At 44.2% G+C, this 288,358-nt stretch overlaps 6 protein-coding genes and 1 pseudogene across 6 annotated transcripts in view; 1 reads left to right on the top strand and 6 right to left on the bottom strand.

The window, feature by feature from the left end:
• LOC120061641 overlaps positions 1–12,192 on the bottom strand; it is a 21,435-nt pseudogene extending 9,243 nt beyond the window's left edge.
• Positions 12,193–38,254: 26,062 nt separating this feature from the next.
• Positions 38,255–50,431, bottom strand: LOC120061333 (peregrin-like). Its single transcript, XM_039011080.1, has 16 exons — positions 50,131–50,431; positions 48,038–48,810; positions 46,447–46,636; positions 45,900–46,187; positions 44,850–45,367; positions 44,492–44,732; positions 43,906–44,037; positions 43,444–43,572; positions 42,946–43,351; positions 42,490–42,798; positions 42,042–42,311; positions 41,736–41,883; positions 41,455–41,588; positions 39,769–39,881; positions 39,445–39,599; positions 38,255–38,878 (listed from the first exon to the last, which is right to left on the bottom strand). Exons 2-16 carry the CDS (start codon positions 48,763–48,765, stop codon positions 38,695–38,697), a joined length of 3,945 nt encoding a protein of 1,314 aa, XP_038867008.1. The 5' UTR covers positions 48,766–48,810; positions 50,131–50,431; the 3' UTR covers positions 38,255–38,694.
• Positions 50,432–54,066: 3,635 nt separating this feature from the next.
• LOC120061640 (serine/threonine-protein kinase WNK2-like) lies at positions 54,067–142,387 on the bottom strand. Its single transcript, XM_039011541.1, has 29 exons — positions 142,171–142,387; positions 135,841–136,626; positions 107,298–107,470; positions 106,754–106,974; positions 106,466–106,623; positions 88,463–88,551; positions 87,691–87,910; positions 83,983–84,250; positions 83,623–83,742; positions 83,239–83,246; positions 82,269–83,207; positions 79,756–81,312; positions 78,381–78,542; positions 77,100–77,612; positions 72,644–72,973; positions 71,644–71,693; positions 70,777–70,939; positions 70,576–70,692; positions 66,588–66,758; positions 66,314–66,365; positions 65,636–65,734; positions 64,513–65,297; positions 64,100–64,151; positions 63,899–63,969; positions 63,040–63,686; positions 62,451–62,683; positions 62,014–62,232; positions 57,984–58,282; positions 54,067–57,831 (listed from the first exon to the last, which is right to left on the bottom strand). The coding sequence occupies exons 2-29, from the start codon at positions 136,468–136,470 to the stop codon at positions 57,511–57,513; spliced, it is 8,667 nt and encodes a 2,888-aa protein (XP_038867469.1). The 5' UTR covers positions 136,471–136,626; positions 142,171–142,387; the 3' UTR covers positions 54,067–57,510.
• A 15,745-nt stretch (positions 142,388–158,132) lies between these two features.
• LOC120061343 (ninjurin-1-like) lies at positions 158,133–161,855 on the top strand. The gene is made up of 2 exons (XM_039011090.1): positions 158,133–158,325; positions 161,686–161,855. Exons 1-2 carry the CDS (start codon positions 158,133–158,135, stop codon positions 161,826–161,828), a joined length of 336 nt encoding a protein of 111 aa, XP_038867018.1. The 3' UTR covers positions 161,829–161,855.
• Positions 161,856–164,551: 2,696 nt separating this feature from the next.
• LOC120061341 (caspase recruitment domain-containing protein 19-like) lies at positions 164,552–170,501 on the bottom strand. The gene is made up of 6 exons (XM_039011089.1): positions 170,383–170,501; positions 168,891–169,048; positions 166,830–166,989; positions 166,554–166,622; positions 165,848–165,913; positions 164,552–165,432 (listed from the first exon to the last, which is right to left on the bottom strand). The coding sequence occupies exons 1-6, from the start codon at positions 170,387–170,389 to the stop codon at positions 165,320–165,322; spliced, it is 573 nt and encodes a 190-aa protein (XP_038867017.1). The 5' UTR covers positions 170,390–170,501; the 3' UTR covers positions 164,552–165,319.
• A 10,378-nt stretch (positions 170,502–180,879) lies between these two features.
• On the bottom strand, positions 180,880–188,687 carry LOC120061339. The gene is made up of 5 exons (XM_039011087.1): positions 188,201–188,687; positions 186,453–186,641; positions 182,722–182,869; positions 182,258–182,422; positions 180,880–182,145 (listed from the first exon to the last, which is right to left on the bottom strand). The coding sequence occupies exons 1-5, from the start codon at positions 188,286–188,288 to the stop codon at positions 181,791–181,793; spliced, it is 945 nt and encodes a 314-aa protein (XP_038867015.1). The 5' UTR covers positions 188,289–188,687; the 3' UTR covers positions 180,880–181,790.
• A 38,525-nt stretch (positions 188,688–227,212) lies between these two features.
• Positions 227,213–288,358, bottom strand: part of LOC120061334 (FYVE, RhoGEF and PH domain-containing protein 3-like) — a 128,985-nt gene continuing 67,839 nt past the window's right edge. The window contains exons 2-19 of the mRNA XM_039011081.1: positions 260,391–260,555; positions 256,102–256,303; positions 254,601–255,249; positions 248,336–248,425; positions 246,463–246,599; positions 241,378–241,534; positions 240,844–240,982; positions 239,951–240,009; positions 239,303–239,449; positions 237,679–237,783; positions 237,456–237,535; positions 237,249–237,279; positions 234,947–235,051; positions 232,653–232,706; positions 231,869–231,970; positions 231,580–231,714; positions 229,055–229,201; positions 227,213–227,978 (exon numbers count right to left, since the gene is read on the bottom strand). Coding sequence (XP_038867009.1) covers positions 227,733–227,978; positions 229,055–229,201; positions 231,580–231,714; positions 231,869–231,970; positions 232,653–232,706; positions 234,947–235,051; positions 237,249–237,279; positions 237,456–237,535; positions 237,679–237,783; positions 239,303–239,449; positions 239,951–240,009; positions 240,844–240,982; positions 241,378–241,534; positions 246,463–246,599; positions 248,336–248,425; positions 254,601–255,249; positions 256,102–256,303; positions 260,391–260,555 — 2,750 coding nt within the window. The 3' untranslated portion in view covers positions 227,213–227,732. The remainder of the gene's footprint in view (positions 227,979–229,054; positions 229,202–231,579; positions 231,715–231,868; positions 231,971–232,652; positions 232,707–234,946; positions 235,052–237,248; positions 237,280–237,455; positions 237,536–237,678; positions 237,784–239,302; positions 239,450–239,950; positions 240,010–240,843; positions 240,983–241,377; positions 241,535–246,462; positions 246,600–248,335; positions 248,426–254,600; positions 255,250–256,101; positions 256,304–260,390; positions 260,556–288,358) is intronic.

The following is a 288,358-nucleotide window of genomic DNA, read 5'->3' as shown; positions in this document are numbered from 1 at the left end:
GCGTTTTCTTGTTTGCTTATGGTGGAATACAGCTCATTCAATGCTGTTTTAGTGCCAGCCTCTGACTGTGGTGGTATGTAAACACCTATGAAAAATACAGATGAAAACTCTCTAGGTAGATAGTGTGGTGTACAGCTTATCATGAGATACCCTACCTCAGGCGAGCAATAGCTCGAGACTTCCTTAGATATCGTGCACCAGCTGTTACAAAAATACATAGTCCGCCGCCCTTGTCTTACCAGACGCCGGTGTAGCGTATAACCAAACAGCTGTATGTTATGTTGATAGTGTCGTCGTCGACTCCGTGAAGCGTAAGATATTACAGTTTTGAATGTCACGTTGGTAGTTCAATCTTCCGCGTAGGTCATCTATTTTATTGTCCAAAGATTGCACGTTTGCCAGCAGAATGGAAGGAAGTGGGGGTTTATTCGATCGCCAACGAATTCACAGAAGGCAGCCCGCCCTCCAGACCCTTTTTCTCCACCTCCTCTTCATGCAAATCACGGGGATCTGGGCCTGTTCCTGAGAAAGCAGTATATCGTTCGCGTCAGGCTCGTCAGACTCGTTAATGGAAAAAAGGATTCTGCCAGTCCGTGATGAGTAATCGCAGTCCTGATGTCCAGAAATTATTTCGGTCATAAGAGACGGTAGCAGCAACATTATGTACAAAAGAAGTTACAAACAATGCAAATAAACTAAGAAAAAAAAAACACAATCGGTTGGGGGCACGTAAAACGTCTGCCTTCTTCTCCAGCGCCATTTTAGATTAGATACTCACCATCTAATGAGCCATTCACAAACGGGCAAACTGTGGTTCGCCTTGCGTCTAGGTGTGTGTAATATACCTGCAGGCATATGTACAGACAGACAGAGAGACAGGCAGAGAGACATGCAAGGACACTAACATGAGACATACTGTAGTTTTAGCCATGCATTACTGTCACTGTCCATTGCACATTATCTGATAGTTATCTCTGCTCATTGTGATATGTCACTGAGTGAGACCTTCTTACCTGTACACAGACACAGGGTAGCAGGTAGGGGAAACTGAGAGTCACTGACCGATTCTTATTGGTGTCAATCTGGAGAGAACAACAGAATATTCATTAACAGATTATCAACCTACACTACCGGTCAAAAGTTTTAGAACACCTACTCATTCAAAGGTTTTAGTTTATTTTTACTATTTTCTACATTGTCGAATAATAAAGAAGACAACAAAACTATGAAATAACACATATGGAATCGTTATAACCAAAAACGTGTTAAAACAAATCAAAATATATTTTATATTTGAGATTCTTCAAATAGCCACCCTTTGCCTTGATGACAGCTTTGCACACTCTTGGCATTCTCTCAACCAGCTTCACCTGGAAAGCTTTTCCAACAGTCTTGAAGGAGTTCCCACATATGCTGAAAACTTGTTGGCTGATTTTCCTTCACTCTGCGGTCCGACTCATCACTCCATCACTCTCCTTCTTGGTAAAATAGCCCTTACACAGCCTGGAGGTGTGTTGGGTCATTGTCCTGTTGAAAAACAAATGATAGTTCCACTAAGCCCAAACCAGATGGGATGGCATATCGCTGCAGAATGCTGTGGTAGCCATGCTGGTTAAGTGTGCCTTGAATTCTAAATAAATCACAGACAGTGTCACCAGCAAAGCACCCCCACACCATAACACCTCCTCCTCCATGCTTTAAGGTGGGAAATACACATGCAGAGATCATCTGTTCATCCACACCGCATCTCAGAAAGACATGGTGATTGGAAACAAAAATCTCCAATTTGGACTCCAGACCAAAGGACAAATTTCCACCAGTATAATGTCCATTGCTCGTGTTTCTTGGCCCAAGTAAGTCTCTTCTTATTATTGGTTTCCTTTAGTAGTGGTTTCTTTGCATCAATTTGACCATGAAGGCATGATTCACACAGTCTCGTCAATTTCTGAGGCTGGTAACTCTAATGAACTTATCCTCTGCAGCAGAGGTAACTCTGGGTCTTCCTTTCCTGTGGCGCTCATGAGAGATAGTTTCATCATAGCGCTTGATGGTTTTTGCGACTGCACTTGAAGAAACTTTCAAAGTTCTTGAAATGTTCCGTATTGACTGACCTTCATGTCTTAAAGTAATGATGGACTGTCATTTCTCTTTGCTTATTTAAGTTGTTCTTGCCATAATATCGAGTGGCGCAGCCGTCTAAGGCACTGAAACTCAGTACTAGAGGCGTCACTACAGACACCCTGGTTCGAATCCAGGTTGTATCACAACCGGCCGTGATTGGGATTCCCATAGGGTGGCGCACAATTGGCCCAGCGTTGTCCGGGTTTAGCCAGTGTAGGCCGCCATTGTAAATAAGAATTTGTTCTTAACTGACTTGCCTAGTTAAATAAAATTAAAAAAATTAAAAATGTTTTTACCAAATAGGGATATCTTCCGTTTACCACCCCTACCTTGTCACAACACAACTGATTGGCTCAAACCCATCAAGAAGGAAAGAAATTCTTCAAATTAACTTTTAACAAGGCACACTTGTTAATTTAAATGCGTTCCAGGTGACTACCTCATGAAACTGGTTGAGAGAATGCCAAGAGTGTGCAAAGCTGTCATCAAGGCAAAGGGTGGCTATTTGAAGAATCTCAAATATAAAATATATTTTGATTTGTTTAACACTTTTTTAGTTACTACATGATTCCATATGTGTTATTTAATAGTTTTGATGTCTTCACTACTATTCTACAATGTAGAAAATAGTAAAAATAAAGAAAATCCCATGAATGAGTAGGTGTTCTAAAATGTTTGACCGGTAGTGTATGTTATAAACAACATTCACCTTTTTAACACACCTCTATACATGCACGCATGCACGCACCCATACACACAGACACACACATGCAAGCACACACACACACACACAATACAAACACGCAAATGAGCTTACAGTAAAAAGAGCAGAAAGGTTGGAGCATTCTGCATCTGTGTGTCTGTAGCACAACCTGGTGTATACATCAGATGAGCGAGCCGGTTGGTATATGTGGTCTCCAGTTGCTACTGTTACATTGAGGGATCGAGCCAGCTCATCCACAGACAGATCAAACTCTGGTACTGGATCTGAATCTGCATCACCTCAGACAGAGTCATAGTATGATTAGTATTATGATGTCATTCTCATCACATCTCAGGTGAGGGATGGGGATAAGTGATGGAGGTGAAAGGTGAGATTACTACCTGGACAGATGTCCTCCTGTACGATGTACCTGTGCTGTCTCTGTGGTTTAGAGGACAAAGACACATACACCTCTCACCCTGCGTCAGCAGGGAAACAGTCATACACCAACTCCCACTGGAAGGCAGCAGAGACACACACAGCAACATGATCAGAAGCACACTTTCATCATTCTACTGTGTGTGTGTGTGTGTGTGTGTGTGTGTGTGTGTGTGTGTGTGTGTGTGTGTGTGTGTGTGTGTGTGTGTGTGTGTGTGTGTGTGTGTGTGTGTGTGTGTGTGTGTGTGTGTGTGTGTGTGTGTGTGTGTGTGTGTGTGTGTGTGTGAGTGCGTGTGTGTGTGTGTCTGTGCGTGAGTGCGTGCGTGCATGCATGAAAATATCAGATCTTACCACAATCATGTGGCCAATGTCATGGGGATGTAAGCGCTTAATGTTGGTCTTTCCCACTATGATGGATCGAAACGGGTCACTCCACTTAAAATAAAAATTAATAAAGTTACTTTTATTTTATCCATCTATCTTATCCTTTTTAACTCTTCCTAAAGAATACTGAAAGGGAGAGGGGTTCCATTTCAAGAAATGTTACCTGTAAAGTGTCATTATTGACTCCATTTTTTATCGAGATGGTTCTGTGAGTTTTAGTTGACAGCTCCAGGTATTCAATGGTCAGTGTCCCAGTGAAGTCTAGAGGAACACAGAGGACAGATGAAAGAATTATGGCAGTAAAGGTAGAACGAGAGAAAGAGAGGACGTCAGGTTAAGGAAGAAAGATATAGACTGAAACAAACACAAGGCCAGAGAAAGGGAGACTGAGACTTTAGATAAAAGGAGGAAGGATGGAGGAAAGTTCTAAAGGGGGTGAGGATGGTGCGGAGAGACAGAGATTGGTTGTGGATGGGAAACAGTCTTACCTGCCGCTTTCATTCTGACACGTACATGGACACAGGCAAAACAGGAGCCTTGTGATGGAGAGAACCCGAGAGTGGACAGACTCAGCTGAGGAAGACTCTCAGGGTTCCAGTTGGAACCTACAGAAACACAGAACATACGGACACAAAAGAATATATGCAGTAAAATAAGTATGCAAGTGAAGTCTGAAAATGCCAAATAAATGGTTCCTCTTCACATTGTGTACAAAAGGAGTTATCCCATAGGGATCATGGACTGAAGTAACACTTACCATTTTGGTATTGAATCTATTGTGGAGAAATAGAGAAAGAAAAGGAGGAAGAAAAAAAGACGGGGTTAGTGAAGTGAATCTTGATGCAGGACAGGTTCACATAGGCTAATCAAGTTCCAATACATTATTTCCATTACATACAGTCTGAGTATAATGTCTCTTTTGCATATTAGTTACATTATGTCCATGGTGGTGGGCCCCAAAGATGGTATGAATTAGTCCCTTACCTCGGTGACAGTTAGTCTGGCGCGTGTTATCTCCTCAGAGGCGCACAGGAGCCGCAGCAGGCACAACAGGAGCAGGAGCACAGCAAGTGCAGGTCCATTCCCGCGTCTCATCATAATGATGGATGACCACTGGCCTACTCACAACAGAGGCACATGTAAAAAGTCATGGCTTATCCAATGTTGCTTGAACAACTTTGGCCCTAGGGACAAAAAAACGCAAATGCGCAAAAAAACAGCAGAACGACAGTTTAGCCTTACTTGCATATTAAAATCAACGAAATGAAATCCAAGAAAACGGAAACGTAGCCTACATGATAAGTTCCAGTGCTATGTTGTTTTGTCTGTTCCCAATAAGAACGGTAAAAAAAAATGACTCATTAAGAATTGTTCCATGCGTATTAAGTTGTGTATTGAGTGAGTGAGTGAGTGAGTGGGTAGTTTAGTACAGCTCCACCTTTCCAGCTGCCTCAGGCAGTGTGTACTCGTTTGATATTTATTTTTACGAACAATGAGGAAATAACAGTCATGATATGCTAAGAAATACTTATTTTTTAACGTGACATCGAGAAGGAAACGTGTATTGGCAAACATTGCAGTCCCCCTTGCACAGTCACTGCTCTGTTAATCATAAATACCGCATCTTTTCTGAAACAGACCTTGGTTCAAATTATATTTAGGGTAATTCAGTAACTTTCTAAGACATTTGGAAGTAAGGGTGTGTTCGTAAATTCACTCAGGAGTGCCAGAGTGTGCTCAGTGCGCTCTAGGCGTTAGTAATTTCAGAGTGTTGTCAGATTGTCCATTGGTAAATTCAGAGCATTTCGGCTCTCAGAGAATTCAGAGCGCACACTGAACGCTCTGGCGAGGATTACGGTTGATCCGAGCGTTCTGACCTCACAACTGGCAATCAAGCACCCAAGATAACTGACCAAAGTTGGCTAGCTTGCTAGCTACTTCCAGAAACAAATGAGAGACCACCTCACTCTGACCATTTTACTCGCCCTATCAGAGCTGGTTAAGCTGTTTTCATGTTCTCTAGAACGTTGGTGACTGTAAGTGTGCTGCTGGCAACAATTTAATTACGTTCTTTTTTGCCTACGTTTACTGACACTAGGTCATATTGTAAGAAATTGTATTAGATATTGGTAACTTGTTTTAACAACTGCTCAACATTAGCTATACTTGACACAACATGCACACACCCCCTCTTTCTCTTGGACATATGCTGGTCTCATTAGACGACAACCACAGACACACACAACTCAAGGTTGGAGCACAAGACAAAGGACTGTGGGAAGAGCCAATGGAATGTCGACATCAGACCCGGACAGGACAACCCACGACCCAGATCGACCAATCGGAAGGCCAGACGACAAGATCAACCTACTTTGCTAGTTGCCTATATAATCTGAATGTACTGTTTAGAGCGTTCTCTTTTCCGACGATTTCATACGAATCAGACAGAAGGGGCCGTGTGCACGATGTACTAAGATATTTTTACATGTAATTAAACGGCCTTATTATACAAATATCCACCTCGTCCTATGTCTCCACTTGATCTCCTGTCTCCAGTAAACGTTTTATTAACAATATCCAACGAGAGTGTTGCACGGTTGTAAATTCTTCAGTTATTCTGCGCTTTTGCACACATCACATCAACACCATTATCCCAGAAACCCTAGACCCACTCTAATTTGTATACCGCCCAAACAGATCCACAGATGATGCAATCTCTATTGCACTCCACACTGCCCTTTCCCATCTGGACAAAAGGAACACTTATGTGAGAAAGTTATTCATTGACTACAGCTCATTGACTACAGCTTAGCGTTCAACACCATAGTGCCCTCAAAGCTCATCACTAAGCTAAGGATCCTGGGACTAAACACCTCCATCTGCAACTGGATCCTGGACTTCCTGACAGGCCGCCCCCAGGTGGTGAGGGTAGGTAGCAACACATCTGCCACGCTGATCCTCAACACTGGAGCTCCACAGGGGTACGTGCTCAGTCCCCTCCTGTACTCCCTGTTCCCCCACGATTGCATGGCCAGGCACGACTCCAACACCATCACTAAGTTTGCAGACGACACAACAGTGGTAGGCCTGATCACCGACAACGATGAGACAGCCTATACGGGGGAGGTCAGAGACCTGGCCGGGTGGTGCCAGAATAACAACCTATCCCTCAACGTAACCAAGACTAAGGTGATGATTGTGGACGACAGGAAAAGGAGGACCGAGCACGCCCCCATTCTCATCGACGGGGCTGTAGTGGAGCAGGTTGAGAGGGCACAACAAAGCCTATTCCCCCTCAGGAAACTAAAAAGATTTGGCATGGGTCCTGAGATCCTCAAAAGGTTATACAGCTGCAACATCGAGAGCATCCTGACTGGTTGCATCACTGCCTGGTACGGCAATTGCTCGGCCTCTGACCGCAAGGCACTACAGAGGGTAGTGCGTACGGCCCAGTACATCACTGGGGCTAAGCTGCCTGCCATCCAGAATCTCTACACCAGGCGGTGTCAGAAGAAGGCCCTAAAAATTGTCAAAGACCCCAGCCACCCCAGTCATAGACTGTTCTCTCTACTACCGCAAGGCAAGCGGTACCGGAGTGCCAAGTCTAGGACAAAAAGGCTTCTCAACAGTTTTTACCCCCAAGCCATAAGACTCCCGAACAGGTAATCAAATGGCTACCTGGACTATTTGCATTGTGTGCCCCCCCCCCCCCCCCCCCCTCAACCCCCCAACACGCTGCTGCTACTCTCTGTTTATCATATATGCATAGCCACTTTAACCATATTTACATGTACATACTACCTCAATTGGGCCGACCAACCAGTGCTCCCGCACATTAGCTAACCAGGCTATCTGCATTGTGTCCCGCCACCCACCACCCGCCAACCCCTCTTTTACGCTACTGCTACTCTCTGTTCATCATATATGCATAGTCACTTTAACCATATTTACATGTACATACTACCTCAATCAGCCTGACTAACCGGTGTCTGTATGTAGCCTCGCTACTTTTATAGGTAGCCTACTGGTTAGAGTGTTAGACTAGGAACCGGAAGGTTGCAAGATCGAATCCCCGAGCTGACAAGGTAAAAATCTGTTGTTCTGCCCCGAACAAGGCAGTTAACCCACTGTTCCTAGGCCGTCATTGTAAATAAGAATGTGTTCTCAACTGACTTGCCTAGTTAAATAAAGGTTAAAAAAAAGAAATAGCCTCGCTACTGTTTATAGCCTCTTTTTACTGTTGTTTTATTTCTTTACTTACCTATTGTTCACCTTACACTTTTTTTGCACTATTGGTTAGAGCCTGTAAGTAAGCATTTCACTGTAAGTTCTACACCTGTTGTATTCGGCGCACATGACAAATAAATGTTGATTTGATTTGATTTGAGACTAGAGTGCTCTGAAATCGGAGTAGATGGCCAGAGTGAATTTACCAACGCACCCTAAATATTTGAATATTTTGTATTTTATTTGAAGTATGTGGAAATACAAATATTTAAATATTCTCATGCATTTGAACCTGGTCTGTTTGGTTATGGTATTTGACAATGTTTGGAAAGAAGTATTTGAAAATAGTTTCAGTATGCTGTTTATAGAAAATTATTTGAAAAAACGTTAATATTCACCCCATGCCTGCAGCAGCCTCTGGTTAGGCTCATGTGTTGTTTTCCAATTAAGCAATAAGGCACGAGGAGGTGTGGTATATGACCAATATCAAATCAAATTTTATTGGTCACATACACATATTTAGCAGATGTTATTGCGGGTGTAGCGAAATGGTTGTGTTCCTAACTCCAACAGTGCAGTAATATCTAACAATTGACAACAATACACAAATCTAAAAGTAAAAAAATGGAATTAAGAAATATATAAAAAATATTAGGACAAGCAATGTCGGAGTGGCATTGACTAAAATACAGTAGAATAGAATAGAATATAATACACTATATACATATGAGATGAGTAAAGCAGTATGTAAACATTAAAGTGAATAGTGTTCCATTATTAAAGTGGTCAGTGATTTCATGTCTATGTATATAGGGCAGCAGCCTCTAAGGTGCAGGGTTGATTAACCGGGTGATAGCCGGCTAGTGATGGCTATTTAACAGTTTGATGGCCTTGAGATAGAAGCTGTTTTTCAGTCTCTCGGTCCCAGCTTTGATGCTCCTGTACTGTCCTCGCCTTCTGGATGATCGCAGGGTGAACAGGCCGTGGCTCGGGTGGTTTATGTCCTTCATTATGTTTTTGGCCTTCCTGTGACATCGGGTGCTGTAGGTGTCCTGGAGGGCAGGCAATGTGCCCCCGGTGATGCATTGGACAGACGGCACCACCCTCTGGAGAGCCCTGCGGTTGCGGGCAGTGCAGTTGCCATACCAGGCAGTGATACAGCTCGACAGGATGCTCTCAATTGTGCATCTGTAAAAGTTTGTGAGGGTCTTAGGTGCCAAGCCAAATTTCTTCAGCCTCCTGGGGTTGAAGAGGTCCTGTTGCGCCTTCTTCACCACACTGTCTGTGTGGGTGAACCATTTCAGATTGTCAGTGATGTGTACGCCGAGGAACTTGAAGCTTTCCACCTAGGTGCTTGCTCCCTCTGCTGTTTCCTATAGTCCCAAATCAGCTCCTTTGTTTTGTTGACATTGAGGGAGAGGTTATTTTCCTAGCACCACTGCACCAGGGCCCTCAAATCCTCCATGTAGGCTGTCTCGTCATTGTTGGTAATCAGGCCTACTACTCTTGTGTCATCTGCAAACTTGATAATTGATTTGGAGGTGTGCCTGGCCACGCAGTCATGGGTGAACAGGGAGTACAGGAGGGGCTGAGCACGCACCCTTGTGGGGCCCCTGTGCTGAGGATCAGCGAAGTGGAGTTATTGTTTCCTACCTTCAGCACCTGGGGGCGGCCCGTCAGGAAGTCCAGGACCCAGTTGCACAGGGCGGGGTTCAGATCCAGGGCCCCAAGCTTAATGATGAGCCTGGAGGGTATTATGGTTTTGAAGGCTGAGCTATAGTCAATGAACAACATTCTGACATAGGTATGCCTCTTGTCCAGATGGGATAGGGCAGTGTTTTTGGTTTGGGTAGGTTTTAATAGTCACTGTGGGAACAACATCCCCTATACATTTCCTGATGAACTCAGTCACCGTGTCCGTGTAAACGTCAATGTTATTCTCAGAGGCCACCCAGAACATATCCCAGTCCACGTGATCAAAACAATCTTGAAGCATGGATTCCGATTGGTCAAACCAGCATTGAATAGACCTTAGCATGGGTACTTCCTGTTTGAGTTTCTGCCTGTAGGAAGGGAGGAGCAGAATTGAATCGTGATCTGATTTGTCGAAGGGAGAGCGGGGGAGGGCCTTGTATGCATCTTGAAAAGGCGAATAGCAGTGGTCTAGTGTTTTTTCCTAAGCGAGTACTACAGTCCATGTGTTGACAGAACTTCTGTATCGTTTTCCGCAAATTTCCTTTGTTAAAATCCCCATCTACATTAAATGCGGCCTCGGGATATGTGGTTTCCAGTTTACATAAAGTCCAGTGTAGTTCCTTGAGGGCTGTCGTGGTATCGGCTTGAGGGGAAATATACACGGCTGTGACTATAACCGAAGATAATTATCTTGGGAGGTAATACGGTCGGCATTTGATTGTGAGGTATTCTAGGTCGGGTGAACATGTCACGTCCTGACCATAGAGAGCCCTTGGTTCTTTGTATGTAATACAAAAAAAACTGTGCTAATAATGTAAGAAATAACACACAAAAGAAACAAAATACTGCAAAGTTGCTTAGGAGCTAGTAGCAGAGCTGCCATGTCTGTCGGTGCCATCTTGCTTCAATGCAGAGTGCCTGGATACAGCTCTTAGCCGTGGTATATTGGCCATATACCACAAACACCCGAAGTCCCTTATTGCTATTATAAACGGGTTACCAATGTAATTAGAGCAGTAAAAATATATATTTTGTCATACCCATGGTATACAGTCTGATATACCATGGTTGTCAGCCAATCAGCATTCAGGGCTCGAACCACCCAGTTTATAATGTTATATAGACTGTTGCTTGTTTAGCAACAAAACTGAGTCATGCACAACTATGCATAGATTGTTGACAATATGTGTCGTAGACAATCGGTTCAAATATAACGCTGACAAGAACTTGTGAAATCAATTAGGCTTTTAATACAAAGTATATCAAAAGCCGGAATGGCCCGCGGAACACACAATTTCCCAGAGCCCTAGCTCTTCTATTTATACACACATAGTATTATGTCCATCCCTTATGCAAATGAAGTTTCTTTTCTTAAGTCATTCACCACCATTATCTTTTAGTTCAAGCTTCCTACTTGTTCACGCCCAAATCTGCTTTCAATTAGTTTATAATGGTGGCCGGACCCTCTATCTTAGTGTGTCAGCAGATTCTGTGTCTCTTCCTTTCATTAATGTGTCAATGTACTCTTTGTTCTGCCTTTATTGGAATCAGCAGATTCTATCCTATAAGCCTTCTTTTTAGAAGGAGCTGACTATGGGTATTTTTATCATTAGTGTGTCAGGTCAGCAGACCATGTGTCTCTCCCTTTCATTACTGTGTCAATCTACTCTTTGTTCTGTTCTCCCCTATCCTTAGTGTGTCCAATTGTCTTAGGCGCCTATGTGTCTCCCTGTCTTCCTGTAGTCTATTTTTAATGTTCAGCTATCTTATACATCTATGTGCTGTCCTATACGTCTCATTTACTCCTACAAATCCCTCCTCTGGGGCTAATTAGCCACATAAATTATACAAATATGACTTTGGGATAGTAAATGAGAATACCTATGATGGACAAGAAAATACAAAAACAGAGTAAAACATATAAACCAACTGGACCAAACATCTCCAAATGATTAATACTAAAATAGGAGTAAAAGATCCAATTAGAAACATTAATGAAAACCTAACTAGACCAAACATCTCTAGTTTTCATAAGAGTAAAAGATCTAATTTGGTATAAAAATTAGAAAGATAAAATATTACATATTTGATGAAGCATGAGCGTGTAGGTACCTAGCCTTGCCTGAGGTTATCTCAGTTATGTGAAAATTAAAAATTAAAAAAATTAAAAATAATACAATGAGTATAATAATAATATTGAATATGAAAAATTAAAAAATAAAATAAAATAATACAATGAGTATAATAATAAATGAATATGAGAAAATCAGAGACCTACATGCAGTTACAAAAGAAAATTGACACAACATCATTCTAAATTTAAGCATTTCAACATGATCCTCCCTCGCAGACACCTCTCTAATAAAGTGATATCAATGATACCAACCTTTGTTTAGAAGATTAAGGACATGGTCCATAGACACTTGTAACCGGAATACCCTCTGTTACCTAACATGTTTTTGAAATTAACCTAGTTTTTTAGAAGGCATAACTATCTTTAATTAAAGGAAACCAGATATATTCATTGATATACATATCTAAAAATTCAACCAAACATACAAAAACACAAGGCCTTAAGCAAAAATAGATATACTAAAATCCTTACATAGGTGCACAGTCCTCATCCTTACAGATACTACAATCTCCTCTTTGACATTTCGCGCAAAACACGGGGTCTCCGTGATGGTCATGGCCTTCCACATTAAATTTTGTGCACCACTTGCACTCACGGCGCAAATGACACTTTTTGTGAACATGTACAAGTAGACATTCATCTGAATTTGGGAATACAGCATATACAGGTAGACCATCCTTACGAAAATCATGGCAAGCATAACCACCTCCCCGCACCACTCCATGTAGACAATTTGGATTACCAAACGGGCAGTCTAAAGGTCCACCAACCGCATTGCATGGCTGTCCATTTTTTGTCGGTATACTGGCCTGGGCTCCCAGGTACAGGACCAATCACCACAGGAGGGTCATCTCTCCTTACAGACATCTGTTTAACTGTTGTCTGAACCACAATTGACTTTACCAGGGGTATAACACAACAAAATGCAATACCCAGAGCCAATAACCCTCCTCCCAACATGATGGCCATCCTAGCAAATATGGCTCCCCACTTTCCTAACGCTAGGTCCAACCAATCCCATACATGAGAGTCTAAACCAGCATTTTTTATTTTATTTTGTATTTTTTTTTATTTAACCTTTATTTAACCAGGTAGGCTAGTTGAGAACAAGTTCTCATTTGCAACTGCGACCTGGCCAAGATAAAGCATAGCAGTGTGAACAGACAACAACACAGAGTTACACATGGAGTAAACAATAAACAAGTCAATAACATGGTAGAAAAAAAAGAGAATCTATATACAATCTATATACAATGTGTGCAAAAGGCATGAGGTAGGCAATAAATCGAGTAATTACAATTTAGCAGAGATACTGGTGTGCAAAAGAGCAGAAAAGTAAATAAATAAAGCAGTATGGGGGGTGAGGTAGGTAAATTGGGTGGGTAGTTTACAGATGGACTATGTACAGCTGCAGCGATCGGTTAGCTGCTCGGATAGCAGATTTTTAAAGTTGTTGAGGGAGATAAAAGTCTCCAACTTCAGAGATTTTTGCAATTCGTTCCAGTCGCAGGCAGCAGAGAACTGGAAGGAAAGGCGTCCAAATGAGGTTTTGGCTTTAGGGATGATCAGTGAGATACACCTGCTGGAGCGCGTGCTACGGGTGGGTGTAGCCATCGTGACCAGTGAACTGAGATAAGGCGGCACTTTACCTAGCATAGCCTTGTAGATGACCTGGAGCCAGTGGGTCTGACGACGAACATGTAGCGAGGGCCAGCCGACTAGGGCATACAGGTCGCAGTGGTGGGTCGTATAAGGTGCTTTAGTAACAAAACGGATGGCACTGTGATAAACTGCATCCAGTTTGCTGAGTAGAGTATTGGAAGCTATTTTGTAGATGACATCGCCGAAGTCGAGGATCGGTAGGATAGTCAGTTTTACTAGGGTAAGTTTGGCGGCGTGAGTGAAGGAGGCTTTGTTGCGGAATAGAAAGCCGACTCTAGATTTGATTTTGGATTGGAGATGTTTGATATGAGTCTGGAAGGAGAGTTTGCAGTCTAGCCAGACACCTAGGTACTTATAGATGTCCACATATTCTAGGTCGGAACCGTCCAGGGTGGTGATGCTAGTCGGGCGTGCGGGTGCAGGCAGCGAACGGTTGAAAAGCATGCATTTGGTTTTACTAGCGTTTAAGAGCAGTTGGAGGCCACGGAAGGAGTGTTGTATGGCATTGAAGCTCGTTTGGAGGTTAGATAGCACAGTGTCCAAGGAAGGGCCGGAAGTATACAGAATGGTGTCGTCTGCATAGAGGTGGATCAGGGAATCGCCCGCAGCAAGAGCAACATCATTGATATATACAGAGAAAAGAGTCGGCCCGAGAATTGAACCCTGTGGTACCCCCATAGAGACTGCCAGAGGACCGGACAACATGCCCTCCGATTTGACACACTGAACTCTGTCTGCAAAGTAGTTGGTGAACCAGGCAAGGCAGTCATTAGAAAAACCGAGGCTACTGAGTCTGCCGATAAGAATATGGTGATTGACAGAGTCGAAAGCCTTGGCCAGGTCGATGAAGACGGCTGCACAGTAATGTCTTTTATCGATGGCGGTTATGACATCGTTTAGTACCTTGAGCGTGGCTGAGGTGCACCCGTGACCGGCTCGGAAACCGGATTGCACAGCGGAGAAGGTACGGTGGGATTCGAGATGGTCAGTGATCTGTTTGTTGACTTGGCTTTCGAAGACCTTAGATAGGCAGGGCAGGATGGATATAGGTCTGTAACAGTTTGGGTCCAGGGTGTCTCCCCCTTTGAAGAGGGGGATGACCGCGGCAGCTTTCCAATCCTTGGGGATCTCAGATGATACGAAGGAGAGGTTGAACAGGCTGGTAATAGGGGGTGCGACAATGGCGGCGGACAGTTTCAGAAATAGGGGGTCCAGATTGTCAAGCCCAGCTGATTTGTATGGGTCCAGGTTTTCCAGCTCTTTCAGAACATCTGCTATCTGGATATGGGTAAAGGAGAAGCTGGGGAGGCTTGGGCGAGTAGCAGCGGGGGGGGCGGGGCTGTTGGCCAAGGTTGGAGTCGCCAGGAGGAAGGCATGGCCAGCCATTGAGAAATGTTTGTTGAAGTTTTCGATTATCATGGACTTATCAGTGGTGACCGTGTTACCTAGCCTCAGTGAAGTGGGCAGCTGGGAGGAGGTGCTCTTGTTTTCCATGGACTTTACAGTATCCCAGAACTTTTTGGAGTTAGAGCTACAGGATGCAAATTTCTGCTTGAAAAAGCTGGCCTTTGCTTTCCTGACTGACTGCGTGTATTGGTTCCTGACTTCCCTGAACAGTTGCATATCGCGGGGGCTCTTCGATGCTATTGCAGTTCGCCACAGGATGTTTTTGTGCTGGTCGAGGTCAGTCAGGTCTGGAGTGAACCAAGGGCTATATCTGTTCTTGGTTCTGCATTTTTTGAACGGAGCATGCTTGTCTAATATGGTGAGGAAGTAACTTTTAAAGAATGACCAGGCATCCTCAACTGACGGGATGAGGTCAATATCCTTCCAGGGTACCCGGGCCAGGTCGATTAGAAAGGCCTGCTCGCAGAAGTGTTTTAGGGAGCGTTTGACAGTGATGAGGGGTGGTCGTTTGGCCGCGGACCCGTGGCGGATACAGGCAATGAGGCAGTGATCGCTGAGATCTTGATTGAAGACAGCAGAGGTGTATTTGGAGGGCAAGTTGGTTAGGATAATGTCTATTAGGGTGCCCATGTTTACGGATTTAGGGTTGTACCTGGTGGGTTCCTTGATGATTTGTGTGAGATTGAGGGCATCAAGCTTAGATTGTAGGACTGCCGGGGTGTTAAGCATATCCCAGTTTAGGTCACCTAACAGAACAAACTCTGAAGCTAGATGGGGAGCGATCAATTCACAGATGGTGTCCAGGGCACAGCTGGGAGCTGAGGGGGGTCGGTAGCAGGCGGCAACAGTGAGAGACTTATTTCTGGAGAGATTAATTTTTAAAATTAGAAGTTCGAACTGTTTGGGCATAGACCTGGAAAGTATGACAGAACTTTGCAGGCTATCTCTGCAGTAGATTGCAACTCCTCCCCCTTTGGCAGTTCTATCTTGACGGAAAGTGTTATAGTTGGGTATGGAAATCTCAGAATTTTTGGTGGCCTTCCTAAGCCAGGATTCGGACACGGCAAGGACATCAGGGTTGGCAGAGTGTGCTAAAGCGGTGAGTAAGGCAAACTTAGGGAGGAGGCTTCTGATGTTGACATGCATGAGGCCAAGGCTTTTTCGATCACAGAAGTCAACAAATGAGGGTGACTGGGGACATGCAGGGCCTGGGTTTACCTCCACATCACCCGAGGAACAGAGGAGTAGTAGGATGAGGGTGCGGCTAAAGGCTATCAAAACTGGTCGCCTAGAGCGTTGGGGACAAGGAATAAAAGGAGCAGATTTATGGGCGTGGTAGAATAGATTCTGGGCATAATGTGCAGACCAGGGTATGGTGGGGCACGGGTACAGCGGAGGCAAGCCCAGGCACTGGGTGATGATAAGAGAGGTTGTATCTCTGGACATGCTGGTCTCAATGGGTGAGGTCACCGCGTGTGTGGGGGGTGGGACAAAGGAGGTATCAGAGGTACGGAGAGTGGAACTACGGGGTCCATTGTAAACCAAAACAATGATAACTAGCCTGAACAACAGTATGCAAGGCATATTGATATTTGAGGGAGACATACAATAAGGCATAAAGTGATTGCAGGTCTTGATTGGGAGAGCTAGCTAAAACAACAGGTGAGATAACAGCAGCTAGTCTGCTAACACAGCAACAGCAGGTAAAAATGGCGACGGCTAGGCAGAGAGGGTCGGATTAACTACACACAGATCCTGAGTTAAAGCACAGAGCCGACAGATAAAACACAAATAAACGGAATGGAGTACCATGAATTAATGGACAGTCAAGCAGGCATCAGCTATGTAGCCAAGTGATCATAGTGTCCAGGGGGCAGCCGTAGATGGAGCAGTGAGGCCTCCACTAAGCTAGCCCGCGGCGTTTAAAGTTAGTAGCCCGGGGGGTGGTCTGCTCAGACGGAGGGGGTCTGCTCAGACGGAGGCCGGTTGAGGGCACAGCGGATGGGGTAATCGTCTGCAGACCAGACGTGGTCGTGTCGACAGAGAATCCAAGCCGGATGGCGAAAGAGAGGTTGTGAATTGTAGAATAGTGTTTGCTAACTGGTGCTAGCTTCGTGATTCAGACAGCTAGTCATGGGTAGCAAGCTAGCAGAAGATGGAGGTCTGATTTTAGCCACGCCGTGCATTTCCGTCGGTAGATTAGTGGGGTTCCGTGTGGTAGAGGGGACCAATCCAATTGTCAAAATAGTTATAGTGGCCTAAGAAGATTGTTCGATAGACCTGTTCAGATAGCAGCCGATATGCTCAGGACAGCTAACGATTAGCGGGCCGCAGTTAGCATATGGGCGTTCAGGTTACGTCGCGATGGAGGGGCCAGTTGAATAACTCCCTCGGGCAGATAACGTCGGTATCCCAGTCGTGAAGGCCCGGTGGGGCTCCGCATCGGCAGTAAAACGGGTCCGGATAGGTGATTGTAGCCCGGGAGTGGCTGATGGAACTCTTCAGCTGGCTAGCTCCGGGATAATTGGTGTTTGCTCCGGAATTGATGTTAGCCAATAGTCACTCGGATAGCAGCTAGTTAGCTGCAAGATCCCGGTGTAAATGTCCAGAGCTTGCGGAAAAAATCCGGGGATATGGAGAGAAAATAGGTCTGGTATGCTCTGGTCTGAGTCGCGTTGTACGAAACTGGCAATAGTTTTCCGAGCTAAAGGATAGCTGATGAGCGCTAGCTGTGGTTAGCTGAACTACTCACGTTAGCTTGTGAGCTGGCTAACTTCTGGCTAGCTTCTGTTGTAGATTTCGGATACGAGGTGAATAATACCTTTGAGGAAAAAAACAGATCCGCACCACATTTGGTGAGGTGGGTTGCCGGAGAGTGTTTTGAAGTTGAGTTTTTAAGAAGAAAAAATATATATATAAAAAGAAATGCGAAGAAAAATATATAAAATATATATACACGGGACAGGACGAGGACAAAGGACATCTGACTGCTACGCCATCTTGGATTGAAGATTTAGCCTTTACTTCTGCTCGTAATCCTTTGAGTTTGGCCATAGCAATATTGGGAATAAAGGTGCAACAGTCATCCCCAAACATGACACAAACTCCACCCTTCTCCGCTAAGAGCTAATTGAGAGCCTGTCTATTTTGCCATGTCATTTTACTGGTAGCCTGTACCTGTTCCCCCAACGCCGTTAGAGCCGAGTCAGTATAGTTAATGAATCTCTGTTGGTTGTAGTATATATAATTAATCCACTCTAAATTCTTATTTGGTGTTATCCACAAGAATATAGATTCAAATCCTGATTTAACCTCATCTCTGGCCTTGAAATCCCGAGGTACACCTCTAAGCAGTCCAATTGCATTAAGGTATACCTCAAGATCCTTCTCATAAGCCCTTTTAACTCTAGATTTTACATAGTCATCATGGGGTGATTTAATAATAGTAACCTATTTAATTGCTCTAACTAAGGCACAAAGACCAATCCATCCATCAGACAATACATTCAACAGTTAGTTTCTGGATGTGTGGAAAGAACAATCAGCAATACCTCTGTCTTGATTTTTCAACATAGTAAGAGATGGCGCATCCAACCAACTCCCACATTCTCTAACACCCAAATAGTATCACTTCTACAGTGGTGTTTCCTACATCAATTCCTTCGGTGTGGTGTCTGTAAAAACATTCATATTTTCCTTTAACCACGGTACCTCTGTCTAATTGAGGTACAGTTAATTCAGTTCTAATGTTATAGGCAGCACAATCATTGTCTCCCAGCATGGTCTCATTCAACATAGTTTTACCCCTAGTGCTTACCCAGAGCAATCCTACATTTTATGTCACACAAGGAAATAGAATACTTTCTATTGGTACAATGGTCATTTTTCCAACTTACACAGTTTTTAAATGATGCTGGTTCAGAGACTATTAAAAGATCAGACAAAGGTGATTTTCTACACAAAATACAATTGTCCATTCTGTGTTTGTTTGCCGTATACTTAGCCCATTCGTATCACTCGTTCGTCACTCCTTCTCGTGTGGTGTCCTTGAGTGGTTCTGATTCTGATATATCTAATTCTGTTGCTTTTTCAATGTTCTTATCTTGAGGTAGATCATTAGAGTTGATCAGAAAGTTCCAAATGTCAGTAAAAAACTCTCCTGACTGATGTCTCAGGTTGCTTTGTGGGTACGGTGGTCTGCTTGGTAAGGGAGGTCGATGTCATCTTAGTGGTAGCTACTGTGGTCGTCACAGCAGCCGCCACCCTTGTTGTTGTCACAGGTTCTTCCTGTTCAGGTGCAGGGGTAGGATCAATCTTAATGACCGTGGTGCTACTCCCTTCGGTCACTGTTGTTCTTGTTATTTCAACTATTAATTCTTCACCTTCAACTGGTTCAATCTGATTCATGATGAGCACCCTCTCGTCTTTTTCTTTGATTAATGTCAGGTAACATCCTTTCGGATCCCAAACGACTTGTCCCTTTGTTTGGTGATGTGTCCATCCACAGAGTGCCATCTCCGGTAAGGGTTTGATCCTTATGATTGAGATAGACTTCAGTTCTCCTGCTTCTGTTATAAGTTGAGGTGGAACAGAGATTCTAACCTTGTCAGTCTTTTTGGATTGTTCGGCTGATTCCTTTCTTCTCTTCCTGCTTCCACCATACATCTTAATTGTGCATGAGTCTGTTGTTTCTATACTAGCATTCACTGTTACTTCTGTTATGTCAATGTCATTATTCTTTTGTTGTTCTAACTTCAATTGTCTAAAGGAGACCATTCAAGAGCCGAAAAGTCAATTGTGGGGAAATCCCCATTTTCTTCAGCTTGCGGGACTTTTCCTCCTCTTTCTTCACCTGAGGCTCCCTCCTCAGGCAGGACTTAGCTTCCATCTGGAAGGGTTTCAATTTTTAGGGAAGAGATGTTCTCATTCTGTTCCTTGTGAGGCCTCTCCTCCTCTTCTGGGTGCATTAGTCGGTGCACCTGTCACATTTTGGCTTTCACTTGATTTGCTGTTTTCTTGGCTCCTCCCTGGTGAATCAGCATCCTCTGTGTCCTAATCTCTATATGGTTGTGTCCTTCTCTCTGTTGGGACTCAGGTGCAGTGGTTCAGATGGTACCACGTCTGGCTTCCTTTCACTTGGACGGCCGTTCTTGTTGCTTTGGCCACCTCATAGGGTCCTTCTCTCCTCGGTTGATCCCACTTCCTCCGGAACACTCGAACGTGGACTAGATCTCCTGGTGTCACTGGGAGAGGTCCTTCTGGTCCCCTTGGATCATCAGACGCGGAACCTCTCGTCCTGGTTCAGGTTTCTGCCTTCTTTCTGTGAGGCATTCATACTTAGAGACTTATGGCCTCTGTTCTATGATTGCACCATACATCCTCTTACTTCCATCTCTCATCACACAACAAACTGACATTCCAGCTGAAGCTGACGAACCCCTCTCCTTCTTGTTTCCTAAACATAAGACTTGGAAAACAACAGACAAAGCATAACAGTATTGACAATGTTATGTGTTATGCATAAATATATTCATGAAAACTGAAATCTGAGACCATGACAATTCCCACTCTCTCTTCACCTGACTCTATGCCTCCAGGATACTTTTCTGCTGGACTCCACAAAAATAAAAGCCCTAAAAAGCTTCCTCATGCTTCCACCCAGTCTTCCCCTTTTGGCCCCAGGTTCTGAGAGGTGTTCCCAAATCATGTCATTTTTTACTTAGTTTCCCATCTGCTCCATTTCAACTGATAATCATGTGCATAACCTTAATCAACATTATCTCTTCTTGACGTAATTCAACACTGTGTAACGGCATTCCTCCTCCTCTTCATACGAAGAGGAGGAGTAGTGATTTGACCAAAGTGCAGCGGGTTGTGAATACATAATGATTTATTAAATCAAACGATGAAACACGAAAACAAACACTTGGAAGGATTTTACAAAATAACAAAACGGAGTAGACAGACCTGGACATGGAACTTACATAAAATACACGCAGAACTCACGAACAGGAACAGACTACATAAACCGAGACAGTCCCGTGTGGCGCGACAAACACTGACACGGACGACAATCACCCACGAACAAACAGTGAGAACAACCTACCTTAATGTGACTCTCAATCAGAGGAAACGTCAAACACCTGCCTCTAATTGAGAGCCATACCAGGCAACCCAAAACCAACATAGAAACAGAAAACATAGACTGCCCACCCAAAACTCACGCCCTGACCAATAAACACATACCAAACAACAGAAAACAGGTCAGGAACGTGACAGAACCCCCCCCTCAAGGTGCGAACTCCGGGCGCACCCCTACAACTCAAGGGGAGGGTCTGGGTGGGCATCTGTCCGCGGTGGCGGCTCCGGCGGTGGACGAGGACACCACTCCACCACTGTCTTTGTCCCCCTCCTTAGCGTCCTTTGAGTGGCGACCCTCGCCCCCGACCATGGTCCAGGAACCTTCACTAAGGCCCCTCCTACATAGAGGAGACAGCTCAGGACAGAGAGGTAGCTCAGGACAGAGAGGTAGCTCAGGACAGAGAGGTAGCTCCGGACAGAGAGGTAGCTCCGGACAGAGAGGTAGCTCCGGACAGAGAGGTAGCTTAGGACAGAGGGACAACTCTGTACTAATGGCAGCTCCGGACTGAGTGGCAGCTCCGGACTGGGTGGCAGCTCCGGACTGGGTGGCAGCTCCGGACTGGGTGGCAGCTCCGGACTGGGTGGCAGCTCCGGACTGAGTGGCAGCTCCGGACTGAGTGGCAGCTCCGGACTGAGTGGCAGCTCATGACTGAGTGGCAGCTCATGACTGTAGGGCAGCTCATGACTGTAGGGCAGCTCATGACTGTAGGGCAGCTCATGACTGGAGGGCAGCTCATGACTGGAGGGCAGCTCATGACTGGAGGGCAGCTCATGACTGGAGGGCAGCTCATGACTGAAGGGCAGCTCATGACTGAAGGGCAGCTCATGACTGGAGGGCAGCTCATGACTGGAGGGCAGCTCATGACTGGAGGGCAGCTCATGACTGTAGGGCAGCTCATGACTGAGTGGCAGCTCATGACTGGAGGGCAGCTCATGACTGGAGGGCAGCTCATGACTGGAGGGCAGCTCATGACTGGAGGGCAGCTCATGACTGAAGGGCAGCTCATGACTGAAGGGCAGCTCATGACTGTAGGGCAGCTCATGACTGTAGGGCAGCTCATGACTGGAGGGCAGCTCATGACTGGAGGGCAGCTCATGACTGGAGGGCAGCTCATGACTGGAGGGCGGTTCTGGCAGCTCCTGACTGGCTGGCGGATCTGGCAGCTCCTGACTGGCTGGCGGATCTGGCAGCTCCTGACTGGCTGGCGGATCTGGCAGCTCCTGACTGACGGACGGCTCTAATGGCTCGGGACAGACGGGCGGCTCTAATGGCTCGTGGCAGACGGATGGCTCAGAAGGCGCTGGGCAGACGGATGGCTCAGAAGGCGCTGGGCAGACGGATGGCTCAGAAGGCGCTGGGCAGACGGATGGCTCAGAAGGCGCTGGGCAGACAGATGGCTCAGAAGGCGCTGGGCAGACAGATGGCTCAGACGGCGCTGGGCAGACAGATGGCTCAGATGGCACTGGGCAGACGGATCTCTCTGACCCGCTGAGGCGCACAGTAGGCCTGGTGCGTGGTGCCGAAACTGGAGGCACTGAGCTTGAGACACGCACCACAGGAAGAGTGCGTGGAGGAGGAACAGGACTCTGGAGACGCACTGGAAGCCTGGTGCGTGGTGTAGGCACTGGTGGTACTGAGCTGGGGCGGGAAGGTGGCGCCGGATATACCGGACCGTGTAGGCGTACTGGCTCCCTTGAGCACTGAGCCTGCCCAACCTTACCTGGTTGCATGCTCCCCGTAGCCCGTCCAGTGCGGGGAGGTGGAATAACCCGCACTGGGCTGTGTTGGCGAACCGGGGACACCATGCGTAAGGCTGGTGCCATGTACACCGGCCCGAGGAGACGTACTGGAGGCCAGATATGTTGAGCCGGCTTCATGGCACTTGGCTCAATGCTCACTCTAGCCCGGCTAGTGCGGGGAGGTGGAATAACCCGCACCGGGCTATGAACACGTACAGGAGACACCATGCGCTCTACTGCGTAACACGGTGTCTGCCCGTACTCTCGCTCTCCACGGTAAGCCCGGGAAGTTGGCGCAGGTCTCCTACCTGACTTCGCCACACTACCCTTTAGCCCCCCCCCCCAAGAAATTTTTAGGTTGTACTTGCGGGCTTCCAGCCTTGCTTCCGTGCTGCCTCCTCATATCGTCGCCTCTCCGCTTTAGATGCCTCCAGCTCCGCCTTGGGACGGCGACACTCCTCTGGCTCTGCCCAGGGTCCTTCTCCGTCCAGAATCTCTTCCCATGTCCAATCCTCCTTGACCCACTGCTGCTGTCGTTGCTGTCCGTTAACCCGCTGCTTGATCTGGGTTTGGTGGGTGATTCTGTAACGGCATTCCTCCTCCTCTTCATACGAAGAGGAGGAGTAGTGATTTGACCAAAGTGCAGCGGGTTGTGAATACATAATGATTTATTAAATCAAACGATGAAACACGAAAACAAACACTTGGAAGGATTTTACAAAATAACAAAACGGAGTAGACAGACCTGGACATGGAACTTACATAAAATACACGCAGAACTCACGAACAAACAGTGAGAACAACCTACCTTAATATGACTCTCAATCAGAGGAAACGTCAAACACCTGCCTCTAATTGAGAGCCATACCAGGCAACCCAAAACCAACATAGAAACAGAAAACATAGACTGCCCACCCAAAACTCACGCCCTGACCAATAAACACATACCAAACAACAGAAAACAGGTCAGGAACGTGACACACTGTATATGCTTTCACATCAATTCCTTTAACATGTTTGTTTAGAGTATAATATCCTATCATCTATTCTTTTTCACATGATGCATTAAACAATGAAACAAGTAGACCCCAAACACAACCCAGTATGTCTAAAGTAGCCCCCAAACTCAACCCAGTATGTCTATAGTGGAATCTAGTCTCTCTCTCTCTCTCTCTCTGATTCCACGTCCTCTGTCATGGTGTTTTCAAGCTCACCCATTATTCAACTGGACCTCACTTCTCGTGAGACTTATGCACCCACCAAAGAGAGACATGAAGAACTTTACCACTGCAGTGTTGTACGAAGTATACCACCAGCCTGGTGTATCTTGATGTACACTCAGTCTCCAGAATGCAGCCCAAGCCCTTCCATTTCTGGCTGTTTTTTCCTGAGGACATACACACTAACACATGGGTTATTTCCTGACAACAGACTTTCTTCTTATAGCAAGATCACTAAATCTTAATTTTTAATAACAGCCCTATGTAAACATTCTGCCTCAAATACCTGGCCTCCTGCCACAGAAATATTCATAATGATAGTCAAATGATGGTCCCTACAGCAACTGCTGTAAAATAACATGTAATCAGTCAAGTGTCTTCCAGTTGGATTAATATCCAATCCTAACAAAACTAAGTCATAAGTTTCTTAAACTTTTGCTCTAGTGTTCAAAATGCCACCACTTATTCTTTTTACCATATCTTTAGATATGTGAATTGTTCTATTTACTTTAGAATTGTCCCTATATTTTACACAGCCAGCTGTCTTTCCTTTTCTGTGAATTATCTCTATTTTTATACATAGTTTCTAGAAATAACACCCCTTCACTACCATTACCTTCATTTATGAGTCCCCTCATATCCCCTAACCCATAACAGCCATTGTTTGATACATACTTAAAACATTCTTATGTCAATTTATATATCATTTATATCAGTATCAGTCCCTCCTCAGGAACATATACACAACCTCATGTTCCTCAAAACAAAAATAAATTGACCAAACGAGAATTTTTTTTTAACAAAATTATAATAATTGCACATTTGCAATATTACCACTATTTGTAATGTAATTAAACCTGGGGAAAACGTCCATCTGTTTCATTCTATGCCAATATTATTGTTGGTCTCTTTCTTCTTCATTCTTGGGTATCATCGCACAACAGACTACCTTTTTATTCAATTATATTATTACATTTTATCATTACAATTCCAATGACATTATAAAACAAAAGAAACAAAAAACCTTTAATCTAATATTCTGTAAGTTTTGTCAACCACCCTGTCTCAGGATTAGTTTCCAGAGCTTCCCTAGGCCTATTAAATTTAAACAGTTCTATATCTAAATAACTAAACAGTTTTAAAAAAAATACATTTTCCAACCCAATATTCAGGATAACAGTCCTTAGTGTTTACTTTAACTCAAATTTGACCTTATCTATTCAATACACATCATCCCTTTAATAATTAACATTTATACTAAACACTTTTATTACCAGTATTATCTATTTTCCCAATAACCCTTTTGTCTCAGTCTTTCTCTCATGAGCGGCCTGGTAATAAAAGGTCAGTACCCCAATTCCTTTAAGTCATTATTCTCCCAACAAATATAATTTTAGCATGTCTATTTTTAGATACAGTTCACAGGTCATCAGACACAGTTGTCCCTCACTATTCAGTCGGTTAGGGTGGGTTTGAGCTCCACACCCACTTGTGGTGATATTCTCTCCCATGCCTTAAAGCATTCTGACGTCACCTTCCATGATAACTCCCTTATTCTACTGGTGATTTCTCAGACGAATTACAGATGATGTATTTATCAACATAACCCTCACAGAGACCCACACTCCAATAAACCCTTTGGAGTAACTTTCATCACTTTTTATATGCAGAATGAACAAAGCACATTTGTGTATTTACTCAAAGACCATAACCCCAGGGAACTGATATTTTTTCAAAGTAATTATACACTTTGAATTGAGTCTGGTGTTTATTAATTATTTTATAATTAAATCCCACCTGTTCCAACAATTTCTAGTGAAGGTGATCAGTCTTACACAGGAAATTCTTAGGATTCAGGGCATTTTGACACCATTCAAATGTTTCCACTCCCCTTTCTTTAGAAACAACTTAAATACATTTTTCAAAAAACATTTCCATCCTTCTGCATACCCAATTTGAAACTGAATTGGAAAATACCCTTCCAATAAATCTACTAATGCATATTCATTCCCAGTATATGGTGTACTTACTAGTGAACCATAGGCCAATAACACAAAGGGACTGGACTCACTTATCCAGAACTCCATTTTTAGCCTTATCCAGATATTTTTATTTTTAAAGCGGCTGACTTTAACTAACTGCTTTCCACAGTAATGCAGTCTCCAATGACATTTTGACCAGAGAAGATTAAAACCCTTTTTTTTTTTTTCTTATTCTTTCTGGAAAAGAAAGTGTACATATCGTTAATATTCACAATGTTACCTTTTATTCAGCAAACCAATAGTATTACTTATACATAGATTTTATTCTATAAGCGTCTTTAACAGTTCCAGAGAATTGTGGTATAGAATGTCTAACAATTAAAATTCCATCGGTACTCTACTAGACGTTAGGTAAAAACATGATCTAATACTTTTTTCATCACATAGAAACTGTAATCTCTATGAACCACTCATTAATCAATCAGAGACTATACACCGACAAGTGAAAATTCCATACCCACTAACCTCAAACCAATTAGTTGTTTGTTATTTTGACAAGGATACAAACTCTTGTATAGCGGCATTTCCTGCTATTTCACTAAGTTCTAGTGTCACCTTACACTAATTTTCCCCATACCCACTATACCCATATCCAAAACAGGGAGCTATTTTCTTATTTGTTCTTAGATATTGTCAATAGTTCTGCTAATCACCCGCACGTCTGCGAGGACGAGTGGAACCACATTTGTCTTTTATAGTAATGTATTTTCTGATGATAGAATGTTACCGGGTAATGGCGTCCCCCATTATCCAGTTTTTTCATATTCAATCCGAATTCGGTAGAACTAATGTGCGCTTCTTTCAGTGACTCCATGGCTTTTTTAAAAATCCCTCATCTCTCTATGCTATGGAGAAACAGTCCTTTTGTTTTCATGCCACTATTTATTTATTTATTTTTCCTAAATACTCCCATGTATTATATTTATTTACTATTTTTCCGAGGTAGAGCTAATCCCCTTTCCAATTAATAATTCATTTGTCACATCACTTAATTTCTCTTATCAAAGCCTACTCTATATAGTACAGACATTATTTCTGAATACTACAGATGACAAATTGTCTTATTCTAGTACAGTACTTCAAATATCACTGTGTTTTTCCCTTTACAGATATCATTATTTATTCATTTTATTTGTTTGGTTTGTTCTGTTATTACAGTTCTAATCAATTTTTAAGATTACATTTACATTACATTTAAGTCATTTAGCAGACGCTCTTATCCAGAGCGACTTACAAATTGGAAAGTTCATACATATTCATCCTGGTCCCCCCGTGGGAATTGAACCCACAACCCTGGCGTTGCAAGCGCCATGCTCTACCAACTGAGCCACACGGGACCACTGCCCGCTCCGTTAAGATCTCTATCTAACGTCTTACTTTTACCTTTATTTATTTATTTTGTCTATACTTTCTTACCTCTTCTCTATATTCTTATTGTTTGATCCTATGGTCAATTTACTAGTGAGGCAAGCCTCAGTATTTTTTACACCCCTCTCTGTCCTTCAGACTATTTTTAGACCGTAGTTTCTGTGACCACAGAGTGACTAGCGCCTGTTTTTTCCCCTTACTCCGTGTACACTGTTTATGAATTCTTAATGTGTCCTGGATTTTACCTAGTTATCACTCTTTATCTTAGCTAACCTAGATTCGTTTTAACGTTATAGTACAATTTCAGTTTATTGCCGATTCTGTTTTCTCTTTTGTTACCCACTGCTCTATCCGTATTTATACTATTCGGTTAACGCCTTTTTAAGTATTTTTATTTATTATTTGTTTTGACACCTTTTTGTTATTTTTACCGCGGTCTCTTACCACTTTATCACATCATTGTTTTTATCCTTGTTTATAACTTATTTTACTTCGATGTTTCTTAACTTCGTCCCTCTGCCTAATAGCAGTTAACGGCACCCTTCTTTAACTCTTTACTCTGTCACAGGAGGGCTGCGCGCTCCCTCTTCTGGACGTTCTGCCTACACACACACAACCTGTCCTTTCTTTCTTCCTAATGTTCTATTTTTACACAGATCTACTCATTTCTTATAATCATTTTCATTCATCCTTTTATTTTTCATCCGTTCATTCAATCCCTTTGTTTTTACCTCAAAACAACTTACAGTCTTTCTTTATTGACCTAATTCACTTCCTCTACATAAGCCTTAGACTGCTAGGATTTCTACAATATGACGAGACTACTGTCTAATCGGATCAGCCTGTCTTCATATCATATTCACCCACCCCGTACTGATCTCTATTTTATATTAGAGCAATATCGTAGCGTGACCTACTGAATTACAAACCCCCGTTTAGTTAGACGGAGCGTTTCTTATTCGTAGGATTTCGCTTGCAGTTGAACGCCGCACAATCGGGCCAACGTTCTTCCTGCCTTCTAAATATTCATCCGTTCAGTCCCCCTGATTGGGGCGGTAGCCATGAAATATTTATTTACTAAATATTCACCCACAGACCCTTCTGCCGTGAATATCCCACCCAAGCAGACCCCTTCAAAAATGTTCCTTTTTAAAGGGCGGTATCGTGGCTTCCTAACTACTTATTTATGCAGTTCTCTATTATTTTTAGAGCCATTATTCATAAGTAACCTGTCCAAGCATTCCTTCTACTAATTTTATTGAAGAGGTATCACAGGATTTTCTACCTACATTATCTGTTTTGACCGTATGGGCTGTCCCACATTATAGCCAGCCATCTCAACCAGATAGCGCAAACAACCGCATTATTTAAGCTACACATTCGAACGATCCGATCAGAACGAGCACCTGCCCACTCCGTTAAACACCCAACACAAGCAAAAGTTTACAGCGCCTATTCACTCAGTCTCTATACATGCGCATACATTTATATTTAATACAATTCCCCAAATCACACATACATGCAAATTCATTGAATTCAAAAGTTCTTTAGTATTTACTGGTTTCTTTTTAGGAAATTTGAAAGAGAGACTTACATGGCGCCCCTCTCGCTGAGACAGGATCTCTGAAGCAATCCATACAAACATTTCAACTATGTAAGAACAAGCCTACCTTTTTATAGTTGTGGCCATATTGTTTGCAAGATTGTCCAAAGAAACTATCTCCAGCCCTGAACGCCATTCCGCAGTCCCTGTCCCTCCTGGCTAAGCTCGCCAAATTATGTCGTAGACAATCGGTTCAAATATAACGCTGACAAGAACTTGTGAAATCAATTAGGCTTTTAATACAAAGTATATCAAAAGCCGGAATGGCCCGCGGAACACACAATTTCCCAGAGCCCTAGCTCTTCTATTTATACACACATAGTATTATGTCCATCCCTTATGCAAATGAAGTTTCTTTTCTTAAGTCATTCACCACCATTATCTTTTAGTTCAAGCTTCCTACTTGTTCACGCCCAATAACGCCCATATCTGCTTTCAATTAGTTTATAATGGTGGCCGGACCCTCTATCTTAGTGTGTCAGCAGATTCTGTGTCTCTTCCTTTCATTAATGTGTCAATGTACTCTTTGTTCTGCCTTTATTGGAATCAGCAGATTCTATCCTATAAGCCTTCTTTTTAGAAGGAGCTGACTATGGGTCTTTTTATCATTAGTGTGTCAGGTCAGCAGACCATGTGTCTCTCCCTTTCATTACTGTGTCAATCTACTCTTTGTTCTGTTCTCCCCTATCCTTAGTGTGTCCAATTGTCTTAGGCGCCTATGTGTCTCCCTGTCTTCCTGTAGTCTATTTTTAATGTTCAGCTATCTTATACATCTATGTGCTGTCCTATACGTCTCATTTACTCCTACATATGTAAGCTATATTTCGTCTCCAATGTTTATTGAAAACATAAATACATTTGCACAATGAACACTTATTGTCTCTCAAATACATCATCACAGTTATTGGTTAGCTAGCTAGCTAATTTTAGCCAGTTAAAACACCTCAAAACAAGATTTGGTATTAATATGAAACGAGCTGAATTGAGCCACTTACGATTCCCCAGATGGCAGTTTCTTGTCATTATTGCTAGCAATCTGGCCATCCAGAATCACAACATGCTGACTTCTGCCCCTGGAAGTGCACACATTGTCTTCATGAAGTCAGCTAACCAACCCATCTATAGGTATTCTAACAATATATGATGTGTGGGTTTCTGTCTATTAGTTTTTGTACAGAAATAGTCAGATTTTTTTCAATTCTATCTCTCTCAAACACACGCTATAACGTGTTAATTGTTAACTGTAGTTGATGGCAAACAGGGTCTCTAACTGGGACAAAGGTTTCATAGTGGTGCTGATTGTCACAATACAGTGCATTCAGAAAGTGTTCAGACCCCTTCCCTTTTTCCACATTTTGTTACGTTACAGCCTTATTCTAAAATGGATTAAATGAATTGTTTTCCTCATCAATCTACACATAATACCCCATAATGACAAAGCGAAAACAGGTTTAGAAATTTTTGAAAATCTATTAAAAATAAAAAACGGAAATACCTTATTTACAAAAGTATTCAGACCCTTCCCTATGAGACTCGAAATTGAGCTCAGGTGCATCCTGTTTCCATTGATCATCCTTGAGATGTTTGTACAACTTCATTGGAGTACACCTGTGGTAAATTCAATTGATTGGAAATGATTTGGAAAGGTACACACTTGTCTATATAAGGTTCCACAGTTGACAGTGCATGTCAGAGCAAAAACCAAGCCACAAGGTCGAAGGAATTATCCGTAGAACTTAGAGACAGGATTGTGTTGAGGCACAGATCTAGAGCTGGCCGCCCAGCCAAACTGAGCAATCGGGGGAGAAGGGCCTTGTTCAGGGAGGTGACCAAGACCCTGATGGTCACTCTGAAAGAGCTCCAGAGTTCCTCTGTGGAGATGGGAGAAACCTCCAGAAGGACAACCATCTCTGCAGCCCTCCACCAATCAGGTCATTATGGTAGAGTGGCCAGATGGAAGCCACTCCTCATTAAAAGGCACTATAATGATGTGCGCTGAGAGTCGGGAAGCAAGTTCAGGGAGTGAGTGTTTTCATAAGTAAACGTAACATAATATTAAACAAGAAAACACGAACAACGCACAGACATGAAACAGAAACAATGACGCCTGGGGAAGGAACCAAAGGGAGTGACATAAATAGGGCAGGTAATCAAAGAGGTGATGGAGTCCAGGTGAGTGTCATTAAACGTGTAACACTGGTGACAGGTGTGCGCCATAACAGGCAGCATGGTGACCTAGAAGCCAGAGAGGGAGCACACGTGACAGGCACATGACACACCACTTGGAGTTTGGCAAGAAGCACCTAAAGAACTCTCAGACCATGAGAAACAAGATTCTCTGGTCAGGTGAAACTAAGATTGAACTCATTGGCCTGAATATCAAGGGGCACATCAGGAGGAAACCCGACACCACCGCTACAGTGAAGCATGGTGGTGGTAGCATCATGCTGTGGGGATGTTTTTCAGCGACAGGGACTGGGAGACTAGTCAGCATAGAAGGAAAGATGAACGGAGCAAAGTACAGAGAGATCCTTGAGGAAAACCTGCTCCAGAGCGCTCAGGACCTCAGACTTGGGCGAAGGTTCACCTTCCAAAAGGACAACGACCCTAAGCACACAGCCAAGACAACGCAGGTGTGGCTTCAGGACATGTCTCTGAATGTCCTTGAGTGACCCAGCCAGAGCCTGGACTTGAACCAGATCTAACATCTCTGGAGAGACCTGAGAATAACTGTGCAGCGACGCTCCCCATCCAACCTGACAGAGTTTAAGAGGATCTGCAGAGAAGAATGGGAGAAACTCCCCAATTATAGGTGTGCCCAGCTTGTAGCGTCATACCCTAGTTCCAACAGCTAGTAGACAAACACTGTTGAGTGTTTTCAGACACCCAACCTTTTGAGTTTCACTTCAGGATAGGCTATTACCTGTGAGAGAACATTACATACAGGCATAACATCATAACATCACAGGCTTACGTTCTAATGTTTCCACACACACACACACACACACACACACACACACACACACACACACACACACACACACACACACACACACACACACACACACACACACACACACACACACACACACACACACACACACACACACACACACACACACACACACACACACACATAGAACTGTTGTGGAAATGGTAGCAGGGTGTATGTTTGCATAGAGAGATCAAAGAACTCATGAACTGTCAGATGAAGAAAAACAACAGTGTCGACATCCTGAGCTTATCTCTCATGTCATCTGTCCTTTCACCAAACTACTGGGTGGTATCTATCAGTTCTTCCAGCTCCCACTCATTCTCCATATGACTGTAAACAGGAGTGGGGGGTTTAGGGCAGAAAACAGAGATCTTCAGAGAAGTGGGCTGTCTAGTTATCTGTGAGTCTTTAGCCTGAATGGAAATACTAAGGGAAGTTAAGTTGAGTGGGTGATCTGGGTGGCTGGGGATCTTTCACCTGTGAAGTTGAGTTGAGTGGGTGATCTGGGTGGCTGGGGGATCTTTAACCTGTAAAGAAAATATGACACACATATGCCCACACATGCTGATAAGAAACAATATGCAGGGCATGGGGGGACAAGTCTTGGTGATTTCTACTGTGATACGTTGCATGTGGCTACAAGTCCATCTCTACTTATCGAAAAGATAATCTGAATGTCCCTGTAAGACTGTGTTTTGAAAGACTGTAAATCTGACATGATATAGTGGGCCTAGAGCGAAGGAATCCCTAGTGTTAACAGGAAATGCTAACCAGTTGTACCTGCTCCAATGGCCTAGTTTAGACGTCCTGTCATCTCTCAGTGCGTCAGTGTGTGAGTGACAGGCAGACAGAGAGAGAGACACACAATGAAAGAGGTCAGGGGGAGTGTACTGTATGTTAGGCATGCACTGGGAAAAAAGGGTCCATTTCAACTGGAGAAACAAAGTGAGAAGCTGTTCAGAAAATACCTAAAATAAGTTAATGCAAAACTGAGTAGCTAATTTGAGATGTTTTATATATCTTAATAACTAGAAACAAGAAAGTTAGCTAATTTGGCCAGCACTGTAACTGGTAGCCTAGCAACAATAATCACTCTTTTCTTCTGTGGAGTTCCAACTGTCATTTTTTTATTTGGGCACCACAAATGAGTGCGTTGAACTCCCAACTGGAGAAACAAAGAAGTGAGAAGCTGTTCAGAAAAGACCTAAAATAAGTTAACGCAAAACTGAGTAGCTAATTTGAGATGTTTTATTTATCTTAATAACTAGAATCAAAATAATTTGCTAATTTGGCCAGCAGCCAGTAGGGCTAACTAGCGAGGCCTGATAGGGGGCAAAAGCTAACTGGTAGCCTAGCCAGCTAACAACAAAATTGCCTTCCTTTCAGGCAAAACATTTTTACCCCCTATCAAGCCTCAAGGTGACAGCTAACGTTTTAAAAAGTTTAGGTGTATTTTGTATTACTGGTTAGTATAAGCTAGCTAACTAACTTAGCTAGCTAGCTAGCTTGTTCCAGATAGTTTTCTCATCATGAATGAAGACGGTAGAGTAGCTACCTTGTGGTATGATTGCGTGAAATTATTAATGATTTATGCATTTACAGTTTGGAGTGGATCACAGTCCGACACTACCACCACGTTGGGTCTGGACTGCGAGGGACCACCACTGACATGACGACCCAATCTGCACCCATCTCATCCATCCATTTTTATTTTCTGTTAAATATACTGAACTAAACGCAACATGTAGTGTTGGTCCCATGTTTCATGAGCTGAAATAAAAGATCCTAGAAATGTTCATTACGTACAAAAAGCTTAATTCTCTCAAATGTTGTGCACAAATTTGTTTACGTCCTTGTTAGTGAGCGTTTCTCCTTTGCCAAGATAATCCATTCACCTGACAGGTGTGGCATATCAAGAAGCTAATTAAACAGCATGATCATTACACAGGCGCACCTTGTGCTGGGGACAATAAAAGGCCACTCTAAAATGTGCAGTTTTGTCACACAACACAATGCCAAAGATGTCTCAAGTTTTGAGGGAGCGTGCAGTTGGAATGCTGACTGCAGGAATGTCCACCAGAGCTGTTGCCAGAGAATTGAATGTTCATTTCTCTACCTTAAGCCACCTGCAACCATGTGGACGGCTGATGAAACTGAGGAGTGTTTCTGTCTGTAATTAGGCCCTTTTGTGGGGGAAAACGACCTGGCTCCCAGGTGGGTATGCCCAGTCGTGAAATCCCTTTAAATAGTTTAACTTGGGTCAAACGTTTAGGGTAGCCTTCCACATCCTTCCCACAATATGTTGGGTGAATTTTGGCCCATTCCTCCTGACAGAGCTGGTGTAACTGAGTCAGGTTCGTAGGCCTCCTTGCTCACACACACTTTTTCAGTTCTGCCCACACATTTTCTATAGGTTTGAGGTCAGGGCTTTGTGATGGCCACTCCAATACCTTGACTTTGTTGTCGTTAAGCCATTTTGCCACAACTTTGGAAGTATGCTTGGGATCATTGTCCATTTGGAAGACCCATTTGCGACCAAGCTGTGACTTCCTTACTGATGTCTTGAGATGTTGCTTCAAGATATCCAAATGATTTTCCCACCTCATGATGCCATCTATTTTGTGAAGTGCACTAGTCCCTCCTGCAGCAAAGCACCCCCACAACATGACACTGCCACCTCCCGTGCTTCACGGTTAGGATGGTGTTCTTCGGCTTGCAAGCCTCCCCCTTTTTCCTCCAAACATAATGGTCATTATGGCCAAACAGTTATATTTTTGTTTCATCAGACCAGAGGACATTTCTCCAAAAAGTATGAACTTTGTCCCCATGTGCAGTTGCAAACTGTAGTCTGGCTTTTGTTGTGACGTTTTAGAGCAGGGGCTTCTTCCTTGCTGAGCGGCCTTTCAGGTTATGTCAATATAGGACTTGTTTTACAGTGGATATCGATACTTTTGTACCTCTTTCCTCCAACATCTTCACAAGGTCCTTTGCTGTTGTTCTGGGATTGATTTGCACTTTTCGCACCAAAGTACGTTAATCTCTAGGAGACAGATCGCGTCTCCTTCCTGAGCGGTATGACGGCTGCGTGGTCCCATGGTGTTTATACTTGCGTACTATTGTTTGTACAGATGAACGTGGTACCTTCAGGCGTTTGGAAATTACTCCCAAGGATGAACCAGACTTGTGGAGGTCTACCATTTTTTTTCTGAGGTCTTGGCTGATTTCTTTTGATTTTCCCATGATGTCAAGCAAAGAGGCATTGGGTTTGAAGGAAGGCCTTGAAATACATCCACAGGTACACCTCCAATTGACTCAAATTATGTCGATTAGCCTATCAGAAGCTTCTAAAGTCATGACATAATTTTCTGGAATTTTCCAAGCTGTTTAAAGGAACAGTCAACTTCTGTATGTAAACTTCTGACCCACTGGAATTGTGATACAGTGAATTATAAGTGAAATTATCTGTCTGTAAACAATTGTTGGAAAAATTACTTGTGTCATGCACAAAGTAGATGTCCTAACCGACTTGCCAAAACTAAAGTTTGTTAACAAGAAATTTGTGGAGTGGTTGAAAAACTAGTTTTAATGACTCCAACCTAAGTGTATGCAAACTTCCGACTTCAACTGCATTTACCTGGATTGATATGGTAGCTAGGAGATTTCTGAGGTCCAGATTGGATGCATGTAGAAACTGTCCCATTACGGAGAATATCCTAGCTCCATATGAAATTAGGAACATGTGTATCTGGAGCATGTCTACTCCTTCTATCTGATAAAATGTCAGATATACGGGAAATAGATAAAGTTATACTGATATTGAGCCTTTTCTCCCAGTTACGGTGGTAACTAAATAAACTCACTCATGATTCATCCTGGTTGAAAGGCAGAACATGGCTTCCTTAGAACACACAGGGGTATTCCACATAACTTCCTTTTTACAACTGGGTAATGAAGGTTGCGCAACAAGTCCAGGCCCTGCTGTATGTACTCATGTAATTCAATGTGATTACATATCATATCTGCAAAAATATTTTGAATGAGAGAACCTTTGAATTTAACAGGGAAAGGCAGCATTGTTGTACACACACATACACAGACAAACACAGATGCACAAACACAGGCAAAAGAGAGCTGACCAGGACCAAGGTGTACAAAACTCAATTATTTTATTAAACTTCTATTTTATGTAATCTGTATATATAAAAAGTTCTAAAGCCATTGGCCCGAGACTAGAACAGACAGTGAGGCTGGCGTGTGTTTCTCATCACATTTACATTAGTCTTCATTATTCGCCAGCGGCCAGAATAGTACAAACAGACAAGAACAAAAAGAGACGTAAACTAAAGAAACAAAATAAACACATACGGAAGAGTGGAGGAAACGACTGCGCAATGCAATGTTGTGGAGACAGTCCGTCAGACTAGTAGAGAGAAGAAGACTGGAGGTCCTTGGGAGACGGAATAAATAACAGAGGAAGCTGCTTTGCTTACAGTCGATTGGCCATGCCGGCCAACCCCGTGCTCCACTAAGCCGTGATTGGACACGGGGATCCGATGGGGCGGGCAGAGGGAGTTGTGTAGAGAGGGTGTTGGACCAGTGATACTGTGGAACCATAAGTGCACACCATAGATGTAGATGTGTGTGTGTGCATATGCATTGCCCTGTTTGAATGTACAGTTGAAGTCAGAAGTTTACATACACCTTAGCCAAATACATTTAAACACAGTTTTTCACAATTCCTGACATTTAATCCTAGTAAAAATTCCCTGTCTTAGGTCAGTTAGGATCACCACTTTATTTTAAGAATGTGAAATGTCAGAATAATAGTAGAGAGAATGATTTATTTCAGCTTTTATTTATTTCATCACATTCTCAATGGGTCAGAAGTTTACATACACTCAAATAGTGTTTGGTAGCATTGCGTTTAAAATGGTTTAACTTGGGGCAAACGTTTAGGGTAGCCTTCCACAAGCTTGCCACAATACGTTGGGTGAATTTTGGCCCATTCCTCCTGACAGAGCTGGTGTAACTGAGTCAGGTTTGTAAGCCTCCTTACTCGGAACACACGCTTTTTCAGTTTTGCCCACACATTTTCTATAGGATTGAGGTCAGGGCTTTGTGATGGCCACTCCAATACCTTGACTTTGTTGTCCTTAAGCCATTTTGCCACAACTTTGGAAGTATGCTTGGGGTCATTGTCCTTTTGGAAGACCCATTTGCAACAAAGCTGTAACTTCCTGACTGATGTCTTGAGATGTTGCTTCAATATATCCAAATGATTTTCCCACCTCATGATGCCATCTATTTTGTGAAGAGCACTAGTCCCTCCTGCAGCAAAGCACCCCCACAACATGTTACTGCCACCTCCCGTGCTTCACGGTTAGGATAGTGTTCTTCGGCTTGCAAGCCTCCCCCTTTTTCCTAGAAACATAACAATGGTCATTATGGCCAAACAGTTCTATTTTTGTTTCATCAGACCAGAGGACATTTCTCCAAAAAGTACTATCTTTGTCCCCATGTGCAGTTGCAAACCGTAGTCTGGCTTTTTTATGGCGGTTTTGGAGCAGTGGCTTCCTCCTTGCTGAGCGGCCTTTCAGGTCATGTCGATATAGGAATCGTTTTACTGTGGAAATAGATACTTTTCTACCTGTTTCCTCCAGCATCTTCACAAGGTCCTTTGCTGTTCTGGGAATGATTTGCACTTTTCGCACCAAAGTACGTTCATCTCTAGGAGACAGAACACGTCTCCTTCCTGAGCAGTATGACGGCTGCGTGGTCCCAGGGTGTTTATACTTGCGTACTATTGTTTGTACAGATGAGCGTGGTACCTTCAGGCGTTTGGAAATTGCTCCCAAGGATGAACCAGACTTGTGGAGGTCTACAATTTTTTTTCTGAGGTCTTGGCTGATTTCTTTTGATTTTCCCATGATGTCAAGCAGAGGCACTGAGTTTGAAGGTAGGCCTTGGAATACATCCACAGGTACACCTACAACTGACTCAAATGATGTCAATTAGCCTATCAGAAGCCATGACATCATTTTCTGGAATTTTCCAAGCTATTTAAAAGGCACAGTCAACTTAGTGTATGTAAACTTCTGACCCACTGGAATTGTGGTAGACTGAAATAGTGAAATAATCTGTCTGTAAACAATTGCTGAAAAAATTACTTGTGTCATGCACACAGTAGATGTCCTAACCGACTTGCCAAAACGATACTTTGTTAACAAGAAATGTGTGGAGTGGTTGAAAAACAAGTTTTAATGACTCCAACCTAAGTGTATGTAAACTTCAACTGTGTATATATATATATATATATATATATATATATATATATATATATATATATATATATATATATATATATATATATATATATATGTATGTGTGTGTGTGTGTGTGTGTGTGCATATCTGTGTGATGCGAGCCCATGTTCTTCAGTCGCTGGTAAACACTCATCAACCATATAGAAGGACAATTCCCAATCATGATTCTGGGAATATCATTTTTTCTTAATCGCTTTTTGTTTCAATTCTCTTAAATACATATTTTACATCTCAGATTAAATACCACTGTGTGTGCCAACAACGTGTGTGTGTGTTGGAAAGAGAGTGTTACATGTGCTTTCCAATAGGTATTACTGGCATATTGTTCTGTGTGCTGGGTGCTAGGCTCTCCAAGGCCACAGGGTAGCTCAAACCCCACAGATCTGAAACCAATACCCTATCAATACCTGGGGAGGCCAGCAAAGACGTGTGTGTGTGTGTGTTGGGCATATCTGTGTGAGTGTGCAGCCCGTGCATATGTGTGCGAGTGCTCAGTCGCTGTCGCTGGTGTCGCTGCTGGGGTCTCCCTGGACCTTGTTGCGGTGCTGCATGGCGCGGTGGTAGGCCACCTGCACTGACTTGCGGATGTTGGACTTCCTTCCCTCCAGCATCTTCTCCTTGTCCAGCTCCCGGTCCACCCCCAGAGGAACCAGCTTAGAACGCGGCAGCCACTGCCTTCAGACACAGACACACACACACAGGGTTAGAAACACTTTCTCTCACAGGTAATTATTATCCACCCACACCCACAGTGCAGCACTAACTGCTGTGACCTAAAACAAAGTGTATTTTCTCTCTCTTTGTTCTCTCTCAAAGCGTCCTCTTCAATCACTCCTGACCCACTTCTGCTAGCGAGAGATGGATTTTTTTTCTTTCTTGCATTTCTATGTAAAAAAAAACATCCTTTGCTCTTGTACTACGTGCAGACAGCCTTTTGAAATTATTTAATGCTGCTGAGCTGCACATTGTTGACTACAGAATGAGGTTTGCTGCTACACTCTGATTCTGGGTTCTCCTCTGCCTCCACTGGGATATAGTAGGAGAAGCCTTCAAAACAACACTTCTCCACTAGTGTGAGAGAGGGATAGAGGTTCACATGGGAGAGAGAAGGGGGGAAATGAGTGAGAACAAAGACAGAGAGGAGAGAGAGAAAGAGGGAGGGAAGAAGAGAGCGGGGGAAGAGAGAGCGAGGGGCAGAGAAAGACAAACACAGAGGACTGAGAGAGAGACAGTGTACTGACCAGGTTCTCTTGTTGTCGAAAAAGAGTACCAGGAAGAGGTGTTCCCGGGCCTCTTGGGTCATCTGCTCCCCCAGCTTCAGGACATCCAGAGGGGGCACGGGGATAGGAACCCCTCTGTGGAATACCCCCTCACTGGGCATTTTAGGATCTATGATCTACAGGGGGAGGGGAAGGGTTAGAGGGAGGGTACAGGACAAGTAAATGCAATAGTTTAAAGTTTTATGGTATTGGTTGGTATGAAATACTAGCAACTTGTGGCGGAAATTTCAACAATAGTTTATCCTAATGTGTGTGTATGTGTGTGTACATCCATGGCTGGATTACCAAAGCAGGGTATGAAGGATAGCCTCTACACTTGGCCCACACCAGGTCCAGAGCATCAAGGGAAGAGTAGTCATCTGATGGCGTCCTACAACCTGATCGGCCCCGGCCCCACCCTACTGAGAGAAACACCCAATACATCAGAATCACACACATACAGTGTGTTCGGAAACTATCCAGACCCCTTGACTTTTTCCACATTTTGTTACATTAGCCTTATTCGAAAATCTACACACAATACCCCATTATGACAAATCGAAAACAGGTTTAGACATTTTTGCCAATGTATAAAAAAATTATATAAACTGAAATACCTTATTTACATAAGTATTCAGACCCTTTGCTATGAGACTCGAAATTTAACTCAGGTTCATCCTGTTTCCATTGATCATTGTTGAGATTTCTACAACTTGATGATTTGGAAAGGCACACACCTGTCTATATAAGGTCCCGCAGTTGACAGTGCACGGCAGAGCAAAATCCAAGCCAAGAGGTTGAAGGAATTTTCCGTAGAGCTCTGAGACAGGATTGTGTCGAAGGAACATATCTGGGGAAGGGTACCAAAACATTTCTGAAGCATTGAAGGTCCCAAAGAACACAGTGGCCTGCATCATTCTTAAATGGAAGAAGTTTGGAACGACCAAGACTCTTCCTAGAGCTGGCCACTCGGCCAAACTGAGCAATCGGGAGAGAAGGGCCTTGGTCAGGGAGGTGACCAAGAACCCGATGGTCACTCTGACAGAGCTCAGTTCCTCTGAGGAGATGGGAGAAACTTCCAAAAGGACAACCATCTCTGCAACACTCCACCAGTCCTCCCTTTATGGTAGTGTGGCCAGACGGAAGCCACTCCTCAGTAAAAGTCACATGACAGCCCGCTTGGAGTTTGCCAAAAGGCACCTAAAGAACTCTCAAACCAAGAGAAACAAGATTCTCTGGTTTGATGAAACCAGATTGAACTCTTTGGCCTAAATGCCAAGCGTCACTTCTGGAGGAAAACTGGCACCATCCCTATGGTGAAGCATGGTGGTGGCAGCATCATGCTGCCCCAAAGCGCTCAGGACCTCAGACTGGAGCGAAGGTTCACCTTCCAACAGGACAATGACCCTAAGCACACAGCCAAGGCAACGCAGGAGTGGCTTCGGGACAAGTCTCTGAATGTCCTTGAATGGCCCAGCCAAAGCCCGGACTTGAACCCGATCGAACATCTCTGGAGAGACCTGAAAATAGCTGTGCAGCGACACTCCACAACCAACCTGACAGAGTTTGAGAGGATCTGCAGAGAAGAGTGGGAGAAACTCCCCAAATACAGGTGTGCCAAGATTGCAGCATCATACCAAAGACACGAGGCTGTAATCGCTGCCAAAAGTGCTTCAATAAAGTACAGCGTAAAGAGTCTGAATACTTATGTAAATGTGATATTTCAGTTTTCAATTCCTGTTTTTGCTTTGTCATTATGGGTATTGTGTGTAGATTGATGAGGGGGAAAAAACTATTTACAATTTTAGAATAAGGCTGTAACGTAACAAAATGTGGAAAAAGTGAAGGGGTCTGAATACTTTCCGAAGGCACTGTGTATACCTCCTAAACACATACACTTTGGGAAAATGAGAGGTAGAGGTGGCACGATAGATGAGATTGACGAAGACAGGTAAGTGCATGCATGCCTATGCATGTATGTGTGGCACTCACAGTGTGAGACGCTGCGTGACCCTCCCACAGAGTAGGAGTCGTTCTCTGTCCCTGATGTCTCCTCACTGCTGTCCTCCTGGAAGGCGGAACGAGAGAACGACTGCTTCCCCCGGCCCTGCTTAGACGGAGTGGTACTGAGAGAGAGAGAAAGAGGGCGAGAGACAGAAAGACAAAAAGAGAGTCATTCATTCATCCTAAACCAAATGTGTGCATCATAGACAGTGCAGTTGTGTTTGACTATGTGGCTGTGTATAAATACCACAGTGTGTGTCTATAATTACCTGGTTCTGTCAGAGGCAGCACTACTGCTGCTGCTGGTGGTGGATTCAGAGTCAGAGCTGGATCGAGGAAGGCTCCTCTCGTTCCTGTACACCCGAAAACTCTCCGTCACCGGCTGGTTGGCCCCGCCAAAACCATTAGTGGGCAGGCCTAGGAGATACCGTCATAACCGTTACAGTTACTAGACTGACCTTAGAGAGTCGTAACCGTTAAAAGATAAGAGTAATGACAATGTAACAATGTTGTTACAGACCTAGTGTGATTGTGTATGTGATTGGTTTGATTGTGCGTGTGTGTGTGTGTCTTACTCGGGAGGAGGTTGTCGATATCACTGTCGCTCTCGGAGCTGGAGCTGCTGTGGGGTCTCTTCCTCTGCCGAGGGGGAGACAAGAGGGCCAGCTGAGGGGGACCTATTGGACTGGGGCTCACCCCTGCCCCTCCGTGTCCCGCGTCTCTGTTCTTAGGGGGACGGCCCGGCCTCTTGGGGGGTCCGGCCATTTTGGGGTTCTTCTTGGAGAAGAGGACAGAGGTACGACGTCCCACCTCTGGAGCTAGAGCCGAGGACAATGCACTTAAATCTGCAGAGAGAGAGGAGGAGGGAGAAGCAGGGAGTCAGAGACTGAAAATGTTATTTCATAAATCTAACATAATGAGAGTTAGACATGATAAGTATGGCTAGGCCTATGTGAGATCAATTTGTAAATGAATTCTGGAGCGTGTACACTGAGCTTAGTGTAGATATCCCCTCAGTCTCACCCTTGCCACTGATCTCCTGACTGCTGCTCTCTTCCCCCTCGTCGTGGCGTCCTGTGGATGAGGGGTGATGGGGGAGGGATGGTCCCCTGTCCCCCCCGCCCCCTGAGTCCCTGCCCCCCATGCCCGAGCCTCCCTCTCTCTGGTGGGCAAGTTTCCTCTTGATGACCGTCATTTCTTTCCTCAGGGCTTTGGCACGCCGTGACCGACCAATGCTGTGCTTCCCTGAGCTGACCTCATCAAAGCGCGCCTGAAGGAAACACAGCTGCTCCTCCAATGGCAGCCGCCGCCGGTTCTCTGGTAAGAGCAGGTCTAAGGGACAGAGAGAAATTTAACAACTACAGAATCCCACACGGCTATAGAGCAACATAATAACTTAAGTGGAAGAGTACAACTGTAAGAAAAGGAGAAGGCGGGAGTAGAACATTTGGTGAGAATACAGGACTCTAAGCCACTCACCATCCTCATTGGAAGACAGGGGCCTGTCTCCGTCTCCGTCCCTCTCTCGTTCCTGGTCCCTGTCCCTCTCTCGTTCCTGGTCCCTGTCCCTCTCTCGGTCTCTCTCTCTGTCACGTTGGCTGTCCGGGCTGGGCTCTCGAGGGAGGTGCATACCTGTGTCATAGTTCAAGCCGATTCGCTCTGCCTGTCTGCGGGCAGTCCTGATCACGGCCCCACCCATCTCCCGGAGGCGCAAAGCAGCGCGGTAGAACACTGTGTCCTTGGCGTTGTATTTGAGGCAATTGTTGACGATGAGGCCGAAGTCTGCCTCAAATGCTTCGAAGCTGAGGTAGCGGTGAGCCTCTAGTAGGTTCCACATGGTCTGGAAGTCCATGGGCCTCTCGATGTGGTCCAGGTAGTCTGGCACCTGAGGAGAGAGAGGTTAGCGGTTAAACCCCACCAGCCACAGTATGTGTGAGATAACACAACGGGGTGTCAGAGTGTGTGTGTGTGAGTTACCTCGGCCAGGGGGACAGGCTCAGTGAAGAAGTTGCTGGTGTCTCTGTCCTGTAGCTGTTCCAGTGTGTTCCTCAGCAGGACCAGGAAGGGAGTCAGCTGCATCTCTAGCGCCATTTGCTGCACCTTGATCTGAACACACAGACAGATCAACATGTGTAAGCACACCTGCTCACTGTGCAAACTGCCAGATGTCAAGTGTGTGTTCATGTGCCAATATACAAAAGTGTGCATGAAGTAAGGATGTGAGGAGTGTGTGCATGAAGTAAGGATGTGAGGAGTGTGTGCATGAAGTAAGGATGTGAGGAGTGTGTGCATGAAGTAAGGATGTGAGGAGTGTGTGCATGAAGTAAGGATGTGAGGAGTGTGTGCATGAAGTAAGGATGTGAGGAGTGTGTGCATGAAGTAAGGATGTGAGGAGTGTGTGCATGAAGTAAGGATGTGAGGAGTGTGTGCGTGTCTCACCGTCTCTCTCTTGAGTTTCTCTCTCTTGCGGATGAGCTCCACCAGTAGTCTGGCTCTCTCCAGGTCATGTCTCAGTCTCTGCCATGCTTTCAGCTGCTCCTTCAGAGCCAAGTTATTCTCCTCACTGTCCCTCTGGGGCCCCAACACACACACACACACACACACACACACACACACACACACACACACACACACACACACACACACACACACACACACACACACACACACACACACACACACACACACACACACACACACACACACACACACACACACACACACACACACACACACACACATTAGATTGGCAATATAACACACACAAAGACACACACACGCAAAATAAACACACACAAACTGGTTAGTTTGGCAGTGTTACACACCAGTAAGCCTACATAGTTAAATCAGGACGAAGCACCACACCCACTACATCACAGCAGAATCAAACAAAGCAATCGCCTGAGACAATGCAACCTTAGCATTTACATAAACAGAGCACACACTCCCTCTTTCCTTCTCTCTCTGAAAAGCCGGCACACTTCAGTCCAAACACATGCAGAGCTTCTAGTAGTATTCTCCCTACCGCTGTGATAACAACACCAGACAGAGACTGTGTGGTGGTTACCGTGGTAACCTGCGACTGTGGCGCCTGAGGCTGTGGCTGTAGCTGCTCAGTGTTGCGCTGTGACTGCAGGTGGGTCTGGAGCCGGCGCAGCAGAGGGACACCATTCCGGCTTTGCCTCTTCAGGGTCCAGTAACTGTGCAGTCGCTGCATAAACTGGCTCTTCCTGGGCACTGTCAGGTTACTGGTGATTTTACTGAGCCTGGGGAGGAACACATAGGGAAGATGGTAGGACTGAAGAGACTGGGAGAGTATGTGAGGTCTGAATCTGTATGCCTTTGTGTCTGCAGTGAGTATGTGTGAGTAAGTGATTGAGTACCTGTGTGGGGGTATACAGGGCACAGACACCACGGGCGCAGCGTTCCTCTTCTCAGCCAGTATCTTCCTGGCTCTCTTCATCTTCAGTCTGGACTTGGCCTTGGCCCTCTTTGCCCTCTCTGAGCTCCAGCCCTTGGTGTCGTCATCGTGACCTATACTGGGCTCATCGTCCTCTTCCAGCTCGCCTTCACTATGGGAGGAGCCCATGCTAGCCCCTCCCACCCCTCCGAGGGGGCGTGCTAAGCCGGGCGGGGTGTGGATGTCGCAGTAGGCGGTCTTGCGGACGCTGAATGAGGTGCCATTGGCGCCGGTCTCCCTGACGGGCTCCATCTTCATGTAGAGGCCGGCCTGTTGGGCACAGGTCACGTGGAAGGCTGTATAGCAGTTGGCCTTGTGGCACTGAATGCAGGCCCCTGAGCCGCGCTGCTTGCAGATGTAGCAGGTGAGCTTCCAGCGCGCCGGGGGGATGTGCTCGATGCTGTCGATGGGCTCCAGGAAGACTGTGTTGGCAAAACACACCTGGGGAGAGAAGGAGAGGGAGGAAGGGATGAGGAGATTCACATTCATTGCAACAGGACTGTCAACAGGACAGACTAGAGACATGAACAGCATCAAAACTTTGTCAAATACATTCAAGCACACACACACACATCCCCCTACCCTCACACACTCCTACCCTGACACACACACACACACACTCCTACCCTCACACACACACACACTCCTACCCTCACACACACACACTCCTACCCCCACACACACACACACTCCTAACCCCACACACACACACACTCCTAACCCCCCCCCCCCCCACACACACACACACACACACACACACACACACTCCTACCCTTACACACACACACACTCCTACCCCCCCCACACACACACTCCTACCCTCCCACACACACACACACACACACTCCTACCCTCCCACACACACACTCCTACCCTCCCTCCCACACACACACACACTCCTACCCTCACGCACACTCCTACCCTCACGCACACACACACACACACACACTCCTACCTTCACACACACTCTCACCTCGGGGATCCAGAGGGCACACACCACGTGGGCCCAGCGTGCATCGTCCGTCTGTTTAAAGGCCCCACCCTTGTTGGGGCAGAGGGCACAATCGACGGCGCGGCTGGGGGACTGGAGGCAGCGGCGACACAGCCACTGGCCCTCAGGGATGTAGGGCACGCCGTAACACTCCTGGTGCACGGCCAGGTTACACATATCACAGAACAGGATCACGTTGCTGTTCTGACACTCGCCGTCGTTACAGATGCAGCAGACGGCGTCCTCGTCGATCAGGGCGCTGGGGTCCGTCTGAGAGAGGAGGGGAAAGGAGTAGAAAATGGACAAGAGGGTAAGTAAAGGGATAATTATTTAGGGGAACAGATTCACACAGCTAATGCCATTTTACATCCTACTGCTCACTCAATACAGTACACCACACACCCAACAGTAGGTGACAGATAAAGCAAGTCAACATCATGTCTGGAAAGAAGGTGGAAAAAAGCTGGAATGATACAAAATCTGTCACTCAGAGCCAGGCCGAGCGAGAGCGAGAGAGCGAGAGTGTCACCTTGTTGTGGCTCTCGAAGTAGGACTCTTTCTCCAGCCGGTCCATGAGGTACTCAAACACCTCCTGGGGGATGGGCGTCACCCCGTCACTACGCCGCTTGTCATTCATGATGTCCAGCCAGATATAGTCCTCCTCATCAATGTCATACTCCACCTCCTCATCCAGCTCCTCCACTGACTTATCTATGTACCTGAGGGAGAGGAAAGTGTGGGGAGAGAGCAGAGAGGAATGGAATGACAGAGTATGAAAATTCAGACCTTCAATACCATCGGCTGAGGCAGGGTACTGTGACTGACTATAATATGATAATATATGCCATTTAGCAGACGCTTTTATCCAAAGAGACTTAGTCATGCATTGTGTACGTATTGGTGGTCCCAGGAATTGAACCCACTATCCTGGTGTTGCAAGAGCCATGCTCTACCAACTAAACTACAGAGGACTGACTGACCTGTAGTAGAATGATGGTTGTGTGGTTCTATGATTGACCTGTAGTAGAATGATGGTTGTGTGGTTCTATGACTGACCTGTAGTAGAATGATGGTTGTGTGGTTCTATGACTGACCTGTAGTAGAATGATGGTTGTGTGGTACTATGATTGACCTGTAGTAGAATGATGGTTGTGTGGTACTGTGATTGACCTGTAGTAGGATGAGGGTTGTGTGGTACTGTGACTGACCTGTAGTAGAATGATGGTTGTGTGGTACTATGACTGACCTGTAGTAGGAAGAGGGTCGTGCGGTACTGTGACTGACCTGTAGTAGGAAGAGGGTCGTGCGGTACTCTGACTGACCTGTAGTAGAATGTGGGTCGTGCGGTACTGTGACTGACCTATAGTAGGATGAGGGTTGTGTGGTACTGTGACTGACCTGTAGTAGGATGAGGGTCGTGCGGTACTGTGACTGACCTGTAGTAGGATGAGGGTTGTGTGGTACTGTGACTGACCTGTAGTAGAATGATGGTTGTCTGGTACTATGACTGACCTGTAGTAGGAAGAGGGTCGTGCGGTACTGTGATTGACCTGTAGTAGGATGAGGGTCGTGTGGTACTATGACTGACCTGTAGTAGAATGATGGTTGTGCGGTACTGTGACTGACCTGTAGTAGGATGAGGGTTGTGTGGTACTGTGACTGACCTGTAGTAGGATGATAGTTGTCTGGTACTATGACTGACCTGTAGTAGGATGAGGGTCGTGCGGTACTGTGACTGACCTGTAATAAGATGAGGGTCGTGTGGTACTGTGACTGACCTGTAATAAGATGAGGGTCGTGTGGTACTATGACTGACCTGTAATAAGATGAGGGTCGTGCGGTACTGTGACTGACCTGTAATAAGATGAGGGTCGTGCGGTACTATGACTGACCTGTAATAAGATGAGGGTCGTGTGGTACTGTGACTGACCTGTAATAAGATGAGGGTCGTGTGGTACTATGACTGACCTGTAATAAGATGAGGGTCGTGCGGTACTGTGACTGACCTGTAATAAGATGAGGGTCGTGCGGTACTGTGACTGACCTGTAATAAGATGAGGGTCGTGCGGTACTGTGACTGACCTGTAATAAGATGAGGGTCGTGCGGTACTGTGACTGACCTGTAATAAGATGACTGTCGTGTGGGTGCGTCAGGCCTCTCCTGGTCAAGCTCTCTGTACACCACCTCAGGCAGCTTGACCGCTGGACCAGAGGAAGCGCTGTGGTGGTGTGACGATCCCTCCTTCTTCTTCTCTTTACTCTTGTGCTTCCCGGACTTGGGTGTGGCCTTCCCCCCGTTAGCAGCAGGGGTGTCTGGCCTGTCCTTGCCCCCCACCTCACTCCCTCCTCCCCCGCTGTCGCCCCCATTACACACCCCTCCCCCACCTCCGCCCGAGGACGGAGGGTCCTCGTCCCCACTGTCGTCCTCCGATACCACGTCAATGTTCTCAAAGATGCTGATGCGGTGGATGTGTCCATGGATCTCCAGCTCCACCATGCGCTGTGCCTGGGCATAGGTCATCGTCTCCCTGCCTGGGGAGTGGGAGTGCTCTGACTGATTAGGACTCCCAGGGGTGTTCCCTGCCTGCCCTGGCCCACCTCCCTTTCCCAGCCCTCCCTCCCCGTCCCCGGTCCCCACCAGGGTCATGCGAGGGGGGCGCCCCTTCCTCTTCTTCTGGGGCATGCCCTGTGCAGGCGTGGGGTTGTCATGTTCGTAATGGTAGAGGTGGTACTCAATGCCGCTGTAGCTCTTGTAGACCTTGCGACAGGTCTCCACTGGGCACTCGTAAGGGGGCTTGGTGGCTCGGAGGTTGTGGCAGAAAGTCTTCACGTCAAAGTCCAGCCCCATTGTGCCGATGGCCACTGCTGGGACAGGAGCTGTTCAAGCTTACATCTAAGACAGAGAGGGGAGGGGGAGGGTTTTGGCATCTCTCACTCCAACATCATTGAAACACAGACATGCCAATGGGTATTATGTCAAAATAAAAGTCATTCTATGTTGAAAACAACACAGTTGTGTCCATTGCCTTTAGCCCTTTGGAATCCTAAAAGCTATTCCATGTTGTCTTGCTGATTTCAAGGAAACAAACCCCTGCAAACAGCAGGCACGTGGCTGGATAGCTGTCAACTTTACCATGGCAACGACAGGTGCATTTGACAATTTTTCTTGCTAGCTAAATCAATGTAAATGAAATTTAACTTGCAATACTGTTTACTTACCGTTACAAGTAACAATGCTTTCGAATAAAAGATTGATTAAAATCTTAAACTGAAGACACAAAAAGCTGGCTAGCTAGCCAGTAACCGGATCGATTTGACAGCCGAGATAAATTACACGTTTGGAATGTTGTATTACAGATAACAGATACATTCAAGGTTGATTCGACCAGATGCTTTATATAAATCATAAAGTAGACTTCTAAACACCTGCCGATAGCCTCCACTGTCATTGAATAAACATATTCACCAGAAGTACCAGATAAAACTCTGACAAGCTAATCAATGTATAAGATAATAAATCATATGAATGACTCTTTTACTCTTGATCGATCGAATGTTTAGCCCCTGTATTCATTTGGATAGCGTAATCTTATGTTATTCTATTCACGTGCTCAAAGATCCAAGGAAATGTGTAGCAATTTACTATAGCTTGCAAATGCAACCAGATAGCTATATCCACTAGATTGCAACTATTGTTGCTAGTTGGCAGAAAAAATTATACATTTGTATCTATAGAACCCTGAGAAACATTGTAACCATTCTTACAGGTGACAACAACCCGAGGTGATACAATGTAACTGCTCAAATGATGTATCAGCTTGATACAATGTTTCCCTCCACAATGTTTAGACCTCACCCTGATCAACCAAGCCACTACAAAATAACACCCTGTGTTACCTGATTGCAACCTATTAATGTAACTAAAGCACAACCATTTCCTTAGTCCTCAATGTGGTTCTAGGGGAATTACATTTACTAACAGGGAAAGATAAATATATCATAATTATGATAATGTAGCACTCAGAATCCTGGGTCTTATCTCGCTACCTACATAGGATAAGAAACTATTCGAAAAGCAAATTGTAACATAAATCAAAGCACAAATACATTGCGTTTTTAAAAAAATCCTAAAACACCTTACAAATGTAAGCCTATTTCTCTCTAGACACCACGAATACATAGTCAATGTAGCTCTGAATTAATAAACACTTACTACTCAGGGCTCCTCAAGCTTGCGTGCTGCAAAATCTCTCACTCCAGCTCGGTAAATGGGACGATTGCAGATCGATTTATTAATCACATAAAACACTATCTTATCACAAGAAATGTGGGGTAAATGGTTTACACGACAACACAATATCCTGGTAATTTCACTGTGATAGGAATAATTCAGGAACTCCAGTGAACAAAAGGGGCAGCCACTGCTGTACGGCATAGGCGCGTGTGGGCACTTTCGTCAAATATAAAATTATTTGTTCTATGGTGTATTTGTCGAAATAAGGCCCTAATTTCGATGTGAACCATTCTTTGGTGTTTGAGGAATGTGTACTTTTGAAACCAATGGAAACCTAGGGAAGTGGCGTCACGTTTATACAGTTAAATGTAATTTGGTTCCTTTTGTTGTTATTTTTCTGTGTGGCGAATCTAACTATCAGTTTCACAAATTTTAATATACATCTGGATAAATATGCACTATAAAGAATAGAATGTCCAAAGACGAAAAACATACGGATAAAATACGCTGCATTCGATTTTATGAAAACATCTAAGATCCTTGTTTTTTGTTTTTTTTTGTCACTTGCGAATCTGCCAATGTGGAAACGTAAATCATATATGGAGGGTTTCCGCCATAAATTTGAATATGAAAACGACAGATCAGAGTTACATGTGCACGGTAGGTTTGAAATTGATTATTTGATCAAAAAGTGGAGGTGGGTGGAATTTTCATTGGAGGTCAATTTGAACAGACTCATTAATGGAGGAAAGATAATTAGGCCTTGAAATATACTGATGTGTTATATTTATTTTCATGGTGTGGTTTTCATATAAGCCCTTGGGCTTCCAACCACACCTGCAAACTGCTTCTTTTTTAAATAATATATATATATATTTTTTTTTACATCTGTATTGTTGTCTATTCTCTGGCGCATTCTCTTTGGTGCAAAAAAAAAAAAAAAAGGCAACATGTAGATTATTGGTCCCATATTTCATGAACTGAAATAAAATATCCCAGAACCTTTCCATATGCACAAAAAGCTTATTTCTCTCAAATGTTGTGCACAAATTTGTTTACATCCCTGTTTGTGAGCATTTCTCCTTTGCCAAGATAATCCATCTACCTGACAGGTGTGGATATCAAGAAGCTGATTAAACAGTATGATCATTACACAAGTGCACCTTGTCCTGGGGACAATAAAAGGCCACTCTAAAATGTGCAGTTTTGTCACACAACACAATGCCACAGATGGCTCAAGTTGAGGGAGCATGAAATTGGCATGTTGACTGCAGGAATGTCCACCAGAACTGTTGCCAGAGAATTGAATGTTAATTTCTCTACCATAAGCCGCCTCCAACACAATTTTAGAGAATTTGGCAGTATGTGAAACCGGCCTCACAACATCAGACCACGTGTAACCACACCAGCCCAGGACCTCCACATCCCGCTTCTTCAACTGTGGGATCATCTGAGACCAGACACCCGGACTGAACTCTCGACCCGCTCCACTTCAGCCCGTCGATGTTAATGGGGGCCTGTTCGGCCCTCCTTTTCCTATCGTCCACGATCAGTTCCACGATCAGTTCCAGTCTTGCTCACATTGAGAGAGAGGTTGTTGTCCTGGCACCACACTGCCAGGTCTCTGACCTCCCTATAGACTGTCTCATCGTTGTTGGTGATAAGACCTACCACTGTTGTGTCGTCAGAAAACGTAATGATGGTGTTGGAGTCGTGCTTGGCCACGCAGTCGTGGGATAAACAGGGAGTACAGGAGCGGACTAAGCATGCACCCGAGGGGCCCCCGTGTTGAAGATCAGTGTGGCAGATGTGTTGTTGCCTACCCTTACCACATGGGGGCGTCCCATCAGGAAGTCTAGGATCCAGTTGCAGAGGGAGGTGTTTAGTCCCAGGATTCTTAGCTTTGTGATGAGCTTTGTGGGCACTATGGTGTTGAACACTGAGCTGTAGTCAATGAACAGCATTCTCACATAGGTGTTCCTTTTGTCCAGGTGTGTAAGGGCAGTGTGGAGTGTGATTAAGATTGTGTCATCTGTGGATCTGTTGGGGCAGTATGCGAATTGGAGTGGGTCTAGGGCAGGGGTAGGCTACTCCAGTCCTCGAGGGCCTAATTAGTGTCACACTTTTTCTCCATCCCTAGCAAACACAGCTGATTAATCAAATTGCATTCTAAACTGAAGATCATGATTAGGTGATTATTGGAGTCAGGTGTGTTAGCTGGGGCTGAGGCAAAACTGTTACACGAATCAGGCAGGACTGGAATTGCCCACCCCTGGTCTAGGGTTTCCGGCATGATGGTGTTGATGTGAGCCATGACCAGCCTTTCAAAGCACTTCATGGCTACCAACGTGAGTTCCACAAGGTGGTAATCATTTAGGCCGGTTACCTTCGCTTTCTTGGGCACAGGGACTATGGTGGTCTATGGTGGTGTTGAAACATGTAGGTATTACAGACTCAGTCAGGGAGGGGTTGAAAATGTCAGTGAAGACACTGCCAGTAGGTCCGCGCATGCTTTGAGTACACGTCCTGGTAATCCATCTGGCCCCGCGGCTTTGTGAATGTTGACCTGTTTAAAGGTCATGCTCACATCGGCTATGGAGAGCGTGATCAAACAGTCATCTGGAACAGCTGGTGCCCTCGTGAAATACTTCAGTGTTGCTTGCCTCGAAGCGAGCATAAAAGGCATTTAGCTCATCTGGAAGGCTCACGTCACTGGGCAGCTCATGGCTAGGTTTCCTTTTGTTGTCTGTAATATTTTTCAAACCCTGCCACATCCGACAAGCATCAGAGCCAGTGTAGTAGGAGTAAATCTTAGTGCTGTATTGACGCTTTGCCTGTTTGATGGTTCGTCTGAGGGCATGGCGGGATTTCTTATAAGCATCCGGATTAGTGTCCCGCTCCTCGAAAGCGGCTGCTCTAGCCCTTAGCTCTGTGCGGATGTTGCCTGTAATCCATGGCTTCTGGTTGGGAAATGTAAGTACGGTCAATGTGGGGATGACATTGTCGATGCAGTTATTGATGAAGCCGGTGACTGAGGTGGTGTACTCTATTCCATTGGATGAATTCCTGAACATATTCCAGTCTGTGCTAGCAAAACAGTCCTGTAGCGTAGCATTCGCGTAATCTGACCACTTCCTTATTGAGCGAGTCACCGGTACTTTCATGGCAGACAGCGTGTATGGCATCGTGTGAGCGAGCGGTTTGCTGATTTCAACGTTATGAACCCATGGTGCCCGTGGGGTTATGCTATGAGCAGGCATAAGCTACAGACAAACACATTGCATTTTATCGATGGCAATTTGAATGCACAGAGATACCGTAACGAGATCCTGAGGCCCATTCATCCGCCACCATCACATGTTTCAGCGTGATGATGCATGGCCACATGTCGCAAGGATCTGTACACAATTCCTGGAAGCTAAAAATGTCCCAGTTCTTCCATGGCCGCATACTCACCAAACGTGTCATCCAATGAGCAAGTTTGGGATGGCCTGGATTGATGTGTACAACAGCGTGTTCCAGTTCCTGCCAATATCCAACAACTTCGCAGTCATGTGAAACCCTTAGATTATTGCCTAATGAATTCATTTAAATTGACCGATTTCCTTCTATGAACTGTAAAGGAGTAAAATCTTTGAAATTAGCTGCATGTTGTATTTATATTTTTGTTAATTGGTCAAGGATTTGAAGTGGAATGATTTATACAATGCAGATGTAAACTACTGGTGCGTCAGATGGACAAATCACCACCCAGAACCTGTGAAAATAAGCAATGCGCATAATATAGTGCACGTTCCCCAATAAAGTGTTAAGGGAACCTGATAATTTATCACATCTGTTCAGTAATATGATTAAATCTTTACTCAAAAACCATCAGTTGGATTTAATAGATTGAGGAATAAAGGGAGGACATCATCAAGCACAAAATAATGTTTATTTCTCTTTAAACACGTACAGTCTTTGTGATTAGAGTGGGGCTGACTGGGTTGGTAAGGTAATATAGTGGGAAATGCACAGCAGGCAGAAGCAAATCCCACGCAGAGCTTTATTGCAAGCCTTCCATCAGGGGGTGCATATTCAACAGGAGGCAATGTTGCTCAGAACTGATAGAAATGCAATGATCAGAAGAAGCACAGTGCGCTATTCCTCAGATAATCATATTGGCTCTATACAATCCATTTCTATGGATCTGAATGTTGCCTCCCAGTGAATATTCCAACAGAGGTTCTCTGCTCACTAAGCATAACAGACAGGGAGGTGTAGCATTACTTGTTAGCTACAACGAGTAACAGAACAGAAATCTCTTACTACTAGAAGTGTTTCACCAAAGCAGAAGACTGCATAATATCCTATAAAAGCCCAATTCAAACCAAATTGATGGAATAACAAACACTGATGTGAAATCTCAAAACAGACAAAGAAAATGTACAAATACTAATTACAGGAAAACTGTACAATTCACAGCTTGGCAGGACTGGAGTGCTGCAACCTTTAACTGGTGTGGTGGTTGTGAGATTTCTAGCTGGCGGTATAATAATAACCTTGCTGTATGGAAAATATTTGAACAGTTTGAACTGCTCTTGAATTGAGCTGCTCTTTCAATGGTCAGGAGGATAAGGGGGAGGTTAATCCCATTATGTACAGGTATGTTGGGATACATATTGATCAGTTGGTAGAGCATGGTGCTTGCAATGCCACGATTGTGGGTTCGATTTCCCGGACCACCCATATGTAAAAATGTATGCACGCATGACTAAGTCGGTTTGGATAAAAGCGTCTGCTAAATGGCACACATTTTTACAGGTTGGAACCTATTTCATACAGGCTATGGTTAGAACACAGGTCATGCCATGTGCAATTCTCCCCAATCAAGTATCCATCTGCATTTAGCATGTTTCATTCTGAACAGAAGAATCAAACACTCAAAACCATAAAGAGAAGAAAGCCAGGGTATCAAAAACCACCTGGGAAATGATACATCATTTAATAATGTCAACAAGGCAATATAATAACACTGCTTCACATGAACATCTCATTGAGAAAACTTATCCTCTGAAAAAGGTATTTATTACTGGAGGGATGTGTATCTTGTGTCGTGTTATCAAGTACCACGAGATACACACCCTAACTCCTCCTTTCCTTCTTAATGGATCCACCAGACACACTAGCAGCGTCGACATCACGCTCAAGAAACACAAAACAATACTTTAGACGAGTAAATAACTGGTAATTCCACTAATTAAGTCACATGTGTTTAATAATAGGAGCCATGCTCTTGGCCCAACAGAAAATATTTTGCAGTTGTAAATGCAGTTAGTGTTTTCTTTGTGATTTGTAACTTACGTTCAACTAAAAAGGCAACAAAAGAAACTAGCTCCCGTTCAAGGTTCCTGGATAAGGCTTGTGGCAAGGCCACTACAAAAGCTAGGTGGAGGGGTGAAATTGCACTTTAAGTATCGCTCGGTAAACCTGCCTCTGCTACATTCTGAGCTGGACACTACTGGCTCCCCTCTAAAAACAGACCTACAAATATAGAATGAGAATTCAATTGATCCATCCATTGGGGAACGTTGACTTGAATTGGAATGTTAATTCTATGAATTCTAACTCTATGCCTATGACACTAACCACTGCCCAATGAGTGGGTTTTGACTTTTATTGTATGTTCTCTCTTATTAACTGTAGCTACATCAACTGCCTGTTCTCGCAAGGCAACTGTCCATTTCACGTCTATGACGTTCTAAATTCACAAGGGTGGAGTAAACAATGATTAAAGACATGATTTTATTCCTTAAATAAAAGCATATACTGTGTTAATAGTGCAGTGCTACAAGGGCATTCAAATGTAAACCAAAAAAAGTGTCTGCAAAGCATAAAAAAATGAAGTGGCACTCAAGCCACCATGAAATAAAATCTGTGATTTGGACATGCTTCATTTCACAGAAAAAGCTATGTTCAAGGCACTCCTCCAGAGAACTTCACCTTAAATACAGGTATCCTGTCATCTTAAACCCTTGTATTTTAATTTCTAATGTAGTGTATTAAGGTTGACAAAACGTTAGTAAACAATAAAAAGCTATCTGAAAACATTACTGCTTATTGGTTAATGATGGATTTGGTGAAAACGTCACATTGGTGACCGCTAATATTATTTGTATGACTGAGTTTAGTCAAGACCAAAGCAGTAGGTACTCTGACACACACACACAAAGGACATTTATACTGTGCGCAAGCACACAGGAAAACTTCAGGTGTTGTATAAACTACATCTACCTGCACACTGGAGATTTACAAGCTCACAGGTTATTTACATGCATGTTACTCTTTGATAAAGCATCAACCCACATAATCAGAGCAGAGTGGAGCAGGACTATCCTGCATATAGGAACACTGGAGGGGTTGAGTAGTACAGTCAAGTAGGGGCCAGTACTCAGACACACTCTTATGTGTACTCAACACATAAGAGTCATCCCATGTCATTTCAGCAAGCCATGACACCATCTCAGATTGTTCGGAAATCGTTTCTGTAGTTAGAAACATAAGATTGGCATTCTTGCAACATTGTTGAAATTTGAGAAATCAAGCTAATTGATTGTACCCAAATTGGCCCTTTTAATTTATAGGATTCACATAATATTCAATACATATAGTACCAAACATACGTTTTGGGTCAAACTTCTTCCTACAATTGAGTAAGACAAGGAATCCAATAAAAATGGTCAAACGCCACCCACAGACCCCCCACACCAATCCCACCCAGTATACAGCAACAGTTCTCTATGTCTGACTTGGAGTATTGCTTCTTCATCCTATGTAACATATTCCCTTGAGCTAAAGCCAATGGTTTTCTACCCAAAGTGGCAAATCAAATGTTGTGATCCATTTAATAAACACTAAATATCAGTGAAATTTATAAAAGGGTGTGGCAGTAACAAATTATACTTCAACAAATTGTTTCAGGAATGCTAATCTTATGTTTCTAACTACAGAAACAATTTGAGCACAATCTGAGATGGTGGTTGTCGAAATCCTCTTTCTTGTGCTTTTTGAGGTGGAACGACCCATAAGCCATTTGTTGGTGCATCTATAATGTATGGGCCCTACTTTATTCTATTTTCCATCCCGTCACCCCATTAAAAGTGATTAGACTGATTTCATTACAATTGTAACCCTGGAGTGAGAACCAGGGGGGACAGAGTGGAGTTAGGTTATCAGCACAGAATTAGGAAAGGCCTGTTAGTTAGACAGTCCTGATGTGAGGGTGCTGGGATAGAGGGGAAAGTTGGGGGAAGTCTGTTTTGAGCATCAGGTGCGATGGGGTGGGGGTTTGCTGGGTGCAAGAAGGTGCTATTTGTCACATTAGGTAGTCCTGGTGTTAGGGCCATTCTCAGGGCTGTGCAGGGTAAGGGGGTACGCCTGCAACCCTGGGTTGGCCATGGTGGGGTAGGGCATTCCTTCCGCTGACCCCATCATCCCCACAGGACTGGGCATACCAGACCACTGCTGGGGGTATAAGGGGCCGGTCACAACCCCTCCATAAGGACCTGCTGGTACCAGGTACCCGGGCTGGAGCATGGCAGAGGGGTTGGAGCCCAGGTCAGTGGGCATGGCTAGGCCTACAGCTGTCAGCGGACAGGACAGAGGCAGCTGGAACTTGTTTGGAAGGATGGCACATCTCACCTGAAAGAACCAAAGGGGATGTTTAAAATTGTGTACAGGGACTTTTGTCAACTGCTTTTCGATGAAAATCTAAAAGAGAGCAAGGTAGGCTGCAACTCCCACACTGGTGATACAGTCTTCAGACTTTTGATGTGTTTTTCTATGATATTTACCTCCTGTGTGGCTCCTCCCATGGGCGTGGCTCGGCCCTCCAGGTCCTGCCTGCGTCTCTGCTGTTTGATCTGGTTCAGAGAGGGCCGTGGCTGATTGGCCGCCAGCGTCTCCTTCGTCCAATCATCTACCAGCTTGTGCAGGTCGTCCGTGAAGGTGCCTGGCTTCTTGTTGTTGCTGTTGTTCGTCTGGGCCTGAGCTAGCGCCGCCATTGGTTGAGGAGATGACGAAGGGGTGGGAACAGCTGGTGGCTGTTGCTGATTGGACGCTGTCTGAGTTGCACTGGCGCCGTGAGAAGACCCTAAAACAGAAAGATTTGTAAACTCTGCCAAGTTAGACCCTACCGATGGAATCGATTGGCTGCTGTTTGTTAGGCCTTTTACAGATGTCCATTATGGCACTTTAACTACTTTCAGCCTGGATAGAGCCTGTATATTTACTCAAATAGGCCAACTACAATTGGGAATGAGGAAGTTTCTGTTTTTCAGTGTACCTTAAAAAATGTCCCTTTGATTGGTAATCGTTTTCTGGAGAAAGTTGAAATGTGATCTCATTTTACTGGTCAGCAAATGTTATTTTTTCCCTCAAACCTAGCAGCCAAAGGATTACAGCATGGTTGAAACCCAACCACCCACCCAACCGATCTACCACAGTAAGACAAACAGAAACCATTAATGCTGACAACCACACGAGTCACATTGAGCACTGACATTTAGGCCAAACACCGCCATGCACTACCAAATTAAAAAAAATATTCAAATCAATCTATGAAGGTGACACTCCTTGTGCAACAGTGCCCAACATTTTCAACATCTGGCATGTTTTTTTCCAGTGCCAAACGCAACACGTGAATATAAACGGGTGCTCATGCAAACAGAAAAAAACAGAGTGAAGAAGACAGAAAGAAGTAAATTAGATAGTTACTACTACTGCGCTCTTTGCCTAGACATAGTCGTTTCAGTGTGGACCCTATAAGAAGGTAAAACAGCACAGAGACAGAAACAGTTAGGCCGGGACACACTAAACACCACAGGTCTGTGGACAAGCTGCTTCAAAGCCACACACAGCTATCACATCGGTTAAGGAGAGAAAGGAGTGGAGAGGAGAAGGAGAAGGGGGTTTAAAAATCAGCGAGACGTAATGGGAGTGGGGGAAAGACTAGGTCATATTCAAATTGTGCGGTCATTCCAAAACATTAATGGAAATAAAATAAAAGGAGCCAGAACAGAAAGAGAAGTCTAGGCCCTGGGTATGGTGCTAGAGTACAGGGGGTTTGGAGAAGACTGGTCCACAGTAAGGTGGGGCAGGTCAACACTGTACCTCAGACCTTCACATTATATGCTCCTTGTAAACTTCTCCTGTCCTATTGTCATGTCTAAAACTTTTCTTTAAACTTACTTGGAATAAGTCAATGTTTTAGTCTCCAGGCTTATATTATTTCAGTTATTACATGGCATGTTAAAGGTTATAATGGAAAATCCAACTGTACAATGCAGTGTTGATAGTAAAGCTATGCCATCCTCTCTCACACACACGGTGAGTGGAGAGCCGAATCACTGAATCATCAATACTGTAATTACTGGAGTAACAAGTCCCCTGAAGCTAATTTCTAAACAGTTCAACTACCAGTAAGTACAACAATGCCTGTGAAACATAACATAAAGGAACCAAAAAAAGCACATAGAGACTATAGCCGGAGCACATCAGAGTCAGCACTTATCAAGACATGCAGGTAAAGCAGGAGAAGAGAAAGTAGATAATATTGATGATACAGCCCTTTTGCAGGAGCCAGTCTCCTTCAGTGCCCTGCCCCCCGCCTGCCTGCACCGTCCTCCCAGTCCAAATATGAGAGAGAGGGACCTCGACCAACGCAAGCCTCTCTGGAACCTGGCTGGCTATCAGGGGAAGGGCTGGCTTTTCTCTTGGTATACAGAGGGGTTGTGGGCCGATGCACCTCAATTCGAGACATACAATTAAGGAAGTGAGTAAATGAAAACACACACATAGGATACACTCTCGCTCAGGTTTCAGATCTAGCGTCGCCCATGTTTGGAGAAGACTAGCTCTATGACAATACAGTATCCCAGCTAACAATTCTAGGGAGAGAGAATGTTTTTGTAAAATAACCTGTAATGTTCCCCTAAAGTTTGAGTGTCCAGTTTTTCATTAGTTAAAAGGAACATTTGATCCATGTCAGCAAAATCCTTCTGAGAACCTCTTAGCATGTTTTGGTGTTAAAGTTAGAACATCCCCTTAATGTCAAGGACAACTTATCTAGAACGTGGTTACAATGTTCTTAGAATATACAACAATGTTCTAGGTGTGTTTTATGAAGAAGTTGGAAGAACATTCATGTTTTCAGAGGGTTATGAGAACATTCCACCAAACATACACAGAACATGGTTGCCAATATTCATGTTCTCGACAGGTTTCATTAGAATGTTGCAAGAACATTCCTGTGTCCAGTTCTGTGGGTTAGGAGAATATTCCTTCAATGTCACATCCAAACATACACAGAACATGGTTGCCATTTGGTGGGACGTTGATGGAATATTCTCCTAACTCACAGAAAACTGGACACAGGAATATTCTTGCAACATACTAATTAACGTATCCAGAACATTAATATTTTATATTCTGAGAACATGGCAACCATGTTCTGTGTATGGTGGTACGTTGATGGAATATTCTCTTAACCCACAGAAAACTGGACACAAATGTTTGTGTCACGTTCCAATGAAACCTGTCTAGAATATAATTACATTCTGGGGTATGTTCTATTTGACATTAAGGGAATGGTCTTTTGGAAACATTCCTATTAAAATGTTAATTTCCTAATGAGACTCTTAAGGGAACATTCTCTACAGTTGTGGGAATATTTGTTGTTAGCTGGGATGCTTTTGGATTCTGTTTAAAGCAGTGCACAAAGTATTTGAATGGAGGAAGGTCTAAACCCAAAACAACTTAGGGCTGAGGGGAGAAAGCCATGAGGACAAAATGGCAGACATACGCTTGTGTTTGGAATAGGGAGTAGTGAGGAGGGCAGAGGATCCACTATCTAAAAACATACAACAACAAAAAACATTCTGGTCGAGAGAAAAGATAGAGGTGAAATAAAGAGAGGAGAGAGGGATGGGATGTGTGAAGAAAAGTAGAAAATAACAAATACAAACAGATGGACAGAGACACGGGTCCACTGAGGAATCTAGCACGCGGTTTGCTACTAGATTTATAGGTCACTCTCTCTGACGTTTGGTGGTATACCGTCCATCCTGTAAAAATTAATATAAGAGGGAAGAAGAGAAGAAACAAGAGAGACACTTCTGTAAAAGTGCACAGACTTGGGATGAGAAACCCCCACCACTAACAGCAGCAGCACCAGTACAGGGTACAGCCACATGGGCTAAACCAGCAACAGGAGACAGCCTGCACATTCACTACAGGAACAAGTTGTCACTATGCACTGGTCTAAGATCAAGTTACCTTTCCCAAATCTATCCAGACCTTTACCATGAGGAGTGTTAAACTGATCTGGGACCAGTGCTTGAATACATCTTCCATTGACACCTCAATGCAGTATTTTGGCATGGGAGACATGTGTGATGCAACTCTCACCTTGTGTATATTTGCATAAAAACATTTGCTTTGGATGAAAGACTGATAAATCATGACTATTTGCAATGCAGTAATTACCATGTCTCCTTATGAGACTTCCGATTCAGACACAGTTTAGAATATTAGAGCTTAGAATACTGAAGCAGATGAAGCTGATGGTCTTGTGTTGTTCTTCTTGTTCCTCAGTACAAATCAGTGTGTTTGAGTATGTGTCCACATCTCAGTGAGTGACACGTGTTTGGGCGTGTTTTCTTTTGGTATATTACGTGAATCCTGTGTGTGTGTGTGTGTGTGTGTGTGTGTGTGTGTGTGTGTGTGTGTGTGAGAGATGCCATGCATTCTTAGGTACGGATATGCGCCAAATGTGTGTGCTATGCCACAGTGTGTATAACTTGTCCTTTATGTGTGTGTAGGTACCTTGCCCTGGGCCAGTGTGTGTGGCCATGCCACCACCATAGATGCTGTCAGAGGAGAGAGAGCCCTTGAGAGAACAGGGCTGCTGGGTCTGGACGGGTTCTGGGGCCGTGCTGGGCAGAGTGCTGCTGGTACTACTGCTGCTGCCACTGGAGCAGTCAGAGCCGTCAGACACGATGGAGCTCTTAGCTGGAGAGCCAGACAAGCCCGGTGCACTCTCACCTTCAGAGAGAAATACTGGATAAGCCACAGAGCCAGCTTTATGGTGAAGTGGGGATACATATTTATTATTACCACATTTCTAATCCTCCCAAATCTGCTCACAAACTCACCTTTCTCTCGCTCTCCTCCCACTCACATTTTCACTCCTCACTCACACCTACTCTCATACCCCTCTATCAATCACACCTCTCTCCCCACTGTCTGACACATCCACACACCTTTCCTCTCACCGGCGGTGGTGGTGTTCAGGTTGTTTTTCAGCTGCTGCACCGTGGGGTTGAGCAGCTTGCCCGCCTTCAGCTTGTGTTTGCTGGCCCTATGTCTGCGGCCACTAGGGGGCGCAGCGTGCAGCAGGCCTACACCAGGCGGCAGGGCTTTCCCCACCTCTTTATACAGATGCTCGATCTCATTCCTCTGGAACGCCTGCAGCTCTGAGATCTCCTTCATGTGTCTGGGGAGGAAGAGAGAGCGCAAGAGAAAATCTACATGCAATAATATGGAAGAAAGTATTCCATTTTCTCCCCCAGTTGGAGAGAACTGTTGTTTATATTGACTCATACAATTTTAAAAAGGTCACTAAATAGCAGTTAAGCAGAACGACAGATTTTTACCTTGTCAGCTCGGGGATTCGATCTTGCAACCTTTCGGTTACTAGTCCAACGCTCTAACCACTAGGCTACAAACCTATCCAGGGCTATGAAGGTTACAGTGGTTGATAGTTTGCTATATTTCAAATGGGTTAACATTGACCCTGTGCATGTATGAATTCATATTTCTGTGTGTGTGTGTGTGTGTGTGTACACATACTTTTCCCTCAGCCTCTGCAGCTCCTTCCTCATGTCCGCGTCCTCAAACTCAGAATCGTTGTCACTGCTAATGTACGATGCGGGGCTGGGTCCAGGCGGCGAGAGGGCGTGGCCGTTCGCTACCGCGGGTCGCCGGCTCGGCGAATCAGAGCTCTGCACACTGCTGCTGCGGCCCGTGCGGCGCAGGAAGGCCACCGCCCTCTTCATGAGGTCACTTCCGCTGTGTTCTGAGAGTGCGTGGGCTGGAGGCTTGTGGTGGGCAGGGGGAGGGGCTAAACTACTGGTGTCCTCCTCCCCTGAGTCAGAGTCGAAGTGGAAGGAGTAGTTCGTTGCAGCGTCAGCAGTGTGGGCGCGTGGGAGCAGGGTGGGGGTGGCATTGGGGCTGGAGGTGGGAGTGTCCTGGTAGAAGTCTGGGGGGGCTGAGTAGCGGTGGCTACAGTGAGGTTTGGGGGTGTTTTCCAGCCCCTCTTCGGTGGTTATCACTGAAAACCTGCCCACGGCCATACACCCCTGGTCTCGACGTCCTCCCCCCTCAGCTGCAGCGTGAGAGCCCCCCGAGCCACTAGAGGGAGCCGTGGAGCTGCAGGTGCTGCGACTTCTGGCCTTCTCTAAACGACGGATGATGACGTCTGGAGGAGTGGGGATGATCTGGAGGGGGAGAAAAGACCATGATCAAATTGAAGCTGAGTAAACTATTTAAACATTTAATATCGTATTGAATAAACTGTTTACTAGATCTAAATCTTGAGAAAAATATTACATACGTCAGAAGAATAATTAAATCTAATAAAATAGAAGTGAACTTTGGTTTACTCAAGATAAGCTAAACATTCTGAAAAGAGAAACTACGGTAAAGTTACCTGAAAACGGCTCTTGGAACCATAGGAACTGGAACTGCCCATCATGTTAGTGTTCAGCACACCTTTACAGGCTTGACAAAATATTGAAACATTAAAACAATTGAATCACTTTGGGGTCTACCCTAAATAGTCAGAAATAGATACACAATACATAGGATAATGTAATTTCATAGAAAAAGTGTGTTTTGGGATGTTATTTACCTGCAGAGGCACTCAGGGTATCCAAACTATCTGTACGCTCGGGTATCTGAGGCTGAGAGCGGAAAAAAAGGGGGGGGGGACTATTTGGTCAATAGTATATGAGGGTTACAGGGTGTTTGTCTAGCCATTGTCCTTCTCTGACCCCTGCCATGTCTAAATATATCAACGGCCATCCCACCCACACAACCCGCATCAGAGATCAAACCGCCATGGGTGCAGAGTATAATGCATTATCTGGCCAGCAACCCTGAGCTCTACTTCCTCTGCTAAATGCAGTACCAGTCTCACTAAAGGCTGTGAGTTATAATTGCCAGTGATTACAGTCAATGGCTGAATCAATATCACACTAGGGATTCATACACATCAGATCAAACACTGCGGCTGCCCCAATCAGAATACGCATGCGTACACACATGGTGCATCTTTACCAGCAGCTCTCCCTTCCTGGGGAGCCCCCCCTCTGTGATGGTCTGGCTGTCAGAGACAAGGGGAGAGCTGACCCCCTCTGTGCTGAAGCCCTGGAGGTCTGAGGCGGTACTGGAGGGAGCAGATAGGGCGTACTCCTGGTACAGCAGGTTCCTCAGCTTCTCATCAAGAGTCTTGATAGTGCGGTCCACAAATTCTACCCTGGGGGGGCCCTCTCCATCAGACTCCCCCAGGCCCCCACCACCTCCACTCCCGGATCCACCAGGTCCGTCCTGCTGCTGGGAGGCCTGGTGGGCTGGACTCTGGGGCTGTGATGGTGTTGTGACTTCACCTCCTCCACCCACCATGCTGGGTGTGGCGTAGGGCTGCTGCAAGACCACAGGTTGGTGGGAGCCCAGAGGGGGTGGGTCTCCTGACAGGCTGGCCCCCTGATTGGGTAGACAAGAGGAAGTGCCGCTCGCCCCTTTATGTCCCACCCCATTCACATCCAGAGACACGGGTGGAACAATGGGGCAGCATGGGATGTCTGTTACCATGGAGACACAGGGCTCGTGGCGGCCCACAGCAGCAGTGGTAGTATTGGTGGTGGGTTTGGTTCCAGAGGCCTGGGGCTGCTGCATTCTGGCCTCGCCCACATTGGGGTCCTGAGGCTGAGCAGAGCTCTGGGGTGCAGGGAGGGCAGACGGGGCTGGAGTAGGGGCTGTGGTGGTCAGGGCAGGAACAGGAGGAGTAGTAATGCAGCTGGACCTAGACAATGACGTATCAGGAGCCTCTGTAGCAGAGAGCAGGGGAGAGAGAGAAGAGAAGGCGTTAAAGAAAGAGAGATGATGGAATTAAAGAGTGGAGTCAAGGAGATAGATGTCCTGTGGGTGTGTGAGGGTATTACATCATCACTTGTCTTCCCCCATCAGAGCTCTGTCAGTTGGAGCACAAAGCCTGCCCTTCACCACAGCCACTGCAACACTGGCATTACATAACTGACCCCTACACAGCACATACAACACACGCTCATTAGCTCATTCACACAGCTTTATTCACCCACTCGTGTGTGTGTGTGTGTGTGTGTGTGTGTGTGTGTGTGTGTGTGTGTGTGTGTGTGTGTACACGCACCCTTGGCTGTAGAGGCATTTGATGAGGTCTTCTCCCTGTTTGGCGTGGGCGTCTCGGCCACGGGGCAGATAATGAACCAGCGCTTCCCAGTGTGGAGGACTGCCAAGTACACAGAGACAAAGACACACTCATATATCCAGATCTACTAGCAACAACAGAATAGAGCTAGAAAAGACACATGCACTGAAATTCAGATGAACTGCAAATACAGGAGAAAAAGAGTCACAAATTCATATCAACTACCAACTTATGTTCAGAGGAAGAGAACGGGGGATAGGGAGATTGATTGGGGGAGAAAAGATAGGACAGAGAGATGTGAAAGAAGAGCGATTGAGAGCTGAAGAGAGATTGCAGTCCCTATGAAACAACCAGTCACCCTCTTCATCTCCACTCCTGACCACAACCTCCCAGAACATTCTAACCTGCTGTGTCTGGAGGTTCACAGGGAGAGGCTGTAATGTGCTATGTAATGCATCTGAAGTGGTTTGAGAAACTAGAAGATTAGTGGTCCTGGAAGACCTCAGCGAGTGCAGGCATTTGTTCCAGCTTATCTCTAACATACATAATTAAAAAAGAATTTGAAACCATGATTAGTTGATTTTATGAATCGATGTGTTACAGCTGGGCTTGAGCAAAAGCCTGCACACAATGTGTGGCCAGGAGGTCGCGAAGCCTTACCGTTCTGCTGGTAAACAAGCTGTGGTGAATTAGGTGTAGCAGTCTTTGAACCCTAGAAAGGGAAATAATCATTATAAAATGGCTGGCGCTAAAGAGTATAACTTCTAGACAATGACGCTTGAATGGATACTCTCAACAATGTCACCATGTTGGCCCCCGGATGGTTTGTTGGCAGCCCTGCTCACAGTCATCTTGAGAGTGTTTTGAGGATGCCAACTGCCACCCCCCCCAACTCTGTTACCCTCCCAAATCCCCTGTACCCCCCCTTCCTCACCTCTCCCCCCAGTATGACTGTTCCGTGGCTCTGTTGAGGACTGCCCACGTGGTCAGAGCTCCTCTCCCCCTCCGTGTCTTCACTCAGCATATCCTCAGCCTTGTCCACAATGTCCTTCAGCTGCTCTATAAACATCTCCTTCTCCAGGAGCAGGATGAAGTCATTCTCCACCTGAGGGACAGAGAGAGACCATCCATCAGTATTAGATCCCGTTAAAAGTTGATAATAAATGGACTTTCCTTTGGTAAATATTGGACTAGGCCTATGTGAATTGAATAAGTCACTAAAAAGTGTTTGAAACCTGCCTTTCCAAAACTGGGCCGGAGGTATCAGTTTTGGAAACCTCTATAGGATGTTGGGGGAATGAAACAAAAATAATGTGCAATAAAATAGGAATCCACATACAAAAAATAAATAAAGTGTAACCACCCATAATGAACAGGGTAGGAGTTTTTAGAGCGAGAGGAGAGAGTTTTGCTGCAATGCAGTGGAAAAGAACAGCATCATAGGGAGTTTCTGTGCCTTGAGACATGAAAGAGCATCTCACTAAGAGCGAGCAGGCAGAGAGCACAAACACAGTTTAGGAAGCCGGCTGAAAGAGGTAACACTTTCTCTGGGGCGTAGTGGAACATTCTTGGAGCTACTGTGTGCATCTGTAGGTGCAGCAGCCCCACAACACAAGTGGGTGTTCAAAAGGATATTCAGGACTACACAAGCTTGTGTGTGGAGGTGTCAATCAGTGCTTGTGTGTCTCAAAAGCCTGTAGAAGTGTATGTAAGGAACAAATATATTTTTTCTCCAATATTCACATGGCTTTACAGTGCATTTGGAAAGTATTCAGACACCTTGATTTTTTCACTTCACAGCCTTATTCTAAAATGGATTAAATCGTCCCCCCCCCCCCTCAATCTACACACAATACTCCATAATGACAACAAAAACAGGTTTTTAGAAATATTTGCAAATTTATTAAAAACAACAGGAATTTCACATTTAAATACAGTACCAGTCAAAAGTTGACACCTACTCATTCAAGGGTTGTTCTTTATTTTTACTTTATTTTCTACATAGAATAGTGAAGACATCAACACTATGAAATAACACATATGGAATCATGTGGTAACCCCCCCCAAAAAGTGTTAAATCAAAATATTTCTTATATTTGAGATTCTTCAAAATAGCCACGCTTTGCCTTGATGACAGCTTTGCACACTCTTGGCATTCTCTCAACCAGCTTCATGAGGTAGTCACCTTGAATGCATTTCAATTAACAGATGTGCCTTGCTAAAAGTTAATTTGACAAATCTCTTTCCTTCTTAATGAGTTTGAGCCAATCAGTTGTGTTGTGAAAAAGTAGGGGTGGTATACAGAAGATAGTCTTTTACCAAATAGGGCTACGTCCATATTATGGAGAGAACAGCTCAAATAAGCAAAGAGAAAGGACAGTACATCATTACTTTAAGACATGTTCAGTCAATCCGGAAAATGTCAAGAACATTGAAAGTTTCTTCAAGTGCAGTCGCAAAAACCATCAAGCACTATGATGAAACTGGCTCTTATGAGGACCGCCTCAGGAAAGGAAGACCCAGAGTTACCTCTGCTGCAGAGGATAAGTTCATTAGAGTTACCAGCCTCAGATTGCACCCCAAATAAATGCTTCAGAGACATCAACTGTTCAGAGTAGACTGCATGAATCAGGCCTTCATGGTTGAATTGCTGCAAAGAAACCACTATTAAAAAGGACACCAATAAGAAGAGACTTGCTTGGACATTAGACCAGTGGAAATCTGTCCTTTGGTCTCAGTCCAAATTTGAGATTTTTAGTTCCAACCGCCATGTATTTGTGAGACGCAGAGTAGGTGAACGGATGATCTCTGCATGTGTGGTTCCCACCGTGAAGCATGGAGGTGGTGTGATGGTGTGTTGCTGGTGACAGTCAGTGATTTATTTAGAATTCAAGGCACACTTAACCAGCATGGCTACCACAGCATTCTGCAGCGATACGCCTTCCCATCTCGTTTGAGCTTAGTGGGAATATAATTTATTTTTCAACAGGACAATGACCCAACACACCTTCAGGCTGTGTAAGGTCTATTTGACCAAGAAGGAGAGTGATGGAGTAATGCATCAGATGACCTGGCCTCCACAATCACCCGCCCTCAACCCAATTGAGATGAGTTGGACCACAGAGTGACAAAAAAACAGCCGACAAGTGCTCAGCATATGTGGGACCTCCTTCAAGACTGTTGGAAAAGCATTCCAGGTGAAGCTGGTTGAGAGAATGCCAAGTGTGCAAAGCTGTCATCAAGGCAAAGAGTGGCTACTTTGAAGAATCTAAAATATATTGATATGTTTAACACCTTTGGTTACTACATGATTCCATATGTATTATTTCATAGTTTTGATGTCTTCATTATTATTCTACAATGTAGAAAATAGTAAAAATTAAAAATAACTTAAATGAGTAGGTGTCCAAACTTTTGACTGGTACTATAAATTCAGACCCTTTACTTAGTACTTTGTTGAAGCACCTTTGGCAGCGTTTACAGCCTTGAGTCTTCTTGGGTATGACGCTACAATCTCGGCACACCTGTATTTGGGGAGTTTCTCCCATTCTTCTCTGCAGATCCTCTCAAGCTGAATGGGGAGCATTGCGGCACAGCTATTTTCAGGTCTCTCCAGAGATGTTTGATCAGGTTTAAGTCTGAGCTCTGGCTGGGCCACTCAAGGACATTGAGACTTGTCCCGAAGCCACTCCTGCGTTGTCTTGGCTGTGTGCTTAGTGTCGTTGTCATGTTGGAAGGTGAACCTTTGCCCCAGTCTGAGAACCTGCTCGAGAGCACTCAGGACCTCTGTACTTTGCGCTGTTCAGCTTTCCCTCGATCCTGACTAGTTTCCCAGGCTCTACTGCTGAAAAACATCCCCACAACATGATGCTGCCACCACCATGCTTCACCGTAGGGATGGTGCCAGGTTTCCTCCAGACGTGACGCTTGGCATTCAGGCCAAAGACCAGAGAATCTTGTTTCATGTTCTCAGAGTCCTTTAGGTGCCTTTTGGCAAACTCCAAGTGGGGTGTCATGTGCCTTACTAAGGAATGTCTTTCGTCTGGCCACCATAAAGGACTGATTAGTGGAGTGCTGCAGAGATGGTTGCCCTTCTTGCTCTGTCAGAATGACCATCAGGTTATTGGTCACCTCCCTGACCAACGCCCTTTTCCCCCCGATTGCTAAGTTTGGCCGGGCAGCCAGCTCTAGGAAGAGTTTTGGTGGTTCCAAACTTCTTCCATTTAAGAATGATGGAGACCACTGTGTTCTTGGGGACCTTCAATGCTACAGTTAAGTTGTTTTGGTACCCTTCCCAGTACCGTTCCTCTACACCAGGGGTGTCAAACTCATTCCACGGAGGGCCTAGTGTCTGCAGGTTTTTGGTTTTTCCTTTCAATAAAGCCCTAGACAACCAGGTGTGGGGAGTTCCTAACTAATTAGTGATGTTAATTCATCAATCAAGTACAAGGGAGGAGCGAAAACCCGCAGACACTCGGCCCCCCGTGGAATGAGTTTGACACCTGTGCTCTACACAATCCTGTCCCGGAGCTCTACGGACAATTCCTTCGACCTCATGGTTTGGTTTTTGCTCTGACATGCACTGTCAACTGTGGGGCCTTTCCAAATCATGTCCAATCAATTTAAATTTACCACAGGTGGACTCCAATCAAGTTCTAGAAACATCAAGGATGATCAATGGAAATAGATTGCACCTGAGCTCAATTTTGAGTCATCGCAAAGGGTCTGAATACTTATGTAAATAAGTTATTAATCTGTTTTTGCTTTGTCATTATGGGGTATTGTGTATAGATTGATGAGGGAAATGTTTTATTTAATCCATTTTAGAATAAGGCTGTAACATAACAAAATCTGGAAAAAGGGAAGGTGATACTTTCAGAATGCACTGTATGTGCCATTGCAAGCGTTTCCACTAACCGTACCATGTAAGTGGCGATCTCCTCAGGTGCGTCTCCGTCCAGGTCAAACTTGAAGGTGACCATCTTGTGGTTGTGGGTCTCCAGCTGACACTCCACCATCTTATCCCCTGTATTACACACCTGGACCAGGGAGGAACAGAGGTCAGACATGGATGTGCGGTGTGCAGATTGATCTTACACTATGTATGCGTGTGCAGTACTTACGTTGAGCATGCTGAGTTTGGGCTTGTTGATCTTCTCTTGGCGTGATCGGGTGTGTGTGGAGCGGCGGTGGGGTTTCCGGACCTTCCCCTCGCCCTTCCCTGACCCGTGTGTCCCCTCATTACCGTCGCTCATCTCCTTCCCTGAGGTGGCATCGGAGTTCACACTGGGTTACAGAAGAGCGGGAGACCATGTTATAGAAAAGTCAACCAACTCATACATAAAGCCAAATGAAATGGGTTGAGACAGTCCTAAAATCCTGCACTAAACCAGAACACTGAACCAGAACACTTCCCCACTTCCCCGATGTGCACTTTAAGGGTCAGCTGCGTACCGAAAGTTAACGATTTAGGCATATCAAAATCAAAACTAAACCAGGTGGTGGATTAAGGGAAAGCCCACTCGTTTTCTTCTTCAAGGGAAATTGTTTATAATAAAGCGATACAAGGGTCTTGTTACACACCGTTCTTTATAACAATTAAATTAGGGAGCAGAAACAGCATCCAGATTTCCCAGTTGTCAAATTGGTAGGCCTCTATACTATAGTGCTAGACAACGGAACAGCTCAGAACACATGCCCAGAAAACCAGGCTGCATTCCCTGCGGTACACAACACTCAATCCCTCTGTTCATTTCATTCATCAACCACCACATCCTGCATCACAACAAGCCTGGGCAACACAAGCGCTCTGCTAGCACTCTCCAAAACCACAAGTGAGGTCTATGGGATGCCCGTTGCTAAGCAACTACCACTGATGCCCCACCACCAAACCTCTTACTATAGTTGTTAGATTACCCTCATCCTGAGAGAAGAGGATGATCGGCATCACTGAACAAGTCTCCTACCACACCACCAAATAGCCATCATACCTGTCGTAGGAGTAGCTGGCCCCTGAAGCTTGCATCTCTGCACCAGGATCCTGCAGACAAATCAAACAAAGTGAGTACAACAGGATGACGGGCTGTTCATGCTGTGAACAGAGGGTGGGAACATTAGCTAGGTCATTGGGGCGGCAGGGTAGCCTAGTGGTTAGAGTGTTGGACTAGTAACCGAAAGATTGCAAGTTCAAATCACCGAGCTGACAAGGTACAAATCTGTCGTTCTGCCCCTGAACAGGCAGTTAACCCACTGTTCCTAGGTCATCATTGAAAATAAGAATTTGTTCTTAACTGACTTGCCTAGTTAAATAAAGGTAAAATAAAAAAATGAACAGAGATGAGGGAGAGTTGTGGAATATTAGGTTTCTACAACGTGTAAAAAGCACCATTTCCTATTATCATTGACCTCCTGAAAAGAAACTATCCTTTCTTTGTGCCCACAAATGTTTAGATATACTGGTAAAGTTACCAGGTTGTAAGCTAGTTAGCTAATGAGATAACGTGACTGAATAAGGTGTAAACAAATGGTTATTGGCTCGCGAGTAGTTTTAGAATGGCCCTCGTCATGGTTTACGCGTGATAATATGGGTACAACTTTTGAACGGTTTGGGCTAGAACTAAGCCTGTTTTAATTGTAGTAATCGTGGAACCACAACGGTCACGAATCTGCACTTTTTCTTTAGGGTACTCAAACAGGGCCACCGCAAAGCCTAATCATTACAACAATTATAAGCTGGGCGATGTTCTTTCTCTAGGCTCACTGGTGCTCCAAAATTAAAATTCCAGGTCGCACAGCTAAATATTTTAGGAGCATATGCAACCAAAAGGCACAATTTAACCAATGTATGGTTGGGGAGGATATTTGGTGTGCAGGGATATTGGTGATCTTGTTTGAGGGACAGGTAGAGGGAGGGTCGGAGGGGCTGAGAGGGGATATTTGAAGGACTTGGGGGGGGGGGGGGCGCGTATAGGTCAGGTCAGTCCTCCATACCTCCAGATTGGACTCTGTTAGAGGCTGTGCCGAGGTGACCGTCGTCCCTGTGCTGGCACTGGCCTGGTTCTGCTGTGTCAAGCTGGTGCTGGCAGGCCCAGGTCCTGCTGTCTGGGAGCCTGGTGGCTGTGATGCTGGAGCCAGGGGTTGGCTCTGGTCCTGGCCTAGTGCCTGACGCCGAGACAGGGTTTGGCTGAGGTTCTGGTCAAGCTGGGCTGCGGCAGTGACTGTGCCCCTGTCCGACCCACTATGTATGGGAGAGGAGAAAACTGCAGGATGGGTAGGCTGGGAGGGGTGGCCTAGATCTGGAAGCTGGGTCTGCTGCTTGACCTGTTGAGGTAGGGAGGAACACAAAGTATATTATAGTAGGGGACGACGCCACATGAACACGCAAAAATACACACAAAAAGAATAGCTAGGTATGGAAAAACAGATACGGTTCCCGACTCCAGTTATACCACAAAAACCTTGGTTAAATTCCAGCCCTCTTACGGTGCCTTCAAAGTATTCATACCCCTTGACTCTTTCCACATTTTGTTGTGTTACAGCCAGTATATAAAATGGATTAAATTGAGATTTGTTTTCACTGGCCTACACATAATATCCCATAATGTCAACATGGAATTGTTTATAGACATTTTTACAAGCTAATTAAAAATGAAAAGCTAAAAATGTTGATTCTAAGTATTCAATCCCTTTGTTATGGCAAGCCTAGATAAGTTCAGCATTAAAAATGTGCTTAATAAGTCATAATACGTTGCATGGACTAACTCTACGTCCAATAATTGTGTTTAACATGATTTTTGAATGACTTCCTAATCTCTGTACCCCACACATACAGATAATTGTAAGGTCCCGCAGTCAAACAGTGAATTTCAAACACAGATTCAACCACAAAAGACCAGGGAGGTTTTCCAATGCCACGCAAAGAGCACCTATTGGTAGATGGACACAAATAAAAAAAGACATTGAATATCCCTTTGAGCACGGTGAAGTTAATTACACTTTGGATAGTTTATCAATACACTCAGTCACTACAAAGATACAGGCGTCCTGTCTAACTCAGTTGCAAGAGAGGAAGGAAACCACTCAGGGATTTCACCATGAGGCCAATGGTGACTAAAACAGTTTGAGTTTAATGGCTGTGGTAGGAGAAAACTGAGGATGGCTCAACAACGGTGCTGTAGGTGTCCTGGAGGGCAGGTAGTTTGCCCCGGGTGATGCGTTGGGCAGACCGCACCACTCTCTGGAGAGCGCTGCAGTTGCGGGCAGTGCAGTTGCCGTACAAGGCGGTGATACAGCCTTGTAAAAGTTTGAAGGTTTTAGGGGCTAAGCCAAATTTCTTCAGCCTCTTGAGGTTGAAGAGGTGCTGTTGCACCTTTCTTACCACACCGTCTGTGTGGCTGGACCATTTCAGATCATCAGTGATGTGTACGCCAAGGAACTTGAAGCTTTCCACCTTCACTGCGGTCCCGTTGATGTGGATAGGGACGTGCTCCCTCTGCTGTTCTTGTCCACATTTAAGTCATTTAGCAGACGCTCTTATCCAGAGCGACTTACAAATTGGTGCATTCACCTTATGATATCCAGTGGACCAACCACTTTACAATAGTGCATCTAAATCACGTTCGGCTCCTTTGTTTTGTTGACGTTGAGTGAGAGGTTATTTTCCTGGCACCATTCTCCCAGGGCCCTCACCTCTTCCCTGTAGGCTGTCTAGTCATTCTTGGTAATTAGGCCTACTACTGTTGTGTCGTCTGCAAACTTGATTATTGAGTTGGAAGCGTATGTGGCCACACAGTCATGGGTGAACAGGGAGTACAGGAGGGGGCTGAGCACGCACCCTTGTGGGGCCCCTGTGTTGAGGATCAGTGAAGAGGTGTTGTTTCCTACCTTCATCACCTGGGGCTGGCCAGTCAGGAAGTCCAGGACCAAGTTGCACAGGGCGGGGTTCAGACCCAGGCCCCCGAGCTTAATGCTGAGCATGGAGGGTACTATGGCATTGAATGCTGAGCTATACTCAACGTACACCATTCTTACATAGGTATTCCTCTTGTCCAGATGGGATAGGGCAGTGCGATGGAGATTGTATCGTCTGTGGATCTATTGCGGCAGTAAGCAAATTGAAGTGGGTCTAGGGAGTCAGGTAAGGTAGAGGATCCTTAACTAGCCTTTCAAAGCATTTCATGATGACAGAAATGAGTGATATGGGGCGATGTTCAGTTACCTTTGCTTTCTTGGGTACAGGAACAATGGTGGACATCTTGAAGCAAGTGGGGACAGCAGACTGGGATAGGGAGAGATTGAATATGTCCTTAAAACACTCCAGCCAGCTGGTTTATGCATGCTATGAGGATGCGGCTAGGGATGCAGTCTGGACCGGCAGCCTTGCGAGGGTTAACCCACGTCGGCCACAGTCAAGGAGAGCAAACAGTCCTTGGTAGCGGGCCACATCGGTGGCACTGTGTTATCCTCAAAGCGGGCAAAGGTGTTTAGCTTGTCCGGAAGCAAAGACTGTCCGCAACATGGCTGGTTTTGCAGTCCGTGATTGCCTGTAGACCCTGCCACATACGTCTCGTGTCTGAGCCATTGAATTGGGACTCCACTGTCTCTGTACTGATGTTTTGCCTGTGATTGCCTTATGGAGGAAATAACTAGACTGATTGTATTTCGGCCATATTCCCATTCACCTTGCCATGCTAAAATGCGGTGGTAAACACTTTCAGTTTTGCGCCAATACTGACATTTATCCAAGGTTTTTGGTTTGGGTAGATTTCAATAGTCACAGTGGGTACAACATCTCCTATACACTTCCTGATGAACTCCGCCACCGTATCCGTGTATTCGTCAATGTTATTCTCAGAGGCTACCTGGAACATATCCCAGTCCGCATTATCAAAACAATCTTGAGGCATGGATTCCGATTGGTCAAACCAGCGTTGAATAGAGATGTGCCATCTCTTTGCACACTCTTGGCATTCTCTCAACCAGCTTCATGAGGTAGTGTTAAACAAATCAAAATACATTTGAGATTCTTCAAAGTAGCCACCCTTTGCCTTGACAGCTTTGCACACTGTTGACATTCTCTCAACCAGCTTCATGAGGTAATCACCTGGAATGAATTTCAAATAACAGATGTGCCTTGTTAAAAGTAAATTTGCGGAATTTCTTTCCTTCTTAATGGGTTTGAGCCACTCAGTTGTGTTGTGACAAGGTAGGGGTGGTATACAGAAGATAGCCCTATTTGATTAAAGACCAAGTCCATATTATGGCAAGAACAGCTCAAATAAGCAAAGAGAAAGGACAGGACCATTACTTTAAAAACATGAAGGTCAGTCAATCCGGAAAATGTAAAGAACTTTGAAAGTTTCTTCAAGTGCAGTCGCAAAAACCATCAAGCACCATGACGAAACTGGCTCTCATGAGGACCGCCACAGGAAAGGAAGACCCAGAGTTACCTCTGCTGCAGAGGATAAGTTCATTAGGGTTACCAGCCTAAGAAATTGCAGCCCAAATCACAGAGTTCAAGTAACAGACCGCTCAACATCAACTGTTCAGAGGAGACTGCGTGAATAAGGCTTTCATGGCCAAATTGCTGCAAAGAAAACACTACTAAAGGACACGAATAATAAGAGACTTGCTTGGGCCAAGAAACACGAGCAATGGAAATTAGACCGGTGGAAATCTTTCCTTTGGTCTGAAGTCCAAGTTTCAGATTTTTGGTTCCAACCACCGTGTCTGTGAGACACAGAATAGGTGAACGGATGATCTCCACGTGTGGTTCCCACTGTAAAGCATGGAGGAGGTTTGATGGTGTGGGGGTGCTTTGCTGGTGACACTGATTTGTTTAGAATTCAAGGCACACGTAAACCAGCATGGCTACCACAGCATTCTGGAGCAATACACCATCCCATCTGGTTTGGGCTTAGTAGGACTATCATTTGTTTTCAATAGGACAATGACTCAACACACCTCCAGGCTGTGCAAGGGCTATTTGACCAAGAAGGAGAGTGATTGAGTGCTGCATTAGATGACCTGGCCTCCACAATTACCTGACAATTAGCATATGTGGGAACTCCTTCAAGACTGCTGGAAAAGCATTCCAGGTGAAGCTGGTTGAGAGAATGCCAAGAGTGTGCAAAGCTGTCAAGGCAAAGGGTGGCTACTTTGAAGAATCTAAAATATATTTTCATTTGTTTAACATATGATCCCATATGTGTTATTTAATGTAGAAAATACCTTGAATGGGTAGGTGTCCAAACTTTCGACTTGTACTGTATGTAAATTATATATGTATGTATTTCATTTTCAATACATTTGCAAAAACTGATGGGGTATTGTCTGTAGATGGGTGAGAAAAAACATCTATTTAATCCATTTTGAATTCAGGCTGTAACAACAAAATGTGGCATAAATGAAGGGGTATGAATACTTTCTGAAGGCACTGTATATTTACCTGTCTTAACGGCTGAGAGCTGTGCAGAGCAAGCTCAGGTGCAGCGGCAGGGTGTGAGTATGTGGGGTGTGTGTTGTGTTGAACAGGTAGGGGTAGGGAAGAATTGTCTGGGTTCATGTGGTGCGTATTCTGCAGTTGTGTGTTCTGTTGTCCAGGGAGTGAGGCAGGGTGTGAGTGAACAGGGTGTGTGTGTGTCATAACACTCTGTTGCAAAACAGCAGGGTACATCTGCAGGTGCTGTGGCAGTGTGGGTGTTGCCATGGCCAGCAGGGTTGTGGGTGAGGGTATCAAGGACACAGAGGTGGGTGGCACCAGAGCGTTCCCTATATGCAGGGGGGCAAGGGGCGAGACAGAGGGGGGCAGAGTGGCAGGCTGGCCTGGGGAGAGGTAGAGAGGGGGCAGAGATGGGGCAGTGGAGGAGGGGTAGGACTGGGGAACAGGGCAAGGGTGAGGGTAGGAGTCATATCCAGCCAGAGGTGTCACCACTTGGATGTTGGGATACGGTGAGGGAAACTGGGAGGAGAAGAAAAGGGTAGAATATGAAAGCAACCAGAAACCAGGGTCTGGAGTATGGAACCCAATGGTGTTTCCAGTTATGTTCCATACTGCAAACCGATCAGGCAAGCAAAAGGCAAGAAAATACCATATTCCCAATATAGTGCACAGCTTTTGACAAAAGCACTGCACTATATGAGGTATAGGATGCCATCAGACAAAGAAAGAGATACCCCAAGCTATACTCAACTAAGGACCAAAGTCCTCTCAGCTTGAGGAGGTCAACAGTTAAAAAAATATATACAGTACCAGTCAAAAGTTTGGATACCTTCTCATTCAAGTTTTATTTATTTTTTTCACAATTTTCTACATTGTAGAATAATCAAACTATGAAATAACATATGGAATCATGTAGTAACCAAAAAAAAGTGTTAAATCAAAATATATTTTAGATTCTTCAAAGAAGCCACCCTTTGCCTTGAAAGCTTTGCACACTCTTGGCATTCTCTCAACCAGCTTCACCTGGAATGCTTTCCCAACAGTCTTGAAGGAGTTCCCACATATGCGGAGCACTTGTTGACTGCTTTTCCTTCACTCTGCGGTCCAAATAATCTCAACCCTTAAATGAGTAGATGTCCAAACCTTTGACTGGTACTGTACTTTAGTGGCCAAATGTAATTAGCACATCTACGTACATAGAGTTGGCTACATACAGTACGGTACCAAAAAAAGTGAATAAAGGACAATCCATCCCTGGTAGCAGTGAAAGTGAAATGGAGGGGTTACCTGTGAAAGGTGTGTTGGTGGAAGAGAAGTGGACATCTGTAGTGGCTGCAACTGCAGAGGGTCAGAGGCCTGAGCCAATGGCTGCTGAGGAGGCAGTGCCTGGGCAGGCAGACTAGATAATGATTGGTGGTGCTGGGGAAGGCTTTGACCCCCAGGAACATTCTAGAGACAGAGTACAAGAGAGCGAGCGAGAGAACAAGAGCGAGAGAGAACAAGTGGGGTGAGGGGTCGGTCTCCGGTTACATCTCTCAATTGGATATCTGCTTTTCCTGCTATTGACCCAAACAGAATCAGGCTCATATTTCCCATCCTGTCCTTGGAGTCAGCCAGCATGTGGCTGTTACTGCAGCACACTCCACAGACACAGAACAGGCCCGAGGGACTGAGGAGCTGGCAGATGCAACGGATAAAAACATTATTGTTTTCATTATAGTTCCCATTATGTCTCCGTTTGTCCACGCTCAGATTAAACTCCTACTACTTGCTCTGTGATTGACCAAACGTCCTCATCCCAGGAGCACCTAAACAACCCCAACGTCCTCATCCCAGGAGCACCTAAACAACCCCAACGTCCTCATCCCAGGAGCACCTAAACAACCCAAACGTCCTCATCCCAGGAGCACCTAAACAACCCCAGCGTCCTCATCCCAGGAGCACCTAAACAACCCCAGCGTCCTCATCCCAGGAGCACCTAAACAACCCCAGCGTCCTCATCCCAGGAGCACCTAAACAACCCCAGCGTCCTCATCCCAGGAGCACCTAAACAACCCCAGCGTCCTCATCCCAGGAGCACCTAAACAACCCCAGCGTCCTCATCCCAGGAGCACCTAAACAACCCCAGCGTCCTCATCCCAGGAGCACCTAAACAACCCAAACGTCCTCATCCCAGGAGCACCTAAACAACCCCAACGTCCTCATCCCAGGAGCACCTAAACAACCCCAACGTCCTCATCCCAGGAGCAACACACAGGCAAACCAACAGTATTGTCATAACTAAACATTGTTCATCTGACACAAAGGACGTACAGTGCATTTGTTTTCTCTTCCTCCGACAGTGTTATTTAGGTGATTTTGACAGTGTGTATTGAGACGAAGGGAGATCTACCTGGTTCAGAAAAGCTGGGTTGTAGAGATAGAGTTGGTACTATGAGAAATGAAAACACAGGGTCAGAGAACTGAAACTTTACTCAAAGGGGAGCACTGTACTGGGCAGTTACTCTCCACCAGGTTAGCTTTGGCCGGGGAGAGGTAATTACTTTTGCCCAACTACATATCGATCCCTAGCCTTAAGCACTCCATGAAGAGAACGGCTCAGGTTGAAATTGGGCAACTTGCTAAGTTACTGAAGACTCCTTCAACTTCATATTGAACTCACCTGCTGGCCTGGGGATAGTGGGGCCACCTGGGCCTGGCTGTGCTGTGCAGTAGTCCCAGTCTGTTGTTGCACTATGGGGGCCACTGGGTAGGTCTGTGGGTCTGCGGCCTGCTGTGGAGCCTGAGCAGATGGATAGGCCTGACCCATCACACTGGGTTGGAGTGATGTGTAGCCTTGCACCGTTGCAGCTTGTGTGGCTGAGGGTGGGTAGCTCTGTGAAGCAGCCTGTTGTATGTGTGGGGCTGTGGGTGGGTAGCTCTGTGAAGCAGCCTGTTGTATGTGTGGGGCTGAGGGTGGGTAGCTCTGTGAAGCAGCCTGTTGTGTGTGTGGGGCTGAGGGTGGGTAGCTCTGTGAAGCAGCCTGTTGTGTGTGTGGGGCTGAGGGTGGGTAGCTCTGTGAAGCAGCCTGTTGTATGTGTGGGGCTGAGGGTGGGTAGCTCTGTGAAGCAGAGTTCTGTTGCCCCATCAGGGGTACAGAACTGGGGTAACTCTGGAGGGTTGAACCTTGCTGCACAGTATGGGCAGGTGACTGGTAGCGCTGGACAACTGGAGCCTGTTGGACAGTAGGCTTAACCAACGGCTGGCTGTGTTGGGGTAGGGGGACTTGCACAGTCTGTTGGCTGTGCTGCATGGGACTATCCTGTTGGACAGCGGTCTGTGCCATTTGCTGGATGTGTTGCTGCTGAATGGGGACCTGCACCGTCTGCTGTCTGTGATGCATGGGACTAGACTGGCCAAGCTGCAGAATGGAAGGCATGGCTTTGTCTGAGAGGCTGTGTGGGGCTGGGCAAGGCTGGACTGGGGGAGGCACAACAGAAGCTAGAGGTTGTGTTGCTACACTGGGGGTCCAAGTAGGGAGACTGGGTATAGGTACTGTGTGGACCACAGTTGGGGCTACAGATGCATAACTCTGTGTGGGTGCAGTCTGTTGGAGATGCCCCACTGGAGCGGAGTAGTTCTGTGCAGCTGGTTGTGAGGGTTTTGTTGCTGCTGCTATGGTAGCTGCCAATACAGTCTGTTGGACAGACAAGGCTGCTGTTGCTGAGAAGCTTGCTGTTGTTGGGTTTTGTTGCAGAGTTGGAGCTGCGTAGCTCGCTGCAGTTTGAGTCAGCTGTTGCAGAGCAACATAACTCTGTGGAGTTGGTGTCCTCTGGATTGGCATTGTTGCTGCTGTGTAGCTTGCTGCTGCGGTGTGTGGCTGCTGCGGGGGCATGGTTGTCGCTGAAAAGCTTGCTGCAGGCTGTTGAAGTGGTACATTTGCAGTTGTATAACTTTCTGCTGTTGCGGTCTGTTGCTGAGGTGGAGCTGGGTAGCTCTGTCCGGTATGATTCTGTTGCAGAGGAATGTTTGATGCCGAGTAACTTGCTGAAGCTGGGGTGTGTTGCAAAGCTACAGCTGAGAAGCTGGCTGTGGTGGGTGTCTGTTGAATGACCTGGGGAGCGGTGGGGTAGCTGTGGCCAGGCTGGAGGTATTGCAGGTGGGTGTGCAGGGCCGGGGCGGAGGCAGGCTGGCTCTGGAGAGACGCATGGTTCTGGAGCAAGGTGTGCACAGCACTGGACTGAGAGGAGAGAGAGACATGTTAAAGGACAAAGACACATTGGGGGCGCTTTTAGGCCCTCGTTTCAATGTACTGTATTTGACAGTGACGTAAAATATTTCTGAATGAACACATCTAAATATCTGAATCTACAAACTTGGAACAATATAGATAGACATCCTCTACAAGAGAAAAACCAATATGAGCCAAAACAAATACACAGGATGTCAATGATAATGAGCGGCTGAAGGATTAAAATAAAGTTTAAAAAACAAACAGACAATGGCAGGGTTAACAGAAGAGGCAGCAGGTGTGCACTACAATAAGGAGGTATGGGAAAGGGAAGAGGGGATATGGGAGGTTAGAGGGGACACAGCAACATTCATTCCCTTGGTTTGCAGCAGCCATCTGTTCATTCAGAGGACGTTCCATGGGTAAGTTGATATGAGCGTGTGTAGAAGGATGGGTTTTACATTCTGGCATTCGGTCAGTAAAGCAGAAAGAGAAGACATTAACAAGCCAGCTCAAGTTGGCAGCGGGTTAGAGAGTTAGTCAGTCAGCAGTATCTATGGTCCTCGAGAGAACCAGCTTGTCCCAAAGCGCACCAGTAGAACCATGGACTTCTATGGTAGTTTGAAGCTGAGCGGAAGAGAGAGCAGGGTCCAGTCCCATGACAGCACTAAAACAGAGCCCCTTCTACAGGTCTAAGCAGGGAGTGAAGTCTACAGGAGTCAGCTCTACAGGTTGAGCTGAGGGTATCTCAATAGTCTAAAGTAACTTCCTCTCCTCACCTGCTTTACCACATCTGCACTGACATCAAGGAATTGGACAGATGAAAGCAAATTCATTGTTGGCATCTACCATATTACTTTCACCTATCCTTTGTTGTCTGTTCAGTGCAGATGAATGAAAGACACTGAGCGAAAGCTACTTTAGACTATTGTGAGATGCAGCCCTAGTCACCCTGTGTGACCTACCACTCCCGGGGGCCCGGTGGCTCGGTGGTCCCCAGCGCAGTAGCTGGCCCTGCGGTCCTGTGTGGGCCTGGCCAGAGGTGGTGTAGTGTGGCCACCACTGAAGCTGCCTCTCTGGGGTAAGTTCAGACTCCCATCCCCATAGTTCTTGGCAGGCTGCTGGGCTGCAGGTAGGTGGAGGAGGGAGGGTTGGCCCTGGTTGGATAGGGTGGTTTTACGGCTGATGATGTTCATCAGGTTCTGTTGTAGTAAGAAGAGGTCAGAGCAGTCACTTCCTATTTGACCTTTCACCCCTCCTGACCCTGCAGTTGTCGCTACCCCACAGGGGTGTGGTGGAAAGGGAAAGGAGATGTGCTGCTGCTTGTGCCACCCTTCTTGTGACTTCAGCAGCAGAGAGAAGCAGGCCTGGCAGAGGTGCTTTCTGGGTGCGCCTTGGTGGTAGTGGTGATGGGCAGAGTTTAGACTCAGCAGAGTGCTGAAGTCCGAATGCCTCCTCCCACCTGATACAGATTTAACCCTGCTCGCATTGGTGGCTTCCAATGTCTGGGATTCCACAGAAGAGTCACTATGACGCCGGGCCTCAGAGTGTGTGGGGTCAGGGAGGGCCAGGAGGAGGGGGGCAGGCAAAGCACTCGGAGAAGGGAAGCCGTCCTCTGCCTCGGAGCAGAACTCAGAGGGACTGCTCTCTGTTTGGTTGTCTGGTGATGTGGGGGCAGGACTAGCAGCTCTCTGTGGGCTGCAGGGCCCAGAGGTCAGAGGTTGCAGGAGCATATGAAGAGTGACGTTGTTGCCCCTTAGAGTGTCAATGACAGAGGCACTCCCTCTCCTTGCCCCTGCTCCTACCCCCACTCGGAGCTCTGGCCCTAGGGCTCCTTTCCACCCCTCGCCCTTTTCACAGGAGCGGGGGCGTGCTGAAGCCAAATACAGACCACTGCGGTGACGCTGAGCCCATACAGGGACCCACAGGCAAAACATATGTTACTCAAAACACAATCAAAAACAGATTGAAGAAATTCGACACATACACAATAAAAACATGAAAATGGAATAGGGTGGAGATTAATTTGAGAATTCTGAGCAAATGAGCTGCAGTGACTCTTTAGGTTGGGCATAAACATAAATGTTCCTATGTTATTACATTTGTAATAAAATGAGGATCCAAATGTGTGTGCGCATATGCCACATACATATGCATGTGATGGGTATTACTGTGCAAATGAGGATGTACTTTATGTGCACGTGCTCAGTGTGTGTAGAGTGAATGTATGGTATGTCCTGTGTGTGTATTAGTGAGGTACATTTATGATAATGACCCTGTGTATAGTGCACGTGCCCTAGGTGCGAGTGTGTGTGGTACAGACCTGCTGCGTTGCCTTGGTGATGGGCTCCACTAGGGACTGGTAGAGGACATTGTGTTGGCTGCTGTGGGAGTCAGAGTACACAGCGGAGCCCAGGCCGCTGTCAAACGTACTGTCTGCTACAGACATACAAAGATTGGGGGTTAGTCTTTACACACAAAGGAGACTGAGCGAGAGAGCTTACTCAGACACAAACAAGCACTAACCACCGTATAATAGAAACTCTGTCAAAGACTAATTCCACCGCGTGACACAGAGAGCACGGTGTCAAGTGTATGTGACAGGAGGAGGTGTAAGTCTTGTGGGATTTCACTCGTTGCATGTCATTCCGCATGATGTGTGTGTCAGTGGTGTCTCACATGTGACAGAGGTGGCGCTGGCTGGAAGGTTACACAGCCTGGCGTGCTGGTCTGCCTCTGGCTCCAGCAGAGGGGGCTGTACTGCCTGTGTAGCCCCAGCAGAGGCCCCCTGGGCCGGGGTTGACTGGGCCCCGAGTCCTGCCTCTACGTCCACTGGGGGTCCTGCCAATACGGACCTCTCTCTCCTCCATTTGATCAGCGCTACACGGTCTCGGATAGACTTCCCCACGATCTTAGCATCACTCTCATGGAAGAACCCAGATTCCACCTATCGGGAGAGGAGTGTAGGAAGAAGAGTATTTTTAGAGTCAATGTGTTAGCGGAAGAGGAGAGAAAACAGGAGAGAGATGGGAGGAGGGAGCAGGAAAGGGAAGAGATGGAGAATCTATTTTGAGGAAGGGGGGATTTTTTAAAATTCTGTCAGCAGCTGGGTTCAGAGGGTTCAGACAGAATAGTCTGCCTCTGTGTAGAATACGACAGGATACAGGACAGGTGCATTTAAACCAGGGGGTAGGCAACTAGACTCAGCCGCGGGCCGATTTTTATTGTAGAAAATATTTGTGGGGCTGGAACATAATTATAATAATTTGTACACTGCAAATTGACCACAACCCAAACAGTAGTACTGAGCGATTAACCGAAATGTCCGTTATTTTTCATTTTTTAAACAACTCATTGACTAACATCGTTTTTTCCCCCCTTCTGTGCGCTCAATGCACAGTTTCTCTAGAGATAAATTCAATCAAGCACAAACTGCGATGTAGTAGGAAAACGTGGCAATTTACTACAAAGGCCATAATCCATTGCGCACCTACTTGTCCAGTCTGGATTTATTTTACGCCTCCTACGTAAAAGACAGAAGAATGCGCGAACGAAAGAGAACTCGAAGCAACTGCTCTCTACGTGAAAATACATGATCTAAGTGATTGATAGTTGGTATTCAGCAGTCATAAAAGTATGCCTTATTTACTCTGAAGAACTACTAAAATAGTGATTTTGTCAGACAGCAGCTCTATAGAGATGAGGACTTATAAAGAAATAAGTCTTAAAATAAAACAAATGTAATGTACACAACTGGAATATTTGAAAGTAATGTGAATAAATAGTAAATAGGTAGTAACGGGCAGTCACTACCATCATGGGACTTTTGTTTTATTCTGTGTTTACAGCATTCAACTCACATAACACTTACAGAATTTCATGTTAATTTGTTGGGATACTTGGGAACAGATTTCCTAATATATATATATATTTTTTTGCTGTTATCATTTACTAAAAACTTTGTGGGGGCCTGCGGGCCACCTGTTGCCAACCCTCTATTTAGACCATGGAAGATATGGAAGGCTAAAATAAGGAGTTATTTTTTTAAAGGAGGTTTGGAATTAAAGGACTCATTAATAGGAATCATGGCCTGCCATAAAACGTTTCAAAAAGCTTTCTGTTTTGGCACAGGCGGGCAAATGTATTTATTTCATTGAGTACAAGTCCCATATCTTTAACACGATAATTTTGCTTTTAAGACCTTTGTTCACAGTAATTTAAGATGAAGTCATTTAATTAACAGAAAACTGAATAAAACCTGTCATAAACCATGTCCTGAATAAGAAACTTAAGGAGCTCTGAGTAGCAGAGTGCATGACCGGAGACAAGAGCCCCGTCGATAAAGAAACTACATCTTCCATGATGCCTGTCTGTAGAGAAATTAGTCATCGTAGTGTGACAAGGGGTGATTGGAGATGGAGCGTGCAGGCAGTGCATCCTCATTGTACTGTGGGCCGCATTCTCCCCCTCACCTCCAAAACGACTGTTACAGCTGGACCAAAATTCCCCCAGCATGGGGAGATGTCAGGATAGAGGGATGCAAGCAGGACAGCTTGCTGTCTGACAAAATAATCGATGACCCTGATTCTCAGTAACACTAAGCACTGCAGCTGGACCCATTCACAATGGAAATGAACACTCACGACAGCCTGGCCCGTTGACAAAAGGACAGCTTAACAAACTGAACACACACAAAACTATGGTCAAGCACACACAAACCCAAGCCTGTCCCAAACACAAATAGCCTACAGGGTCAAATAAACACTCTAGAATCTATTCACAGCTTAAAAACACCATAGAGTAACTCATGAGCTCACTAATACAAAACACAGACAACCATAAAATGCAGGTCACCCAGACATGGTCAAACAATGACAATGGTTAGTGGATGTTCTTCCTGACTTGATGGAATAGACAGTGATGCTGAGGCACGAGAAGAGAGATTCAAACTAGGCACATCTCTGGTGACCATCACAATGAGATATGAAGAATACAAATGAAGTCTGCTCATGGCCGTTTTGAACAGTCGGTACACAACATAAGAGGACAAACAGATGGAGTTAATCCAGGCCAAAATAAAGACAAAGCTTCTTCCTTTTCTACAATTAACACCAGAGGTAAACATGACCAAAAGTATGTGGACACCTGCTTGTCAAACATCTAATTCCAAAATGAAAGACACTGAGCTCGTCAGTAAAGCATTCTAATGCCAATGTTTGTCATGTTGTTTGCATGGCTGTGTGCTTGATTTTATACACCTGTCAGAAACGGGTGTGACTGAAACTGCCGAATCCACTATTCTACTTTTACACTCTATAACCCTCTTTGACATCTGCAAGCATCCAGTGAGACAATTTCTAGTTTCACTAGAGGCAGTGTTTTAGCCCAGTGCTCCTCAACTTGGTATAAAGCCCATACCTGCTTTCACTTAAACAGCTTGGACAGAGGCTGAAATAAGTTAGATGTGGGGTCTGAGAACAATCTACAGGTGAAAACAGTAGCTAGGTCCATCAGAAATATAAAACCACACCAAGGGTCTGAGCACTCTAATCTTATCGCTGGGTTAATTAAGTACAGAGAGAGACATATATGCTGCCTCTCTGGCCCAGTGTTTTGTCACAAGGCATGACCAGGTCTTACCTGATGGTGGATATTCCTTGGAAAAAAACATGCAAACAGAAAGAAAAAAAGAAAACCGCAATCATTGGACTCCTGGAAGTACAAATCGTATCACTGCCAATCTGCATGAGGGCACATTCCCTGATGAGATCAGAGCACTGTCGGCACACTGTCTGCCTGGACTCTACACAGACCTCTGCTGCCCTACACGACAAGTAACCCAACACAGACCTCTGCTGCCCTACACGACAAGTAACCCAACAGAGACCTCTGCTGCCCTACACGACAAGTAACCCAACACAGACCTCTGCTGCCCTACACGACAAGTAACCCAACAGAGACCTCTGCTGCCCTACACGACAAGTAACCCAACACAGACCTCTGCTGCCCTACACGACAAGTAACCCAACAGAGACCTCTGCTGCCCTACACGACAAGTAACCCAACAGAGACCTCTGCTGCCCTACACGACAAGTAACCCAACAGAGACCTCTGCTGCCCTACACGACAAGTAACCCAACAGAGACCTCTGCTGCCCTACACGACAAGTAACCCAACACAGACCTCTGCTGCCCTACACAACCCAACATGGTTACATTTGATGAATAATGACAAACACACTGACTTGAGAAATATTGTGATGAGGAACAAAGAATCAGAAATTCTCAAATATATTCTTATGCAGGTCAAATTCATACTCTACCTTGGATTGTCTGTTCAACCAGTCTAACGCTATAATCCACCCATGTCTTCAACCATCCATCTTACCATCTCTTGGGCCACGCCCTCTGGAGTCTCTTTCTCCAGTTCAAAGGTGAACTCAATTGCGCCACTCTCCTTGTACTTCCCCTTCAGCTTCTTGGGGTCTTCCACCCATAGTTTCAGGGCGATAGCTGCCTTTTTCCCATCATCCTCCTCTGCCAGCTCCACCCGCACCCCTGTGTCCTCCGCAAAGAAGGCATGGTTCAGCAGGTCCTTTATAGAGTACCTGGGAGAAAGGAACAAGAAAAACAACCTTCACCACTGTGATATCATAGCATGGCTCCAACTGATCTTCTGTTGTCATTTCAGAGATTAGGCCAACATTAAATAAATTAATGAGACGAAAGTCAAAGTCTGAAAGTACAAAGTGACTCAATAGTTATGTCATGCATGAGCTGAAAAACAGACTCCGCTGGGCACCAACGTTTTCAGTGTTTCCGTCTGTACACAGCCATAAGAACAGGATAAGCCCTTATCTAAGAGTACCCTCTGTTTATTAGCTGCCAGGACAAGGACAGAGAGCACAGCACACAATAACCTCAGTATGAAAACCTGCCACAGAGGGGGTTCTAAGGGATATTTTCTCCTCCGTATCAAACCAATTATTATATAACTTAGCAGAGGACACCCTACAGATCGGGAGGGTAGATTGCAATGTTGTTGAGAGCACCGACTATCATCGCTGTGGTGATAGGACGTGGGCAGGTGAGGCGAGGTGCGGAGGGATGGCAGGGCACCTTGGGGGCCCTGTGGCCGAGAGGCGGGTACAGTCACTCACCGCTCCTCTTTCTTTTGGCAGATGCACTCGCCAATAATCTCCTTGATTTCAGGATCCACAACCTTGTTGAAGCTGGCAGGCTTCACTCCCTGAGAACAGAGAAAGGAAAACAAATAATTCAGAGGGAAGGCCGGACTCAGTGGGTTGGGGAAATAAGGGTGAAAACACAGAGCGAGATGGCCACATATATAGTCACCAAAACAGCATGATAATATGACCAAAGGTTATTTTGTTTCCAAATGTAGTCTTAGTTTGAACACCTCATTTTAAGTGATGGCATCCTGACTTTGGGAGTTTTCTTGATATGGAGACATGCACAAAACGAGTCCTTAAAAACCTACATCACATTTCAGGTGTCGTCTATATCACTTGTCAGATCGTTAATGATTTAATCAAGACCCTTTCCGCAACTATATGGACAAAAATAAATAACACTAAATAAAAAAATAAAAATGGCTTCTCAGGAACTGGCACATTCATACAGATGCTATAATGTACTGCATGTTGTGACGACCCTCCCACTCTGTCTGCCGTATTCTCTCTTTGTTCTTGTTTCCTTATTAGGATGTCGGTGGGCGGAGTTGGGAGGGTCGTCAGCTACATGGGAAACACCTGGGCCCGGTGTCTCCCAGGATAAATACACCACTTCCCCATTCATGGAGGAGACTCTCTCCATGCAGACACCGTCATAGATTTTGTTGTGGCTTTTTGGTTGTTTGCTTTAGCACCTTTCAACACACCGCATTATCACATTTATGCAAGCAAAACACCCACTTTGATTACTGATTACACACACCATTGTTAATTGCATTTAGGTTACCTTAGTTAAATAAATATATTTTGTTATTCCTTATCTCCACGTTGTCTCCCTTTTGTTACGGGCTTTGAGCCGGTTCGTGACAATGTAGTCTGGTTTATAGCTATTGAGGTTTCCCTTTGATAAAGGAGCTATAAATAACCATCTCTGGTCTCTCCAGGGCACTGATATGCATAGAGTAAAGAAGACTCAGTGAAACACTGCTGCTTCCAGAAAGAGGGGGTTGTGTGTTTAATAGCAGGTGGATATAGCCTGGTAACTTGGTAGCCTGGTCCCAGATATGTACAGTGCATTTAGAAAGTATTCAGACCCCTTCACGCTTTCAACATTGTTACAGCCTTATTTTAAAATGTATTAAATTGTTAATTTTCCCTCAATCTACACACAATACCCCATAATGACAAAAACTGTTTTTTAGAAATATTTGCAAATGCATTAAAAAAAGAAAGAGAAATGTCACATTTGCATAAGTATTCAGATCCTTTACTCAGAATTTGTTGAAGCACCTTTGGCAGCGATTACAGCCTCAAGTCTTCTTGGGTATGACGCTACAAGCTTGACAATCCTCTCAAGCTCTGTCAGGTTGGATGTGGAGCGTCGCTGCACAGCTATTTTCAGGTCTCTCCAGAGATGTTCGATCAGGTTCAAGTCCGGGCTCTGGCTGGGCCACTCAGGGACATTCAGAGACCTGTCCCGAAGCCACTCCTGCATTGTATTGGCTGTGTGCTTAGGGTTGTTGACCTGTTGTAAGTTGAACCTTCGCCCCAGTCTGAGGTACTGAGCAGGTTTTCATCAAGGATCTCTGTACTTTTCTCTTTTCCTCGATCCTGACTAGTCTCCCAGTCCCTGCCACTGAAAAACATCCCCACAGAATGATGCTGCCACCACGCTTGACCATAGGAATAGTGCCAGGTTTCCTCCAGACATGACGCTTGGCATTCAGGCCAAAGAGTTCAATCTTGGTTTCATCAGACCAGAGAATCTTGTTTCTCATGGTCAGAGTCCTTTAGGTTCCTTTTGGCAAACTGATAAGCAGGCTGTCATGTGCCTAGTGGCCTGATTAGTGGATGCTGCAGAGATGGTTGTCCTAGAAGTTTCTCCCGTCTCCTCAGAGGAACTCTGGAGCTCTGTCAGAGTGACCATTGGGTTCTTGGTCACCTCCCTGACCAAGGCCCTTCTCCCCCGATTTCTCAGTTTGGCTGGGCGGCCAGCTCTAGGAAGAGTCTTGGTTCCAAACTTCTTCCATTTAAGAATGATGGAGGCCACTGTGTCCTTGGGGACCTTCAATTCATCCCCAAATCTTTGCCTCGACACAATTCTGTCTCGGAGCTCTACGGAGAATTCCTTCGACCTCATGGCTTGGTTTTTGCTCTGACATGCACTGTCAACTGTGGGATCTTATATAGACAGGTGTGAGCATTTCCAAATCAGTTGAATTTATCACAGATGGACTCCAATCAATTTGTAGAAACATCTCAAGGATGATCAATGGAAACAGGATGCACCTGAGCGCAATTTCAAGTCTCATAGCAAAGGGTCTGATTACTTACGTAAATAACGTAAGTCTGTTTGATATATTCAATACATTTACAAAAAATATTTAAATCAATTTTAGAAGGCTGTAACGTAAAAACAAAAGTGGAAAAAGGGAAGGAGTCTGAATACTTTCTGAATGCACTGTACATGCCTTAGCCAACTGCACTGACTATCCTTAGCATAGGCATGTGCTTTAGTCCTCTGATTATCATTGATAAGGCTAGTCAGAAGAGTCAGCTAAAGCACAGATCTGAAACCAGGATAAGGTGAGTCACTCCATTCCAGCAGTGCCTGCCAAGTTTAAAGAGCACAAAATCAATACCCATCAAATATATCATGACTCCGAACCCCCCCCCCCCCAAATCTAAAAACAGTTTGCTGCATACTTTCTTCCTCACTGGCATGGAGTGGAATACACCCTCAAGGCTGGATCTGTGAAGAACTGGTGGGGGTTCTAGATGGGGCTGCGGCGGTCACAGAATTTAATCAGCCGGTGATTGTCAAGCAAATAACTGCCAGTCTCAAGGTAACTGACCGTTAATTAACAAACACATTTAGCATCTCCTGGCTTGCACACATAGCCTACAAGCCCAATGATGCAGACCTTTGGGTTTAAACTTTTTAAATAGTATGAAGAATACAATTGAACAAAGCAGAAAAATATAAAAAGGATACTTTCCTCAAATCGTATGTCACATGCACAGAATACAACAGGTACAGAACTTGCCGTGAAATGCTTACTTACAAGCCCTTAACCAACAATGCAGTTCAAGAAAGAGTTAATAAAAAATAATGTACTAAATAAACTAAAGTAAATAAATAAACACAGGAAATGTACATAACAATAACAAGGCTATACACAGGGGGTACCGAGTCAATGTGCGGGGGTACAGGTTAGTCGAGGTCATTTGTAAAGGGACTATGCATAGATAATAAAACAGAAAGTAGAAGCAGTGAAAAAACAAAGCTGGGGGAGGGTCAATGCAAATAGTCCGGGTAGCCATTTGATTAGTTGTTCAGCAGTCTTATGGCTTGGGGATAGAAGCTCTTAAGGAGCCTTTTAGTCCGCCTAGTACAGTGAGGGAAAAAAGTATTTGATCCCCTGCTGATTTTGTACATTTGCCCACTGACAAAGAAATTATCAGTCTATAATTTTAGTGGTAGGTTTATTTGAACAGTGAGAGACAGAATAACAACAAAAAAATCTAGAAAAACGCATGTCAAAAATGTTATAAATTGATTTGCATTTTAAAATGGGCGAAATAAGTATTTGACCCCCTCTCAATCAGAAAAATTTCTGGCTCCCAGGTATCTTTTATACAGGTAACGAGCTGAGATTAGGAGCACACTCTTAAAGGGAGTGCTCCTAATCTCATCTTGTTACCTGTATAAAAGACACCTGTCCACAGAAGCAATCAATCAGATTCCAAACTCTCCACCATGGCCAAGACCAAAGAGCTCTCCAAGGATGTCAGGGACAATATTGTAGACCTACACAAGGCTGGAATGGGCTACAAGACCATAGTCAAGCAGCTTGGTGAGAAGGTGACAACAGTTGGTGCAATTATTCGCAAATGGAAGAAACACAAAATAACTGTCAATCTCCCTCAGCCTGGGGCTCCATGCAAGATCTCACCTCGTGGAGTTGCACTGATCATGAGAACGGTGAGGAATCAGCCCAGAACTACACGGGAGGATCTTGTCAATGATCTCAAGGCAGCTGGGACCATAGTCACCAAGAAAACAGTTGGTAACACACTACGCCGTGAAGGACTGAAATCTTGCAGCGCCCACAAGGTCCCCCTGCTCAAGAAAGCACATATACATGCCCGTCTGAAGTTTTCCAATGAACATCTGAATGATTCAGAGGACAACTGGGTGAAAGTGTTGTGGTCAGATGAGACCAAAATGGAGCTCTTTGGCATCAACTCAACTTGCCGTGTTTGGAGGAGGAGGAATGCTGCCTATGACCCCAAGAACACCATCCCCACCGTCAAACATGGAGGTGGAAACATACTTTGGGGGTGTTTTTCTGCTAAGGGGACAGGACAACTTCACCGCATCAAAGGGACGATGGACGGGGCCATGTACCGTCAAATCTTGGGTGAGAACCTCCTACCCTCAGCCAGGGCATTGAAAATGGGTTGTGGATAGGTATTCCAGCATTACAATGACCCAAAACACACGGCCAAGGCAATAAAGGAGTGGCTCAAGAAGAAGCACATTAAGGTCCTGGAGTGGCCTAGCCAGTCTCCAGACCGTAATCCCATAGAAAATCTGTGGAGGGAGCTGAAGGTTCGAGTTGCCAAACGTCAGCCTCGAAACCTTAATGACTTGGAGAAGATCTGCAAAGAGGAGTGGGACAAAATCACTCCTGAGATGTGTGCAAACCTGGTGGCCAACTACAAGAAACATCTGACCTCTGATTTCCAACAAGGGTTTTGCCAACAAGTACTAAGTCATGTTTTGCAGAGGGGTCAAATACTTATTTCCCTCATAAAAATGAAAATCAATTTATAAAATTTTTGACATGCGTTTTTCCTGGATTTTTTTTTTGTTATTCTGTCTCTCACTATTCAAATAAACCTACCATTCAAATTATAGACTGATAATTTCTTTGTCAGTGGGCAAACGTACAAAATCAGCAGGGGATCAAATACTTTTCCCCTCACTCTATATAGGTCCTGGATGTCAGGAAGCTTGGCCCCAGTGATGTACTGGGTCGTACGCACTACCCTCTGTAGCGCCTTACGGTCAGATGCCGAGCAGTTGCCATACCAGGCGGTGATGCAACTGGTCAGGATGCCATCGATGGTGCAGCTATAGAACTTTGAGGATCTGGGGACCCAAGCCAAATCTTTTCAGTCTCCTGAGGGGGGGAAAAAAATTGTTTTTGTGCCCTCTTCACAGCTGTCTTGGTGTGTTTGGACCATGATAGTTTGTTAGTGATGTTGACACCAAGGAAATTGAAACCCTCGACCCGCTCCACTTCAGCCCGTCGATGTTAATGGGGGCCTGTTCGGCCCTCCTTTTCCTATAGTCCACGATCAGCTACTTTGTCTTGTTCACATTGAGAGATTGTTGTCCTGGCACTACACTGCCAGGTCTCTGACCTCCCTATAGGCTGTCGCATCATTGTCGGTGATCAGGCCTAACACTGTTGTGTCGTCAGCAAACTTAATGGTGTTGGAGTCGTGCTTGGCCACGCAGTCGTGGGATAAACAGGGAGTACTGGAGGGGACTAAGCATGCACCCCTGACGGGCCCCAGTGTTGAGGATCAGCGTGGTGGATGTGTTGTTACCTACCCTTACCGCCTGGGGGCGGCCCGTAAGGAAGTCCAGAAACCAGGTGCAGAGGGAGGTGTTTAGTCCCAGGGTCCTTAGCTTAGTGATGAGCTTTGTGGGCACTATGGTGTTGAACGCTGAGCTGCAGTCAATGAATAGCACTCTCACATAGGTGTTCCTTTTGTCCAGGTGGGAAAGGGCAGTGTGGACTGCGATTGAGATTGCATCATCTGTGGATCTGTTGGGGCGGTATGCGAATTGAAGTGGGTCTAGGGTTTCTGGCATGATGGTGTTGATGTGAACCATGACCAGCCTACCAAAGTATTTGAGGGAGTGCGCACAAACGTTGGCCTATATGTTTTGATTTTTAATACATTCTAAAAGATACATGATGCGATTAATTATGGCTTGAAAAAAGCTCTGCTTTGTTTCTTGTGCAGGCTGTACACACTTCAGTCTCTCATTCACAATTTGACAAGCACTTGATAATGCGTCGAATTTCCCGGCAGCATCCCCTTTGTGTGGCATAATGCCCCTTAAAACAAATCCATGCCTTTTGTGGCTGTTGTGCCCTTGGGCTGCATATAATCATTTGAATTCCCTTCTCCCTGCGTGTTTTGAAGCACCTCTCACTCACGTGATCGGGTCTTTCTCACAGGCTACAAGTGAAGACCAACACACCGAGGATGCAACTGCGCGCATCCTTTCCGAGCGCATATTGAAGATATTGGAAGAACTGTCCACATTTACTTTGTCAGCCAACAAGATGAGTAGGCCTAATGAACAACAAAATCACTAGCCTATGTCATTCTACTATCCCCCATTGTACAAAAGTTGACTATACTGTGCGAGAAATAAATATTCCAAACATAGTCTGGGACAGTCGAGGGATGCGAATTCAACCTCTTGCATCAAAAAGCATTTTTACGCAATGAGGCTGATGCAACAGATCAGAATGTTTAGCTTACAATGTTGATAAATTATTAGGCTATTTCTTCACATTATAAGCACAGCAATGCACACACACGGCAGTAGGCTATAAGCGCAAATGTTCCGTTAGCGGGAAAACACCCTTATCAAAAGTCACTGTTGTGAAGACAAGCAATGTGCTTAATATTAGGAAATTTGAGATACATATAATAGGAATAGTCTATAGAAAGCTGATGGGATCCTCTTTTTAATAGAAGCCATCACTATTTTCTCACGCAATTGCATAGCCTATAGAAATGTTGCAAAACATGAGCTCTCATGAAGTGTTTGATTAGAATTTCTATTACATTTACATCAGAGTGATTAGAGGGACAATAGAGAGTGCCGAGTACCAGGCAGTCAGAATGTTTGGTAGGCTACTAATGACCATCAGCAGCATCAGAGCTTGGAGAAGCCTAATTACCAAAACGGTTATGTGGAATTTGACTGCCTTCATGACTCGCTACCGCTGGTGTGGCGGTAATACGGTCACCACAACAGCCCTGGGCAGTGCCACATGGCACGTCATAACCATCTTTACTGTCCAGTAAGCTTGTCATACTAGGGAGTTATTCAAGTATCAAAACCCATGGGGCTCTAGTAACATAACCCCTTCCTTGGAAAGACATTGCATTTCCTTACATTCAATGGGGCATTTCCATTGTGGAATAGTGTACCATGAAAGCCATAATAATACAGTTGCTATCGTCAAACCATCCTCTTTCGTAATAACCCAATAGACTGGGCTTACTGAGTTCAATCTAAAGCTAATTTTCTCATGGTCACGTGTGTGTGTGAGCTACAGACTTATGGGTTGTACCATTGTATGTTTATTTCTTCTGCATCTGTAGAAACCAACCATTAGTCTGTTATTAAAAATGGGTGCTGAGCTAGAGTGGTGTTTGTGAGAAAAGGGCGGATCCCAAAGGGGGTCTTTTTACAAAACACATTTGTTAAATCCAAAATGGTTTGCGCTACAAACTATTGAAAACCATTGATGAAAAGCTTACTCTCACGAACACATGTTTTGCTCTATGACGCTCACAAGCTACACAAGAGTCGCTAGAAGGTAAGGGGTTTTTCTACATAGAAGATCATAGGAAATCCCAGGACAGTGTCTATAATACTGTAATAAGCTCACAGTTGCTGTCAAATTCTAAACTTCTCACAGTTGTCACTGACTAGTTGGATATTCATTTCACACTGAGCAAACAATTTCTGCACTTACAGCATTCATAGAAAGTCATTATCAAGTTTTTGCTTAAAACTTGACAATAAAACTCATGAATGCAGCTCTTTTTGTCATTGTTTTGCGTTTTACTTGTAGCCCTGGTTGTCCTGAAAATAATAATATGGTAAAACACTTAATTGTGAGGCTAAATATAAAAGGGCTGGACATGCAGATAAATGAAAGTCAAATAAATTAAAAGCCAATTTTTACTGGGGTTTGGGACTGATTAAAAGTCTGGTTAAAAAGTTTTAAAAACATGGTTTAAAAAGACATGCTCTGGATCTTTGGTGACTACAAAATATATTAACCTCCTGCGTTGGACTGGGTGTGTCGATGTGTAGTTTATACATGCAAGATCTATGATCAGCATTACCGTCGGACCTCAATTAGCCACGAAATCCCTAGTTTGAAATAAACTTTTTCTGGGCGCTGTGCTGCACCATTGTCCCCCACGTGGGCCAGTCCCCTCACAATTAGAGTTCTAGCCAATGAGCTTCACCCTTCACCATTTGAGTGACAGCTAGCCAGATGCACACACAGCAGAGCGAGAGGATTGACATGGTGCACAAACCAGCACGTGACGTAGTATGCAATTTTCGGGAACCACTTTTAGATTGTGAGCGTTACTTTCAGAACTACTGGATAAAAAGTATACAAAAGTACCAGAGAATCTCTTTAATATAGAGAGGTCATTCAAAAAAAAGGTAAAGCCCTAGTTAGAAAATGAAAACCTATTTTATGACCTTGTGATGCTCTTTATTTTCTTATTATTTGCTCATCTGTCAAAATGTTGGGGGTCATGTCTAAACAGCAATTTTCAAGTCTTGCCATAGTATTTCAAGCAGATTTAAGTCAAAACTGTAACTTGGCCACTTAGGAACATTTACTGTCTTTTTAGTAAGCAACTCCAGTGTAGATTTGGCCTTGTGTTGTAGCTTATTGTCCTGCTGAAAGGTGAATTCCTCTCCCAGTATCTGGTGTAAAGCAGACAAACAGGTTTTGCTCTAAGATTTTTCCTGTGCTTAGCCTTATCCTGAAAAACTCCCCAGTATTTGCAGATGTAAAGCATACCCATTCCATGATGCAGCCACCACACTTGAAAATAAGGAGGCAGTTACTCAGTGATGTGTTGTGTGTGTTGGATTTGCCCCAAACATAGGGCTTTGCATCTAGGCCAAAAGAAATGTATTGCTTTTCCATGTTATTTTTTCAGTATTACCTTAGTGCTTTGTTGCATACAAAATGCATGTTTTGGAATATATTTTTTTGTGTGTGTATATTTAGGTTATTTTCACAGTGTCATTTAGGCCATTATTGTGGAGTCACTGCAATGTTGATCCATCCTCAGTTCTCTCCCATCACAGCCATTGAACTGTGTAGCTGTTTTTTTTTTAAATCAGCTCTGTTCAGAAGGATGACTATCTTTGAGGTGTCTGGGTGAATTAATACATAATAGCATATTATAATAGAACAGCATATTTATTAACTAGACAATGCTTAAATAGATATTCAATGTTTGGTTTGTTATTAGTACCCAATCACTGCCCTATTGTATGAGGCTTTTTCGAAAAGCTCCCTGGTCTTTGTAGTTGAATCTGTGCTTGAAATTCAATACTTGACTGAGGAACCTTACAGATGTATGGAGACAGAGGAAAGGTTAGCTATTCAAAAATCATGCCAACCAGGGCATATATATATACACATTTCTTTCTTTTTTTTAATAAAAAAAGTTTGTCCACCAGCCACTGTGGCAGGTAGATAACAAAATTATAATCTACCCTTAAAACTCATATTTTTTACCAGCCCAAATATTTTTGTCCCACTAAAATTACAAAAACACAATAAAAACTGATGAGCATGCTTTGTAATATTTCTAAAACAAATGTATTACTAGTAAGAAGTGATGTATATTGTTTGATTTCATTTTTTTGCGACCCAGTCAATTAACCAAAATATCAGAGGAGACAAAATGTTCACCTGCCCCTTTAAGGGTGGGAGGTTACAGTGATAACGTGAATCAAGTCATATTTGTGCCTGTGAGATTGAATCTGACCAGTGCTGCCATATTCACAACTTTCCAGGCAAATTGGGCTACTTTGAAAACGATGTGGCGGGTGAAAATGTATTGGTCATGGGTTGCGGGTTTTTGGGCCATTTCTAATTTGCTTAAAGAAAACAGTATCAAGCCAAGTGTTTATGCATGTTCAGTTTTTGGGTCTTGCAGGAGTTTGAAATGGAAGTTATGGAACTCCCTCGCGTGGTTCTTTTTAAATGGGGAAAAGTCCTCAATGAAACTGGCATTAAATGCGGAGAATGATACATTTGCCTCTGTTGGCCATCAAGCCTATTAATTGATATGCCATTGCAGGCTACCATTTGATACAATAAATATGTTGAAATGACAATATCACTGGAGTCATTGCAAATCAATGTGCCACTTGTGTAGCCTACCTGGAGCTGGCAAACCAATTTAATAAATAGCCTATAACTTCAGTTTATTGTTGTAGCCTTTTGTTAATATGCATTTTTTTTATTGAATATGTGAAACATACAATATACTTGCAGTGAAGCCTCTCAACAACTACATCATACCAGTCATCCAACAGACTCCCATTCAGAGCGACACAGAAGCATCCAGGTTCAATGCCCTGCTCAGATCTCCCACAAGGCCAAAAAGTGTCAACCCGAACCCTCCAAGACTGTCCCCCCCCCACAGTTCCCCAATAGCTGTCCCTCAACTATTCGAGACCCCTCCCACAGCCCCCCCAAGATGAAAAGTAAAAATACAATTAATTCCATTCCCCACCCCCAAGAACCCCCACCAATGCAACAACCAAGAGAATGAACAAAAGAAGAAAAATGAAAGACAGAAGAAAACAGCAAACACAAAAAAATATAATTTAAAAACAATAACAGACATCAAAGACAACTAAAATCATAACAGCAATGCCAACTGTATATGTTTGTGTGCATGTCTGGCACTATTACAGGTATGTGTGTGTTCTTGTATGCGTTTATTTGGATGAGAGTGTGTGTATATGCATGTGTACAAACTGCACGGCATCAGCCTCAGGCAAACCGGCATTGGTTGTAAAAACACTGCCCCTCAGTGTCAGACATACTTTTTATTTTTACTTTTATCTTTGACCATCAGTCTAACTCCACACCCACTTGTCTTCAATTCCACATCCCAACCCTCAGCCCATCCATCTCTGCTGGCCACCCACTTAACGTTTCTACACAACACATATCTATCAACTATGCTGTGATGTTTAACATACAATTTCAATCTAATCAAATCCACAGATTGCGAGTTGAAGATTACTAATACACTTAGTCAAATTATTTTATTAGTAATTAGCTGACCCGGTCTCTACAGATCTCCTAACAGTACTATTTCTAGGGTCAATTTTAGATCAATGCTATTTTCAGCCATTCCTGAACCTGAGACCAGAAACGGGCTACCTGAGGGCAATACCAAAATAAATGGTCTTCACAAAAAAATCTGCAGAGCTTCGATGATTTTATGCCCCAAATATTCAAGAATTCTATATAATAATTTTAGCTGAAAAGCAAAGTCTTGAATCTTGCGTTGTTTTATATATCAACTCATATACCCTGTATCATGGAATCGGTCCATCAAAAATCTCTTAAACTATTTTGCGATCTGTATGGCAGTTGTCAACATCCTGGTCCTCAAATTAAACTGGTATACTTTCATATTTATGCTATTTTTATTCCTCCGCCAATTTTGATCCTTTGATCTGGCAGACAGACCAGTTCCCTACCCCCTCCCGCTGCCATTTTTGGGGTAATGCTGTAATCAATTGGTTGTACTCTTGGATTGAGCAGACCTTTCCGTACAATTCTGATAACTCCATGAAGGACATAACTCTACAATGTAATTTAAGAACAAAACACCCCTTCCAAACATCTTTCACATAAATACAGGTATTTTATCAACCAGCACATTTGAGTTCAGCCATAATATTTGTTCTCTCTTTTCAGGGGGAGGAAATTGAAATTGTAGCCAGCTCTGCAATGCTTGTTTGAAAAAGAGATATTTTTTCTTAGTATCATTTTCAATTAATCGAAAATGAGGCGCATCAATCTGCACAAAGGCAAAAAGGCCATTTTTAAACAATGGATGAGCTTTTTAGTAATCTACTTGAGAACCATCCCACCCAATTCAGTCATTATATTGATAAGCATGGTTTATTTTGTCTGGTTTAGCATCCCAGATGAAGCAAAATATTTTTTGCTCAAATGATTTGAAAAATTAAATCAGGAGTAGGCAGCACCATAAGTAAGTAAACTGAGATATGACTAAGGAGTTAATCAGGGCAATTTTTCCATAAATAGACAGGTATTTACCTCCATGGTTGCAGGAGCTTGTCTATTTTTACAAGTTTTCTATTGAAATTCATTGTGGGGAGCTTATTTATACCTTTTGTGATATGAGTACCAAGTATGTCTACTTCACCATCAGCCCATTTTATAGGTAAACTGCAGGGTAATGTAAAAGTAGTATTTTTAAAAAGATCCAATACGTAATATTGTACACTTACCATAATTAGGTTTTAGTCCAGAGAGTACAGAAAAGTCATCTAGATCTTTAATGAGACATTGCAGGGATCTAGCTTGCGGACTTAATATAAAACTTGAGTCATCGGCATACATGGACGCCTTTGTTTTAAAGCCTTGGATTTCTAATCCTCTGTCGTTATTGGATCGGATTATAATAGCTAGCATTTCGATGGCCATAACGAATAGATACGGTGACAGCGGACACCCTTGTTTAACTCCTCCTGCCAATTCAAAACTCAGAAGTAGTCGTTATTTACTATTTTACACCTGGGGTTGCTATACATTATTTTTACCCAATTTATAAAAGACATTTACCGAAATTGAAAAAAAATCCAGGCATTTATAAATAAAATCCAGTCTTACTTTATCAAATGCCTTTTCAAAATCCGCTATAAAATACCAGGCCTGGCTTAGATGTTCTATTATTTCTAGTAGTTGTCGTATATTTTCTCCAATGTATCATCCATGTAAAAAACCTGTCTGATCAGGATGAAAAATACCTGGTAAAACCCTTTTAAATTCTGAGTGCTATGCATTTCGCTAGTATTATGTGGATCATTAAATGGATCTCTAATCACTCGTAGGCTCAGTCACTGGTATACTTTTATTTACAAAGCCATTTTGGGTTTACTACCTTTTTATTTGGGCATTTTTATTGTTCAGAAATGTGGTGGGTACTCTCTTCGTTCACTGGACTTTATCCTGCTAACTGTTCCAAATGTCCGAACTGAATTTGGTAAAAGGGCTTTTATGTACTCTGCGCCATCGTCTTGGAACACCTTACAAAATAATTTTAAACTGGAAGAACTTGTCCCGATTGGTGTTTTTAAATCTCTGATGAAGGATTTTGAGGCTGATTCCCTGACCTGTCAATGTTTTTAATTTGCTGTTTTTGATATTGTTATACTCTTGTGAATTCATGAATGGTTTTTACTAGATTACTTGTAGTTTTTCATGTTGTTTGTCTGTCATTTTTGTAATGACTTGGTGCTGCCTATCTTGGCCAGGACGCTCTTGAAAAAGAGATTTTAAATCTCAATGAGCCCTTCCTGGTTAAATAAAGGTTAAGAATTATTGCGTCACAACTTTGAAGTGTAAGGGGCCTCCAGTTTTTTTTTTTTTAGATAGACTGGGTCTTTATAATTGCCATCTGGGTCTTGTTTTAATAATAGAGAAATCAGACCTTCCTGCGGAGTACCTGACAGACTACCATTTCTATAGAAGTGGTTAAAAAACAAACTAACAATTTAGCTTTTAGTATATCAAAAAAAGGCTTGATATACCTCTACCGGTATGTCATCAAGCCCTAGGGTTTTTCCAGACAAAGGATTTAATAGCCTCAGTTTTTCCTCTGTAATTTGGCCTTCGCACTGATCTTTAAATATGTTAATTTTCCATATTATTTGGAAAAAATTCCTTACCGTAATCTTAATTCAGTGGGAGAGGATGATACGGAAAAGAGAACATCTGCCTAAAAGAATTAGCTTCCTCTTAAAATATAATTCGGAGAATCATAGATGACTCGTCTTCAGTAACGAGTTTCTGCAAACTATTTTTGTTAGCGTTCCTGTATTGGAAATTCAGTTAGAATTTTGTGCATTTTTCTCCATATTCCATCCAGTTTGCTTTATTTTTTGTAATAGATTACATTAGATTGTTCTTGAATAAGTTCAAGTTTTTTGTGTCTCTGTAGTATCGTCTTCATTGCTATCTACCTGTACTATTAGTTCATGGATTTCCCTTGTTAGTCTTGTCTCTTTAGCCAGAAACTGCTTTTTTATTATTGATGAATATTGAATGACCTCTGAAGGTACCATTTAAAAAGGTTTCCCAAACAATAAATGGATTTTGCTGAACCTATATTATACTGGAGAAATTCAGTTATAAATTATTTTGTCTTATTTTAACTAAGTTGTCCTCCAGTAAACTTTGATTAAATTTCCAATATCCCCGTCCACGTGGAAAAACTAAGAGTTATGTGAATTCCAATTAGATGATCCAATCGCATTCGGTATCCTATTAAAACTTTAACCTTTGATGCAAGAGAGAAAGACAAGTAGTCAAGACGACTAGCTTGATTAAGTCTCCTCCATGTATATCTCACTAGGTCGGGGTTTTTAGTCTCCAAATATCCACTATTTCTAAAGTGTCCATAATATTTGTGATTTCCTTAAGGGCACGGTGTTTATAGTTTGTAGAGCGATTACCTTCATATCGACTTCATAGTGTTTAGATATTTTTACAGTTCCCATACTTTTTTTTCATAACCTGAAGTCCCTGTAGAATTTAGTACAGCCATGATGTTATGGAGCTGTCTCGGAATAGGCTGTCCATCTATAAAGAGTTTGTCCACAATGAGAAAGGCACGCTTACCCTTCTCCCTTTGTACCAGATACAGTCGCTTACGACGTTCGTTTATCTCCCTTAGAAATTGGTCATCGAGACAGAATTTGGACCCTTTAAGCTCCCTTCCCCTGCTTTTGATCAGCTCCTTTTGTTGGTAGTGTTCAAATTATGCGATGATTGGTCGGGGACCTTTGGTCTTGTCGCTCTGAGTTCCAAGCCTGTGTAATCATTGGAAAGCCACCTTGTTTACAGTCTCTATAGGAAGTTTCAAGGCAGATTGCATGAATTCTCTGATCGTGCTCTCTGGATTATTGGATGTGTCCTCAGGAATCCCAGAAGAGAAAAAAAATAGATTTAAAAAAAATCAATTTTCACGCATGCTATGACTTTGTATGTCTAGTAGCGACTCCATCACCTTTTTTTCCCTGAGTAGACAATCCATGTTGGATTCGTAGATTTTTACCTTGGCTGCGAGTGCCTTGTTTTCCTTGGAGCGTGAGAAGTTCACTCTAGCTAAACTCCCTCAGCCCTGCTACCTCCTCACACAACTTTTCCAGTGTTGCATGGATTCCAGCCAGAGCACTAGCCTCTACTTCAACGGTAAGTAATTTGTCCGTGTCTGTAGATGAATCTGTTTATTTTTTCCCCCCTCGGGTTAAAGTTATTTTGTGAGGTAGTATGATCTTTCCATGATGGAGTATGTTGTTCCTCCATAGCGTAAAGCTGTTGGTACTCGTCAATTTCCCTCAGGATCTCCTTAGTATCCAGGTTGGCTCTTTACTGCAACCAGTTGTTTTACGAAAAGATAACAATGAGTCTTTCCCACGACAGGTGTCTGTAGTACAGCCAGCTAGCACTCGCGGAATCCACGCAAAAAAAGGGAACACAAACTTGCAGTCCCAGCCGAGTGTAGACATTACAAACAACAAACCGAGTGTAGACAGAACAACGTTCTGTTGCGCGCTCGGGTGACGAATCTGATATGTTTAGATAATTAAATTGGAAGTCAAAGCTCTATAGCAATTGCCGATCAGTTGTTAGAACGCATTAGATTAACAGTAACAGTAGTCAAGATTGTTAATTTTAAAAATTGCCTAAACACTGACTGTTGTTGACAAGCATATTCAGTATATACAAACACCACATGAGGCTGCTGTGGGGAGGACGGCTCATATGAATGGCTGGAACGGCGCAAATTTAATCGCATCAAACACCTGGAAACCATGTGTTTGATACCATTCCACTAATTCCGCTCCAGACATTACCATGAGCCTGTTCTCCCCAATTAAGGTGCCACAGACCTTTGATATATACATAATTCATTCACTAATTTAAATTATGACCCCATTCTCAGTATCCTATTCCAGCAGGCCATTGGAAACAACCACTTACCTCGAAATCACCTCGCTATTCATGTTGAATAAATTAATCTGTTTGAACTAAGCAAGCTGCTAAATCGTTCAGTTTACATCTTGCCTACATCTTGTCTAGGCTAATGTAGACCTATCAAGGGATATAGGCTACCTGTCTTTATCTGAGCAAACCATGGCAAAGTTGAATTACAATTATAAAAACCCCGATTTTACTCTAGCCTATGCCTATTGAAATGACAAGTCAATCTCGCAAATGGGCCATTTATAACAGTTTGTAGGCTTAACATCTGGCACATAATAGAAAAATTGGCAGATAGCCTAACAGTTTGTTCATCCAAGTGTTTCTTGCTCAGAGATTGAGATCTTCTGTCCAACTTTAATCAAACTCTCCTGTCTGCTTTATCTATAGTTAAAGCGGTGGTAAATCAGACCTTAAACCATGGGTATGACAAAAAAAATGCGCTGGTAACCAGTTTATAATAGCAATAAGGCACCCCGGGGGTTTGTGGTATATGGCCAACGAATGTATCCAGGCTCTGTGTTGAATCATGCTTAAGAGCCCTTAGCCGTGGTATACTGGCCATATACCATACCTTCTTGTGCCTTATTGCTTAATCATAGCAGTCAAACAAGTTTAGTCGACATCCATTGAAAGAAAATATAATTTTCCCTTATTAAAAACTCAGAATTTTCCCTTGCGACATAAAAAAAAAAAATATTACAACATGTCATAGCTCTCAATAATTCTTATTTTGAGGGAAAACAATTCTTTCTTCTAATGTCGTTACAAGTTCCTACGCTATTCCTTGATTGTCTAGATAACGTTATGAAAAAGGTTATTGTATAAATATGGCAACTTTTTGGGGAAAATAAAATTGGGTTAGTTTTCAGGCCTTTTGGGCAGGTTGAGTGTAGTCATTGGACTAAATTTTAGCAGGACCTGGCAACCCTGAGTCTGACTAGTAGAAGCGTTGTCTTCTCTTCCCTAGCAGTAGAAACTCAAACATAGAAAAACAACCTAGCTTTTGAACAAAACTATGTAAATGGCCAAGAAACACAATACTTTCGTTTCAAGTAAATTAGACTTACCTGTGCACAGCGCTTCTAAAAAATAATCTTTCACTCAGCTCTTCACGTGCGCACAGCCCGGCCAGACAGTGTTGCAGCGCTAAGTGAAATAGGCTATATAAGATTCTTAGTTTTGAATTTGTGCAATGAATTTAACGGCTATGAACCCCCCCCCCCCCCAAAAAAGGCAGAAATACTTTGAAACAGCTACTGCAGCATTTATTTTACTATAAATGGGATCATAATTGACTATTTTTATTCACAAAGGCGAGTGAAATGCTCACAATGTGGAGCCCTGACCACCAGCCAACATGGCTGGTGAAATAGACATCTTGCCTGCCAATGACAAAATCTACCCGCATTTGGCAGGTGGCCGGTGTTAATTTTAGGCCCTGATGTCAACTTCAAGTCCATGTAACTTGTGTTTTGTTAAACCACATTTAACTTAACTAAATTAGGCATCCCCTAAACAAAGAGGCTAAACACTTGTTCTACAACTATAATTTAGTTATATCTTTTTATTATTACAAATAAAATATTCCACTAACATTGAAGATATTTTGTGTATATTGTTTACAAAACATGAAAATTAAATACATTTTAATACTACTTTGTAACAAAATGTGAAAACCAAGGGATCTGAATAATTTTGCAAGGCAATTATTTTGCAATTATGTGTCTGCCATTCATAGTAGTCACAGGGCCACAATTAATTTTTGTGTCTACCCTAGTTGTGAGAGTGTTACCTCTATACAAGCTGAATTGGTGTACATGTTAAAATGTGGACTCACGCTGGTGACTTTGCGATAGATCTGTGCAGCATTCTGGCACTCCGAGTAGGGGTACTCTGAGGTGGCCATCTCCAGCATACACATCCCAAAGGCATAGACGTCCACTGCCTCGTCATAGTGCTCCTCATACATCTCTGGGGCCATGAACTCTGGGGTGCCTGGGAGGACAGGGGTCAAAGGTTAGAAAGGAGGATACTATTAGAATCTGGAGGCTGTTGTCCATTTGAGAAAGACTAATAGATGACGAGACACCATGTGTTACTGATGCAGTCAGGTTGGATCTCCTACCTATGACACTCTTGGCGAAGGAGGCCCTCTTGAGCGTGGCCAGCCCCAGGTCTCCTATCTTTACGGAGCCGGTGGGGCCCGTGATGAAGATGTTGTCACACTTCAGGTCCCTGTGGATGATAGGAGGGTCCCGGGTGTGGAGGAAGTGGAGGCCCTTTAGGATCTGTCTACACCAGCTCCTTAAGACCTTGGGTTTCATCACCTTGAAGCGCTTCAGATACCTACAGGAGGGAAGGACATCAGTATCACCATCAATACATTCTACAGTCTTGGGATTGATAATCGACTCAAATTCGTTTTAACTTGGGGCTAACTTGGAGCAACTATTAATGTGCATATCACCCCTTGCCTCTTTGCAGTACTAGGGATAAAAACAAACTTAGTCATCTGATCAATGATAAATAATACTCCAGCACACATGTTGACTGGTTTGTTGGGGGAATGCATTAGAAAAAATATTTGTGTTGCGTTTATGTATAGATGCAGCCCAGTTATAGCCTGTTCCATTGACCATCATCTCTGACAGGTCTGACAGCACACTCACGTTTTGAGTGTTCCGGAGGTCATGAGCTCAGTCACTAGGACAATGCACTTCTTCCCTTTGAGGGGTGACTCCCAAAAGTCGTAGAAGCGGACGATGTTGGGGTGCTGCAGCCCCTTCAGCATCTCGGCCTCCTCCTTAAACCGCTGACGCTCCACTTTGGTCAGCTTACGGTCCTGAGGGAGGGGAAGGAAGGGGACAGAGGTCAAATCCAGGCATGTGGCCAGGAAAATATGCCTGGTTGAACCTTGGTAATTTCCAATGTTCTTCATAATCAAATGTTGCAACACTCTATACAAACTGTGGACAGAGATCATGTGAAATGAAGAGGTAATTACCTTGTTATGGATAGGGGGCAGCATTTTCACGTGTGGATAGAAAACACTGAAGTTTCTAAAACTGTTTGAATGATGTCTGTGAGTATAACAGAACTCAAATGGCAGGCGAAAACCTGAGAAAATTTCCCACTTCCTGGTTGGATTTGAGGTTTGTAAGTTTTCAACTCTTGGCCTATCGAATACACAGTGTCTATGGGGTCATTTTGCACTTCCTAAGGCTTCCACTAGATGTCAGTCTTTAGAACCTTGTTTGATGCTTCTACTGTGAAGTGGGGCCGAATGAGAGGGGATTGAGTAAGGTCTGCCATGCGCGTTCACGTGAGAGCGAGCTCTGTTCCATCGCATTTCTGAAGACAAAGGAATTCGCCGGTTGGAACATTATTGAAGATTTGTTAAAAACATCCTAAAGATTGATTCTATACTTCGTTTGACATGTTTCTACGGACTGTAATATGACTTTGTCTGAACTTTTGCCTGGACCTGCCCGCGCGTCGTTAGTTTAGATTGTGTACTGAACGCGCAAACCAAAAGGAGTAATTTGGACATAAATGGACTTTATGGAACAAATCAAACATTTGTGGAACTGGGATTCCTGGGAGTGCATTCTGATGAAGATCAAAGGTAAGTTAATATTTATAATGCTATTTCTAACTTATGTTGACTCCAACATGGCGGATATCTTCTTGGGTTGTGTTGGTCTCTGAGCGCCGTACTCAGATTATTGCATGGTTTGCTTTTTCCGTAAAGTTTTTTTGAAATCTGACACAGCGGTTGCATTAAGGAGAAGTATATATTTAAATCTGTGGATAACACTTGTATCTTTTATCAATGTTTATTATGAGTATTTCTGTGATTTGATGTGGCTCTGTACAAATTCACGGGATGTTTTGGAGGCAAAGACAAATGTAAACTAAGGTTTTTGGATACAAATATGAACTTGACCGAACAAAACATACATGTATTGTGTAACATGTTGTCCCGGGAGTGTCATCTGATGAAGAATATCAAAGGTTAGTGGTTGATTTTATCAATATTTCTGCTTTTTGTGACTCCTCTCTTTGGTTGGAAAATCGCTGTATGCTTTCTGTGACTAGTTGCTGACCTAACATAATGATATGTTATGCTTTCGCCGAAAAGCCTTTTTTTGAAATCGGACACTGTGGTTGGATTAACGAGAATTTTATCTTTAAAATGGTGTCGAATACTTGTATGTTTGAGAAAATTGAATTATGAGATTTCTGTTGATTGAATTTGGCACCCTGCAATTTCATTGGCTAGCGGAACCCCAGTCCTAGACAGGTTAACATCAGAGCATTTCCAGAGGGACCTATACGCAGGATGGGAGAGTGGGCCTACAGTATGTGCAGGAAGCGCTTCCCTTGCTCCGTCTGTTTGTCCGTCTGGTATTAGTGTGTCTGTGCGCCATATTCAGCTCACTAATTGAAACATAGGTTTGACCCAGCTGGTCACCCCAGGGCAATGATTACTTTGGGCAGTGAGGACCAGTACGGGAAAATGAAAAATAAAGTTAATCAATTATATATTTTACGGGGACTGAAGGTGAGTTAAGGCTGCCAGGCTTGCTAGGACAGACCAGACAACTTCAATTAGCACTAAGGTGTGTAGAAAGAAGTGTCGAGGCCTTTGGGCCCAACAAGTGGTAGGAGTCTCTCACAACCTACCCCACCCAAATTCAGAGGCCTTTGAAGTCCCTTTCTGCTGTTCAGAGACCATTCACTGGCATTTTCTACAAGAAATCTGCCTCCAGAAATAAAACCTTCTCCCAAGTGGGTGTGACACCTACTCCCGTTTACATTTAACATTTAAGTCATTTAGCAGACGCTCTTATCCAGAGCGACTTACAAATTGGCGTTGCCTACTGCTTGGATTCCACCTGGCGATCTGTTCACCGTCTGCCCTGGCTTGTCTCCCCCTGTCTGGTCCCCCCGCTCTCCTGAGCTTTCGCTCGCCTCCAGCACACACGCACTGTTGGGGCGAGTGACTCTGAACTTACAATGGCTAGCCCAAAGTCGTTATATACAACGACAAAAAAAAAAGCATTTTGCCATTCGCCTCCTGAATGCTTTGTTGACTGTTTACCCAACCGTGGGACAGACTGTTTGTTCCCACACTCGGGACTGACTTTCTATTGGTTACACAGACTTTTGGCCTCCCATCCTATTCTAACCACTCCTCACCAGCTTTGTAGTCATGTTACCTGATGAAATTGTTGTACAATATGATCTTGTCGTTATCTAATGCACATTCAAATGTCATAAAATCAACATGGTAGAGCTCTCCCCCGTGCCCTGATTGTATTACTACTGATGATATCTGGAAATGTGCATGTACACCCTAGCCCATCTACTGTTGCTAGCCCCAATGCTGACTTTTGCTTTGATATCGGTTTTCACTGATTTCTGCTCTCGTAAAAGCCTGGGCTTTCTGCACGTTAACACGAGAAGCTTATAACCTAAAATAGATCAATTGAAAGTGTGGGTTCCCAGCTCCAATCCAGATGTGTTGGTCATTACTGAGACGTGGGTTAAGGAAGAGTGTTTTGAATACTGATGTTAACCTTACTGGTTATAACCTTTTTCAGCAAGACAGATCTTCCAAAAAAGGTAGGGGAGTGGCAATCTTTACCAAGGATCACCTTCAGTGCTCAGTTGTCTCTACCAAGTCTGTCCCCAAACTATTTGATTGTTTTAAGCATTAAACTTTCAAATAGCTCTTTGTTGACTGTTGCTGGGTGCTATCGTCCTCCATCAGCACCGGCCAGTACCCTACCTGCCCTAAGCTCTCTCCTGGCCCCTTACACTAAGTCTGAATTTGTAATCACCGTTTTACAGCCTGTGTTCCTAAATGGCTGCTCAGTGAAACAACCTGTCCTGATTTGTCATAGACGCTTGCTAAAAAACTTTAATGAGCATGCCCTCCTTCATGAACTGGCCTCTGTAAATGGTATAGAATCAGCTTGATCCCCTCTGTCAAAGACTCTTGGACCTTCTTGTTTGATATTTTCAGTGGTATTGTTAACAAACACACTCCAATAAAGAAAACGAGAATTAAAAACCGGTTCAGCCCCTGGTTCGACCGTGATCTTGTAGAGTTACTACACCTCAAGAATTGCATTTGGCGAAATGCTCGACAAAAGCATACTCAGGCTGACTGGCTCTCGTTCAGGCAAATGAGAAATCATTGCACTCAGGCTATCCAGAAGGCCAAAGTTAGTTATTTTAAGGAGCAGTTCCCTCTGTGGGTCTAACCCCAAAAAGTTCTGGAAAACAGTTAAAGACCTGGAAAACAAACCCTATACCTCTCAGATGCCCATGTCCCTTAATGTTGATGTGGTTGTTACTGACAAAAGCACATGGCTGAGCTTTTTAAAATCACCACTTCATAAAGTCAGGATTCCTATTTGACTCAGCCATGCTTCCTTGCCCGTCCAACATTGCCTCATCTCCCAACTCTTCTAATGAGACTAGCCCCGACGCTCCTCCCTCTTTTTCCCCTGCCCATATACAAAGTTTCTCCCTGCAGGCGGTCACTGAGTCAGAGGTGCTAAAGGAGCTCCTTAAAACTTGACCCCCAAAAAAACATCTGGGTCATATGGTTTAGACCCTTTCTTCTTTAAGGTTGCTGCCCCATCATTGCCAAGCCTTTCTCTGACCTTTTTTAAAAAAGGGGGAGATTAAGGTGATCCTAACTGTTATAGGCCTATTTCTATTTTACCCTGTTTATCAAGTGTTGGAAAAACTTGGCTTTCTTGATGTCTATAGTATGCAATCTGGTTTCTGTGTCAGCGCAACCTTAAAAAAGGTCCTCAATGATGTCACCATTGCTCTTGATACTAAGCAATGTCGTGCTGCTATTTTTTATTGACTTGGCCAGAGCTTTTAATACGGTAGACCATTCCATTCTTGTGGGCCGGCTAAGGAGTATCGGTGTCTCCGAGGGGTCTTTGGCCTGGTTTGCTAACTACCTCTCTCAAAGAGTGCAGTGTATAAAGTCAGAACATCTGCTGTCTCAGCCACTGCCTGTCACAAAGGGAGTACCCCAAGGCTCTAACCTAGGCCCCACGTGCTTCAATTTACATTAGCATAGCTCAAGCAGTAGGAAGCTCCCTCATCCATTTATATGCAGATACAGTCTTATACTCAGCTGGCCCCTCCCCGGAGTCTGTTAAAAAGCTCTACAACAAAGCTTTCTTGGTGTCCAACAAGCGTTCTCTGCCCTTTACCTTTGTTTTGGAGGTGTTCAGAACAAGGTTGTGGTTTGGTAAGAAGAATGCCCCTCTCCCCACAGGTGTGATTACTACTTCTGAGGGTTTAGAGCTTGAGGTAGTCACCTCATACAAATACTTGGGAGTATGGCTAGACGATACACTGTCCTTCTCGCAGCACAAATCAAAGCTGCAGGCTAAAGTTAAATCTAGACTTGGTTTCCTCTATCGTAATCGCTCCTCTTTCACCCCAGCTGCCAAACTAACCCCGATTCAGATGGCCATCCTACCCATGCTAGATAACAGAGAAGTAATTTATAGATCGGCAGGTAAGGGTGCTCTCGAGCAGCTAGATGTTCTTTACCATTCGTCCATCAGATTTGACATCAATGCCCCTTATAGGACACATCACTGCACTCTACAGTCGTAGCTAAAGGTTTTGAGGATGACAAATAGAACGTTTTCAAAGTCTGCTGCCTCAGTTTGTATGATGGCAATTTGCATATACTCCAGAATGTTATGAAGAGTGATCAGATGAATTGCAATTAATTGCAAAGTCCCTCTTTGCCATTCAAATTGACTGAATCCCCAAAAAACATTTCCACTGCATTTCAGCCCTGCCACAAAAGGACCAGCTGACATCATGTTAGGGATTCTCTCGTTAACACAGGTGTGAGTGTTGACGAGAACAAGGCTGGAGATCACTCTGTCATGCTGATTGAGTTCGAATAACAGACTGGAAGCTTCAAAAGGAGGGTGGTGCTTGGAATCATTGTTCTTCCTCTGTCAATCATGGTTACCTGCAAGGAAACACGTGCCGTCATCATTGCTTTGCACAAAGGGTTTCACAGGCAAGGATATTGCTGCCAGTAAGATTACACCTAAATGAACCATTTATCGGATCATCAAGAACTTCAAGGAGAGCTGTTCAATTATTGTGAAGGCGGCTTCAGGGCGCCCAAGGAAGTCCAGCAAGCGCCAGGACCGTCTCCTAAAGTTGATTCAGCTGCGGGATCGGGCATCACCAGTACAGAGCTTGCTCAGGAATGGCAGCAGGCAGGTGTGAGTGAATCTGCACGCACAGTGATGCAAAGACTTTGAGGATGGCCTGGTGTCAAGAAGGGCAGCAAAGAAGCCACTTCTCACCAGGAAAAACATCAGAGACAGACTGATATTCTTGCCTAGTTAAATAAAAATATATATGGTCATGGAGAATAAGGGGTGTAAGCATAGCTCAGCAAACAGACACTTGCTGCAAAGCACCATGTGGTTTACTTCAGTAGGACCAAAGGCTCTTTCACAGTGTGCGTGTCAGTGTGAGAGTGCATGGTGTTGAAGTGATAGATACCACTGGGTCAGGGACAACATATAGACTCTTAGACACCATAGAGCTCTATTGAAAGCACACATTCTATGAACTAAGGCTGTGACTAGTGTTGTCATGATACCAGTATCATCATACTTGGAAGTAAGGAAGCCAAACATAAAGCAGACTGAATGAGAAGAAAAAAGTCCTAATGTTGAAAAAAAAAGAGCCTTATGTTCTCACCCAGAGCCACATGTTTATTTTGCAAGCTAAAGCACACAATATTTTACAAAAGTAGGCTTTTAAAAAAAAGAGCCATAGAGTTTAGTTTAAAACATTTTGCCAAGGAAAAATTGTTATCGTAGTCATGCTAGTTGTGACCCCCCCACCAAGGGTGAGGATCTGATGTCCCTGGGGGACACAAGTGCACACAGATCCCACATCAGGGGAGAGAAAACATTAAATCAATATCTTCCTCTTTCTCCCACCCCCTCTCCTCTGCATTCCATTTACACCCCTGCTCCCCCATTTTCATCAACCACTCCTTTCTGCTCCCATCAGCTCCCCCTCATCTTCCCCATCCCTCCATCTGCTTACCACAGAAAAAGAAGCACCAGTAGGTCTGATGGGTTCCTGAGTGTGATGCTTTGCTTTCCCTTTAGAACACAGTGAGAGTAGTCACCCAACCCAGCGCCACACAGAGAAGCGGACGCCATTAACGATAAGATCTGATGAACATAAAACCAAGAGATCAAAATCCATTCAATTATTCAACCTACGGATTGGAAATTGGAGAGAGTGAAAAGAGCGATGAGGAATTCAATGAGTGAGCGTGAGACTAGTAAAACAAAGTGAAGAGATTATTTTAAACAGAGGCTGTGTGTGAGTGAGAAAAACAGAGGGTATTTTATTAGGCCTCAGATGCAATATCACGTGCAATGAGGGGGAGTGATCTGGAGGAGTGTGTGTGTTAAGTATTATTAGTCATATGTATGGGATACACACAATATACACACACACACAGTCCAAAGAAATACTTACTTGCAAGTTCCTTCGACAATGCAACAATAAATACAAACAAAAGTATATGGCTCAGTAGAATAGAGATTTTAGCATATGTACAATACAGGAAGGCACAAATTATAGTCCAATATTTACACGTGTTTTGGGGAACAGGGGATTGGAGGCAAGTGTTTAAATTGTGCAGTGTGTGGGGGGGGGGGGGGGGATTTTTCACTGCACTCTGAAGTCCAATAAATAATTGACAGCTGCAGAGAGGCTGAGCTGTACTATGGTAGGTGGTAGCAGGCAGGGGATGGGCTGAGTGGGGCTGTCCCCAAATGCTGCTGCACAGGAGGATCCCTTTCCACTATATCCCCCTCCTTGAATGACTACCTCATCTCTGTACGCAAAACATCATTATCTGTAAGGTCCCTCAGTCGAGCAGTGAATTTGAAAACACCGATTCAACCAGACCCTGGTGGTTTTCCAATGCCTTGCAAAGAGGGGCACCTATTGGTAGACGGGGTAAAAAAGAGCAAACATTAAATAGCTCTTTGATCACGGTGAAGTTATTATTTACACTTTGGATGGTGTATCAATCCACCCAGCCGTTACAAAAGATACAGGCGTCTTTCCTAATTCAGTTGCCGGAGAGGAAGGAAACAACTCAGGGATTTCACCATGAGGCCAATGGTGACTAAAACATTTACAGAGTTTAATGGGTGTGATAGGAGAAAACTGAGGATGGCTCAACAACATTGCAGTTACTCCACAATACTAACCTAAATGACAGAGTGAAAAAGAAGGAAACCTATACAGAATACAAATATTGTTTGCATTAAGGGACTAATGTAAAAGTGCAAAAAAATGTGTCAAATAAATTAAGATTATGTCCTGAATACAAAGTGTTATGCTTCGGGCAAATCCAACACATCAGAGTAACACTTCATATTTTCAAGGATGGTGGTGGCTGCATCATGTTATGTGTATGCTGGTCATCAGCAAGGACTAGGGAGTGCTTTTGGGGGGATAAAAAAATAAACAAAATAGAGCTAAGCACAGGCAAAATCCTAGAGGAAACCATGGTTGTCTGCTTTTCGAAAAGACACTGGGAGACAAATTCATCTTTCAACACAAGGCCAAATATACACAGGAGTTGCTTACCAAGAGATATTGAATGTTCCTGAGTAGCCTAGTTACAGTTGACCATGTCAAGTCTTGAAAATGGTTGCAATGATCAACTTGAGAGCTAGGAGAATTTAAATAATAATGTGCAAATATTGTACAATCCAAGCATGCAAAGCTCTTAGAGACTTACCCAGAAAAACTCACAGCTGTAGCTGCTGCCAAAGGTGATTCTATCACGTATTGACTCAGGCGTGTGAATACTTATGTAATTTAATAAATTTGCTAAAATTTCAAAAAACATGTTTAGATGGTGTAGATTGAGAAAAATTACAATTTAATCAATTCGGGCTTTAAACAAATGTGGAGTAAGTCTCAATGGGTGTGAATACCCAAGGCACTGTACATCCTAAAAACCAGTGTTATTTTTGTTTTAATAGGGCTGTAGCAGTCCCCGAAATTGTATTGTAACCAATGCATCCATGAATTAAACTCAATTCTGCCATTTTCAAATAGCTGTGCTGTAAACATTGTGTACATGCATGTGAGATCACGCACACGTGTGTGTGTGCGTGTAGAGAGAGACCCAGCTAATGTAGCCATCTTCCAGAACAGGCTGTATAGAGTAGCCCAAAACTGGAGCCAGGCAGAATTGAAGGCACACAGATCCATCCCATCGGGCCATGCTTTAACTCTATTCGTACAAGATTGTAGGTGCGATTGTCCTCACTCATGAAACAATCTCACCTGGCATCCCAGAAGTAGGTGAAACATAGTTATACTACCAGTATAACTCCAGAGCCCTATCATAATGCCTTAAAACTAAATCACCACCAGCTTAACCAGGCCAATGTCCAGTGCTTCATGTCTAACAATTCCGATGATTGTCCGACTGGATAAAGTTCAGTTACCACTGAAGTCTAATGAACGCAAACATAACCATGGCTGGGTCACTACACATTGAGATACATAATATGGCCCAGTCACAAACAAAAGTTCAGAATTGTAGTGGCAAACGTGAAAAGATCACCTGATGTGTCGCTTGGGCAGCATGACAGGAAGCAATTATTAGTGACCCATCCGAGTCAAAGATCAGAGAAACTGGAACTACACAGACGGGATGCTGGAACGAGAGACGCTCTGAAGATCCATGAGAAACAGTCCTCGTGAAAACAGTAACCCTTCCAGTGGTCTCCCAGGCTTTCTGTTCGAGAACAGGACACAAAAACACATCACAGATCTTTCCAGCAGTCGTTAGTTTTCCTAAGGTTACCGACACCAAAGGGACTTTTCCACCACTGAATGGATGGTAAAAGCTATTTTATGTCTTTGAGGACCTGAACAACAAAAAGCCAATTTGCCTTCAGTGTTGTTTTTCTCTTGTTCCAAGTGGTCATTCTGTTAAGAGACCAAGTTAAAGTTAGTCAATAGCTGTCCTGGTCCAGCTGGACAAAGACTAGGCCTGCCCTCTGAGCCTGACCGTGTGTTTTGAAGTAGGAACTAAAAACACTGGTGGGAGAAAGTAGTCTGTAGTTTCTAGTGGCTTCCAGCACGTCATTCCATTGATTACAGACCACCACAGGGTCGGTGAGGGTACAATAACAGAGCTCAGTGGGGCAAGGTTGCTTGTTAAAAGGTTAACAGCCTTTATCATTGCCAATATTCATGTGTGACCTACAGAATTTTTTACGTATCAAATTTGCACTGCTTCGTCCTGGACATAGCTGGATAAATGAAGTCTTATTTTACATCAATTGAACCAAAGCAGAAGAGGGCAGGAAGGAATAAACTAAAGCATCATTGCAGGGCCTAACAGGGTTAGTGGCAGGCAGCCAGGGTTATCCAGCCATTGAAAGTCATGACTAACCCAGGAAGAGGGCCGTCTGTGGGGGTGGACTCAGTCAGCTTCGGGCCTTGGCCGTTTTGCTGGAGGATCCATAATCGGAAAAAATATCCACACGATGTTCAGATGACGCGCATGCGTGCACACACACACAGTGAATGATGGCTTGCTGTGGCAGAATGACCTTAATTAATCCTGCCATGGGGCTGCTGGAAAAACGTGGGTTGTGTATTAAAAGGACTCCCCCACACCTTTAATCGTGCGCACTTCTTAACAGACAGTCGCACACACCAATTTCTCTGTGAAGGCAATAGAAAAAAACAAGTACTTTTATTTATCAAGATGGATCCATTCCATTTCACAGCAGAAATGTGAAGAATCTAACCTGAACAAAGACTGGACTGAGGATAAAATAAAACATTTATTGCACAACGGTTGAGACAGACCTCCAGAAAACCCAATACATTCCCAGCACATTTCTAGTTCACTAATAATGATCTAGCCTGCAGCTCATTCCGATGTAAAACATTAGCCACAAAACTCTCAAAGACAAGTAGATATTTTTTCAAAGATGTTATTCACCAGTCTTGTTATGCCGGCATAAGAAGACTGGTGAATAACATGTGCCATCAACGCCAAACCCTAACGACACTAATTGTGCACTGCCCTACGGGACTCCCCATCACAGCCGGTTGTGATACAGCCTGGAATCGAACCAAGGTCTATAGTGACACCTCTAGCACAGACCGCTGCACCAAAAGAGACAAGGAAGCCACTGCTACTTGACTATGACACAAGCCTATTACACATCCCAACATCAATACCTTACATTGCCATTAATCATAGGGCTTTTGCACCATTTATCGTTTGCTCTTAACCCCCAATGAACTAGTTCTTCCTCCGGCCTGATCCCGCTTTAACCATGGGAAGAGATTAGCTGCATCTGTGATTATACACCCCCCCCGGTCATAGTGCCATAAAACATACCGGAACACTTCACTAAACGCTACATGGGAGTCAACTAGCCCATGATACAATATTTGTATAACTTGAGATTGAGAGATTGCTTTGAAAAGAGGAAATGGTTTAATGACATAACATGCAGTTACACAGCTATACTCTATGAACACAGTAGCTAGGCTATACTAAATGTGTCCCGGAGTAAGCCTACTCCTGGACCAGCTAGGAGTAATTCACATTTTTATTAGGATCCCCATAAGCGGACACCATAACGTCAGCTCATCTTCCTGGGGTCCAACACAGAATTTAAAAAGACAACCAATTACATTAAGACATTACACACATTCAACAAGTAGACAATTACATTTCCTGAAAAGGTAATACATTAAACATTCAGTGGGATTAGGATCTGTCCAGTCATAATATTTTAAGAAGAAATCCGCCCCTGCATTCTGTCCCATCAGTCATCCAGTGCAGAAAGTTTTGGCCGGCAACAGCGTACCTGTCATCTCTGTTACCATGGAGCTGGGCTGAGGGCTCCTTATAATTGACACACTGGCATCTAGGGTGGCCCGGTGAATGATTTAATTCAGGGGTGAGATGGTGAGACTGACTGCAGCAACAGTAAAATGTCAGTAGGAGGAGTGTGCACATCCAAACATACATAAGGGCACATCAGTCCTTTTAAAATGAGGAAAGATGGACAGATGCAGTACACAAATTTACAAAACTAACCCAAGCCTAAATACTGATTAAAAACACTGACCATTGTCAGTCCAATGACATGCCAGCTACTCTACCGGATGTTTGCGTGTGTGAAGGGCCGTGGCCAAAGTGTGTATAACCTGGACTATGACACAGCCCTCCCAATAAGCATCTTTCCAGTCACAGACTAAATGTGGAGGTTGGCAAAAAAGTACCGCCTTTGACACACAGCTGAACATTGGTGATAATAAGCTTTCCCCCCCCCAAACTAATGCTGCTTATGTAATGGGCTCGGCAATTACAGGGTCGCACACGGAAATTCTGCCTGATTAGATCGGTGTGTCAGAGAGAAAGAGAATGTGTCTGACAGCTTACAGTGCCTGTGATAGACAGCGAGAAATGAGGGAGCGTAACAGTGAAAAAAAAGCCTGGTAATAAACCAAGCTGAGGACAACGGGGTCATGTGGCCTAGAGGAGAAGAGCCATGTTGCCATCAGTGTTGTTTGGACAGGATCAGAGAAAAAGGGACAATCAGAGCCTCAGGCAGTCAGTCTCTCTACAATACAGACAGGGGCTTCCTCTCCATCCACTATGGGAGGATTAGAGCCAGTGGCCAAGAGGGCAGCAAGCCTTAGAACCAAATTAGCCTGCTCCACTCCCACCCTCTCAACTGCTGAGCAGCAGCCGGGCACCTGGTGGACAGTTTACCCCCTTTTTGAACAATTCCATTGGTTCTAGGTGCTACTTCTTGTCCATGGCGCACTGGGCAAGCCATATGCGCCTATTTAGGACAAAACGGCATAATGCACCCACCTCAAAGGGTTAAATACTGATGGGGGTGGGGACCCGAGTTCTGTAGATGACTGAACCACTGATTGACAGGGGCAGATGACCCTGCCCATGGGCTTCTGTTGTTTCTCCATGGTGCTCAGCAGCCAGCTCAGGTTTCTTTAATAAGACAACACCAGCAACACAAAGCCCACTGTGCCACTGCGAATCCACCAGACAGTGGGGGTGCAGGAGCCAGATATCTGGATGTGTACAGCCGTACATCATAGCATGTTCCAGCTGGTGTTGACATCCTAAAGTTAACTACCTGTGAGTGTGTTTTGGTTAACAGGGAATAACTGAGGTACCATGAAACCCAGTGATGAGGCCTTAGTTGGAGCTAAGAGAAAGCCATCTGTTCAGGGTCAGCGCACCTCTCAGGTAGGAGGATACTCAGTTCATATTCACTTTGTTCACATCTGAAAATCAGTCAAACCAGTGACAGACAGTATGACAGGGGATACTCAGATGTCTTGGACACCACTTCCAGGTCAGTCATCTTGAGACCAAGCTTGCATCCAAATTACAGTACCATAAGGTCTGGAAAGGTTTTCACAGTAGAGTCAGCATCTGTCAAGACCTTTCAGATGCTGAAGCCTTTATGGATTTTTTTTTTTTAAATAAAATTAAAAAAAGAGACAAGGGAGCAATTATTCAGGATGATTGCCTGTTCTGCTGGTCTGAGGGTGTCAGAGCACTACTTGGGCTTTAGGGACCTGTCCTAAGCTGAACCGGAAGTCTAACTCGCCCCCTTTCCCTCGCCAATTTTATTGCCTGCTGTAGTGAAGCGGCACAGAGCCAGAGAGACAGGCTTGACGCAACAACGCTGTCTAACACACACAATTAATGAACAGCCCAACTCTGTTGCCCCCAACCCCAGCTATTAGAGGTTTCAGCTAATTATTTTTCATGGTGATTACCCTGAATGGTCTTTATGAATCACCCAATAAAACTACCGGTAGTTGGGGAAAAAACTATTCATGTTAGAAGTATCTGGATTGTACAATATTTGCACATCATTTTTTAAATTCTTCAAGCTGTCAAGTTGGTTGTTGATAATTGCTAGACATCCAAGTCTTGCAATAGATTCAAGCAGATTTAAGTCAAAACTGTAGCTAGGCCACTCAGGAACATTCAATGTTGTCTTGGTAAGCAACTCCAGGTGTATATTTGGCCTTGTGTTTTAGGTTATTGTCCTGCGGAAAAGGTAAATGTCTCCCAGCATCTGTTGGAAAGCAGACTGAACTAGGTTTTCCCTGTTCTTAGCTCTATTCCATTTATTTTTATCCTAAAAAACTCCTTAGTGCTTACCAATGACAAGCATATCCATCACATGATGCAGGCACCACGCTTGAAAATATGGAGAGTGGTAGTCAGTAATGTTTTGTATTGGATTTACCCCAAACATAACAGGACAAAAAGTGACTTGCTTTGCCACATTTTTTGCAGTATTACTTAAGTGCCTAATTGCAAACAGGATGCATGTCAAGGGGTGTGAAAACTTTCCGAAGACATTGTATGATATTATGTAAAATGACTTAATGAGCAGCAGTAGCCATAAGCAAAGCAACCCTTGCCCTCATACCAGGCCTGACAGTTGGAGACTCTTACACAGCACAATAGGGAGTGTGGAGGAAAATGCATTACATAATTTGTCTCGTGCTCTCAATGATGCCTCAAATTGTCCGAGTGGATTAACAGTCATACTGTATTGCACTGTAACACGACTGTAGGGTCTAGGCCTACTTTCAACACTATTGTAGTCCTCTTCTATAGGGTTGTTTGAGATTTCAATGTGCTTGAGGTAGGGCAGTCGAGTGGTCTGCGGGAGCCTGTGTACAACAGGTAGGCCTGTGATGTGGAATGGAGGTTTGATAAATTATCTGTGAGAGGAGTTTGATGAGGGGTTTCTGCGTGCAATAACGGAGGAAGTTCATTTTATGAATCTGCGTGCAATAACGGAGGAAGTTCGTTTTCCTTCACAGAAAACACATTTCGGCAGAAAATAGCTTAATTATCATCAGTTAACAGAAGTGCAACACTATTTGGCTAGGGGCCACACAAGTAAATGAGCTTACAATGAAAAAGCATGGCATTTGCTGCAAAAACAGTGCATGGCCATCATATTTCTAATGTTAATCATAGAAATAATGTGTAGCCAGCTACATTGCCTACTGTTTTGCTTGAAGTTAACATTGCATTTTACCTGTGAAAAGACTGCTGATAGAACGCCTGTTCATGAATTCTCATCCGAGTGGAGAAGTACAACTGAAGCACAAAATGTGTCTGATGCCAAGCAGAAAATACAATAAGAAATATCTTAGTGCGTTGTTTGTAAATGCAGATCTAAAAAGCTTCTTATGAGTTCTGCGTTAAAGCGATCCCTGAAACCTACCCCACTAAAACCAGATATAAAGTACGTAGAAAAGAAAGACATATTTTATCATCTTTGAGAACTAACAATCAGCAAAATAAAAGCTAGAGAGTTAGGGAGAATTGGAAAATCAAAATCTATTTCAGCAGTATTGATTTTGTTATTACGTTTGATCCGCACAAAAAAAATAAAAAAAAATAAACATGGCATTAGACAAGGCAGAGTCAGAGGATATTAGCTTTAAAAACCGCAACATTTTCTCAGCGCCATGGCAAAATGTGTAGAATGAGGACATTTGCTTTAACTGCAAAAATCACTTGTTGGCATTGCAGGATATTGACCCCACCACCCCCAAACATTTTTTTCCCTCTTTAAAAATAAAAAGAATCGACACCAGCCAAGATGGGGGGGGGGGGGGGGGGGTGTAATTCCTAAAGAAGCAAATAAATGTTTGCCTCCTGTACAAGTAGGTCAGTGATGGCTGACATTTTGTTGGCGTCAGCCAGACAGGCAATCTTCCGCAAGCTGGTTTTGACAGGCTAGACAGGCTTTCGTCTCACAGTTGAGTTGCATTGTTCAGATGGTATTTCCACCACAAAAATCAGTCACACATCCTGAGTCAGGGGAGGGAAGAAGACCGGCGCTCAGATGCTCCAGGCTCTCTGATCGCAAATACAGTGCAGTCGGAAAGTATTCAGACCCCATGACTTTTTCCACATTTCGTTATGTTACAGCCTTGTTCTAAAAGGGATAACCCCCCCCCCCAAATCTACACACAATACCCCATAATGACAAAGCAAAAACCGGTTTAGACATTTTTGCAAATGCATTAAAAATATTACATTTACATAAAGTACCAGTCAAAAGTTGACACCTACTCATTCAAAGGTTTCTCAATTTTCACATCATAGAATAACAAAGACAAAACTATGAAAATCCCACTTATGGAATCAAAAAAGTTTGTTTAACACTTAAAGAAAGTGTCCCACATTAAAATATATTTTACATTTGAGATTCTTCAAAGTAGCCACCCTTTGAAGAGTGTGCAAAGAGTGTGCAAAGCGGTCAAGGCATTCTCTCAACCAGCTTCATGAGGTCGTCACCTGGGATGCATTTCAATTAACAGGTGTGCCTTGATAAAAGTACATTCGTGGAATTTATTTCCTTCTTAATGCATTTGAGCCAATCAGTTGTGTTGTGACATGGTAGGGGTGGTATACAGAAAATAGCCTTATTTGGTAAAAGACCAAGTCCATATAAAATGGCAAGAACAGCTCAAATAAGCAAAGAGAAACGACAGTTCGTCATTACTTTAAGACATGAAGGTCAGTCAATAAGGAACATTAAGTTTCTTCAAGTGCAGTCACAAAAACCATCAAGCACTATGATGAAACTGGCTCTCATGAGGACTGCCACAGGAATGGAAGACCCAGAGTTACCTCTGCTGCTGAGGATAAGTTCATTAGAGTTACCAGCCTCAGAAATTGCAGCCCAAATAAATGCTTCAGAGTTCAAGTAACAGACACATCAACAGTTCAGAGGAGACTGCAGAAATTTGACCATGGCCTGATTCACTCAAAGAAACCACTACTAAAGGACACCAATAATAAAGAAGATACTTGCTTGGGCCAAGAAACGAGCAATGGACAATAGACCGGTGGAATTCTGTCCTTTGGTCTGATGAGTCCAAATTTGAGATTTTTGGTTACAACCGCCGTGTCATTGTGAGATGCAGAGTAGGTAAACGGATAATCTCTGCATGTGTGGTTCCCACCGTGAAGCATGAAGGGGGAGTGATGGTGTGGGGGTGCTTTGCTGGTGACCCGGTCTGTAATATATCTACAATTCAAGGCACACTTAACCAGCATGGCTACCACAGCATTCTGCAGCGATACGCCACGCCATCCCATCTGGTTTGCGCTTAGTGGGACTTCCCAATTGGGATGAGTTGGACCGCAGAGTGAAGGAAAAGCAGCCAACAAGTGCTCAGCATGTCGGAACTCCTTCAAGACAGTTGGAAAAGCATTCCAGGTGAAGCTGGTTGAGAGAATTCCTAGATTATGCAAAGCTGTCATCAAGGCAAAGGGTGGGTACTTCGAAGAATCTAAAATATATTTGGATTTGTTTAACACTTTCGGTTACTACATTTTTCCATATGTTTAATTTCATAGGGTTGTGATATCTTCACTACTTTTCTACAATGTAGAAAATAGTAAAACAAAATAAAGAAAAACCCTTGAATGAGTAGGTGTCCAAACTTGATAGGTACTGTATCTAGACAGTTGTGTCTTTCAAATCATGTCCAATCAATTCTCAAATCGGAGGGCCTGTTGTCCGGGCCTCTGGCAGTCTATGGGGTGCCACAGGGTTCAATTCTTGGGCCGACTCTCTTCTCTGTATACATCAATGATGTCGCTCTTGCTGCTGGTGAGTCTCTGATCCACCTCTACGCAGACGACACCATTCTATATACTTCTGGCCCTTCTTTGGACACTGTGTTAACAACCCTCCAGACGTGCTTCAATGGCATACAATTCTCCTTCCGTGGCCTCCAACTGCTCTTAAATACATGTAAAACTAAATGCATGCTCTTCAACCGATCGCTGCCTGCACCTGCCCGCCCGTCCAGCATCACTACTCTGGACGGTTCTGACTTAGAATATGTGGACAACTACAAATACCTAGGTGTCTGGTTAGACTGTAAACTCTCCTTACAGACTCACATTAAGCATCTCCAATCCAAAGTTGAATCTAGAATTGGCTTCCTATTTCACAACAAAGCATCCTTCACTCATGCTGACAAACATACCCTCGTAAAACTGACCATCCTACCGATCCTCGACGATGTCATTTACAAAATAGCCTCCAATACCCTACTCAATAAATTGGATGCAGTCTATCACAGTGCCATCCGTTTTGTCACCAAAGCCCCACATACTACCCACCAATGCGACCTGTACGCTCTCGTTGGCTGGCCCTCGCGTCATACTCGTCGCCAAACCCACTGGCTCCAGGTCATCTACAAGACCCTGCTAGGTAAAGTCCCCCCTTATCTCAGCTTGCTGGTCACCATAGCAGCACCCACCTGTAGCACACGCTCCAGCAGGTATAGCTCTCTGGTCACCCCCAAAGCCAATTCCTCCTTTGGCCTCTCCTTCCAGTTCTCTGCTGCCAATGACTGGAACGAACTACAAAAATCTCTGAAACTGGAAACACTTATCTCCCTCACTAGCTTTAAGCACCAGCTGTCAGAGCAGCTCACAGATGACTGCACCTGTACATAGCCCATCTATAATTTAGCCCAAACAACTACCTCTTCCCCAACTGTATTTAGCTCCTTTGCACCCCATTATGTCTACTTAGCACATTCTTCCACTGCAAATCTACCATTCCAGTGTTTTACTTGCTATATTGTATTCACTTCACCACCATGGCCTTTTTTTGCTTTTACCTCCCTTCTCACCTCATTTGCTCACATTGTATATAGACTTATTTTTCTACTGTATGTTTGTTTTTACTCCATGTGTAACTCTGTTGTTGTGTCGAACTGCTTTGCTTCATCTTGGCCAGGTCGCAGTTGTAAATGAGAACTTGTTCTCAACCTACCTGATTAAATAAAGCTCAAATAAAATGAAATTAATAAATATTTAAATTTACCACAGGTGGACTCCAAATTAAGTTGTAGAAACATCAAGGATTATCAATGGAAACAGGATGCAGATGAGCTTCATTTTGAGTCTCATAGCAAAGGGACTGAATACTTAAGGCATTTATTTTATATACACACACACACACACACACACACACACACAGTTGAAGTCGGAAGTCTACATGCACCTTAGACAAATACATTGCAACTCAGTTTCACAATTCCTGACATTTAATCCTAGTAAAAATTCCCTGTTTTAGGTCAGATAGGATCACTTTATTTTAAGAATGTGAAATGTCAGAATAGAGAATTATTTATTTCAGCTTTTATTTATTTCATCACATTTCCAGTGGGTCAGAAGTTTGCATACTAATTGAGTGTATTTGGTAGCATTGCCTTTAATGTCTTAACTTGGGTCAAATGTTTTGGGTAGCCTTCCACAATAAGTTGGGTGAATTTTGCCCATTCCTCCTGACAAAGCTGGTGTAACTGAGTCAGGTTTGTCAGGCCTCCTTGCTCGCACACTTTTTTTTTTCCTCCCAGGTCTGCCCACCAATTTTCTATGGGATTGCGGTCAGGGCTTTGTGATGGCCACTCCAATACCGTCACTTTGTTGTCCTTAAGCCATTTTGACACAACTTTGGAAGTCTGCTTGGGGTCATTGTCCATTTGGAAGACCCCTTTGCGACCAAGCTTTAACTTCCTGACTGATATCTTGATGTTGCTTCAATATATCCACATAATTTTACTCCTCATGATGCCATCTATTTTGTGAAGTGCACCAGTCCCTCCTGCAGCAAAGCACCCCCACAACATGATGCTGCCTTCGGCTTGCAAGCATCCCTGTTTTTCCTCCAAACATAACGATGGTCATTATGGTCAAACAGTTCTATTTTTGTTTCATCAGACCAGAGGACATTTCTCCCAAAAAGTATGATCTTTGTGCAGTTGCAAACCGTAGTTTGGCTTTTTTTTTTATGGCGGTTTTGGAGCAGTGGCTTCTTCCTTGCTGAGCTGCCTTTCAGGTTATGTCGATATAGGACTCGTTTTACTGTGGATATAGATACTTTTGTACCCATTTCCTCCAGCATCTTCACAAGGTCCTTTGCTGTTCTGGGATTGATTAGCACTTTTCACACCAAAGTACATTCATCTCTAGGAGACAGAACATGTCTCCTTCCTGAGCAGTATGACGGCTGTGTGGTCCCATGGTGTTTATACTTGCGTACTATTGTTTGTACAGATGAACGTGGTACCTTCAGGCGTTTGGAAATTGCTCCCAAGGACTTGTGGAGGTCTACCATTTTTTTTTCTGAGGTCTTGGCTGATTTCCCCATGTTGTCAAGCAAAGAGGCATTGAGTTTGAAGGTAGACCTTGAAATACAGCCACACCTCCAATTGCCTCAAATGGTGTCAATTAGCCTATCAGAAGCTTCTAAAGCCATGACATCATTTTCTGGAATTTTCCAAACTGTTTAAAGGCACAGTCAACTTAGTGTATGTAAACTTCTGACTTACTGGAATTGTGATGCAGTGAATTATAAGTGGAATAACCTGTTTGTAAACAATTTTTGGAAAAATTACTTGTCATGCAAAGTAGATTTCCTAACCGACTTGCAAAAACTATAGTTTGTTAACAAGAAGTTTGTGGAGTGGTTGAAAAACGAGTTAATGACTCCAACCTAAGTGCATGTAAACTTCCGACTTCAACTGTGTGTGTGTGTGTGTGTGTGTGTGTGTGTGTGTGTGTATATATATATATATATAACATTTCTAAAAACCTGTTTTTGCTTTGTTATTATGGGGTATTGTGTGTAGATTGCTGAGGATTATATATATATATACACACACAGTGGGGAGAACAAGTATTTGATAACCTGCAAAATCAGCAGTGTTTCCTACTTACAAAGCATGTAGAGGTCTGTAATTTTTATCATAGGTACACTTCAACTGTGAGAGACGGAATCTAAAACAAAAACCCAGAAAATCACATTGTATGATTAAGTAATTCATTTGCATTTTATTGCATGACATAAGTATTTGATACATCAGAAAAGCAGAACTTAATATTTGGTACAGAAACCTTTGTTTGCAATTACAGAGATCATACGTTTCCTGTAGTTCTTGACCAGGTTTGCACACACTGCAGCAGGGATTCTGGCCCACTCCTCCATACAGACCTTCTCCAGATCCTTCAGGTTTCGGGGCTGTCGCTGGGCAATACGGACTTTCAGCTCCCTCCAAAGATTTTCTATTGGGGTCAGGTCTGGACACTGGCTAGGCCACTCCAGGACCTTGAGATGATTCTTAAGAAGCCACTCCTTAGTTGCCCTGGCTGTGTGTTTCGGGTCGTTGTCATGCTGGAAGACCCAGCCATGACCCATCTTCAATGCTCTTACTGAGGGAAGGAGGTTGTTGGCCAAGATCTCGCGATACATGGCCCCATCCATCCTCCCCTCAATACGGTGCAGTCATCCTGTCCCCTTTGCAGAAAAGCATCCCCAAAGAATGATGTTTCCACCTCCATGCTTCACGGTTGGGATGGTGTTCTTGGAGTTGTACTCATCCTTCTTCCTCCAAACACAGCGAGTGGAGTTTAGACCAAAAAGCTCTATTTGTCTCATCAGACCACATGACCTTCTCCCATTCCTCCTCTGGATCATCCAGATGGTCATTGGCAAACTTCAGACGGGCCTGGGCATGCGCTGGCTTGAGCAGGGGGACCTTGCGTGCGCTGCAGGATTTTAATCCATGACGGCGTAGTATGTTACTAATGGTTTTCTTTGAGACTGGTCCCAGCTCTCTTCAGGTCATTGACCAGGTCCTGCAGTGTAGTTCTGGACTGATCCCTCACCTTCCTCATGATCATTGATGCCCCACGAGGTGAGATCTTGCATGGAGCCCCAGACCGAGGGTGATTGACCGTCATCTTGAACTTCTTCCATTTTCTAATAATTGCGCCAACAGTTGTTGCCTTCTCACCAAGCTGCTTGCCTATTGTCCTGTAGCCCATCCCAACCTTGTGCAGGTCTACAATTTTATCCCTGATGTCCTTACACAGCTCTCTGGTCTTGGCCATTGTGGAGAGGTTGGAGTCTGTTTGATTGAGTGTGTGGACAGGTGTCTTTTATACAGGTAACGAGTTGAGAACAGGAGGGCTTCTTAAAGAAAAACGAACAGGTCTGTGAGAGCCGGAATTCTTACTGGTTGGTAGGTGATCAAATACTTATGTCATGCAATAAAATCCAAATTAATTACTTAAAAATCATACAATGTGATTTTCTGGATTTTTGTTTTAGATTCCGTCTCACAGTTGAAGTGTACCTATGATAAAAATTACAGACCTCTACATGCTTTGTAAGTAGGAAAACCTGCAAAATCGGCAGTGTATCAAATACTTGTTCTCCCCACTGTATATACACTGCTCAAAAAAATAAAGGGAACACTTAAACAACACAATGTAACTCCAAGTCAATCACACTTCTGTGAAATCTAACTGTCCACTTAGGAAGCAACACTAATTGACAATAAATTTCACATGCTGTTGTGCAAATGGAATAGACAAAAGGTGGAAATTATAGGCAATTAGCAAGACACCCCCAATAAAGGAGTGGTTCTGCAGGTGGTGACCACAGACCACTTCTCAGTTCCTATGCTTCCTGGCTGATGTTTTGGTCACTTTTGAATGCTGGCGGTGCTTTCACTCTAGTGGTAGCATGAGACGGAGTCTACAACCCACACAAGTGGCTCAGGTAGTGCAGCTCATCCAGGATGGCACATCAATGCGAGCTGTGGCAAGAAGGTTTGCTGTGTCTGTCAGCGTAGTGTCCAGAGCATGGAGGCGCTACCAGGAGACAGGCCAGTACATCAGGAGACGTGGAGGAGGCCGTAGGAGGGCAACAACCCAGCAGCAGGACCGCTACCTCCGCCTTTGTGCAAGGAGGAGCAGGAGGAGCACTGCCAGAGCCCTGCAAAATGACCTCCAGCAGGCCACAAATGTGCATGTGTCTGCTCAAATGGTCAGAAACAGACACCATGAGGGTGGTATGAGGGCCCGACGTCCACAGGTGGGGGTTGTGCTTACAGCCCAACACTGTGCAGGACGTTTGGCATTTGCCAGAGAACACCAAGATTGGCAAATTCGCCACTGGCGCCCTGTGCTCTTCACAGATGAAAGCAGGTTGAGCACATGTGACAGACGTGATAGTCTGGAGACGCCGTGGAGAACGTTCTGCTGCCTGCAACATCCTCCAGCATGACCGGTTTGGCGGTGGGTCAGTCATGGTGTGGGGTGGCATTTCTTTGTGGGGTCGCACAGCCCTCCATGTGCTCGCCAGAGGTAGCCTGACTGCCATTAGGTACCGAGATGAGATCCTCAGACCCCTTGTGAGACCATATGCTGGTGCGGTTGGCCCTGGGTTCCTCCTAATGCAAGACAATGCTAGACCTCATGTGGCTGGAGTGTGTCAGCAGTTCCTGCAAGAGGAAGGCATTGATGCTATGGACTGGCCCGCCCGTTGCCCAGACCTGAATCCAATTGAGCACATCTGGGACATCATGTCTCGCTCCATCCACCAACGCCACACCACAGACTGTCCAGGAGTTGGCGGATGCTTTAGTCCAGGTCTGGGAGGAGATCCCTCAGGAGACCATCCGCCACCTCATCAGGAGCATGCCCAGGCGTTGTAGGGAGGTCATACAGGCACGTGGAGGCCACACACACTACTGAGCCTCATTTTGACTTGTTTTAAGGACATTACATCAAAGTTGGATCAGCCTGTAGTGTGGTTTTCCACTTTAATTTTGAGTGTGACTCCAAATCCAGATCTCCATGGGTTGATAAATTTGATTTCCATTGATAATTTGTGTGATTGTTGTCGTCAGCACATTCAACTATGTAAAGAAAAAAGTATTTAATAAGAATATTTCATTCTAGGATGTGTTATTTTAGTGTTCCCTTTATTTTTTTGAGCAGTAATATATATATATATTAAATCCATTTTAGAATAAGGCTGTAACGTAACAAATGTGGAAAAAGTCAAGGGGTCTGAATACTTTCCGAAGGCAATGTACATGTATAACCCTTCTGTGGTAAAAACTCTGGAATGCAGGATCAGACAGTAGCTGTCAGAGAGAATGACTCCAGGTCTGTGATACGGTTGGCCCACTAAGGAAACTTCTGTCAGTGAGCAGGCCTACCATTTCTCTACACCTGCTAGGCTTTGTCAGTGCGAGTTTCACAATTTCAAACATACAGGCGTATGACAAGGACTAACTCTGTCATGAACTAGTCAAGGCCTTTCCTACAGTTCACACACTGCCTTTGTGCCTTGGTCACAGTTCACACATTCTAGCTACAGCTACCCCGAGCATAGCCTGGTCCTGTATGTGCTTTAGGTACTGTATGTTCTTTAGCCAACAGGACACCTGTAACGGGCTTGGCCCACTTCACCATGGCTCTGTGACAAAGGAGCTCTGACATGGAGGCCAAAGCCACTGACGAGACCCTGTTAGAGCCATTGTGTGTGTACCTCTCTCACGGCCCCATGGGCTGTGACCAATAACAAACTTAGACAACTTTGTTTTATTTTTCCAAACTGTAAATTGCTTTCATAACTTGCAGTGCACACACTACACAAACCATTAAGTACCTTATTGTATTTGTTTTCAATTAAAAATGGTCAAAAAACAAAAGTAGCTTGTTAGCAAAAGAGCAATTTCTCAAGCAAGAATTTGCCTATGAATGTCTGGGAGTGGAAAACTACAAACTAGAGAGGTTTAGAACTCTTTCTTATTAGTCAATTAACAAACGTACCACCAGGTGGTCGCCAGGCAGGCCAAAACTCCATCCCACCAAAACATTTTATGCCGCCTTTTCAAACTGCTTACACTAAAAGGGCATTATCATTTTCACACTATTATTCCAACCGTGTATTTTTATATATATATATATATATTTTCACACTTTGAAGGCACTGGGCCTTTAACAATAGGCCTCAATCCAAAACAGGAAGTCCAGACTTGGTCAGAGTATGCTCAACGCCCAGTAGAACTGGTTACAGAGGGGTGTGCAGTTACTGTCCTTATCTCAGCGAGAGCAAGCTTCATTCCGCTGCCATGGTGTCAGCACAATCACTGCATTCAGAAACACAACAGCAGATTTTATCTGCAGAGCAGCGTGCACCCTGCCAAATACCAGCGCACAATCAACTCTGTATGTGTGCAAGACCTGATTATACACCATCTTAAAACAGAACTGAGCTAGTGCGAGTCAGAACCAAAGAACTTCCAAGAGTTTGAGTGACAGACCTTGATGATTAGTAGCCGAGTAGGACCCGTGTGCGTTAGTGTTTATTAGGATCCCCATTAGCGGACGCCTATGGCGACAGCTGGTCTTACTGGGGTCCAACAACGAAAATTAGACTTTACAATTTACATACATTTAAAAACATTAACGTGTAGGATGCGTGTGTGTGCACACGCATCTATCAGTTACACATACATGTGCGTGAGACAATGGAATTTCTCACATATCAGCACACAGATAAGCATCCGTCCCTCTGCCCTGGCACCACACAGATGGCAGACAGAGAAAGTGATGTAGATAGAAAGAGGCAGAGACTGAGAGAAGAGAGCAAGAGAGAGTAAGTGAGGGTGAAAAAGACCAAGAGGGAGAGAGATCGCACAGGACCAGATTAAACTTCCAGGCAAAAGGGCCACATGACCAACAGAGGGAGGGAAACAGTGAGAGAAAAAAAAAAAAAAAAAAAAAATCACTGAGATTTAATCCTCTTTCTATCCTAAAGCAGGTTGAGAGCTTCATATTCCTTGGTGTCCAGATCAACAACAAACTATCATGGTCCAAACACACCAAGACAGTCGTGAAGAGGGCACGACAAAGCCCATTCCCCCTCAGGAAACTAAAAAGATTTGGCATGGGTCCTGAGATCCTCAAAAGGTTCTACAGCTGCAACATCGAGAGCATCCTGACCAGTTGCATCACTGCCTGGTACGGCAATTGCTCGGCCTCTGACCGCAAGGCACTACAGAGGGTAGTGCGTACGGCCCAGTACATCACTGGGGCTAAGCTGCCTGCCATCCAGGACCTCTACACCAGGCGGTGTCAGAGGAAGGCCCTAAAAATTGTCAAAGACCCCAGCCACCCCAGTCATAGACTATTCTCTCTACTACCGCATGGCAAGCGGTACCGGAGTGCCAAGTCTAGGACAAAAAGGCTTCTCAACAGTTTTTACCCCCAAGCCATAAGACTTCTGGACTATTTGCATTGTGCCCCCCCCAACCCCTCTTACGCTGCTGCTACTCTCTGTTCATCATATATGCATAGCCACTTTAACCATACATCCATGTACATACTACCTCAATTGGCCAGACCAACCAATGCACCTGCACATTGGCTAACTGGGCTATCTGCATTGTGTCCCACCTCCCGCCAACCCCTCCTTTTACGCTACTGCTACTCTCTGTTCATGATATATGCATAGTCACTTTAACCATACCTACATACTACCTCAATAAGCCTGACTAACCGGTGTCTGTATATAGCCTTGCTACTCTTATTTTCAAATGTATTTTTACTGTTGTTTTATTTCTTTACTTACCCACACACCTTTTTTTCGCACTATTGGTTAGAGCCTGTAAGTAAGCGTTTCACTAAGGTATACACCTGTTGTATTCGGCGCACGTGACAAATAAACTTTGATTTGAAACAAGAAACGCTCCAGCAACATTCGCATAGCACCACAGAGTACACTGAACAACACAGGGCTGGCACCACCCACGTGCCCGGTTGAGGGCAAAATGTGCACACTGATTAACGTGCACAGTAGCTGAGCCTACCATGCACTGCTGTTGAGGGTGAATGAGGCGTCGGGGTGACGGCAGGGTAGAGGGCATTTTTTCTCATTAAACTCTAGAGGCTTGTCTGGGCCCTTCAGACAGTGAGCTGTAAAACAGGCCCTTTATAGGCCATCCGGGCACTTTCATCCCTAGTACCCAGCATTACTGTAAATGCTGCTGAATCTAACTTAGCTAGTAGACTGTATTGCAGCACAGTCGAAGTGGATCCATGTTCAATTTCACATGCCTGTCCATAATTAGATGGACCCACATTAGGTGCTATATCCCTCAAACTCCACTCCGGACCTGGGTGCCAGTTCCACTGCATTTTTCCCATTGCACCCCTCTAATCAGGAACTGATTTAGACCTGGGACGCCAGGTGTGTGCAACTAATTATCAAGAAGAACAGAAAACCAGCAGGCTCTGGACCTCGTAGGGTAAGAGTTCAGCACCTCTGTCCTATAGGATGCATACCAAATCATATGAACGTCAGACACGTCCATGATGGCAGAATCATAATGATGACCAAAGCCAGTGTTGGCCAGAGGTGATTGAAGCACCAAAAGAAAGGCTATATGGTCAAATCCACAGTAGAATATGAGCCAGTCCACTTGACTACCTGATAAATGAACATATGGAGTTACACCTAATCACTCACTTGTAGACCACTATCCGATTGGTCAATAACAGTGAAAACACTACCATTTCTAATCAATGACTTAAGACACCAACATGTGACTCAATCAATGGGGCCACCTCAAGCTCTAATCAATGCTTCTAATAAACTGGGCTAAAAGTCCTAGGGAAGAACCAGAAAGCATCAGCATCATTTCTGTCAACAATGCCATTTATGAGGAACAATCTGTTAAAACCGACAATACAATAGGCCTACATAGAGAGAACTGAGGAAGAAAATGGTAGTGGGAAAATGGAACCTTGAATGGTTGTTGGTGTTATAGCAAACTGCCCACTAGAGGGAGTGTTTGCACACATCTATTGGAAAACAGTAGCCTATAGAATGAATGATTTACTGTTCCACATCCTCTCCTCCAATTTTGTGTCCAATTATGGGTCATACTTAGCTTGTTTGAGGAGATATTGGCTTCCTCTAATCCATGATCACCTACATGGCATCATCATCCCAGTGAAAAGATGGATCTGTCTCTCTCAGGGCCAAGTGTGTCATTGCTTGAACAAAGCTGAAAGTCCCTTCTCTGAATAGGAGGGAGATATACAGCTGCACTCCTGAGATTTCACTTCTGGGATAACTTTTCATGATCCCATGAGGTAGGCCAAGCAAGCAACATTATCTCACTGACACACACACACCTGAAAGAGCTTCATCAAGGCCACAGGGCCACCACACCGCTCCCAGCATGCATCAGCACGTTTCAGCTGCTTCCTGTCAGCAGCCCTCCTATTGCACAGCAGGGGATTCACCCCTCATCTACATACTGCTGGGACAAAACTCACAAGCACTCTACCCTATACTGTCTGACTGCTTAAATACAGCCCAATATGGTAATTCTTCTTTTAGTGTTATATGAAATTGTATTCACATATAGGCTATCCAGCAGACAAGCACATTTGTATTGTTATATGGGTTTGTTTGGGTCTCCACTAGGGACACTAGGTCCATGAGGAGCCTAGTCATGGTTACTGACTGTCGTTCATTTAAAACTATGCTTCCTGTGAGAGAAGTAGATAATCCCGTGCTGCAGCAGGTCAGAAATAATTTGTTTGTGATTTTCCAGTGTCTAACACACTTAGATCAGTTAGGGTCTTGTTGAAACAAGGATAGACTAAGAATAGAGTCCCTGTAGCCTACAAAGGCCTCTTGGTCAATGGCAGTGACAAATGCTTGTCAATCCTACAGACCTCTAAACCATTTAAAATTTAGTGGAAACTCATTTACAACTTAGTAGATTCCCATTCCCTATAGTATTCTAGCTGATTGACAGCTCCCCGTAGACATCACCATTATGAAGAGTGTGAACGTTCACTGCATCAGCCCTCTAATGGAAATCACTCGGTGAAACCAACCAGTCGAGTAGGACACCCATCAGAGAGATCCAGAGGACTCACTCACATAGAGGCATGTTGATACTTAATGTGATGATGTTTCATAACAGACCTTTAGGAAAAATAGACTTAACTGTGTTGAAACTTCCCAATCTATAGTTGTCCAAATTAAACCCTTTGCTGCATTACTATAAAAAAAAAAATGTATTAAAAGTTTGAGCAGATCGAATAGGTCTTCTTACTCACAACAAACTGCAGTGAAGTGCTTGAGCATCAGGACACTACGGTCAAAAAAAGGTACAGCATCTTACCTGAAGTTCACACCAGGCAACTTCCACCCAGGTGTCGGTATCCAGACCTTTATAGACAGTCTTGAAGGACCCTCTCCCGAGCTCGATATCGAACTTGAGAAACCGTCCCCCAGGGGATGTGGAAACAGCTTTCATCTCAGCCTCTTCCTCCTCGCTAGCAGTTCTGACAGTGTTTTTACTGCCTTCGGTGGATGTAACATTCAATTTATCCACAGTTTTCTCCTTCTCATCAGCGCTGGCGCCCTCCGTGGCGCTGTCTTTCTTCCCCCCTTGACTACCGGGACTGGAACCCTCCTGTGGCCCCAACCGAGCCCCCCGTGACCTGTCAAGTATCGTGCGCAGGCTTATGTTGAGGATTTTACTCCTGTTGTCACATTCTGGCACCTCAAAGGCCTGCTCATCAGAGTCTGAGAACCACAAACTTCTCCTGATAAATCTTTGGCGCACGATCCGCTGATAATTCGATGGAGGATATGCACTCGGGTCGCTCCCACCTCTCACGACCGTCGAAGTGTCCATATTAGTGACGTTTCCATCTCTGATAGTCTCATACATATTTATGTTGAGTTCACATTGTGAATTGGGAAGAGCTGGGTATTTAAATCCATCGGGCTCGGCACCCGATTCCATGGCGATTTAATTGTTGAATCACTGATGTTTCCAGATGATTGCCATGGCTATTCCTGACGTGAAGATGGAGTGGGGGCCGAATATCTGCAGCACACGCCCGGTGACAATTCTTCAGCATGGAGGTATCAACGGAACGATGTCAGTGTGCACATCAATCTAAACGGAAGCAAAAAATAAATAAAAGAAGAGTTGAAAGATCTAAAAGGAGTGGAAGCTGAAAGCATTAACATCGACTTGCAAGGTTTATTTCTCAAAATATATAACCAAATCTTGTTGTTTTCTGCTTCCTGGCTCAATCATACTGACATAGGAATAACTAGCAAAAATGTTTGAGAAATTAAAATGCCAGAGAGGAAAGATGACACTGAAAAACAAGTGGTTGTAAAAGCTGCCTGAAAGGATGCATCTAGCCAGATAGCCTTTTAATGAATGTAAACTACAGCATTTAGCAGGTGAACATAAAATAAAGAGCTAGCTAGCATTTGGCTAAATAAACAACCTGGACTTAGGGGTAGACATAACATAGTAGACAAATCTGGGACACTACAATTTGTATGATATGTTACATATTAAAATTTGTGGATGTCCATCATCCATTTCGTATGATGGTACAAATTGCAATTCATACAATATGTTAAGAATTTGCAATATGTATGATCTAATACAAAATTACAATTTGTTGTGGCTAACTTTAGCTAGGTGGCTAACTAGCGGTTATAGTTAAAGGGTTAGGGGACGGTCTAGTAGTTGTAAAGTTTTTATTTTATTTTTTAAGTTAAGTAGTTGCAAATTAGCAGACAATCTAAAGTAGTCTGACCACGTTTACATGCATACCAATATCCCATTATTATACTCAAGTATTTACAATAACTCAAAAAAGCTTGTATCCCGGTTATGAGTAACCCGAATAAGATGCCTGGGATATGCTGATCTAAGACCGGATACTGTGGCATGTAAACATCTTATCCCGTTTACTGTTGTTTTTAAAAGGTCTGCGCAGGCTCAGTTTCCCATATCATGGGGTGTTGTGTGAAGTCCATAATTTGCCTACTATAATTAATTTACATTACGTTTCTGCTTATCATTTCTGACATGTCGTATGCCATATTATAATTTCCGACATTTGGTAGGCCATTTGTTTGATACATGCAGCTTCTCTGTCATAACTTCTTGCCCCAGAAGACTAATAAAGTGCTCACCAGAATAAGGTCTTAAGTCAATAGAATGAATGCATTAGTAATCTTGTTATCACTGGTAAAATTGTCCGTTTTGTTTAGGGACCAGGGAGAAAAAGGCAATAACTCCAAAACAGTGGTAAGATCAGTCCTGTGCAAAACGTCATCAGTTTCACCGGTTAAGGAAATTAAAATCTGTGAAAAACGACAACACGTTTCTGATAAGACCTCAGTTTGTCTTGGGTGCATATTTTGATTGGTTGAAACACACGAGAAAGTATTCAGAACCCTTGGCTTTTTCCACATTGTTACATTGCAGCCTTATTCTAGAATGGATTAAACATGTTTTTCCTTCTTAATCTACACAAATAATGACAAAGCAAAAAACAGGTTGACATTTTTGCTAATTTATTACAAATAAAAACAGAAATACCTTATTTATATAACTATTCGGACCCTTTGCTATGGAGACTTGAAATTGAGCTCTGGTGCATCCTGTTTCCATTGATCATCCTTGAGCTGTTTCTACAACTTGAGTGGAGTCCACCTGTGATAAATTCAATTGATTGGACATGATTTGGAGAGGCTCACACCAGTCTACATAAGCTCCCACAGTTGACAGTGCATGTCAGAACAAAAACCAAACCACGAGGTCGAAGGAGGTGTCCGTAGAGCTCCGAGACAGGATTGTGTCGAGGTACAGATCTGGGGAAGGGTACCAAAACATACCTGCAGCATTGAAGGTCCACAAGAACAGTGGCCTCCATCATTCTTAAATGGAAGAAGTTTGGAACAGCCAAGACTCTTCCTTCAGCTGGCCACCCAGCCAAACTGAGCAATCGGGGGAGAAGGGCCTTGGTCAGGGAGGTGACCAAGAGCCCGATGGTCAGTCTGACAGAGCTCTAGAGTCCCTCTGGGGAGATGGGAGAACCTTCCAGAAGGACAACCATCCCCGAAGCACTCCACCAATCAGGTCTTTATGGTAGAGTGGCCAGACATAAGCCACATTACAGCCTGCATGTAGTTTTCCAAAAGGCACCTAAAGGACTCAGAGACCATGAGAAACAAGATTCTCTGGTCTGATGAAACCAAGATTGAACTCTTTGGCCTGAATGCCAAGCGTCACATCTGGAGGAAACCTGGCACCATCCCTACGGTGAAGCATGGTGGTGGCAGCATCATTCTGTGGGGATGTTTTTCAGAGGCAGGTACTAGGAAACTAGTCAGGATCAAGGGAAAGATGAACAGAGCAAAGTACTTAGATCCTTGATGAAGTCCTGAGCGCTCTGGTGCAGGTTCTCAGACTGGGGCAAAGGTTCACCTTCCAACAGGACAATGACCCTGAAAATAGCTGTGCAGCGACACTCCCCATCCAACCTAACAGAGCTTGAGAGGAGCTGCAGAGAAGAATGGGAGAAACTCCCCAAATACAGGTGTGCCAAGCCTGTAGCGTCATACCCACGAAGAATCGAGGCTGTAATCACTGCCAAAGGTGCTTCAAAAAGTATTGAGTAAATGTTTTTTTTATATCTCTTTTTGCTTTGTCATTATGGGGTATTGTGTGTAGATTGATGAGGAAAACAATTTAATACCTTTTAGAATAAGGCTGTAACATAACAAAAATGTGGAAAAATCCAAGGAGTCTGAATACACACTCAAGGGTTTCTTTATTTTTTACATTGTAGAATAATAGTTAAGACAAACTATGAAGTCATGTAGTAACCAAGTGTTAGAATGCCAAGAGTGTGCAAAGCTCTCAACCAGTTTCATGAGGTAGTCACTTGAAATGCATTTCAATTAACAGGTGTGCCTTGTTAAAAGTTAATTTATGGAATTCCTTTCCTTCGTAATGCATTTGAGCCAAATCAGTTGTGTTGTGACAAGGTAGAGGTGGTATACAGAAGATAACCCTATTTGGTAAAAGACAAAATCCATATTATGGCAAGAACAGCTCAAAAGCAAAGAACAGTCCATTATTACTTTAAGACATGAAGGTCAGTCAATCCAGAACATTAAGAACTTTGAAAGTTTCTTCAAGTGCAGTCGCAAAAACCATCAAGCACTATGATGAAACTGGCTCTCATGAGGACTGCCACAGGAAATGAAGACCCAGAGTTACCTCTGCTGCAGAGGATAAGTTCATTAGAGTTAACTGCCTCAGAAATTGCAGCACAAATAAATGCCTCAGAGTTCAAGTAACACACAGATCTCAACATCAACTGTTCAGAGGAGACAGCATGAAACAGGCCTTCATGGTCAAATTGCTGCAAAGAAACCACCACTAAAGGACACCAATAAGAGACTTGCTTGGGCCAAGAAACACGAGCAATGGACAATAGACTAGTGGAAATCGGTCCTTTGGTCTCAGTCCAAACTTGAGATTTTTGGTTCCAACCACCATGTCTTTCTGAGACGCAGAGTAGGTGAATGGATGATCTCCGCATGTGTGGTTCCCCCCATGAAGCACAGAGGTGGTGTGATGGTGCTTTGCTGGTGACACGGTCTGATTTATTTAGAATTCAAGGCACACTTAACCAGCATGGCTACCACAGCGATACGCCATCCCATCTGGTTTGCGCTTAGTGGGACTATCATTTGTTTTTCAACCAGACAATGACCCAACACACCTCAAGGCTGTGTAAGGGCTAATTGACCAAGAGGAGAGTGATGGAATGCTGCATCAGATGACTTAGCCTCCACAATCATCCGACCTCAACCCAATTGAGATGGTTTGGGATGAGTTGGTTTGGGATGAGTTGGACCGCAGAGTGAAGGAAAAGTAGCCAAGCGCTCAGCATATGTGGTAACACCTTCAAGACTGTTGGAAAGCATTCGAGGTGAAGTTGGTTGAGAGAATGCCAAGAGTGTGCAAAGCTGTCATCAAGGCAAAGGGTGGCTACTGTGAAGAATCTCAAATATAAAATATATTTTGATTTGTTTAACACTTTTTTGGCTGCTACATGATTCCATGTGTGTTATTTCATAGCTTTGATGTCTTCACTATTATTCTACAATGTAGGAGGTAAAAAAAGCCCTTGAATGAGCACGTGTCCAAACTTTTGACGGGACCTATACACATACACACAAGTATGTGGACACCCACATAATGGTCTGGGGCTGTTTTTCATGGTTGGGGAAATCTTAACGCTACAGCATACAATGGCATTCTAGACGATTCTGTGCTTTCAACTTTGTGGCAACAGATTGGTGAAGCTCTTTCCTGTTTAAGCATGACAATGCCCCCATGCACAAAGCGAGGGCAATACAGAAATGGTTTGTCGAGATCGGTGTGGAAGAACTTGACTGGCCTGCACAGAGCCCTGACCTCAACCCCATTGAAAACCTTTGGGATGAATTGGAACGCTGACCGCGGGCCTCACTAATGCTCATGGCTGAATGGAAGCAAGTCATCGCAGCAATGTTTCAATATCTAGTGGAAAGCCTTCCCAGAAGAGTGGAGGCTGTTATAGCAGCAAGGGGGGAGGGACTTCATATTAATGTTCATTATTTTGGAATGAGATGTTCAATGAGCAGGTGTCCACATACTTCTGGTCATGTGGTGTACTGTCTGCTTGCATAACAGTGTTGCTTTGACACATTACACACACATTCTCTCAAGAGACGTTGAAAGAAATTACTCCACTCCTGTGGAAACAAAATGAAACTTGTATAATTTCACTGCAAGAAATGCATAGTTGTGCAGGAATTATTATATTACATGTGAGAGGTTGTAGTCCTAGTCAGTGTCCATATTGCAGTTACTATTCTATTTAACCCATATTAACTTAAATGAGGAATATTCTGTTTATTCATGGGTACAGGGACACTCATGAGCAGAATATCAAAGGTGCATTTAAACAGATGATCCCGAATAATACCTTAAGTGGGATAAGAGCTACTATCCAGAATACTCTACACATGTAAACGTGGTCTGTGGAGATTCGAACACGCAACCTTTGGGATGCTAGACATTTGTTACAGGCCCACCCTTCCAACCACCTTTCCTTTCATTTTGTGGCTTAAGTAACCTATTTTATGTAACCATACCAAACACCACATCATACAAATTGAGTGTTCAGGGTTTTCGTTTACCATGTTACGTGTAGTCTTAGAGACCAGGCTGAAATAAAATGTAGCCTGATAAGATACACATCAGCAAGAGCTTGTGAAATAATTGACAATGTGATCTAGTTAGGTAGCTAGCTACCCGTTGAGAAAACATAACACCCACTCAAAATGTAAATACATTAGTGGTAATTTGTTTGGAGCCTAACGTAACTCGTTTGAGCAGGCAAGGAAGCTGGCTGATGATGCTAGCTAGCCGACTGATGCTAACTCCGAATGAAACAACGTTGAACCCAATGACAGTATATAGGAAGGTTGAACCACGACGAGACAGCAAAACGAGAACAGTTTATCGGTCTATCCACAATTGCTTATTTTCGTTCCATTTAGCTGTTAGGTCCAAGCTGTAAATAATTATAAACGAGAAAACTGTTGCCAATTCGGACGGAATGTCACCAACCTTGCTTCCCGGCCTCGACTCATCCGATGTGGGAAATACGCGTGCCGTTGATCTTTCTGCAGGTTACCTGCGCGAGTGTCTGTCATACGACTTTCAGAGGCGATGAATCTTCAAGAATTATAATGCTGATGTCCATAGTGTCCGGATAAATATCCTCAGTATTTAACTTGAAACGTTAATAGATCGTCAGTGTTTCCCATCACAAAATAAATCAGCCTGGTAAATGCAACTACTGTCTACTGCTGCGAGGTCCCCTTTTTACAGGTTCCACGCCCATAGTAATGACTGGAGGGCCACCCAATTAAAGCGCACGTTTAGCTTGCGACAACAGAGGAGGCGATACGTGTTGACCCAGCCCATTTGCTTCGTCCACCAGTGAAACGGTATATCCCGCAACAACAACAACAAAAATACCTACATTGGCTATGGCAGTTGTTCAAAAACGCTACTTCTTTAGATGTTTTCATTTTATTGAACCCTTATTTTACCAGGTAAATTGACTGAGAAGACATTCTCATTTACAGCAACGACCTGGGGAATAGTTACAGGGGAGAGGAGGGGGGATGAATGAGACAAGCATAAACTGGGTATGATTAGGTGGCCATGATGGTACGAAGGCCAGATTGGGAATTTAGCCAGGACACCTGGGTTAACACACCTACTCTTACAATAAGTGCCATGGGATCTTTAGTGACCACAGTGAGTCAGGACACAGGTTTAACGTCCCATCTGAAAAACTGATCACATGGCATTCTATTTATTTTGAGCTGTATGGGCAGGAGACTATTCATTTTATTAAAGACAGCTAGTAGCTATTTCCTATGAAATGATCTGGTCTACATCTCTAGCTACATCTCTCTCTCTGTGTGTGTGTGTGTGTGTGTGTGTGTGTGTGTGTGTGTGTGTGTGTGTGTGTGTGTGTGTGTGTGTGTGTGTGTGTGTGTGTGTGTGTGTGTGTGTGTGTGTGTGTGTGATACCTTAATAGAAAATGACTTAAGTAATAGTGAAAGTCACCCAGTAAAATACTACTTGAGTAAAAGTCTAAAAGTATCTGGTCCTATATGTACTTCAGTACAGTGATGGAAAAGTTACTAAAAATGTCATACTTGAGCGAAAGTTAAAAGTAAAGGTAAATGTAGACGAGATCAGAGGCAGTAAGGATGACAACGCATTATATTGATAAGAGCGTGAATATGACCATATTGCTGTCCTGTCTGAGCATTCAAAATGTAAAGAGTACTTTTGGGTGTCAGGGATGTATGGGAGTAAAAAATACATATTTTATTTAGGAATGTGGTGGAGTAAAAGTGTGTGTGTGTGTGTGTGTGTGTGTGTGTGTGTGTGTGTGTGTGTGTGTGTGTGTGTGTGTGTGTGTGTGTGTGTGTGTGTGTGTGTGTGTGTGTGTGTGTGTGTGAGAGAGAGAGAGAGAGAGAGAGAGTGAACAGCAAAATACAAAAAACTGCCTCCCATAGCCTTCCTTGAGTCACCACTTCCCTCTTGAGTCAACTGACTGACATAACTGTGAATAGGATGAAAGATTAATGATGAAATCTGATTACCCTAATCCATATAATAAGTGATGTTCTTTTGTAAAACTGTGAGTCCCTCCCAGCATCGAAGCTAAATGAAATGTACACCTTATCATTCCTTGGCTTGGCATTGGCTCAAGATAACTACAAAGCAAATAGGTTACTGTAGATGCGTCACCACCACACACAAGGGAACCTCAAACTCCAGATTTGTAAATATAAAAAACAGACATGTATATATTGAATATCCATACTTGAAAACAAACATGGTTGAAAACAGTCTTCTATTAAGTTTTCTAGACGGTCTTTGCATAATCTACTCTTCTGGACACAGAAGTGACCAGAGGGAGGCATACTTTCCACTGAACCCTACACTAAAAGAAAGACCTGCAAGAGTGAACCCTGTGCATGACTTGCAGTAGGCCCATCTATGATAACAAACATAGCAAAACAAATGAGTGCCTTTCTCATTGTGAAAATCATTAACCTAACCTGCAAAAAGACAATCCACTCAACTGTCCTCTGATTCAGGTTACCCTGAAGATATGATTAATTAATAATTAAATAATAAATTTGAGTTCCCTGCTCTAACTAATATTACATACATCTTTGTTTGTATAATTCATTTATATAATATATTTTTTAAATGTACTAGTGTAACGGATGTGAAATGGCTAGCTAGTTAGCGGGTACACGCTAGTAGCGTTTCAATCAGTTACGTCACTTGCTCTGAAACCTAGATGTAGTGTTGCCCCTTGCTCTGCAAGGGCCGTGGCCTTTGTGGAGCGATGGGTAACGATGCTTCGTGGGCGACCGTTGTTGATGTGTGCAGAGGGTCCCTGGTTCGCGCCCGTGTCGGGGCGAGGGGACGGTTTAAAGTTATACTGTTACACTAGCATGATCATAAATATACATCCAGGCCTATGTTTCAATAATAATGTATTTTATTTGTAGACAACAATCCTGGACTTTGGTCTTCAAATGTGGTATTTTCAATCTATGTAGCTATGCCAGAGCAACTTTTGGTCCCCAGGCAATCTATTATTATTCGGGGTGTATAATAATAGGATACATACAGCAGGATTTATGCAGTTGATCCAAATCGTCGAGGATTGGGTGAGCCATCCCCCATTCCACAGCGCGCGCGACCCACGAGCTCACTTTCCTCCGCCGAGCAGACAAGTTGGTTCCACATTTTTTAATGTGAAACAAAACTTGCATCTTGTTTTTGTTTTTTTACCCCTGACATTGCCATCAATATGGAAATGAACGGGAGCGCCGACAGAGAAAATGTAGGGGAGGTAAGTGATGATCTGTAGTTGCAACCTACTTAGCATCAAAGTAACAAGTTAGCTCACTTTCAAGAGTGGTAATGGACTGGCAGCAATGTTGCCATCCACAGTAGCCACTGTCGCCCGTTTAGCTAGGCTACCAAACCTGCCAATGTAGGCCTAACAATATAACTAACAATATAATCATGTTTGTAGACACAAAATACACTTTTACTGAAGCACACAATATTTGTTATTATAGTTTCCCTAAATGTGATAGCGGCTAGTCAGCTAATCTTGCTCTAAAATTGGTTGCCATGGTGCCAGTGTGAGTTTTTAGGCTGCTGCGTTTAAAGAGGCGGAGGCTGTGAGATCCCTCACAGACAACTGCCCCACCTCTCATTTGTGGGATGTAAGCATCGAAGGCGATGCCATGATATGAAGAAGAAAAACACAACATTGTAGCTTAACTAAATGTTTTATCAACACAAAACAACCTGTTGTAATATCGTGCACCATAATTTTCTCTAAATATCTTTGTGTCTACAAGATCTCCACCAATTAATCCTTATTTGGAACCATATTGGATGCAATTTTGGAAATGCTTCATTTTTTTTACAACCTTTTATAACACCATTTTACAATACCTTTTATAGCACAGAGATCAGATACATAACACCATTAAATTCTAACTAGAATTTTTCAAAATCATGTAATATATCCATTTATGGTAATCAACACATTTTCAGTTTAGAAGGGTTTTGGAGGGCACCCCACAATGTAACCTTGGCTATTGTTATAATAAAAAATGATTATAATCCTTGTTAGCAGAGCCCTTTAGTGCTTAGGATAGATTGTGTAGGTGAGGTTAGTCAGTTGAAATTCAGATTTTGTTTTGGGACAGTCTACGGATCAGACCAAGACTTGGCTTTTCCTGAAATGGCTGACATCTTTTGGCCAGGTCTCCGGTGAAAGTCTGCATCCCTTGAGGAGTTGTGTCTGTATGCACCTAAGTGGCCCAATGAATAATGAATGCTCTTTGTGTTGGATCCCTGACACGATGTTCCAATAAGAAACAGTTTCCTTTCTTTCATCACACATCCAATTTTAGTGGAAATAATTCTAAAGGGCTTGGTGTACGCATTTTGCTTAATGCATTTATGGTATTGAAATGATGGTGCTCAATCAAATACTTTCATTAGCAATTTTGTGTTAACTAGACCCCTGTAAAGTGTTTTTAATGACATTGTGTGTTCCCATTTCCCCAGTTATTGGAAGGTAGTTTAGTGTACTTATAAAGCAATAACACTTTACAGAGGGAGGAAATGAGCTTCATTGTGTCATCCCAACAGTCTGTCCCTGTCCCCCAAATAGCCCCTTTAAATTTCAGAGAGAGAGAGAGTGTGTGCGCGTGCGTGCTTGCCAGTATGTCTAGCTACTGTCCTGAGACTGTCACAGTTGAGTCACGGAGGACAGAATATTGATATCTTTACGCTCGATTCAATGTGCAATTGGTGTCATTTACAATATGTCTCCCCACAGTGAGAGTGAATAATGTCCCATGGACGCTGTGTAAATTGCTTTCTGTCCTCACAGAGGACTTTATTTAATTTGCACTGCCTGAGCTCAAATCCGAGTCTGGAGGTCCGCAAAACTACTATGTTTATTTTCTACCTGGTAGTTAATCGACTGATAAATGTTCTTGATTAGGCATAGCCAGTGGCGGTTTTAGCATGTCGATCTTGGTGGGACAAACGTAAACATTTTTGGGGGGATGCATGCCAGCAAAGCCACTAAACAATACATTAACTGCACTATAATGGTGACAAACGGAGCCCACAAACTGTTTGGGCCTACATAAAGCTGTCCCAACAGCAGAGCTTTCTTTTCAGCACCATGGAGTGAATCCTTACCACCGCTACACCTGGCTATCAGCGGAGCCTTGTCTGGCAGCAAAACAGTTCATTCAGCCTCATATACTGACTTTTTTTTAAAACATAGCTGATATGACTGACTTGCGTAAACAAATGTGGTTTCTACTGACAATTAAGATGTACAAACTATGGCATAAGGGAACCTTGAGCGGATACGAGGCAATCCGTCATTTCGATTAAGACATTAATGAACGAGCTAAGATGGACGTAGTCAATATAACTGTTTGTAAAGCACTTTTGAAATGTACAGCGACAGAATTTAGAACATGGGCCATTCTTGCAGTATTCTCCCTGTACACCAAGCCAAAACTATAGGATAAATAAATGGGGCATATAAGCACACAATGAAAGCTCTTACAATATTCGATGATGACATTTGTCTAAAACAGGCTATAGGCTACATGTGCACCACCAAGTCAGAACAGTAGGCTAAGTTATGAAGGGGAAAGGGACCAATTGTTAGGGTGAGACACATGGGTTACTAACAGCTTACTACACAACATACACTTAGTATTAATTTCTTAGCTACAGTATATATATCTCCCTGGAATATTACATTATTTATGCAGCAGCATACAATACATTTTTGGACTCACCGTTGTGCTGTGCTCACTTGAACAGGAAGGTGGTACGGCGGTACTTCTTCTGGGAAACTTTTGTCATGTAACTTTGTCATCGAAGTCTGGCATTCTCTTGATTTATGGTGCTTTCAAGACAACTGGGAACTCTGAAAAAAATAAGGTTGAATCATGACGTCAGTGAGCTTCAGGTCGGAGATTTAGAAAGAGGCCCGGGTTCCCAACTTGGAATTCCGAGTTGGATGACCGTTCAAAATGTATGTCCCAGTCGGAGCACGTTTTTTTCAGAGTTCCCAGTTGTCTCGAACTCACTGAAGTCAGAGATTTCCCAGTTCTGAGTTTCCAGTTGTTTTGAATGCAGCAGAAGTCATGCTTGATTGACAGCATGGCCAATGTATTCAACCTTTTCTGGCCCATGGTGTTGTGTGTGAATGTTTATCCTTTTAAGCTTGGAAAAGAGACTCTTAAACCTTGGACCACACCCCCTCCACCAAATAGAAGGCAGGGGAAGCAAAATAGTGATTGCTTTGCAACGCTTGCAGTTAGCCACTGATTCCTTCCAAACCACTCATTGTTGAATTTGCGATTTCCAACTTGTTGCGTAATGTTTATGTCCAATGTCTGATGAGCACCGATACGTTTTATCTATAATTTCTCTTCATATGATTGTTGATGATGACTGCTTGTCTAGCTTGCTAGCTAAGATTTTGAAGGTATGATGTTGACATGATCAGTCCAATCAAAGCTACAGTAGACATAACGGGCACTGATAATGTAAATCTATGGCAGCACCCAAGGGGGCTTGAACTTCCTAGCTCTCCCTGTAGATTTTGCGGTTACGTAGTGTCCCCATGAGTGACAGAACACTGAGCCAATCACTTCTCTGCAACTAGAGAAGATTACCAACCCCTACGCTCTGTATTAACTAAAACATTTTTTTACATTGTTTGCAAACTGATATGTGACACGTATTAATGCCAAAATAACATGCAAAACAGGCACACAAAAAACATACACACACATTTGTATGTATATACACACACATATGTGTATATATATATATATGTATATGCATATATATGTATATACATATATATGTATACATAGATACATACATATGCATATATATGTATATACATATATATACATATATATGTATACATAGATACATACATGCTGTAACGGCTTTCTTCCTGGGATGAAGGAGAGGACCAAAATGCAGCGCAGTTAGTGTTCAACATGTTTAATTAAACAATAAACGATGAACATTAACAAACATTACAAAACAACAAACGTGAAAGCCGAGACAGTCCTATCTGGTGCAGAACACAAACACAGAGACAGGAAACAACCACCCACAATCCCCAACACAAAACAAGCCACCTATATATGATTCTCAATCAGGGACAACGATTGACAGCTGTCTCTGATTGAGAACCATATCAGGCTGAACATAGAAACAGACGAACTAGACACACAACATAGAATTCCCACCCAGCTCACGTCCTGACCAACACTAAACAAGCAAAACACATAAGAACTCTGGTCAGGACGTTACACATGCGAAAGTATTCACCCTCCTTGGCATTTTTCCTATTTTGTAGCCTTACAACCTGGAATTTAGATGGATTTTTGGGGGGTTTGTATCATTTGATTTACACAACATGTCTATCACTTTGAAGATGCAACATATTTTTTATTGTGAAACAAACAAGAAATAAGACCAAAAAAATTAAAACTTGAGCGTGCATAACTATTCACCCCCTCAAAGTCAATACTTTATAGAGCCACCTTTTGCAGCAATTACAGCTGCAAGTCTCTTGGGGTATGTCTCTATACGCTTGGCACATCTAGTCACTGGGATTTTTGCCCATTCTTCTAGGCAAAACTGCTCCAGCTCCTTCAAGTTGGATGGGTTCAGATGGTGTACAGCAATCTTCAAGTCATACCACAGATTCTCAATTGGATTGAGGTCTGGGCTTTGATTAAGCCATTCCAAGACATTTAAATGTTTCCCCTTAAACCACTCAAGTGTTGCTTTAGTAGTATGCTTAGGGTCATTGTCCTGCTGGAAGGTGAACCTCCGTCCCAGTCTCAAATCTGGAAGACTGAAACAGGTTTCCCCCAAGAATTTCCTTGTATTTAGCACCATCCATAATTTCTTCAATTCTGACCAGTGTCCCAGTCCCTGCCGATGAAAAACATCCCCACAGCATGATGCTGCCACCACCATGCTTCACTGTGGGGATGATGTTCTCTGGGTGATGAGAGGTGTTGGGTTTGTGCCAGACATAGCGTTTTCCTTGGTGGCCAAAAAGCAAAATTTTAGTCTCATCTGACCAGAGTACCTTCTTCCATATGTTTGGGGAGTCTTCAAAATGCTTTTTGGCATACACCAAATGTGTTTGCTTATTTTTTTCTTTAAGCAATGGCTTTTTTCTGGCCACGCTTCCGTAAAGCCCAGCTCCGTCGAGTGTACGGCTTAAAGTGGTCCTATGGACATATACTCCAATCTCCGCTGTGGAGCTTTGCAGCTCCTTCAGGGTTACCTTTGGTCTCTTTGTTGCCTCTGATTAATGCCCTCCTTGCCTGGTCCATGTTTTGGTGGGTGGCCCTCTCTTGACAGGTTTGTTGTGGGGCCATATTCTTTCCATTTTTTAATAATGGATTTAAGGGTGCTCCGTGGGATGATCAAAGTTTCTGATACTTTTTTATAACCCAACACTGATCTGTACTTCTCCACAACTTTGTCCCTGACCTGTTTGGAGAGCTCCTTGGTCTTAGTGCCGCTTGCTTGGTGGTGCCGCTTGCTTGGTGGTGTTGCAGACTCTGGGGTCTTTCAGAACAGGTGTGTATATATATATATATATATATATATATATATATATATATATATATATTGAGATCATGTGACCAATCATGTGACACTTAGATTGCACACAGGTGGACATTTTTTTAAACAAGTCATTTTTTTCATTTCACTTCACCAATTTGGACTATTTTCTGTATGTCCATTACATGAAATCCAAATAAAAATCTATTTATATTACAAGTTGTAATGTAACAAAATAGGAAAAACGCCAAGGGGGATGAATACTTTTGCAAGGCACTGTATATATATATTTTTGTAGCTATGGCTCATAACAGGTCGCCACTGCTCCTAGCCAGAGATTCGACTTAGGCCTACGTGGTGTTCTAGGTCTGAATCGCTGCCTGATTCAAGGGGAATATGGTAAACCAACAGTGCTGCGAAGCCTTGAGGTCCGGATTTAATAATGGGAGCTACAGGCTATAGGTTACAGGCTAAGTTGGGTTGCATTGCATTGCCAATGTAATGTAGGTAAGCTACAGTATACTGTGCTTTGGAATAGCAGTGTTTGCATATGTTTCCGGTGGGATGTAAAACTTAAAGCCCTTCAGAGAACCATGAAAATTAAATACAGTTGTGTCGATCCCTGGGCTGGACACAGGCCAGAATCTGAGGTGAGCAGAGGAGACTGATGGGACATGATGGATGGAGAACACAGAAGTGCTGATGCAGAGAGATAGAGAGGCAAAGAGTGACACACATCCTGTAGCAGCATCCTCTTCATTTAAAACCCAACCACGCATCCTGCAAGTCAAGCAAGAACAGAATAAAATACATTCTGATGATAAATGCAACTTGGTCTGCATAAATGCTACACTCTGTTATCTTATATTCTTATAAGGATGGAATTTTCAGGATGTCGCCTAGTCTGGTTGCCATTCTTTTTCCTGACGATGCAGTTGGCTAAAGAGACAGAATTGTAACCATAGTGTACAGTACGTATCCCAGAGAGTGTCCCTTTTGTATAGCCTAGAGCCCAACCTGCCCCTCAGTCTACTAGGGAATAGCAGACTAGCACCACAACTGTCTGGCAGTTTAGAAAACCCCCATTCACAGATTAAAACACTGAGAGTAGGCATAGCTGTTCATTGATGCTGGTCTGGGGTTAAATGAGTTCACTTCTCACACAGTGGATTTTTTTAGTCAGAGTCAGCCCAAAGTGAGGATGAGCTTAAAGTCTGTGAAAGTCTATGTGCTTGTATGGTATATATCAACAGCCTAGTCTAGGTACCCAGATGAAGGAAAATGCATGTTTTTTGACTAATTACTTTTCACAAAAATTAAATTACATCCACAACTCTAAATATGTCTTTTATCAGGCTTCCCTAAACCGAGAATATTGCGTCTGTGAAAGCTTTTATGGTATAGCCGTTCGACAGCATATAGTCTTGAGTGTCCAGATCTCGGAAAATGCACGTTTTTAGACAAATTATACATTTTCACAGCAATAGTGTAGTATTCACAACTGTAACTTGTCTCCATCAGGCTTCCCTAAGGTGAGCTGAATTACCATGCCTTCAGGTAGAGACTGACAACGTTGGTGCAGTAACCCCCGAGAACATTGTGCGAAAGCTTGATCTACAGTGAAGAAAATGTATGTTTTTAGATGAGACGATTAATCTATTTTCACAAAAATAGTGTCATTCACAACTGTAATTGTTCTTCTTCATCTGGCTTCACTAAGCTGAGAACAGTGTGTAGAAAATGTTTTGGAGTCTGTGAAAGCTTGTGCTTACTTGAACTGAATAGAAGCACTTTCAATGGGAGTTTGAGGTTGTGGGGAGGGGGGTCCTACCAGAGTGCTGCAAGCCAGGCACTGCTGCCAGTATTTACTAGGACCAGATGGATTCTGCGGGGCTTTTTCAATGCCCCTATAAATGTAAAGAAAAGACAGACAACCTACAGAATCAATCAAACAAAAGTGAGACATGTAGGCTACTAGGCTATACTAACAGGTGTGGCATGTCAATGATAGCCAGAAGAGTTGGCTAAAGTATAGGCTACAGATCTGGGACCAGGCTACCTCAGCACATAGGCTAGCTGTCTTCCAGGTAGATCAGGTAACTGTGCTGTAACGGACTAGAGCATAGGAAACAGTTATGACAGTTATCACTAGGGACTGCTTGGGCTGCAGTCAGTGACACATTTAATTCACACCTACTGTAGTGGGTTGGGCAGGTGGTGTTGAGAGGTATGCAGACAGAGAGTAACACCATATGATTTCCTTTGAGCGTTATTACTCAACTACGTGGGCAGCTATCTCCAGCTATTCTAAATGACTGCTGCAGCGACCTTCTACACTCTCTCAGTTTCTCTCCCTCTCTCTCTCTCCCTCGCTTTCGCTCTCTCTCTACCCCTCTCTCTCTCCCTCTCTCTCTCTCGGGCTAAGAGAGCTGTGTATTTAGGCCTAGGCAAGAAACACACAGTTGAGTCTGGTCAAAGGCAGGATGTGGTGATTGTTCTCTAAGGTCTAATGACTGAAGAATTACGCTTGATATTGTCATATCCTGTCACTGAAAGATCTTCTGGGCTTTGAGACCAACATGTTACAGGGACGTGTTTTGTTCAGAGGTGGAGGGAGCACTTGGTTTTGTGGATGAGTGGAGAGGGGATGACAATTAACTGTACATTTAGCATTTGGCTTTATTGTTTTCCTTTTATTGATTATGCTGCCAAACATACCCTCGTAAAACTGACTATCCTACCGGTCCTTGACTTCGGCGATGTCATTTACGAAATAGCCTCCAACACTCTACTCAGCAAATTGGATGCAGTCTATCACATTGCCATCCGTTAAGTCACCAAAGCCCCATATACTACCCACCACTGCGACCTGTATGCTCTCGTTGGCTGGTCCTCGCTACATATTCGTCGCCAAACCCACTGGCTCCAGGTAATCTATAAGTCTTTGCTAGGTAAAGCTCCAACCTTATCTCAGCTTACTGGTCACCATAGAAACACCCACCCGTAGCACACACTCCAGCAGGTATTTTTCACTGGTCATCCCCAAAGCCAACACCTCCTTTGGCCACCTTTCCTTCCAGTTCTCTGCTGCCAATGACTGGAACGAATTGCAAAAATCACTGAAGTTGGAGACTTATATCTCCCTCACTAACTTTAAGCATCAGCTGTCAGAGCAGCTTACCGATCGCTGCATCTGTACACAGCCCATCTGTAAATAGCCCATCCAACCAACTACCTACCTCATCCCCATATTTGTTTTTGTTTTTCTGCTCTTTTGCACACCAGTATTTCTACTTGCACATCCTCATCTGCACATCTATCACTCCAGTGTTAATTGCTAAATTGTAATTACTTCACCACTATGGCCTATTTATTGCCTTACCTCCTTTCTTCATTTGCACACACTGTATACAGATTTTTCTATTGTGTTATTGACTGTACATTTGTTTATCCCATGTGTATCTCTGTGTTGTTGTTTTTGTCACACTGCTTTGCTTTATCTTGGCCAGGTCGCAGTTGTAAATGAGAACTTGTTCTCTACTGGCCTACCTGGTTAAATAAAGGTGAAATATAATAAATTATATAATGGATGCTGCACTGAATCTCTGTGCACTTCTTACATTTACAATAAAGGCTTATTTAAAATAAAAAATAAAAATAAAAAAGAAGCAAAATATCCCTTTCTCTCCTCTCTCTCCCTCACACGGGGATTGTTGAGCTGAATAATTCATAGTAACAAAATAGTGGACCGTCCGTTTTTTGGTCAGGCAGAATAACAATGGACCTGCAGAGTGATTGACTAACACTGCCTCTCCAGTAGAGAACGTCAGCGCAATCATATGCTAATACATGCTTTATTTGTTTATACTTTTCAATCGAGAGTTCTATTCAAATACAGAACTGTGTCAGTCAGTCGGTTGCTTTCTGTACTTTTAATAAAAAGTGAAGTATGTGTGTGTGCGTGTGTGTGTGCGGTGTGCACTTGTTTTTGGACCTATGCCATTGCTCATGCTCAATCATGCCAAATTACCACTATCATTCTGTTGTGTCAGCCAGCCTCAGCCAGCGATGAAGAAATTGAATGAGGCAGGTTTCTCAGACTGCAGTGTCAGTCCTATGTCAGTCCTATGGATAGCCTACACCTTCAGAACCTGTGGTCTCTCGGCTCACATAAGACCTATTGATTAAGGCATAAGGGCTGTCCTTGAATGTCCTCTGAGTGGGTTCAGTGTGTGAGAAGAGAGCAGGTGACCCTGGCAGGTCGTGACAGTGTTCAGCACAGAGATCACTGTGTTTCGCTCAAGTATTTGGTATTCATTAGGATCCACATTTAAAATGTCACACATAGCCTACAATATCTAATACATTTTTTATTTAACTAGGCAAGTTAGTTAAGAACAATGACGCCATACCCCGGCCAAACCCTAACCCGGATGACGCTGGGCCAATTGTGCACCGCCTTATGGGACTCCCAATCACAGCCGGTTGTGATACAGCCTGGAATCGAACCAGGGTCTGTAGAGACATCTCTTGCACTGAGATGCAGTGCCTTAGACCACTGCGCCACCCGGGAGCCCACTGTACATAGTACAGTGCAAATTACAATACAAGATATAAAAAATGGTTGTGTCTCTTCACAGTCCCCTTTGTGCAGTAAGGTGTTATTTTATCTGTTTGCATGTCTTGTGTTGTACCGATGAGTGTCTGTCACTTATCACAAGGACACGAGTGTGACGTCAGTTCTTTAGGAACACAGAGGGTATGTTTTTAAGAGTTGTTTAGTTTGTGTGACCTTGCAATGCTTAGTGCACTAACTCTATAAAGGCTCACAGTCTGGGTTGTAAGGGTTTTATCTTGGTTTAATATGTCTATTCAGGATTGATTCAATAGCATATCCTGATGGGATCCTGGGATCCTGATCCAGATATTTTGTGAACATTGCACAGATGTGCAGCACAATAGGAGCCATGCCATAAATATAGGTCAGGCCACGCCCCAAAAAGCACAGGGGTACTTTAGATTTTTAAATGCATCTAGCCGGGTACAGTTTCCTCACATAATTGTAAAGCTCATCATATAGCCTAACCACCTCAACATTTAAGGGATATTGGGTGGCTAATCAACACACCAGCTACTGCAGAGAACACACCCATCTCTCTCGGGTTACTGCACCAACGTTGCCAGTTTCTTCCTGAAGGCATGGTAATTCAGCTCAGCTCTGTGGTAAATTAGAGGGTTCTGTTCTCCCCTTCCTAAAACAGAACCTCTGACTGTCTCTCTCTGCTGTAAAGCCTACCGCCCCTCTCATCCACTGTCTCTATTCCTGGAACAGAGGGAAGGAAGGAAGATTGTATGTACACAGCACTGTGACACAGCACTGACAATTTAACAGCCAGTCCTCCACAGCTGTTGGAGAGAGGGGGGATACATGCATCCAATGGTTCAATGTCATTGAATGGTTGTTAATGCATTGGAGATGGTTTAGCATGACTTCAAGTTCACTTTCATCAGGAAGCCTAGTTGTTCAGTCATTGCAAAACATTTAGTCAGCAGCACTTTAAAGATGGAATCCGCATTAGGGGAACAGCACCATTGTCCGCCCCAGCAGCTTTCTTCTAGTTTTTGTTCTGTGGACTTATCAGAGGTGTGGTGCATCGAGCAGTGTGATAAAAAAAAATGCAGTGCATATTCTGCTGTTCTATCTCCAGGCAATGATGGCCAAGGGGGAAAAAACAGTGTTCGTTGTTTGCAGTAACTGCTTTGTTGTTGTAGCATCCCAAACGGATGTGGCAGTTTCACCATTAACGATTCCAGCTTTAGGTCAGGGGCCTCATTTATTAACCGTGCGTAAATGTTGTACTAAATCATGGCGTACATGGAGACTCTATGATTTGCGTTCGCAACAAATTATTGGGATTGATCAAACTGTCGCACGCATCATATACTGTATATACTGTATGAATGTTTTCAATGAATAATCCGACCATAATATATTCGTGGGGTCGTGAACGAGCGCTACAACCCGCCTGGAAAACGCCCTCCATTCCCTATTTTACGGTAACATAACGCCCTCATTTGCTGTATGATTTGGAGGTGTTGGAACATGGCAATGATAATTTCAAATATATATATCGCAATGGCAAATGTCATCAGATTTCTGTAGAGGTGTGGGCAGAATGTTTTAATCTTTTGCAGGGACTTTTAAAAAAATGCCAGGTGTAGGGAGTGCCAAACACCTGCTGCGTATTCTGCAAGATTGATTGACCTTTCGAACAATTTATAAGTAAATGCTACTACAGCCAACACTTCTATACAAAATACGAATTCCTGTTCAATATTTAGTTTATCAATAGATTGTATTTCTATCTCCTGCCTTGATATAGGCTCTGAGATTAAATAGGCTATTATGTTCCGCTCCTATCGCACAGCAATACTGTAGCCTACAGTCTGTTTACTTTCGCGCATAGGTGACTATTGAATGAGCGATGGATACATGGTAGCCTAATATTTGATGTGTAGCGGGAATAAACAAGTCATGTCAGAAAAAGAGCAATATGACTATGATTTAGGCCTATATAATAAAATTAAAATAAATATATTAGACGAGATGCTGTTATGCGATCTTCTTACCAACTGCAAATGCATCTGTTTTATCACTAGGCAAACGAGTTAATGTTTTTATTAGCCTACCATTATTATAATTCCTGTGCATCAAACACCTTCATGTACACCTAAACAACAACATTTGCTTGCAATACAGTTGATCAACTTGTGTGCACACATGGTTTGAGATTTGCGTGGAGAAGCGCACACTTTCCTGTCAAGTTCAAAATGGATAAATACCGACCTTTGTGGGAAAACTGACGCACATATTTTTTGTGCGCACGCACTTTGATAACTGAGGCCCCTGAACAGAACTCGGTGGGAGCTAAATGGGACATAGTCATCAGAGCAGCCCTGAACTCCCCATATGACCTGCTATCTAACATCATCAGCCATAGAGGAATCAATACCTGGAGGAACTGATTCATTTAATCATACATCCTCCATTCATCTCAGACATATAATATGACTTTAATGTATTCATTATTCATTTTATGACATATACAAAAATATAATGCATTCACATTCAGTAGGCTACTTAAATGATCAGGTTGACAAAGTTAATGTACAGTTCCCACACAGGGCAGGAATCCCTGTCCTGAAGTGTCCTCGACCTGCACCTGGTGTTGTTCCTCTGTCCCGGAAAGTCCTCACTAACCCCACAGCCACAGTGTTGGGCCACTAGTGTGTGTTTGTAAACATAGACAGGTTTGCAATGTAAACATACAGATAGCATGCAGTGTAACTGGGTGAAGGGGTGTAGGTGCGTAGTGTGTGTGTTAGGGGTGTCGGGGTTGGGGGGATATCCGCAGAGATGAGCTCATAGTCTAGGACTTAGCCAAGGTGTTTGTGTGTTTGCCTGCACTTAATGGGAGTGTTTGTTTACTCATGACATGGATGTTTCTTTCATAATGCCTTTACTGTTATAATATGATAGTGGTGCATATGATAACAGCATTAACACATCATAGATGATCACTGACTATGTTTGGTCTCATTGTGAGATGAATCTTGCTAAGCTAAACTTCCACCTAAAAAGCAAGTCTAAATCATGAATTGATGTCAATGGGAAGTTTATGTGAAAACGTGCGTTATGTGCATGTTCTTCAACAATATAACCAGGTGTATCTGATTGTATTGTTGACATGTGTTTGTGTCTCCAGGTCCCCCATACAGGTGTCTGGCACGGTGGCAGCCCCTCTGCTCTCCTGAACATGAACCACTATGCCAATAAGAAGAGTGCAGCAGAGAGCATGCTGGACGTAGCCCTGCTCATGGCCAACGCTTCCCAGCTGAAGGCTGTCCTGGAGCAGGGGCCAGACTTCTCCTTGTACACTCCCCTCATCACTCTCATCAGCATCTCCCTCAGCCTGCAGGTCACTGTGGGGGTCCTCCTCATCTTCATCGGTGAGGATAACAACACTGTATCTCTGGGGGACATTTTTACAAAAAGCATATTGAATGCAACACTTTTGCGTTTGCATCAAATAGGCCTACATTAGACAGTTGCATTCTAAACCTGCGTAATGATTGCTGTATTATGGACTCTTTTGACACTAGCCCCGCTCATGCACGCTATCTAAATGGAGCCCCTTGTGTCTCTCAATCTTCATGAGCCTTTTGTGTCTCATCTTCATCAGTGAACATGTATTTTATAACTTCCTCCTCCCGACCTTAACTGAGGATGACCTCATACCTATCAAGTCCAATGTTTCCTGACATACAACCAATTACCTACTGCAGCGTTGCTGAGGTGCTGTAGCCATGGCAACCAGGCATGTGACCAGGTCAGAGTTCACCGGGTTTTAGTGCTGCTGTCAGCAGGCTGACCCGAGAGACGGCTGTGTGTGTGTGTGTGTGTGTGCGTGCGTGCGTGCGTGCGTGCGTGCGTGCGTGGACGTGTTTAACTATTCTTGTGGGAACCAGAAGTCCCACAAGAATAGTAAACAAACAAAAATTTGACCAACTGGGAACATTTTGTTGGTCCCCACAAGGTCAAATGCTATTTCTAGGGAGTTTGGGGTTAAGGTTAAAATTAGTGTTAGGGTTAGAATTACGTTAAGGGTTAGGGTTAGGAGCTAGGGTTAGGGTTAAGGTTAGGGTAAATAGGATTTTGAATGGGACTGAATTGTGTGTCCCCACAAGGTATAAGACTGTGTGTGTGTGTGTGTGTGTGTGTGTGTGTGTAATGATGAAGATGGGGGTGTTGAAGATTGAATTCTTCAGGTGTGACCGTACAGGCTGACAGTGACCTTGATCTTCAGCACTGGACAGAGACTGCTCTTCATCATGTCTACATCACAGAGACTGCTCTTCATCATGTCTACATTACAGAGACTGCTCTTCATCATGTCTACATCACAGAGACTGCTCTTCATCATATCTACATTACAGAGACTGCTCTTCATCATGTCTACATTACAAAGACTGCTCTTCATCATGTCTACATCACAGAGACTGCTCTTCATCATGTCTACATTACCTAGACTGCTCTTCATCATGTCTACATCACAGAGACTGCTCTTCATCATATCTACATTACAGAGACTGCTCTTCATCATGTCTACATTACAAAGACTGCTCTTCATCATGTCTATATCACAGAGACTGCTCTTCATCATGTCTACATCACTGCCCTCACGTTTGCTCCCATGATTTCTGCACCATGTCACTCTGGTTTAAATTGTATTTTCTTGTGAAACCAGATAGTTAATGAATGGTGCAGGTCACATCACTGTAATTAATCTCTTACAGTCTCTGGTAGGAAAACACTTAGGATGTTCAGCCGATATGTTTTTAACCACTCTCTCTCTGCATTAACACTCATTCACTAAGTCACAAGGCTTCTTTACTTTTCCACTAGTGAACTCCATTTGAAGGGATCATGTGTCGGAGAGATACTGAACCTGCATGTCAGAGAGCCATCACACTCTCCCCGTTGCTCTCACCCGTCCCTCTTCTCCCTATTGACCGTTGCTCAACCCATACCTCCACTCCCCCATCCTCTCATTCTCTCTTGTTCCTCCCCAAACCCCCCCCCCCTCCCTTCTCCACCTTCCATATCTCCTCTACCATTCCCTTTGCCCTGCTTTTCACTCTTCATCACCCATAATGCATCTGCTCCTCATTCCTGACCCTAGAACCTCGCCTCCCCTTTCCCCCTCTACCCCCCTTCTCTCCCATTCTCTTTCCCTCTGACCCCCCTTAACCCCCCCCCTCCTCTCTGTCTTTGACCATTCGAACTGACTGTTCAAACAGCTAACACACAGCTCAGACACCCATACCCCAACAAACATGCCACCAGGGGTCTCTTCACAGTCCCTAACTCCAGAACAGACTCTGGGAAGCGCAACGTACTGCATAGTGCCATGACTAAATGGAACTCTGTTCCACATCAAGCAACTCAAGCAAGCAGTAAAATCGGATTAAAAAAACTGATAAAACAACACCTCACAACACGGACTGTGAAGAGACACATGCATTCACACACACACACACACATTGTGGTGTTGTATTATTGTAGTATTGTACATTTTATATTGTACATTTGTTATAATAGATAAATATTGTAGTCATGTCTTGTATGATGTATAGTTTTATTTATGATGTAGGCTGTTGTTTTGTTGTGATGCAATTGTTTTATTCTTGTTTGGACCCCAGGAAGAGTAGCTGCTGCCTTGGCTAATGGGAGTTCTATTAAATACTAAATTGGTGGTGCGTGCTGTGAATGCCCTACATACCATCCCCCCTGGCCTGGGCCAGACACAAACAGCCAGAGACACAGGCAGGGTTTCTCACACCGTTTAACATCTTATAATCTGCCCCCCACACACACATGCACGTACACACCATAGGAGGTTGGTGGCACCTTAATTGGGCAGGATGGGCTCATGGTAATGGTTGAGAAGAATAGGTGGAATGGTATCAAATACATCTAACACATGGTTTCCAGGTGTTTGATGCCATTCCATTAGCTCCATTCCAGACATTATTATGAGCCGTCCTCCCCTCAGCAGCCTCCTGTGGAACACAAGTACATAAGATGATCAGAACATCTACATCCACTACACACATATTCATAGATACCATTAACCATGCCCCTCTGTAAAATAATAGACGTAGCTCTTTCCAGCAGTCAAATGACCAAATCGCCCTCTAGTGGTCTCCTGGGTGGAACGTTGTTAATATTTAAACAATGAAAATCTGGTGTTTCTATGTCAAACACTTTTGTTATATTTCAGTCTTCTGTGATGTATATAAAGCTTAATATTGGGATGCAAACTCAAAATTGAATACATTTCAACTCTATATCTGACATGGTACAGCCCATAGCCATGTGTGTGAGGTGTACAGTATGTGTTTGTTTCAAAGTAGATTTGTTTAAGACTACCAAGAACACTCTGTGTGACCCTGATTTTAGCCCACTGCAGTGTTAAGCTATTCTTTTTGTTCTTTATACTCACTGTGTCCTGGTCACACATATGTTTCCTCTGAGCTGAGCAGCAGAGAGTTGGCAGAGTTCAGTCCGGGGTACATGAGGACCAGGCCTGAGAGACACTTATACAGAGCACCGAGTACAAAGCAGTATGTCACTGGATTGGCTCCAGTCCCGGGCTAGTCGCTATCACTCAATCAGGATTATACTTTTTATGTGTGTGTAGAGTTATCTGTGTGTATGTGTGAGAGAGGGAGTCTATGTGTTTGCGAGTGCATGCTGTGAGTGTTTGTAAAGCTCATCTGTACCAATTTCCCCTGTTCTCTCCACAGTGCGGTGGAACCTGAATGACCAGAGTAAACACTTCAGGCTGAATGTAATGGAGAACCTGGCCACAGGCCTCGTCTTCGTCATCGTAGTAGTCAACGTCTTCATCACTGCCTTTGGAGTACAGAAACCCAATCAGAAAGCCTGACCAGGACACAGAAACGCATCACCACCCCCTTAGGTACAAACACACACACACACACACACACACACACACACACACACACACACACACACACACACACACACACACACACACACACACACACACACACACACATTCTCTCTTTCTCTCTTCTCCCCTCTCTCAAACTCAAACAGGAATTGTTTGCACTTTCCCTCAATAGTTTGTCCATGACTCAGCAGCTGTCCTGTTCTCCGTATCTCCTGACCTCCTAAACGCCCATGCTCCCCCAACCTGACCCATAAACACGCACTGTTCCAGGACTCGACGGAAACTTCCACTAGAAAACACCCACCAACAAAACTCAACTACTGTCTTTTTACCAGTCCAGAACCCTTTTGTCCCGATGAGAGAGAGGTTTGCTTTCATAAACAACACTGTGTGTTTGTGTAGGAGACCAACAGGAAAACAGAGACAACAGCCATGTGACCTCAGTGTCTGCCCCCTGCCCTGTAGTTATCCCCAGCAAGCAAGCACACACACTTTCCCTATCTCTCTGTCACGCTATCTCGCTCACTCTCACACACACATACTCCGAGCCACAGCATTGAGGAAGGCTGAGCCCTGAATGTAAATTTTTTATCACATTTATGAGGTGAAAGGAGGGCGTCATGGGTCTTGTTCAGACAGCCTGGGCCACTGTGCCTGACGGGTCTAAAGAGCACATGTATGGAAAAAGAGTCTGTGCCTCACTCTCAAAACACTGACCTTTGCTTAGCTAAACATAGAGAACACATTCAGCTTGTGTCGTAGTCTCGTAGTATCATATCAACTGCATTTAAATAGAACAAATCGTTGCAGCATTGAGCAGCAGTTGATGTGAAACTTGATCAATAAAAGAGCTAGCATTGCACTACATCAAGGATTTGCAATATCCCGGCTAGATGTGCCACTGATAATCTTGTCTCAGACCAAGACACATAGAAGAGCTGTGAGAAGAGTGCATGGTTATTTTGGCTGTGTGGTGACTCACTATCATCAGATGCAGATAGAGAAAGAACTGCTAATTAAAACTGAGGCCTTGATTAGACTCAGTACTGTTACGCATACACAATTAACATCTCACTTTCTCAGACTCTGTACATCCTTTTACCATTCAGTCTCCAGCATTGAATACACAGCTCATGGTGAAGAATTTCATTGGTTAGCTTAATGTAATAGAAATAGCAAAAAAAAATCTAGTTTGACGGTTCTGTTCTTACCGCTCAAAATAAGATCATATGGCATTGTAAACCTAGGTTTGGCAGGGACACTCATAACTGCTATTCTAGCTATGTACTGATGGAGTCTGAGGGAACATGACACCATAACCTAATGATACATTCCCCTTTCTTTCCCATAGCTTCCATTGCTAACCATGGAATCACACAGACAGACCATGATCCAGATAGTGACACACAAATCCACTCTAGCCAGGACAATAGACAGATCTATAAACATTTTGTATATCTATTGCTCTCATGCACTGTATCTGGCTCTAACTCAGTGTAATACCCCTGAGTTGGTTGGAGGAGTCTGGAATGAAAAGAACTTCTGAAGGATTTCAAATTCAGATGCGCATCATCATCATCATGGCTGCAGATCATTCTAAGTGGGACTAATAGCTGTCTGTTGGGACTGGGAGTACTGGGATTCAAACAGAACAATCACTCGAGTGACACCCTCCCCACTCCCTCACCCCTCCGATCCGCCACTCACCCTCCTCCCCATCTGCTCTTTGATCTGGGTCTCCCTACAGACAGAAACAGATATGGAAACACACAGCTCACTGAAGCAAAGCTGCTGAGAATAGACACCAGGAATCTGACTGCCACAGAGAATCATCATCTACCAGACGTCACTCATCATCTATCTTACTGTAACCAGTAGGGGTACTATAGGAGATTCCATAGAGAAATACACATGTTCACTTGAACTGCAGAATAGTAACCACACCTGTCCGGAAGTGTAAAGCTGCTATGGCACTTGTGATCATCTTCATAGCAGCTCATTTCATCATCCTCTTATCTGGCCTGCAGATGTCTCTGGGCTAGGTCAGGAGTGCCCTCTAGTGGTATTTTTGGTGCTATTGCAATGATGTGAGATCTTTGTATTACATTGTCAGGTTACCACTCTCACAGATACGTCCTGCTCTGGTAATAAACAAACATCCAAAAAGCATCATACTGCCTGAAGAAGTGCTGCTGGCTTCTGTAATGTGTAAGTGTGTTATTTGTGTAAACCAATCATATTTTTGTGTGAGGTTTTGTATTGTTTCCCACCCCTGATTTACTCCTAAACAAGTCACACCAAAATGAAATGTTAAAAAGGACAGCTGTTACTAACATTAGCAATGTTTTAGCATGTGTGTACAGGTATGTGCACTAGTCTATTCTTGTTTTTTTCCCAGAACATTCTACATTCCTAATTATGAAATGTATTTTTCTTAAATAGAATAGTTATTCTTTATTTGTCCTATTTCACACATGTACATGTGTGTATTAGTATGCATGTGTGAATTGGATATGTGTTTTTTTTGCATTTCCCACTCTCCCCGAGACATCCCGGAGAGTGGGGTCACAGAATTTGCCTGGTCTTTGCTTCAACTTTTTTTCTCTTAAACTGGTGCAACTATCAAAACGCAACCAAACACTTTCCAGTATTATAGCACATTCACATTTCTTCCCATCAAAAGAAAACAAAATTCAAGATAAGAATTCTGTTAGTTTATTATGGTGATATTCCTCAGTTCTCTGTTAATGGGATAGAAACAAGCTGTAATTGTCAGTCTCTCAGTGCAACTACATCTGAAGACATGCAAGGGGTAGTGTAAGGTTGACTTGGAGACTGTGAATAAGCTGTTGACTGTCAATCACAGTGTTAGAAGGCACTGAGCGGTGAAAATGGATGTGTTGCTAAGGACACTCAGAAACTGTAGCATGTAAATGTAGTATGACAACACAGTGACACCATTCAAACAACAGACTGGTTAGGCTTTCAGTCTTTCACTTCAAACTGGGGTACACTGCAGACTTACAGTCTCCTTCCACTCCTGATATGTTTAAAAGTCATCCATTCCCTCAGTAAAAAGGCCAACCCTTTGGACTGAGCTGTAGAACTTCAAATGAAATGTTTAAGGACTTTCAAGTTAGCCCAGAATTAAAGGTTCAGATTAAGTTAACCTGGGCATTTTGATTTCCTGTGATGTTTAAGAAAGCCTATATGACACTCTTACAAAGAGCATGGAGGCACTATGTCTGATTATACAAAGACATATTCAATGAATAAGTCAAATTTTCACTTAAAAATGCAGGGTTACTGTTAAAATACAATACTACTTACAAGTATGTACAAATATATTTTTTAGATAGCACCCTTTTAGTTCCCCCTGCAGGTAAATATTTGGCATTGCAAAGATAATTGTTTTAGCGTTTTCCCAAAATGTAATTCTTTAGGATTTCCCACTGAATATGACCTTATTGAATTTTGGATCCGTCCTTGGCGTGGGCTAGGAGAACCTCACTGGTCCCTCTGCCCAGTCCCAGCACTGAGAAGCTCAGAAATGGACCAGTAGCACTCAAATTACCCTCTGTAGGACAGAGACAGAGGGAAAGGAAGTGAGTAATAGAGGAGAGGAGGAATGGAGAGACGGGAAGAAAGAAATAGAGAAAAATGGATAAACGTGAATGACAGCAAGAGCATGATAGGTCAAGTATAAAAGGAAAGCACTGGGGAATACAAGTGGAGAGCGGTGGGGTGAATACATCTGACACAAGGGCATGATAGGTCAAGTATAAAAGGAAAGCACTGGGGAATACAAGTGGAGAGCGGCGGGGTGAATACATCTGACACAAGGGCATGAAATGTTAAAACATACAAGACACAACCTTCTTTTCCTTCCATAGTTACCAAATCAGTGCACGTCATTGCGCAGTGAACATCTACTTCTAAGGTATTTTTAATCATTCAATGAGGAACCTTTTCTTCCTGAATGAAGGACTTACCTCCATAATAATAGAGCAAAGCTAAGCCCACTGCAAGGCTAAAGCAACTGAGGAAGAACAGAGGTCCTGCAGAGAGAGAGAGGAGAGATAGTATGCATCGTCTTGATGAGGGGGAACTGGACCGTGTAAATGGTAAGACAATCTCATAACATGGTAGCCAGACAAACAGAGACAAGCAGGCATCATCATACTGAGTGATATTATACCCATGGCTTCCTCTAAAGAAAATATATATCTCGACCGTGTGATCGGTAGTTACTGGTTCATTAGAACTGTTCATTGACCTACTGTAAGCATAACAAAGTATTCAAAGGAATTAGGATAGAGGTTGTTTTGTGGACGTGTGAGTGACACGTGAGCTGGTCTGACCCATAAAAGCAGAGAACTGGGGCTGATCACACTAAATGGAGGTTACTAAAAGTCTAAATGGCCACATGATGCTTAGCTGAGGTTATGGAGGTGACAGGGATGGATGCAAAACAAATCTGAGGTTGGATGCTTGACTGAGCTACAAAATGTGCTTAACCTACTCATAAGAAGCAACAGTTCCACAAAATTCTATTACAAAAAGGTCAAATTCATTCAACTTCGAAGAAAAAACATACTATACAGTTTGTTCCCTAACATTTGCATTCTGAAGGAACTGTCAACTTGTATCCAGTCAAGTTGTTAGTTATCGTTAGCACTAGTGTAATATCAGATTTACCCCTGTCATTAAGTACATATCTCTCCATGCGGCGGGCCACAGTGTTAGTCCCCATTGGGTCTGCAGGCTCTAGAACAGAGACACACGGAACACTGTTAGTCAGTCTCCACAGCATCACACACAGACACACAAATTGGCAAACATCTGTAAATAGGAAACTGACAGTGAAAGAGACAGATATAGAAACACACAGAGAAAAAGAGAGAGAGAAATTACCGGTATACAGACAGACGGACACAAACGGCAAGAGATCAGTAAATCTCCTCAGTGCTGTACCTCTTCTGCGGCTGACTCTGGTAGGCAGGTTGAAATAGACATTGTAGGCGTGGATCTGAAGCCCCCTGTAGAACTCATGACACGCCTCCTCTCCCTTCCCCTGCAGGTGCACCAGCAGCTCAGCCAATCGCACCGCAGTGGGCACACTCAGGTTCCTGAACTGGAGCAGAATTAGACAAGCATCCAATCACAAGTGTCCACACAACTGCCTTATGTCCAATTATCCATAGTGCATTCATGGATCTACAGTGGGGCAAAAAAGTATTTAGTCAGCCACCAATTGTGCAAGTTCTCCCACTTAAAAAGATGAGAGAGGCCTGTAATTTTCATCATAGGTACACTTCAACTATGACAGACAAAATTAGGAAAAAAATCCAGAAAATCACATTGTAGGATTTTTAATTAATTTATTTGCAAATTATGGTGGAAAATAAGTATTTGGTCACCTACAAACAAGCAAGATTTCTGGCTCTCACAGACCTGTAACTTCTTCTTTAAGAGGCTCCTCTGTCCTCCACTCGTTACCTGTATTAATGGCACCTGTTTGAATTTGTTATCAGTATAAAAGACACCTGTCCACAACCTCAAACAGTCACACTCCAAACTCCACTATGGCCAAGACCAAAGAGCTGTCAAAGGACACCAGAAACAAAATTGTAGACCTGCACCAGGCTGGGAAGACTGAATCTGCAATAGGTAAGCAGCTTGGTTTGAAGAAATCAACTGTGGGAGCAATTATTAGGAAATGGAAGACATACAAGACCACTGATAATCTCCCTCGATCTGGGGCTCCAAGCAAGATCTCACCCCGTGGGGTCAAAATGATCACAAGAACGGTGAGCAAAAATCCCAGAACCACACGGGGGGACCTAGTGAATGACCTGCAGAGAGCTGGGACCAAAGTAACAAAGCCTACCATCAGTAACACACTACGCCGCCAGGGACTCAAATCCTGCAGTGCCAGACGTGTCCCCCTGCTTAAGCCAGTACATGTCCAGGCCCGTCTGAAGTCTGCTAGAGAGCATTTGGATGATCCAGAAGAAGATTGGGAGAATGTCATATGGTCAGATGAAACCAAAATAGAACTTTTTGGTAAAAACTCAACTCGTCGTGTTTGGAGAACAAAGAATGCTGAGTTGCATCCAAAGAACACCATACCTACTGTGAAGCATGGGGGTGGAAACATCATGCTTTGGGGCTGTTTTTCTGCAAAGGGACCAGGACGACTGATCCGTGTAAAGGACAGAATGAATGGGGCCATGTATCGTGAGATTTTGAGTGAAAACCTCCTTCCATCAGCAAGGGCATTGAAGATGAAACGTGGCTGGGTCTTTCAGCATGAACACACCGCCCGGGCAACGAAGGAGTGGCTTCGTAAGAAGCATTTCAAGGTCCTGGAGTGGCCTAGCCAGTCTCCAGATCTCAACCCTATAGAAAATCTTTGGAGGGAGTTGAAAGTCCGTGTTGCCCAGCAACAGCCCCAAAACATCACTGCTCTAGAGGAGATCTGCATGGAGGAATGGGCCAAAATACCAGCAACAGTGTGTGAAAACCTTGTGAAGACTTACAGAAAACATTTGACCTCTGTCATTGCCAACAAAGGGTATATAACAAAGTATTGAGAAACTTTTGTTATTGACCAAATACTTATTTTCCACCATAATTTGCAAATAAATTCATCAAAAATCCTACAATGTGATTTTCTGGATTTTTTTTTCTCATTTTGTCTGTCATAGTTGAAGTGTACCTATGATGAAAACTACATCTTTTTAAGTGGGAGAACTTGCACAATTGGTGGCTGACTAAATACTTTTTTGCCCCACTGTATAATAAGTTCTTCATCCTGACTGTTATTGTCAATTATTCCCTAGAGTCAAAAAATACAACACAACACATTTCAAAAACAGAATAATTTCAAATTGCATGACCATTTGTGGCTGTATAAGTAGAGGCCTAGATGGTGAGTGTTCCCTGGTGAGAGTGGTGATGTAAAGCTGTGTGCACCCTGTAGTGAAGTACTCAATCCCTTCAGAGAGTTAACATACTCACTAGGCTACTTACCCTCTGGGCCTCCTTGTCAGTCAGTATCTGAGGGTAGGTCCTGTTGAGCTGCAGCACCAGCCTGTCCACCAGCTCAGTGTGCATCCTCTGGTCTGAACACAGGAACTGGGAGTCCCTCTGCAGCTGTACATGGTAGCCGTCTGAGCATGACCAGGGAGCTAGGGAATACAGGAGATAAGGCACAAATAAATACACACTTTAATTAAAGGATTATTTATTTTTTTACAATGTATAACAAACATAGGACTTTGGTTGCAGAAGCACATAAATGGTCTCTTGCAACACAATTTTTTTTTTATTTAACCAGGAAGGGCTCATTGAGATTTAAAATCTCTTTTTCAAGAGCGTCCTGGCCAAGATAGGCAGCACCAAGTCATTACAAAAATGACAGACAAACAACATGAAAAACTACAAGTAATCTAGTAAAAACCATAGAATTCATAAGAGTATAACAAAATCAAAAACAGCAAGTTAAAAACATTAACATGTCAGGAAATCAGTCTCAAGATCATTCATCAGTGATTTAAAAATACCAAAGTTCTTCCAGTTTAAAAGTATTTTGTAAGGCGTTCCAAGACGATGGCGCAGAGTACATTTGGAACAGTTAGCAGGATAAAGTCCAGCGAACGATGAGAGTACCCACCACATTTCTGAACAATAGAAATGCCCAAATAAAAAGGTAGTAAACCCAAAATGGCTTTGTAAATAAAAGTATACCAGTGACTGAGCCTACGAGTGACTAGAGAAGGCCAGCCAACCCTGGTATACAAAGTGCAGTGGTGCGTAAGGGTTTTACAGTTTAAAATAAATCTCAAATAGAGTGACCAACGCACACCCCTACTGAACTAGTGTAACTGAGGTCAGATTAAAGAGGCAGGTCTAATTGTAACTCTGAATACTTGGCACTGAACAGCACTGTTGGCTGTCTACACTACAGTCTATTCTGTAAACCATGGTTGTAGGCATTAGTCCTTCAAGAGGAATTAAGGGTTAAGAGGTTTAGTGTCTCTTTTTAGAAACATTAATTGATCTTGCCACGCAAGCGGCACACTGCGTTATTGAAGATGCACCATGCAAAAGAGAAAGTGTTTACATTCTGTATTTACGCTCGTTGGCTACAGTGTTGCATGCATGGCAACATTAGTTGAAGCATTGCTCGCATAACCCTTGGTACAAAGTATCAAATTGCTATTGGCATATACAGAATATTAATGTATGTTATTGTAGGTCTACTCAAATGTAAATCATATTTACAGTGTTTGTGATAAGTGTAGGTCAAATGTTGGTAAAATAACCAAGTAAAATACGACCAATAGTCTACTCTAGCTTGATTTGTTATTGAGATTGAGAAGGTCAGCAACAGCCAGCCAACAGGTGGTGGCGGCGGCGACGCGACATGGTGGCGATAGTGAGTGACAGATTGTCCTCTGCTGCGCATGATTCACACATAACCAAAGCAAAAGCCCAAAAAGATGTATTCAAATTCACTAACCTGCCATGGAAGAAAACGGAGATAAGGCTTGAGGCTTCCCCCTTTTCGACCGATGACTACCTCTTAGCTAACTTCCTGCTCTCCCTACTTTGACGCTCTTCCCATGTTGACACCACAACCGGCCGTGCTCTGTGGCCTTGTGCACGAAGGACTATTAAAGAGTGGCGTCACTGACTGATAAATGGTACCCGAATAGTTAAATGTCTAAGCTACTATGAAATAATGTGCACCAACACTGTTATTACACGGTAGCCTACCTACCAATGTAACTCATTTAACATTTTCCATACAGACCAAAACAACAATAGCAAACAAAACCAACAATATTTTCCATACAGACAAAACCAACAATAACACACACTGTACAGTACCAGTCAAAAGTTTGAACACAACTACTCAATCAAGGGTTTTTCTTTATTTTTACTATTTTCTACATTGTAGAATAATATTGAAAACGTCAAAACTATGAAATTACACATATGGAATAATGTAGTAACCAAAAAAGTGTTAAACAAATCAAAATATATTTTATATTTGAGATTCTTCACAGTAGTCACCCTTTGCCTTGATGACAGCTTTGCACACTCTTGGCATTCTCTCAACCAGCTTCATGAGGTAGTCACCTGGATGCATTTCAATTAACAGGTGTGCCTTGTTAAAAGCTAATTTGTGGAATTTCTTTCCTTCTTTTTTTTGTGTTTGAGCCAATCAGTTGTGTTGTGACAAGGTAGGGGTGGTAAACAGAAGATAGCCCTTTTTGGTAAAAGTCCAAGTCCTTATTATGGAGAGAAGAGCTCGAATAAGCAAAGAGAAATTACAGTACATCATTACTTTAAGACATGAAGGTCAGTCAATCTGGAAAATGTCAAGAACTTTGAAAGTTTCTTCAAGTGCAGTCGCAAAAACCATCAAGCACTATGATGAAACTGTCTCTCATGAGGACCGCCTCAGGAAAGGAAGACCCAGAGTTACCTCTGCTGCTGAGGATAAGTTCATTAGAGTTACCAGCCTCAGAAATTACAGCTCAAGTAAATGCTTCACAGAGTTCAAGTAACAGACACATCTCAACATCAACTGTTCAGAAGAGACTGCGTGAATCAGGCCTTCATGGTCGAATTGCTGAAAAGAAACCACTACTAAAGGACACCAATAATAAGAAGAGACTTGCTTGGGCCAGGAAACATGAGCAATGGACAGTAGACCAGTGGAAATCTGTCCTTTTGTCTGATGAGTCCAAATTTGAGATTTTTGGTTACAACAGCTTTTTTTTTGTGAGACGCAGAGTATGTGAACGGATAATCTCCGCATGTGTGGTTCCCACCGTGAAGCATGGAGGAGGGGGTGTGATGGTGTGGGGGTGCTTTGGTGACACTGTCAGTGATTTATTTAGATTTCTTGGCACACTTAACCAGCATTGCTACCACAGCATTCTGCAGCGATACACCATCCCATCTGGTTTGCGCTTAGTGGGATTATCATTTGTTTTTCAACAGGACAATGACCCAACACACCTCCAGGCTGTGTAAGGGCTATTTGACCAAGAAGGAGAGTGATGGAGTGCTGCATCAGATGACCTGGCCTCCACAATCACCCAAACTCAACCCAACTCAGATGGTTTGGGATGAGTTGGACCGCAGAGCGAAGGAAAAGCAGCCAACAAGTGCTCAGCATATGTGGGAACTCCTTCAAGACTGTTGGACAAACATTCCAGGTGAAGCTGGTTGAGAGAATGCCAAGCGTGTGCAATGCTGTCAACAAGGCAAAGGGTGGCTACTTTGAAGAATCTAAGTCCGACCGCGGACTTGCGGAGTCCGACCGCAAAACCCGAAACAAAAAGGGAGGGTTAGGGGGGTGTCTAGTGTCGGTGGCGGCTCTGGTGCAGGGCGAAGTACCCGCTCATCCGCCAGCATCGGGGGCGGCTCTGGTGCGGGACAAAGTACCCGCTCATCCTGCGGATCCAGCCATGGACCCAGGCTGAACACTGTATCTGGACTGGGCATCGGCGCAGAGGAGGACTCCTGCCATGGAGCGGGACTGGACGCTGTGCCTGGACTGGGCACCAACGCAGAAGAAGACTCTGGCCTTGGAGCTGAACTGGACGCCGTGCTCAGACTGGGCATCGGCGCAGGGGAAGGCTCCGGCCATGGAGCTGGAGGTTCCTGACCGTTGACAGTCGCAGGAAGTTTCGGACCGTGGACCGTCTCAGTGGGTTCCGGACCGTGGACCGTCTCAGTGGGTTCCGGACCGTGGACCGTCTCAGTGGGTTCCGGACCGTGGACCGTCTCAGGGGGTTCCGGACCGTGGACCGTCTCAGGGGGTTCCGGACCGTGGACCGTCTCAGGGGGTTCCGGACCGTGGACCGTCTCAGGGGGTTCCGGACCGTGGACCGTCTCAGGGGGTTCCGGACCGTGGACCGTCTCAGGGGGTTCCGGACCGTGGACCGCCTCAGGAGGTTCCGGACTGTGGACCGTCTCAGGAGGTTCCGGACTGGGAACTGTCGGCTGAAGCTCTGGACTGGGAACTGTTGCCGGAAGCTCTGGACTGGGGATCGTTGCAGGAAGCCTGGTGCGTGGGGCCGGCACTGGTGGTACCAGGCTGGTGACACACACCTCAGGGCGAGTGCGTGGAGCAGGCACAGAACGTACTGGACTGGGGAGGCGCACTGGAGGCCTGATGCGTGGGGCCGGTACAGGTGGCAAATCGATAACACGCTCCTTAGGGCAAATGTCGTGCATCCTCCACCAATTCAATAACTCTCTCATTTCTCTCTCCTCCACATTCTCCCTCAACTCACTGACAGTCTCTGGTTCACTCCCCTCAACTTTCGCCGACCACTCCTCGCTCAATCTGTCCCAATATTCCTCCTCGGTCTCTGACTCACCCCTCAACGTCGCCGACCACTCCGTGTGCCCCCCCCCAAAAAATTTTTTGAGGCTGCTTCTTGGGCTTGCGTCGTGGCCGCGAACCCTGGCTTCGTCGCTGTTCTCCATTATCTCCTTCCGTCTGCTGTGACTCCTGCCAAGGAAGGATCTCCTGTCCTTCCATTATTTTCTCCCAGGTCCAACTTATTTTCCCCATTGTAGCAGGCTGCTTGGTCCTGGTGTGATGAGATATTCTGTCTCGATGTTCGTAATAATGATGGTCGGACCAAGGCGCAGCGTACTTAGAGTTCCACATAATTTTAATGAATAAAGTGAAACTTAAGCAAAGACAAAACAAATAAAGAATAAACAAACCGTGACGACAATGCAGTGCTAACAGGCAACTTAACATAAACAATATCCCATAACCCACAGGTGGAAAAAATGCAACTCAAGTATGATCCCCAATTAGAGACAACGATTACCAGCTGCCTCTAATTTGGAATCATACATAAACACCAACATAGAAAATTAAACCTAGAACCCCACATAGAAAATATAAACTAGACTAAAAAACCCTAGTCACGCCCTGACCCACTCTACCATAGAAAATACAGGCTTTCTATGGTCAGGACGTGACAGTTATAAAATATATGGTTACTACATGATTCCATATGTGTTATTTCATAGTTTTGATGTCTACACAATTTTTCTACAATGTAGAAAATAGTAAAAATAAATAAAATCCCTTGAATGAGTAGGTGTTCTAAAACTTTTGACCAGTAGTGTGTGTGTATATATATATATATATATATATATATATATATATATATATATCAGGAATCAAGGTAAGACCCAGATGCAGACTGTCGAAGTAACACTGTTTATTGTAACAAACAGGGGCGGGCAAAGACAGGTCAAGGCAGGCAGGGGTTGAAAATCCAGGGTAAGGCAAAGGTACAGGACTCAGGGTCGGGGACAGGCAGGTTTCAGTAATCCAGAGGTGGAGCAAAGGTACAGGACTCAGGGTCAGGGATAGGCAGGTTTCAGTAATCCAGAGGTGGAGCAAAGGTACAGGACGACAGGCAGGCTCAGGGTCAGGCAGAGAGGTCAGGCGGGCGGGTACAGGGTCAGGACAGGCAAAGGTCAAAACCGGGAGGACTAGCAAAGACAGGCTGGGAAACGATAGGAGCTGACAGGAAAGGTAAGCTTGAAAGAATAAGACGAACTGGCCACAAACAGACAGAGAACACAAGTATAAAAACACAGGGGATAATAGGGAAGATGGGCGATACCTGGAGGGGGGTGGAGACAAGCACAAGGACAGGTGATACAGATCATGGCGTGACAGGACGCCACCTGGCGTTCCACCTTGGCGGATACCTGACTGGGCGGATACCTGGTTGACTGGGTAGGTTGGCGAAAGTGCCGGGTCCAAGATGTCTTTAGCGGGAACCCAGCACCTATACTCCGGGCCATAACCCTCCCAGTCAACCAGGTACTGGAAACCCCTGCCCCATGGTCGAACCCTCAGGAGGCGTCTCACCGTGTGCGCTGGCTGGCCCTCGATGACATGGGGGGAGGGATGGGCCTAGAAACAGAAGACAAGGGGCAGTCAGACATGGTTTTGACTCTAGACACAGAAAAGGTAGGGAAAATACAGAGGATACAGGGCAACAGAGGATGAACAGCAGAGGGGCTAATGATCTTGAACCGGGGGGTACAGGTCTCGGATTCCGGGGGTGTAGCGACATGCCAGTGTCTCAGGCCTATGGCGACGTGTCAGTGGCTCAGACTTGACCTTCTTGGATACCGGTCGGTACTGCAGAAGCGAAGTGGCCCAGGCCTTACTGAACCCCTCCCGGAGGTCCTGGTACTCTGCGGAGCTGGCGGAGAGGTCCGGGGCAATTTCCAAGCCCCCAGGAAGACATCCCGGGGCAGGCAGAGCTGACTTCAGGCAATGAGTGTGGCAGGACGGGCTACAGCCTACGATGGCACCAGTAGCCCAGTCAATGGAGGGATTGTGTCACTGGAGCCAAGAGAATCCCAATACCACGGGGACCTGCGGAGACTCAACCTGCAGGAATTGGATAGCCTCGCTTTGGTTCCCCGACACTCGTAGGCTGACGGGGGTGGTCTGGTGGGTGACCCGGCCTATAGAGCGCACGTCCAGCACTCTAACACCCATGGGAATGGAGAGGGGTTGAGTGGGGATGCCCAGCTCACCAGGGTAATGTCCATGAGACTCACATTGGCCCCCGAGTCGATCAGTACCTGGAGAGACTTGGACTAGTCGCCCCACAGCAGGGTGGCATAGAGAGGGGGGCGAGTAAGGGGAGAATAACAATTATCTTTCAGACCCACCAGTGTACTCACTCCAACGAATGAGCTAGCTCTCTTGAAAGGACAAGTAGACACAAAATGACCGGCAGTACCGCAATACAGACAACTCTGGATCTCAAGTCTGCGTACGCGTTTGGCTGGAGACAGTCCTGCCGAGCTGCATCGGCTCGGGAAGAGGTGAATCGGCAGCCTCCGGAGGCTCTTGGAGGGACTCGGGTAAGCACGGATGCTTTCGGGGATGTAGACGACGGGAACTTCTGGAGTTTATCAGTTGCGAGTTGGGATCCCCGAGTGAGCGATTGGGACCGCATTCAGGACCTCTTGTCCCTCCTACATTCCCGTAGCCGACCATCGATCCGGATGGTTAAAGCGATGACTGAGTCGAGATGCGTCTGTAGTTCTCGGGCTGCCAGCTCATCCTTTACCTCCTCCGATAATCCATGCAGGAACTGGTCGAACAGTGCTTCCGGGTTCCAGGTACCCTCCGCTGCTAGCGTGCGGAACTCCATCGCATAGTCTGCCACACTGTAGAAGCTGGAGTAACTTCCGGGCAGCCTGTCTTAATGTCAACAGTGAAGTGGCGACTCCAGGAGGCTGGCCTTCTAGGCAGAGTTCCTCTGTCTAGAGTTAATCTGTCCAGTGTCTGTGTTCTTTCTTAATCTTTTATTTTTATTGGCCAGTCTGAGATATGGCTTTTTCTTTGCAACTCTGCCGAGAAGGCCAGCATCCCGGAGTCGCCTCTTCACTGTTGACGTTGAGACTGGTGTTTTGCGGATACTATTTAATGAAGCTGCCAGTTGAGGACTTGTGAGGCGTCTGTTTCTCAAACTAGACACTCTAATGTACTTGTCCTCTTGCTCAGTTGTGCACCGGGGCCTCCCACTCCTCTTTCTATTCTGGTTAGAGCCAGTTTGCGCTGTTCTGTGAAAGGAGTAGTACACAGAGTTGTACGAGATCTTCAGTTTCTTGGCAATTTCTGGCATGGATTAGCCTTAATTTCTCAGAACAAGAATAGACTGACGAGTGTCAGAAGAAAGTCTTTGTTTCTGGCCATTTTGAGCCTGTAATCGAACCCACAAATGCTGATGCTCCAGATACTCAACTAGTCTAAAGAAGGACAGTTTTATTGCTTCTTTAATCAGAACAACAGTTTTCAGCTGTGCTAACATAATTGCAAAAGGGTTTTCTAATGATCAATTAGCCTTGGATTAGCTAACGCAACGTGCCATTGGAACACAGGAGTGATGGTTGCTGATAATGGGCCTCTGTACGCTTATGTAGATATTCCATAAAAAATCTGCCTTTTCCAGCTACAATAGTTACTTACAGCATAAAAAATGTTTACACTGTATTTCTGATCAATTTGATGTTATTTTAACGGACAAAAAATGTGCTTTTCTTTCAAAAACAAGTACATTTCTCAGTGACCCCAAACTTTTGAACGGTAGTGTACAGTTGAAGTCGGAAGTTTACATACACTTTGATTGGAGTCATTAAAACTCATTTTTCAACCACTCCACAAATTTCTTGTTAACTAACTATAGGTTTGGCAATCTACTTTGTGCATGACACAAGTAATTTTTCCAACAATTGTTTACAGACAGATTATTTCACTTATAATTCACTGTATCACAATTTCAGTGGGTCAGAAGTTTGCATACACTAAGTTGACTGTGCCTTTAATTAAACCGCTTGGAAAATTCCAGAAAAAGATGTCATGGCTTTAGAAGCTTCTGATTGGCTAATTGACATAATTTGTGTCAATTTGAGGTGTACTTGTGAATATATCTCAAGGCCTACCTTCAAACTCAGTGCCTCATTGCTTGACATCATGGGAAAATCAAAAGAAATCAGCCAAGACCTCAGAAAAAAATTGTAGACCTCCACAAGTCTGATTCATCCTTGGGAGCAATTTCCAAACGCCTGAAGGTACCACATTCATCTGTACAAACAATAGTACGCAAGTATAAACACCATGGGACCACGCAGCCGTCATACCGCTCAGGAAGGAGACGAGTTCTGTCTCCTAGAGATGAACGTACTTTGGTGCGAAAAGTGCTAATCAATCCCAGAACAACAGCAAAGGACCTTGTGAAGATGCTGGAGGAAACAGGCACAAAAGTATCTATATCCACAGTAAAACGAGTCCTATATTGACATAACCTGAAAGACCGCTCAGCAAGGAAGAAGCCACTGCTCCAAAACTGCCATAAAAAAAGCCAGACTACGGGCTTGCAACTGCACATGGGGACAAAGATCGTACTTTTTGTAGAAATGTCCTCTGGTCTGATGAAACAAAAATAAAAAAATAGAACTGTTTGGCCATAATGACCATTGTTATGTTTGGAGGAAAAAGGGGGAGGCTTGCAAGCCGAAGAACACCATCCCAACCGTGAAGCACGGGGGTGGCAGCAACATGTTGTGGGGGTGCTTTGCTGCAGGAGGGACTGGTGCACATCTCAAAATAGATGGCATCATGAGGTGGGAAAATCATGTGGATATATTGAAGCAACATCTCAAGACATCAGTCAGGAAGTTAAAGCTTGGTCGCAAATGGGTCTTCCAAATGGACAATGACCCCAAGCATACTTCCAAAGTTGTGGCAAAATGGCCAACAAAGTCGAGGTATTGGAGTGGCCATCACAAAGCCCTGATCTCAATCCTATAGAAAATGTGTGGGCAGAACTGAAAAAGCGTGTGCGAGCAAGGAGGTCTACAAACCTGAGTCAGATACACAAGCTCTGTCAGGAGGAATGGGCCAAAATTCACCCAAATTATTGTGGGAAGCTTGTGGAAGGCTACCCGAAATGTTTGACCCAAGTTCAACAATTTAAAGGCAATGCTACCAAGTACTAATTGAGTGTATGTAAACTTCTGACCCACTGGGAATGTGATGCAAGAAATAAAAGCTGAAATAAATCATTCTCTCTACTATTATTCTGACATTTCACATTCTTAAAATAAAGTGGTGATCTTAACTGACCTAAGACAGGGAATTTTTACTCGGATAAAATGTCAGGAATTGTGAAAAACTGAGTTTAAATGTATTTGGCTAAGGTGTATGTAAACTTCCGACTTCAACTGTATAGTGTGTGTGTGTTATTGTTGGTTTTGTCTATATGGAAAATGTTAAATAATAACATGAATATATCTGTAACATGAGTATATATATAAAAAATATATAAATTGAACAAAAATGTAAATGCAACATTCAACAATTTTAATGATTTTACTGAGTTACAGTTCATATAAGGAAATCAGTCAATTGAAATAAATTAATTAGTCCCTAATCTATTGATTTCACATGACTGGGAATACAGATATGCATATGGTGGTCACAGATACCTTAAAAAATAAGTTAGGGGCGTGGATCAGAAAACCAATCGGTATCTGGTGTGGCCATCATTTGCCGCATGCAGCGTGACACATCTCCTTTGCGTAGAGTTGATCAGGCTGTTGATTGTGGCCTGTGGAAAGTTGTCTCACCCCTCTTCAATGGCTGTGCGAAGTTGCTGGATATTGGTGGTAACTGGAACACACTGTCATACACATCGATCCAGAGCATCCCAAACATGTTCAATAGGTGACATGTCTGGTGAGTATGCAGGCCATGGAAGAACTGGGACATTTTCAGCTTCCAAGAATTGTGTACAGATCCTTGCGAAATGGGGATGTGCATTATAATGCCGAAACATGTGTTGATGGCGGCGGATGAATGGTATGACAATGAGCCTCAGGATATCAACAAGGTGTCTCTGTGCATTCAAATTGCCATTGATAAAATGCAATTGTGTTAGTTGTCCGTAGCTTATGCCTGCCCATACCATAACCCCACTTCCATCATGGGTCACTCTGTTTACAACGTTGACATCAGCAGCCGGTTGGACGTACTGCCAATTTCTCTAAAACGACATTGGAGGTGGCTTATGGTAGAGAAATGATCATAAAATTGTCTGGCAACAGCTCTAGTTGGCATTTCAGCAGTCAGTATGCCAATTGCACACTTCTGTGGCATTGTGTTGTGTGGCAAAACTGCATATTTTAGAGTGGCCTTTTATTGTCCTCAGCACAAGGTGCACCTGTGTAATGATCATGCTGTTTAATCAGCGTATTGATAAGACACACCTGTCAGGTGAAGGGATTTTTTGGAAAACGAGAAATGCTCGCTTACAGGGATGTAAACAAATGTGTGCACAAAATTTGAGAGATAAGCTTTTTGTGAGTATGGAATATTACTTTTAGCTAATGAAACATGTGACCAACACTTTACATGTTGCGTTTATGTTTTTGTTCAGTGTATATAAAGCGATGTCCATGTCTTTCAAGAATTAAACCAGATAGAATATGTGATTAAATAAAAAAATGTCACTGCATTCTACATAACTCTTTGACAATTGTTCTTCCATGATAAAAACATCCCTTTCCCAACGACCTCTCTATTCCCCTCCCAAACAAATTATTATAATTAATGAATTCCAATAGGTACAAAGAGCAACATCCAAATGCTTGGTGAGTTATCTCCTTCAACAGTATATTTGCACACTTATCTCCTATAGACGGAACTACACGGCTCCAGATATGCAAAAACTTGTCAGGTTTCCCCTGGAGGAAACGAATCAGTCTTTCCAGATGAAACAACCACAACAGGTTTCTCAGCCACCAGGAATTTTGGGGTTTTATGTAATCTAACCATGATTGAAGAATTGTTAATCTAGCGGCATACCACATTAGAGCTAAGATTTTTGTATGACACTTCAGTGTGGAGTTAGTTCAGTAAAAACCCAGAACCCATTGGAGAGGCTGTAAACCAACTGGAGAGCACAAAACATTTGAGATGTCCCTTTCCTCCCCTTTCCAGAAATCTTTAACAATGGGACAGTACCAGATAAGATGTACATAAGTACCTTTGTGCTGCTTCCATTTGGGACATTCCCCAGAACATGCAGGGTCATATTTACTTCTGACAAGTAAACTGTAGCTCGTGAGTTTTATAGGAACAAAATATTTTCTTTGCGTTGGTAAGAATCGCTTCCCATTCACAAATATCGATGGTCACCCTTACCCCTAAGTCCAGGTTGAAAATATAGTCTTTTCAATAATTGGTTATTTTACTAATGGCAAACCACTCATCCTAACTCGGTGGTGGCTGACATCAATTGTAGGCTACTATTTAGGTCGGATTCTATTTCTTCGGCAAAACTCCCTTACAATCGTATTCCTACCTGATGACAGCACAAGTTCAAGAATGTAGAATTTATTAAATGATTCATTGTCAATCCATCTGCAGTGGGACTTGCACAACTTGCATAATGTACCATCAATGTCCATATCAGTTGGGTATAGGAATATAAAAAAGTTTCAGAAAATTCCCTTTTCATTCCAATTGTACAGAATAACATTTAACAGTTATTTGTACCATGAAGTACCATCACATACTATACACAACAGGATTGGGAACTGTAGCCCTACACATGCTATCCCTGGATCCAACAAAGCAGTAGCATCAAACCTAAAAATGCAGAATACTGTACAACGTTTTAAGGATTCTTTCCAGAAGCAGAATTACTAGATTTCATAACTCAGAGATACAGGATATTTCCGAACTGAACATGTTTACTACTGTACATTTCCCGGAAGAACCCAGTGAAATCAATCAGTAACACAATAAGTGATTCCTATGGAATAATGAATGTCCTCACCAACTCTCGGCTTCTGGCAGTGTCCAGAGGGATAGGGTCTGCGTTTAAGGCACATGTCTGATGCAACCTAAAAATGCTGCTTTGTCACTGAATGGTCTACCGCTACTGGCGTGCTGGATTGAATCCCCGAGCCGACAAGGTAAAAATATGTAATTCTGCCCTTGAGCAAGGCAATTAATCCTAATTGCTCCAGGGTTGCTGTCAATAATGGCTGATCACCTGGCTGTGACCTCACTCTCCGAGTGTGTCTCAGGGGGAGGGGGATATGCAAAAAATAAATGTCCATTTCACACCTCACACTTGTACAGGTTACCCACTTGTACATACAGTAAAACATGACTATATGAGTGCCCACTAATTATTCAGTCATTGGTGCCTGGTTGATAATGACATAGGCGTGGTCTCCATTGAGGTGGTCCTCTCCCTTTTGGATCCAGTTTCTTGATTGATGTATAGTTTATCCATGCCCATGTGGTCTATGTCCAGTCACTTCCTGGTTGTGACCTCACACGGATATGACCCGTATGGTGCGCTCCTGGGCACTCCACTCCTCCAGAAGCGGAGTGCTCACCACGGACACACTGCCCTCCTGTCCTGCATACAGCCTGGCCAAGCCTGAGCCAGGGGGTACCTCTGGGTTCCGGTACCCCACGGTCTGAGTTGAACCTGGATACTGGGGTGGGATGGGGTTTTGAAGTAGGCCTGGATTGTTTGGCTGACCTGGGTTGCGGTACAGGCCTGAGTTGTGCAGAAGAATGGGCTGGTCGTAGCCTCTGCAGGGGAGAGGAGCTGAGTTGAGGGCTGGGCCAAAGGTGGAGGCTGGGGCTGGACCAGTCAGAGCATAGGGGTACTGATGGCACCTGTGGAGAGGACAGAGACAGCGACATTGAGTTTCTCAAGGCAAACACACAGACACAAACATACAGAAGACATACAGACGCACACACACACACACACACACACAGTCCACACCAGCTGGGTCTCCTTTGGTCACACATTGAAGGGTCCTGGTGGTCCCATTGTGGCAGTGTCTTCTCCTGGGTGTTGTTATTGTTGTTTCTGCCCTTGTGGTCATAGCGAGAGGCCCTGTTCTCCTCCTGCTCCGCTCGCTCTGGCTGGTGCCACAGATCCGTCTCCCTGGCAATGCAAAAAAGCTGTTGTACATCTCAATATCTGTCTGAATCCCTATAGAGCAGTACTCGACCACATGGGATAATTTATGGCTCTACACCTTTTATCGCACCTCCTGACATCTTACACGCTTTCTCACCTTTCCTGTCTCCTCTTTTCCTCTCCTCTCATCACGTCTTTCTCTTACCTCTTCTCCTTTCATTCCTCCTTTCACCTCTTCTGACTCTTCTTCTCATCTCTCCTCCCATGCCATAATTTATACTTCTCTCCTCCCTCTCTCCTCTTTCCTCCTCCTCTCCTCTCACCTCTCCTCCTTTTTCCTTTCCTCCTCCTTGACACAGTCGAGCAGACAGCAGGTGACGAAGGCCATGGACATGAGCAGGATGATGGCACAGCTGATGATAGAGGACACCACTGCCACACTGAACCCAAAGTCCTCCGACATGGACAACGCTGGGAGAGGGAGGGAAAAAACATTTCAAAAATCGATCAATCTATTTAGGAAATCTGCCTACAGAAAGTGATGGCTATATCATATATTTGAATGCCTTTTTCACTGTATTACATTCAGCTATAATAGACAAGTGGTCTTTCTGTTCTTTAAAGATTCCCAGAATGTTTCATTAGGTTGTGGGAACAGTCTGGTGGGAACATCTTTTATTGATTTAAAGGTCCAATACAGACATTGTTATCTCAATTTAAAATAATTTCTGGGTAACAATAAAGTACCTTACTGTGATTGTTTTCAATTAAAATTGTTTTAAAAAAACAGCTAAATCATTACAGTGATACAAGTACACGGCATATGAAAAGAATGGGAACATTTGAATCATTCAGAAATAGTTCTGTGTCCTGACTGACCATAATTAGACTGAAACCCACAATACCACAGATTTCCCCTGGTGGTGCAGAAGGTTAATGATCTGACTGCCAAGCTAAAGATTGCAGGTTCAATCCCACATGTTCTTTAATCCTGTTGCTTTTCAAAACCGCTGTGAAATACGATCTACTAAAGGAGAGGATGTTTTTTGTTTGTCCATATTTACAGTGCCTTCGGGAAGCATCAGACCCCTTGACTTTTTCCACATTTCGTTAAGTTACAGCCTTGTTCTAAAATTGAATAAATACATTTTTTTTCTTAACAATCTACACACAGTAACCCATAAAGACAAACCGAAAACAGGTTTTTAGAAATGTTGCTATGAGACTCGAAATTGAGCTCAGGTGCATCCTGTTTCCATTGATCATCCTTGAGATGTTTCTACAACTTGATTGGAGTCCACCTGTGGTAAATTCTATTGATTGGACATGGTTTGGAAAGGCACACACCTGTCTATATAAGGTCTCACATATAAAGAGTATGGGTGAAGTGATGGTGAATAACCCAGTTGCCAGTATTTTCCTGGGTTAGCTAAGAAGGTTAAAAAGGAAGCATGGAATTCATGATTGCCAAACGGCTATATACTGAAAAAATAAGAAATAAAAGAGCTTCACTGGTGGCGCAGAAGATAAGTTCAAACCCCACAAGGGCTGACTGTTAACACATTGAAAAAATAGATGGTTATGTTTGTATGAGTACATGCTGTTTATATGTCGCCTGAATGAAATAATGTGCAGATTGTAAACATATGAATTTTGAAAAATATGTTTATGATGAAATCCTGTTCAAATGTGTGTCACTATATCGGCAACAACACAGTCCTCAATGTGAATTGCCATTAAATGTGGAGAGGAAAATAATTGGGATGTATTCCAATCTGCTTTAAGGAACTACAAATGTTAATGTTGTGGTAACATTAGATAAAACCTAAATATAACATTTTCTAAATATTCTTGAAATGTTCTGAGGACCTACAAGACAAGGTAAAATGTATATTGTGTGAACGTCAATGGAATATTATGTTAAACCTAAAACAAATATGCTATGAACGTTGTAAAAATTAACATTAAGGGAATATCCTGTGCAACCTAATTTAAACATTGCATGAATGTCATCACAACTAAGCATATTTTGTGTTTTGGGAACTTATCTCTTATACCATACCCACACTGTTCCCACAACCTAATTAAATGTTCTGGGAACCTTTAAAGAACTCAGAAAGGCTGTTCTGCCAACACTCTTGCAACATCAAAGGAATGTTTTGTGCTCCCTGATACAAACATTATCTAAATGTCAGCACAACTGGACAGTTGTAGTGTTGTGGGAACCTGCCTCTTGACATTTCCCCACAATGTTCCGACAACCTAACGAACTGGATAGTTTTTGTGTTTTGGGAACATATCTCTCACCAGACGGTTCCCACAACCTAATGTCACATTGTGGGAACCTTTAAAGAACACACAAAATATTGTTTTTGTAAACTCAGATTAATGTTTTTTTGCACCCTAAAATAAACATTGTAGAATAATCTGCACAACTGGACAGTTTTTGTGTTCTAGGAATATATATTTTGTGATGTCCCCACAATGTTACCACTGGACTGTTCCCACAACCTTATGAAACATTCTGGGAACCTTTAAATAACCTTTAAAGAACAAATGTGTTCCATGAATGGTCTTGCAACATCATGTGAATGTTTTAATCAAACATTATATAATCATCAACACGATTGGACAGTTTTTGTGTTATGAATGTTCTTGGAACTTTCACTGAACCAATTCTGGTTTGCTGGGGATCTCCAATATATTCCTCTATATTCCTCTTCTTCAGAATAATGAAGAAACTGACAGGCAGGCAGACACAGCTCTGGGGGAGTTTGCAATCCCTGCACTTTTTCCACTCAATGCATTCTGAATCTTTTAATTTACTCCACACACACATACACACACAGACAGACACACACTGTCATAAGAGGACAATTTTCATTTTCACAGTAGAGTTGAGCCTGGCTCATCCATAATGTATGACTGAAGTGACGACTGTCTCCACATGCTCTCAGCCATTGATTGGCCAGCAGAGCTGACTCATAGAGTCAGACAGACAGGGTGAGAGGGACAAACCTGACAGTCTCCCATTTGGCTTTCTGGTCCTCATCAAATACAAATACGCTTTACATAAGAGGATTAGAAATATGAAAATAATGTCTAGGAATATTTCAAGAACAAACATAACAAGCAATGTACTGATGCTGTTTCCTTTGATTGCTGTCTTTTTAAAAGATTTGAACTAAATCAAATCAAACTATATTGACAACCAAATTGACAACCAAATACAATGTAATATCACAAAATAATCTTACATTCAAAATCAACCAGAGCTTGAAACCCTATGCCTATTGTATTGTCTATTTTTAGTTACATTTTTAGGTTGAATTGAAACAATAGCTGTTGATGACTTTGTAAATGCTATACAGGGCTAAAAGGCATCATTGATGATCTATGAGTGATAAAGGATGGCCACATTTCATTTGCTCCATTAAACTACCCTTTGGAATTACTTCGATAGCAACAATGAAGCTACACTGAGTGTACAAAACATTAAGAACACCTTCCTAATATCCTTCTTTAACCTGTCTCCTCTCCTTCATCTACACTGATTAAAGTGGATTTAACAAGTGGCATCAATAAGGGATCATAGCTTTCACCTGGATCACCTGATCAGTCTATGTCATAGAAAACTGGTCATTCTCATGGTAGCACATTGGTAATAGTCAGTGACAAATATCATAGCTGGCTGGGCTTGGTTAAAAGCCTGGATGGGAGACCAAATGGTAGCTGTAGATAGATATATTCTCCAGTAGTAGGTTCTGCTCAGCCTGTTTTTTTTCTGATAGTGGATATCCTTCTGAAGATCTGACGTTGTTTTAAAGGTACAAATTCAACATATTTTACAGAAGATCTGTCTATGTTGAAATTTGGTTACCATGATGACATAATCCTGTGGTAGAAATTTCACCCTAATAACAACAGTTGATTACTTTTTTCAAATCCAATATATTTTCAAAGTAGATTCCACGTCACAATACATTAACAAATGATGTTGATCCAGCCAGTTTGTGCCCAGTGGGTAGGTGTCCTCTCAGAATTAGATACATACGTTTACACCAGGGAGAACCTCCTGACCACTGGGTGCTGTTGCTGCCCCAGACGCAGGACACCTCACTGCCCCCAACCAGATGGTGTCTGGACGGGCACTGCAAGGTGATCACCGTTCCCACGTTGGTGCCATTCCCATGGATAATCTTCTGGGTCCCCAGCGCAGGCAGGGGCATTGGGGTACACTGGCCTGGAGGGGGAGAACGGAGATGGTCACTATAGTATATCCAGCCATATGTAAGCAGAAGAGAACACTACTTTACAGAACACTACAGTGCAGAACATGGCACTACAGAACACTCGGCATAGAAGCCCTGTAGGGGGCTGCCCAGCATTGTGACAACAACAAAAACACCCCATCTGCAACCCTGCGCTTTGCTCTATCTAATGATGATTGTCTCAAAGCAGGAAAGATGATAAATGATTCAACAAAAGGCCTGATAGCTTGGCGGAAACTCAGGACCCATCTGGAGCCATGTTAAACAGCTGGTTATCAGGCTCTGTTTTACACACTGAAATATGACCCTTCACAGAATGATAGTACATTCTCTGTTTACATTATCACCTTATAACCTTAAGTGTAATGGAAATGTCATTGAGGAAAATTGTCTGTGAAATCATGTAGCCTAGGTCTATTACGATTGAGGACAAGTTGATGTAGTGTCTCTTTGCCACCACAAGAGGTCATAAATGTTGCAGAAATCATGTCTGAACTCTTCAACGGTATCTGAAAGAGGGACCAAGTGAGTTTAGATAAAGTTTGAAATAGCGTTAGTAAATCGAAAACGTCTGAGTATTCCTTTGAATGAATGCTAGTGAGAGAGAGAGAGAGAGAGAGAGACCGAGAGAGAGTCAGCAAGCAAGAGAGTTATATTGCTGACTGAGTATTGGGTGTTAGGCAAATTCATAAACCATAATTTATGATAGACAGCGCTGTGTGTGTGTGTATGTGTGCGCGCGTGTGGGTGGGTGTATACGTGTGTGCGCGAGCGTGGGTGTGTGCATGCCTGTGGGTGTGTTAGCGTGTGTGTGCATGTGTGTGTAATTGTGTATGTGTTTAAAAGTGTAGACTGTACATCTGATATCTCAGTACAGCCGCAGTGTTAGTTGATGTGAAACTAAGAATCCTGCCATTCTGAAAGCCACCTGCAGCTTCTCAGACCATGTGATCTATAGGAACACACTCTCACTTCCTCTTTAGATTGTTTCGCCCTTTTACACAACGCAGACTCGGAATAGACAATAGACTATTCTCTTGGTGTATTGTGTTTTTTGTTGCTAGGTATTACTGCACTGTTCGAGCTATAAACACAAGCATTTCACTGAACCTGCGATAACATCTGTAAATCTGTGTAGCGACTAATAAACTTTGATTTTAGGCCATAGCCTATGGCTTTCATTCCTTGTATGTATTTGTTGTCATAGGATACTTTGTAGGCCTAAACAAATGATGCGTAGCTTTTAGAAAGTAATGTAGTTATGCTGCTTTGTAAATAATTGAGCATAACAGATACAGTACATCATATAAATTAGTTTATATATTTGTGTGTGTCATGGAATGCATTTTCTCCTAAAAAATGACATGTTGGCAGGTCCACTCTGTGATGGTGCACACACACAGTTTGCAGCTATAAATGGTTCATAACAAATACATTTAACAAATTTATAATGCCTCCAATAAAGCTCTAATTTCAGCCACTGCACGAATGACATGACACCTATGCCCATCTTGGATAGAATCTCGCTTACCTGTATAATTACGGCCGCCACGGTTTCCGTTTTCGGTTGAATAAATATTTCTGGAAACATCAACCACCGAAGCTGTAACCGTTGACATGTCGGATGTAGATCTACCCAACCGTCGACAACCCCTGCAGGACGCGCGTAAAAACGAAAAGGAGGCCCACAGGATGATGCTCCAGTAGCCTAGAGCTGGAGAATTGCGGTGACTGTGCTGGATTGTGTTCGCGCTCAGTCTAGTCTCACCGGCTGTTGGTGCTCAGGCGTTTGCTTCTCTCTGTTCAGGGCGCATACTGTAGTTCTCTGGCCACCAACCCAGCAGTGTGTGTTGTTTGGTCTATCTGCACGGTTTGTCTCGCTGCGCTCTGACTGTCCGGAGCTAAAATCCGACCTTCTTTCTGTGAGAAATTCTGCAAAACTATTCGGTGTGTTTGTCAGAATGTCACTACCGTCACTTGGTTCACTCGATGTCACGGTTATAGGCGTGTTGTCAGGGAAAGTTTCAGTTCTCAAATCAGTCTGAAGTCTGATATGTTTGTGTTTGTGGCCTCAGCATTATACAGATTGCAGATCCGCTCATGAATAACGGGGAGGTGAAGAGTGGAAATATTTTAAATATCAAAGTATCATAAGGGACCAATTTTTTTTTTTTTTAAATATCCATGTCTCTCATACAGTTTGTTGATTACACATTATCTACGGAAGCTCTCGTGGGCAGCAAGTATGAGACGGCGCAGAGAAGCGGTATTTGTATATGCATAGGCGAGAGACGTGCTTTGATAATGTAACATATGTATTACAGAATAAAATTAGGAATTTTCATGCGAGAGGGAGACAGGAGTCAGGGTTTTTGGTTTCACGGGGATTGAGACTGGATAGGAAATTAGCCTAGGCTGAGAATATGTATTCCCCAAGTACATTTACACATGCTCAGAGTTTTGCTAGTGAGAGACATTTGAGACATACAGATTACTGAGTTTACACGTTTACATACATTATTTCTGAATTGTTAACATACTTAATATCTGTGACAGAGATGCCTATGTATTGAATTGTGCATAGGCCTGTCAAACACACACACACAAATAGCAACACGCGTTATTTTTTAGGTTTATTAACTGCATTCGTGTCTCGTGTGCAGTCCGTTAATGTGAATTATGCGTTAGGTTAGGCTATTTAACTAGCAAGTTAAGATAATAAGGTTAAGATCAAATCACATTTTATTGGCCACATACACGTGTTTAGCAGATGTTATTGTGGGTGTAGTGAAATGCTTGTGTTTCTAGCTCTAACAGTGCAGTAATATCTGTAATATTCATATGTGAACAACAAGACAATATCTAACTAATATCTAACAGTTTCACAACATATACCCAAAATACACCTACATCTAAGTAAGGAATGAATTAAGAATATATATACATATATGTCAGAGCGGCATTGGACTAAGATACAGTGGCATAGTACTGAATACAGTATATACATATGAGATGGGTGATGCAATATTTACACACAATTAAAGTGATTAAGATACCATAGAATAGTATAGAGTACAGTTTACACATATGAGATGAGTAATGCAAGATACGGAGACATTATTAAAGTGACTAGTATTTCATTTCCTTAAAGTGGCCAGTGATTCCTAGTCTATGTCTATAGGCAGCAGCCCCTGATGTGCTATAGTGATGGCTGTTTAGCAGTCTGATGGCCTTGAGATAGAAGCTGTTTTTCAGTCTCTCGGCCCCAGCTTTGATGCACCTGTACTGACCTCGCCTTCTGGATGATAGCGGGGTGAACATGCAGTGGCTCGGTGGTTGATGTCCTTGATTATATTTTTGGTCTTCCTATGGCATCGGGTGCTGTAGGTGTCCAGGAGGGTCGGGATGTTTGCCCCTGGTAATGCGTTGGGCGGACCGCACCACCCTCTGGAGAGCTTTGCAGTTGTGGGCGGTGCAGTTACCGTACCAGGCGGTGATACAGCCCGACAGCATGTTCTCAATTGTGTATCTGTAAAAGTTCATGAGGGTTTTAGGTGTTAAGACACATTTCTTTAGCCTCCTGAGGTTGAAGAGGGGCTGTTGCGCCTTCTTCAACACACTGTCTGTGTGGGTGGACCATTTCAGTTTGTCAGTGATGTGTATGCCAAGGAACTTGAAGCTTTCCACCTTCTCCACTGTGGTCCCATCGATGTGGATAGGGGGGTGCTCCCTCTGCTGTTTCCTGAAGTTCACAATCATCTCCTTAGTTTTGTTGACGTTGAGTTAGAGGTTATTTACATGGCATCACACTCCAAGATCCCTCACCTCCTCCCTGTAGGCTGTCTCATCTTTGTTGTAAATCAAGCCTACTACTGTTGTGTCGTCGGCAACCTCGATGATTGAGTTGGAGGCGTGATTGGCCACGCAGTCATGGGTGAACAGAGAGTACAGGAGGGGGCTGAGCACGCACCCTTGTGGAGCCCCAGTTTTGAGGATCAGCGAAGAGGAAGTGTTGTTTCCTACATTCACCACCTGGGGGCGACCCGTCAGGAAGTCCAAGACCCAGTCGCACAGGGTGGGGTTCAGACCCAGGGCCTTGCGCTTGTTGATGAGCTTGGAGGGTACTATGGTGCTGAATGCTGAGCTAAAGTCAATGAACAGCATTCTTACATAGGTACGCCTCTTGTCCAGATGGGACAGGGCAGTGTGCTGTGTGATGGCGATTGCATTGTCTGTGGATCTATTGGGGCAGTAAGCAAATTTAAGAGGGTCTAGGGTGGCAGGTAAGGTGGAGGTGATATGATCCTTGACTAGTCTCTCAAAGCACTTTATGATGACAGAGGTGAGTGCTACGGGGCGATAGTCATTTAGTTCAATTACCTTTGCTTTCTTAGGTACAGTGACAATGGTGGCCATCTTGAAGCATGTGGGGACAACAGACTGGGATAGGGAGAGATTGAATATATCTGTGAACACACCAGCCAGCTGGTCTGCACGTGCTCTAAGGACACGGCTAGGTATACCTTCTGGGCCGGCAGCCTTGCGAGGATTAACACGCTTAAATTTCTTACTCACATCGACCACGGAGAAGGAGAGCCCACAGTCCTTTGTAGCGGGCCGCGTCGGTGGCACTGTATTATCCTCAAAGCGAGCGAAGAAGGTGCTCAGCCTGTCTGGAAGCAAGACGTTGGTGTCCGCGACGTGGCTGGTTTTCGTTTTATAATCCATGATTATCTGTAGACCCTGCCACATATGTCTCGTGTCTGAGCCGTTGAACTGGGACTCAACTTTGTCCCTATACCGACGTTTAGCCTGCTTGATTGCTATGCGGAGGGAATAACTACCCTGTTTGTATTCTTCTATATTCCCAGTGTTCTTGCCCTGGTTAAATGTGGTGGTTCGCGCTTTCAGTTTTGCGCAAATTGTAATGAACACGAGGGAGACAGAGAGCTGGTTTCAAGCGCAGAGTGCAGCAGGTGTTTAATGAAAGGGACCATAGGAGGAGGCAGGTAGCTGGGTCCAGGGGCAGGCAGAAGGTCATACACGGTAGGTCCTAAAATGGCAACAGTACAGACAGAGAATAGGCAAAAGGTGTCATGAGTGAGGCTTGCAAAAACTATCATACACGGGAGGAGAGAAGAACGGGAAAAAACAGAGCTCCGAAAAAGTGTATCTCAAAACAAACAATACCTCACAGTGATGGGGTGCAAGGAACTGAACTAAATAGTGTGGGATGGTGACATGCAGGTGTGTGAACAGGTGATTGGGATCTGGAGAGTGAGCTGGAAAGTGGGCTGTGTTCCGAGGATCTAAGTGTTTGGGAGTGTGAGTTGGACGCAGACGTTACACAAATGCTCCCATCTATCCACGGTTTCTGGTTGGGGTAGGTTTTAATAGTCACAGTGGGTACAACATCTCCAATGCACTTCCTAATAAACTCATTCACTGTATGTGTCGATATTATTTTCTGAAGCTACTCTGAACATATCCCAGTCCTCATGATCAAAACAATCTTGAAGTGTGAATTCCCTCAGACCAGCGTTGAATAGTCCTCACCACGGGTGCTTCCTGTTTGAGTGTCTGCCTAATGGAGGGGAGGAGCAAGATGGAATCGTGGTCCGATTTGCCGAATGGAGTGTGGGGGAGAGCCTTATATGCATTCTGGAAGGTAGTATAGCAATGGTCCAGGGTTTTAGCAGCACGAGTACAGCAATCAATATGTTGATAGAATTTCGGGAGCCTTTTCTTCAAATTTGCTTTGTTAAAATCCTCAGCTACAATAAATACAGCCTCAGGATATGTGGTTTCCAGTTTGCATAAAGTCCAGTGAAGTTCTTTGAGGGCCGTCGTGGTATCCGCTTGGGGTGGATATAGACCACTGTGGCTATTATTGATGAAAGGGTTAGCGAAAATGCACACCTAACCTGCTACGAATAGTCACTTCAGGTCGTAGCTGTATCAAAGTGGCGTGTTTTTAGGGAGTCCCAGTGAAATCTATCAGAAGGGCAAGCGTTTCATGGGATTATTTAAGATACTCATAAAAAATAATCCTCTTCCATCCAATTAACGTCCAAGGCGTCTATCTCATTTCCTAATTAAAGGAGTGTGTTTTTCCTGCTCCTCCTTTCTTGCCTCGGCAGATTGTTTTGATGTGTCAATTCAATTAGTTTAGTGGTAAACCATCTAATTGGTCCTGGGCTGGTATTAATCATTTAGCTCTATTATACTGCTCATCTGACAGTCTTTTAATTGTACAGCCTTTCTGCCAGCCAAGAGCGATGCCCTGCTCGCATCGTAGAGAGACCCACACACCAGTTCTGCTCTGCTCTCTCCACACAAAGCAAAGAGGACTTCATTACAAAATGAGATGCCAAGGTTGCCAACTGAAAATAATAAATTCTGAGAACAAAGTTATACTGTAGGTCAACAGACAGTCAAGTTTCCCTTGGAAATAAACTCCAAAGGGTGGACAAAGTTTTGATCCCCAGGGGACAGACAGATGCAGAAAACTTGATTTGAGAATCAGACACAACAACATGTAGCACACATAAAGTATTTGCCCACAAACATACGATCATTAATTTGTACAGACAGACCCAGACAGTCACACAGCCTTTTAGAAACTTCTAAGTGTTTATTATGCAGCAACCACAGTGATAAGGCACACCTTGCCTCTTTTCTCTATTGACTCCTGGTCATTGTGAATGCAGGGTGGGTATGGGGCTGCTCTGCTCTGCTTGTCCTCAGACTTGCACAGCCCCTTTCACCCGAGGTACACCAGCCACCACCCCAGACACCCCACACACACATGCACACGCACGCACACACACACACACACACACACTGATTCATTGAAATAACAACTCAAGAATTTAAGAGTCACTTGTCAGTGAGTTTTGATGGCAGATCTCAGTGGTTATGGTCACCCATGGATTGAGTAGAGTTAGAGTATCCTGCCCTGCAGCACACTGCGTCTCTCTGTGGGCGAGAGGCAACCCCAGCCCTGGGCTATATAGACCTACTAGATGAGAGGAAACTGTTTCTTTACTCTATTTCTCCAACTATTGCAGAGGTGGGCAGTAAAATAAAGTAATTGTGTGAGTCAACAGAGCAGCCTGTTCTCATAGACTAGATGTAACATAGTAAACATAATTCTGGGACACTCAAAATAGTATGATATGTTACGTTTGGTATGGTTAAATAAGACAGAAGGTTACGTAAGGCAAAAATTAGGGTTAGTGTTTTTATTGCTTTTGGATCTAATGAGGACAACTCTGTTGAAAGGAAGAAAATAAGTAGAGAGGATTTTGAAGAGATGATCTCAGACATTCTAATCACAACACCTGGGCAATCTAACTTCCTAATTTTTACACATAGATACAGTCCTAGAGATAGTGTAACGCAAGAAAGACACCTGGCTCATATGCTGTTGTTAATAAATGGTCTGATATTTCCCAGAGGATTGGTGAAATGGGATCGAAAAGAAAATGGGAGCTGAACGTTATACTGTGCTGACGCTCAAAGTGAATCCCCTAAACGAAACATTAATAATACAGAAATGCAGCTAATCAATACACCTGCTGTTTATTGTTATACAATAATTGAAGTCCTTTAGCTTGGTTTTCTTTTCCTCACCCAGCTGGAAATAATTGACACATGTGGCAAGGTGTAAGTGTGTTTGTTAGTGTGCAGAGCTTGAGGGAGCACAAACGCACACACACACATGCACACACAAACACACTCACACACACATGTACACACACACACACACTGGTGACGCTCGGTACAGCTCTGGAGTTATCCTCTCCGGTGTTGGAGAAGGTTGCCACAGCAACAGTGGATTTGTTCTGGCGTGGTTTCTGTCCTCACAGTTTGGGCTCCCAGCATCATCCATCCAGTCATATCCTCCTCTGATCTATCCATCCTTATATCCTGCTCTGAACCACGAGGGCTCAATACAGCACAGCAGGGGAACAGAGCAGCAGAGGAGGAACCAATGACTTCCAATGGAATCAATACAGTTAGTTCTACGGTATCAACATGTTAGTCCCTAAAAAGGGACCAGCTCCCTAGCTTGATATAGTTGTGATGACTTATTCTTATATTTTGGTAACAGCTCTCGGCTGTGATTCCCTTGGTAGTCTGTAATAGTTTGCAAGCCCTGCCACATCCGACGAGCGTTGGAGCCGGTGTGGTACGATTCGATCTTAGTCCTTTATTGTTGCTTTGCCTGTTTGATGGTTCGTCGGAAGGCATAGCGAGATTTCTTATAAGCTTCCGGGTTAGAGTCCCGCTCCTTGAAAGCGGCAGCTCAGTGCGGATGTTGCCTGTAATCCATGGCTTCTGGTTAGGGTATGTACGTACAGTCACTGTGGGGATGATGTCATCGATACACTTATTGATGAAGTCAGTGACTGATGTGGTTTACTCCTCAATGCCATCAGAAGAATCCTGGAACATATTCCAGTCTGTGCTAGCAAAACAGTCCTGTAGCTTAGCATCTGCTTCATCTGACCACTTTTTTATTGACCGAGTCACTGGTGCTTCCTGCTTTAATTTTTGCTTGTAAGCAGGAATCAGGAGGATAGAATTATGGTCAGATTTGCCAAATGGAGGGCGAGGAAGGGCTTTGTATGTGTCTCTGTGTGTGGAGTAAAGGTGGTTTAGAGTTTTTTTTCCCTCTGGTTGCACATTTAACATGCTGTCCTCTATGTGTAGGTCCCACCTGGGCGGGGTGTCTATTGATCTGTTGCTCCTGTGTGAAGTTTGGGGCTGCGTTTGAGAGTGATGTCCTTTAGGGTCCGGGCGAAGGTGAGCACTGCTGCCTTGTATAGATGGACCTGGTCATAAAGGCTGCTCAAGTCCAGTATGTAGTGGTGCGTCAGGTAAACATTTGGTTTTGAGGCACAGTCACAGGAAATACTTGCGTTTACCTGCTGTATGGTAGCAGGATGGAAGTATTTTTCATGGTAGCAGGGTGGATATAACCACTTGTGCATTGGGGAAAGTAGAAGAAGCTTTTTCAATCACTCCCTTGAGTGCTGTGGCCACCCTTTTCTGCTGTGCTCTCAGGTCGTTTCTGCCTGTGTGTATTATTATGTGGCTGGGTGAACCTAGTTGGTCCTCAGACAGAAGGTCTAGGGTGCGCTGGGTGTTTGGACACCTGAGTTTAGACACACTGTGTTTGGGGAAAAGTTTTTTTTCTTGTATATATTTCCCGGTTGTCAGGAGGGCTATCAGGGTGGCTGACAGGGGGGGGTTCTCAGAGGGGGTGAGATCCCCTGGGCTTGGGGTTCTTCATTTGTCTGTCCCGCTGTGATGTCGACATGGTCAGGGTCTGGGGTGGACTGTTCTGCTGTGGTGTCGAGACTTTTGTCGGGAGCTGAGGTGGGTTGTCCTGCTGGCTTCTCTGCGGGGGTGGCCTACTCTCTAGTGGGTTGTTCTCTGTCACACGTCATCCCCTTCACCCTCTCCTCCAGCATTGTGATCCTCTCCTCTAGTGCTCCTGCTTTTTCTCCTGTTGAAGTTGTCTCACCACAGTGCAGAGTGCAGATATGTCTCTCTCCACCTCCAGCTCTCCGGGTCTGGTTAAGAGGGTGTTGTTGTGCTGCTCTGTTGTCTGGGTCTGTGCTGACTGGAGTGTAATCACCTGCTGTTCCAGCTCCACCTTACTTACCTCCAGCTGGGTAAATGTATCCTTTATTTCAATGAGGGAGTAGGACTCTGTGCTGGGATGTTGACTTTCCGCTTGGGGTTGCTCATCTGTGGGGTTATATAATTAATAGGTCTGGTCTGACCAGGGTGGGGGTATCTTTCTCAAGGGAGAGCTTCTCCTGCTGAGCTAATTCTTTGATTAGGTGAAAGTCCAACTGAAACTGTTTGGGGTTACCCTATACCAATACTGTTCCAGACTTTTATATTAGCTGACTCAAAGTCCTCGTTGTCTAGAATCCTGAGTTTCCACCCCTCGGTAATACCCCCCCCTCTTAACAGAGGGGTAGTGTGCAAATATAGCACTGTGCCATGCCAGGGGATGGTCTGTGTGGGGGATGAGGTTGCTGATGTTCCTAATTTTATAATAGTCAGCAAAAAGTGTCTCTTGATTTTCTATAAGGAGCATCATTTTGTGCTCTTTTCGTGTCTTATCATTCTTTACATACACAGGGTACTGTATTTTAATTACCTCTGAACAGCGGGAGGCAGCTTCTAAGGCCTCTCCATTTGGTTGGAGTAGACAGTACGACTCTCCTGCCATTGTTGGGCTAAAGGGCTTTGACACCTCTCACTTGACACGTCAGTGCTAATTGAAGTGGTATCAAGCTTGGCAGCCTTAATTTAGCATTCAGTCCTTATAAAGTAATGTAATGTATTTTTCTTCTTGGCTTTTAGAAACAAAATATAGCTTCAGACTAAACATTACTCACTCAGTTCCAGGTTGGATGGTGTTTTCAGGTTTCTGTTGTTTTCCAGAGCATCTGCTGTATAGTTTTGGAAAAATAATCTTTGGTAGTTGTACGCTTTCCAGGTGATTCCGTAATTCCATCCAAAATCAGGTTGTAGGTTTTGAGTTTTGATTTGGAGTGAAGGTTATGTTGTAGAGGGTAGCATCCTGTATATGTCCCTGACAAAAAAAATCCAAGTTTATCTAACTCTAAATCTATATTTTTTTAAGAACATGCTGAAACATGCAGGAGCTCATCTGCTCATGACCTCTCCTCTCTCTCTCTCAGGATCTCTCTCTCAGGAACATCCCATTCCAAAATCATAGGCATTAATATGGTGTTGGTCCCCCCTTTGATGCTATAACAGCCTCCACTCTTCTGGGAAGGCTTTCCACTAGATGTTAGAACATTGCAGCGAGGACTTTATTCCATTCAGCCACACGAGCATTAGTGAGGTTGGGCACTGATGTTGGGTGATTAGGCCTGGCTCGTAGTCGGCGTTTCAATTCATCCCAAAGGTGTTCGATGGGGTTGAGGTTTGTGCTCTGTGAAGGCCAGTCAAGTTTTTTCACAATGAAACTCGACAAACCATTCTGTATGGACCTTGCTTCGTGCACGGGGGCATTGTCATGTACTCCGACTGTGTGGCCATGCACGCCTCCAACTCAATCATCAAGTTTGCAGACAACACAACAGTGGTGGGCTTGATTACCAACAGCGACGAGACAGCCTACAGGGAGGAGGTGAGAGCACTCGGAGTGTGGTGTCAGGAAAATAACCTCACACTCAACGTCAACAAAACTAAGGAGATGATCGTGGACTTCAGGAAACAGCAGAGGGAGCACCCCCCTATCCACATCAAAAGAACCGCAGTGGAGAAGGTGGAAAGTTTTAAGTTCCTTAGCGTACACATCACAGACAAACTGAAATGGTCCACCCACACAGACAGTGGGGTGAAGAAGGCGCAACAGCTACAGCAGCATCATTAATGCTGTGATCCCCACTCTGTGTCTCTGATTCTAGGAGCAAACGTCTATACTGCCCACCGGCGTCTTTATTAGAGGTCTTCACGGATCCACCTGTACCCGAATACCTGAGACCCAATCTTCCCCGTGCGGGTCCGGTTCCATAATTCTAATGGTCTGTCGGATCTGATATTATTGTCACGGGTCTCGGGTATGTGTAATCCTAACTGACTTGTCTGGAAGGGTCTGTACAGATCCCAAAGCGACTGCTCTTGCTTTTCATGAGAGGAGCGTGGGCCTGTAGCTTGTTGTTGTTGTTGGCCAATCATAAGTCATCAAAGTGACAGTAGGCTACAGTCATAGAGCCTCCGTGTGGGGCAAAAGTTAGGAGATATCTAATTAAGGGAAGATGGAATTAAAATGAAGGAATTAAAAGTTAAAGGAGAAGGATAGGCTACAACGACCAAGAGCCAACAGGTAGGCTGCTACTGTATATTCTGAATGGAGTTGTTGTTATTTGTAACTGTAGGATGAGAGAGTGCATGCATTGCAGCCTCAATTAGCCTAGCTAGCTAACGTTAGCTAGCTTAACTAGCTTCAACAGGTTTGATGCAGTCAAGACAGGTACTATGTAATCATATTTTATTATAAATAACCTAGCTATGGCAGCTATTATTCTACTATAGCTCGAGTGGTCTCTCCCTCTCTGCTCCCCATGTCCCTCACTCACAGTACGGCCCCTCCCCCGCCTGCTAGAGCTGCACCTCTCTCTCCCTCCTCTTCCACTTTATCTTCTCCGGTTAATAAAGTAGCTTAAATAACGACTTTTCTGCTGCTTTCCTCACTCAGATCGGATCGGATCTGGATCGACCAAGTCTATACGGAATGGGTCTAGTTGACCTCGGGTCCATTCGGAACGGGTCTCTATATTTATTTATTTTATTTATGCCTATCGGGTCCGGGTGGGAAAGCCCCAGGTCCATTTCAGAACGGGTCCAAAAAGACCTGTGAAGACCTCTAGTATGTACTGCTACATCAATAATCTACTGTACGGTACTACACCATCATATCACAGGCAGATCAGTACAGGTTAGGAAATAGAGAAAGAGAGAGAGAGAGAGGAAGAGAAACAAATACAGAAGTATAGAGGGATAGAAAGAGAGAGAGTGGGGGGAGTGTTGGGGTAGAGAGAAATATAAGGCTTCAAAAGGGAATTGAGTCTATCAAGCATTTTTGTGCAACGAATCTATCCTCAATCTCACGTACAGTACAGGCTGGGAGGAATAGTGTCAGTGCATTAGTCAGTGCAGCAGGCAAGATGATCTTGTTTTATACCACTGAGATGATGGATACACAGAGGCAGGTGGAAAGGTAGAAAACTGTGTATTAAGCATTTTAGGGGCATAGGAAATAAGAATTTCTAGTGTTGTAAATGAAAAGGAAATGGTATTAACCGCTGAGCTGATGCAGACAATAGTGGTGGAGATGATTGATATGCTTTATGTCTGTACAGGAGGGTGTTCATCAAACAGCCCTATGAGGGAAATCTTGGGTCTGCACACATACAGTCGTGGCCAAAAGTTTTGAGAATGACACAAATATTAATTTCCACAAAGTTTGCTGCTTCAGTGTCTTTAGATATTTTTGTCAGATGTTACTATGAAATACTGAAGTATAATTACAAGCATTTCATAAGTGTCAAAGGCTTTTATTGACAATTACATGAAGTTGATGCAAAGAGTCAATATTTGCAGTGTTGACCCTTCTTTTTCAAGACCTCTGTGATCCGCCCTGGCATGCTATCAATTAACTTCTGGGCCACATCCTGACTGATGGCAGCCTATTCTTGCATAATCAATGCTAGGAGTTTGTCAAAATTTGTGGGTTTTTGTTTGTCCACCCGCGTCTTGAGGATTGACCACGAGTTCTCAATGGGATTAAGGTCTGGGGAGTTTCCTGGCCATGGACCCAAAATATTGATGTTTTGTTCCCCGAGCCACTTAGTTATCACTTTTGCCTTATGGCAATGTGCTCCACCATGCTGGAAAAGGCATTGTTTGTCACCAAACTGTTCCTGGATGGTTGGGAGAAGTTGTTCTCGGAGAATGTGTTGGTACCAATTCTTTATTCATGGCTGTGTTCTTAGGAAAAATTGTGAGTGAGCCCACTCCCTTGGCTGAGAAGCAACCCCACACATGAATGGTCTCAGGATGCTTTACTGTTGGCATGACACAGGACTGATGGTAGCGCTCACCTTGTCTTCTCCGGACAAGCTTTTTTCCGGATGCCCCAAACAATCGGAAATGGGATTCATCAGAGAAAATGACTTTACCCCAGTCCTCAGCAGTCCAATCCCTGTACCTTTTGCAGAATATCAGTCTGTCCCTGATGTTTTTCCTGGAGAGAAGTGGCTTTTTTGCTGCCCTTCTTTACACCAGGCCATCATCCAAAAGTCTTCGCCTAACTGTGCGTGCAGATGCACTCACACCTACCTGCTGCCATTCCTGAGCAAGCTCTGTACTGGTGGTGCCCCGATCCCGCAGCTGAATCAACTTTAGGAGACGGTCCTGGCGCTTGCTGGACTTTCTTGGGTGCCCTGAAACCTTCTTCACAACAATTGAACCGCTCTCCTTGAAGTTCTTGATGATCCGATAAATGGTTGATTTAGGTGCAATCTTACTGGCAGCAATATCCTTGCCTGTGAAGCCCTTTTTGTGCAAAGCAATGATGACGTGTTTCCGTCTTTCCATGGTTGACAGAGGAAGAACAATGAGGAAGAATAATGATTCCAAGCACCACCCTCCTTTTGAAGCTTCCAGTCTGTTATTCGAACTCAATCAGCATGACAGAGTGATCTCCAGCCTTGTCCTCGTCAACACTCACACCTGTGTTAACAAGAGAATCACTGACATGATGTCAGCTGGTCCTTTTGTGGCAGGGCTGAAAAGCAGTGGAAATGTTTTTGGGGGATTCAGTTCATTTGCATGGCAAAGAGGGACTTTGCAATTAATTGCAATTCATCTGATCACTCTTCATAACATTCTGGAGTATATGCAAATTGCCATCATACAAACTGAGGCAGCAGACTTTGTGAAAATTAATATTTGTGTCATTCTCAAAACTTTTGGCCACGACTGTACATGCATGGGAAAACACACACGCGCTCATTATTAATCAGCCTCGTGCTATTGATATAAGCTAATGTTGTGAGGCAGAGCATGTTGTGTGCCTGGTTTTGTCTCAGCAGGACTGTTGTGATAACATTTAACATGAGGTTACTGGAAACAAGGGTCATACGATACAATACAGGCCAATGGCAAAGACAGGGCTGGGACCTAGTTTCCAGAATGACCCATTTGAAGACGTGTTAGTCTCAGGATAGGGATGGATTGTGGAGGAGAAACAGTGAAACTGTTACTACAGTAAATACTTCAGTATCACAGACTAACAGCTACATTAGCTATCAGGCTCCCTTATTCACTTCAGAGGCATTTTGTAAGTGAGAGAAGTGATGAAGATGGATGGAGAGTGAGATAGAGAGAGAGAGAGAGCGCGCAAGAGAGAGAGAGAGAGAGAGAGAGAGAGAGAGAGAGAGCAGATTCTGATACGCCACTAACAAGTGCACTTACCAAGATAAATGCCTCTTTCACTAAGAGCGTTTGTACCTGCTCTCTGATTGTTTTGGGGAACAATAGTAGATGCTTCTGCTGGGAACTTGTCTCTCTTCTTCTCTGGTGGTTTGCCAGCTGCTGTGTGTCTGTGAAGAACTCCCTGACCAGTGTCTTGAGTTGCCATGGTGATACGACTGCTTCTGTTGAGTAGCTCTGAGACATGAAGGTGAGACATAATAATGTTGTTTGAGCAAGAGGGACTGTTCAATAACTCATTATTACTTATTTTATCCAACTTCTCTCCCTCTTCGATCCATTCATCAGAAAAAAATATATATACACTACCATTCAAAAGTTTGGGGTCACTTAGAAATGTCCTTGTTTTCCATGAAAACGTACATGAAATGAATGAAAAGGAAATATAGTCAAGACGTTGACAAGGTTATAAATAATGATTTTTAATTTAAATAACAATTGTGTCCTTCAAACTTTGCTTTCGTCAAAGAATCCTACATTTGCAGCAATTACAGCCTTGCAGGCCTTTGGAATTCTAGTTGTCAATTTGTTGAGGTAATCTGAACAGATTTCATGCCATGCTTCCTGAAGCACCTCCCACAAATTGGATTGGCTTGATGGGCACTTCTTACGTACCATACGGTCAAGCTGCTCCCACAACAGCTCAATAGGGTTGAGATCCGGTGACTGTGCTGGCCACTCCATTATAGACAGAATACCAGCTGACTGCTTCATCCCTAAATAGTTGTTGCATAGTTTGGAGCTGTGCTTTGGGTCATTGTCCTGTTGTAGGAGGAAATTGGCTCCAATTAAGCGCCATCCTCAAGGTATGGCATGACGTTGCAAAATGGAGTGATAGCCTTCCTTCTTCAAGATCCCTTTCACCCTGTACAAATCTCCCACTTTACCACTACCAAAGCACCCCCCAGACCATCACATTGCCTCCACCATGCTTGACAGATGGAGTCAAGCACTCCTCCAGCATCTTTTCATTTTTTCTGCGTCTCACGAATGTTCTTCTTTGTGATCCGAACACCTCAAACTTAAATTTGTCTGTCCATAACACTTTTTTCCAATCTTCCTCTGTGCAGTGTCTGTGTTCTTTTGCCCATCTTAATCTTTTATTTTTATTGGCCAGTCTGAGATATGGCTTTTTCTTTGCAACTCTGCCTAGAAGGCCAGCATCCCGGAGTCGCCTCTTCACTGTTGATGTTGAGACTGGTGTTTTGTGGGTACTATTTAATGAATCTGCCAGTTGAGGACTTGTGAGGCGCCTGTTTCTCAAACTAGACACTCTAATGTACTTGTCCTCTTGCTCAGTTGTGCAACTGATTGGAAAGCTGCTGCGGTCAACCCCTCTTCGAAGGGGGAGACACTTTAGACCAAAACTGCTACAGACCTATATTTATCCTACCCTGCCTTTCTAAGGTCTTCGAAAGCTAAGTTAACAAACAGACTACCGACCATTCCGAATCCCACCGTACCTTCTCCGCTAATCAACCTGGTTTCCGAGCTGGTCATGGGTGCACCTCAGCCACGCTCAAGGTTCTAAACGATATCATAACTGCCATCGATAAGAGACAATACTGTGCAGCCGTATTCATCGACCTAGCCAAGGCTTTCGACTCTGTCAATCACCACATTCTTATTGGCAGACTCGACAGCCTTGGTTTCTCAAATGATTGCCTCGCCTGGTTCACCAACTACTTCTCTGATAGAGTTCAGTGTGTCAAATCGGAGGGCGTGTTGTCCGGACCTCTGGCAGTCTCTATTGGGGTGCCACAGGGTTCAATTCTCGGGCCGACTCTCTTCTCTGTACACATCAATGATGTCGCTCTTGTTGCTGGTGTTTCTCTGATCCACCTCTACGCAGACAACACCATTCTGTATACTTCTGGCCCTTCTTTGGACGCTGTGCTAACTAACCTCCAGACAAGCTTCAATGCCATACAATTCTCCTTCCGTGGCCTCCAACTGCTCTTAAATGCAAGTAAAACTAAATGCATGCTCTTCAACCGATCGCTGCCCACACCTGCCCGCCCGTCCAGCATCACTACTCTGGACGGTTCTGACCTAGAATATGTGAACAACTACAAATACCTAGGTGTCTGGTTAGACTGTAAACTCTCCTTCCAGACCCACATTAAGCATCTCCAATCCAAAATGAAATCTAGAATCGGCTACCAATTTGCAACAAAGCATCCTTCACTCATGCTGCCAAACATACCCTCGTAAAACTGACTATCCTACCGATCCTTGACTTCGGCGATGTCATTTACAAAATAGCCTCCAACACTCTACTCAGCAAATTGGATGCAGTCTATCACAGTGCCAACCATTTTGTCACCAAAGCCCCATAAACTACCCACCACTGCGACCTGTACGCTCTCGTTGGCTGGCCCTCGCTTCATACTCGTCGCCAAACGCACAGGCTCCAGGTCATCGACAAGTCTTTGCTAGGTAAAGCCCCGCCTTATCTCAGTTCACTGGTCACCATAGCAGCACCCACCCGCAGCACGCGCTCCAGCAGGTATATTTCACTGGTCACCCCCAAAGCCAATTCCTCTTTGGCCGCCTTTCCTTCCAGTTCTCTGCTGCCAATGACTGGAACGAACTGCAAAAATCACTGAAGCTGGAGACTTATATCTCCCTCACTAACTTCAAGCACAAGCTATCAGAGCAGCTCACAGATCATTGCACCTGTACATAGCTATCTGTGAATAGCCCATCCAACTACCTCATCCCCATACTGTATTTATTTATTTATTTAGCTCCTTTGCACCCCAGTATCTCTACTTGCACATTCATCTTCTGCACATCTATTACTCCAGTGTTTAATTGATATATCGTAATTTCCTTGCCACTATGGCCTATTTTATTGCCTTACCTCCCTTGTCTTATCTCATTTGCACACACTGTATATAGACTTTTCTACTGTATTATTGACTATATGTTTGTTTATTCCTGTCACGCCCTGACCATAGAGAGCCTTTTTATTCTCTATTTTGGTTAGGTCGGGGTGTGACTAGGGTGGGTAATCTAGGTTGTTTTATTTCTATGTTGGCCTGGTATGGTTCCCAATCAGAGGCAGCTGTTTATCGTTGTCTCTGATTGGGGATCATATTTAGGCAGCCATTTCCCCACTGTGTTTTGTGGGATCTTGTTTTTGTGTTGATGCCTGTGAGCACTACAGAACGTCACGTTTCGTGTATTCTTTATTGTTTTTTCTGTGCGGTTCACTTAAATAAAAAGATGTCGAACCGATTCCACGCTGCGCTTTGGTCTGAGTATGCTTCCAACGACGATCGTGACAATTCCATGTGTAACTCTGTGTTGTTGTATGTGTCGAACTGCTTTGCTTTATCTTGGCCAGGTCACAGTTGTAAATGAGAACTTGTTCTCAACTAGCCTACCTTACCTGGTTAAATAAAGGTGAAATACTTTTTTTTTTAAATGGTCCAGATACTGAACTAGTCTAAAGAAGGCCAGTTTTATTGCTTATTTAATCTGAACAGCAGTTTTCAGCTGTACTAACATAATTGCAAAAGGGTTTTCTAATGATAAATTAGCCTTGGATTAACTAACACAACGTGCCATTGGAACACAGGAGTGATGGTTGCTGATAACAGGCCTCTGTACGGCTATGAAGATATTCCATAAAAAATCTGCCATTTCCAGCTACAATAGTTATTTACAACATAAAAAATGTTTACACTGTATTTCTGATCAATTTGATGTTATTTTAATGGACAAAAAATGTGCTTTTCTTTCAAAAACAAGGACATTTCAAAGTGACCCCAAACTTTTGAACGGTAGTGTATACAGTACCAGTCAAAAGTTCGGACACACCTACTCATTCAAGGGTTTTTCTTTATTTTTACTATTTTCTACATTGTAGAATAATAGTGAAGACATCAAAACTATGAAATAACCCATATTACATTTACATTTAAGTCATTTAGCAGACGCTCTTATACAGAGCGACTTACAAGTACATACATTCATGTACTGGCCCCCCGTGGGAATCGAACCCACAACCCTGGCGTTGCAAGCGCCATGCTCTACCAACTGAGCTACACGGGACATATGGAATCATGTAGTAACCAAAAAACTGTTAAACAAATCAAACTATATTTTATATTTGAGATTCTTCAAAGTAGCCACCCTGAATACTTTCAGAATGCACTGTATGTCAGATAATCAGTACGGTTCATTTATTTCTTACATATCAGTATGAGAAATGTATGCATTCACTACTGTAAGTCGTTCTGGATACGAGCGTCTGCTAAATGACTCAATTGTCAAATGTAAAAATGTATCAACTGGGTGATGATGGCCTGGGAAAGTTTCACTATCTGCTTGTCTTGTGTTATATTCTCGCTCACCAGATGTGTTCTGTCTACATTCTGTATCTTCAAGCAAAGTTATTGACAGATACATTTTTACAGCGGGGAGTTGTGTGTGTGTGTGTGTGTGTGTGTGTGTGAGCGCATGCATTTTCTGTCTGTGCACTGTGCAGTAAGCAGGTTGTTTTCAGGTGAAAAACTCTCAGGGGGAGGCTAAAATCGCTTGACAGATGCCTTAATGTCCCATGAAATTGCTCTGGTTCTGTCCTGATAAATGTCTCCCATATACCGGGGTAGCTTTTTAAGTCTTAGGGTGTAGAAAGACACATACGGCCAATTTATCTTTCTTTAGTTGGAGAAATTGAATTTGTTCTAGTTCAATGGGCAGAAAAAACACTGGTTACTCTCTGAAACACACTCCCACCAGAGGAGGCTGGTGGGAGGAGCCATAGGAGGACGGCCTCATTGTAATGTCTGGAACGATATAAATGGAACGGTATGGAACACATCAAACACATGGAAACCACGTTTCACTCCGTTCCATTTATACCATTCCAGCCATTACAATGAGCCTGTCCTCCTATAGCTCCTCCCACCAGCCTCCTCTGACTCACACTGTTAAATTAAATGGACCTCACACATCATTATTACATTCAGCTTAACAGATTTTAATTAGAACAAACTGATGCAATGTTAAGCCTGCTTCAGGCTGTGAATCTGCGGATGGGAATACATGAGCCGTGGGATGGTGTTGTATTGTGTCATTATGTTACCATCTAGTAAATGTCCCATATATATTCAAACACAGGACCCATTTTTCAGGCCTCGAGGTCAAAGCTTGTGATTCCCAGATCTGAAAGCGGTGAGCTAGGCTTTAGCTGTTGAAAGTCTGCTTAGATTAAAACTGGCATCAGGGAAAAGACTAAATCAGTGCAGATGTACAGTCGGATCTTAATTTGACCTATATTGTCACAGCAAAATAATCCTGCAGCAACAGGATTTGAACGTTTAGTCCATAATGTTGCTTGAGCCGGGGTTAGGTTATTAGCTGGCCAAAGTAGGCTACATGAAAAGTGGAATACCATTAATATAACCGTGTGTTGATGAGGGTTTTCAGTGAATTTATGTAAATCGCGAAGCTCATCTACATTTCCTGCAGTGCACGAAAACTCCCAGCAACAAAAGAGTGATCAAATTAAGATCCTACGTATTTGTCTGATAAATAAGTGATGAACCAGTCCAGTTCTATGATTAGGGTTTATACTGTACATGGTCTAAACTGTTTTTGTGTAAAGGCAAATTGCCTGTGAAGCTTTGTAGTAGGGAGAGTCCCTAGTGACACATTAGAAAAGAGAATAACGTTTTTTTGTACACCATACAGGAAATCATGATTGGAACCTAGACTGCTTCTGAAACACAACATTTGAGGACATTTACATCTCAGCATAAGTTGCCACAAAAATAACAGGAAACAAAATGACAGTTGTAACCGGCTTCCCCTACACCGATGGAGAAGTGTCTAAACAGTCTGACGAAACAGCGCAACATCAGCTTTGATGTGTGTGTGTCTGTGTGACAAACAGATACAGGAAATTCTGGTTTTGTGTCTGGTATGGACTCTGACATGGCACACACACAGTTGGTTACGCTCCAGAGGGTTACGCTCCAATGGCCTTTCAGAGCATCTGCCATTTTCATCAGCTGTGTTCGGAGAATGAGAAACATCCACTCCACACTGCAACTCTGCAGCCCGGTACACTGCTCAGTGTGTAATAATACTGCTTGGCATGGGATGGGAAGATATTTCACAGCAGGATTAAGGCAGTATGAAAATGTGTGTTCTTTGACCCCACTTAAACAAGTTCTATATTGAGTTTCTGGCAATGACAGCAGCTATGTTGGACCTAGTCTTTTGTGTTGATGAGAGCAGGTTTGTGGCCTTGATGAATGAAGCCATTAGGACGAGCCTTGGGGATCCTGGTAGAGGCCAAACTAACACACTGTATGGTGCGGTTCCACTGCCGCCTTGGTGGACTGTACACAGTGAAACTGGGTTAGGGACTCTGTCCCACTTCCGGTACTATTTTCTAATGTACACACACAAGCATGTGTGCATGCACTCATTTTATAAGCCAGTCAGCTGGTTCCTACAGGGAGCAGGAGGGAAAGGGTCAGTACAGATGTAGTATCTTAATTTGAGCCAGTGTCCTACAGCATTAATTAAATCCTGCAGCAACAGGAAATGTTAATTATTATGACATTTTTGTAGGAGTTGATACATTTTTCGTTGGGGAAAATCAAGTCTGAAATTGAAAAGTGAAAATTACAGACTTCAGAAGCCTTTTTTAAACCTCAAATACACTATATGTCCTGCATTGCAGGAAAGTTATCCTGCAACAAGGTGATCAAATTAGACCCTACATCAATATGAAACAGTAGCATCCCTAATACACGAAAACAAAATATGAAATTATGAATAATTATGGAAACAGCTTTGCTGGCCTACTTCCAAAGCCCCAGCCTCCAGATCCTTGAAATGGCGTATTTTGCCTGGGGAGATAGACAGCTCGAAATCTGGCTTTACAAAAACTACCAACTCATAAGGGGAAAAAAGTGTGAGATGTCTTTTGAAGGGACAGATGACAAAAGTTTATCTCAACATGGTCTCTCTCCAGCAGCAGAGTAGACACAATGCACCCAGTTCTCTGTTCTTACTCTATGTAAACTATGAGTCAGAAGGTAACTATCAGCATTTTTAGGGACTATCTCGCTGCACCACAGCTCACAGCTTGGGAGAGTGCCTGTAATACATCACTTTGGCAGCTCAAATTGCTTTAAAAAGACAGGGTTCACAACAGTGTTAATTTCGTTATCTCTGTGACTAAAATCTGACTAGTAAATGGACTGGACAAGAGTTTTCGGGGAGATTATAACATTCTCCAATCTGGCGGCAACACATCTATAGCTAGGTTTCTATCCAATTTGCGACAGATTTTCATGCGAATATTCTCAAATCTGCCTAAAACAATATGTGCATTTTCCCACCAGATATGTTTCCATCAAAGTGACTTTTGCCGATAAAAGGCTGTGCGTGATGACGTAGTGCACATAAAAATAGCTTTCGCCGTCTTGCAAATGTGCCCACTCTGGTCTTGGCACATGCTCTCTAGTATCGATCCACTAATACAGGACTGATAAAGGCTGAAGAAACAAATAAAATAAAAATATATACAGTATATATTTTATTTTTTATTAATATTTTTTTATAATTCAGATTTATCAGGGGGTGCTGCAGGACCTTCAGCACCACTACTTCGCGCGGCTATGCCTACATTATGAGATTATTAGGGATAAGAGCAATATTATTTGCATTTGTCAAATGGCAGCCAAGCATCGATCATCATGTCACCAGAATAATATTTATTGGAAAAGAGCATCAAGCTCATCACTGTGCATATTCACCACCCTGTGACAGATGAGCTGCGTGGGTAAATTCTCTGAGGAAGCCAAGCCAGCAAAAAAATAGCCATATTACAACCTACAGTATATGACATTCTATTGGTTCTCTCTAAGTTTTGAATCCGGCGTAGTTTTATATTTCAGCTCAATGACCATGTGCCATGGAATCGGTACATTGAAAATGTCCTCCGAACTATTTTGCAACCTGTATGGGGCAGCTGTCAATTTTTTTGTCCTTAAATTAAACTGGTATACTTTTTATTTATCACAATTTTCTTTGGCCAATTTTGGTCTTTAATGCAGGTGTCACGCATGGAAGGCTGAGAAGCCTTCCATGCGCTCAAGGAACATTTTACGAACGCACCTGTTCGGGCTCATCCTGACCCGTCTCTGCCCTTCATCGTGGAGGTGGATGCCTCTGAGGTTGGAGTAGGGGCTGTTCTCTCCCAACGCACTGGCTCGCCGCCTAAACTCCATCCATGCGCCTTCTACTCACGGAAGCTGTCTCTCGCGGAGCGGAATTACGATGTGGGGGATCGTGAGTTGCTGGCCGTCAAGAAGGCGCTGAAAGATCGTGAGTTGCTGGCAGTCAAGAAGGCGCTGAAAACATGGCGGCACTGGCTGGAGGATGCTCAACACCCAATCCTTCTTTGAACGGATCACCGGAACCTAGAGTGTATTTGAGCAGCAAAGAGGCTGAACCCGCATCAGGCCAGGTGGGCCCTATTCTTCGCCAGGTTTATTTACCCTCTCCTACCGGCCGGGATCTAAGAACGTCAAGGCCCATGTGTTGTCCCGGGTGCATGGCACAGAGGATCGGGGGGAGAAAGTGACACCCATTATTCCCCTGTCCTGCATTGTGGCTCCTGTCATGTGGAATGTGGATGCGGACATCCGTCGAGCCCTGCGACAGGAGCCCTCACCTGCTCCAACGCCTGCCCTGCCGGAAGCTGGGCCTTCGGTTTGTGCGGCCGTTCAAAGTCCTGAGGAGAGTCAATGAGGTGACGTACAGATTACAGCTCCCCGTCAATTACCGTATCTCACCCTCATTTCATGTATCTCTCCTCAGGCCGGTGGCAGTTGGTCCATTGGCTAGTGCTGGCCCCCATGACGCACCTCCCCCTCCCTTGGACGTTGAGGGGACCCCGGCGTACTCCGTCCGCAGCCTGTTGGGCTCACGCCGTCGTGGGGGTCTCTCCAGTACCTGGTCAACTGGGAGGGGTACGGTCCCGAAGAGCGGTGCTGTGTTCCGGCGCGGGACGTCCTGGACCATTCTCTCATAACGGGACTTCCACAGGCATCGTCCCGACCGACCCCCACTGCGTCTCCGGGGTCGTTCCCAAGGTCGGCGGCGCCCGCTGCTGGAGCAGCAACCTCGGGGTGGGTTACTGTCGCACCAGCCTTCGCTTTGGCGCCCCCTCCTGCCCAGCTCGGTCGTTCGGAGTCGCCGGCCTTCTAGCTGCTGCCGAACCTGCTGCTGGCAAACGCCCTTTACTCATCAACCCCGGACTTGTCTCGTCATCATTACACACACCTGGTTCCAATCCCTACTCCATCACTGTATATATACTCCCTCTGTCATTTGTCTTTGTTGGTCATTGTACATGTTGCTTGTTTTCCTGAGAGGAATCGCTCCTACTATTTCCTGAGTACTTTATTATTTTGCCCTTTGGGTTTCGTCATGCTTTTATACCTATATAGTGTTTTAATAAATTCAGTACTTCTAAACCTGTGACTGCCCCCTGCCTACTCCTCTACACTTGTGACAGACAAGTTCCATACTTTCTCCCCTTTCCACTTGCCTCCTCCATTTTTGCAGTAATGCTGCAATCAGTTGGTTGTAATTTTGGATAGAGCAGAAATGTCCATATATTTTTGTTAACTGCATGTGTGTCATGACTGCAACAGTCCTATTTATGATAGAATTTACAAAACTTACACCGTTTAGATTATTTAAAAAAAAAATGTTTTTAAAAATGAATGACTATATTTGAGTTTAATTTTATCTGGCTCTTCCAAATAGAGTGGAATATTTTTTGCTCACATAATTTAAAAAAAGTAATTAGGTCTAGGCCAAGCCATAGGTCTGTAGGTTAACTAGGATATGACTAATGAATTAATCAGGGTGATTTGTCCAGAAATAGACAGGTGTTGTCCTTTCCATGGTCGCAAATCTTATCTAATTTGGCCAACTTTCTATTAAAATGTATTGTAGTGAGATCATTTATTTATTTTGGGATATGAATACTGAGTATGTCCACTCCATCGTCGAACCATTTTATTGGTAAACTACATGCTAATGTAAAAGTTGTATTATGGTGCATTTATCATAATTCGGTTTTAATACAGAGAGGTTAGAAAAATTATCTAGATCCGCTATGAGGCTGTGCAGGGATACAAATAGTGGATTTAAAAGAAAACATGAATCGTCAGCGTACAATGACACCTTTGTTTTTAAGCCCTGTATTTCCAGCCCTTTGATATTATTATTGGGTCTGATTTTAATAGATAACATTTCGATGGTCATAATAAATAAATATGCAGATAGTTGACAACCTTGTTTTACTCCTCTAGATAGTTTAAAACTTTCTGAGAAGTAGCCATTATTTACTATTTTACACCTGGGGTTACAATATACTGTATAACTTTAACCCATTGTATAAGAGATTTTCCAAAATAAAAATAGTCCAGACATTTATATATAAATTCCAGTTGTACTTTATCAAATACCTTTTCAAAGTCAGCTATGAATTCCAGGCCTGGCTTCCCAGATTTTTCATAGTATTATATTGTTTCCAGTACTTGTCTTATATTATCTCCAATGTATCGTCCATGTAAAAAACCTGTCTGACTAGGATGTTATGTAGGAAAATCTTGGTTAAGCAAGTTGTCATCCAGTAGGCTTTGATAAAATTTCCAATATCCTCGCCCTTGCAGAAATTCTGTAAGAGTAATGTGTATACCAATTATTTGATGGTCCGACCGCATTCTGTCCCCTATCAACACTCTTTTAACTTTTGGTACCAGCGAGAATGACATAAGAAAGTAGTCAAGACTACTAGCTTGATTGAGCCTCTGCCATGTATATCTCACTAGGTCAGGATATTTAAGCCTCCATATATCTACTAGTTCCAATATATCCATAATATTCATAATTTCCATACATGAGGGTGATAGTTTGTAGTGTGATTTCCTTTACGGCCCATTGAGGTACTTTAAATGGTATTATAATCTTCCACCATAATAATTTAATCATGTATTGCCTGTAAGCTCGATAAATGTTTATATATATTTTCAAAGAAGAGTGGATCATCATTATTTGGACCATATAGATTAATGAGCCAAATATTTTTATGGTCCAAAAGCATATTTAAAAGGATCTACCTTCCTTACTGATCTGTTTGAACAGTTTGCACATTTGGATCAAAATGATTGTTGATTAATTTCATCACTCCTTTTGAGTTTTTTTTGCCCATGGGAGAAATATATTTAGCCCCCCCACCGGTCCTTTTTCCATTTAACTTCTTCTAAAGGTGTAGACTGAATTTCCTGTAAACAATATATATTATATTCCTTCTCTTTTTTTAAATTAGACTTACCATAATATATGTTTGTAAACTTACAATTAAGAAGTACCATGATAATTTAGTGTCCATATACTGCAGCTGTACCATGATTTTGCAATGTTAATCATGCTGTAGCTGCGACTAAATAACCCTTAATGGTCCTCCAATATTCCACCCGCTAAAACCTCCCCTCATCCCAAATTGTGTTGTCATCCCAGTGACTGGCTGACCATCCCTGTACACATAGATCCTAGGGCCTTTAAGAGATAGGGGCCCATCCTTTAAAAAAGCACATGGTGCCACCTACAGTACAGAACCAGATCTGCAGCCAACATAATTTTGAAAGCCCTTGCCTCAGTTGTACTGCATCTAGATAAAAAATGATATATATATATATATAAAACAAATCTTGCATATCGTAATTTATTTCCACAATTGACGAATAACATGCATAGTAATATAAGCACTTTGTTACCCATAACAACAGCCTGTAGTACAAAGTCTACATTTTTGTCAACAGATGTGGGATGCATACACTCACTCACCCCACCCGTCCCTCTCTCCCCTTCCACTCATAGATCGACCTACACACCCACACACTCATGCACACACACACAACCACAAGCTCAAATGTTCCATACCCGAGCCCAACTCAAGCGAAGACGATGTGTGAATGCGTATACAGTTTGGTTGTTTAAGAAGGCATGCCAAATTAAGAAGGTATGGGAAGATTATATTAACCAATATCTAGTCCTATCTAGTCCTAGTTTGGAAACCCCCCTTCCCCCCAACACCCACACATGCTGTTCCATTGTTGTGACCCATCTGTGACCCAAGCAACTCTGTGCAGTCAGACCATTTTATTATTCTGTGCCGCCAGGACCACATTAATATACCCCCTCTCTGATTGTCCGCGTGTGACTCCCTCCCCATGGGTTACTGCAGCCAGTGTTGCCAGCACTACCACTACCGGTGGGGTACTCCACCGGAATTCCTACCGGCTAGGTACGAGGTCTTCAAGGTTCGCATTAGTAGCTTTGGCCTTTGGACCTACCCTACCGGGCAGGCTCTTGAGGGGGCAGTGCTGCTTTAGTGGGTCTCTGATCACTCTCACTTTTCTGTCATGGCTGCGTAGGCTACTTGCAGTAGGCCTATTAAACGGATAAGGACTTCTCCTTAGTGGATGGGTCGCTCAAGTTGGTGTCTAGGATATAGGGTTGTCAAAGTTCCATCATGATAGGACAAAATAATCAAACTATATATATGTATATTTTTTACTGTAAAATGTATATCCCACATCTTTGCAAGAGTGAAGACTGTCGCTCTTTTCACAACTCCTTGCTCGCAGACACATATGGGCTCTGGCATTTGCAACCATTTTCCTTACTCACTCACTTAACTCATCACACTTTCCCATCACACAAAACACAGACACCCCATATGCCTACACACCCTCACTCCCCTCACATATACACCCGTACATACCCATATACTGTGCCTTTTATGTCCTCTGTCATGTTTTTATTTCTACTTTGTTGATTCCTGCCTACTTTTGGGGTTTGGGTACTTTTGTGTTCCAGTTCCTTGTATTTGGGGATTAATTATTTCATGAATTGTCCTATCTTTTATCGATTTAAAAATACTATGAATAAAAATAGAATACAAATTATTTTACAACATTCCTTAACTTGAATAGTAGAATAGTGTAATTATAATATATTTATTAATTGTTATATTTTATTATTTTATTATTTTATTTTTACAATCCCTACCATTAATAGTGTTGGATGTTCAATTTTATTTAGAGTAGCCATGGAGTGGTCTTGGTGTCTCGGGAACAGATGGTTATCAATGTATAGCTTGTCGACTACGACAGCCGGCGACCCTATGCGACGCCGTAAAAGGGGCAAACGTAGCGGTCTCCTGGTCAGGCTTCGGAGACGGGCACATCGCGCTCCACTCCCTAGCATACTACTCGCCAATGTCCAGTCTCTTGACAATAAGGTTGATGAAATCCGAGCAAGGGTAACATTCCAGAGAGACATCAGAGATTGTAACGTTCTCTGCTTCACGGAAACATGGCTAACTCAAGAGACGCTAACGGAGTCGGTGCAGCCAGCTGGTTTCTTCACGCATCGCGCCGACAGAAACATACATCTTTCTGGTAAGAAGAGGGGCGGGGGTGTATGCCTTATGATTAACGAGACGTGGTGCGATCATAACAACATACAGGAACTCAAGTCATTCTGTTCACCTGATCTAGAATTCCTCACAATCAAATGTCGACCGCATTATCTACCAAGGGAATTCTCTTCGATTATAATCACAGCCGTATATATTCCCCCCCAAGCAGACACATCGATGGCCCTGAACGAACTTTATCTGACTCTTTGTAAACTGGAAACCACACACCCTGAGGCTGCATTCATCGTAGCTGGGGATTTTAACAAGGCTAATCTGAAAACAAAACTCCCTAAATTCTATCAGCATATCGATTGTGCTACCAGGGCTGGTAAAACCTTGGATCATTGTTATACTAACTTCTGCGACGCATATAAGGCCCTCCCCCGCCCTCCTTTCGGAAAAGCTGACCACGACTCCATTTTGTTGCTTCCAGCCTACAAACAGAAACTAAAACAACAAGCTCCCTCGCTCAGGTCTGTTCAACGCTGGTCCGACCAATCTGATTCCACGCTTCAAGACTGCTTCGATCACGCGGATTGGAATATGTTCCGCATTGCGTCCAACAACAATATTGACGAATACGCTGATTCGGTGAGCGAGTTCATTAGAAAGTGCATTGACGATGTCGTACCCACAGCAACGATTAAAACATTCCCAAACCAGAAACCGTGGATTGACGGCAGCATTCGCGTGAAACTGAAAGCGCGAACCACTGCTTTTAACCAGGGCAAGGTGACCGGAAACATGACCGAATACAAACAGTGTAGCTATTCCCTCCGCAAGGCAATTAAACAAGCTAAGTGCCAGTATAGAGAGAAAGTAGAGTCGCAATTCAACAGCTCAGACACAAGAGGTATGTGGCAGGGTCTACAGTCAATCACGGATTACAAAAAGAAAACCAGCCCCGTCGCGGACCAGGATGTCTTGCTCCCAGACAGGCTAAATAACTTTTTTTGCTCGCTTTGAGGACAATACAGTGTCACTGACACGGCCCGCTACCAAAACCTGCGGGCTCTCCTTCACTGCAGCCGAGGTGAGTAAAACATTTAAACGTGTTAACCCTCGCAAGGCTGCAGGCCCAGACGGCATTCCCAGCCGCGTCCTCAGAGCATGCGCAGACCAGCTGGCTGGTGTGTTTACGGACATATTCAATCAATCCTTATCCCAGTCTGCTGTTCCCACATGCTTCAAGAGGGCCACCATTGTTCCTGTTCCCAAGAAAGCTAAGGTAACTGAGCTAAACGACTACCGCCCCGTAGCACTCACTTCCGTCATCATGAAGTGCTTTGAGAGACTAGTCAAGGACCATATCACCTCCACCCTACCGGACACCCTAGACCCACTCCAATTTGCTTACCGACCCAATAGGTCCACAGACGACGCAATCGCAACCACACTGCACACTGCCCTAACCCATCTGGACAAGAGGAATACCTATGTGAGAATGCTGTTCATCGACTACAGCTCAGCATTTAACACCATAGTACCCTCCAAACTCGTCATCAAGCTCGAGACCCTGGGTCTCGACCCCGCCCTGTGCAACTGGGTCCTGGACTTCCTGACGGGCCGCCCCCAGGTGGTGAGGGTAGGTAACAACATCTCCACCCCGCTGATCCTCAACACTGGGGCCCCACAAGGGTGCGTTCTGAGCCCTCTCCTGTACTCCCTGTTCACCCACGACTGCGTGGCCATGCACGCCTCCAACTCAATCATCAAGTTTGCGGATGACACTACAGTGGTAGGCTTGATTACCAACAACGACGAGACGGCCTACAGGGAGGAGGTGAGGGCCCTCGGAGTGTGGTGTCAGGAAAATAACCTCACACTCAACGTCAACAAAACAAAGGAGATGATTGTGGACTTCAGGAAACAGCAGAGGGAGCACCCCCCTATCCACATCGACGGGACAGTAGTGGAGAAGGTGGAAAGTTTTAAGTTCCTCGGTGTACACATCACGGACAAACTGAATTGGTCCACCCACACAGACAGCGTTGTGAAGAAGGCGCAGCAGCGCCTCTTCAACCTCAGGAGGCTGAAGAAATTCGGCTTGTCACCAAAAGCACTCACAAACTTCTACAGATGCACAATCGAGAGCATCCTGTCGGGCTGTATCACCGCCTGGTACGGCAACTGCTCCGCCCACAACCGTAAGGCTCTCCAGAGGGTAGTGAGGTCTGCACAACGCATCACCGGGGGCAAACTACCTGCCCTCCAGGACACCTACACCACCCGATGTCACAGGAAGGCCATAAAGATCATCAAGGACAACAACCACCCAAGCCACTGCCTGTTCACCCCGCTATCATCCAGAAGGCGAGGTCAGTACAGGTGCATCAAAGCAGGGACCGAGAGACTGAAAAACAGCTTCTATCTCAAGGCCATCAGACTGTTAAACAGCCACCACTAACATTTAGCGGCCGCTGCCAACATACTGACTCAACTCCAGCCACTTTAATAATGGGAATTGATGGAAATTATGTAAAAATGTACCACTAGCCACTTTAAACAATGCCACTTAATATAATGTTTACATACCCTACATTACTCATCTCATATGTATATGTATATACTGTACTCTATATCATCTACTGCATCTTGTCATCTTTATGTAATACATGTATCACTAGCCACTTTAAACTATGCCACTTTATGTTTACATACCCTACATTACTCATCTCATATGTATATACTGTACTCTATACCATCTACTGCATCTTGCCTATGCCGTTCTGTACCATCACTCATTCATATATCTTTATGTACATATTCTTTATCCCTTTACACTTGTGTGTATAAGGTAGTAGTTGTGGAATTGTTAGGTTAGATTACTTGTTGGTTATTACTGCATTGTCGGAACTAGAAGCACAAGCATTTCGCTACACTCGCATTAACATCTGCTAACCATGTGTATGTGACAAATAAAATTTCATTTGATTTCATTTGATTTGATTTGAGATACACGTCTCCCTTTTAGTCTATTGTCTTTGAAGAGGGGATACAGTACTTTGTGTCGTTCTGAGATTTTCTTTTGGGAACTGATCGTTCATGCCTATTTTAAAGCCGGCGAGTCTTTTGCCCAGGCTTTTAACCATTATTTTATCTTTAAAGGATGCACATTTGGCAGCGATTGGGCACTCGTATCCCTGTCATCTCTGTCCAAAACGATGTACGTGTTCGAGTTTCATTTGGTCGACAGTGTCGCCTGGGATCTGCAGTGATTTAACCATGAATTCTTTCACCACTCTCTCTGGGTCTTCACCTTCATCCTCTTTAATTCCGGTAAGCACCAGATTTTCGCACATTGATCTAGTCTGTATATCAAGTAGGGAGTCTCTCAACAACTTGTTCTCTCTTTTAAGTTCATTAACGTCAGCTTCGAAAACATTGACTGTACCCTGTTTCTTTTTTTCCAGTGTCGCTGCTTTCTCATCACTCATTTCAAGGCTCGCCTTCATCTGATGTACATATTTACGGACTAACTCAAGTACGCCTAATTGATCATTTATAGATTTTATCAGTTCGGTTTCCACGCTTACCGAACAGGGTGGTGGAAATATGTCATCCGTGTCAGTCAAAGAGTATCTTATTAAACATTATTTAGAGGTTGGTTCTCCATTCTTTCCGTGTTTACCCTCCACTGTGTTTTTGTTTTCACTGTGTTGGTAATGTTTGTCTATAAAATTCTATAGCATTACAAGTTGTTTTGAGTTATTATCCAGTTTTGATGTTGTTGCCCACGAGTGAGCAGATCACTGTGAAAGTACTATTATTTGGTCAGCTTTAGGGACATACATTTCCAATCCATTGATAATTTAGGAAAGGGCCAACTTTAGCTAGCTAGCTAGACACCGGAGGACAACAACACAACGAGACGCAACAATTCAAGTTTTTTCTGTCACTGAATTTTGGCTTGATATGATGTGATTGGTGTGAGGCCAAATCCAAACTGGCTTCCCTTGACATTTTTTTGGGGTGCGCCAGTACCATTCAAAGTGGAGCTTGCTCAGTTTAACTCAACTGTGATTGTCTATTATTTAATAAATATTATATCAAGGGAGGCCACATGCTCTCCGCATTCAATGCTACAGGTGGCTAAAAAATCATACTCTTTTTGATCAGACAGCATCAGATAAATGGGCTACACATACAGAGACATGCTTTCTCCGGTGAGATTCAGCCTCTTGCGAATTTAAGGAAAATTATGAAACACAGAGAGACGAAAGATAACTTATTTTAAAGTCCAGGCTTCGAATCCTAGCTAGCGTACTCTCTTACTGGTTCGAGCAGCAGCTTTTGCCCGAGTGAGAATCAGCACACACACGCCTCACTAATCTCATGAGAGTTGGCCAGTCTGTTCTCAGGACCTCTCCTCACACCTAGTTTGTTACTGTGTCAGTTTAGTCTGGATCCTCACATCCATACCTTTTGGGGTTTGGGAGTGGAATTTCCTGAGTATATTCTGATATCCATAGAATATATTATTACTTAATTCACATATTGCCCTGAGAACAGAACTACGTTATACTTACACCTGGTATTAAAGGTATAGTATTAATGGGGTGTTAAACAAATTATCTGTTCTGTAAGACATATCTGTGTTTCTGCTTCTGTCTAGACAAGAAGAAGATTGTCCATGCCATACTACTGCGATAAATGCAATGCTGGACTGGCTTCGGCTGATGCCCATTCCACCTGTATGATGTGCCTAGGTTTAGAGCATGCCATTCAGGCTGTGGATTCCCCCATTCAGCTGCATATATTGTGCTACTCTTGGCCCACGCCTATGTGAAGCACAATTAGCTATGATGAAGGAGACAAATGCTAGAGGCTCCGGGAGCAGCCTCAAGTGTGAACAACCCTCCTCAGTGGTGGGCACACCCACCAAGCAGGAGGACAGGGGATCTACTCTGGATGAGTTGGAGGCCCAGGCAGCCTCTGTCTTCCCAGCTCCACTCTCTCAGCCCGACAGGCTCCGTTGAAGACTTAAGACAGGATCCTGATGCTATCTCCATCTTTCCTGGTAATGACCTAGACAAAGATACCTCTGAGGCCGGCTCTGGGTCTGAGAACCATGGCTCAGAGGGGGCTGAGAGTGAAGTGCCCTGTTCATTAACTGATTTGCAGGAGCTCCTCTCTAGGGTTCTGCAAGCTCTGGATATTAACTCAGACCCTAACAGAAGCCCGGGCAGAGTGTACATTCCTCAGTGCCCCAAGTTCTCCAATGAACTGCATCAAACTTGGGCTAAGGTGAACTCAAGGTTCCATGTCTCAAGCCTTGGACATTCATGGCTTCCCCTGAAGAGTTGGGACTGGACCAGTACCCCGTCATGGACCCCATTGTTGCAGCCATGGTCCTCACAGACAAGGAGATCATCGGTAGGTCTCCCTGTTGTCCTCCTGGGCCTTATTGGGCTGCTGAAGACCACTTAAAGGGCACCTTCCTGACCTAGGCCATGGTGGCTCGCCTCATGAATGCGACCACTCTGCTGCAGACATACCTTCATGGTCTGATAGCTCGCCTGTCCACCGATGGTGACCCTGAGCTGACAGATTAAACGACTCAGGTTTCTACACTCCTCTCCCTCTTAAACGTTGAGATGTCATGTGCTATTGGCAAAGCTCTGTCTACGGTCATTGGCCCTAACAGACAAAGATGTCGGCCTTCGTGAAGAAACCCTTTATGGAGTTCCCCACCTCCCCAGGCCAAGTTTTTGGTCCTGGTGTGGACGCCATTTTGGACCAAACGGAAAGCTGTGGAAGGACAGAGAGGGTTTGGTCAACTACAACAGCCGACCCCCTGAAAAGAGAAGCTCTCCAACTGGAGATTGCTTCCTTGCTGGAGAAGAATGCAATCAGACATCTTGAACCATCAGAACAGCACAGTGGGTTCTATGAAGTATATTTCCTAGTCCCCAAGAGGGATGGTGGCTTTCGCCCCATCCTGACCTTGAGGCCTCTCAACCGGTGCTTGAAACCCCTCCCCTTCAAGATGCTATCTCCGTCCCGCATCCTACAGGCTATCAGCCCATGTCAGTGGTTCACCACTGTTGACCTAAAAGATGCCTACTTCCACGTACTGATCCACCCGGCTCACAGGAAGTACCTGCACTTTGCATTCAACGGCATAGCGTACGAGTACCAAGTGTTACCTTTCAGCTTCTCCCTGGCACCAAGACTTTTCACAAAATGGATGATAGTGCTAAATTACCTAGACAATTGGGTTATTTGCGCTCAGTCACGAGAACAGGCAGTAGCAGACACAACATCTCTCAGAGCTAGGCCTCAGGTTGACCATCCCAGGGAAATGTTCCTAACAGCCCTGTACATCTCCATGCCCCCTGGGGCTCATGATGTTGCTGTACGCCTTCAGTGTTCTGTGAGATCCCCTAAACACGTATGTGGAGCAGACTCAGCTCTGATCAGCTGTTTGTGTACTTTGGAGATATAGGGTAAGCCTCTCTCGAAACAACTTTTGTCACATTGGATTGTAGACACTATCCTGCAAGCATATAGCCTAGCTGGCTGCCCAGCCCCATCCTCTGTGGTACCGCACTCCACCAGGGGAGTTGCCACCTCCCGGGCACTGTTTAAGGGAGTCCCCCTCTCTGACAGATGTGTGGCTACCACCTGGGCATCCCCCAGTCCCTTTGCAAGGTTTTATCAGGTGAATGTGGCTGACCCACACAGTGTGAGCTCAGCTGTACTTGGTGCTACCCTTCCCTCCCAACATTAACCTGTGGTTAAGCCGGGTACTGCCTCGAACACCTGTGGTGATGTGTTGCTCCAGGCTGTGCCCTACGGGAACTGACTTACTCTGGTGTTGTCATCCCATTGAGTGACTAGCATGGTCCCTCAAGCAAAATATACCATCTACTGCATCTTGCCTATTCTGCTCTGTCATTGCTCAGCCATATATTTATCTGTATATACTTATTCCATTCCTTTAGATTTGTGTGTATTAGGTAGCTGTTGTGGAGTTAGATTACATGTTAGATATTGCTGCACTGTCGGAACACTCGCAATAACATCTGCTAACCATGTGTATGTGACCAATAAAATTTGATTTGATTTCTATGAGCTCGGGACTATGCTAGTCCAGATGTCGTTTCCCTTGTAGTCTCGAGGAGGTATTTATAGGGGGTGGGTGGACGCAAATCACACTGTGAGTGCATAGGGTAGCATGCTACAACTGCAAGTAAAAAAAAAAAATAATAATTACTGTTAGATTAATATATGACTACTAGCAGTGGGTATTATTGTTAGCAATCTAGCTAATATGTTTTGAGTTTTCTTTTCCTCATGTGGTGAATTAGCACCAAAAAGAATGTACCTATAATATTAGTGCACATAAAGATGTAGGCAAATTCATCTCAATTGAACAACAAAATTAAAAAAAATTAGCCATATTTTAACAGTAAAATATATCAACAATACCCTATTGTCAACCCACAATTAATGGCATATCACTGGATTAGGTTGCACATCAAAATATCTTGAATCATGCATTCCTGCTTGGACATGTTCGATGCAACACCTTATTTATTTACATCTCAGTAGTTTATTAGTAGTCTATTACACAGAATGACTTTATAAGTTGATTACTACTTGTTTCCAGTAAAAAATTGGTGCGACCAAATCATGGTCTGGTGTCACCAACTGAAAACGTTGTTGGGGAAAATGTTAGTCTGGAGCCCTGTCAAGGGGCTGCTGAGTAATGTGTTATTCTGCCAATTTGGCTGTTGGGAAGATAATCAAATATTTTGGTAGGACAAGGCATTGCTTGCTGTTTGGGGTTTTAGGCTGGGTTTCTGTACAGCCCTTTGTGACATCGGCTGATGTAAAAAGGGCTTTCTACATACATTTGATTGATTTGATTGATGTTTGTTTGTGCATATGGAAGACAGTGATTTATGTTTACTATAGGTTAATGAGGCAATACAAATGTGATGTGACTTCCACATTTTAGGGCATTTAGGTTGACTAAAATGTCCCACTGTTATTGTCATTTTGACAATAACTAGACTAAATCATTATTCAATAGACAAAAATGTGACTTAATTCAATTTGAGTCAAAAATACTAAGACTAGACTACATTTTTTTAAAGTGCCAAACTAAACATTGGTTCACACAATCTATCTATATCTGTCCCTCTCTATCACCACACACACGTACGCACACACCCTCTGCTTTCTGACTGAAACCACATTCCCCTCATCTCAGTCTGTGTGGTAGTTCCAGACACCTTCACTTGTCTTCTGGTACGAAAGCAGAAGCGCGTACACAAGATGAGTCCTGGAGACTAACAGTCACATTATCCAAACAGTCACGTACAGTACAGTATTGTACTAGAATGAATAAAGACCATGCAGAAAGCACATGGACAAAACTCACATTATCAGTGATGCCATTTATATCATTCTGCTCAGTGATGTTGTTCATATCATTCTGCTCAGTGATGTCGTTCATATCATTCTGCTCAGTGATGTCGTTCATATCATTCTGCTCAGTGATGTCGTTCATATCATTCTGCTCAGTGATGTCATTCATATCATTCTGCTCAGTGATGTCGTTCATATCATTCTGCTCAGTGATGTCATTCATATCATTCTGCTCAGTGATGTCATTCATATCATTCTGCTCAGTGATGTCGTTCATATCATTCTGCTCAGTGATGTCATTCATATCATTCTGCTCAGTGATGTCATTCATATCATTCTGCTCAGTGATGTCGTTCATATCATTCTGCTCAGTGATGTTGTTCATATCATTCTGCTCAGTGATGTTGTTCATAACATTCTGCTCAGTGATGTTGTTCATATCATTCTGCTCAGTGATGTTGTTCATATCATTCTGCTCAGTGATGTTGTTCATATCATTCTGCTCAGTGATGTCGTTCATATCATTCTGCTCAGTGATGTTGTTCATATCATTCTGCTCAGTGATGTCGTTCATATCATTCTGCTCAGTGATGTTGTTCATAACATTCTGCTCAGTGATGTCATTCATATCATTCTGCTCAGTGATGTTGTTCATATCATTCTGCTTAGTGATGTCATTCATATCATTCTGCTCAGTGATGTCGTTCATATCATTCTGCTCAGTGATGTTGTTCATATCATTCTGCTCAGTGATGTTGTTCATATCATTCTGCTCAGTGATGTCGTTCATATCATTCTGCTCAGTGATGTCGTTCATATCATTCTGCTCAGTGATGTCATTCATAACATTCTGCTCAGTGATGTCATTCATATCATTCTGGTCAGTGATGTCGTTCATGACATTCTGCTCTCTAGTACACTTTCAGGGACACACACACTGAGGCAGAGATAAGCTCAGAGAAATTACTATCTCTCTATCATTCTATCTCTGTGGTTTCAGAACAAAGTTCTTAATCCTTCGGCATCCTAGCCAACTATAAGCTCAAATATATGCTGGCATTTTATATCTGATGAATGTTTGATGTGTGATATCACTGATAGGAGAGACTGTCAATCCAGTCAATGCAGGATCTTACTTCAGTTATCATCCCAGGCCTTGGACAGCCCAAGAGGATTGGGCCATCACTTTACGCTCACGATAAACATCTTAAATCCAGAGACATTAGAAGTCACTTACATCAAGTATGCATTGTTTGCTTGTAAGCATTCAGTACTTCTCTGCATCTATTAGTGTGTGATGGAAATGTTATACATGTGCTTTTCTTTTAACTAATTTCTGTTTTCTATTCATGTGCTGTTCTAATAACCAATTTCTGTGTTCATGCAAGTGACTGATTGAACGAATCTTCACTTATCAGTATCTGCAATTTGGCAGTAGCACCAGACCGTGTTTTGAGAACGATAGATATCTCAGTTTCAAGGTCTCAACTTAGAGAGGAGAAGCCTCGTGAGGTATTGGTCTGTCACATGTTATGAACCAGTACTGGTCGGTCACATGAATGAAATAAAACAGTAATGATGAATGTATTATGCTAAATCATGCAAATATAACTTGTCTGTGTATAGCCATATATAAGACAACTGCTGGGACTGCCCCAGCAGAGCTCCTGACAGACGTTCAATATGGTGCATTACATTTGTTGGAACCTCTCCAGCGCGCTGACAATAAACAATTATTAATTTAAGATTGACTTTGAGTGTCCCTGTGTAAGAATTTCCACAACAATATACCTACTTGCCAAACATTGCATGAGATCCAATATTCATACCGGATTAAACACTGTCATTAAGTTGGGGAATAGAAATAGCAGAAGAAAGAAACCCATTTACAGAGCCAAGGTCTTCAACAACTCAAAGTATGTCTGTGTGGGAGAGAGGAGAATGAATAAAGACAGAATTGAGGGAGAATTTAGGGAGAATTGAGGGAGAATTGTGAACACAAAATGACACTCAAAGGATCATGTTGGACAGTATGACACTGAGTGAGCCATATGTCTCTTTATTGATGATGTGTTGACTACTTATCCATTGTGCACAACCCAGGGTTAAAACACACAATACTGAGTCTGCTCCCTCTACAGTACGACAAAGAGGAGAGGAGAGAGGGGCTGGGGTTTTCAGAGCACGGTATATAAATATGAGTAAGTTTATACATGCACATAGAGATGACTAAACAATCTTCTGGTTCTTTACAAGCTGGTGCCGGGGGGTTGGGGGTAGAGGGGGGCAAGGCAGAACGCACAATCGTACAGTACTTGTATCGTTGCTAAGGTTTCTATCACATGACCAGATGGGGGCGAAGCAGGTAAGCGGTAGAAACAGGAAGTGGTAGTATATTCTCCTGGTCAAGGGGGCAGAGTTTATAGAAAGAGGAGGGAGGGAAAGAGCCCATCCAGGAGACAGGGGGAGGAGTTGGGGGGCTGATAGTGGGGTGAGGGTGGGAGTGTTTGGGGGGAGGGCTGTGAGGAGTTGGGGGATGATAGTGGGGTGAGGGTGGGAGTGTTTGGGGGGAGGGCTGTGAGGAGTTGGGGGATGATAGTGGGGTGAGGGTGGGAGTGTTTGGGGGGAGGGCTGTGAGGAGTTGGGGGATGATAGTGGGGTGAAGGTGGGAGTGTTTGGTGGGGAGGGCTGTGAGGAGTTGGGGGGCTGATAGTGGGGTGAGGGTGGGAGTGTTTGGGGGGAGGGCTGTGAGGAGTTGGGGGATGATAGTGGGGTGAGGGTGGGAGTGTTTGGGGGGAGGGCTGTGAGGAGTTGGGGGGCTGATAGTGGGGTGAGGGTGGGAGTGTTTGAGGGGAGGGCTGTGAGGAGTTGGGGGGCTGATAGTGGGGTGAGGGTGGGAGTGTTTGAGGGGAGGGCTGTGAGGAGTTGGGGGGCTGATAGTGGGGTGAGGGTGGGAGTGTTTGGGGGGAGGGCTGTGAGGAGTTGGGGGGCTGATAGTGGGGTGAGGGTGGGAGTGTTTGAGGGGAGGGCTGTGAGGAGTTGGGCGATGATAGTGGGGTGAGGGTGGGAGTGTTTGGGGGGAGGGCTGTGAGGAGTTGGGGGATGATAGTGGGGCGAGGGTGGGAGTGTTTGGGGGGAGGGCTGTGAGGAGTTGGGGGATGATAGTGGGGCGAGGGTGGGAGTGTTTGGGGGGAGGGCTGTGAGGAGTTGGGGGATGATAGTGGGGTGAGGGTGGGAGTGTTTGGGGGGAGGGCTGTGAGGAGTTGGGGGATGATAGTGGGGTGAAGGTGGGAGTGTTTGGGGGGAGGGCTGTGAGGAGTTGGGGGGCTGATAGTGGGAGCATCAGGTGGCCAGCCACAAGCGTTCGTTCACGTCTCTTAAGTTAAATGGATCTCTTTATACTAATGACACAATATAGCATACATACTGTACAACCACCACTGAGCTGGCACTGTGACCACAGGGGTGGGGAAAGGTGGCGTCTGTGTCTGGGGTTCAATACGCTAACATTCAATAGTGAAATAAAACACAGGAGGAACACACAGACAGGGGTTAATGCTTCACAACACAGTCACACAATGTACAACAAACTTCATTGTTTTATAAAATCATACAGGATTCATCTTAAAAATGCCTTCGGCTATAATACAAAACATATTAAATCAAAGAGTCTTCTGTTCTTCTTGAACTGCAGAGAACACTGAGAGAAATAAAACGTAACCACGCATACAATGGTGTCGGACTGGTGGCACAAGTGTGTATGTGTTGTGTGTGTGTGTGTGCGTGTGTATGTGTGTGTGTGTAAGCGAGAGAGATAGAGAGCCAGGGAAAGAGCGAGTCTGTGTGTGAATGTGTGTGTGTGTATGCGAGAGAGATAGAGAGAGCCAGGGAAAGAGTGAGTCTGTGTGTGAATGTGTGTGTGTCTGGTGGAGGCTAGGGCAGCAGAGGAGAGGATTCTTCCTTCCCTTCAAAGAAAACAAAACAAAATAAAAAGTGCCAAGGTAAAGTGAATTCAAGTAATGTGTGCTCTGTCCACAGGAGAGGGGGCGAGAGGTGGGAAGGAGGGGGAGGGTCCTGTGGCCTAAACGGAGCCTCCCTATTGGCTCTTCCTGTGATCCGTCAGGCTGACAGGCGTGACTGTGGTTGTTTCCCCGCGGGCGGCTCTAGAGAGAAGCTCCACCCACTGGTCCTGGACCTCTGCATCCTGGGCGATGAACAGCAGAGCCTGCTGGGAGTTACTCAGCCGGAACGCGTGTTTGAGCTCTGACTTCTCTGTTGCCGATGGCGCTGCCATGTTCACCTCAAACCCCGGGAGGGGTATGGCCCGTACCCCACGGGAGTCCTGAAGAGTCACAACAAACAGGCCAATCAGAATCAAGAGGAAGTATAACAGTGCAGTGTTTCTCTCATTTAATGCAGGGGGCTAGATTGTATTTCATAAGGCACGTGCATAATCACTCTCCTCTCCCCCTCCTCATTCCCCAGTTTCTATCTAATCATTAAATTCTAACAATCAATAATCCTAATCTTCTGCCAGGGGATGTCAGCTTTCTGCCTGCCTAGGATTGTTGCAGAGATGGGATTCTGGTCTCTAAAATGGAATGGGGAGAGCTGTCTACAGTGACTGGTTTTCAGCCCTGGAGATGCCTGCACACTGCACCTATCCTATAAAGGACACTTGTGAAGCACCTTCAGGAGAGGGGAGAAGTAGGTAAAGGTTTCCCCAAGCAACAGACACAAGGTCAGTTCTTTTTCATCCCTTCATTGGTTCAAATTCCACCTTGCGTACAGACCGTAGGAACATGCTGTACATTACAGGGTGTGAAAAGATTGCTGATAGCTCCTTTACTGAGGAAAAATTTACTTACTATGACTGAGACATGTGGTTGTCCCACCTAGCTATCATAAGATGAATGCACTAAGGAAGTCGCTCTGGATAAGAGTGTCTGCTAAATGACTCAAATGTTAATGTAAGGTAAAGCACACATACAGACAGGTCTATACATGTGACCTGGGCATGGAGAAGGGATGTAGACAAGACAGCGGTACAAAGACACAAATACGCATGCATGCATGCATGCATGCAGGCAGGCAGGCAGGCAGGCAGGCAGGCAGGCAGGCAGGCAGGCAGGCAGGCAGACAGACAGACAGACAGACAGACAGACAGACAGACAGACAGACAGACAGACAGACAGACAGACAGACAGACAGACAGACAGACAGACAGACAGACAGACAGACAGACAGACAGACAGACAGACAGAGAGAGGCCCTCAAGAGAGAGGCCCTCAAGAGAGACCCTCAGGAGAGAGACCCTCAGGAGAGAGACCCACAAGAGAAAGACCCTCAGGACAGAGACCCTCAGGAGAGAGACCCTCAGGACAAAGACCCTCAGGTGTGTGTGAGGTTAACCCTTACCTGTCCGCTGGTCTGCAGGTACAGCACTAGAGGTTCAGTCTTGGTGACGGCCACCCAGGTCTTGGTCCAGTTCTTGCCCTTCTCCTGCACCTGCAGCTGGCCACACTGCAGACAGTTGTCCCCCAATAGAGACGGAGACACCTGCTTCTGGAGGGACAGAAACACACACAGGAGGCAGAGTTAAAGGCACAATCCCAATGTTGATCCACTGCAGTGGGAGCCAGTACTCACATAATATTCAGAGAAATACAGTATATTTTTAACCCATTAACAAACCAATGTTTGGAACGGGAGCTCACTTTCACTATTTGCTCTACTTTTAATTCAAAGTGATGATCAGTGGTGCTGGAGCCCCACTGTTACTGATGTGGTGCTGGAGCCCCACTGTTACTGATGTGGTGCTGGAGCCCCATTGTTACTGATGTGGTGCTGGAGCCCCACTGTTACTGATGTGGTGCTGGAGGCCCACTGTTACTGATGTGGTGCTGGAGGCCCACTGTTACTGATGTGGTGCTGGAGCCCCACTGTTACTGATGTGGTGCTGGAGGCCCACTGTTACTGATGTGGTGCTGGAGGCCCACTGTTACTGATGTGGTGCTGGAGGCCCACTGTTACTGATGTGGTGCTGGAGGCCCACTGTTACTGATGTGGTGCTGGAGCCCCACTGTTACTGATGTGGTGCTGGAGCCCCACTGTTACTGATGTGGTGCTGGAGGCCCACTGTTACTGATGTGGTGCTGGAGCCCCACTGTTACTGATGTGGTGCTGGAGCCCCACTGTTACTGATGTGGTGCTGGAGCCCCACTGTTACTGATGTGGTGCCCCACTGTTACTGATGTGGTGCTGGAGCCCCACTGTTACTGATGTGGTGCTGGAGCCCCACTGTTACTGATGTGGTGCTGGAGGCCCACTGTTACTGATGTGGTGCTGGAGGCCCACTGTTACTGATGTGGTGCCCCACTGTGACTGATGTGGTGCTGGAGGCCCACTGTTACTGATGTGGTGCTGGAGGCCCACTGTTACTGATGTGGTGCTGGAGGCCCACTGTTACTGATGTGGTGCTGGAGCCCCACTGTTACTGATGTGGTGCTGGAGCCCCACTGTTACTGATGTGGTGCTGGAGCCCCACTGTTACTGATGTGGTGCTGGAGGCCCACTGTTACTGATGTGATGCTGGAGCTCCACTGTTACTGATGTGGTGCTGGAGCCCCACTGTTACTGATGTGGTGCTGGAGCCCCACTGTTACTGATGTGGTGCTGGAGCCCCACTGTTACTGATGTGGTGCTGGAGCCCCACTGTTACTGATGTGGTGCTGGAGGCCCACTGTTACTGATGTGATGCTGGAGCTCCACTGTTACTGATGCGTTGCTGGAGCCCCACTGTTACTGATGCGGTGCTGGAGCCCCACTGTTACTGATGCGTTGCTGGAGCCCCACTGTTACTGATGCGGTGCTGGAGCCCCACTGTTACTGATGTGGTGCTGGAGGCCCACTGTTACTGATGTGGTGCTGGAGACCCATTGTTACTGATGTGGTGCTGTAGCCCCACTGTTACTGATGTGGTGCTGGAAACCCACTGTTACTGATGTGGTGCTGGAGCCCCACTGTTATTGATGTGGTGCTGGAGCCCCACTGTTACTGATGTGGTGCTGGCTCCCCATTGTTACTGATGTGGTGCTGGAGCCCCACTGTTACTGATGTGGTGCTGGAGAACCACTGTTACTGATGTGGTGCTGGAGCCCCACTGTTACTGATGTGGTGCTGGAGCCCCACTGTTACTGATGTGGTGCTGGAGGCCCACTGTTACTGATGTGGTGCTGGAGGCCCACTGTTACTGATGTGGTGCTGGAGCCCCACTGTTACTGATGTGGTGCTGGAGCCCCACTGTTACTGATGTGGTGCTGGAGCCCCACTGTTACTGATGTGGTGCTGGAGCCCCACTGTTACTGATGTGGTGCTGGAGCCCCACTGTTACTGATGTGGTGCTGGAGGCCCACTGTTACTGATGTGGTGCTGGAGGCCCACTGTTACTGATGTGGTGCTGGAGCCCCACTGTTACTGCCCCACTGCACAGGCCCTCTATTGAACACTAATTCATATTGACTCCTGGTAAACACTGAGAGATTAATCCTATTGAGCCCTGCAGACTATGGACTGTGTGTACCACTTTTTGTCTCTATAGTGCGTGTGTGTGTGAGATTGAAAGAGGTGCACCATGCTCTGTGGGGCTGTCTGGGCAGGGCTCTGTCCTCTCTGCCATGCTGGGGTGACTAACGGGATTGTTCTGCTCTCTCCAGAGGCTGGCACTGAAACAATATGCCCGCTGCCAACCTCTATAAGCCAACCCCCCCCCCCACCACATCTCCCTTTTGTCCATGTTAGCTTCTCAGCAACACTGTGCCATATACAATAAGTATGATGTGTGATTGTCTTATGATACTTGTGAGGGGAAGCTTCATTTAGATGAAGTTATATTCTACTATTTTCTATTGTATTCTATAAGCTGAGAGTCAGACGGTCCTCACCTCGGCTGTAGCTTTCCTCTTCAGCTCTCCTGGGGCCCCTGCAAGCCCTTCAGGGACTTGGCTCGTCACAAAGCATTCAGGACACAGTCGACACGTCTTGTTCTCCAACATCTTAGAGCATTTACCACAGATGGCCTGCAGAGGGAGGGAAAGAGAGAATGAGGAATGGAGGGAGAGAAAGATATTTAGACAACTGAAAATCAATCATACAAGACATCCACTGGCGAAAATGCAGCATACTGGCACTAACTGCATCCGCCCCCACCCTCCTCTTTCTCTCTGTGCTCACCGCTCCACATGCTTTGCAGTGGTGTTTGCGCTTGGTGAAGTTGAAGCTTTCGTTGCAGCCTTTACATGTCTGCTTCTCCTTCTCCTTCTTCTTGGAACTTTTCTGGAAAACAGAGAAATAAACAACGTATCAAAATCTGTCCAATCACAAGGTCATCTTATCTCAATGCATCTTCGTATTGCCTAAGTAATCCTGAAAAAGTTGGGTGAAGGGGACTATTTCCTTTCTATCTTGCCATTTCCTCACTCCATTTTCTCGCTATGTTATCTCCCCTATTCTTTCTCTCCTCTATGACAGAAAAATGGGAATCAAAGTCGCTCCCGTTTCTCTTTCAGCCGCCAGCCCTTTACCACAGATGCATTGTGGGAGGGAATGTGAAATTTACCCCCTGATCGTGTCTCATCTTTCCACAGACACCTCTCACTGCTACTAGAGAGTGAGATAGTGATGCTATTGAGAAGACTGCCTACTATTTCACCTATCTGCAGACTACTGTGTGGATTATAGAGCCACTGCCATTGTAATACCAGACTGACAAACATTCAGGCTTTAGAATAGGAGAGATCAATGTACTTCTTGTTATGAACTCAGACAGACATTCATGGTACAATGTGTTCACATTCTATTGCCCATTGTATGGTTTCTAGTATTATGTTGGGCGATGTCATTGACGCTGTAGCAAAGAGAGATCAATGGTCTTGAAATCTAAAGCTGAGTCCATAACATCACACAAAAGGTAATAGAGCCGGAGGAAATGTATTGTAATATGACTTTTGACACCTACCCTTTCATGCAGTCTTTCACTGTCTGAGTCCATGGATGTGGTGCTCCAGGGACCCTGAGGAGAGCAGAACATGAATACAGGATCAGAGTGACATATTTAACCCTGGGATAGATGTATGAGTTACATTGAAAGTACACCCCTTGTTATTACACGGATAGCACTTCATGTCAGGTGACAACAAATCACAAACAAAGCATTCTCCCACATTGCCAGAGAATGGAAACAACACACTGAATATCCCCTAAAGCTGCAGTGTGTGTTTGCTCCCACTAGATGGCAGCCACGCCTGAGAGAAAGACAGTAGTCTGTTATGTGTTTCTAGTTTGGCCTGTGTCCAGGTTCAGAGTGGGTCAGTCATACAGATAAATAGAGGAATCTCCCATCTTAATATGGGCAGCGCCATTGAGGACTTTCACAATTTTGAAATAGTTAACTAGTGGGACTTCCTATAGGTTAAGAATCACATCATTCCATCGACGTCACCAGGAGGGATTAGCCAATTAATTATACTCACGAGGAAATATTCCACAACTGCAGTTGGCAGTATATCGCCTACCTTGGCTTTATATCTGTTCAAACAACACACTGACAGTGTGCACCCTTTCAGTTTGTTTGCCAACTCAAAAAAGTTTAATATATACAGTACCAGTCAAAAGTTTGGACACACCTACATTCCAAGGTTTTTATTTATTTTTACTATCTTCTACATTGTAGAATAATAGTGAAGACATCAAAACTATGAAATAACACATATGGAATCATGTAGTAACCAATTTTCCTTTAAACAAATTAAAATATATTTTATAGTTGAGATTCTTCAAAGTAGCCACCCTTTGCACACTCTTGGCATTCTCTCAACCAGCTTCAGGAGGTAGTCATCTGGAATGCATTTCAATTAACAGGTGTGCCTTGTTTAAAAGTTAATTTGTGGAATTTCTTTCCTTCCTAATGCATTTGGGCCAATCAGTTGTGTTGTTACAAGGTAGGGGTGGTATACAGAAGATAGCCCTATTTGTTAAAAGACCAATTCCATATTATGGCAAGAACAGCTAAATAAGCAAAGATAAATGACAGACCATCATTACTTGAAGACATGGTCAGTCAATACGGAAAATGTCAAGAACTTTGAAAGTTCCTTCAAGTGCAGTCGCAAAAACCATCAGGCACCATGATGAAACTGGCTCTTATGAGGACCGCCTCAGGAAAGGAAGACCCAGAGGATAAGTTAATTAGTTACCAGCCTCAGAAATTGCAGCCCAAATAAATGCTTCACAGAGTTCAAGTAACAGAGACATCTCAACATCAACTGTTGAGAGGAATCAGAGGAATCAGGCCTTCATGGTCGAATTGCTTTAAAGAAACCACTACACCAATAAGAAGAGACTTGCTTGGGCCAAGAAACACGAGCAATGGACATTAAATTGGTGGAAATCTGTCCCTTGGTCTGATGTGTCCAAATTTGAGATTTTTGGATGTCTTTGTGAGACGCAGAATAGGTGAACGGATGATCTCCGCATGTGTGGTTCCCACCGTGAAGCATGAAGGAAGAGGTGTGATGGTGCTTTGCTGGTGACACTGTCAGTGATTTATTTATAATTCAATGCACACTTAACCAGCATGGCTACCACAGCATTCTGCAGCGATACACCATCCCATCTGGTTTGTGCTGAGTGGAACTATCATTTGTTTTTCAACAGGACAATGACCCAACACACCTCCAGGCTGTGTAAGGGCTATTTGACCAAGAAGAAGAGTGATGGAGTGCTGCATCAGATGACCTGGCCTCCACAATCACCAAACCTCAACCCAACTGAGATGGTTTGGGATGAGCTGGACCGCAGAGCGAAGGAAAAGCAGCCAACAAGTGCTCAGCATATGTGGGAACTCTTTCAAGACTGTTGGAAAAGCATTCCTCATGAAGCTGGTTGAGAGAATGCCAAGAGTGTGCAAAGCTGTCATCAAGGCAAAGGGTGGCTACTTTGAAGAATCTGAAACATAAAATATATTTAGATTTGTTTAACCCTTTTTTGGTTTCTACATGATTCCAAATGTGTTATTTCATAGTTTTGATGTCTTCACTATTATTCTACAATGTAGAAAATAGTAAAAATGAAGACAAACCCTTGAATGAGTAGGTGTGTCCAAACTTTTGACTGGTACTGTACACACACTATATATATTAATATATATACACTCTCTGACCAAGCTGTAGTGCTCTCATATGAATATATATACACTCATAGTGCAGGTTGACTCATGGCTAGACAGACAGGCAGACAGGCAGGCAGACTGACCGGTGAGTCTGGCAGGTGGTCTTCCTCTCTGGAGAAGGAGCTGTTGAAGGCTTTGTTAAAGGTCTCACTGTTCTGCTTGTGTCTCTCTATGGTGGCCAGGATCACCTGGGAGTGGAAGGGACGGGGGAGAGGGAAATAGGAGAACAGAGAGGGATAGAACGCTTTATAAAGGCCTGTAGTTACATACGGCCATCATATTCTTCACCGGTTTAAAATAAAAGTCAAGAGGCAGTGACAGAGAGAAAGTAAAGCAACAGATTTTTACAACAGTAACATTCCTACGGCAATCTACAGCCTCAAGGAGACAGAGAGAAAGAGAGAGAGACCTAAACATCAGCGCCACAGGTAACTTCCACAAAGCTTTGAACGAGCTGAGAAACAAGGCAAGAAGGGCCTTCTGTGCCATCAAAAGGAACATACAATTTGACATAACAATTAGGATCTGGCTAAAAATACTTGAATCAGTTACAGAACCCATTGCCCTTTATGGTTGTGAGGTCTGGGTTCCGCTCACCAACCAAGAATTCACAAAAATGGGACAAACACCAAATTGAGACTCTGCATGCAGAATTCTGCAAAAAGATCCTTCGTGTACAACGTAAAACTCCAAATAATGCATGCAGAGCAGAATTAGGCCGATACCCACTAATTATCAAAATCCAGAAAAGAGACGTTAAATTCTACAACCACCTAAAAGGAAGCAATTCCCAAACCTTCCATAACAAAGCCATCACCTAAAGAGAGATGAACCTGGAGAAGAGTCCCCTAAGCAAGCTGGTCCTGGGGCTTTGTTCACAAACACAAACAGAGCCCACAGAGCCCCAGGACAGCAACACAATTAGACCAAACCAAATCATGAGAAAACAAAAATATAATTACTTGACACATTGGAAAGAATTAACAAAAAACAGAGCAAACTAGAATGCTATTTGGCCCTAAACAGAGAGTACACAGTGGCATAATACCTGACCACTGTGACTGACCCAAAATTAAGGAAAGATTTGACTATGTACAGACTCAGTGAGGTTAGCCTTGCTATTGAGAAAGGCAGCCGATGGCAGACTTGGCTTTCAAGAGAAGACAGGCTATGTGCACACTGCCCACAAAATGAAGTGGAAACTGAGCTGCACTTCCTAACCTCCTGCCAAATGTACCACCATATTAGAGACACATATTTCCCTCAGATTACACAGATCCACAAAGAACTCCCATATCTACTGGGTGAAATATCACAGCAGCAATATTTGTGACCTTTTGCCACAAGAAAAGGGCAACCAGTGAAGAACAAACAACATTGTAAATACAACCCATATTTATGTTTATTTATTTTTCCTTTTGTACTTTAACTATTTGCACAATGTTACAACACTGTATATAGACATAATATGACACTTGAAATGTCGTAATTCTTTTGGAACTTCTGTGAGTGTAATTTACTGTTAATTTTTATTGTTTATTTCTCTACTGTTTATTATCTACTTCACTTGCTTTGGCAATGTTAACATATGTTTCCCATGCCAATAAAGCCCTTAAATTTAGAGAGAGAGAGAGAGAGAGAGAGAGAGAGAGAGAGAGAGAGAGAGAGAGAGAGAGAGAGAGAGAGAGAGAGAGAGAGAGAGAGAGAGAGAGAGAGAGAGAGAGAGAGAGAGAGAGAGAGAGAGAAAGAGAGGGCCTCTGCCTGTTTGAGTAGGAGAGAGGAGAACAAAGAGAGAGACTGTGCCTGGCTGTAGACTGGACTGACCCTGCTATACACTGATGACATCATCCATGACATCAGAGGGCCAAATGCATCACAAACCTCTGATCCAGCCCAGTGGTCTGCGTCAGAGACCGCACTATCTACTGCACTAAGACAGAGAGAGTGTGTGTGTGTGTGCACGTGTGCACGTGTGCAAATAATGAGCTCTGTATTCATATGCAAATAAACTAGACAGTGTATGTACGTGTGTGCAATCTTTGTTCCCCCCTCTTCAAAGTCTCTTGTGACACCACACATTCCCCGTGTCCTTCAGATCGCTGAATGGCCCTTCCAGTCCTTTCCACATACCCAGCCCCCCTGCCTGACACACACTCCTCCCCTCCAGTCTATTAGCCTTTTTAATCAGCTTTAGTCAGCTTTAATGGGCTAAATGAGCTATAATGAGAGGAAAACAATTCCCCAACTCACAGAATGGCAGTGTGGAGGAAAGACTCCCTAATACTAAATACTGTTCATAATACACTGAAACTGTGGGGGGACAAATCCTTCTGCAAACCCTCTCATTCCATGTTAGTGTGTTTCTGTCGAGATGGTATTCCTTACCTGTATCCAGTCTTCCTTTTCCTCTGCCGTGCTGAAAAGCAGAGGGAAGGTTTCAACAACAGTATTAACTGCAACACTTAACACCAATATTAAGGCTCTCTAGCTATAAATACTACTATGTATTCTAGCTGTGCCTGAAATGTTGTGGCCCATTACAAAAGGCACAGTTCTTACAGTTCTCCCATGTAACCGCTCCATAGTTCTTACCTGGCCTGCAGCTCTAGTGAGCGCTGCTTGCCGATGATGGCAAAAGTGAGAGGGAGGTTCTGCTTCACATTCTCCTGAACCTGAAGACACAGAGGAGAACAGTGTCACTTTACCTCTAACCTAACGTAGCAGGCGTAAAAATACGCCTGAGCGGAGTTTCCACATCCGCTTTTCAGCAGAAAAGGAAGCTAGGTTGAATTTGTTGTAGCCTTGCTTCCATTACCTCCTTCCTGATCTCCATCCCAGCGATGTCGATCCTCTCTCTCACACTGAACTTCTGACCCATCAACCTCAGCTTGGGAACGCAGTACAGCACCATGTTATTAAACTGCAGCACAGAGACAGAGAGCGAGAGAGAGGGAGAAACAGATAAGTATAATAAACACATGAACACACACACACACACACTTCGATATGTGAATAGTTTCAGGAAACTAGGCGTGTGTCGCACGTCACTACTTCACAGGAGCGGAATTTGAACGTAAACATAAATTATTTTATCAAAATGCGTTTTTTGGTGGGAATGCCTTCTGGAACATGTGAACTTTCATGTGCCTGAATAACAAACGTGTACCCCATCCATAAATACGAATAAAATTGTTAAAATACGAGCTTAGTTAGTTTTGCCACAGAAAAAGACGGGAACCTTCCAACTAGCCATGATTGGCTGAGATAATCGATGGGCTGGACATGTCGGGAGATGAGTTTGGATTGGTCTGCCATGTAGCATGCATCTGTCGATAACGTGATCTGTTCAATATGTGTTGACAGTCCTTTCTACCACACCGTTTTTGAAAGATATAATGTTAGCCTTCAAGAACTACTAAAGTTTTGCTACTTTTCTCAACAACATTGATGCCCTGAATTTAGCAGGCACTATCGACAGATCAGTTAGAAAAAAATGATGCCACGGTCGGTGTGAACCAGTCAGGGTGAACTGGAGTGACTTGACACAACGCTGCCCAAACAAGATGTAGCTACAAACAAAACTTAAATGTTTCCAGTGCCGTGAAGTTTTAATCCATGTATCCGGGTAAGAGTCTAAATATATTTTCAGATATACGTTTCTAATTTTGTCAGAAAGTCATTTTTAGTTAAAGCATACTGTTAGTTAGCTAGCAAACGTTAGCTTTTGTGTAGTAATATTATTCGAATCAGAAACCATTTGCATTGCTAGTTATAGCCTAATATTAGCTAGCTAACATTTAACCTAGTTTGTTAGCTTTAGCTACCTGCAGATTGATACTACAGCTATTATGACAATGTTTGTATTGGTAGTACTGTGAGTTAGGATTATGCCAGTTATGCCAGTTCATTGTTTAGCTAGCTAGCTACCTAGCTTCACATATTTATAACAGATTTTTATCTGGACACTTTCTGTTTTTGATATTGCTACTATGGAAGTAACCACTTCACTGTACCATTTACACCTTCTGTATCCTTTTGCATGTGACAAATAAAGTTTTATTTGATATAGAGTGTGTTTACCACATGGCCTCACATGTGAATCCTTAAAGAGATGGGTGGGGCTAAGGCTTAAGAGGGTGTGAACGATGCTGAATGGGTGTAGACAAAGAAGAGCTCTCCAGTAGGTGTACCAAAATATTCAAGTGCCATTTTCTCAAAAGTGGTGTTACAAGTTTATCTACTTTCAAAGCAGAATTACTGCATTGTTCCTCAACTGCAGTATATGATATACCATTTTCTAGCTATGAGTCTCTACTTTTATCCAATGTAAAAAACACAATTTCAAATGTTGCTACATAAGACCGAATCGAGGAGGTCGGTCACATATAGTAATCCCATTCCTATACATGTTCTTCATTCCAGGTCCTCCTGCCACTCACCAGATAGAGGTATCGGTCCTGGGCCGTCCCATTCTTGGCAGACATCTTCTTGATGTGTCCCTCCTTGATGAGTTCGTTGGCTGGGTTCACAATGTCCTCCTCTCCCCCCAGTCTCTCATAGACCTCCAGCAGTTTGTTCATCTTCTCCTGAGGAACACCATAGATGAGAAACACACAGAGAGCAGATAAAACGATGCATGAATATAAGTCAGGGGAGCCTTAAACACAGGAAGCTATTGAACCAAAATGGTTGAGGCCGCATTAGACGCGCTAGAGGACAAGCCACACCAGGGGGCAGAAGTGGGACTGTGTGTGTGTGTGTGTGTCAGAGACAGCTGTTACTCTTCTGCATACTGTAAAACTAGTGGAGGGAAACAGCAGCTTCCTGTCTGTACTAAACCAACCAGGGCTCTCACAACCTCCCTTCTTCCCTCCATACCTCCCTAATTTTCTCCCTCCCTTGCTACCTCTCTCTTCTTCCTTCCTTCCTTCCTTTCCTCATACACTGTTGTGAGCTACAGCACCATCACCTTAAAAACCATAAAAAGTAAGACGCATGTCAGAGAGAGATGGAGAGACAGGGTGTTTCAAAGTGATGGAGAGGGAGGGAACAGAGAGGACTCCAAACAGAAGAAAGTAGAATTGTACCATTTTCCTGATGGCAGCATTGGAGTGGTTGGCTGCTGTGGATATGAGCTCCAATGCCTCTGTAAAACACACACAGACAGACTGTTAGACCTGTCTGCAGAACCTATACATAACTATGCATCAGACCTACATTTGGCAAAACACTCAACTGAATACTCTGTTAGAAATCGGCTAGTGTCCAACCTTCCACTGCAGCCAGCCTGTGCATCATCAGACTAGGGGCCTATTGTAAATTACCATACATCAAACACACACAATGAACACCTCAAACAGTGTGTGTTTGTGTTACACAGACAGGGAGATAGTGTTCGGCCTCACATACCATTCATGTACATTACCCAACATCAAAGACACACACATTCTCCATTAAATGCACGCACGCGCGCACACACACACGCACACACACACACACACACACACACACACACACACACACACACACACACACACACACACACACACACACACACACACACACACACACACACACACACACACACACACACACACACACACACACTGCAGTAAAGTGACTCTAAGCCAGAGGAGCAGAGCACTAATGTGGGAGTGCACCTGCAGCAGCCATCTTAATCACAAACTACATAAACAGAGCTGACTTTCCCCTCTACATGACCAGGCTTAGGAGAGCAGGGCCTCACAGAGACAGACTACTGACCCACAACACTGGGTTATGTAGGCTTTACTTAGACACTACTTCAAACAAGGACAATGTACAGTACAAGGTTATAGTAAGGTCACAAGACATGGAGCTTGTAATGGGCCCTAGTTGAGGAAGGTTAGTGAGGGACAGACAGATAAACCTAGACAGACAAACAGAAAAACAGAAGGACAGACGGACACAGACAGACAGGCAGACAGACACACAGACGTACTCTCTGTGTCTTTCCTGTCCAGTGCATCGTCAGGCAGTTTCTTCAGATAGTCCTTGAGCAGGAGTTCATAGCGAGGGATCCTCTGAACAGGCTCCAACATGTGGTGCTGGAGAGTCAGGTTCCCACACACATCCTGCTTCTGTACAGATAGTACACACACAGTACTGTTAATAGGCCTACTGTACTGTAGGTACACAACACACAGTGCAGCGATAACAAAGGCAAACTTTACCATACATACACAGGACGGGAGGACGGGCTGGTGGTGATGGCTGGAGCGGAATCAGTGGAATGGTATCAAATACATCAAACATGGTTTCCATGTGTCTAATGCCATTCCATTCGCTCCGTTCCAGCCATTATTATGAGCCGTCCTCCCCTCAGCAGCCTCCACTGATGTATGCACGCACACGTGCACACACACACACACACACACACACACACACACACACACACACACACACACACACACACACACACACACACACACACACACACACACACACACACACACACACACACACACACACTTACTTGTATATTCTGGACCACACTCTTGAACTGTGATGAGCGTTGGCTCCAGGTGTTGACCAGGTCCATAGCACGGTCAAAGTTCTTCACGTACTCTCCGTACATCTTCATAAAGGGAGCCAGCTTCTGGAGGATATCTCCTATACGCGGGTTTGAGTCCCTAACACACAGAAAACACACACACGGCTTAAAACTAAGTCAACGCTCAAAACTGTCATGGTAGATTTTCATGTGTGTATGTACTCTGAACACATATGTTGCAATGTACTTATAGTATACCTAAAGTACACATTTCATTGAACGTAAAATGTAGAATATGGAATTCAGGAAATAGTAAGCTACAGTACATGTACTGTATAAAGTATGGCATCCACTCACTGCTGTAGAGAAAACTCACTGCACAATGTAGAGAAAAACAGGCCAATTCAAGATGGTGCAATGAAATTAATGTAAACACCTTATTTTCTTTGCTCTATGTCATTATAAATAACATATAATTAATCATTCAATTGTTCTCTACAATGTTATAACCTTAATATACACTATATATACAAAAGTATGTGGACACCCCTTCAAATTAGTGGATACAGCTATTTCAGCCACACCCATTGCTGACAGTTGTATAAAATCGAGCACACAGCCATGCAATCTCCATAGACAAACATTGGCAGTAGCATTGACCTTACTGAAGAGCTCAGTGACTTTCAAAGTGGCACTGTTATAGGATGCCACCTTTCCAACAAGTCAGTTCCTCCAATTTCTGCCCTGCTAGAGCCGCTCCGGTCAACTGTAAGTGTTGTTACCGTGAAGTGGAAACGTCTAGGAGCAACAAAAGCTCAGGAGGTAGGGAACCGAAACCATGGTACAGGGTGTTGTCACGCTCTGATCTGTTTCACCTGTTCCTGGGGTTGTCTCCACCCCCTCCAGGTGTCGCTTATTTTCCCCAGTGTATTTATCCCTGTGTTTCCTGTGTCTTTGTGCCAGTTCGTCTAGTATGTTTAGTCAAGTCAACCAGCATGTTTTTCCCGTACGCCTTTTCTTTTCTCTTTTTATAGTCCTTCTCTGTCCTGACCCCTGCCTGACTCTGGACTACTTTCCTGCCTGCCTGATCATCCTGCCTGCCCTGACCTTGATTCTGCCTGCCCTTCAGTACCGTTTGGACTCTGATCTGGTTTGGACCTTTTTGCCTGTCCACGACAATTCTCTTGCCTACCCCTTTGGGTTAATAAACATTGTAAGACTCCAACCATCTGCCTCCCGGGTCTGCATCTGGGTCTCGCCTTGTGCCTTGATAGGTGTATGAGTTTACATATAAAACGACGCAAGGTTTATGACTTCGTGCTTTTCAGCTAAAATTATTGTCCAGAATTCTTGCCACCAACAAAATTTTGAATATTTGGGGCATACAGTTATCGCAGCTCTGCAGATTTTGTTGTGAGGATACAGAATCAATTGTTTTGGTATTGCCCTCAGGTAGCCTGTTTCTGGTCTCAGGTTCAGGAAAGGCTGAAAAAGCAAAACATAAATCTAAAATTGACACTAGAAATAGCATTGCTGGGAGATCTGGAGAGACCTGGTCAGTCAATTACTAATACTATTAGTACAAGTATGTATCTTCAACTCGCAATCTGTGGATTCCATTCGATTAGATAGGAATTAAATCTATTTTAAACATCACAGCATAGTTGAAAGAAACTGTATATGGTGCGTAGAAATCCGAAAAGGGTGGCAAGCAGAGATAGGTGGGATGGGCTGAGGGTTGGGATGTGGAATTGGAGACAAGTGGGAGTGGAGTTGCTGGGCGGGGGATAGAATGACGGGAAAGATACACGCAAAAAAATTAGGTCAAAATAAAACAAAACAAGTAATCAAAAAGGACGACGAAGGCCCTTTTCATATAATTAATTAAAATGCCTTTATTTGCATGGCATGTTCAATGGTAACAAAGATTTAAAACTATGACAAATTTCAGCTGCATGGCCTTCGTAAGCAGCGCTTCCCTTCCTTTTTTCTGAAACAAAAAGTACATTTGAATGACACTGAGGGGCAACATTGTTACATCTAATGCTTGTTTGCCTGATGCCATGCAGGTGTTTGTACGAGTGTACACATGCATATACACACACTCTCATTCAAACGCACACACGTGCACATACAGGGACACACACATGTGTGCCATACATGCACTGAAATGTATTCAGTTGGCCTTCTGTTATAATTTTTGTTGTCTTTTGTTTTTTGCATTGTTGTGTTCTGTTTTCCTTTGTCTTTCTCTTTTCTGTCTTCTGTTCATTTTGTTGGTTGTTGGTGCTTTGGGGGACAAGGGCTTGGGGAATTATTTTATTATAATTTTTTAATCTCGGTGGGACGGACTATGGGGGAGTTCTCGGATGGTTGAGGAGCAGCTCTCTGGAAACTGTGGGGGGGGATCTTGAAGGGCTGGTGGCCTGGCGGTTGGGAGCTTAGGCCGGTGGCTGATGGGTCACTGGTTTGGGTCCCCGTTTTTGACCTTGTGGGAGATCTGTCGACGTGCCCTTGAGCAGGGTGTTGACCCTGGTTGCTTCTGTGGGTCGCTTTAGATGGAAGTCTGTTAGATGATTGAATGTAATGTAAATGTTGAGCCGCTTCACTGCAAGTAGATTGTATGTGCTGAAGCGTGTAGTGTGTAAAAACTGTCTGTCCTCGGGTTGCAACACTCACTACCGAGCTCCAAACTGCCTCTGGAAGCAACGTCAGCACAATAACTGTTCGTTGGGAGCTTCTCGAAATGGGTTTCCATGGCCGAGCAGCCGCACACAAGCCTAAGATAGCTATGCACAATGCCAAGTGTTGGCTGGAGTGGTGTAAAGCTCGCCGCCAGTGGACTCTGGAGCAATAGAAACACGTTCTCTGGAGTGATGAATCACATTTCATAATCTGGCAGTCCAATGGACAACTCTGGATTTGGTGGATTCCAGGAGAACGCTACCTGCCCCAATGCATAGTGCCAACTCTAAAGTTTGGTGGAGGAGGAATAATGGTCTGGGGCTGTTTTTCATGGTTTGGGCTAGGCCCCTTACAGTAGTTCCAGTGAAGGGAAATCGCTACAGCATACAATGACATTCTAGACAATTCTGTGCTTCCAACTTTGTGGCAATAGTTTGGCTTTTTCAGCATGGCAATGCCCCCGTGCACAAAGCAAGGTCCATACAGAAACGGTTTGTCGAGATCGGTGTGGAACAACTTGACTGGCCTGCACATAGCCCTGATCTCAACCCCATCAAACATCTTTGGGATGAATTAGAACGCCGACTGCGAGCCAGGCCTAATCACCCAACATCAGTGCCCGACCTCACTAACGCTCTTGTGGCTGAATGGAAGCAAGTCCCCGCAACATCTCATGGAAAGCCATACCAAAAATGTGGAGGCTGTTATAGGAGCAAAGGGGGAACAACTCCATGATTTTGGAATGAGATGTTTGATGAGCAGGTGTCCACATACTTTTGTCCCAGCACAAGGTGCACTCGTGTAATGATCACACTGTTTAATCAGCTTTTTGGTATGCCACATCTGTCAGGTGGACCGATTATCTTGGCAAAGGAGAAATGCTCACTAACAGGGATGTAAACAAATGTGTGCGCTAAATTCTGAGAGAAATACGCTTTCAGAGCATATGGAAAATTGCTGGGATCTTTTATTACAGCTCATGAAACATGGGACCAACACTTTACATGTGGCGTTTATATTTTTGTTGAGTATAGTTTTGTATTCAGTGGATTTCATTTAGAAAAGCCTTTATTTTCACAACTTGCAGCCATTAGTTAGCTTGTCAGTTGAGTTTTGAAGTTAGTTCTATACAACAGTGACCAGTTGTTGATCATGCCTGTAATGATATTCCATTCACTCTAAACATGCTACGTTCTTACAGTAAATCATCCATAACCTTTGAACCATATATGGTAGAGATATGGGGTTTGGACTATTGTTTTTCTCGCGGAATTTGTATAAACCTTGAATGAATGAATAATTTTATGGGTGAATACCGTATATAATGTGTGCAGAATGCAACAGGTGGAATCCCACTACAAAATTTCTGAAGGACTCAATAATCTCCAGACAGAGAGAGACTGGCGTTGGCACACACACACCCTGCAGATGAAGACAAGCGGATAAAGCCCCCATTCTACCAGCCCGGCACACACTCACACACACACCCCACTGCCCAGCAACAACCCCCCACTGCAACCCAGCTGTCAGAGTTCCGCGGCCAACACACACACTGACTGCACACACACTCACTGCACACATTATCACTATCCAGTAATGATAGAGAGAGAGAGAGAGAGAGAGAGAGAGAGAGAGAGAGAGAGAGAGAGAGAGAGAGAGAGAGAGAGAGAGAGAGAGAGAGAGAGAGAGAGAGAGAGAGAGAGAAAGAGAGCAATACAAAGAGAGAGAGATAGAGAGATACACAGAGAAACAATGGTCAGGCTATGGAACCCTGACCTGTTCACCGGACGTGCTACCTGTCCCAGACCTGCTGTTTTCAACTCTCTAGAGACAGCAGGAGTGGTAGAGATACTCTCAATGATCGGCTATGAAAAGCCAACTGACAATTACTCCTGAGGTGCTGACCTGTTGCACCCTCGACAACTACTGTGATTATTATTATTTGACCATGCTGGTCAATTATGAACATTTGAACATTTTGGCCATGTTCTGTTATAATCTCCACCCGGCACAGCCAGAAGAGGACTGGCCACCCCTCATAGCCTGCTTCCTCTCTAGGTTTCTTCTTAGGTTTAGGGAGTTTTTCCTAGCCACTGTGCTTCTACACCTGCATTGCTTGCTGTTTGGGGTTTTAGGCTGGGTTTCTGTACAGCACTTTGAGATATCAGCTGATCTAAGAAGGGCTATATAAATACATTTGATTTGATTTGAAACAGAGAGAGAGAGATACACAGGCAGACAGAGAGACAGATCTGAAACCTAACATCACATTACTGTTGTTTGTGGAAAACTAAGCATCTTATTGCACAGGGAGTCTTACTACGGCTATGCTAATAGAATGTTATTGAAACCCTATTGCAACATTGGCCCTGGTCTCCTCACCATTCTCCAGTGATGCGTGTCTTGAGCTCAGGGAGCAGAAACTTGTGGTGGAAGCAGTAGATGGAGGAGATGTTGGAGAAGATCCCTGTTATCACCTCCTGAGGGATTCCAGCTTCTGTCAGCTTAGTGCAAAATACCTACAGACAACAGGAAAGTAATGGTAGAAATGATTAACATATTAAACACACAGAAACTTTACTTACTACATTACTATAAATGATAAAAGAAACCATGGGCTCTTTGACCTAATATTATTTTACAGAGGGATGTGTATGATGGTTAGATCTCTCGACAACACCAGGTCCAAAACCTTTCACCTTCCTGTCAGTCAACCAACCACTGGCCTGTTTGAACCTGTATTTCCATGGCAACCGGTACCACCGTGAAGAAGCAGAAGCTTGATAAAAACAGGAAGCAGCTCCGAGGTTAGCCTAATGCCTTTTGTCTGTAGTCATGTACAGTTGAAGTCGGAGGTTTACATACACTTAGGTTGGAGTCATTAAAACTTGTTATTCAACCACTCCACAAATTTCTTGTTAACAAACTATAGTTTTGGCAAGTCAGTTAGGACATCTACTTTGTGCATGACACAAGTCATTTTTCCAACAATTGTTTACAGACAGTTTATTTCACTTATAATTCACTGTATCACAATTCCATTGGGTCAGAAGTTTACATACACTAAGTTGACTGTGCCTTTAAAAAGCTTGGAAAATTACAGAAAATGATGTCATGGCTTTAGAAGCTTCTGATAGGCTAATTAACATCATTTGAGTCAGTTGGAGGTGTACCTGTGGATGTATTTCAAGGCCTACCTTCAAACTCAGTGCCTCTTTGCTTGACATCATGGGAAAATCAAAAGAAATCAGCCAAGACCTCAGAAAAAAATTGTAGACCTCCACAAGTCTGGTTCATCCTTGGGAGCAATTTCCAAACGCCTGAAGGTACCACGTTCATCTGTACAAACGATAGTACGCAAGTGTAAACACCATGGACCCACGCAGCCATCATACCACTCAGGAAGGAGACGCGTTCTGTCTCCTAGAGATGAACGTACTTTGGTGCGAAAAGTGCAAATCAATCCCACAACAACAGCAAAGGACCTTGTGAAGATGCTGGAGGAAACAGGCACAAAAGTATCTATATCCATGGTAAAACGAGTCCTATATCAACATAACCTGAAAGGCCCCTCAGCAAGGAAGAAGCCACTGCTCCAAAACCGCCATAAAAAAGCCAGACTACTGTTTGCAACTGCATATGGGGACAAAGATCGTACTTTTTGGAGAAATGTCCTCTGGTCTGATGAAACAAAAATAGAACTGTTTGGCCATAATGACCATCGTTATGTTTGGAGGAAGAAGGGGGAGGCTTGCAAGGCAAAGAACACCATCCCACCGTGAAGCACGGGGGTGGCAGCATCATGTTGTGGGGGTGCTTTGCTGCAGGAGGGACTGGTGTACTTCACAAAATAGATGGCATCATGAGGAAAGAAAATGATGTGGATATATTGAAGCAACATCTCAAGACATCTCAAGCTACCAAATACTAATTGAGTGTATGCAAACTTCTGACCCACTGGGAATGTGATGAAATAAATAAAAGCTGAAATAAATCATTCTCTCTACTATTATTCTAACATTTCACATTCTTAAGATAAAGTGGTGATCCTAGCTGACCTAAGACAGGGAATTTTTACTCGGATTAAATGTCAGGAATTGTGAAAAACTGAGTTTAAATGTATTTGGCTAAGGTGTATGTAAACTTCCGACTTCAGCTGTACGTGACTGTCACCCTCAACAACAAATAATGAAAACGTCTCTACTATGATAGGAAGACCAGCGGTGTATCTCACAACCCATATGTGTGTGTGTACCTGGTCCAGGAGGTTGAGTCTCTTGACGTAGGCCTCCTCAGTGTGAAGGAGCTCTCTGGCGATGTTCAGTAACCTCTGGGTCTCTGAGCACTGAGAGACAGAAGAGGACACACACAGTCAGACACACCAAACCATCCTAAACCTATAGAATCCACTCAACTACACAAACCTACACTAGACCTCTATCATACACTACACATATGCCTCTGAGCCTATGACCTTTGAGAGAGAATATCAGCAATATTAACGCAAAACACATTTGTGTTTAGGCCTGTTGGTGAAAGCAACGGAACTAAGCTTAATGAAGAGCAGTGATACTATCAAGAGCAGTGTGCAGGTTCCTTCCCTTTTCTCATTTTATTAAACTGTTACCATGCACCTGCAAAAAAAGATGTGCGAGTGCCTTTTGAATTTTGAATTAGTCATATTTTAGTCACATCACATTTTTATTGCCTCATTAACCTATAGCAAAAATAAATCACTCTCTTCCATATGCACAAACATACATTGCATTGTCCTACCAACATATTCTTCTGCATAACATCCTATTCTCTTCCCAACAGCAGAAAGATGACAAACATACTGTATATAAGAATATCTGAGAATTATCTGGCAAGAGAGAGAGAGAGAGAGAGAAGGAACGAGAGAAAAAGAGAGTGAGAGAGAAATATAGAATGAGAGAAATAGAGAGCAGCACAATCACCAGATGTTGCCGCAAAATTTTGGCAAAGTAGTATGGGTTGCACCTCTGTCACTCGGTTGCGTCATTGCCATTGTTATCAACATTCCACAGACACCGTAGCCACATTGTTGCAAAACATTATCGAACATTGCAGATAGAAATTCTATGAATAGAGCCAACGTTATTTCTTATTCAACTTGTCAGAGAGTCATGTTTGTTCTACATAGCATATTTCTATCTGATCGTTCCAAAATGTTGTGTCCAGCTGAATGCGCACCAGGTTGTTAGCTATACTGTAGCTAGCTAATGAGGTAACATGACTGAACAAGGTATAGCCTAAACAAACTGTCCGGCCCGCAAGTAGCCTAGTTTTAGAACGGCCCGCGATATGCTTTATGGATGTAAAATGCGGCCCGCCACAATGCACAATAGAAATGTTAAAAACGTAGCGCAGGTATTTTGGGTCATATCTTTTGAACGGTAAGGGCTCAAATTACCTTGAGGAAAACAGGGAGACTTGGCTATGTTGGCTATAGAACTTGGCTATGAAATCCAATGGGGAAACTGGGAGGGTTGAGCAAGACTACAATTTCAAACAGCCTTTCTAGACTCAAGGGGAAGAAAAATATAGCTAGACTGTTGCTTTACTATTAAACACTATGCTATTGTTTTTAATTTCGTAAAGCTGATTGTGGTTCTTAACCAGCGAAAAGGTAGCTAACTAGAAGGTTGGTGGTGACTGGTTAGCTATGGGGAAGCAAGAGGGTTGCCTGCACAATGTGTATAATCTGAGGAGTCGAAGCGGAGCCTGTCTGCCCACATGCATCGCTTGCTCCCCCGCAGCTCACCAGCTGATGTAGCCTGTGTGTGCCGAGTGTGGCCCATCCTTCCCACTGCTGAACAGAACTGTGCTGCGCATCTGTGCTGCTAATATCAATTGTGCTTATCACTGAAAAGCTCTCAATCTCTCCAAAAGCTCTTGTCCAGTCCATTTAGTAGTCAGATTTTAGTGACAGAGATAATCTTTTTTTTTAGGGCTAGGGGGCAGCATTTTCACTTTTGGATGAATTGGTGCCCAAATTGAACGGCCTCCTACTCTGTCCCAGATGATAATATATGCATATTATTATTACTATTGGATGGAAAACACTCTGAAGTTTCTAAAACTGTTTGAATTATGTCTGTGAGTATAACAGAACTCATATGGCAGGCAAACTTCCAAACATGAAGTGAAAATTCTGAAAAGGGTCGATGTGAAAGACATCGCCTATTCAAATCCCTGTAATTTATGGATCTGTTTGCACTTCATACGCCTTCCACTAGATGTCAACAGTCAGTAGAACATGGAATGAAGCCTCTAGTGTGATGTGGGGCCGGATGGGAGCTATTTGAGTCACTGGTCTGGCAGATTGCCAGTTCCTGGTCACGCACGCTAGCCATGTGTGCCATTAGTTATACAGACATGAAGAAATGCTCCAGTTGGGACGTTATTGGATATATATGATAACAACATCCTGAAGATTGATTCTCTACTAAGTTTGACCAGTTTATTCGACTTGTAATATAACTTTTTAAAGTTTTCGTCCGACGTTTGCCTTCATTTGCGCCAGTGTTTGGACACGTGTACTACACGTGCTAGCTAAAGTTGCTAATTTGACATAAGTAATGGACATTATCGAACAAAAAAAACGATTTATTGTGGAAATAGGATTCCTGGCATTGCATTCTGATTAAGATAATCAAAGGTAAGGGAATATTTATGATGTAATTTTGTATTTCTGTTGACTCCAACATGGCGGAGAAATGTTATTTATATTTGAGCGCCGTCTCAGATTATTACATGGTGTGCTTTTTACAAAAGTTTTTTTTTTTTTTAAATCTGACACAGCGGTTGCATTAAGAACCAGTGTATCTTTAATTGAATATTTCTGAATATTTCTGTTATATGACGTGGCTCTCTGTAATTATATTTTGGAGGCATTTCTGAACATGGCGCCAATGTAAACCGAGATTTGTGGATATAAATATGCACATTATCGAACAAAACATAAATGTATTGAGTAACATGATGTCATATGAGTGTCATCTGATGAAGATGTTCAAAGGTTAGTGATTAATTGTATCTCTATTTCTGTTTTTTGTGAAAGCTATCTTTGGCTGGGAAAAATGGCCGTGTGTTTTTTGGATTTGGTGGTGATCTAACATAAATATATGTTGTGTTTTCGCTGTAAAACATTTTAAAAATCGGACACGATGGGTAGATTAACAAGATGTTTATCTTTCATTTGCTGTATTGGACTTGTTAATGTGTGAAAATTAAATATTTCAAAAAAATGCCTTTTCAGCGGAATGTTGGAGGGGGGGGGGGTTCGCTAGCGGAACGCATGTCCTAGAAAGGTTAAGTCAATTGAAAAAAAAAAAAAATGTCTTTAGTTATAGTCTTTTCTGGGTCTATTTAGTCAGTTAAAGTCTCATCAATTGCCACTGGAAAATTGGTGTTTGTCGAATATTTTTGTCACTTTTTTGTTAATGAAATTAACACTGGCATGTTGCAGTAATCAGCCGTCAGTTCTGGTTTACTGAGCGCTGATTTAGTCACCAATACTGTGTTTACTAGTGGAGCTGAGATGAAATATAAACTGCTGCGGATGTGTATTCGGTTTCACTACTTCACAGGTTCTAGAACAGGGATTAACATAATGGGTGAAATTACATTCCTGGACTGACAGTGACAAGGACCAGACCTCACAGAGTGAGGATGTACTATATTGTGACATTGTGTTTTATAACAGCTGTCTGGTACACACACATTATCACACACACAACCAGGAAATAGGAGAAAACTGTGAAACATACTGTACAGACACACTATACAAACAAAAGTATGTGGACACCCCTTCAAATCAGTGGATTCGGCTATTTCAGCCACACTCGTTGCTGAGAGGTGTATAAAAACACATTGTCACATGTGCTCCCTCTCCGACCTCTAGGTAACCAGGCTGCTGATTATTGCGCACACTTGTCACGTGCATCAGCGCCTAATGACACTCACCTGGACTCCATCACCTCCCTGATTACCTTCCCTATATATGTCAGTCCCTTTGGTTCCTTCCCCAGGCGTTATTGTTTCTGTTTCAGTTTCATGTCTGTGAGTTGTTCGTATTTTGTTTCGTTCATTTATTAAATGATTCACTCTCTGAACTTGCTTCCCGATTCCCAGCGCACACGTTACACACACAGCCATTCGATCTCCATAGACAAACATTGTCAGTAGAATGGCCTTACTGAAGAGCTCAGTGACTTTCAACATGGCACCGTCATAGGATGCCACCTTTCCATCAAGTTAGTACATCAAATTTCTGACGTGCTAGAGCTGCCCCGATCAAATGTAAGTGTTGTTATTGTGAAGTGGAAACGTCTAGAAGCAACAATGGCTCAGCCACGAAGTGGTAGGCCACACAATCTCACAGAAAGGGACCGCCGAGTGCTGAAGCACATACACGTAAAAATGGTCTGTTCTCGGTTGCAACACTCACTACCGAGTTCCAAACTGCCTCTGGAAGCAACGTCAGCACAATAATTGTTAATCGGAAGCTTTATAAAATAGGTTTTCATGGCCGAACAGCCACACACAAGCCTAAGATCGGCATGGGCAATGCCAAGCATCAGCAGGAGTGGTGTAAAGCTCGTCGCCATTGGACTCTGAAGCAGTGGAAACACATTCTCTGGATTGATGAATCACACTTCACCACGGCCGAATCTGGGTTTGGCGGATGCCAGGAGAACACTACCTGCCTGAATGCATAGTGCAACTATAAAGTTTGGTGGAGGAGGAATAATGATCTGGGGCTGTTTTTCATGGTTCGGGCTAGGCCCCTTAGTTCCAGTGAAGGGAAATCTTAACGCTACAGCATACAATGGCAATCTAGACATTTCTGTGCTTCCAACTTTGTGGCAATAGTTTGGAGAAGGCCCTTTACTGTTTCAGCATGACAATGCCGCCGTGCACAAAGCGAGGTCCATACAGAAATGGTTTGTCGAGGTTGGTGTGGAAGAACTTGACTGCACTGCACAGAGCACTGACCTCAACCCCATCGAGCAACTTTGGGATGAATTGGAATGCCGACTGCGAGCCAGGCCTAAACACCCAACATCAGTGGCGGACCTCACTAATACTCTTGTGGCTGAATGGAAGCAAGTCCCTGCGGCAATGTTCCAACATCTAGTGAAAAGCCTTCCCAGAAGAGTGTAGGCTGTTGTAGCAGCAAAGAGGGGACCAACACCATATTAATGCCCATGATTTTGGAATGAGATGTCCACATTCTTTTGGTCATGCAGTGTATGTTCACAAAGAAGCACACACTCACATAGGTATAATAATACGCAGCAGGTAAAATATCTCATCTATTTCTGTACCAGAGGATGCTAAAGACTGAAAGAAAGTACATTTCTTTATTTTCCTGTCGCAATGTGCATCCCCACAACCCACATCCTCTGTGACAACAGTGTCATTAAAACGCTATCAACATACCAGCTGTTAGTGTCAGAGAGTGGCACTGTCCCCTCACACCCCTCCCCACACACCTCCCGCCCCTCCACACACACATTTCCTCTTGACAGTAATGCTGACATCAAGAAACATGGAGATCCCTTGCTCATCAGGAAAAGGGTATGGGCTGTCACTACGGTGTGTGTGTTTGTGTGTCTGTGTAAGTGCTTGTGCTCACATTGGTGTGTGTTTGGGTGTGTTGGGCTGTGCCCCATCATAACAATGCTGAGGGGATAAAATCACAGTGCTGCTAACACCCATGATAGCTGTCCTGTACTGATGACTCTCCTGTACTGATGACACCCATGATGACTGTCCTGTACTGATGACACCCATGATGACTGTCCTGTAATCTAGTTTCAGCTACCACTCACCACCTCCGCCCACCCATCTCTTTCTCACACTTGTCCTCGTTAGCTAACTTTCAACACACTCTCTCACTCTCTTGCTGACTTGCATTCTGTCTCTCTATTTTTTCTATACCTCCTTTTCTCTCTTTCTATTTCTGTCTGATGTTTCTTGACCTTCCACTCATCCTTTAATTTCAATAAATAGACAATATTTTTCTGGCAAGGGGGTTCATGTATACCGGACCGGTAAGATGTGAAGTTCTCTGTTGGAAGTGTCAGTATCACTCTCACACAGATCAACGGTGGGAAGTCAGAGGAAACAGCAGCTGAGCTGTGTGCAGGTTTCTGTCTGGTTTAGTCTGTCCTCTAGCAGCAGTCACAAGATCCTTTTACAGCCCTGGGCAGGTACTCATCTCCCTACACCCCACAGCACATCCACTTTTAAATACCGCACAGACTCTTGTGACCACCACACATACACTTGAGTCTGAAATAGTGTGTCTGTTTGTTTGTTTGGGTGTGTGTGTGTGTGCTGTGTATAGGACCACAGTTTCATAAAAAAAACACCTGAAACTGATGTAGACTTTCAGATAGTTCACCCAGACAATAATAGATGGTCAGGTTACAGTTACTGCTCTACGGACTGAGAGGACTGATAAGAATGTGTGTGTGTGTCTGACTCACCCTGTGTGTGTCTGTCTTCTCTCCTCCCTCCATCTCCCCACTGCTGACCTCATCCAGGTCACTGTCCTCGTCCTGCGTGGAGTCACGCTTGTTGTCCAGGGTTATGCAGCAGGACACGCTGGTCTCCGTCTCCGTGATGCTGTCATAGCGCTCTTCCTCGTCGATGGCGTCCTCGTTGGGGAACACCTCCCCCTCCACCGTACACGATGGGCTGTCAATCCCGCTGTCCCTGTTGGGAATCTTCCCATTTAAGTTCTGCTCCGAGGAGAGAGAGTCCGGATTGTCCTGGAGCTCATGGGAAGAGCCTCTCTCCTCCTGCTCCACATCGTCAAGGGAACCAACTCTATCGCCATGGGCGATGTCGAGGTGGTCCTCCATTGAGTCCAGAGGAATGTCCTCGTGGCCGTCGATGCGGAGTGAGGCCAGGCGTGATAGTTCTATCAGCTCTGTGACCTCATCAATCCGCTCCGAGACGATATGTGCAAGTTTGTCGGCAGGGGAGCGTTCCCCAGAGTCCTTTGCTCCTGCTGACCCTGAAGGGGAGTGTGCTGTGGGGTCAGGGGCAGAGGGGCGTGTGGTCTCAGACATGGCGTTCATACTCAGGCACAGGTGGAGCTGATTCTTCGGGGGGACGCCAAGAATCGGAATCCTGGGAAATAAAGAAGAAACGTGACTAAAAAACGAGGCACTTGTACAATGAAACCTTTCTCACATTTCAGTCTTGGTTGGACTGAAAACCACAACTATGTATTCTGTGACAGAGGGTAAGACAGACATTGAGTGTGTATTCTGTGACAGAGGGTAAGACAGACATTGAGTGTGTATTCTGTGACAGAGGGTAAGACAGACATTGAGTGTGTATTCTGTGACAGAGGGTAAGACAGACATTGAGTGTGTATTCTGTGACAGAGGGTAAGACAGACATTGAGTGTGTATTCTGTGACAGAGGGTAAGACAGGCATTGAGTGTGTATTCTGTGATTGAGGGTAAGACAGACATTGAGTGTGTATTCTGTGACAGAGGGTAAGACAGACATTGAGTGTGTATTCTGTGACAGAGGGTAAGACAGGCATTGAGTGTGTATTCTGTGACAGAGGGTAAGACAGACATTGAGTGTGTATTCTGTGACAGAGGGTAAGACAGACATTGAGTGTGTATTCTGTGACAGAGGGTAAGACAGACATTGAGTGTGTATTCTGTGACAGAGGGTAAGACAGACATTGAGTGTGTATTCTGTGACAGAGGGTAAGACAGACATTGAGTGTGTATTCTGTGACAGAGGGTAAGACAGACATTGAGTGTGTATTCTGTGACAGAGGGTAAGACAGACATTGAGTGTGTATTCTGTGACAGAGGGTAAGACAGACATTGAGTGTGTATTCCGTGCAAAACATTCATACTCATATAACAATACCCACATCATAAATCATCCAACTAAATATAATGATACAGGGTGAGAACACCTTGTGGATCTCCTACCCCCTGCAGTGCAGTAAAGTACCTGGACTTCTCAAACCTTTCGATGAGTAGCCCCACGTTCTGGGCTTCTCTTTGAGGCAGTGTGGCCAGGCCAGGGGGGGTCTGGCTGGGACGCGGTTTGGGCGAAGTTGGGGGAGCAGGCAGCGGCCTGGAGGGGGCCGGGGGGATCCTCTTGGGCTTCTTGTCCTGTCCGAGGGCCAGCAGGTGCGGGGGCTTAGGCGGCACTGTAGTTCCAGGTCCAGGAAGAGGGGGAATGGAGTGCGGAAGAAGGAATGAGTGAAAAAGACAGATACAAGGTCAGGTCACTGGTGTGACGACAGAAACAGTCCTGTTTCAAGTGCCCCGGTGTGAGAAAGCCTCCATTTCTGTATTCCAGACGCCCTTGGCTGCTGCAGCTACCTACTCACAAAACCACAGTCCAAATGCCACCGCAAAACACAACATATAAATGCTCAACTCTAAGAGTAGGTCCTGGAACACAGCACAGGAGAAGTTCTGATGCTGCTTCACAGAGCTAAGTCTGCTTCCTTGTTTCAGAACAGGATGCAGTGATGTCTGCTTGTAAGCCATTGTGGTTTCAAAGTCAGATAAAAAAAAACACAAGCACACAGACAAAAAAATTACAGGCCGAGAGCAGTCCAAAAACAGACTCTGCACAAATGGCCACCCACACTATCAGAGGCTAACACGCTACTGTATAGCTAGCTACATGCTCTTAAAACATGGTTATTGCAGAATGCATTTAGAGGACACTAGGTTTTTCTATATATTTTATGCAGGCCCGTCTTTGCTGTGTGCTTGGTATTGTATTAGGGCTGAATGAGGAAGCAGGTATCTCTCTGAGTGTGTGTGTGGCTACAGCACAGCCTAAAGCAGGGGTTCTTAAACTTTTTCAGCCTGGGACCCAAATGAGATATTCTGTGTTTTCCTGGGACCCAAGCATAGGAAAATATGCTACTTTAGGTAAATATCGGTACATTTCATTGCCCTTATGCCTAAAAAAATGCAATATAGACAAAAACAAATAACAATGAAATACCCATAAATATCTTTTGTTTATTTTTCTCCGTTAAAAACACTCTTACATACCTGTCTATGTTGGAACTGTTGCTGTTAAAATACAATAAATCATTTAATTCTGAACTGGAATAAACGGATTGATCACATCACAGATGTATAACAGAACATACACACACACAGGCTTTTTGATCGTGCAACCCTCAGTAACAGTACAGATGAAAAGTGATCAGGCCTACTGTACATCTTACTGTACATCTTACTGTATACATTATTGTTGATAGAAAGTCTAGGTTGGAACTGTTGCTGTTAAAATACATATGTTTTATTCTGAACTGGAATAAACTGATTGATCACATCACACAGATGTAGACCAGAAACACACACACATACACACAGTCCTAATGAGAGGTGTGTGGCTGGTTGTAGTTTTCAACAAGCAGGTCTATTCTGGACTCAGTTTTTTAACAGTGTAACACTGAGGTGATGCTCAGCAATGACACTGTTTCTGTACTTCAGAACCCTGACTTGCATAGGTATGTGGTGCCAAACTGGATCAGAACATCTACTGCTTTCTCAGTCAGGCAGGAGACGGCTTCCTGCTGTAGATGATCAACCCAGAACTGTGTGAGTGTTTGCCTCAAAAAGCATCTGGCTTCAATCAGTTTATTCCAGTTCAGAATAAAACAAATTACTTGTAACAGCAACAGTTCCAACCTAGACTTGTTTTCAACAATCATTTCTACAGTAAAATGTTCAGTAGGCCTGATCACTTTTCATCTTCATCTATACCTTTTTTTAGGTTTACACTATCAGTAGCTAGTTAGCTGCTTTGGCTAACGTTAGCTATTAGCTGTTAAACGTTAAACGGCCATGGGATTGTTTGAAAGAGAAACTCACATCTACTACTATGAGAGATAGTACTCCCTTATTTCTGCTTATTATCACTTGTTATAAAATGACAACAATGCTTTGTTAGTTGACTTACTTTTCCACTTTCAAAGCACTGTTTCCTGAGGCATTCTGCCCTGTTCTGAAATAACTCCCTGGGTTTACCGTCATGTTGTGCCTGGATGTTTGGTCAGGGCGTGTCATTTGATTAATTTGTTCGTTTTGAGAGACTCATTACTAAGCACTTCCACACACAAAACACATTGTGGGCGCTCCTCATTATTTCTCAAAGTTTGTATGAAAGAGACAAAAAGTCATCACTGTATTTGTGTGTCATGACCATTGAGCTCAGTCAGAACTTGTGGCTAGCATGAGTCCATTTCATGACAGCGGTGAGGAATAACAAGCAGTGTTGCAAACTCCTCAGTAAGGAAAGTAGCTATTGGCTGTCCTAAAAGTCGCTAGAAGTCGCTAAATGACGTCATCACCTAATTTGCATAATTGGCCATGTACATGTAATTGTGATGGACGCTGTAGGAGAGAGGAATAACGTTGTGGGAAGGACAAAAAGTGAGTAAAAAACACCCTAAATATGTTTAGAACTACAAATGAGCAAGCTGCAGAGAGTGGCACACACAGCGAATATGAACCAGATATTTGAGGCCATACTCCTCCTTCAGCACTTTATGGACCCCATTGTTAATCCCCGTCATAATAGAGGCATTGTCAGTCCCTATCCCCAGGAGTTTCTCTTTTTTAAGACAACACTTCTTGAGGAAAGCCACAACAGCACGGGCTATAGATCTCCTCCCTCCAACTCAACAAGCCCCAGAAATGTTGATACAATTGTCTGCTTGGTGTCACTAAAGTACCTTATCACAACCCCCAGGTACTTAGAAACACTTACATCCGTGGACTCATCGAGGAGGAGGCTGAAACGCTGGTCACCCACATCTGCGACCAACTTTTTAAGAAAGTATGGCGCTTGAACACCATTAATCATTTCTGTGCACTTTGTCCTGTGCATTTTGAAGTGGGTAGCAGCAGTGGAGTCTGAGAAAGCAGCTTTACATGCTTCTCCAATGTGATCACATGCCAATTTTTTTAACCATAAATGGCAGCTTGTTTTGGGTGGAACTGTTATAAGGCTTTGCCTTTTGAGTATGTTCTTGAGTTGTCATGTATTTTTTTACATCACTAAGTTTGGCGTAGAAATCAGCCATACAATACAGGCAGTATGCCCGTGTATCATCTCCAATAAATGGCTTCAACCAGCCTTTGAATTCAGGGTTTGATTCCCACTCCTTTCTGTATTTTGGAGTGTACAGTTTAGACTGAGACATGATGAGCTAGCCAGCTAGATGTTTAGCTTATGTCACAGAGAGGCACACACACAGTGGACAAGGTGAGTAAGTGACTGAGGCTGTGTGAGTCAAATGCAGTGATTTATTTTAGACAAAGAACATTTTACATTTACATCCCGCCCTGAATGTAAGCCAGAGCGGGATCAGCCAGCGGCGGCTTCCCGCATGTGTGGTTCATTTGCAGTCTGGACGCGGAGGGGTGAACATCTCCTGCTCTGACTGCAGCTGGGAGAGACTGCTGCGCGAGGACTGGGCCCCCTGTGAGTGCTTTGGGATGGGGGTGGGGCCAACGGCGGCACCCACTGCTCGTTGAGAAGAGTAAGAACGATATGTGCTTTCAAGTCAGAGTCTCCAAAAGTCTCCAATAACACCAGAAAAAGTCGCTAGATTTGTCGCTCGTCGCTTTTTTTTGAAAATGTGTCGCTAGAGGGGTCTGAATACTCGCTAAATATAGCGACAAAGTCGCTAAGTTGGCAACACTGATAAGAAGTCAGTGGCTTGAACCACAGCGCTCCAGCGTGTGGGTCGCGGACTGATCTTCAAGAAAACTGCAGAAAAAAGATCCGGTAAACCACGAAGCACACGGGCATCTCCCTCTCCCACTCGCGCAGCTGCCAAACTAGAGCAGAGACCGCTGCTAAGCACAGAGCGCACTGAACCGAGAGCGCAGTTGCACTTGGCCAAATCAAATCCAGTAATTAATGAAATAATTATACATTAACAGGTCCGCGACCCCCATACTTTAAGAAACGCTGGCCTAAAGTAATGCCTCAACAGGCAGATAGCATGAAGCTATAGTTGGACTAACAACAGTCTTTGATCTGAACCATTGATCTCTTTTCTGACTGATGTGTTTGTGGGATAAATATGTGGGTGAAGGCTGACCTGACCAAATAAAACTCTGGGGTCTGGGTCATAGTCATTGCCTAAGAAACCCAGGCTAATAACACAATGCTGGATATTGTACCAACATGATAATGACATTATTGTAATAAACAACTAGTTATAATGCTAAATGACAAATAAACCAACACTGTACCTTGAGGTTTCTGAGAGGTGGGTGTGGCGGTGGGCTGGGGGTGGGGCTTGACTGCAGGCCGGCCGTGACATGGTCTGGGAGGGGGCGGGGCTTTCTTTCCCAGCCGTGGGGAACACAGGAAGTCCACCGATCCACACTGGTACTGTAGAGAGGAGGGAGAGAGGTCTGAGGGAGAGAGAAGGAGATGATATATTAGGTTGACTGGTAAGTACATAACTTCTGTTCACAGAACACGCAGGAATGCAACATGTTCTGAAGGAACACAGTATTAGTTTGAGAACACCAAGAAAGTGACATAGGTGAGCCAAAAAACCCAGCAGCTTCAGCTCAATACAGCCCCAGTTTCAGTCCAAGGAAACCTGAACGATGCAGTCCTATAAAGCCTCAGATTCAGTCCGAGGACACCTGAACGAAGCCGCCCTACACAGTCCCAGTTTCAGTCCAAGGACACCAGAACAATGCAACCCTATACAGGCCCAGTTTCAGTCCGAGGACACCAGAACGATGCAGCCCTATACAGGCTCAGTTTCAGTCCAAGGACACCAGAACGATGCAGCCCTATACAGGCCCAGTTTCAGTCCAAGGACACCTGAACAAAGCAGCCCTATACAGGCTCAGTTTCAGTCCAAGAACACCTGAACGATGCAGCCCTATACAGCCTCAGTTTCAGTCCGAGGACACCTGAACGAAGCCGCCCTACACAGTCCCAGTTTCAGTCCAAGGACACCAGAACAATGCAGCCCTATACAGGCCCAGTTTCAGTCCAAGGACACCTGAACGAAGCAGCCCTATACAGGCTCAGTTTCAGTCCAAGAACACCTGAACGATGCAGCCCTATTGCAGCCCTATACAGGCCCAGTTTCAGTCCAAGGACACCTGAAGGATGCAGCCCTATTGCAGCCCTAAACAGGCCCAGTTTCAGTCCAAGGACACCTGAACGAAGCAGCCCTATACAGGCCCAGTTTCAGTCCAAGGACACCTGAACGAAGCAGCCCTATACAGGCTCAGTTTCAGTCCAAGAACACCTGAACGATGCAGCCCTATTGCAGCCCTATACAGGCCCAGTTTCAGTCCAAGGACACCTGAAGGATGCAGCCCTATTGCAGCCCTATACAGGCCCAGTTTCAGTCCAAGGACACCAGAACGAAGCAGCCCTATACAGGCTCAGTTTCAGTCCAAGAACACCTGAACGATGCAGCCCTATTGCAGCCCTATACAGGCCCAGTTTCAGTCCAAGGACACCTGAAGGATGCAGCCCTATTGCAGCCCTAAACAGGCCCAGTTTCAGTCCAAGGACACCTGAACGATGCAGCCCTATACAGGCCCAGTTTCAGTCCAAGGACACCTGAACGAAGCAGCCCTATACAGGCTCAGTTTCAGTCCAAGAACACCTGAACGATGCAGCCCTATTGCAGCCCTATACAGGCCCAGTTTCAGTCCAAGGACACCAGAACGATGCAACCCTATACAGGCCCAGTTTCAGTCCGAGGACACCAGAACGATGCAGCCCTATACAGGCCCAGTTTCAGTCCAAGGACACCAGAACGATGCAGCCCTATACAGGCCCAGTTTCAGTCCAAGGACACCTGACGAAGCAGCCCTATACAGGCCCAGTTTCAGTCCAAGGACACCTGAACAAAGCAGCCCTATACAGGCTCAGTTTCAGTCCAAGAACACCTGAACGATGCAGCCCTATACAGCCTCAGTTTCAGTCCGAGGACACCTGAACGAAGCCGCCCTACACAGTCCCAGTTTCAGTCCAAGGACACCAGAACAATGCAGCCCTATACAGGCCCAGTTTCAGTCCAAGGACACCAGAACGAAGCAGCCCTATACAGGCTCAGTTTCAGTCCAAGAACACCTGAACGATGCAGCCCTATTGCAGCCCTATACAGGCCCAGTTTCAGTCCAACGACACCTGAAGGATGCAGCCCTATTGCAGCCCTAAACAGGCCCAGTTTCAGTCCAAGGACACCTGAACGAAGCAGCCCTATACAGGCCCAGTTTCAGTCCAAGGACACCTGAACGAAGCAGCCCTATACAGGCTCAGTTTCAGTCCAAGAACACCTGAACGATGCAGCCCTATTGCAGCCTTATACAGGCTCAGTTTCAGTCCAAGAACACCTGAACGATGCAGCCCTATTGCAGCCCTATACAGGCCCAGTTTCAGTCCAAGGACACCTGAAGGATGCAGCCCTATTGCAGCCCTAAACAGGCCCAGTTTCAGTCCAAGGACACCTGAACGAAGCAGCCCTATACAGGCCCAGTTTCAGTCCAAGGACACCTGACGAAGCAGCCCTATACAGGCCCAGTTTCAGTCCAAGGACACCTGAACGAAGCAGCCCTATACAGGCTCAGTTTCAGTCCAAGAACACCTGAACGATGCAGCCCTATTGCAGCCCTATACAGGCCCAGTTTCAGTCCAAGGACACCTGAAGGATGCAGCCCTATTGCAGCCCTAAACAGGCCCAGTTTCAGTCCAAGGACACCTGAACGATGCAGCCCTATACAGGCCCAGTTTCAGTCCAAGGACACCTGAACGAAGCAGCCCTATACAGGCTCAGTTTCAGTCCAAGAACACCTGAACGATGCAGCCCTATTGCAGCCCTATACAGGCCCAGTTTCAGTCCAAGGACACCTGAACGATGCAGGCCCAGTTTCAGTCCAAGAACACCTGAACGATGCAGCCCTATTGCAGCCCTATACAGGCCCAGTTTCAGTCCAAGGACACCAGAACGATGCAGCCCTATACAGGCCCAGTTTCAGTCCAAGGACACCTGAACGATGCAGCCCTATTGCAGCACTATACAGTCCCAATTTCAGTCCAAGGACACCTGAACGATGCAGCCCTATTGCAGCCCTATACAGGCCCAGTTTCAGTCCAAGGACACCAGAACGATGCAACCCTATACAGGCCCAGTTTCAGTCCGAGGACACCAGAACGATGCAGCCCTATACAGGCCCAGTTTCAGTCCAAGGACACCAGAACGATGCAGCCCTATACAGGCCCAGTTTCAGTCCAAGGACACCTGACGAAGCAGCCCTATACAGGCCCAGTTTCAGTCCAAGGACACCTGAACAAAGCAGCCCTATACAGGCTCAGTTTCAGTCCAAGAACACCTGAACGATGCAGCCCTATACAGCCTCAGTTTCAGTCCGAGGACACCTGAACGAAGCCGCCCTACACAGTCCCAGTTTCAGTCCAAGGACACCAGAACAATGCAGCCCTATACAGGCCCAGTTTCAGTCCAAGGACACCAGAACGAAGCAGCCCTATACAGGCTCAGTTTCAGTCCAAGAACACCTGAACGATGCAGCCCTATTGCAGCCCTATACAGGCCCAGTTTCAGTCCAACGACACCTGAAGGATGCAGCCCTATTGCAGCCCTAAACAGGCCCAGTTTCAGTCCAAGGACACCTGAACGAAGCAGCCCTATACAGGCCCAGTTTCAGTCCAAGGACACCTGAACGAAGCAGCCCTATACAGGCTCAGTTTCAGTCCAAGAACACCTGAACGATGCAGCCCTATTGCAGCCTTATACAGGCTCAGTTTCAGTCCAAGAACACCTGAACGATGCAGCCCTATTGCAGCCCTATACAGGCCCAGTTTCAGTCCAAGGACACCTGAAGGATGCAGCCCTATTGCAGCCCTAAACAGGCCCAGTTTCAGTCCAAGGACACCTGAACGAAGCAGCCCTATACAGGCCCAGTTTCAGTCCAAGGACACCTGACGAAGCAGCCCTATACAGGCCCAGTTTCAGTCCAAGGACACCTGAACGAAGCAGCCCTATACAGGCTCAGTTTCAGTCCAAGAACACCTGAACGATGCAGCCCTATTGCAGCCCTATACAGGCCCAGTTTCAGTCCAAGGACACCTGAAGGATGCAGCCCTATTGCAGCCCTAAACAGGCCCAGTTTCAGTCCAAGGACACCTGAACGATGCAGCCCTATACAGGCCCAGTTTCAGTCCAAGGACACCTGAACGAAGCAGCCCTATACAGGCTCAGTTTCAGTCCAAGAACACCTGAACGATGCAGCCCTATTGCAGCCCTATACAGGCCCAGTTTCAGTCCAAGGACACCTGAACGATGCAGGCCCAGTTTCAGTCCAAGAACACCTGAACGATGCAGCCCTATTGCAGCCCTATACAGGCCCAGTTTCAGTCCAAGGACACCAGAACGATGCAGCCCTATACAGGCCCAGTTTCAGTCCAAGGACACCTGAACGATGCAGCCCTATTGCAGCACTATACAGTCCCAATTTCAGTCCAAGGACACCTGAACGATGCAGCCCTATTGCAGCCCTATACAGGCCCAGTTTCAGTCCAAGGACACCAGAACGATGCAACCCTATACAGGCCCAGTTTCAGTCCGAGGACACCAGAACGATGCAGCCCTATACAGGCCCAGTTTCAGTCCAAGGACACCAGAACGATGCAGCCCTATACAGGCCCAGTTTCAGTCCAAGGACACCTGACGAAGCAGCCCTATACAGGCCCAGTTTCAGTCCAAGGACACCTGAACAAAGCAGCCCTATACAGGCTCAGTTTCAGTCCAAGAACACCTGAACGATGCAGCCCTATACAGCCTCAGTTTCAGTCCGAGGACACCTGAACGAAGCCGCCCTACACAGTCCCAGTTTCAGTCCAAGGACACCAGAACAATGCAGCCCTATACAGGCCCAGTTTCAGTCCAAGGACACCAGAACGAAGCAGCCCTATACAGGCTCAGTTTCAGTCCAAGAACACCTGAACGATGCAGCCCTATTGCAGCCCTATACAGGCCCAGTTTCAGTCCAACGACACCTGAAGGATGCAGCCCTATTGCAGCCCTAAACAGGCCCAGTTTCAGTCCAAGGACACCTGAACGAAGCAGCCCTATACAGGCCCAGTTTCAGTCCAAGGACACCTGAACGAAGCAGCCCTATACAGGCTCAGTTTCAGTCCAAGAACACCTGAACGATGCAGCCCTATTGCAGCCTTATACAGGCTCAGTTTCAGTCCAAGAACACCTGAACGATGCAGCCCTATTGCAGCCCTATACAGGCCCAGTTTCAGTCCAAGGACACCTGAAGGATGCAGCCCTATTGCAGCCCTAAACAGGCCCAGTTTCAGTCCAAGGACACCTGAACGAAGCAGCCCTATACAGGCCCAGTTTCAGTCCAAGGACACCTGACGAAGCAGCCCTATACAGGCCCAGTTTCAGTCCAAGGACACCTGAACGAAGCAGCCCTATACAGGCTCAGTTTCAGTCCAAGAACACCTGAACGATGCAGCCCTATTGCAGCCCTATACAGGCCCAGTTTCAGTCCAAGGACACCTGAAGGATGCAGCCCTATTGCAGCCCTAAACAGGCCCAGTTTCAGTCCAAGGACACCTGAACGATGCAGCCCTATACAGGCCCAGTTTCAGTCCAAGGACACCTGAACGAAGCAGCCCTATACAGGCTCAGTTTCAGTCCAAGAACACCTGAACGATGCAGCCCTATTGCAGCCCTATACAGGCCCAGTTTCAGTCCAAGGACACCTGAACGATGCAGGCCCAGTTTCAGTCCAAGAACACCTGAACGATGCAGCCCTATTGCAGCCCTATACAGGCCCAGTTTCAGTCCAAGGACACCAGAACGATGCAGCCCTATACAGGCCCAGTTTCAGTCCAAGGACACCTGAACGATGCAGCCCTATTGCAGCACTATACAGTCCCAATTTCAGTCCAAGGACACCTGAACGATGCAGCCCTATTGCAGCACTATACAGTCCCAGTTTCAGTCCAAGGACACCTGAACGATGCAGATCCATACAGGCCTAGCTGCATTACACTTGAGTGGTGCAGTGTGGTGTGTAACTGTAACTGTAGGAGGTGAACAAACGGCCATGCTGCAGGGAGCAAGAAGAACTAGAGAGGAAGCATAAAGGGAGCAGAGAGGGAACAGACAGGCCCAGCATCGATCCTGACACCAGGCCAGAGGAGAGAGAGAAGAGGCTTCCGCCTCAATGAGTCTACAGAGAGCTCTCTGATAGGCCTGCCTATAAATAATACATGTCTACATCCTGATCCTCCATCCTTTTGACTGGCTGGGAGCGATAATGGCCTGTGTGTGTGTGTCTCCCACGTTCTCTCTGTATGTCTGTGATATCAGGCTGTGTGTTTAAGAAATCCACTCAACAGAACTACAAACAGATGCACTGTGGGACAATGAGTCCTTTAGCAGCTAGCTAGTTACATCAGGGAGATGCCTATAGGGGCTTTTTGAAATCCAGTCAAGTGAATTGAAGTGTGGCCTTTTTAATGAGTGCTGTTTTGTGCAATATGTTGGTATGTTTACATAATGTATTGTTTGTGTTGAGAGTGGGGGAAGTATGTGTTTACTGTGTATATGCGTGTGCTTGTGTATCCCTATGCCTGTGTGTGTGTGTACTTATGTACGACTGGGCCTGTGTGTGTGTGTGTGTGTGTGTGTGCCTCTGTGTTTGTGTCTAAGTACCGCTGTCTTTGTTCCTAGTGCCCTCATCACAGCCTGTGTTTAGCCTTGCTGTGTGTTATCCACGATAACCCTGTCAGTACATTATGATAATCTATATAAACTACCATCCACACGGCTCCTCTCTGCTCTCTTTCCTGCAGTCCTACGGACGGTATCTATTCACTCCACACGCATCGGTAAAGGATTACTTTAGAGATGGTAGTGAGACCCCTGAGGAGCTTTTCCATGTCTGATTTGGTGTTGTCCAGCTCAGCTCCAGCCTGCAGTGAAGGCAGTGAAGGCAGGCAGAGCTATGTCAGTCTGTAATGAGTCCTGCTTCGCTGTCTGCCCTCATGAGGTCCTGCTGCAGGCTGGCTTTCCCACCATATGATATCTACAAGGCTTTTACCAAACCAAGTAGGGAGGGAGGGAAGAGAGAGTGAGAGAGGGAGAGGGAGAGAGAGAGAGAGAGGGAGAAGGTGAGGAGAGAGAGAGAGAGAGAGAGAGAGAGGGGGAGAAGGTGAGGAGAGAGAGAGAGAGAGAGCTTCAGTTTGCATACAACTGTGGAAAACAAAGCTTTTCACTTAAGCCATAAACAGTAACTGTAATACACACAGCTACTGGGTCAATAGATGTACAGTAGCAAATCATAAAATAGTGCACAGTTCCCGCTCTCACTTTCACTACCGCTGCAACAGAAATCCATTTGCTAAACAGCAGACTGTATAGTATTGACTATACAGTACACACAGCATCCCACATTATCATATAGAGGAAAGCCATTCACCAAAGAGAACTGATGACTTTGTAAAACTTAATCTAGGATCAGCTTTTCCTGCCCCCAATCCTAACCGTAACCCTTAATAAGGTGATGAAATCAGATCTGACCCTGCATCAGTGGTTTGGGGCAACATCTATCTACTCTGAAGTCCTTCAGCCAAACCACTGACCAATGAGAAACACTCTGACCCTAGACACAGGTCTTGGGAAAAAGTCTTGGGAAAAACAAACAGTCTGTATCAGTAACGAGACCTACGGTGTCATAAGGGTCTGGTCTATTGAAACTCCGTAGTCATGGTTACCTGAGAGAGAGTGAAACTTGGCCCGCAGATCAAACGTCCTAACAGTAAACAGGAACTTGACGACACAGAGGAATCACTTCCACTGAACACTCTCTACACAACTCTACACAACACTTATAACTCTACACAACACTTATAACTCTACACAACACCTATAACTCTACACAACACTTATAACTCTACACAACACTTATAACTCTACACAACACCTATAACTCTACACAACACTTTTAACTCTACACAACACTTATAACTCTACACAACACTTATAACTCTACACAACACTTATAACTCTACACAACACTTATAACTCTACACAACAGTTATAACTCTACACAACACTTATAACTCTACACAACACTTATAACTCTACACAACACTTATAACTCTACACAACACGTATAACTCTACACAACACACACAACTCTACACAACACTTATAACTCTACACAACACTTATAACTCTACACAACACTTATAACTCTACACAACACTTATAACTCTACACAACACTTATAACTCTACACAACACTTATAACTCTACACAACACTCACAACTCTACACAACACTTATAACTCTACACAACACTTATAACTCTACACAACACTTATAACTCTACACAACACTTATAACTCTACACAACACTTATAACTCTACACAACACTTATAACTCTACACAACACTTATAACTCTACACAACACTCACAACTCTACACAACACTTATAACTCTACACAACACTTATAACTCTACACAACAGTTATAACTCTACACAACACTTATAACTCTATACACCACTTATAACTCTACACAACACTTATAACTCTACTCAACACTTATAACTCTACACAACACTTATAACTCTACACAACACGTATAACTCTACACAACACTTATAACTCTACACAACACTCACAACTCTACACAACACTTATAACTCTACACAACACTTATAACTCTACACAACACTTATAACTCTACACAACACTTATAACTCTACACAACACTTATAACTCTACACAACACGTATAACTCTACACAACACACACAACTCTACACAACACTTATAACTCTACACAACACTTATAACTCTATACAACACTTATAACTCTATACACCACTTATAACTCTACACAACACTTATAACTCTACACAACACTCACAACTCTACACAACACTTATAACTCTACACAACACTTATAACTCTATACAACACTTCTAACTCTACACAACAGTTATAACTCTACACAACACTCCCAACTCTACTCAACACTCCCAACTCTACTCAACACTTATAACTCTACAAAACACTCACAACTCTACTCAACACTCCCAACTCTTCACAACACTTATAACTCTACACAACACTCACAACTCTACTCAACACTCCCAACTCTACTCAACACTTATAACTCTACAAAACACTCACAACTCTACTCAAAACTCCTCACAACTCTACACGACACTCCTCCCAACTCTACACAACACTCACAACTCTACTCAAAACTCCTCACAACTCTACACGACACTCCTCTCAACTCTACACAACACTCACAACTCTTCTACATGTCTGTTACAATACTGAAAGCTCAAATGATTCCAAAGGTCTTCGAGACCAAAAAGTAATTGTGTTTGAACATTTGCCAAAGTAAAGAAAAGAAGGACAGCAAAACAACGACCTAAACCTGATAAACAGACAGACTGGGCTTATTTGGGGAATTTAACACACAACAAAAGACAAGAACAAGAAGGAAAAAGCTACCTTGTCATTCAATGTTCCCCCTTTCCTCAGACGCCAAAAATCCAGTTGAAACCATTAAGCTCTCCGTGCCAGCTCCTTGCACACACACACACCCTGGAGCGCAGTAAAGTTCAGTCCTGCATAACACACACCTGTTGTCAGGTGTACTGTGTGCCCTAGTCTAACTGCACCTGCCAAACCTGCTCTACACGCCTGCCCCCGGGCCCAGCTGATGTGTGTGTGTGTATGTATTGTTATGGCAACAGGAGGTCAACAGATTCCCTGATTATCTCTGTCTGTGAAACAGTACAGGGCAGGAACCAAGATGAAACGCCACAGACTGCATGGACACTATAGGCTATGTCTCTGACACCTTCCACATTCCGTCAGGTCCTGTTCAGCGGCAGAGTGGTAAAGTTATGTGCGCACATGCACGCACGCAGGAAAATGACACAACAGAACAGAGTAAACAACTACAGGACAAACAGGAGCTAAACAATGTCCGACACAAACCGAGTCATCAAATGAATTTGCTTTCAGATGGAGAGATGAGATTAACATTCTGTAATTATGAGAATCAATCTAAGAGCATTTTAATAAACACACACAAGAGAATAGAAAAGTGGATTCATTCATTTCCTCTTCTGAGCTCCAATCCCGATGAGGGACAGATCGTTGGAACAGTTTGTTTCCCAGCTCAACCATCACCATGGTGCTCTGAGGAGCTGGGGGTTGCCAGGGTGACGTGACTCAGAAGACCACTTCATCAACGACCATACCCCATCCTTATGGACACGCCAAGAATTGTGTCTCCTAGGCGACCCGTTGACTCACCTGCCCGTTGCTTGAGAGTGGAGATGGTGATGTCATGGTCACTATCCAGTCAGAAGAAAACAGGTCAGAATGAGAAGGACTCACAGAACAGCACTCGAGAGGACAGCGTTACTGTTAGCTCTAAGGCTGTGGTATGGTAGTGCAAGTGTGTGTTCTTATACACTGAAATATTCTGACACTGAGAAAGGGGATATGGAAGCATAACGGTAGTGTAGGTGTGTGTGTGTCTGTGTATGTACATTTGTGTGTGTGTGTGTGTCTGTGTATGTACATTTGTGTGTGTGTGTGTGTGTGTGTATGTACAATCGTGTGTGTGTATCTGTGTATGTACATTTGTGTGTGTGTGTGTGTGTGTGTCTGTGTATGTACATTCGTGTGTGTGTGTGTCTGTACATTTGTGTGTGTGTATCTGTGTTTGTACAATCATGTGTGTGTATCTGTGTGTGTACATTCGTGTGTGTGTATCTGTGTGTGTACATTCGTGTGTATGTGTGTCCGTGTATGTACATTTGTGTGTGTGTGTGTGTCTGTGTATGTACATTTGTGTGTGTGTGTGTGTGTGTGTGTGTATGTACAATCGTGTGTGTGTATCTGTGTATGTACATTTGTGTGTGTGTGTGTGTGTGTGTCTGTGTATGTACATTCGTGTGTGTGTGTGTCTGTACATTTGTGTGTGTGTATCTGTGTTTGTACAATCATGTGTGTGTATCTGTGTGTGTACATTCGTGTGTGTGTATCTGTGTGTGTACATTCGTGTGTATGTGTGTCCGTGTATGTACATTTGTGTGTGTGTGTGTGTGTGTGTGTGTGTGTGTGTGTGTGTCTGTGTATGTACATTTGTGTGTGTGTGTGTATCTGTGTCTGTACATTCGTGTGTGTGTGTGTCCGTGTATGTACATTTGTGTGTGTGTGTGTGTGTGTGTGTGTGTCTGTGTATGTACATTCGTGTGTGTGTGTCTGTGTCTGTACATTCGTGTTTGTGTATCTGTGTATGTACAATCGTGTGTGTGTGTGTGTGTGTGTGTGTGTGTGTGTGTGTGTGTGTGTGTGTGTGTGTGTGTGTGTGTGTGTGTCTGTGTATGTACATTCGTGTGTGTGTGTGTCTGTGTATGTACCTTCGTGTGTGTGTGTCTGTGTATGTACCTCCGTGTGTGTGTGTCTGTGTATGTACAGTTGTGTGTGTGTGTCTGTATATGTACATTCGTGTGTGTGTCTGATGAAGGGTAAGTCAAGCCCAGAAAGCACATGACCCTGTGCCACAGGTCACACGCTAATATAATCTATCTCTATGGGTGACATATTCAGATTCCATCAGACAAACAGCTATGAAATGACAGCGTTCTGTCACAGACTGGGGCTCAACATTTCTACGACTGCAGAGAGTAGAGAGAGTGGTGAGGACAACCAACAGTGTGTATGTACCCAATGTCCTGCACGCACACGTACCCACAGACACTCACACATAGAAAAACAGACAAATACACAATATTCATTCTCCCCCTCCCCCTTTCTCTCGCTGAATGATGAACACACACATGCACAAGCAAAAGCACACACTCACACCCACACACAAACACACTGCTGTCAATCAATGTCAGCCCTGAGGCAACCCTGTTGGACTCGTTTATTACCCATCATCCCTAGAGTAAAGTCTTTCTGCCCCAGTGCTGTCTGGGAGATGGATCACTCCAGGCGTGGGAGCGTCTCATCAGTCAGTCACCACTTCTGTGACCCCCCCTGACACTCCAACCCCCATCCCCCAAACACACTGCTACCCCCACATCTACAAACACTTTCGCTGTCCTTCCCTCAGTCAGCACGTCATTCCCTCTGCACCTCTCTTCATCAACATCTCTTCCGCTCTCTTCCTGCCTTGGAGACAGTCCTTTTATCGGTCTCTACCTCTATCTCGCTTGATCTTTTAACCGACCTCTTTCTCTCTACCTCAACCCTCTCACTCTGTCTCTCTCTCTCTCTCTCTCTCTCTCTCTCTCTCTCTCTCTCTCTCTCTCTCTCTCTCTCTCTCTCACTCTCTCTCTCTCTCTCTCTCTCGCTCTCTCTCTCTCTCTCGCTGAACCTGCTAATATTGATCTGGCCTCTGCTCTGTTGTCCTGACAGACTGAGACAGAATGATAAAGACTGAGACAGACAGACTGAGACAGACAGAATGATAAAGACTGAGACAGACTGAGACAGACTGAGACAGACAGACTGAGACAGACAGACTGAGACAGACAGACAGACAGACTGAGACAGACAGACTGATACAGACTGAGACAGACTGATACAGACTGAGACAGACTGAGACAGACAGACTGATACAGACTGAGACAGACTGATACAGACTGAGACAGACTGAGACAGACAGACTGATACAGACAGACAGACTGATATAGACTCATCTAATGGCACTGTGATTAATAATGGCCATCGATCAGAGCAGTGTTACACACACACACACACACACACACACACACACACACACACACACACACACACACACACACACACACACACACACACACACACACACACACACGTATGCATTCCCACACACTGTCTGAAACAGGCTTCGTAGAGTTTTTTATTAGAAGAGTGCATCGTCTGAAATTTTTATATAAATATGGAGACAGTGAATATGGAAGAAGGGAGAAAACCATATGTACCCTTTTATATAGCCAGAGACCTCCCATAGCTCTCCCTCCCTCTCCATCCTTCTCTCTCTCCATCTCTCCCTCCCTCTCCATCCTTCTCTCTTTCCATCTCTCCCTCCCTCTCCATCCTTCTCTCTCTCCATCTCTCCCTCCCTCTCCATCCTTCTCTCTCTCCATCTCTCCCTCCCTCTCCATCCTTCTCTCTCTCCATCTCTCCCTCCCTCTCCATCCTTCTCTCTCTCCATCTCTCCCTCTCCATCCTTCTCTCTCTCCATCTCTCCCTCCCTCTCCATCCTTCTCTCTCTCCATCTCTCCCTCTCTCCTTCATGCGACTCTGAGACAGTAACTAGTGCTCTGACCTTGATATGTCTCTCTCATTTATCACCCACGGTCAAACCCCCATATTTACAGAAAGAGAGAGAGAGAGAGAGAGAGAGAGAGAGAGAGAGAGAGAGACACTGGCGAACACATGGAAATACGCACAAAGAGACACACACAGAGACACAAACAGACAATGGAAAACACATGGAAATAGGGACACACGCACAGAGACACACTGGAAAACACATACATAGAAATGGAAAAAACCCAGACTAGAACTTTAGTGTACAATAGCAGGTTAACATAGACTAGCCTAGATCTACAGCGTAAGATCTGGGATGGTTTGCTGTTGGACTGATGTCTAGTTAGAACCACCTGTACATATACATGGCTCTGCTTAACTAAAGGTTAGGATTCAGGTTACCTAACTAGAACAAATCTCTAAAAAGCAGATGCTGCTTCTCACAGCCCATAAAAAGGGACCTCTACACTGCGGAAAGGCTTACAGTGGAAATACAGTACAACAGATGTTCTATGGACACAAGGGATGTAGAATATAGGCTAGAGCTCTTCCCGATCTATGATCTACGATCTACGATCTATCTATCAGCAGTAGATTTCTCCATCGAGTAGAGTACAGTAGAGTAGAGTAGAGTAGAGTACAGTAGAGTAGAGTGCAGTACAGTATAGTACAGTACAGCACAGTAGAGTAGAGTACAGTAGAGTAGAGTGCAGTACAGTATAGTACAGTACAGCACAGTAGAGTAAAGTACAGTAGAGTAGAGTGCAGTAGAGTACAGTAGAGTAGAGTGCAGTAGAGTACAGTACAGTACAGTAGAGTAGAGCGCAGTACAGTATAGTACAGTACAGCACAGTAGAGTACAGTAGAGTAGAGTGCAGTAGAGTAGAGTGCAGTAGAGTACAGTACAGTAGAGTACAGTAGAGTAGAGTGCAGTACAGTATAGTACAGTACAGCACAGTAGAGTGCAGTAGAGTACAGTAAAGCACAGTAGAGTAGAGTGCAGTAGAGTACAGTACAGTAGAGTACAGTAGAGTGCAGTACAGTATAGTTATGGTACAGCACAGTAGAGTAGAGTGCAGTAGAGTACATTAGAGTAAAGTGCAGTACAGTACAGTACAGTACAGTAGACTACAGTAGAGTAGAGTGCAGTAGAGTACAGTAGACTACAGTAGAGTAGTGTGCAGTAGACTACAGTAAAGAAAAGTGCAGTAGAGTACAGTACAGTAGAGTGCAGTAGAGTACAGTACAGTAGAGTGCAGTAGAGTACAGTACAGTGCAGTACAGTACAGTACAGTACAGTAGAGTACAGTACAGTAGAGTGCAGTAGAGTACAGTACAGTACAGTAGAGTACAGTACAGTACAGTAGAGTGCAGTAGAGTACAGTACAGTACAGTAGAGTACAGTACAGTACAGTACAGTGCAGTACAGTAGAGTACAGTACAGTACAGTAGAGTACAGTAGGGTAGAGCGCAGTAGAGTACAGTACAGTACAGTAGAGTACAGTACAGTACAGTACAGTAGAGTACAGTACAGTACAGTAGAGTACAGTAGGGTAGAGCGCAGTAGAGTACAGTACAGTACAGTAGAGTACAGTACAGTAGAGTGCAGTAGAGTACAGTACAGTGCAGTACAGTACAGTACAGTACAGTAGAGTACAGTACAGTAGAGTGCAGTAGAGTACAGTACAGTACAGTAGAGTACAGTACAGTACAGTAGAGTGCAGTAGAGTACAGTACAGTACAGTAGAGTACAGTACAGTACAGTACAGTGCAGTACAGTACAGTACAGTACAGTAGAGTACAGTACAGTGCAGTACAGTACAGTACAGTAGAGTACAGTACAGTAGAGTGCAGTAGAGTACAGTACAGTACAGTAGAGTACAGTACAGTACAGTAGAGTACAGTAGGGTAGAGCGCAGTAGAGTACAGTACAGTACAGTAGAGTACAGTACAGTACAGTACAGTAGAGTACAGTACAGTACAGTAGAGTACAGTAGGGTAGAGCGCAGTAGAGTACAGTACAGTACAGTAGAGTACAGTACAGTACAGTACAGTAGAGTGCAGTAGAGTACAGTACAGTAGAGTAGAGTACAGTAGAGTAATGTACAGTACCGTTGAGTTGAGTGCAGTAGACTAGAGTAAAGTACAGTACAATAGAGTACAGTACAGTAGAGTAGAGTACAGTCGAGTAGAGTACAGTCGAGTACAGTACAGTACACTAGAGTACAGTAGAGTACAGTACACTAGAGTACAGTAGAGTAGAGTACACTAGATTACAGTAGAGTGATAATGCAGCGTGCCTAGTTCACTGGCTTATCTATACATATACAGAGGGATAATGATCCCATCCAATCACATATACAGTAGCAGCATGGTATCATGGATTCCCAAGCTGGGCTACAGAGGGAAGTGGGTAAGAAGGGGATCAGGGATAAGTCATCCTGCCCCTGTCAGTCCTAAATCAGGTCAGTGGACACAGCAGTAGGGTAAATCAACCCAGCTCACACATTAAGTAGAAGTATTTCACTAGCTCCCACAGATGAAGACGGGGGGACTTTCGTGGGATGACAAAGAGGAGAGGACAGAGTGTGAGACAGAAGGAGAGGGAGAACGAAAGAGTACAGTGTACAGTGCATTCGGGAAGTGTTCAGACCCCTTGACTTTTTCCACATTTTGTTACGTTACAGCCTTATTCTAAAATTGATTAAATTGTTTATTTTTCCCTTATCAATCTACGCACAATAACCCATAATGACCAAGCAAAAATATATATATTTTTTTTAAATTGGCAAATGTATAAAAAATTTAAAACTGAAATACACATTTACATAAGTATTCAGACCTTATCAGTACTTTGTTGAAGCATATTTGGCAGCGATTACAACCTCTGGTCTTCTTGGGTATGACGCTACAGTTTTGGCACACCTGTATTTGAGGAGTTTCTCCCATTCTTCTCTGCAGATCCTCTCAAGCTCTGTTAGGTTGGATGGGGAGCGTCGCTGCACAGCTATTTTCAGGTCTCTCCAGAGATGTTCGATCGGGTTCAAGTCTGGGCTCTGGCTGAGCCACTCAAGGACATTTGTTTACTTTGCGCTTTCATCAAGGATCTTTGTGTACTTTGCGCTGTTCATCATTTCCTCGATCCAGACTAGTTTCCCGGTCCCTGCCGCTGAAAAAGATTCCCACAGCATGATGCTGCCACCACCATGTTTCACCTTAGGGCTGGTGCCAGGTTTCCTCTAGACGTGACGCTTGGCATTCAGGCCAAAGAGTTCAATCTTGGTTTCATCAGACTAGAGAATCTTGTTTCTCATGGTCTGAGAGTCTTTAGGTGGCTTTTGGCAAACTCCAAGTGGGCTGTCATGTGCCTTTTACCGATGAATGGCTTCCGTCTGGCCACTCTACCATAAAGGCCTGCAGAGATGGTTGTCCTTCTGGAAGGTTCTCTCATCTCCACAGAGGAACTCTGGAGCTCTGTCAGAGTGACCATCGGGTTCTTGGTCACCTCCCTGACCAAAGCCCTTCTCCCCCGATTGCTCAGTTTGGCTGGGCAGCCAGCTCTAGGAAGAGTCTTGGTGGTTCCAAACTTCTTCCATTTAAGAATGATGGAGGACACTGTGTTCTTGGGGAACTTCAGTGCTGCAGAATTTTTTTAATTAAATTCATTTTAGAATCAGGCGTAACAAAATGTGGAAAAAGTTGAGGGGTCTGATTACTTTACAAATGCACTGCATGTTTAGAAGGGAGAACGAGGGAAGTAACAGAGGAAGAGAAAACGAAATGGAGAGAAAGAATCCTTCTCAAGACAAGCTGTAGTTATTATAGAGCTCTACATGACATGAAGACAATAATATGAGAAGAGAGTGTTGACAGACACACACACACACACACACACACACACACACACACACACACACACACACACACACACACACACACACACACACACACACACACACACACACACACACACACACACACACACACACACAGACAGACAGACAGACAGACAGACAGACAGACAGACAGACAGACAGACAGACAGACAGACAGACAGACAGACAGACAGACAGACACTTACGCACACTAGAGAAAAAGGTGGTATCCAAAACCTTAACGGGTTCTTCAGCTGCCCCCATTGGAGAACACATTGAAGAACCCTTTTTGGTTGCAGGTTGAACACTTTTGGTTCCATGTAGAACTCTTGGAACCCATGGAACCAAAAGGGTTCTACCTGGAACCCAAAAGTGTTCTCCTATGGGGACAGCCGAAGAACCCTTTTTTCTAAGAGTGCACACATAGACAAAGGCACACAGACCCACAGACACACACACTGTAACATTAAGCAGTATGTAGGGCGCAGGCAGATAGGTAGTTAAAAATAGGGCTGTCTGCTTTCCTTCACATAATGATACACTTTCACCTTCCACAGAGGAGCTAGCACAAACAAGGCCTGACAAGTGAATGCAAGAGTGACATCCTCCTTCTGGAGTCACAGGCTAAATTAAGCGATGCCAGAGTGAGTGGGCTCTGGATTGCTCTGCCCTAGGGGAAACCAGTGGAACAAGGTATCGTCATGGCAACAGGGCAGATGATCCATATTTGTAAAATAGCAGGTGGGTCAAGGAGACTGGGAATAGGGAATACGATCACAGCTGCCCAGTTTCACACAGCCTATGTATGCTGCTGTTTTTCAGCAGGTACTTTTTCAGAAGGACTAGATACTGTAAACACCACGCCTTAAACATCCGAGCTGACCGGAAGCCAACACTTCTATTCACAGAAATAAAGCTTGATCTGTTTGCCCTTTAATGAGCAGTCCTCTTCTTCACACCAATACAGGAAAGCAATGGGGTGTGCAGACACCAGGCACTACGACACAACACTCTGTCACAACCAGTAACACACAATGTAACAACCTCACAGCCTTGAAAAATGCTTAATGTATGTTAGTGTAGAGGGCATGGACTGAAGTCTTACATACTCACACACACACAAACTTGTTTTTGCGTGGATTCCACAACGTGGTAAGCTTTTAACAGCTAGGACCGCAATTTCTTGTCCCGGAATCCCGCTTAACAGACAGGCTGAAGCCTGCTTGACAGAGACGCTAAGCTGCTAGCCATCAAGCTAAGGAAGTATGTACCAAATGAGTGGAGCCCTCTTTGTCTGGAGAAATAAATGAACGGTTCCAGCGCTGTAGGAGCTGTATCTACCACACTTTGTTTCGGGACAAACCGGATCATCAGAGTTCCAATGCGGCAATTGTTTGCTTGCCGAGGATTATAGGCTTTGAGGTGGCTTCCTTGATCACGCAGGTCGTTAGCCTACGTAAGAAACTGGGGAAAATGCAGAGTGGAATGTTTACATTTTCTACGCCTGTGGCTGAACGGCAGTCATGCTTGTTGGATGCATCTCCGCCTTGTCGTTTGTCGTTATCCGACTGGCCGGTGTTGCCCGGAGCTCCCACATCTGGTAGCGGCGTCGAAGAAGCACAGCAAGAGGAGCAAGGCAATCAACGATGGTCGCATATCACAAGCCATGGAAGCCGAAGACAGCGGCCTCCCGGAAAGTAGTCTATAGTCTACACTCCCAACGAGAGGCCCAGAGAGGATAGAAACAACTAATAGATTTGCCATCCTTGTGCCTGATCTTCCTGCACCTTCATCCCTGGGGGTGCCTGTGTCTGCGGCCGCAGTGCCTACTACTACGATTCCAAAGTCGACGTCGGCAACCTTCCTTCGCTGCTCTGGATCGAGCGGTGCTTCTCCATTGGAGGCCTGCACCAGGTGCCGGGAGCAACGGGCTTAAGTTATCCTGCCTCTCGCCCGTCCATAAAGGGTTCTCCGAATCGTGTGAAGCGTGGGAGTGGGCGGACTTCCTCGTCCTTCTCGCCAGCCGTGATTTTCGGCAGCTATATGGTAAGAAATGTGACTGTTCCTGTTCCTATCCCGGAGCTCGAGTAAATTACATTAATTAGCTGCTCCCAAATGTACAACGTCAGGATAGACATCGATTCTACTGTAGTCCATATGGGTTTTAATGACATTATGAAGGGCAGCTCTGAACAGTTGAAGCTGGATTTTAAAGAGCTAATTGACTCTCTGCTAGATACTAATAAAAGACCCATCATATCTGGCCCAAAATATCTGCTCAAAATAGCCCATGTTAACATACAGTGGGGAGAACAAGTATTTGATACACTGCCGATTTTGCAGGTTTTCCTACTTACAAAGCATGTAGAGGTCTGTAATTTTTTATCATAGGTACACTTCAACTGTGAGAGACGGAATCTAAAACAAAAATCCAGAAAATCACATTGTATGATTTTTAAGTAATTAATTTGCATTTTATTGCATGACATAAGTATTTGATACATCAGAAAAGCAGAACTTAATATTTGGTACAGAAACCTTTGTTTGCAATTACAGAGATCATACGTTTCCTGTAGTTCTTGACCAGGTTTGCACACACTGCAGCAGGGATTCTGGCCCACTCCTCCATACAGACCTTCTTCAGATACTTCAGGTTTCGGGGCTGTCGCTGGGCAATACAGACTTTCAGCGCCCTCCAAAGATGTTCTATTGGGTTCAGGTCTGGAGACTGGCTAGGCCACTCCAGGACCTTGAGATGATTCTTACAGAGCCACTCCTTAGTTGCCCTGGCTGTGTGTTTCGGGTCGTTGTCATGCTGGAAGACCCAGCCACGACCCATCTTCAATGCTCTTACTGAGGGAAGGAGGTTGTTGGCCAAGATCTCACGATACATGGCCCCATCCATCCTCCCCTCAATACGGTGCAGTCGTCCTGTCCCCTTTGCAGAAAAGCATCCCCAAAGAATGATGTTTCCACCTCCATGCTTCACGGTTGGGATGGTGTTCTTGGGGTTGTACTCATCCTTCTTCTTCCTCCAAACACGGCGAGTGGAGTTTAGACCAAAAAGCTCTATTTTTGTCTGATCAGACCACATGACCTTTTCCCATTCCTCCTCTGGATCATCCAGATGGTCATTGGCAAACTTCAGACGGGCCTGGACATGCGCTGGCTTGAGCAGGGGGACGTTGCGTGCGCTGCAGGATTTTAATCCATGATTAACCGAGGGTGATTGACCGTCATCTTGAACTTCTTCCATTTTCTAATAATTGCGCCAACAGTTGTTGCCTTCTCACCAAGCTGCTTGCCTATTGTCCTGTAGCCCATCCCAGCCTTATGCAGGTCTACAATTTTATCCCTGATGTCCTTACACAGCTGTCTGGTCTTGGCCATTGTGGAGAGGTTGGAGTCTGTTTGATTGAGTGTGTGGACAGGTGTCTTTTATACAGGTAACTAGTTCAAACAGGTGCAGTTAATACAGGTAATGAGTGGAGAACAGGAGGGCTTCTTAAAGAAAAACTAACAGGTCTGTGAGAGCCGGAATTCTTACTGGTTGGTAGGTGTTCAAATACTTACGTCATGCAATAAAATGCAAATTAATTACTTAAAAATCATACAATGTGATTTTCTGGATTTTTGTTTTAGATTCTGTCTCTCACAGTTGAAGTGTACCTATGATAATTACAGACCTCTACATGCTTTGTAAGTAGGAAAACCTGCAAAATCGGCAGTGTGTCAAATACTTGTTCTCCCCACTGTATGTAGCTTAAGAATGTGTAGCTTTGAGGGGTGGCAGGTAGCCTAGTGGATAGCGCGTTGGGCCAGTAACCGAAAGGTTGCTAGATCGAATCTCTGAGCTGACAAGGTAAAAATCTGTCGTTCTGCCCCTGAACAAGGCAGTTAACCCACTGTTCCTAGGCTGTCATTGTAAATAAGAATTTGTTCTTAATTGACTTGCCTAGTTAATTAAAGAAACAAGGTTCCTGAAATCAATAATTAGCTAGTACTCACTTACATAATACCTTTGATGATACAGTGGTAGCAATACAAGGTTATAATATTTACAGAAAAGATAGAAATGCCAATGGTGGAGGTGTTGCTATTTATATTCAGAACCACATTCCTGTAAAGCTTCGAGAGGATCTCATGTTAAATACTGTTGAAGTAATATGGCTACAGGTTCATCTGCCTCACCTAAAGCCCATTCTGGTGGGAAGCTGCTATAGAGTGCTAACAGTGCTAACAGTCAGTATCTGGATAACATGTGTGAAATTATTGCTAATGTATGTGTATGTGATATCAACAGAGATGTATATTTTCTGGGTGATTTAAATATTGACAGGTGCCCACTCAAGAAAAAGCTTCAAACTGTAACCAGTGCCTGCAAACTGGTTCAGCTTATCAGTCAACCTACTGTACCTGTCACACCCTGGCCATAGAGAGGTTTTTATTCTCTATTTTGGTTAGGCCAGGGTGTGACTAGGGTGGGAATTCTAGTTTCTTTATTTCTATGTTTCCTATTTCTTTGTTTTTGGCCGAGTGTGGTTCCCAATCAGAGGCAGCTGTCTATCGTTGTCTCTGATTGGGAATCATACTTAGGCAGTCCTTTTTCCCTATTTCATTTGTGGGTTCTTATTTTTGAATTGGTTGGTATTTTGCCCTGCAGAACGTCACGTTCGTATTTTGTTTTGTTGTTGTCGGTGTTCATTAAATAAATAAATAGAATGAACACGTACCACGCTGCGCTTTGGTCCACCATTCCTTACGACGACGAGCGTTACAGTACCAGGGTAGTTACAAACAGCACAGGAATGAAATCATCAACATTCAATGGCGCCGAAGGAGATGGCTGGCGTTTTACGATCCCATAACCAATTGTATGTTTTTTCACGTTATTTGTAACTTATTTTGTACATAATGTTTCTGCCACTGTGTCTTATGACCGAAAAAAGCTTCTTGATATCAGGGCAGCGATTACTCACCCCGTACTAGAGGAATTCTTCTTCTTCAACGAGTAGGATGGGAAGGATTTACTCCAGACACCTTACAAGGCCCTCATCCCCGTCATTCACAGGAGGAAAAGACGGAGGTATTGTGGACGACGGTCCGGGTGGCTTGTAAGGATCCGTCGCTGAGAGGGTAATCTACATTTACCATTGGTCCTATTAGCCAACTTACAATCAATCGATTATAAAATAGACGAACTACGAGCACATAAATCCTACCAACGGGACATTAAAAACTGTAATATATTATGTTTTACCGAGTCATGGCTGAATGAAGACATGATTAACATACAGCTGGCAGGTATTAAGCTTTTTCGGCAGGATAGAACAGCGGCCTCTCGTAAGACAAGGGGAGGCGGCCAATGCATATTTGTAAACAACAGCTGGTGCACGAAATCTCAAGGTTTTGCTCGCCTGAGATAGAGTATCTCATGATAAGCTGTAGACCACACTATTTACCAAGAGAGTTTACCTTTATATTTTTCGTAGCTGTATATATACCACCGCAGACCGATGCTGGCACTTAGACCACACTCAATGAGCTGTATACGGACATAAGCAAACAGGAAAACGCTCATCCAGAGGCAGCGCTCCTAGTGGCCGGGGACTTTAATGCAGGGAAACTCAAATCAGTTTTACCTAATCAGCAAATTATTATCTTCTATCAACATTTTAAATGTGCAACCAGAGGGGGAAAAAACTCTAGACCACCTTTACTCCACACACAGAGACACGTACAAAGCTCTCCCTCGCCCTCCATTTGGCAAATCTGACCATAATTGTATCCTCCTGATTCCTGCTTACAAGCAAAAACTAAAGCAGGCTACAGGACTGTTTTGCTAGCACAGACTGGAATATGATGCAGGATTCTTCTGATGATATTGAGGAGTACACCACATCAGTCACTGGCTTCATCAATAAGTGCATCGATGATGTCGTCCCCACAGTGACTGTAAGTACATACCCCAACCAGAAGCCATGGATTACAGGCAACATCCGCACTGAGCTAAAGGGTAAAGCTGTGGCTTTCGAGGAGCGGGACTCTAACCCAGAAGCCTATAAGAAATCCTGCTATGCCCTCCGACAAACCATCAAACAGGTAAAGTGTCAACACAGGACTAAGATTGAATCGTACTACACCGGCTCCAATGCTCGTCGGATGTTGCAGGGCTTGCAAACTATTACAGACTACAAAGGGAAACTCAGCCACGAGCTGCCCAGTGACACAAACCTACCAGACAAGCTAAACTACTTCTATGCTCGCTTCGAGGCAAGTAACTCTCAAACATGCATGAGAGCACCAGCCGTTCCGGATGACTGTGTGATCACGCTCTCCGTAGCCGATGTGAGTAAGACCTTTAAACAGGTCAACATTCATAAGGTCGCAAGGCCAGATGGATTACTAGGATGTGTACTCTGAGCATGCTCTGACCATCTGGCAAGTGTCTTCACTGACATTTTCAACCTGTCCCTGACTGAGTCTGTAATACCAACATGTTTCAAGCAGACCACCATAGTCCCTGTGCCCAAGAACACTAAGATAACCTGCCTAAATTACTACCGACCCATAGCACTCATGTCTGTAGCCATGAAGTGCTCTGAAAGGCTGGTCATGGCTCACATCAACACCATTATCCCAGAAATTTGCATACCGCCCCAACAGATCCAATTTGCATACCGCCCCAACAGATCCACAAATGATGCAATCTCTAATGCAATCAACACTGCCCTTACCCACCTGGACAATAGGAACACCTATGTTCATTGACTACAGCTCAGCGTTCAACACCATAGTGCCCTTAAAGCTCATCACTAAGCTAAGGACCCTGGGACTAGACACCTCCCTCTGCAACTGGATCCTGGACTTCCTGACGGGCCACCCCCAGGTGGTGAGGGTAGGGGACAACACATCTGCCACGCTGATCCTCAACACGGGGGCCCCCCAGGGGTGCGTGCTCAGTCCCCTCCTGTACTCACTGATCACTCATGATTGCATGGCCAGGCACGACTCCAACACCATCATCAACTTTGCCGATGACACAACAGTGGTAGGCCTGATCACCGGCAACGATGAGACAGCCTATAGGGAGGAGGTCAGAGACCTGGTTGTGTGGTGTCAGGGCAACAACCTCTACCTCAAAGTGATCAAGACAAAGGAGATGATTGTGGACTACAGGAAAAGGAGGACCGAGTACGCCCCCATTCTCATCGACGGGGCTGTAGTGGAACAGGTTGAGAGCTTCAAGTTCCTTGTTGTCCACATCACAAACAAACTATCATGGTCCAAACACATTAAGACAGCCGTGAAGAGGGCACGACAAAGCCTATTGCTTTTCAGGAGACTGAAAAGATTTGGCATGGGTCCTCAGATCCTAAAAAGGTTCTACAGTTGCACCATCGAGAGCATCCGGACTAGTTGCATCACTGCCTGGTATGGCAACTGCTCAGCCTCCGACCACAAGGCACTACAGAGAGTAGTGCGTACGGCCCAGTACATGGCGGGCCGGGCGCAGTGCGCGCTAACCAAGGGGGCCAGGTGCACGGTGTTTCCTTCGACACATTGGTGCGGCTGGCTTCCGGGTTGGAGGCGCGCTGTGTTAAGAAGCAGTGCGGCTTGGTTGGGTTGTGCTTCGGAGGACGCATGGCTTTCGACCTTCGTCTCTTCCGAGCCCGTACGGGAGTTGTAGCGATGAGACAAGATAGTAATTACTAGCGATTGGATACCACGAAAATTGGGGAGAAAAGGGGATCAAATTTAAAAAATAATAATAATATATTTTTTTAAAGGACTAACATGTCAACTACAGGACTAAGCCAACCTCAGCGTGAGCTTTGGTTGCGAATGTTATGAACTTTGAACTCTTATTCACTACAGAAGTGATAACTCCTAGCCGTTGAGTTAGCAGCGGCCGCTGTAAACGTGGGCTAGGAAAGGACGGACGACGAATCCAGTCTAACACACAACGACGATACTGCAACGTATCCAGTTTACCACCAGAGACATTCTTCCGAGGACGTTGGTGTCGTCTGCGTAGAGGTGGATCAGAGAATCACCAGCAGCAAGAGCGACATCATTGATATATACAGAGAAAAGAGTTGGCCCGAGAATTGAACCCTGTGGCACCCCCATAGAGACTGCCAGAGGTCCGGACAACAGGCCCTCCGATTTGACACACTGAACTCTATCTGAGAAGTAGTTAGTGAACCAGGAAAGGGCAGTCATTAGAGAAACTAAGGCTGTTGAGTCTGCCGATAAGAATACGGTGATTGACAGAGTCGAAAGCCTTGGCCAGGTCGATGAAGACAGCTGCACAGTACTGTCTTTTATCGATGGCGGTTATGATATCGTTTAAGACCTTGAGCGTGGATGAGGTGCACCCGTGACCAGCTCGGAAGTATGCCCCCAATGTATAATACATCCAGTGTGATTGTGAACAGATTATTGTCTTTTGTTGATTTTATATAACAACATTCCAACCTCGTTTAGCATGATCTATTCAATTATGTCATAATTCTACTATTTGTATTCATTTGCATCACTGTCGATGACATACTTTTATTTGAAGGCTAACCGCAAAGTCCAGTATTGCGGCTAATCCTTATTGTGGCTAGCTTCACATAGATGGGACCGACCACCATTAATCAAATGTCTTATAAATTAGGGTTATTTTAGATGATGACAGCTAGCTAATTATAGCTACTGAAAAAGATGATGTTGTTTTGCTATGTTTTTGGGGAAGAATATTGTTTGCATCCATGAGCTAGCTAGCTTTATTTTATGACCAGCACTGTAGGTGTGCGAGACAACTTTACCAGCATCATACAGTAGCATACGTATCGATGAATCGTTGTGACATATGAAATACGAGTGATAGTGTAATCAATGTGTAATAACTACGTACAAAATGTATGAACGCGTTCAATTATTGCAGTCATATTCAGGTCCTGATTGGTCAACAAGCTTATCTGACACGTCAAATAGTGTTATTTGACGTGTATCTTTTTTGACACGCAAAGACCCAAACGGCGTTCCGTAGAAATCCTGGTTGAGAATGAAACAACTGAACAAATGAACAACGAAACAGCACAGCAAGTAAGTGAAAGAAATAGGTTTTGATGATGTTTTACTGGTAATGGGGACATACGTAAATGCCAACAAAATAACGTTTTGGTCAGTGTGGTGTGTGTGTGTGTGTAACCTTAATTTAACTAGGCAAGTCAGTTAAGAACAAATTCTTATTTACAATGACGGCCTACCCGGGCCAAACCCGGACGACGCTGGGCCAATTGTGCGCCGCCCTATGGGACTCCCAGTCACGGCCAGATGTGATACAGCCTGGATTTGAACCAAGGACTGAAGTGACGCCTCTTGCACTGAGATGCAGTGCCTTAGACCGCTGCGTCCACGTGTGTGTGTTAACTATTTAACTGTTTAACTGTACTAAAAATGTTAAATATCTGTTATCGGTATCGTTTTTTTTTGTCAAGGAAAATATTGGATATCGGTATTGGCCAAAAATGGCATATCGGTGCTTCACTAGTTGAGAGGGATGAGACAAAAAGGAATGGCAAATAAGTCTGGCTGCACAACCGACTGGCAAGCGTATTGCAAATTGAGAAATCATGTAACTAAACTGAATAAAAAGAAGAAGAAATTACACTATGAAACAAAGATAAATGACATAAAGAATGATAGTAAAAATCTTTGGACCACCTTAAATAAAATTTAGGGGAAAAAATGCTAACTCAGCTCCATCATTCATTGAATCAGACGGCTCATTCATCAGAAAACCATTGTATTGCCAACTACTTTAATGATTTTTTCATAGGCAAGTTTAGCCAATCTTGGCATGGCATGCCAGCAACAAACACTGACACTACACATCCAAGTACATCTGACACTCACTTTACGGAATTCTAAATTACAATGCTTGTCTTTCATAATTCAATTATGAAAGACAAACATTGTAATTTTGAAAAATTATTGGTCAGATATACTTGGATGTGTAGTGTCAGAGTTTGTTGCTAGCATGCCATGCCTAGGTTTGCTAATCAAAAAATGTAAAGAATTTTATTTAGGACAAATCATTCACTAAACCCTAAATCTCAACTTAATCTTGTAATAAATAATGTGGAAATCGATCAAGTTGAGGAGACTAAACTGCTTGGAGTAAACCTGGATTGTAAACTGTCGTGGTCAAAACATATTGATACAACAGTAGCTAGGATGGGGAGAAGTCTGTGCATAATAAAGCGCTGCTCTACCTTCTTAACAGCACTATCAACAAGGCAGGTCCTACAGGCCCTAGTTTCTACCTTCTTAACAGCACTATCAACAAGGCAGGTCCTACAGGCCCTAGTCTCTACCTTCTTAACAGCACTATCAACAAGGCAGGTCCTACAGGCCCTAGTTTCTACCTTCTTAACAGCACTATCAACAAGGCAGGTCCTACAGGCCCTAGTTTTGGACTACTGTTCAGTCATGTGGTCAGGTGCCACAAAAAAGGAAAATTTCAATTGGCTCAGAACAGGGCAGCCCGGCTGGCCCTTGGATGTACACAGAGAGCTAATATTAATAATATGCATGTCAATCTCTCCTGGCTGAAAGTGTAGGAGAGATTGACTTCATCACTACTTGACTTCATGAACTACTGGCGCACAGCTCGGACACCCATGCATACCCCACAAGACATGCCACAAGAGGTCACAGTCCCCAAGTCCAGAACAGACTAGGGGAGGCGCACATTACTACACAGAGCCATGACTACATGGAACTCTATACCACATCAAGTAACTGATGCAAGCAGTAAAATTTGATTACAAAAACAGATAAAAATACACCTTATGGAACAGCAGGGACTGTGAAGCAACACAAACATAGGCACAGCCACATGCATACAATACACACATGATAACATACACACTATACACACACATACACATGGATTTTGTACTGTAGATATGTGGTAGTGGTG

This window comes from Salvelinus namaycush, chromosome 16, assembly GCF_016432855.1.
Source record: "Salvelinus namaycush isolate Seneca chromosome 16, SaNama_1.0, whole genome shotgun sequence".
Taxonomy (NCBI): Eukaryota; Metazoa; Chordata; class Actinopteri; order Salmoniformes; family Salmonidae; genus Salvelinus; species Salvelinus namaycush.
The sequence above is the reverse complement of the archived record's forward strand: the minus strand, read 5'-3'. Positions and strand labels throughout refer to the sequence as shown.

Coding starts and splice junctions, on each gene's coding strand:
- LOC120061333 (XM_039011080.1), bottom strand. CDS start 48,765: ATGGGGCTGGACTTTGACGTGAAGACTTTCTGCCACAACCTCCGAGCC. Junction 44,038..44,491: donor CTGGTGTTGTTATCACAGCG/GTAGGGAGAATA, acceptor TTGGGGCCCCAG/AGGGACAGTGAGGAGAATAA. Junction 42,799..42,945: donor CCTGTCTTCCAATGAGGATG/GTGAGTGGCTTA, acceptor TCTGTCCCTTAG/ACCTGCTCTTACCAGAGAAC.
- LOC120061640 (XM_039011541.1), bottom strand. CDS start 136,470: ATGGAATCGGGTGCCGAGCCCGATGGATTTAAATACCCAGCTCTTCCC. Junction 88,552..106,465: donor TCTATCGCAAAGTCACCAGC/GTGAGTCCACAT, acceptor CTCTGTTCTCAG/GGAGTGAAGCCTGCCAGCTT. Junction 62,233..62,450: donor CACCGCCGGTGAGAGGAAAG/GTGTGTGGATGT, acceptor TTCTCTCTGAAG/GTGAGAGTGCACCGGGCTTG.
- LOC120061343 (XM_039011090.1), top strand. CDS start 158,133: ATGAACCACTATGCCAATAAGAAGAGTGCAGCAGAGAGCATGCTGGAC. Junction 158,326..161,685: donor GGTCCTCCTCATCTTCATCG/GTGAGGATAACA, acceptor TTCTCTCCACAG/TGCGGTGGAACCTGAATGAC.
- LOC120061341 (XM_039011089.1), bottom strand. Junction 166,623..166,829: donor CAGAGTCAGCCGCAGAAGAG/GTACAGCACTGA, acceptor TCTCTGTTCTAG/AGCCTGCAGACCCAATGGGG. Junction 165,433..165,847: donor TTTGCTCTATTATTATGGAG/GTAAGTCCTTCA, acceptor TCTGTCCTACAG/AGGGTAATTTGAGTGCTACT.
- LOC120061339 (XM_039011087.1), bottom strand. CDS start 188,288: ATGTCAACGGTTACAGCTTCGGTGGTTGATGTTTCCAGAAATATTTAT. Junction 186,642..188,200: donor TGGCGGCCGTAATTATACAG/GTAAGCGAGATT, acceptor CTCCCCCTCCAG/GCCAGTGTACCCCAATGCCC. Junction 182,423..182,721: donor GAAAGGAAAAAGGAGGAGAG/GTGAGAGGAGAG, acceptor TTGCATTGCCAG/GGAGACGGATCTGTGGCACC.